This window comes from Mauremys reevesii, linkage group 1 (assembly GCF_016161935.1).
Source record: "Mauremys reevesii isolate NIE-2019 linkage group 1, ASM1616193v1, whole genome shotgun sequence".
Lineage (NCBI taxonomy): Eukaryota > Metazoa > Chordata > Testudines > Geoemydidae > Mauremys > Mauremys reevesii.
The window spans coordinates 154,101,455-154,383,947 of record NC_052623.1 but is presented as its reverse complement, the minus strand read 5'-3'; the positions used below and the strand labels follow the sequence as shown (position 1 = coordinate 154,383,947).

Sequence of the window (282,493 nt, the reverse complement as noted above, 5' to 3'; positions counted from 1 at the left end):
CTCTTTAAACTTCATTTTTTTTTCTAAAACTTGCCATCAAAATTACCCACGCAGTGGAGGTTGTGTGCTCTGCAAGTATAACTATAGCACCTCAATCTTTACAGCCAACTCTTTTCCTCCCTCTGGCCCCTGACCAGCAGTTAAGTTGCTCACTCTTAATCAATACTGTACCTGCTGCTTTAAATATATCTTTAGAGCTTTTTATCCTTTCAAGAAAATGGCTGAGTGCAGCTATCTTTCGCTCTTTACTTTAAGATGCTCTGCATTACTATTTTTATATAATGCTTTTTTTAAAAGATGGCTTAGCTTATAAAGAGAGAGAGAGTAAATCAGCATTGATGTAAAAAAGCACAGGATCTGGCCCTACATCTACCACACATCAAGGGCATTCAAAAACCCTGCATGAGCTCAATACAGCCAACACAATAACGTTGGTGATATAATAGCAAAACTCCCGTTGACTTTGTTGGTGCAGGATCAGGCCAGTGGGGCATGAACACACATTTCTGATTTCTTTTCATACTCCCAAAGAACATAGTGCTATACTGAGTGGTAATTTTTATTACTTTTTTCCCAGATAGCTTATCTACATATATTGTGTCCATCCCTTATCTCTGATTACCCAGGTGAAGTCAATGGAGTTGATGTAAATCAGATCACATTTTGGCATGTTTATCATGTGTACATGAGCCTATCTTCTTCTAAGGCTGTAGGTAACATAAATGTGAGTTCAGGTAGAATTTAAGCCTGAGTATGACATTAAAATGGTCCAGCTAATCACAATTTGGTTTTTGACAAATGATGTCCAAAAAAAGTTATAATGTAGTTATAGTTTTAGTGTAGTTATCAGAAACACACTTACAAAAATGCATGGAATTTGACATGTTCTATTATATTTCTTTTACAAACATCTGTGTCACTTCAGTTGCCCAAAATTGAACAAATATATCCAGACTTGCATTCTCAAGATGTGTTGATAGTATTACCCAAAGCAAATCCCATTGCCTCCTTTTGTGTACTAAAGGAGAAAAACCCTCCTTATTTCAGTTTTTAATGCTTATGAAAAAGTGTGTTAATAGCTGCATTATGGCTTTGTCTAGGGCTATCTGCTTCTTCTTCAACTGATGGAGTAATTGCAGTTTAGTCCTGACCTATAATGCCCTTACTTTTCTAGCTGTGGAATCTCCTGAACACAACCCTGCCATAAGTATCAAGATATGAAGTTAGCAAATATCTTTAAACTGAGTGGCAGATTTTAAGGTTCAGTTTTAATAGACAATACAGAATATTTTCAATCAGTTTGCATATGGAAAAATGGATAAGCTACTAAGGTAATAGATTTAGAAAGCTTTATAATAAATGTATTGAACACAGGCCTGTAATCTTTTAAATCCCTATAAAATTTACTTATGTAAGTTAAAACTTTCACAGCTACAACCAATGAAACTCAGTTATGGAGGGATGCATCTGCCTCTATATTTTAAATGAGAAACCAGCTTCCCATCATGAGCCTCCTTTTTCCGTCCCACAGAAACAAATTATTCCCCCTGAAATTTCACATACTACATCCAAGGATATTTCCCTGTAAAATTTAAAGGCTGTTATTTGGCAGCTCTGCATTGAGTCCTTTTCAATACTCTGTAATGTGGCCCCGTTTTTCAGATTAATAGTTGTGCTGCATACTTCCTGCCAATAACAAATGTCAGTGCTACCAAAATTTAAAACCATCCAGTGATACAAAGTACAAGAATAATACTCCTGCACTTTGGTCCTCCACCTTCTTAACAGAAGAAAGTAATAACTATTTGATGCATTACTCTGTCAACCACATATGTCCCATTTTAAGAAAAATAGGATCTCTCCTAAGGTGGTTATTGCAAACAGCGAAGTGACTCTTAAGTAGCACTAGTAATTTGCAGTCTAAAGAATGAAACTTCCTTAGTTCCATATCTTTCAGGCAATTTTATCCAGTGATTGAGATAAAAACCTGGTGATACACTGACCTCTAGTGATTCTTGTCTAGCCGTAGCTTATGAAAGACAGCTGGCTGCTGCACCCCCTGCTGCTGAACTTTAAAACTAGAATGTCACTGACAGAAAAACTACAAAATGAGTAAGTTCTCTTCTGCATATACAGTATAGGGATACATTTATCCAAGACACAAACTGAAGACGCAGGGGTCGTGTGGAAAAAATAGTATGTAATCATGTAATTAAAGTCTGTATCATAATGCAGACCCACCAGGGGACCGATTTAAGGTTGAAACTGAAAAAAAAAATTCCATTGTATGGTATCATATTGACACCCATATGGTTCATCATCCACTACACAGCCCTCTGCCACTTGAGCTAATGGAGTAACTGATAGCGGTAGTAGTTAGGTTGTCATCCTCTGTGTGAACCAGCCTTAGAGGGGAATGAGGCATACACTTTGCCAGAGGGTTTCACAGATATTTGCAGACAGCAGAGGAATGGTGAGATTCTGGAATCCTGAGGTCCATTCCAGGCTCTGGAGGGGATTGTGCTCTAGCGGGTGTAAACTCTTCTGCCCTGTTTTCCCCCAAATCTGATTGCTTCTACCCAGCCTGTCCCATCTCTCTCCTCTAAGCTCCTCATCCCAAATCCCCCTCGGTTTCTCATCCCAGTTCCAGTCTCCTCTTCTGATACCCTTGTTCGAGTCTCAGAAACTTTATTTAAAAAAAAAAAATCAGCTTGGGGCAGACACCCGTGATGGAAGACTTCAGCCCAGGCAGTTTACATTTGACAAAGCCATAACCAACAGGGTCTTATAATGGAAAGTGTTGGGCCACCTGAACTGTTGGCCCTTCTAGTTGTGCTGCCCGTAATAAACTGTTAATTCAGAGTAAAAAAGCAGCTCCTAAGTGTTTGATGTAAGAATTTTAGCTGGTTTATATTTTTTTAAATATTTCCTGAATAGTCCTGCTTCTGCTGCAATATACGGCCTGATCCCACAAACACTTACACCGGTGAGTAACTTAAAACATCTGAGCACCCTCATTCAATAAGCCTATTCACATGAGTAAAATTTCAAGCAGAGACTTTTGCAAGAGTGGACACCAAATTTGTCACCCTCTGACCATGACTACCATCAGCATCATAGCCTGGGCTTCCAAAAGCCAATTATATGCATCTGTATTGTTGCATTTTATCATATTTATTTTACTTTTATGGGGAAGACATCAGATCATTAAACATTATTGGCAATTACCTTTTTAAAGAAAAAAAATCAGTAATTTTACTGGAGCCACATCTATGTTGATAATGGGCTGTGGGATAAATTTGTTTTTAAAAAAAAATTGCATCCTTAAATTAGTTGTAAGCTCTACTGCAGTACAAATAATATAATAAATGATTATCTAGTAGTACTTAACTTTACTTTGTTCCTTACTGTGTACAAATCTGATGTATTATATGTCCTTAACACATATTCCCATTCTATATTTTTGCTTTATTTTGTTTTTAAGACATTATATGAATTTGTTTGTTTTTAAATTATTCCTGGACCGTATTTCATTTGTACCTGAAACAGTCAAGAACTGACAGTCTTCAGTGGAAGTCATGGTGGTAATGTTTTGTGTAATGCAAGTAGTCACTGGAACGCTGCATAACCACAGGTTTAAATAGTTCACATTTTTTCTATAACGATTTGAAAGTTAAACAGGAGGAAAAAATGACCAAGATTATGCTCTTGGGTCACTAGATCTGACTTTTGTTGGTAATAGAGTTCCATGCAAAATGCGTTGGCTATTAAGATATCACTTGAGACAGTGCCTGTGCAAGAAGTATAACACTGATAACTATTATATTATTTGGGATTTCTAATATGATGAGGAGTTTCCTGCTTCCTTTCTTCGAAGGTGCCTTAGACTTGCTTTTGAAATCTTTGCCTGGATTATTTTAGAGATATTGTCCTAACACAGGCGTAGAGCAAGATATCTTTTCTACAATATCTATGAGGTTTAGTGTCAAATTATAGTGGACTGTATACATGCCTCCAAAACAGGCACAAACACAGAGTTAGAATCATCCAATACAACAGAGGTTCTTAACCTTTTTCTTTCTGAGGCCCCCCCAACATGCTATAAAAACTCCATGGCGCACCTGTGCCATAACTGTTTTTCTGCATATAAAAGGCAGGGCCAGCGCTAGGGGATAGCAAGCAGGGCAATTGCCTGGGGCCCCATGCCACAGGGGCTCCGCAAAGCTAAATTGTTGAGGCTTTGGCTTTCTAAAACCTGGAGGAAAGGACCCGCAGAACAAACCTTTTAGAACTGAGAGTGGTCAAGCTGACACTATGAAGGTTCCAGTCCAGCCTAGATGGGAACCATCTGATTCAGTCAGACAACACTACCACAGTCACATATTTGAACAACTCAGGAGGGGAAGAAGAAGCCCAGCACTACACAATGAAGTAATGGAACATGTGCAGTGGGTGGAGCATTCTCTCCTCTCCCTCAGGGTAGTTCACATAAAGGAAGACCTGAACCAGAAGGGGGACTGGCTCAGCAGGTGCAAGGTGAACAACTTTTGAGTGGTGACTGACTCAGGTAGTGTTTGAGTTAATCGTCTAATTATTCCGCCTGCCCTCAGCCAACTTATTTGTGAACCATGTTAACGTGAAGAGACCAAAGTACTTCACAATAGAAAAGTGCCCTATGCCCTATCACACAGATGGCCTTAGGGCCTCCTCTGTGTATTTCCACGTTTCCCATTATTAGGGAAGATGGTCCAGAAAATAAAGCAAGAACAGGAGAACAGTAATATTGGTAACTCCACTTTGGCTGAGGAGACCCTGGTTCAGACCTGATAGAGCTGAAATTGGGACCACCTCTATAGCTCCCAAAGACATAGGACATCCTCTCACAAGGTCCTCTGCTTCATCCGGAACTGAACTGGCAGCATCTAACAGCCTGGCTATTGAAAGAGAAGCTCTAGTATCGTTGGGTCTGTCCTCCAGTGTCATCAGAACACTTCTTTATGCTCAAAGAATATTTACTTTGAAAACATACTTCTCTCTCTGGACCAAGTTTTGGGGCTGGTGCCAGGAACATGAAGCAGCCCTAGAAATTCAGGAATTCTGTCTATCTTGGTTTTGGCTTTGACAAAGGTCTCCAATCTAGCACCACTGTAAATCACGTGTCTGCCCTTTAGTAGTATGATGTTCACAGGATCTGCAGGTTCTGTGGCAGAGAACCTCCAGGTAGCCAGATTCTGTAGGACAGTCTGATTCGTTAATTGGACCTCTTTTTTTCCCAAGTAGGACTTGTACTGAGAGTCCTGACAAACCATCCCTTCAAACCACTGATGTCAGTGTCAGCATTTTATTTGTCTATCAAAACTTATCTGCTGGCCATTATGTCGGCCAGGTGACTGTTGGAGCTGGCAGCGCTCCCTACACAGAATCTTTACTGCATGTTTCATGAGGAAAAGGTGAGGCTCAGAACTCTTGAATCATTTATCCCGAAGGTGAAGATTTCTTTCCACATTGTTCCACACTTCCCAAGAGATGGCTCTACAGTAGAACCTCAGAGTTACGGACACCTCGGGAATGGAGGTTGTTCGTAACTCTGAAATATTTGTAATTCTGAACAAAACATTATGGTTGTTCTTTCAAAAGTTTACAACTGAACATTGACTTAATACAGCTTTGAAATGTTACTATTCAGAAATAAAATGCTGCTTTCCATTTTTTTTAGTAGTTTGTTTAACTCAGTACTATACTGTATTTGCTGCTGCTGCTGCTGCTTTTTTGGGGGTGGGGAGGAGTCTCTGTTGCTGCCAGATTGTGTATTTACAGTTCCAAATGTGTGTAGTTGACTGGTCAGTTTGTAACTGTGGTGTTCATAACTCTGAGGTTCTACTGTATCTTCATTCTGTCCCGTGCCACGGCATCCACTGAGCAGAGGTGGCACACCTTAGTTATCAGAAGGGTTCTGAAAATTTACTTCAAACACAGAGTCCATGAGGAGATCAGGTGCCCTGTTTGTATCCTTTCATCTGAAATGCCAAGGACTCAGAGCTTGCACGTTGTCTGTTGCTAGGTGGATTAGACTATGCATTGTGGAAGTGTACAAGACACTGGAGATTCTGGTTCCAAAAGGGTTCAGGGCACACTCCTTGATCCCTGGCAATCTTGTGGGCAGAAAGAGCTAATGCATCCACCACAGCAGAAATTTGTAGGGCAACCAGCTGGTCAAATGCTACCATTTTTATCAATAACTACAAGGTGGACTTCCTTTGGCAGGAAGGTGCTGTGGTATGGCCCAGAACTGATTTTGCACTTTAATAAAATATGGATGGGGAGGGATATTGTTTTCCTTTTTCTGACCTTTTCTATAACCCTCCTTACATCTGTTCATTGCTCACTACTTCCCAGATGTCAAGAACTATGGGAGATACTGGGCTGCAGAATGGAAAATGTATTGCTGATTATTTTCTTTTCTGGTAGTAGCATCTCCCACAATTCTACTTATTCTGGATGGCTCATGAATCAAGGTTCAGATACTAAGTGGAATTGTTATGATATGACCGTCTTCTTTGCTCTTAAGTATAAACTGGTAGTTACTTTTGTCATGGGATCTCACCCCCTAAGAACTCAGAACAAAGAACACAGAGACCCAAGTTCCCGCTCTCTGGGATTTTCAAATTCTCTTCCCTGATTGGTCCTTTGGTCAGGTGTTTCACCAGGTCTGTGTTAACCCTTTACAGGTAGACCTTAACCCTTAACTAACTACTTATGACAACTTTGTTATTTGTTATTAATGATGTTATGCAAATTCTACAGTTTGGGAATAACTCGTCTGTAAGGAAGCTGGAACTGAGAAGGCGTGGCCAGACCATGCAGCTCCAAAACTCTGATCTGCCTGTGTGAGCTGCAAAAAGAGAAGAGCAACCCAGATATCAGGAGTGTGGGGGGACACTGCTAGGATAATAGAAATTATCTGTAAGAAATTTTACATCCTTGATTCTGCTGGCAATGGTTCCTGATACAACACTACTCTGTTTGTGCAGATTAATCCTATTCTTGCCAAGAATAATCTGCATGTGGGTAGATAACATGTTGGTTTAAGGGTCATATGCAAAACGCACACAGGGACCATGATACCCCTGATCTTTTAGCCCAGCCTCTGACACCCCTCTGTGGATCCTACTATGGAGGATTTATGTGCAGTGACCTGGTTTTAGTTTCTCTCCTTTGTTTTGAAACATGGCTGTCTGAGGAGTGACTATCCTCCATGAGATAGTCATGGAGGATAGGTTTCAGAGTAGCAGCCGTGTTAGTCTGTATCCACAAAAAGAACAGGAGTACTTGTGGCATCTTAGAGACTAACAAATTTATTTCAGCATGAGCTTTCGTGAGCTACAGCCCACTTCTTCGAATGCATAGAATGGAACACACAGACAGGAGATATTTATACATACAGAGAACATGAAAAGGTGGAAGTATGCATACCAACAGGAAAAGTCTAATCAATTGAGATGAGCTATCATCAGCAGGAGGTGATAATTAAGATGACCCATAGAAGGTGTCAGGAGAACTTAACATAGGAAATAGATTCAATTAGTGTAATGACTCTGTTTAAGCCTGAGTTAATTGTATCTAATTTGTGATGATAGCTCATCTCAATGGATTAGACTCTTCCTGTTTGTTCTCTGTATATATAAATATCTCCTGTCTGTGTGTTCCATTCGTGAACTGTAGCTCACTGGAGGATAGTTTGGCACCTTTTCCTGTTCTGCAGAGGCCTGCTCCAGATCCTGCTGTTGTCTTGACCTGGGCTCCCAGGTCTTGGCTGGAATCTCTCTCCTTTTACACTCTTGGCCTTCACTGTCTTTGAAGGCTACATGCCAGCAGGACCCCACTCCCTTACGCCATCCCTTCAACATTCTTTTACCCACATCAGATGCTTCCTTTCTAGGGTGGAGGAAGGTGAGTTCTTAGTCTAGCTACTACCAATTCCCATGATTTTTATCACAAGTTTTGCGAACTTTGATATTTTTCTTAAAGTCCCAACTCTTTTAGATTAATGATTACTGTACAGTCTTTTGTCTGGTGAAAAAAAAATTCCCTTGAACCTAACCCCCCCGATTTACATTAATTCTTATGGGGAAATTGGATTCGCTTAACATCGTTTTGCTTAAAGTAGCATTTTTCAGGAACATAACCACAATGTTAAGTGAGGAGTTACTTTACATGAGAATCTCAGCTTTCATTTAAAAAAACAAAGTAAAATTTCTGACCCTTCTTATGGAGGAAAGCCTGAAAATGTGACAGAAGAGTAGCCTAGTACCTCAAAACCCAAGGGCAAATACCTCCCACCTCCCCAAAAAATACAAATCTCATTATTTGGGGGGCTTGATTCATGACTTTTGAGCACAGGAGGTTGGCAATACTGCAAACTTTTGAGCAACCAAAGCTGCTCAAGTGCAGGACATCTGAAATGGGGGCTGTGGGGAATGGAATTTTCCAGGCCTAAACTGGCAATGAGTGCCACCCCTCTTGTCTCACTGCTGTGACAGGAGAGGCTCTGAGCTGGCACCCATTTGCTTCTTTCTCTGGTCCACTGTTGCCAGAGAAAGGATTGGAACTAGTAGCATATTGCCTTCCCCTCATACAGCTCCTGAAATGGGATCTGGACTGGTAATCACTAGTGGAGGTGGAAGGAGATCTCATGGCAAGTTTCCTCCCACTGTTCCCACCCTAAAGAGGGTAGTGGTCCCAGCTTGCAAATTGCTGAGTCAGTGCCAGATGGCATCCCTCTCAAGTGTCCCACATAGAGCAGGACATCCCACAACTGGCCCTGATTTGTAAAGTTGTCCTTCGGTCCCACATTGCCATTGGAAAGTCCCACTTTGGCACCTGGACACAACCACACCCAGTGGCAGATACCTCCACCTTGCCCAATACATATGGTGCTGCCTCTGTCCCACTCCCTTCTAGGATAGCATGCAGCTGAGAAAGTTTGCTGGGGACCAAGCTGGGCTATGGGTGTGGATAGCTTGGGCAGGCCCCATTTGGGGCAAATGTCTCTGACATGGGAAACAGAGGGAAGGGTGTGCTGAGGGTCACTGACACGGGACAGAAATGGGGAGGGAAGATTGGGGGTCTCTGATGCAAAATATAGTAACTGTGGCCCTGCCTCAGCACCTGGCTGGACTTAATGGCCTCTCAGGGTCCCTTGCATCTCTCCATTTCTAATATTCTAGGATCAGAACAAATGGTCTTTTTCTTTTAAATAGTGGATTTCCACATAACATGTGGTTTTAGTACCCAGGATCATGTAGTTCCATTGTAATACGGTCCAGGCTCTTTACAAGCTTGTATGTAATTTAAAAAACAACAGTGTGTTCAAGAAAAAAAAGGATGTCCCTCATTTCAGAGTCTGGGGATTGAGACCTAAGCCGTGTGGTGGGGGTCCCAAGCATACACGCAGCAGCTTACTATCAGGGTGGGATCCTTTGTCTTGTGATTTTGCGGGGGGGGGGGGGGCAGGAAAGGCTGTAACAAAATCCTTTCAGTTCACTACTAGTCCCTTGCAGGCAGGCCGCGCTATGCCAGTGTTGGCCAGGTGTAACAGAGAGCCCCCGAGCTAGCTATTGTCTGCCCAGGAAGGACGGGGCATGGCCCTGGGGCTTTGATCGTTTGCAGGCGGGGGACCGGAGAAGAACAGCCAGCGCTCAGGGCTGAGCGTCCATGGCTCCTGCAGAAACTCTTGCAAAATCCGCCCGAGGGAGAACGCAGAGCCGCCTTCAAAGGGAGCTGAAAGGCGCGAGAGTTGGCGGGAGAGGCTGGGACGGCAGCTGGGCCACAGGCTCCCTGCAGCTCCGCTCGGCGCCCGGGCCGCGGGGGGGCGCGGGCTGGGGGAGCTCAGAGCTGCGGCGGGAGGAGGAGGAGGAGTTTGCCGCGGAGCCCCCGGGCCCGCTCGGAGAATGTCTCTGTCCCGCTCCTCCGCCTGCCCCCTAGTCGCTCAGCCTCCAGCGGGGACGGGACTCGGCCGCGCAACATGGGGAGCCGCTCGCTCTGCTTAGCCTGGCTGCTGGCCCTGGGCGTGTGCCTGAGCCTCGCGTACGAAGGTAGGGGAGCGGGGCGCCTCGCCCTGCGGCGGCCGGGCTGCCAGCCCTGAGGCGCTGCTGCTGCAGAGGGGAGGGAAGCAGCGGGGCAGGGGCTCCGCAGTCACTCGCCTTCCTTTGCAGCAGCAGCCCCTGGCCAGGCTCCCCGGAGCGGGACCTTTCTAGCCTCCCCTGACCCAGCCTAGGTGCGCCCTGCTGGCCTCGCGGGGTCCTCCCTCGCCAGGTGTGAGCTGGCTGCTCCCCCAGCCTGCGCTGTGACTTGGGTTGGGACGGGAGCGGGATACCAACGTGCCTTGATGTCCCTGCGCACAGATAGACCCAGGAGTGGTCCCCTGCCTGGGCTCCTCGCGTTCATTCAACCGCTGGTCTGTTGCCGTGGGAGTAGCTGCGAAAATCTCCTGCACAAACTCTTGCAAACTTCTAACTTTACTTCACCGGCCCTGCAGGAGACTGTAGAGGCGTGCTGGGCATTTCTTGTTGCCCTGGCAGGCAGTGTTGCAACTCCTTCCCCTCTCCTGTAGACACTGAGAGGCAGAGTTACTAGCCTGGAAAGGCTTTCTGTATTTCCATTGAAGTCAGCCCTTTCTGAAGAAAGTACAGTCCCGGGAAAGTGGGGGAGAGATAACATATGGGATCTCTTAGTTTGCACTAGTAAAATGTTAAGTGATCTACACATGTTTTTACAGAAATGCAAGCCCAGTGTCATCTGCTTTTTAATGGCTTTTTAATATTTATTGATTTTTCCATTCTTTGTGGCACCCTCTTACTGTTTGACAAATGTGTGCTATTTTATTTGGCAAACATGGATTTACTTTGTGTTTCTAATGGCACTGAAATGAACCAAGCCTTTCTTGTTCTTTTAGCTCCCTGGCATTTGTACCAGCATCATAACAGCTATCAGAAGAGGGCTCTTGAAATAGTGTTTCTTACTTACTTGCTCTATGGGAATTTGCAGGAGGTCTGCACACCTATTTTTTTTAAATTGCTGGTTCTGGAAAGAAAAGTGGCTTAAAAAAGGTTAAATAAAATTCTCTGAGACAGATTTTTGGATTATTTGTTTTTAAAACATGCAATTTTTTTGGTTTTAAACTCCTTAAAGAGACAGTGTTGATGATGGTACCACAATGCATATTCATGTGTCAAAGGTTATCAGCCTTCCAAAATGATGGCTACAATAACACTTAAATTAGGGGACCAAAACCAGCATATCTACCCAGTGCTCTGGATTTCCTGGTCTGTTGATCCAGGCCTAATGGTATGATACCTTGACTCATCACACCTTTTTCCTGTAAAGCTGGTGGAAGACAGTTAAGGTGCACATAGAAGCCCATGTAAGGAGCATGAAATGTCTCTGGTATTTTTAGGTGAGGTGAATGGCAAATGTGGGACTTCTCAGCTTCCCAATATTCTTTAAGGATCTCAGTACTCAGTACAAGGTTACTGAGGATTTCTTCATCTAGCTTCCCTTCCCCATATACCATCTGTGTCTGGGCACAAAGAGTTTACATTTAGTTTACATTTTCAAGGACAAAAAGGTTGCATGGTGATGTAGTTTTGCTTCTTAGTGATTACAGCAAGTTGCTTTTGTTTCCTTTTGTTAATTGTTGTAATTTAATTAAAGGATAATTAACTAAAAGTATTTTAGAATAATCTTGTCAAGTGCCACAACTTGACCATAAATAGGTATGTTATAGCCATCATACTCCTAAAAAACAGCACTGCACTTATTCTAATGCTGTCATTCTCAAAGTATCACATGTGTTTTATCAAGGTTTAAGCTGGAAACTGAAATTTGGGTTCATTCCTAAGGCAAAAGGAAATCAGAGTCTGTAGCTGTCTGCTCCTTTAAAACAGCTGTCTTGCCAAATTAAGGTATGTCAGGATGGTACCAGTGTAAACTGACCTACAGTAACAGCTTAATACAGATCTACCAATCTGAAATTAATGCACAAAAACAAAGCCGTTCAAAACTAATGGGTATTTGTCAATTCAGCTAAGGATGTATTTGTCTAGGACCATAGAAGCCGTAATCAGGTAAGTGTGATTCATAATGCAATCCAGGAATCTACAACTGTAGAACCTCTGCTCATTGATGATATAAATTGTTTTTTGGGTCCAGGAGCATTTTTTGCTTGAGCAATAGTCCTGATCTTTGGGGATAGTAAAATTAGATATGTGACTATTATAATGAGCTGAAATTTGCCTATTTTTGTTGGCATGTTTCAGTTAATTTCCTTCCAACACAAAGATGCTGGAACACAAATTTGTGTTGTTTCTGTAATAAACACTAAGGTATTAGAAACATCAATTGCTAATTCAATGAAGTCAACAGAAATATCTGCCCTGCCATTTCTGTGAGAGTTGCTGCTGCCAAACTCTGTTTCTTTGCTTGGGAGAACAACTGAGTGCCTTACATTGCAGGTCATCTTGATGGTATTCTTTAACTGGTCTGCATGAAAATGCTAATATCCAGTGTTTGGCTTTCTTCTTAAAGCCCGAACATGTCACTACTGCTGTGTCCAGTCTCTGCTTACCCAGACTTCAAAAATCCAAGTCTTTGCCCATAATCTTTGAGTTGACCGCTCAGTGGTGTGCTTGTTTCAGCTTTCAATGCATTTGAAAATCCAGTTTTCCTTTTACTGGTAGTGGTGAAGACTCTGAGACAGTGAAAATCAGTAGCAACTGTATTGATAAACCTACTGTATAGTTAAAAGATTACACATTCCATTGGCCTTATTGTTTAATATAGTAAAAATGTATTTGTTTTCTTTTTGGTAAATATAAAATCTCCTGTAATTGTAAATGTGTTTTCTCTTCTCCCCGGAGTTGCTTTAATCTAGAATTGTCAGCTGTTAAATATGGAACACCTTTGAGTAGACAAGGATAGGCTTTTAAGTGATGAGTTAAAAAATCTCATTGGTGTCAATGCGTTCTTAAATACAAACAAATCATACTGTACATCCATTTTAACTGTGTGTTAGTCAAATAATTTGGTAATTGGTCATTTCTGCTGATAAAGAAAAGCACCCTGTGTTGGATCCAGGCAGAGCTTCTGTTATTTCAATAATAATTTGTTACCTAAACATGGAAAATAGTTTGTTTTGGCTACTGCTCTTGAAGTGAGACAGTTCAGCTTGCCAACTTATTAGCAATGCTGTGTTTTTGGGCCCCATATTCTGAATTCAACAGTATACAGTATTCAGAAGCAGTGCTTGCCCTTTGGGGGCCCTAAGCAGGAATATTTTGGGCCCTCCCCACGATATATACTAAAAAAGAGAATGAGGGGCCCCTTGAGCTGCTCAGGGCCCTAAAGAATTGCCTACTTTGTTTATGCCTAGCGCTGGCTCTGACAGTATTCTGCACACCACACTCCAAATACTTTAATCAAGGCATTGTGAAAAAAAGTCTCTGAATAGCAATTGATTTTTCTGACGGTGTGCAGTAAAAACTACTCAGGTCAAGATTACTTTAACCTTGTTTGGATAATTCTATGGGATATTCACATACTCCTATATTTTCCTATCACTTCGCTAATCACCAAAACAATTATAGTGTCATAGAATACCTAGATTCCTTGTAATAGGTTTAAATCCCAGCAGGTTAACTCAACCCTTTGTCTTTTGGAGGTGGTTAAATTCAGTCCCATGCAGTTTTACTGTGGCAAAGTCTTTCTGATGAAGTTTTAAATACAGATGTCCTTTCTGCTCTTTATTTAAAGGTGCCAGGGCGTCTTTTGGTATTTGGCCAAATCTTCTCTCCATGGATTAGAGAGGGGAAATAATTACAGTAACTCCTCGCTTAACATTGTAGTGATGTTCTTGAAAAATGCTAATTTAAGCTAATCCATGTTAAGCGAATCCAATTTCCCATAAGAATTAATGTAAATAGGGGGGGTTAGGTTCCAGGGAAATTTTTTTCACCATACAAGACTAATATATATACACATACACAGTATAAGTTTTAAACAGTTAAATACTGTACACAGCAATGATGACTGTGAAGCTTGGTTGAGGTGGTGAAGTCAGAGGGTGGGCTATTTCCCAGGGAATGCCTTGGTGCTAAATGATGAACTAGTACTCGGCTGAGCCCTCAAGGGTTAACACGTTAATGTAGCCTCACGCTCTATAAGGCAGCACAAATGGAGGGAGGGGAGACAGCATGGCAGAGACAGAGAGAGACACCCTGTGTGTGAGAGAGATGCACATTGCCCCTTTAAGTACACTGACCCCACTCTAAGTACATTGCCTTTTTAAGTAGATTAGCAATTTGAGACAGCAGCTGCTGCCAGTAAGCTCCCTTGGTCCTGAGCCCTGGTGTGTCTCCTCCTGCTCTGTGGAGATAAGGTACAGGAACAGGGTGGAGTGGGACACCATGACATCAGCACCCCTCTTCTCCCACTCACCTCTGCACAGCAAGCAGGAGGAGCACACGGCAGTGGGGGAGGGACAGCTGAACTGCCTGTCACTTGATAGCCTGCTGGACAGCTGCCGCACAGGGAACTTAGGGGAGCTGATGGGGGGCTGCCGGCCCACCCTGATTCCAAGCCCCCACCAGCTAGCTCCAACAGGCTGCTCTTTCTGCAAGCAGGCAGCTGTCAAACAACGTTATAAGGGAGCATTGCGCAACTTTAAACGAGCATGTTCTCTAATTGATCAGCAATGTAACAACGAAACAATGTTAATTGGAATGACTTTAAGTGAGGAGTTATTGTGGAGGAACATTTCATTGTAGACTTCTGCTCTTTGCAGTCTCTTCCTGTGGAGGTTCCCTCCTCTGATCTTTTTCCTTATGCAATCGTAGGCTTTAGGATAGTTCAGCAACACGGTTAAACTCCTGAATTGTACCCATTCTATATAGGTGGTTGTACGGCTCTCATCACCATAGTATTTGAGCACCTTCCAGAAATGCATTAACCAGGGGAGGGGACAGACATTAACAGTGCCTGGAGCGGTAAAGTGATTCCTGTATGTATATATTTCAGCCAGTTTGTTGGGATCCTGGAAATGAAATAATAAGACGCTGAATGAGTATATGATATTCATGAGAGGAACTCAATGTGCTCTCTTCTCTATATCACATCAGTTTCAGTGGATGGAAATGAGGAAAATCATATCTAAAATAAAGTTCATAGTAAGTAGGCACAGTTTTAAAGAAGAGATCTCAGGAACAGAATGTAAGTGACCAGTGGATGGACCATGAATCTTTTGAGTGACTGGCTTGAAGAGAAAGGTATGAAAACAATTTAAGAAGTGTATCAAATACTGAAAGCAGTCAAAAACTTCTAAAAGTTGATTATTTTGAGGAAGGCTATATGTATATACTCACATCATGATATTTCTTAACCTCCTAGTTTTGTTGTGTTTTGAAAAATAGCTGTTTTCAAGTATTATTATTTGAGTTACAGTGATGCCTAGACACCCCAATTGTTGTACATGCATACAGACAGTCTCTGCCCCGAAGAGATTTCAACCTAAACAGACAAAGGATGAGAGGGGAAACTGAGGCAGAGATGTTAAATGACTTGCTTCAGGTCATGTAGCAGGCTATTGGCAAAATTGGTATTAGAACCCAGCCCCTTCTTCTGATTGTCAGTCCAGGGCCCTATCCACTGGCCCATGCGGTAGAGCAATTCTGGGAATACCTATACCACTTGAAGCACATGGCTTTAAGCTTCCTATACTGGGTGTCTGAGAATTGTCTTCAGAAAGTCTGCTGTCTTTTTATTAATAATCATGGAGAAAATAGTGTGTGTATGTGGGATCTGCTAGTGCTTTTGATGTGCATAAACCACTCCTGTGGAGTTCAGTGGCAGCTGCACCCAAGAATCCTAAGGCAGAACAAGAGTTTTACTTTTGGCCAGCTGTGCCTTCTATTTACAGATCCTAATTTCCTGTCCCTACAGGAAAGTGTTACAAAAAATAACGCAGTACAGTATGCCAAACAGTAAACCATAGTAACCTCTACACGTGACCAGCCTTTTTCCACCCAACTCATTTTACTGAAAGGTTCCTGCATAGTAGAGCCATTAAGTCCTCTGACAGGTAGACTTAGCCTACTAACAATTCAGCAACATCTTGGGAATCTTGTGCTGATGAGACAGCAAACATGAGATCATATAAATAAAAGGGTGAGGTTTCAAAAAATCACTGAATATTTGGGATGGCCAGCTCTTATTTTACCTGCATTAAAATAGACCTCCCTAGCGAGATTCTATAGTGTACGCAGAACAACCACATAATGGCTTGGATGGGCATATGTATGCAAGCATTGCGTGCAAGACAGCTGCTGCTGACAAGTTACTTGCATCTGCAAGTTAGTGAATCCATGTTATTGGTTGTTCCAGTTCATCTCTGCTGCAATAAACAAAGATGCCTATGACTGCCATTTGGAATATTAAAGCTACGAATTCACAAACAATTTGATAATGAGAAGATGCATTTTACTGGGTTTTGTCATCTCCTTAGATAGCAGTAGCTGAAACAGTAGTTATAGAAAACAAATTCCATCCTGGAATGTCAGGCCAAATAGAATGGGTACAGTTCAGGTCACATTATGGCTGAGAAAGATATGGAGTACAAAACCAGGAACACTGTTGTGCCAGTGCTCCATTATCATGTGGAACTAGTTGATTGAGTAAGACACTGAGCTGGGAGTCTGGAGACCTTGTTTCTGTTTCCGGCCATGTCATTTATTCATTGTGCAACCTTGGGCAAGTCACTTAACCTCCCTTTGCTTCAATTTTTCCATCTGTAAAATAGGAATAGTAATAATACCTAGCTCTGTAAAAGTGCTTTGAGATTAATGGATAAAAAGTGCTACATAGGTGAAAAGTATAATTTATGTTTCAAGCACATTTAGATACTAGAGTAGAGTGTATTACTGGAGCTACACAAGGCCTTCAGCAGCATTTCAGGCATCTTGACATCTTTTACGGGCTTTGGATATCTGTGTGAAAACCATTCAAGCAATGGTCTTATACATTCTTTTACACGGATTTGCTCCAAGTCTAACCGATGAAGCTGGACGTATTGCTTGTATATATCCAAGTTGAAAATCAAAAATCACTTGAGACTGGATTACTGCAGAGATGATTCATTGATAGCTGCTGTTGCCATGTTAAAGAATTATCTCTGATGCCATCTATGAAGGTGATGAAGACTATGTTATACAGGGCTGTGACAGCATCTGGCGCAAAGAATACAAGGTAGCCTTGAACACATGTTTGCTGTTTTGAGTTTCGAACTGGACCTTGTCAGTTTCTGAATTACTTCATTTTACCAAGAGTGAAATGCTGGAAAGTTTTGAGAAATGATCTTTTAATCGAGGCATGGACTTTTTTTTAGTTCAGTAAATTAAAAGGTTAGTGCATACAGTGTTGCTGGCTGGCAGTGAGCACTCTTTCATGGTTTCTAGCTATTAATTATATTTAAAGGAGCACCATAAAAGTTGTTCAGATTAAAAAATTATGTTGCAGGACCTTAAAACTGGTTCCAAATTATATGTCTTAACTTCCATGATTCTCATCTTTGCTGTAACTTGAAATAACTGCTCATAAACTCCAGATTTCCTGGAGCATTAAATAACCTAAACTTCTTATGTATTATTTTGTCTTTATATGAAGATGGGCAGGGTGATTTGTCATGTTTGTAAAGGGATTCTGTCAACATGAAACTGCTCAGTTTTACCAAATGAACAAATCATTCTGGTGAAGTTGTCCTGCCCCTAAATTCCCCTTGAATATGTTTTAACTCATTTGGCCAGATTTCTTGTTTTGGGTAGGCTTGTCTGTTTGTTTGAATATTTTCTTCCTCTCTTTTGCTATGCAAAAGACACAGGTAAACAAGCAAAAGTGATTATACGGGGAAAAAGTAGATACTGACTTGACACAAAGTGCTGTCAAATGCAGAAAATAAACTTTAAAAAGAGAAAAATATTTCTCTTTCTCAGTCATAGTATAATATTGGGTTACTTGGTAGCAATGCATTTTTTTTCCAACGAGAAATGTTTACATTGATGTCCATGCTATTAATCCTGCATAGTGAAGCGAGAAAGGGCTTTTAGGATGGGAGTGATAAATTAAGATGACCAATATGCATAGTTCAATTTATCAAACAACTTGCTACTAGCTAATATTAACATGGGACGTTTCTGCTGAAAAGATTATTCCATGAGAAAAGAATCACTAGTGGTTTTATGGTCTGAGCTGATGTTTCTGTTCACTTCTGTTGTATCTCAGCTTGTCTTTCTAACAACTTCTGAATGTGTTGCTGCCACCTAATACTCAACATGCCAGTCTTCGTGGTCCATTTGTTACATTTTGAAACACACCCTGTCACACTTTCCCCCACACTCTGGACGAGCTCCCTGTAAATATCTGCAAAACTACCTCTTTGCCCTCCTTCAAATCCCTTCTTAAAACTCTCCTTTGCTACGATGTCTGCAAACTACTTGACAACGGTTAGGCTGCTGGTGTGCTGAAACCAACAGCCTATCTTGCTGGCCAGTGTTGTCTCACTTGTATGTGGTGCTCCCCTTGTTTGTTTTTATTAGGGTTACTTATTGTCTCTTGGCTTATACTTAGATTGTAAGCTCTCTGGGGCACACACGATTCTTTAGGTCTGTGTTTGTACAGCGTATAGCACAGTGGGGTCCTGAGCTGTGATTGGATCATCATGGCACTACCACAGTACAAATAATAATAAAGAACATAGGCACTGACTTTTATTTTTTCCCCAGGTGCTCCACCCCCGCTTTGCCCTGAGGTCCTGGCCCTGCTTAGTCCTTTCCCCCAAGGCCCTTGCCCACCTGCCGCTCACTGCTCGCCCCCTTCCCCTTAGCTCCTCCCTGAGCCACTGATCAGCTGTTTGGCGACACCCATGGTGCTCGCGCCTATAATAAAGAATATAATTTCCAAAGCACTTTCCTGCCAAGTCCCTCTCCTGGTATCCCTTTGGTTACTGCTGAAAACACTGTCTATCTTGCCACCAGTTTCTCAGTCTTGGCGCTATCTTCAACACCCCTCTCTCTCTCTCTCTCCTTTTCCCCTCATAGGTTAATATAGCAGTCACATTGGGGGTATGCTTCCAAGTTCCACCTCCAAACCAAACACGATCCATTTGAGATGTCAAAATGAAGGACCATGCATAGCAGACAGAGCCCTTGCTTAAAATATGATCCTATGTGCTCTACTGGGCTCTTCAGGTTTGCATGTGCCTTGTTAGGGCTAGAGGGGCTCTGCAAGCCCAGCTTTTCCAGGGTGAGGCTTGGAGACCCTTCCTTCTCTTTCTAGACATGTGTAAATCCACACAGAAATAGATAACTTAAATGTCAACATTGTTATCATTATTGGGCACCTTGCTGAGAGGGGGACATGGCCTGTTCACACCTCCCCAGGGTATTGGTTCAGCTGGGCCCTCTGCAGACCCAGGCTGACATCAGCACATGGGTTATGCTCCTTTAATCTTCTCAGCATCATCTTCATAATCATAAGGGACATTTTAATTTAATAAACTATAAGTTATGGAGTACAGCGGGGCAGCCCCTGCAAAAATACCATGTTGCTGAGACACTGCAAACCACTGCAAGTCAAGGCAGGTTAAATAGAACATTTTTTGATGAGATTGTTATGTATCCTATTCAGTCAGTAGGGGCCCGATCCAAAGCCCATTGAAGTCAATGGAGAGATTTCTTTGGCTTCAGCGGGCTTTTGATTAGGCCTTGTGAGAACCCAGGGCAAACGCTCTGTCTAAATCAGGCTGGGCATATGAATGAAAATGGGGAGAGTGTATGGATGCATGAAATGTTCACACATCATTTTGACTTTCTGAGATAGCTTAAACAATCTCAGGCTATCATGAGTTGTTTAAAACAAGATCATACAAGCGGCTGGGAAGTCTTACACTCCTCTTCATGAGTAATGGAACCTGACAGCTCTGATGCTGCTGGTAGCTTTCAGAGAGACAGTAGTGGTATTCTCTGATATGAGAAATTGCAATTGCTTTCTTGAGGAGAATGCATAGTCTGGTAATTCCTCGAATTAGCCATCTGTAGATGATAATAGGTATGTTGAAATGGGTTATTGATATTTACTGCATTGTTTCAGCCACCACAGCTTCCAGATTTGAATTATAAATGTATAAAAATGCTTTAAGAAGACAGAGGAGAGCTTTGCAGCTTTACAACAACATGGCTGAAGATGAGTTAGACATAAATTTCCTGATCTTTTGTTTCAGAAAGTGTCGTGGCCAAGGTTATAACCATGTGTGAATGTTAAATATGTGTGCATTTGAATAATTTTCATGAATGAGTTAGAAAATTGTTTTCTACAGCTTGCTCTGAAGTTGCTGCAGTTAGCCTGAGGAGACCATTACCACTGTAGAAGGTTTTCTCGATGATCTTGCCAATTTGTGCTTCTTGCACAACTTTGCATGGACAGCATTATTGAAATCATACATTTGAGAAGACTGGTTAAAGCGGCTAGCCCTTAGGAGTACAGTATAAATACATCTGAGATTTCAAGGGAATGTAATTGATGTGTAGATTATCAGTTTGTGATAAAGCTAGACAAATATATTATGTTCCATCACCACCACCCCATTCTCTTGTTTGTCTGTTCAGGAAATGCCATTTCCTTTTAAGGAACTAGAAGTAGACATGTGGGACATATGGACCCTAAGAATAGCATCATAGTTTGAATGTAGTTGTGTATTCATTCTATCAGTCAGGTTTCTTTAGCTCTGCTTTGTTATGCTGAATGGTTTACCCAAAGCCTACAGTTAACCAGCGTGGGCTGGCAAAGTGTGAGTCAGTGTTAACCAAGTCTGACTGTACCACCAATGTTAAACCTTCCAGGGACTGTGGTCCATGCTGGCATCATTCAGAGGATCTTTGTCAGACTTGTTGCCATAGACTTGCCACCTAGGATGAGACATTGTCTCCAACTTGTGTCGGAGCTGAGTTATAAGCCTAAATAAGTTAGTTTCCTCTGGAGTTTTTAACTCTTGGTCAGTGGGGGAAAAAAAGCTTCAAAGTAATTACTGCATATTTAGAAGGAATATTTAATTTGAATCTCATCAGAATACATGCATTCTTTTTGTCTGGCTTCACTATGTCACTCACAAGTAAAACAGGCTACAATGAATATGCATTCATCCGGCTATTTTACAAGATTAAAAACACATTAGGACTGAAAACAGTCCATGTACCAGACATTCCTTATGCTGGAGACTAAATGTTCTAGCCAGAGGCAGATCCCAAAGACTGAATGTTGGCCTCCAAGTTCCAGAGGCAATGCCCTGGCGGGAAATCTAGTCTCCCCAGCCGCCACATGCTCCCAGCGGCTCGCAAAGGAGTGGATATTGGGTGTCCTGCCAGGGTGCGTCTCTGGCCCCTGACTGGGGGATCCATCTTTCATATCAGCTTCTGGTTAGTAGATGTTTGATAAATGTGAAGTCCCTTCGCCTCTCCCCACTCTACCTCTGGCTGTTGGAAGTAAGAACGATCTTTCTCGCCAACCCCCAGATAGCCAGAACTTCCAGTTAGTTGTGGAGAGTCTGCTACTCTCTCCCTTCACTACCATTTGTTTTTGGGTTCTTTTCCTTCCCAGAAATACCTACTGAGAACTCCACAACAGCAATATAGGTAAGTGCCATGTCAATTTAACTCTGCTGCTGCTTGGGAAAGCTACATATGCAGTAGCTGTGTAGTGTTCCCCAGCAGCAGCAGCTACAACAAATGAACTTGGCTCTTACCTGTGTTGCTGTTGTAAGGTTCTGAACAGCAACAGTGAAACTGACCAACATCTTGTTAACTTCACTCTGCCACTGCTTGCTTCCCTCCAATCTTTTCCCGAGCTCAGTCCCCTGAGTCTCAAGGGAGTCCTATGTATGCTTTTCCAGATCTTACAGATACTATGTGAAGTGGAGTTATACTTACTGATACCATTTTTAGAAAAAAATGAAGGTCAGTTTTAAAAACGTAGTCTAAGTAAGGTTAAATCCCTCCTTTTTGTATGAACAATCATTGGTCCTTGGTAGAAAACTGCCTGGCCTCCGGTATATTTTCTTCATTATTGTAGTAGAATAAAAGAGACAATATATTGAAAGCAGCATGTTACAGTTGATAGGATATTAGAACGAGAGTCTGGTTCCATTCACATCTCTGCTGTTGACTCATTTTGTGTCCTTGGGAAACTTGTTTAACCACTGTGGCCCAGATCTTCAAAGGTATGTCGGTGCCTAACGCCTGTTGATTTCAATGGGTGTTAGGTGCCTAAATAACTTTGAGGATCTAGGCCCCTGTGTCTGTTTTCCTTTCGGTAAAGAGGAGATAAAACACTTTGAGAGCTTTGGCTGAGAAGCACTGTGTAAATGCCAAGTTCCATTGTTACTATTATATGTGCAGTGCATCATAATAATTGAAAACACATGCAGAATTTACATTCTATTTAGTTACAAAACCTTCACTAAGAGTTCTTGAGCTATTTTTAGATCTGAGATCTCCTTGTCTCTGAAAGTGTGAGATTTATGACTAGCATCATGCCTTGGAGTGTCATGTCTACCATAGTCTCAAACACAGTTTTTTCCCTCAGTCTTTTTATTGTTTCATTTACAGCTCTTTGACACACATTCCATTATTTTTATCATTATCAGAAACCACCATTTAAAATATATTGGTTTAGAGTTTAAATGTAATGAGTACTTGATAATATATTTAAGTGATTTGATATAAAATCTTTTTGGGGAGACACAGCAAGGATGACCATAACTGTAGACAGGTTTTCTGTGATGGAATTTGCAGCTAGCTATTCCAAATTCAGAGGCCTGGTCTACACTACAAAGGTCAGCATAAGGTGCCTTGCATCAAACTAGTTGTATATGTGTCTACCGTTATATTTGTCTTGCAGCGAAGTAAGTGCCCTGTCGTGGCAATGCAGTAGCACTACCTCCCCAAATGGCATAACACCATAGTCAATGTACTGAGGTCGAAGCAGTGGAGTGTACTGCTTCATAGTTGACCTTTGTCGATCCTAACAGTATTCCAGCAGCTGTCCCACAATGCCTGACACTGACCACTCTGGTCACAGTATTGAACTCGTTGCTCAGGGGTCACAGAGGCTGAAAGCCTGCCCCCTCCCCCTTAAAACCCTGCAGATTTTTTAAATGCCTTTTCCTGATAGCCCAGCTTGGCGAACACAACAAGCTGCTGCCCATTGTTGTGTGTAACTGCCCAGCTGATCAGTCTGGAGTACATAGGAGATATTGGATCTCCTGGAGCTGTGCCGAGAAGAGGCTGTGCAGGCACAGCTACAGACCAGCTGTAGAAATGTGGCCATCTACAAGTAGGATACAGGAGAATGGGTAAAAAAGGGACCAACTGCAGGGCTGCGTGAAAGCAAAGGAACTGCAGCAGGCATACCAGAAGGCCAGGGAGGCCAGCCTTCGATCCACTGCTGAGCCACAGACCTGCTGCATTTACAAAGAGCTGCATGCCATACCTGGTGGAGACCCCACCACCACCCTGCAGGCCACTCTGGATACCTCCAAAGAGCCCGGGACACAGACCCCTGCCATTAACAGCCAGAAGGAGGAGGTGGTGGATGGGGGACATGCAGCTGGGGAGGTCCAGCTGTGCCTTATGCCAGGACCTGTTTGACTTCACTGAAGTTCAGTTAGTCCTGGCAGTTGAGCATGCACAAGCCCAGTGGAGGGGAAGAAACCGTGGGTAAGTGTATATATGTATTTCCCATTACAGTGAGGCACACGGCTATTGACTTTTCATTAATCTGCTCTTACCAGAAGACATACCAGTACAACAACATGAGGTAGCGCTGTTATTCACTTTTCACTCCCCTGTGGAATTGGGCAAAGGGGCCATGCAGAGCAGTTTGTTTATGAATACAGGGATGTCCCTTGAATCTCCTGAGAGATCTGGATGCAACTTTCATGGAGGTACTCTGCAATCCTCTCCCAAAGGTTTCTAGGAATGGCAGCCTTATTTCTTTCTCCACAATAGGACACTCTCCCACACCAGTCTGCAATAACTTTGGCAGGCGCCATTGCAGGCTGGCAGCATACAGGCCAGCACGGCTTTGGGGTGCCAGTAGCAGCTGTGCTCTCGGTGCCTTAGGAGTGAGATATCAACTAAAATCACTGTCATTTGTGGACAATGGTACCAGTATTCAGTGCCATTGCCATATACTCATAGTTTCATGTGACCGAACTGTTCCATCCATATTTCCCTCACTCCTGGTAGGCCATACTCAGCAGGGTTGGTGTTGTGAGTGGTGCCGTGCACAATCTCCACTCCGCAGAACACCTGAGCTAGATGAGGAGGAGAAGGAAGAAGACTTGGGGTGACGTTCAATGAGAGCCTGCAAGCCAGTGCTGCTTTGCACATCAAGCAGAGGGCCTGGAGGATGAATATTTCAGACTGTATGGAGAGAGAGGCCCAGGAGCCCAGCAGGAAAAGGAGATGTAGATGCACCAGGATATAATGGGGATTCTCGGGTAGCAAACACAGATGCTGCAGACTCCTGTGGACCTACAGGTTCAACGATCACAGGCTCACCTCCCTTTGCAGTACATGGAGAACTCTGTTACACCACCTCCCTACGCCCCCCTCAACATTCCCAGGTAACATCAGCAGCTGCATCCCTACCCCTACTACTGCACACCAGGGGAGAGTAAAGACAACCACAGCATTACATATACTGACCTGTGAGCACCACAGTGGTTGTATGTGTATTTTTCTTTGCACTGGTTGTGCTATTCAATAAAATTCTATTCTTTGGAAAATAATTCATCTTTATTAGTTCACAACATATTCTGCATAATGCCTAGTGGTACAGAAAGCACCCACTTGTTTTTGTACAGTGTGACAGAACTCATGGGATCAATGACAAACAGTTTAATAATTATAAATGTACAGCAAGCACCATAAAATTAATACATGCATCGACAGTGTTATATTTGTAGATGTGCACCACACAATTCCTAACAGGCCCCCAAACTGCAGGGCCAGGTAAAGCACAGTACATCAACACATTACTGTTAGTGCTTTTTTTTTTTTTCCCAAGGCCTCCCTCAGCTGTATAGCTCCGTGTTAAGCTCTTCTAATAGCCCTTGTGTCTGGTTGTTTAAATTCAGCAGACAGCCGCTCCATCTCCTCCCTCCACCCCAGAGGAAATGTTTTGCCTCACAGATATTATTCAGGACACAGCAGGCAGCTATAACTATTGTGATATTTTTCTCACAGAGAACCAGTCTTGTGAGTAAATAATGCCACTGTACCTTTAGCCTATCAAAAGCACATTCAACTGTCATTCTGCATGTGCTAAGCCAGTAGTTGAATCTTTCCTTTGGTGCTGTTGAGGTGGCTGGTGTATGGCTTCATGAGCCAGGGAAGCAAGAGTTAGGCTGGGTCCCCCAGGATCACTATTGGCATTTCAACATCACCAGTGATAATCCACCGGTTGGGAAAGAAAGTCCCTGCTTGCAGTTGTCTGAGGAGTCCCATGTTCTTGAAGATAAAAGCATTATGCCTCTTCCCTGATCAACTCATGCTGAGTTGAATGTCTCTGGTGTCCACCAATGCTGCATAACCATAGAAAAGTAGCCCTTTCTGTTGATATACTTTGGGGCAAGGTAGGCTGGTGCCAAAATAGGGATACGCATGCCATCAATTGCTCCATTGCAGTTCAGGAACCCCCTTGCTGCAAATCCATCCCCTATGTCCTGCACATTGCTGAGAGTCACAGTCCTGCATAACAGGAGGTGATTAATGACTCTGCCCACTTTATAACAGCAGCCCCCACTGTGGATTTTCCAATTAAAAAATGATTTTCCACTGACCAGTACTAATCCAGTGTTGCACATTTAGATTATCAGGGAGGTCATCTAGTCCAACCCCCTGCCTAAAGCAGGACCAATCCCCACACAGATTTTACCCCACTCCCCTAAATGGCCCTTTCAAGGACTGAACTCACAGTCTTGGGTTTAGCAGGCCAATGCTCAACCCACTAAGCTATCCCTCCCCATTGTGATTGCTGTTCATGTCTCCAACATAAATGCAGCTCTCATTCTGGTGTCCACACAGTGGAGGGCTGGGACAAGCTTGGCACACAAATCCAGGAATGTGGCCTTTCACATCTGAAAGTTCTGCAGCCACTGCTCCTTGTCCTAAGCCTGCATTATGATATGATCCCACCAGTCAGTGCTCGTTTCTCGGGCCCAGAAGCAGCACTTTGCTGTTTAAAGCTGCTCTGTGAACGTCAGCAGCAACCTCAGCTGGTTTTCACTATGTCCTACAGCAATCTGTCCTCCATGAAATCTTTGTGCTGATGTGGTTCTTGCAGCTCTGCAAATACTGTAAGATTGTACGTCCTGTGCTTACAGCACATGTGACAATAGTGCACAGCTGTGCAGGCTTCATGCTTCTGTCGGAGATGGCGGACAGTGAGAGCGCAACGTGGGTTCATAGGATCTTTTTAAAAGGTGTGGAAAATTATGGGATATGGATGATGTTATAGGGTGGAGAAAGTTGCATGCTCGTAACTTGACCCTTTGCTCCCAGTCAGCCAGGTGCCACTTGTTTTTGCCCCCCATGCATTGCCAAAACTTCCCAAAAGACAGGGCACTGAATGGTGGCAGGTTACACACTAAGATCCTTACCCCATGGTGCACTGCACTGTCATCAACACGAGCACTCCTGGTGAGTATGTGCAACCCAACGCAAGGAGCCAAATATGCCTTGCATGAGCGATATACTAACTGCAGTGGCTTTATGCCAATGTAACTTGTGTCAGCCATAGTTTGTAGTGCAGACATGGCCTGAGTGCTTGTAGAACAGAGTGAAGTGATATTTCCAGAACTATCAGCAACATTAATTATCTCTGACTTTTTGATGGTTGTGGAAAGAAGGTCAGGAGCGCAGTTGACACCTTAACAAAAGACTCATAAGGCAACTGTGCTAAATAATAATTCATCTGAATGATGATTATTACTGCTTTATCAGAAAATAAAAATGTTCAAAATTTTTGGTTATGATTTTGAACTATATTGACAAAAAGATCTTTCTGATTGGCCATTGTGTGCCTGGGTTTATGACTGAATGCTCAATATAAGACTATATTAATCAAATTACTATGCTTTTAGATGGTTTAGGATGGCATTTCAGACCTCTTGGGCACGATAGCAAAGTGTGTTGATCAGAGAAACTCATTTTGTGCCTGAAAGTCCATTTGATTTTGCTCTGTTAATTAGACATTCTTAAGAAATAGGTGGGCAAGAATGTCATATTCTTAGAATTTATTATGTGTTCCAGCATTAATAATTCAAGTGTATGTTTTATTACATACAGGTCATACTTTAAATGGTATTTCTGAACAAAAACACTCAACTGGTACCCTTTAAAAAATAAGAAGGAATTAGAATTTACAGTACAGCACAGAGGGAACCCGAATAGCCCTAAATCAGAGCCAAAGCTGGGGGGATGGAAGTAAGTCTCCCATCAAGTCTAAATGGACTCAACAATAAGCCTCTATGATGAAAATGAAATAGATTATTTCTTCATTTATTGTAAAATGTCTTCTTAGGACAGCCCTAGACTATTCCTTCTTCTCTGGGTGCTTAACAAAGTCATTCTTCCATTATTATAGAAGGGAATGGAAGAAAGAAAAGAGAACTTTCAGTTTCTAATAAGTGACATGCTGTACAATGACATTTATTATTACTGTAGTTATTATTTATGTGTGCTGTAGTAGTTCCTGAAGATCTCAATCAAATTCAGGGCCCTGTTATGCTGGACAGGCTCACAGGAAGTCATGGTCTCTTCCCCAAAGAGTTTGGAATCCTATTTAAAGCAAGACACAATAATTTGTGAGTGTGACAGACAAAGCAGGGAAGTGTGGGTGGAAGGGCAATGGTAAGAACTTATGGTTACGTTGTTAGATATTGCACAATTGGTGGTTTCAAATCATCCAATTTAAATAAATCAACTGAAAAACCTGGTTCATTGGGCTGTTCAACCCACTGCAGATTTTTCAAGTTCCCATGAGAACTGACACACAGCAACCTGGTATGGATTAGATCTTCCCCACAACTACTTTGAAAGCTGTATTATTTTATTCTCAAATAGGCTCTTTGTCCCAGATCCACAAAAGTACCTCAGATGTAGGCCCACAAAACTCTCACCAAACGCTGTAGGTGCCTAAACTGTCTCAGCACCTAAATCATAAGGGTAAAATGTCCCTAGGCACTTACGTTTTTGCCTGTGGGCGTGCGCAGTGGTACCTCACTCTAGGCATCCAGATGCCTATTTCCTGCCTAGGCCCCAGAATGATCCACAAACGGGGTAGACAGGCCTTCATCTGCCTTAGTCTTGTGTGGGGCCCTTTGCTTGATCCTCTGCTGATAGACGTTGAGTTGTTTGAAACTGCCACAGGACTGGTTTTACTGCTATTGGGAGAATATTACAAAGCCTTCCATTTTGTGAAGGGAGGTGAAGGGAAATGGTGCGGGGGATAAATGGTAACAGGGGTGAATGAGCTAAAAATAGAGCTATGGAACCCCCATTTCTCTAGGATGTTCAGGCTTACTTGGTTTCCAGCTTAAACGGGCATGGTTAAAGTGATGCTGTACATACCTAATTAGGTAACACTGACTAATGCATGCAAAATACAATAATTATGGTGCAGCTTGCTTACTCAGCATAGGGCCTGATCCTGCGTTTGGTGTACACCCAAAATTCCCAGCGGTTTCATTCAGAATTTTGCATGCATGAGAAATGCAGGATTGGTCTTATATCCCATGGTCTGGGCAGCTGGCCAGGATTTCACCTCTCTCTAACTTGTATTATCAGACAGGCAGGAAACATTTTTTATATGTCCTACCCAATCTACAAAACAAAAAGGAGCACTTAGAACTAGACAGGAGCTTGGATACATTGACCAATGTGGAATTCTCACTCAGGGTCTCATCCTGCTCCAGTTGAAGTCAGTCCCAAGCAGGGCCGGCTCCAGACCCCAGCGCGCCAAGCGCGTGCTTGGGGCAGCGTGCCGCAGGAGGGCAGCAGGCGGCTCCGGTGGACGTCCCGCAGGCGTGCCTGTGGAGGGTCCACTGGTCCTGCGGCTCCGGTGGAGCATCCGCAGGCGTGCCTGCGGGAGGTCCACCGGAGCCGCGGGACCAGCGGACCCTCTGCAGGCACGTCTGCAGGAGGTCCACCGGAGCCGCGGGACCGGCGACCGCCAGAGCGCCCCCCGCAGCGTGCCGCCCTGCTTGGGGCGGCGCAATTCCTAGAGCCGCCCCTGGTCCCAAGGCTCCCATTGATCTCAGTGATTCAGAATCAGGCCTTCAGTCAGCATTGTAAACAGGAAGCAAATGCATTCAATTAAGAAATCCAGGTAGAGTCAGTTGCCTGGCATGACCGTGTCTGTGTGGTCCAAGCCATTGTTAAGCTTTTTCCAGGGGCTATGCTGCATTCACATCTGACAAGAGAGGCTGTTTCTTCAGTGGGTACAGAACTGCAGTGTCAGTGTTCTTCCATTACCCAAAAGGATTTTTCAGGTCAGAAAGTAAAACTGTTAACTTTGTGACACCGTGATGCCTTCTGTACCCCATCACTATTGCTCAAGTCCACTGCAACTATTATGAATGTGGTCACTCCTCCATTTTTCCCTCCTGTGAGGTGCAGATGATTTCTAATAGGGAGTCTGGACCTTTTTTCCATCATATTAGGCTGTACTTTGGTGTACCTTTCCACACAACTCTGACGTTTCCATACCCAGGGGCAATCCTAGGTGTCTCAGGGCTTGGCTACACTGGAGAGTTGCAGCACTGGTGGAGGCTTTACAGCGCTGCAACTTAGTAACTGTCCACACCTGCAAGGCACATCCAGCTCTGCAACTCCCTGGCTGCAGCGCTGGCTGTACACCTGGTCTGCTTGGGGTATAACGAGTGCAGCACTGGTGATGCAGCGCTGCTCGTCAAGTGTGGCCACAAACCAGTGCTGTTATTGGCCTCCAGGGTATTAGGAGATATCCCAGAATGCTTTTAACTAAATTACTCTCTTTGTTTTGTTATGATGCCTCTCTTTGTTTTGTTGTGAACTTGGGGCTCCCGGAGCTGCTTATCTAAAAAACAAACACAGCTCTTGTTTGCTGTGAATGAGGCAGGCAGGGGGATGAATGTCTACAGCCTAGTGTTTGCTTGAGGAGAGAAACAGCAGTGGGGAGAGAGGGGGAGAAAGGGAGTCCGTTGGAGCAGCTGCTTATCTGGTCTGCAGGCTATTTGGAGTTAAGAGTGAATGAGGGGTCGAGGAAATGGTCAAATTTTGCAAGGCAGGGAGCTGACACAGAATTTGCAAGGCAGGCTTTGCAAGGCAGGGAGCTGACACACAGTGTCGGCTCCAAAAATCCACTCTCTCTCTCTCTCCCCGGCTCCCTGTCACACTCCACCCCACCCCCCTCTTTTGAAAAGCACGTTGCTGCCACGTGAATGCTGGGATAGCTGCCCATAATGCACCACTCCCAACAGCGCTGCAAATGTGGCCACACTGCAGCGCTGGTAGCTGTGAGTGTGGCCACACACCAGCGCTTTCCCTACACAGCTGTACGAAGACAGCTGTAAGTGTAGCCATACCCTCAGATTTTTTATCCCCAAATGGATCTCTGCTACCTCCATCTTTCTTTACAAACAGTGACTTTTAATAGTGCTTTGTAAAGCAGTTTAATTTTCCTGTGGTTCCTTTTACTGCCTTAATACCCTGCCTCTGTGGTTTGTCCAGTGAGAGTAATATGCTCCGTTCATGTGTCTCTCGGGGCCATCAAGTCTAGCAGAGAAGCTTGAATTTTGTCAGCATGTCTCTCTAAATGTGCAAACTCTAAATGTTCCAGAGTGAATTTTTCAGACTTTGATGTCTCTATGTCATGAGGACTATGCGGTGAGAAATATAATGGGGTCCAGATTCTTTGTTCTGTGAGGCAGGCAATATGTTGCTTTTTCTCACCCTCTACCCCCACCAACATTCCTTATATGTGGGATAGCTTAAACATAATTTTGGCAATAGCTTATGAAGATTATAAAATAGTGTCAATAAAAACTATAAGAACAAACAAAACTGTAAATCTTCTTTAAAACTCCCAAAGAAAACAGCTGTTTTTCTCTGAAATTGGCCCACCCTTCCTGCCTCAACCTCCATTCTAACCTTCTTAGGATCTGTGGATGTTTTGTATGCAGCGTGTATGATGTTTGGACCTTTTTTGCATTCTGTACTAAATAAGTGTTGACACCTGACTCTCATATTTCAGTAATCAAGGGATCATATTCTTTTATGGCAAGCAATAACTTCAAATTTTTGAGATTAGTATGTGAGGTTCTCTTCCAGATGACTGGCTGGGTGTTGGCAATGCTTGCCAAACTTTCTTTAAAAATAATAAAACAGAAATTCTTTCTTTCTTTCTACACAGATTACCTGGAGAACAGTAATATTTATGTAACATGTTCAGCACTGTAGTGTGTGTTACATTGTATACAATGCAACTTCATCTGTTTCATAAAAACTATTCAGCAATTCTACTTTACAGAATTAAATGATACAATTAGAGATAAGTGAGGGAGAGAAAAGTTATCAGCAATAGGCAGGGGTGGGTGGGGGGGAAGCATGATTAGTTGAGATTTGAAATGAGCTAGTGGTGGAAGAGAGAGAGGCAGGAAGTCTGTATCAGACGGCAGACAAAGCAATGGAGAAGACCCCTGGACCAACTGTGGCCATGTAGTGTGGCATTGAGGGAAGAAGAGAGCAAGAGAAGTCATGTGGGACAGAAGGAATGGGATGAAGATGAAAGTAGAGAAGGAGTTTGAGGGCAGAAAATGGGGAGGAGGAGAAGAGAGGTAAGCAGGCCCAACTCTGCTGCTGGTGTGGCGAGGGCAGTGATGCCAGTGTCTGCGGCAGTGAGTTCTGTAGGATTTTCCCAATTTGGCTATCCTGCTTGTTTCTAGTGAAACCCTGGTTTGGCTGGGGACAGAGTGGAAATTAGTTGGGAAGGCTTATGGGGAGGACTAAAATGGGGAGTTGCCTTTTTCTCCTGTTTCCTCTTCTTCCAATCCTACACCTCCTGAAAGCCCTGCAAACCTGCTATACGTGCATCCCCTGGCTTCCCTGGCAGTTGTCTCAGTGGTAAGGTTCTGCCTGTGGAACTCGCTGTCGGAAGAGTTTTGTTAGAATCCTCCTGTGGCTGCTTTGAAGATCTCCTAAATCCTTTCTAATTGTCTGATTAGTCAGTGTGTGTTGACAGGGGAGGAGGTTGTTGGACATAGTTTTTGTTAATTTATCATATCTGTGTTGCCATCGTTGAGTTTTAAAAAACAGTATCTCCAAAATGATTAAAAATATTAGATTTTAAAAAATAATGTGTTGGGGTTTTTTTTAATTTTCCTTCTAGTGTTTGAACCTTTAGGGTTCAAGTTTTTGAGCTTTTTGCTGCTATCTCGAGGGCTAGAAAATTTACTTTTTAAATTTTTAAATAAAAGCAGAGATTATAATCACATGACTCCAGTGGCTGACCAAATGTCCTGAGACTCGCAATAAAACCATGAGAGTTGGAAACACTGAATTTACATTTTCTTAGGTACAGTGCTCTGGTGACTTTTTGTAACACGCACTTAGCAATTTACCTTGTAATAGTATAATGACAGCATCCTGACAACAGCACCAATCACCACAGATCCAAAGGGAGACTTGGTGGTCTTCTTGTTTGAGAGAGGAAAGTGAAATCTTAGATGATCTGCTCCAAGTGTGTTGTGATAGGCATGTGCAGAACCCATGGATCTTGCAAGGTATGTCGTGGGGGTGTTGATCACTGTAGCAGTGGAGATATGTCTGCAGGTTTCGCATCTGTTGTTCTGTCAGAGTCTGTTGTCACTTTGAGTTGGTGTGTCCTGGACACAAGCCCCTGCCAGACACATCTCCACTGCTACAATGATCAACATTCCCCACAACTCCCCTTTCAAGATCTATGGGTCCTACACATGCCTATCACAACCTGTGGTTTACCACATCCAGTGCACTAACTGTCCCAATAACAATTATGTAGGAGAAATCAGACAATAACTATGCTCTCAAATGAACTCTCAGAGGAAAGTGATAAAAGACAAAAACACCTTGTCACCTGCAGGTGAACACTTTTCACAAAGCGATCACTCCTATGTCTGACTTATCAGTCCTCATCCTCAAAGGAAACCAGCACAGCACTTCCAAAAAAACGAGCCTGGGAACTTAAATTCATAACTCCGCTAGAGACTAAAAATCATGGATTGAACAGAGAGATACTGGATTTATGGCTTATTGCCATCCATCTATAACCCACTAACAACCCACCCAGCTGCTTTTGCCCCCATCCTTTCCCCACTCTGACTGGAGGCGTGTTAACAGGCCACTTCACTTTGAATGTGTGTTAACTACTTATGTTAAACACACTGTTCCATCTTGATTTGAGCTGTGACACTCTCAGTACATTTCCCAGACCTGAGGAAGAGCTCTGTGTGGCTTGAAAGCTTGTCTCTCTCACCAACCAAAGTTGGTCCAATAAAAGATATTACCTCACCCACCTTGTCCGTCCGTCCTCCCTCTTTCGCATATGTAACCTATGGTGTGTAAGCAATATATACACTCAGATCATCACAAAACTATGGAATACACTGATTTGGCCATGCATACACTGTGTGACACTATCATAGGAATGGTTCACATAGGTAAACACACAACTTTATACACCATCTTTTCATTTGACTTTGTAACTTAAGGAATCAAATAAATAACTTTTTGTTGAATTGTATTGTTTTACATGTGAGCAAATTGGTAACATTTTTTCTCTTTAGTTAATGACTGTTGTTGCTAACGCTCTATGGGATTGTGACAATTTGTGGCCATAAACAAAGATTCTTTCTTTGTTTTAGCACTGTCTTCCGAAGAATACCTTAAGCCAAAATCAAATTCTGATGGCCTTCCTCACAGACTGAACAAAAAAGCATTTTTTTACAGCCCCCCATACACATTTTTAGTGCACCAACAATATTCAAAGCTAATGAAAAACTAAAATAAATGCTTTTGTTATTGTTCCCTGCTGGCTCCGATATTTATCATCCAGGCTTTGCATTATTAGTCTTCATTAGAAATTCTCCATTCCTAATGGCATAGTTCACAGTGCGGTAATAAATGGAGTATATATATATATCCATTTGTCACTCTAAATAAACTGATCAGATGCTGCTCATTTGGCACATATTTGCTTTAATGAATTTTGAGGCAAACAGTCTATTCTTAAAGAAAACTTCCTGCTGTACTTTTTCCAGTATGATTCCTGGCCAAAGTCCCCAGTGGTGGCAGATCTACCAAGGAGAGATTGTAGTTGCTTTTCTCCTCCACAGCCTGCTCTTTGCAAGGTAGTTTGCAAATGACTAGTGCAGCTCAAAATATGAGTGTGGGTGAGTGGGAGAAGATATGGCCAGTCCCCTCTGGAGCCCCTGCCATTAGGGCTCCTTCATAGCCCTGGCTATAATCTAAAGTTGGTTTGTTGGTGGTAAGGCCCAGTGGTCATATCACCTCTAGGTGTCAGACTCTTGTATATTACATCTCCTTGAACAGCCTCAGTGACTTTGCCCAATGTGCATACTAAAGATTCCTATAGACCAGTGGTTCTCAAACTTACTTGATCGCACCCTCCTCCTTTGTGTCTGTAGTAGTTAATGCTCCCCAACCTCATGCCACACAAGTACGTATACCAATATATGCAGCACTGGTGTTTCACTTGAACCAGTTTCGGTTTCTTTGTTTTTCACTTGAGTTGTTTTAATTTGGAAATTCCACTATGGAGCCTCATGGGAGTGGTAATGTGAGTACCTCAGGCCCCCATTCTTCTCTGTGGGCTCAACCCCATGGCAAAAATCTCTCTCCTATGGCGCACCACAATTAAACCTCTTGCTGAGCCAATGTGGCACATCATGGGACTCGCTAGCCATGGTGCATCATGGGAGACATAGCCCGGGTGGGGAACCCAGCCCAGAGAGGTAAATGGGGGCAGCATGAGGAAGCTGAATTACAGCTCCCAGGAGGCACTGCAGTGGCATTTCCAAATCACTCTCTTTTTTTTTTTTTTTTGGATTTTCAATTGCTTGTTTTTTACAAAATGTCAATTTTTTTCATGAGACTGCAGATACTTTTCACAAAAAAATTTCATTTGGTTGAAACCCCAGTTTTCCCCCGAGAAACATTTTTGATGGAAAAATGTTCTCCGAGTGGAGATTTTCATTGATTGGTTTTGGTCCATTTTATGGGCCAAAAGTTTTATTTTCAGTGGAAATTTGTGAAATAGCCATTTTCACATTGACTCATTCAAAAATTCACAAAGAATAGCCAAAGAAACATTTTTAAAGTTTGAGATTTTGGAAATTCATCATTTTTAATTAAAAATAAAGCTGCAATAGAGGGGCTACTTTATTTTCTAATTCTTTAGATTTATAAAATATAAAAAGGCCCAGTGTTGTTGGTCCTCCTTACATGAGTTGACTTGACTTATGCCTCTTTATTCCATGCGGAACATAGGGTCTTCACTACTGCCTTCCATCTTTAAATGTGTAGAGCAGTAGTCCCCAACCTTTTCGTCTGGAGGGCGCCAGACAAAGGACCATGGTGGTGGTCGAGCATCTGCCGAAATGCCGAATTTCGGCGGCATTTCGGCGGTGACGCCCCTCGATGACGTCGCTTTCAGTGGCATTTCGGCAAATGCTCGACTGCTGGCCAGGATGTGGGCGCATTTAGCTGCCCCTGCAGGCGCCATGGCGTCCGCGGACACCACGTTGGGGACCCCTGGTGTAGAGTGTAGGTTTCAATAACAGATTTGTTTTTTTACAGGAGTGGGTCGGTAGCCCAGTCCAAACCCCCTACCAGGAAGATCAATGGACTTCCTTTGGTCTGGCTCTTACCTTTCGATCTGTGTGGTGTGGGGGTCCCTACCAGTTATACTCCCACCAACATACCTCTTGGGGTCATGGGAATGTGCATCCGGGTGTGTAATGAAGGTATAATGTAATGAAAAGATCCTGCTCATGCCACCAGCAAACACACATGATGAACATGATAAAAGGAAACCCATTTACAGCAGATTTAGTAATCCAGCATCCATGTACACCAAGACCAGGCTTCCTTCTGGCTATTAGTTAGGATGGGCAGGGATGGTGTCCCTAGCCTCTGTTTGCCAGAAGCTGGGAATGGGAGACAGGGCATGGATTACTTGATGATTACCTGTTCTGTTCATTCCCTCTGGGGCACCTGGCATTAGCCACTGTTGGAAGACAGGATACTTGGCTAGATGGATGTTTGGGCTGATCCACTATGGCCGTTCTTATTTTCTTACCATACACTTGTGTTACTAATGGTGGTCGTGTTCCCTCATTGAGTCTGCCAGTTCTTCCTTCTGCTTCCCTCAATGTTGTTTGACTTTTATCTCGGTTGAGTCATACCCACCTACCCAATTCCCATGCCAATCTAAAAGAGAACTCAAACATCAGTGGCATAAAATGTAATCTGACACAGCCAGTCTAAAATGCAAGGGACTTCTACAGATATATGCCATTTCCACAAAGGAAGCAAAATGATATAGAAACAGCAAAGTCATAATGAACTTTTCTGGACTTCTTTTATGACCCCAGAATACTTCCACCCAGCCCCAGAACCCACTTACTGTAAGTGATACTCTTTTATATCACAGAGAGAAGATTACCTGCATCTGTGATAGCCTCACATTCTACCAAGATAGCAAGCTCAGTGCAGGACCAGAAATGTATAACTCTCCTTCCAAGACTTCAATCCAGCCACACGAGAAATAACTATGAAAACCTTAACAGACAAGAAGTCCAGCAACTGTACCTCCACCTCCTCCCTTCCTGAATGGTAAAGGAGAGTAGAAAAAACACTTGCTCCTTCAATTAAGGGAACCCAAAAATATGCAATAAACTGACCAATACTAAAGAGACCATCAGTCAATGCTAGTGACCTTGCAAACTTCTGCCCGTTCTCTGACCTACCTTTTCTAAGACAGTTATTTGTGAAGTTAGCAATCTGTTAGTTGTCAATAATCTGGAGCTCCCTAAATCAGGATTTAGGCCAGGACATAGGCTAGAAACAGCATTTGCTGCTCTAATATGACTTCCTTCTGTCCAGGGAAAAGGGTAGTTCATCTCTACTTATTCTGCTGGACCTCTCCATGGCATTTTAATACCATTGATTGAATGCCCCTGCTCCACCTCCAGTAGGCTGAAAGAGTAAACAAAGCCACGCTGAACTAAATGTGGTCTTCAGATCCTTATGGGCAACTGTCCTTTCACCTCAGCATACACCCATGGAGTCACACAAGGATTAGTCCTCCTCTTCATATTAGTAAACAAGTGAGACCGTTGGGAGAGCTGATGAGACAACATGAGCTGCAGTGCCAGCAATGCTCAGCTCCACATCATTTTACATCAAATGTGAACAGCACCGTCTCCCAGCTTCCTCAGTGCCTGGCCAAAATTAGTTCGTGAGTGAAGAGCAGCAGGTGATCCTACTAGGCTGGGAGTTTCCAATCAGGATAGGGGCCTAAGTGTTGTACAAACATTTAGGAAGACATGATCTCAGTCTTCAGCAAGTTAATATTTAGTTAGGAAAACTCAGACACTACAGTGATGGGGCCATAGCAATACCTATGTAGATCAGTGCTTTTGACTAGTGTTTAAAACTGTGTGTATAAACCACAGTAGAGCCAGCACTCTATGCTGATCAACAAAACCAGAACCTACCAACCAGAAAATAAAGATTAAAAATAATGCTCCACTAATATCAACCTTCATAGCTGTTTGCCCTCTTCATAGAAGCCCAAATGACCATGCAAGGCACTGAACAATGTACCGTAGGTGCAAGGTGTCATATGGAATATAGATAAGCACTATTTCAAATAGAAATATTCTAACTTTATTTAAAAAAATCCCAAACCCAAGCAATTATGCAGCTAAAGGTGAATTTGAATGAGATTTCACTCTGGGACACCCCTTGGTGGAGTTATAGCCTATATTACTAGCTGTAGTTTTGTATTTGTTATGCTTATGAAATATTTTGGAATTCTTCTTCCTTATACTCCACAGTCTCATATGACTACAAATAAATAAATCACATTCTGTATCTTTTTTGGGGTGTGGGGGGATTTTGCATACAAAATACAAGACAGTGTATTATATGATTTGTTCCTTGAAAGCCTGCATGCAGTATTAAAGTGACATTACCACTCATTTTTGAGGGGAGAGGGAAAATATTTTTTTTTGTGTTAAAGTGGCAGGTTGTTTAAAGGCCTTAAAAATCAATTTTTTACCAGAAAGAAGACTGATATAATTTGAATCTTCTGATTCATGTATCAGGGTGACCATCTGCTGGGAAACTTACAACACTGTTTGATTTGAATTTTACAATAAATTATTCTGAAAAGTCTTACCTATATACGTTCATGAAAATAAAGCTACCCATGCAAGATTTTATTCTTCACGGTGAGAGGCAACTTGTTGTTTTGTTTTAAATCTCCAGTAGGCAATCACAGGAAAGGTGGGTTAAAGGTCAGGGACATTCTGTCTGAATAACTGGAGCTGAGATTGAATTATTTATCAGTACATGAACGGTTATTTTCATAGCCAGCTTTCCTGGATGCTGGTGAAGTGGTAATCATTTCAGCCCTCAATTCATATCTCCACTGGCAGAAATCAGCTGCAGAATTTCTTTATGGCCCCATTAGGTTACCAAGTGGGCAGGTGTCAATATCTTTCTGGAGAGAACCTGAGCTCTGAATCCCAAATTTTATTTTTCTAATTCACAGTTCCTGTGTAACCGGATAAGAATGATAGTCTCCTGTGTCTAAGCATACTGCTGCTGGAACATACATTTATCAATCATCCCGATCTCTTTTGAAGTTATTAATTGCATGGTATTCTAAAGACATTGCATTTTTATGACTCATGATAGCTGTCAAAATGAATCTCTTGAATGCAAGTTAAAACCTGTGATTTAAAATGTTGTGTGTGCATCTTAAGGAATACCCTGACAGTAAACAAATCTACATACAGCCATCAGGGATTTTCCTCATGAGGAATTCTCTTCTGTGCCTAAAATAACCAGTACCAGTAGATGGAAATTTATGGGATATGGCTTGTGGTGGAGGGGGATAGGAGAATTGATATCTTTGTTTTCCACATGAGTATTTATGTAAGATAAGGACAGCTCTAGAGGTTTCTGAAAGTTGGGTGTCTGAGCTTCCAAACTGAGCATGCACTAATTGGAAAAACTTTATGCTATGCCATATGTATGAATTGGGTTCTTGTGATGAGTTGTACCTCCCGGGGTGCAGTCTGGGAGCTGTTGGAACTGCTGTGCCCCCTAACCATTCAGCTGGGATGGCCTCTCTCACACTACTCTGTTGATGATACGCAGCCAGCCTCTCCAGACCCTGTTAGCACCCAACATGACAGCAGGTGGCATCACACACCCAACTAAGTTACCTGAGTGCTTTACCTAAGCCACTCATGGACCCACAATGGAACACCAGCCAATTGCCCAGCTCCCCAGCCTTGCACCCCTACTGGAGTATAAACCCAGAATTATACCATCTTGTACTGCACTTGGATCTGTACAATGCATGCTCATTAATATGGTTCGTTCCCCTTTCGATGTGGGAAAGATATGCACCAAGCCTTTGCTAGCTGAGCTGAGATTTTCCCAAACACTTCACTCAAAAACACACTGGTTAAGATAAAACATAAAACGAGTTTATTAACTACACAAAGATAGATTTTAAGTGATTATAAGTGATAGCAAACAGCTCAAAGCAGGTTAAGCAGGAAATTAAACAAAAACACAATATAAACCTAATGTACTAGATAGGATTTGAATCAGCAATATCTCACCCTGACTGATGATACAGGCAGGCTTGCAGATTCTTGAGGCAGAGGCTTCGTTTGCTCTGCAGCCTGGATTCCCCTCCCCTGTTCCAAGTCCTTTGTCTTCCAGAGCTTCTTTAGGTGTTGAATTGGGGAAGAGTGAAGACCAGAGATGATGTCACTCCCCACCTTATATAGTTTCTCCATATGGCATATGTTCCAAGCTAAGTTTCCAGCCCAGCTTGTTGAAAAATACAAAATGGAGTTCATTGTCATGTGGTCTGGTCACATGCCCTTGCATGCCTTGCTGAGTCATAGCAGCCATTATTCCGAGGCTGGCTGAAGTGTTCCCAGGGGAGGACAAACCTTTTTCATGGTTCTTTGTCTTGCTGATGGGCCATTAGCACTGTCTAGCTTCTTCATTACCTGAAAGGCTAGCTGTGGGTGTTTCCAACTTCACAACATCTTTCAGTAACATATACATAGCAAAACTTCATAACTTTACATACATTGATAATACATACAACCCAACAGGATATTAATGTTCAACAGATCAAGACTTTTAGAATGATACCTTACAAGGCATACTTTGTACAAGATGCTACATAATGATATCATAATCATACCATAATCCTATTACTATGGTGAATGTGGGGTGCAAAGTGTCACAGTTCTGATTTCTGAACACACTATGATACACTTGATATGCAGCACATCCCAGTCCAATGGAACTCTGGTTTAATAAAAAACGCTGCAGTTTCCCTTTTCTGTTTTGCACTCCATTCCTCTGCATACATGCTCAGGACTATTGTCCTGACCTTTCTCAAGTAATAGCATGCAGTGTAGCCAGTTATTGCACCTCATACAGAGGTCAGATGTAATGTTTATCATCAAGAGTTACTGTAGGGTTTGAAAGTGAATCAGGATGAGGATATATTTTCATCCTGTGTTTATGAAATTGCAATTTATATTAATGAAAATATTTAATCAACACTTTGGTAAAAAAAATTTCCTGTTAATTGATTTCTGTGGCTCCGCTGACACTTTAAAAATGTATTGTAATCTCAAATATGAACTGGACCCGTCAGAGCTATTGTATACAAACTTAGTACACAGTATAAAATGCAACTTCAGTTATGTTGCAAATCATGGGTTAAAGACCCTCCTTAAAAAAAAAGAACAGGAGTACTTGTGGCACCTTAAAGACTAACAAATTTATTGTAGCATGAGCTTTCGTGAGCTACAGCTCACTTCTTCGGATGCATAGAATGGAACACACAGACAGGAGATATTTATACATACAGAGAACATGAAAAGGTGGAAGTATGCATAACAACAGGAAAAGTCTAATCAATTGAGATGAGCTCTTATCAGCAGGAGGAAAAAAAACTTTTTGAAGTGATAATTAAGATGGCCAATAGAAGGTGTGAGGAGAATTTAACATAGGGAAATAGATTCAATTAGTGTAATTCTATGCATCCGAAGAAGTGAGCTGTAGCTCACGAAAGCTCATGCTACAATAAATTTGTTAGTCTTTAAGGTGCCACAAGTACTCCTGTTCTTTTTGCGGATACAGACTAACACGGCTGCTACTCTGAAACCTTAAAAAAAAAAAGTCTTTTTCTTCCGATCACAACTTTTATTCCCCCTCTCCGATTCAAGCCCTGAACAAATCTGAGTAAATCAAAACAACACAATTACCTAACAGATTCAAACCTGCTTTCCTTAATTTGTGTGACTCCCTCAGAGATTAAGCTAGATGTGAAGAAATTATTTAAATCTTTCCTCGCTACTCATTCCTCTACTGCCAAATTGTATTTTACCTTTCAGTGTATTTTGTGAAGTGCTGTGTCCTCTTAGAGGAGTATGTAACATTAAGCACATGTTTAAATTCCATTTACTTCAACTAAGTGCTTTTCAGAATTGGGGCCAGAGTGCTCTATGAATAAAAAAGAAATGTGTGTATTTCTGATATTATCATATAAATGTATGAAAACCTATATTCACAACAGGTGCTGCCTTCTCCTGCAAAGATGGTGACCATTCTTGCTGCATTTCTTTCCTCCCTCCCTAATATCTCCCTGTCCGACTTTCTGGGTCTCAAGCTTTAGCTAGTTCTGCCTTCCTGGAAGAGGTTCTATAGATTTAGATGCAACAGGTTAGCTTCGCCATTCATACTCTTTGCATGGTTCGTGGTACTGTAGAACATAAAAGTTCTACCATGGGAAAAGAGAAAAGTTAGAGGATATTTGATAGAGGTATTAAAATTGATGAGAAAATAGATCAGTCCTTTCTTTTTCTTGTGCTTAAGAGTATAAACTGATCATCTGTTGGGGTTGGGAAGGAATTTCCAAACTCTTCCCTATGGTCCAGCTTTACACAATTTGATTGGTGAATAAAGGGGTATGGGATGATTCACACCTTTCTTTGGAAGGATCAGATATTGCCAAGGCTAGAGTCAGGAGACCAGAGTAGGTGAACATTCGGTCTTGTTTTGCAAACCCTTAATTCCTAGGGTGTGTATGTGTAAAGACGTTAGCAGCAGATCTTTGTTGTTGTTTTAGTTCCTCTGTGAGATATGACACACATCAGAAATTAGAATCTGTCTTTTGAACTGCCTTTTTTTTTCTTTTAATTTCAAGCCCAATGATGTTTCAAAATGTGAAATGAACTGATCCTCTCAGAAGGATGTGTTTAAGTAAATTGGTACTGTATTTAAGACTGTAAACTTCAGTAGAACATAAAGCTGCAACTGGCATATTGGTTTTGGCTGTTGATTTTACAGTATGTTCTGTAATTTTATGTAATCCTCACACAACATGGCAAACTCTGAACAAAAGAATGAGGGGAAGAGAAAACCTTGCAGTCATATGTCCAGGTTATGTGGCAAAAATAGTGCTTGGGAGCACACCCAAGCCTTAAAGTATTATTCTGTGGCTGTATAATTACAATTGATTTGAAATTTGTCACTCTCCCTAGTGCCAAGCTAGTGAATGGAATACTGCCTCTCAGAATAAAGCCTTTACATTCTATTTTAGCTTGTAACTATTATTTGGGGCCACTTTTAAGTGGTGTAGTCCTGTTTTGATGCCAAAGCTAACATTGTCTAATGGCAACAAATTGTAGAAACTTGTGATTGGTTTCAAGTAATATGTAGGTTATTTTAGTTGTGGGCTCTTAATCTGACACAACACAGAAGTGGTGCTTGGAGATTCCCTCCCATTTCAGTCATAGTGAAAATACCTCTGTGGCCCTCCCCACCCTCACCTCCTTTCCTGGCTATACATTATTATTTATTTTAATGTAAACACAATATACAATAGAACATCAGAGTTACGGACACCTCGGGAATTGAAGTTGTTCGTAACTCTGACATGTTCATAACTCTGAACAAAACGTTATGGTGGTTCTTTCAAAAGTTTACAACTGAACATTGACTTAATACAGGTTTGAAACTTTACTGTGCAGATGAAAAATGCTGCTTTTATCCATCTTAATTTAAATAAACACAGAGAGTTTCCTTACCTTGTCAAATCTTTGTTTTAAACTTTCCCTTTTTTTAGTAGTTTACATTTCACACTGTACTGTACTGTATTTGCTTTTTATTATTTTTATTTATTTATTTATTTGTCTCTGCTGCTGCCTGATTCTGTACTTCCGGTTCCAAATGAGGGGTGTGGTTGACCGGTCAGTTTCGTAACTCTGGTGTTCGTAACTCTGAGGTTCTCCTGTAATGGGCTAGGTTTCAGAAGTAATGTGCTAGACACTATTCACATACAGAGGAGGACACAGTCCCTGCCCAAAGAGATTGCAATTTTAGGCCCTGATCCAAGCAGATATACGCAGATGGACCTTGGCACCATCCAGTCCCTCATTCCGTTACTGGGATTCCATATAGGTCAAGGGTTCACCCATGTGAAACCACTTGCATGTCTAAGGCATATCTGGTAATGGGAGTGAATGCTGCCTGCTTGCACTCCCGTTATGCATGTGAGTAGTCCATTGGATTTTAACGGAAACCCTTGTATGTAAAGTTCCTCACATGTATAAGTGTGTCCAGCGTAATGTTCCATGTTTGATATTTAACCCTCGCTACCTATTTAACGTTTAAAACTTGTATTGTTTATGTTAAACTGTTGCCCATTGTTAATCATTATTTTAATTCTTGTCTTGCTGCTTGCCAGCCAGGCTGAATTGAAGAGCTCCAATGAGAAAATTCTCCTCTTAGCCAAAAATAAAAGTGTTTCAAGTGGTAATGAGTGCTCTCCTACATTTTGTGATCAAAATCGTTAAGAATCTCTCCTCTAATTCCAAGAGACAGGATGCTATGTCATTCCTCCCCCCACCTTCTCTTTTAAGCTTGGTTCCCTATAATATTTGAAAATGTCTGCTATGTGCTACCTATCCAACAGAGAGGTTTGCTGGTCATTACTGAAATTGATTCCTGTAATGGTTATGTTTGTGAATGGGGCTTATTGCCCCGAGCAAGAAGCTCAGTATTGGCTCGGTGGTCTGCCATGTGCAAGGGAACAGGGCTGCCCAGAGGATTCAGGGGGCCTGGGGCAAAGCAATTTCGGGGGCCCCTTCCATAAAAAAAATTGCAATACTATACAATGCTATATTCTCGTGGAGACCCCTGTGGGGCCCAAGGCAAATTGCCCCACTTGCTCCCCCCTACGGGCGGCCCTGGGGAAAAATAAACCTTCCGCATCTCAGCACAAACCCAGTTTTGAGAAAACTTCTTTACAAGCTATCACTGGTTCTCAGCATCAGCTAGTGCTAAAAGGCACTACAGCTCATTAAAAGGGTTGGACAAATATTTTCCATCAAAACTTTTTTTGGATCGAAAACTAGGGGTTTTTTAAAAGCAGAAAAAAATCATGGACAGTGTCTGCTTTCCTTCAAAATTTGTTGTGGTTTTTTTAATTGAAAAGCTGAAATTAGTCTGCCAAAACCTGAATATAGTTTGGGGTTTCAGAAGTGTGTGGCCAAATATTTGCTGCTTGCTGTGTTTGATTGTTTAAAGAAACAATAAAAAAATTCTGCTTAAAAAAAATCCAGAACTTTTGAACCACCTCAGCTTGTGACCAAACGCCTGAGCCCATCCAGTCAGAGATTTTTCCAGGTTTCTGAAACTCTGCTGGCTTCCTTGACTCATATCTGTCTCCATAACTTTGGGTTCATTTAGGTTAGAACATAAGAACAGCCATACTGGGTCAAATCAAAGGTCCATCCAGCCCAGTATCCTGTCTACCGAAAATGGCCAATGCCAAGTGCCCCAGAGGGAGTGAACCTAACAGGTAATGATGAAGTGAGCTCTCTCCTGCCATCCATCTCTGACAAACAGAGTCTAGGGACACCATTCCTTACCCATCCTGGCTAATAGCCATTAATGGACATAACCTCCATGCATTTATTTGTTTCCTAGAGACTGGCTCTATGGGGTCCCTCACAAACTGGAGACGGTTACTGTGCGTTTGTCTTTAGTATAGCTTATGTACATACTCCACAAACTGAGCATTTGAGCTTGTTCCAAAATCTGGGATGAGCCTATGTTGTGAAAACTGAAATGCTCAAAATAGCACATACATGTGAATGGACACAGGGTGCTAAAATTAAATTAACCCAGGGGTTCTCAAACTGGGGGTTGGGACCCCTCAGGGTCACGAGGTTATTACTGGAGGTCACGACCTGTCAGCCTCCACCTCAAACCCCGCTTTGCCTCCAGCATTTATAATAGTGTTAAATAAATTAAAAACACTTTTTTTTATATATGGGGGGGGGGTCGCACTCAGAGGTTTGCTATGTGAAAGGGGTCACCAGTACAAAAGTTTGAGAACCACTGAATTAACCGCTCTGAAGCCTCAAGGAATGCAGGGGAGTGGGGTCTTCCTTGGTAGGGTTGGGAAGGAGGTAGTGGCTGATTTTAAATGAAGCTAGCCTCCCCTGACATGAATCTCCCTATGGCACTGAAATTAAATGTAGACTATAATTTGGCATTTGAGAAGTGAAAGGGATGGTAGCCCTAATGGAAAAGCTAACAGCTTGGCTCTTCTGCAAGCTTCAAACTGCTGAATGAGCTTTAGGGTAGGGAAGGCTGTGCCTCCCAAACAGCCTGGCCCTGCCCCCTATCCAACCTCCGCCCACTTCCTGCCCCCCAACTGCCCGCCCCCCTCAGAATCCCCAACCCATCCTGCTCCTTGTCCCTTCACTGTCCCCCAGAGACCCCCCCCAACCACCACCCCGGGACCCCATCCCTGCTCCCTGTCCCCTTGACTGCCCTGACCCCTATCCACCCTCCCCGCTGAGTCCTGACAGACCCCCGGAACGCCCACGATCCAACCCCCGCCCCCGTTCCCTGTCCGCCCCCCACCACCTCTTCCCCCTTCCTGTCCCTGGGACTTCCTGCCCCTTAGCCAACCCCCCGGCTCCTCCCTCTCCCGGAGCCTCAGCGCATCCAGGAGCGTCCCTGGACAGCTGCAGTGTGGCTCCAGCAGGGCCTGAGCCCCTGCCTGCTCAGAGCCACGTGGTAAGGGGGCGGGGCTGCGAGCTCCAGGCCGAGCGGAGGGAGCTCAGGCCCCATTGGAGCTCCTAGCCCTGTCCCCTTACCATGCGGCTCTGAGCGGGCAGGGGCTCAGGCCCTGCTGGAGCCACGCTGCAGCTGTCCAGGGACGCTCCTGGATGCGCTGAGGCTCCGGGAGAGGGGCAGTGGTGGGGTCGGGCCAGAGCTGGGGAGGGAGCCTCAGCCATTCTCGTGGGGGCCCCTGCAGAGCCCAGGGCCTGGGGCAAATTGCCCCACTTGCCCCCCCCCCCCCACTCTGGGCAGCCCTGCAAGGGAATCTTGTAGGAAAGAAGGCGAATTTCTAAATAAACTGAGGGACAGGAAAGTCCTCTTGAAATGTCTTCCGCAATCTGACATCCTTCCTCTTCTTTCTGCCAAGAACCAGACAATCTCTTAGGAAGATCCTGTCTAGCTAATCACATTTGCGGACTGGTTGTGGCTTTTCCACACGCACACACCATAAATTCTTGCGTACCTCACTAGCCGGTAATAGATGAAGGGTATGACACGTATGTGAGGATAATTAAATGCTTCTGGAGAAGTAATACAAAGAATGTGGTGTTACCTACATCCCTGCATGTTTTGGCATGGTACTTTGTTTGTTTATAAACAAATGGTCCAATTTACATATTGTGCACTGTTTGTGAATGTGAGCCCTTTATTGTATTGCCTACTGGTTCAGCAATGTATTCGCAATCTTCTAATTTCTACCTTACATTGTCAGTTACTGCAGTAAGACCCCAATCCAACAAAGCATGTGAGAAGTGCCACTGAAGTCAGTGGGACTGTCCATATGCTCCATCTGACGTCAATAGGATTAATCACGTGCGTAGGCCCCTGTTCAACAAAACATTTTACCAGATGTGTGACTCCATCCCTGTTCAGCAAAGTACTTAACTGTGAGTTGTCCCACTGAAGACCTCACATACTTAAAATGAGGCACTTGTTTAAGTGCTTTGATGAACTGGAGCCAATGTAGTGTGCTGAGTCAGGGCCTAACTGCTGATCCCTGGGCAGGATCACAATTAGAACACTTTAAGTGTATTTGACAGTTTGTATATCAAAAGTCAATTTCACAACATGTATTTAAAATAAAATGCTTTAAGGACGTTTTTACACAAGTGGGTAAATATTGTAGTTTTTAAGTGCCTCGTTTACTTAGGCTTGACAATTTACACACAAAGGTATGATTGTTTCATGAATTGATCCTATATCATTTATTCCTTGTTCTTAATAATGGGGTCGTTATGTTTGAGGATTGTACAGTATCAAAATATTGGTCCAATTTATTGTTTCAGTTCCTTTGGAAATGTTTTGAAATGTTTAGACAAATGTTTCTCTGTGTTTCTTTATCAAGTACAGACTATTGGATTATTGGGGGCAGTCATTACCAATCATTTTCTGTTGGCCTGAATTTTAATCTATTTAAATGTTATGCTCTAAGGCAGTGTTTCCCAAACTTGGGACGCCGCTTGTTTAGGGAAAGCCCCTGGCGGGCTGGGCCGGTTTGTTTACCTGCCACATCCGCAGGTCCGGCTGCAGGAAGCGGCGTGGGCCGAGAGACTTACTGGCCGCCGCTTCCAGCAGTTCCCGTTGGCCTGGAACAGTGAACCGCGGCCAGTGGGAGGCGCGATTGGCCAGACCTGCGGACGCGGCAGGTAAACAAACCGGCCCGGCCCACCAGGGGCTTTCCCTAAACAAGTGGCGTCCCAAGTTTGGGAAATACTGCTCTAATAAAATATATAAAACAGTAGACTCTCCTCCTCAAATATTAAACATGATGATTATTCTGTGAATACAGAAGTCATTTTTTCCTAAAGCAAATCCTATGATCATGAGATTCCATGGATTAATCTTGATGATAGTTTCTTGTTAAAATTGAATAGTTTAATGTTGTGGCTTTTGCCTGTACTCAGCTGGAATGAGAGATGCAGCCAGTTTTTTGTAAAACACCACCAAAATATAAAGCATTCCATAGATGTATTTTTAATGTAGCCTGGTGTTCCCCCTTCCTCCTAAAATAATCCATGTTTATTACTGCTGTAATAACATTATTTAGCACTTTATAGACAAACAATGAACAAACATTAAGTAATGAAGCTTTTCAGCACTCCTGTGAGATACAGAAACATATTTCTCATTTTATAGATGAGGAAACTAAGACAGAAGTGAAGTGGCTTTTCCAGTGTCATACAGTCAGTGAGTGGCACAGCTGGGAATGGGATGCGGGACTCCTGACTCACCAGTCCATATGCCAGGGATCAGCAACCTTTGGCACGCGGCCTTCCAGGGTAAGCCCCGTTGTGGCCCGGGCTGGTTTGTTTACCTACCCATCTGCAGGTTCGGCTGATTGTGGCTCCCGCTGGCCGCGTTTCACTGCTCCAGGCCCATGGGGGATGTGGGACGCGGTGGCCAGCACATCCCTCGGTCTGTGCTGCTTCCCACATCCCCCATTGGCCTGGAGAAGTGAACCGCGGCCAGTGGGCGCCACGATCAGCCGAACCTGCGGGCGGGGCAGGTAAACAAACTGGTCCAACCCACCGGGGGCTTACCCTGGCAGGCCACATGCCAAAGGTTGCTGATCCATGCCATATGCCATCCACTAAATCATGCTAGCTTTTCTAGTATGCTATCTTAAAGCAAATGGACAGTCCTGGTTCAGTTATGATATGGTTACTTATTTAGGGGTGAATGCAGCCGACTTTTCCTTATGGTTCCACTAAGGAAAAGGGAAAGGCTAGAAGTAGAGAGAACAGCATAGAGGGCATGAGAGAAGATGGGACATGGGGAAATTGAAGGAAATTTCCTACTGCCCAGATATACCATCCTTCTCCCTCCCTGTAAATGCCATTGAAGGGTTCCTTGCCATCCTTCTACCTAGCCTAGCTAGCTGGGGTGGGCTCTGGATTTGCACCTTAGGGTTTGATCCTGCACCTATGCAGGTCAATGGCAAAACTTCCATTGACTTCATTTGAAGTCTATACCTTTTCTGGTATAACACATCTGTGTTGAAGTCCAGCGTTTGCCATTCTGCTTTGTGCAAAAAGATGTCACCAAAAAAGCATAAATGACAAACTCTACAAGTAAAGCAAGGTCAACAGTTTTATATTCACCTTTAGGATTCCCAAAATCCATTTCCTGATTAAAATAATGATGACAAAGATCAGCATTACTACTACAAGCACAATCAGCACATAATGAAAACCAGAGATGTGATTGCTATCTTCCATTTTTAATAAGAAAATGAGCAGATGGATACTATTGAGGGGATGCTGAATAAAATTGTTTACTTTTATTTGTTTTTGATTTTTGGTGGTTGTTTTTTTTTCATCCAACACACAAAGCAGAAAATTTCAGATAAGTAGAGTTCAGATTTAGCATGATTAACCTAAGATTTCAAAAAATGTGTTAAAAGTGTAGGGAAAATTTGTTCAGAAGTGCTTATATCCCAATCTCCAAAATGATCAGGCACTTAGGAACCTAGATTCCATTGACTTTAAATGGGACTTAGGCTCCTAAGTCATCTAGACACTTTAAAAACTTTTACCCATAATGTTTCATTAAAAACTGTCTCAAATTATTCAGCCAAGAGTCTCCTAATTTTGCTGGAATAGACGATGATCATTGAAATATCAATATCTTCATGTGGTGCTTTGAGACTGCAGCTTGCACTTGATATTACACAATGTGATTTGAAATGCTACTAAATTCAATATTGTATACTGGAAGGCTGTTAAGATGCAATATTTATACAGGCATCAGCAGTTTTTCATGAAATGTAAACTCAGTAACAAATACAGAGGGGTAGGGAGTCTGCTGTACAAAAATATGCGTAAGAAAAGACATTTGATTGAAAATTGCCCTCAAGGGGCCTGATCTAAAGCCCAATGAAGTCAAGGGAAGGACTCTTACTGAATTGATTTCAGTGGGAATTGGATCAGGCCAAAATTAAATTGCACTTTTGGTACTGTTCTTGTAAATCAAAATAAACTAGGGTCAATTAATCGCAGTTAGCTCAAGTGATTAATGCAAAACAAATTAACTAGATTAAAAAAATCATGATTAATTGCAGATTTAACTGTACTGTTAAACTATAATAAATACCAATTTAAATTTATTATAAATATTTTTGGATGTTTTTCTACAGTTTCAAATATATTGATTTCAATTATAACACAGAACACAAAGTATACAGTGCTCACTTTATATTATTTTGATTACTAATATTTGCATTGTAAAAAAGAAACAAAAAATAGTATTTTTCAGTTCATCTCATACAAGTACTGTAGGGCAGTCTCAATCGTGAAAGTGCAACTTACAAATGTGGAACTTTTTTTCACATAACTGCACTCAAAAACAAAACAATATACAAATTTAGAGTCTACAAGTCCACTCAGCCCTACTTCTTGTTCAGCCAATCGCTCAAACAAACAAGTTTGTTTACATTTATGGGAGATAATGCTGCCCACTTCTAATTTACAATGTCATCTGAAAGTGAGAACAGGTGTTCGTATGGCACTGCTGGAGCCGGTGTTGTAAGGTATTTACATGCCAGATATGCTAAACATTCATACACCCCTTCATGCTTTGACTTATAGATTGCACTTTTAAAGATCTTTTTTACAGTGAAAATATTTGTAATAAAAAATAACAATATAAAGTGAGCACTGTGCACTTTGCATTGTGTTGTAATTGAAATCAATATATTTGAAAATGTAGAAAAACATCCAAAATATTTATAATCAATTTCAATTGGTATTCTGTTATTGTTTAACAGTGTGATTAAAACTGTGATCAATTGCGACTTTTTTTTTAATCCTTTGATAGGTTTATTTTAGAGCTATCTTGATTTTCAAGCATAGAGGCTTAAAGCGTTCACATAGGGCTAGTTCTCCCCGCAGTGCCAGGAGTGAATAGTTGAATTGGGTTCATGCATCCTTTTCTATCCCCAATAGCCCATGGAGGGGCTACCAAAATGACTCTATTGTATGTTACTCTAGTCCAGTGAGTGAAGAGGCCTACACACCTCTATCACAATTCTGTTGTAAGGGATAAGATCAGAGGATCTGCACAGTGCCTGCCTTCCCATATGCGCCCCCATCCCCCATAGCTAAGGTCTGTGCTGCACAAAGGGTATGGACCCTTTACACAATGGAACCCACTGCCAAGTCCACTTCCAGTTCAGCTGTGGAAGTGAGGGCTGGATTTCTCCTATGTGGAGTTTGTGGCCTATTGCAGGTTTTCTATGGAACATCAGTAAAACAGAGCAGAGAACCTAGTGCAAATTCCTAACAGGTTCTGTGTTTGCCATATGTTTCAAATTGATGGCTTTCAACATTCTAATTAAGCTGCTTCATGCAGTTTTGCGGGATGGAGATGGGATGCCATGCTGGCAAAGCAGAGCAGGCATGCTTTCTGGGGAGTTACTAGCAGCAACGGCATGAATGGGAAGGACAAAACTGCAGACATAAAGGAGCAGTAAATTGGGCTTAGACAGTGGGGGAAACAGGCAGTGCAGACATGAAAACAAAAACTACACAGTAACGAAGCTGTTTCTGCTGGAGGCTGGAATGGAAGGAAGACAGAGAGGAGTTGTCGTTTCTATTTTTAAATACATGGGAGGTGTTCAGACACTGTCTATGTGGTGATAAGTATCTCTGCAAGACAGATTGATTAGCCAGCAGCTCTTCATCCATGTGCTAATTTTGCCTAGGCAATGGAAGCTACTGGCTTTGACTTCAGGAGTGGCTGCTGGGTGCTCAACACTTGAAATCAGGCCATATATTTAGGTGCCTAAATATGGTCTTAGTAGCCTCACTTTAGACATCCATTTTTGAAAATCTTGACCTGGTGTCTTAATGACCCCATGTTAACTATTTCGATATTTGTAATTTCAGGAACTTAATTTGGAAGTTCCAGCTGCAGTATAGACATTCCCTTAATGTCTGACCCATTATATGCTAGAATTTATAAAGATCAGGAAACTTGATCCCCTGAGTCTGTAGAAGCCACTACTATTAAGAAAATCTGACTTGCACTAAAGTTAGGTATAACTGTCCCTTTGCTCAAACAAGCTTAAGGTCTAAAGCTTCTGATTAAACTAACACCTTTTAAATATTGCTCAGGTATATTTTGCAGCAGTATTACATGCTGCACAATTCTATTGCCATGGGCTAGTTAATGATGTGGGTGATGTTGTTTTGAGTGTTTATCGAGTATTTTTAACAGAAAGCAATTCCTACCCACCCTGCTACTACAGCAATTGTCCAGATCTTTCAAAGAAAGCTGACCTGTCATTTCTTTAGCTTGAATGACTACAGAAGACTTAATACAACAAAAGAAAACAAAACCTTTTGATTGAGTAGAACTATGTTTGCAGGGAATGTAACCAATGTTCCACTTACATACGTTGTGGTGTAAACCATGGTTGTTCTTCAGTCACACACATTTATTGCAGCTGTTTGGCAGTTTTACTACAGCTGGTTGGCATGATGGCTGTTAATAGCCACTTATACTATGGAACCATCTTATAGTGAAATCACTCCGTCGTTCAACTCCCCCTCTCCAATAACTTCACACTAGCAGGAAGTTCCCTCTGAGAGAAATTGTGATTTGCATTTTCCAGTACATGTTGCATAATAACAATCTGACGTTTTCATTCTACTCAATTATAAACAGAGTTTCACCCTATCCAAATTCACTATAAACTGGTTCCACTATAAATCTAATGATCATGGAAGCTTATGCTGTCAGCATTGCTTAGGTTGTTGCATCCTAATCTCACTTGCACGACTCTGCAAGAGCTTTTCTTGTTCTTTTAAAATTATATTTCCTTTCTTGCTGCAGTTTTTCTTTTCGTTTTGTATTGTAGGATCGGGATATTCACCTATAGAAGATGACGAAGATGTTTATGCACGCAATAGATATAAAGGTGAATGCTTTGCTTCTGTGCTAAAGAAAATCGGCTGGTTGCTGGGAGATCTTCTCTCTTTCCTTCCTGCATCATAAAGTCTTAGAGTGATCCAGCTCCATGTTTGTGTTCAAATTTTTCAGACAAGATAAGCTTTTCATTTTTTTTATTTTTCTACACAATGGAAAATGAAACATGCACTGTGCATTGTTTAGCTTACATGAGTAAATTATTGTTTTTTATTCCCTTCACCCTCAAAAGGTCAAGCTGCTAGCTCATGAATATTAAAAATAAGCTGTCTTCTGCCTCTTTCATACCTCATAGCCAAAGCCATCAATGATAATCCTGTTCAGAATCTGGACCTGTTGATGGTAAGGTATGGAAGCGCATGAAAGAGAGCTTGATTTTCATAAGCTTCTTAATATAGTCCTTGACATTTCAGGTTCATCTTGCAACCTGGAATGAAGAGTAAAATGTGTTTGCCAATGAACATACAAGACATTAAACAAAATGTGCTGGCACATTAATGAGATAATTGAATTCTGCAAGTATAGAAATCGGATTCAGATTTTCTTCCCTATTCCAAACAAATTTACTGACCAATGGGATCTGATAGCAAAATCATTGGTGAATCAGTGACATATGTGCCTAGTTCTTGAAGAATCTGGTTCCACACTCAGCCCCGTGCTCTCCCCTCACCCCAAAAAAGTTATTTTACTGAAGTTTTGCATCAGTAAACTAGTCTATGGACATGCAAGACGACACTGTATTGCATTGTTGTGGTAACATAGAAATATTGGGCATTAATGTAGCTTTGCTTAATGTTGGTACTAGACAGAGAATAAAACAGGATTTTTACACAAGGATATGCATGCAAATATATCAGCTACTTATGAGTACCAAAGGAAAAGGTACAAAATACAGTCTATCTTACGTTTTTATAAATATTTATTTTGCCCCCCCCCCCCAAGTGTATCCCAGTGTGAAAATCCTGCTTTAAAAATATAATCAGAAAAAATGTATTTGCCCATAGCTTTATATGGTAAATGTGGTGGTCTTCATCTTTAACATTTAATCCTCTGTGGATACTTAAACAAAGAATACAAATGATTCAGTAAAGATAAATGAATGCTGCCTGGACTGTGGATTAGTGGTCGAAATGTAGACTCTGTCTAGGAACTGTCTTTTAGAAAAGTGATCCAAAACAAATTATTTCAGTGGCTGCAAGGATGTCACAGTGGTATGTGAAACACAGTGGTTTATTCACACAAATATTAAAAACTATATTGAATTTGGAAGCTCTAATGGGAGCTTTAGTAGCAGATTAAACAACTCAGATCCAAAAATCAAAGGCATGAAGCTGAGAAGACCTAAGTTGTATTAACTTGCTTGCATTTATTTGAGTTGGCAAGCAGGTCACTTAACAAAAAAAAAAACAGATATGGACCTGAGTTGTAAGATTGGATCTGGATCAGAAGTTCACCAAAATGTGAGGGTGTTCATGTCCCGGGTTTTGGTTATGGACCATCTCTCCTTGTAAAAATTTCAGAGTATCAAATATACTAACCACTATGCATGCCTTTTGAAAAATGTACAGTACATGCCTAGCATGGCATGGTGTGTATGTGCATCTTAAGCAGAGCTATGTAAACCCAGCAGATTTTCAGTTCACAGTGCTGTCTGCAAATTAAACCCTGTAGTCTGTTTGCCAGGGGTTGGCCACACGCCAAACCCTCCATGCTCATCTGGATGTTTTTCAACCAACTCAGACTTCCAAGGAAACATCTCTACTGAGTTCCTTCCCAACAACTTAGCTAAGAGTTCCCTTCCACCCTGGTGACCCCTCTGTTCAACTGCCTAATCAACCAATAAGCCCCATGTATTAAAAAGCCCCTCTGCATTTTGCTTGCTGAGCTTACAGGAACATTGATCCAAAGCCAGCATTTGGACAGTGCTGACAGACACTTTGGAAAGTGCTGCTGTCAAGAGGAATGCTTCTTCCCTGACATGTAAGATGCCTGCTCTACCTGGGGTTCCCATGAGAAGAAAAAGCCCCCAGCGTGCAGTATTTCTTTGTTCACCACAGCACAAAAGCCACTTTGATCCAGACCCTTAAGGGTACGACTACACTGCAGCTGGAAGTGGGCCTCCCAGCCTGAGTAGACAGACATGTGTTAGTAGGACTGTCATGTGGATGTTGCAGTTCTGTAAGAGAACATAAGTATGTCACTGAGTTAAACAGCTTCAGAAACAGGCTGTGCTACTTTAAAATACTTTTTGGGAAATAAACTAAAAGCCTGGAAGTCACATGCTTTTCCATTCTCAGTCTCTCCACTTCCACTGTCCAATGCTGTTTTTGTGGTTCTAGTAACAGCACAGTAGAATTTATGTGGAAGTTTAAATTTCCACTGGGGGAGATGTAAAAATATCTAACCATTTTATGTAGAGGAATTATACACTGAATAAAAAATACAACATGCATGGTATGTGAAATAAGAGCACATTAAATATGTTCATGGAACTGATCCCAAATATGAGGAAAGACATTTGAAATGTGGAGATGAAATTAATCAACAGAGCCAATAATAAATATCTGTGAAACTGATTCCATTTGTGAAAGACAACTTTTAGATGACTCTTGTGGTTTTGCCACTGTTTAGGCATGAGATTCTGGAAACCCTCCCAGATCCCATAAAGGCTCATTATATACCTTCAGAATATTGCATGCTGTGTTACATTTCAGTGCTTGTCTTCCTTTTGGCCTACACTCTTACCTCCTTAAGTGGTGTCCTTGTCAAATCCCAGAGTTAAGCAGAGTCACCTTAGGTATTACTTAGATAGAAGACCCCCTCAGAAAACTCACTCGTTGCCCCTCACACCCCCAGAAAAGTAGTTTTGGCTGCCTAGGAAAGGTTTGTAGCTGACACACCTCAGTGTGCATACTGAACCAGTCCCCCAGCATGGTATTAGTGGAAGCTTTGCTGATGGAGGATTTCTTTTGAATATGTATGTTTAGAGTTGATCACCTACAGTCATTAAAGACACTCGCCCCCTTTTTGCAGTAGTTAAGTATGGTTATTAATCCCAGTATCGTGGCCAAATGCCAACTCTGCTCTGATTTGGCAGTCCCTGTAATCCATTGATTCTCACGTCTGACCTATACTTAGCTTACTGGATGCTTTAGAGGAAGATGAATCACATATTACAGGCCAGTTTTCTATGTTCCTCCATTTGTGTGCAAAGTGCTGGAATGGGTTGGGGCTGGGGAAAAGATGACACTCAGACATTTTTATGTTTCCTTTGTTCTGGCCCCAATCCCCAGCACAACTCGGAGCAGCCCATCATCATTGGCTGCTTGGGCCTGCTACCCCATTCCTCATCAGCTTGGTGTCTCTCTGATGGGATCTCTGCACCTCCATTCCTAAATTGAATTTGGGCAAAGTATTCTTTCCTTCCTGAATGATTGTTTAGAATTGCTGGTGGATGAGTGCCACATTTCAGGACCAGTGCTGGCATATTTTAAAGATGAGCCTGAACCAAAACCCTAGATCCAAACTCTTCGGATATTGGAACAGTTTAAGATCTGGATATGAACTTTGCATCTTGGGTCCATTTCCGTTTGTGTGTACGTACACTTGTGCTAGAAATAAGCAATAACACAAGACTGAGTGTACATTTCATCAGTTAACATAAGCACACTTTGAAACACATAAGACATGCATATATGGCTGACATTCAAACGCAGTGCCTGAGTGCATACATTGTACTTGGAGACTGTGAGTTAACACCCACTCAGGATGAATGAAACTAGTTCTTAACTCTCTAAGAGCTTTTGTTTCAATTTGTCAGACCTGGACAGACAGATCTACAGATTTCATAAGAAAAACACTGCACCCATTCACATTTAGAAGGTTTTCTTCATAATCAGGATGAGAAAATTAGCATATTTAAAGTGCTATCTTAAATATTGTGGAACTGATGGGGCCATCAGAGAAGTGTTATCCTGGCATGCTGATGAGTTTTGGCTCAGCCTCGCACCTGAGATGGAAACTGGAAATTCATTCAGCACAAGTGAAACACCCACACATATGCCTGGGATTGCTCCTTCTTGTGTCCAAGCAACCAAACTTGACATTTCTGTAATATGACGTATATAATAATGCCCTTCATAAAAGGGAGTTTGAGCCTTCATGGAGTTCACCAACGGCCATGTCTGTTTCTATGGTGCCCTGGTATGTGTGTATTTGATGGTCCTGACAGAAGTTTTTAATGAAAGGGTATTAAAACAAGAGTAAGGAAAATAAAATTATGCCACATATAAAGATAAAGCTTCACTGGGCTTGAACTTGCATTTCAATTGTCACCTTTGGTGACCAAAGGGCAGGTAAATACATCCTCTGTGGGGTATTAAAACTAAATATATTGGTGATCATGAAACTGTCCACATGGTGGCACACTTATTCCACCAGCATGACATTTAGACACCCAATTTAATAGAAACCCTCATTAATTTGTAACAGGCAGGAACAGTTCACCTTTAAAGGCCTGACCTTGTGATATCTTTAGCACCTTGCTGGATCAGGCCAGGAAGTTACATCTCTGCATGTGTTTTTTTACATTTTTCTTTTTAATAAAGTCTCTCTACAACATCGAACAAACAAAATGACTTTGCAAGTGTGACTTAAGTTAATTAGTCGTTAGTAAAATGTATGTGTTCTGTGTTTGTTTTTCCATTCTCTTTGCCAGAAACGCCTTGGTGTTCTCCCATTAAGGTGAAACATGGTAATGCAAACTGCAGAACACCTCAAGGAGGATATTACAAAAATGTCTTGGGGACAAGATGTGATATTCGTTGCCAGAAAGGCTATGAACTACATGGTCCTCAACAGCTTATTTGTCAGTCCAACAAACGCTGGTCTGGGAAAGTTTTGTGTAAACGTGAGTAGATCATACTTGTGTGCACATATATCGCTGTTTGTGTGATTAAACTCATCTCTGTCTAATATCTAATGTCTATGTGAGTAGCTTTTATATTTAATGTCAGTGCTGGGATGGGAAGAAACTTAACTGGCAGGAGCCGCTCTTAGAGTTAACTCTGTTTATCTTTGGGCTCTCATTCATATTTTGAATTTAAAAATAAATGTCTTTGTGAAGCCGTAGCTAACTTAGCTGCACCTGTTTCAGACATTATTTACATAGCCTTTGTGATGTACATGGTGCTGTGTGATAGGTGGACTGTGTCAAACAGCTGAATGCAGAGCAGTTTGCAGTCTCAAATCATGGCAGGTGCATTATAGAGGAGTGAGAAAACAGAGTGGAGAGAGGCGTCAAAGGCAGGAATGCTTCATGGAATAGGTGGGCTCTGAGTCTGTAGAAATCTTTCTGAAACTGAGGGGTTATAAGAATTCCCCTTTGCAAACATATTAAAATACGGTGGGTAGTTAATTCTAGCCGCACTGTTAATTGTATGTCATTTTGCAAAATTTGAATGTCACCAGATTGAATGGGCCCACCATTAGTTTGTGAGTGAAAACATTTTGACAAAAGAAGGGAGTGGGCAGCTGGCCTTTCCTTAAAACAATTTCATTCCATTGGGCTAACTTACCTGTATGATAGCAAAATTTGAAATCTGTTTGAGGAGGGAAAATCATATGAGCAGTTTCACTTGGTCTAACTGAAAAATTCCTAACCATGTTTTGTTCACATATAGTACTGCACATCTGTTTCCCCACTACTCCTCTAGAACGGCAAAACAGAAGATACTGGATACATTTGTTTTATTTTACAGAAATACGGTGCCCAACACTGTCCATGCCAACTAATGGGGGGTTCAAGTGCATAGATGGCGCGTACTTTAATTCCAGATGTGAGTATTACTGTTCCCCAGGATACCAGCTAAAAGGAGACCGGACAGTAACATGTATGGACAACAAAGTTTGGAGTGGCAGACCAGCCTCCTGTGTTGGTAAGTAAGATGAGGTTTGCACTTCCTAGGGAGCCCAGATTTAAAGCTTTTGTAGCCTGTTAATGCCAAAATATTTTAAATGCATTGGAAACATGGCTACTGCATCCATGTCAGAGAGAAAACAAATAGAGTGTCTTTTAGAGAAGCATTGGAACAACTTACCTAGGGGTATAATGGATTCTCCATCACTTTAAATCAGGATGGGATCTCTTTCTAAAATACTTGCAGTAGCTCAGACAGAAGTCAAAGGCTTGGTGAAGAAATTACTGGGTAACGTTCTATGGCCTGTGCTATGCTCATAATAGTCCCTTCTGATCTTAATGTCTATGAAGCCTGTTGTCATTATTTGTCCTTCCTCAGCAGCATCTTGTACCTGCTGCATTGTCACAGACACGACATCTTAAGCCTAAAAGAGAAACAGAACTAACCAGTATGGTTGGACTTCCTCTGCTACTGTTGCATCTTGGGGTCATGGACTCCCAGTGAATTCTGGGGAAATGAGGACAGGCTTTTCTGATGGGAAAAATTACATTAGGCTAGGATACATTTGCAGCCCAGTTTACATAATTCTCCTTTGTACTAATAAGATTTCATCAGAAGATGTAGCCAAAGTGTCTCAGCTGCTGCTGATGTTCTTGGGAAGCTCCTGATAAGGACTCAGTTTTCAGTCACCCGGATGTGCAGGTTTTTAGCCATTTGAATTGGCCACCAACAATTTGATTTCATGGCTGGAGCGATGTGTGTGTGATACTATGGTTTTCCTCAAGATGCCTGTGGCTCAGTCTAGCTTAGCGGGTGAAACAACATTGGAGTCTCCCTGCTGTGGCTTTACATTCATGGGGGTTTGTTCAATTTTACTGTTACTTTTTGCCTTGCAATTTTATACATGCCCCTGCCTGTCTATCTTCAGACTAAGTTTGTGGTTTGCCTTGTGTTTTATTGCAAATTCAAGTCTGGCCCTTTTGCAGGGTTTGTTTTATGTGTGGTGGGGGAAGGGTGAAATGTCATCACCTTTGCTACGACCTCACCAATTTGCACTACTGACCTGGGAATCTCACTGCAAATAACAGTGTAGCACGTGTACTTGAAATGTTCCTTTAACAAATGCAGACTATCGATATTTATAACTTCACAGCATGTGAATGTGTTCCATAGTAATTCCGTAAGACAGTGCCATAGTCAAGTCCTAAATGCAGCACGTTGCTGTTCAGTACAGAGAGACACCCATGTTTTGGGAGCAAATTGTGGAGTGTGCAGGTTAGTGAAGTGCTTATTAATGAAGTTAGGGTTGCCAGGCAACCAGTTTTCAACAGGAACACCCGGTCAAAATGGGACCCTGGTGGCTCTGGTTGACATCACTGATCAGGCCATTAAAAGTCTGGTCAGCGGGGCAGTAGGGCCCCCGGGCTAAGGCAGGCTCCCTGCCTGCCCGAGCTCCGTGTGGCTCCTGGAAGCAGCCGCCGAGTCCCTGCAGCCACTAGTCACATGGGCGGCTAGGGAGTCTCAGCTTGCTGCCCATGCCCCAAGTGCCGGCTAAGCAGCTCTCATTGTCCGGGAATCGCGACCATTGGGAGCTGCTGGGGCAGTGCCTGTGGGTGCAAGGGCAGCGCGCAGAGTCTTCCTGGCTGCCCATGTGCCTAGGGGCTGCAGGGACCCAGTGGCCACTTCCTTAGAGCTGCAGTAAACACCACTGGGACCCCGGCCCTTCTCCTGTACCCCCAATCTCCTGCCCTAGCCCTGAGCCTGCTCCTGTACCCCAAACCCCTCATCCCCATCCCCATCCCAGAGCCTGCACCCCCAGCTGGAGCCCTCAACACCCTCTCCCGCATCCAACCTCCAGCCTGGAGCCCCCTCCTGTACCCCAAACCCCTCAGCCTCAGCCCAGAGCCTGCACCCCCAGGCAGAGTCCTCAACCACCACACCGCAATCCCCTGTCCCAGCCCAGAGTCCCCTCCTGCACCCTAAACCCTTCATCCCTGACCCCACCCTGGAGTCCTCCACACCCTGCACCCCTACTCCAGCCCAGAGCCCTCTCCCGCACCCTGAACCCCTCATTTCTGTCCTCACCTGAATCCCACACCCCCAGCCCAGAGGCCATACCCCCCCTGCACCCCAACCCCGTGCCCCAGCCCAGAGCCCTCTCCCTCATCCCCAGTCTCACCCCAGAGCCCTCACCCCATCCCGCACCCCAACCCCCTGCCCCAGCCCAGAGCCCTCTCCCTCATCCCTAGCCTCACCCCAGAGCCCTCACCCCATCCCGCACCCCTGCCCCAGCCCAGAGCCCTCTCCCTTATCCCCAGCCTCACCCCATCCCGCACCCTATCCCGCACCCCTGCCCCAGCCCAGAGCCCTCTCCCTCATCCCCAGCCTCACCCCAGAGCCCTCACCCCATCCCGCACCCCACCCCCCTGCCCCAGCCTAGTGAAAGTGAGTGAGGGTGGGGGAGAGCAAGCGACGGACAGAAGAGGGATGGAGCGAGCAGTGGTCGGGGCCTCTGAGAAGGGTCAGTGCAGAAAAGATATTTCCAAACTGTGATCTGTGAAGAACTTGCTGGTGGCCTGCAGAAATCTGGCTGGTCCCACAGTTTTGTGTCTCCTCCTTGTTTCCAGCTGAGAGAGAGAGAACAAGTGGGAAGGAGAGAGGAAATGAAGACCAAAGGGAGACATTTTATGTGTTACTTTTTCATGAAGGCAATTCCTATCGGTGCCCCAGGGGCATTAAGTGATCACGAATGGGACAGGAGGTGGGATCCACCCCACTTTGAATGGGAAGGGAAGTGTCCGTGGGACCTCTTGCTACTAAAGTGTGGTCCATACTATGCAAAAAATAATTAAAATCCTGAATTAATGGTGTTTTTGCAAAATGTCAGATTTAGCTCCACCCTTTGTTACTGTAGCTTCACTAAAAAAAGAACAGGAGTACTTGTGGCACTTTATCCAGCTCAAAGCAACTGGAACTGAATCTTGGCAACAGCAATCATATAGCACTAGTGGGTACAATATTAAAAATGCAGCTACATACAGAAGTCATGAGCTAATTTCATATTATTCAGTGAGATGGGCTGCACTGATTGACTCAAGTATTTGTTTATTTAAACATATTAATTCAACACTTAAAAAGCAAAATAGGATTTACATTTGGATGAGAATTAGTCTGCAGACTGCAAGGTGTTCATTTATTCAAAGTCACGTGCATGTTCAGGAGTAACCAAGGGTCGGTCCTGGGGCCGGTTTTGTTCAATATCTTCATTAATGATCTGGAGGATGGCGTGGATTGCACTCTCAGCAAGTTTGCAAATGACACTAAACTGGGAGGAGTGGTAGATACGCTGGAGGGTAGGGATAGGATACAGAGGGACCTAGACAAATTAGAGGATTGGGCCAAAAGAAACCTGATGAGGTTCAACAAGGACAGGTGCAGAGTCCTGCACTTAGGACGGAAGAATCCCATTCACTGTTACAGACTAGGGACCGAATGGCTAGGAAGCAGTTCTACAGAAAACAGTGGATGTTACAGTGGATGAGAAGCTGGATATGAATCAACAGTGTGCCCTTGTTGCTAAGAAGGCTAACGGCATTTTGGACTGTATAAGTAGAGGCATTGCCAGCAGATCAAGGGACGTGATCATTCCCCTCTATTCGACATTGGTGAGGCCTCATCTGGAGTACTGTGTCCAGTTTTGGGCCCCCCACTACAAGAAAGATGTGGAAAAATTGGAAAGAGTCCAGCAGAGGGCAACAAAAATGATTAGGGGGCTGGAGCACATGACTTATGAGGAGAGGCTGAGGGAACTGGGATTGTTTAGTTTGCAGAAGAGAAGAATGGGGGAATTTGATAGCTGCTTTCAACTACCTGAAAGGGGGTTCCAAAGAGGATGGATCTAGACTGTTCTCAGTGGTACCTGATGACAGAACAAGGAGTAATAGTTTCAAGTTGCAGTGGGCGAGGTTTAGGTTGGATATTAGGAAAAACTTTTTCACTAGGAGGGTGGTGAAGCACTGGAATGGATTACCTAGGGAGGTGGTGGAAATCTCCTTCCTTAGAGGTTTTTAAGGTCAGGCTTGACAAAGCCCTGGCTGGGATGATTTAATTGGGGATTGGTCCTGCTTTGAGCAAGGGGTTGGACTAGATGACCTCCTGAGGTCCCTTCCAACCCTGATATTCTATGATTCTATGAAAGAACAAAAGGTCAGGTTTAGTCTGTTCCACCCAGAGAACAAGCTGTAACCCTGCCATCATATTTAAAATAAAATAACTGACATTTAAAAGTAGCACCAGACGCAGATCAGCTATTAACAAAACAAGGCTTTTAAATCTCAGGTGGTGGTTATATTTTTCTGACACATGCCAATATTTTTAACCTAAAGTTAGGCTTCTAAATCTGTATTTAGGCACCTAAATAGAAATGCTTTGATTTTCAGAGATACTGAGTACCCACAAACCCCACTGAAGTCAATGGGATGTGTTGTCACTATTGTATTGATTTTTGTTCTTTTGTTAAAATTTTGTTCTGGTCCCTTACTCTACTCCCTGGCTCAAAATTGCAAAGGTGTAGCTGAGTACAGAGTTTGGCCCATTTTACGTGTAATGCTGACAGACCCCAGTTGTCGGCGGGTGGAATCAAATGTGGGATCTCTGGAGTTTAGTGCATGAGCCTCTACTGCATGAGCTAAAAACCAACTGGCTCTTAGCTAAGGCTGGAGAACAAACTCATATTCTTTCTCTCTCTCTCTCTCAGTGCAACTAGATGGCACAGAACACTACACCCAGGAGGTGTGTGGGTTATATATGTTCTGATGGTTCTTCATGATGAAGCAGCTCATTTTGCACTAGAAAATAAACTTTAAAAACCCAACTTATGTGCTCCTAAAGCTTCCACTCTTGTGCCAATAACAACAGGTTGGTGCAGTTGGAAGTTTAATGAGTGAAAAGTCTTTAATTGAAAACGGTTTTTTCTCACTAATGAAACTTCCATGAAAAACTCTTGACTTTTTTTGGAATGTTTTTGTTTTTCACAAAATTTATGTTTGCAACATTTTTATCAAAATGATTAAGTAAAAGTTTTATTGGAATCATTATCAAAATAGTTACCGAAGTGCAGCAAATGTTGGTAACAATGTTAAGAAAAGTTTGGTTTAGAAAATAATGTTGATTAAAAAATTTCAGAAAGAATTATGAGGAACAAAAATGTGTCCTTTTCCGACCCTGAGAAGTGGGGAAATAAAACATTTTTTATCCACAACACCCTTTCTTTCCCCAGTTTCTCAACCAGCTGTACTTTCTAGTAGGGTTCATGTTTGGGTTGGTGGCTGGCCCCAGGCTGGGGGCAGGCTTGCAGACAGGGAGTAGCCATGGGCCAAAGTTAGGTTTGGGAATCTTGAATGTTTTGGGGCTAGGTTTAAGACCAGCTTTTGGGGCCAGTTACCATTAGGACTGGATAATAGCTCTGTGCTAGTGTTAGGGTTGGTTACTAAGTCTCAAGCTAGGGTGAGGGTCAGGACTGGGAAGAGGTAAAGGATAGGGTTAGGGCTGGGCACATTTGCCAGCTGCGGGATAGAGACGGTTGAAATTTGCCACCGCCCCCCCCCCATGGTTTTTAAAAAAATGAAATGTGACTTTTTTCTAAATGAATTTTTTCACACAATACTTGAATTCCTTGAAACCTTTTGTTCAGTCGAAACCAGGTTTTTCGGGGGGGCGGGGGAAGGAATGGCGGGGGGGAAGGAATGGCAGTAACCACTTTGTATAGAAAACATTATCAAATTGTGGGGAAATTAGTCCACTTCAGTCCCTGGGAAATGGAAATACCTCCAAACTTTGAAAATTCTTATTTTTCAGCTAGCTGTATAACAGATGTTGTGGTAAATAGCCTTCATCATTCTACTACATCCTTTATGTTACATCCTATAGAAATGTTAAGACCGGGGTGAAAGTAACTTAAAGGACTTACCAGTACACTGGAGTCCTGAACAGGGGGGCGGGGCCTCAACCAGAAGGAGCCTGGCCTCAACTGGAAAGAGGTGGTCCTTTAAATCCCCAGGCCCTTTAAATCAAGATTTAAAGGGCCTGTGGCTCTGGCTGTGGTAGCTGCAGCTGGGAGCCCTTGGCCCTTTAAATCACCGCCAGAGCTACCAGCTGCAATTTAAAGAGCCTGGGGCTCTGGCCGCTGCTACCACAGCGGAGCCCCCGGCCCTTTAAATGACCGCTGGAGCCCTGCCGCCACTACCCCAGGGCTACGGCAGCGGGGCTCAGGAGGCGATTTAAAGGGCCCGGGGCCCCAGCCGCTGCCAGGAGCCCCAGGCCCTTCCCGCTGGCCTCGGGAAGCCGGTCCGGGACGGCGTACCAGCAAGAACCGGCTCACTTTCACCTCTGGTTAAGACCAACAATTAAGTAACCGTTCTGAGAGAGTCTGAAATTGCTCTTGCATTCTGAATTAATAATTTAAAGGCACTGATCATGGATTATGGAGTGATGTTTCAAAATACAGCATAATGTTTTCTAGGGGAGGGGAAGTTCAGTTATTGTTTTTTTTATAACTCAGATCTATTGAGTCTTCTTTCCATTACATGCTTTTTACATGGAATAAGTGTTTTGCATTAACTACAGCAATCTTTAATCACATTTACAGTCAGTAGTAGTGTTTATTTGGCACCAAATCTTTATCCACCACATACAAGTACTCAGATGAGTATTAGGTTTTTTTATTCTCCACCATCCCTTCCTTCCCTGGCCTTGCATCCCACACTCTCTCAAAAACAAATAAATTTAAACCTTTAACAAGCCAGAGAAACAAGTGGTCAACAAACCTTTTAAATGTGCAAGGTGGCCCATGTCAGAGGTGTAGGAGTTCAGAAAGCCATAGGCTCTTTGAAAACTTGTCCTCATCCCTTTGCCACTGAGATCAACAGGCCACCTTTATTCAGTAGAATGTTACTGACCTTTTGTTCTGGAGCCGTCATTAAAGCACGATGATTTCCATAGGCAGAGTCAAGTACCATTGCTGCTACAACCTAGTAGCCAAGAAGCATTAATAAAGTATGAGAAAGTAGCTGAGGCAAATCATGGTTGAGCAGCTCCAAATTTTTCATTACATGCCTGCCTCCCTCCCCACCAGGATATAAACCTTCCAAACAAGGTCAGTCCACCTACTAAATAGCATTAATGTCAGAAATGCCTAATAAATGGTTTAAATAAACCAGTTCATATGCCATGTCAGCAAAGAGATTCAGAGGATGACTGAAAATCTATTTTATCTCATGCCATTGTGCCTCTTTAATATCCTATGATACGTAATTGCAAGTTGGATGCAACTGATATACTAGGGTATTGGGAGAGTGGAGTACATCCTGGAGCTGCTTGATTCAACATAGAGCATTAGATACTAGGCCCTGTAATCTCTGCACATGGCATTCTCCTATTAAATAAGAGGGTGATTGCAATTTGCACCACCTGGTCCTAGTGCAAATTAAAGATAAGAGAACAAAGCACTTGAGCATGTGCATAACTTCAAGCACATGCTTAAGAACTATGCTGGATAAGGTCCTACATATGGCCTTCAGGCCCTGGCAGTCTGTAAGTGTGGCCTCAGTGGGCAAAGTTGGAATGTCCTGCTGTAGTCAGCTGCATCATTGAGAGAGAGAGAGAGAGAGAGAGTGTGTGTGTGTGTGTGTGTGTGTGTGTAAATGCTTAAAGGCAATTGAAGTAGCCACAGATAATAACCTTTCTGGTGATTTCAGGTCCAACTGGAAGTGCATACTAACCCACGGGTGCCTAGGGATGCAGTTCCCAGAGTAACTTAGTTTTATTGTCTTAATAAAGTGAAAAGTCATGCTTGTTCATACAAACCAGTGTCCTCTGCTGCTTAATGATAGAATCTTCTTCCTGATGAATTGGATACTTAAAAATGAGTATCCTAAACACTGTCCTGCTCCTCCTTCCATCATTTACGTGGTATTTTATTTAGTTATATAGCGCCTTTAATCCCAAAATGCTGGGCGGTGACTACAAAGGAAACTCAGTAACCAGCCACAGAAAGACAAAAAACAACTAAGACTTCACTATTAGTAGCCCCAATACAAATGCATCATTAGCCATCATTAAAGGAGATAGGTGGGGAATGTCATTGCCCTAAGGAAGTAACATAGGGCAAAACTCCCATTGGCTTCTGTGTGGCTAGGATTTCACACTGAGTGTGCAGTGCAGATTTAAAATGATGGAGTGAGGAAAAAAAGTGAGGGGGAAAGGAGAACAGGAAAGTGTTTCCCTAAAGCATCCCCTAGAGGAGGAGTGGAAGTGTGAAAATGCTTCTTATTTAGAGACTACAGCAGATGGATGAATTGCAGTGAGAAGAATTTGAGAAGCTGAATGAAATCAACCCTTAGGAAGGTGACAAGAGAGGAGGAGCAGTCAGGTGACAGGGGTGAAGAGAAGGGAGAGCTGAAGAAAAGAGAAAAATGTGAGGAACAGGGCAAAGGCAAGTGCGCTGTGTGACTGGAGTGCAGAGAGGTGGATTGGTATCGAATTCAATGGCATAAATAACGATTCAAAGTCAAAGGAAGTGCTAGCAAGTCTCGTATCTAGAGCTGGAGCAAATCACAAAACCTGTTGTTCACAAATGTGTTGGTATCTTTTCAATAAAGCTTCACTTTGAGTGTGTTTGCAGCACTTTCTGTTCATTTTCCACAAGCAAGATTTTGCTCTCACCAGAGCTGGCAGAAAGTGAATTTAGGGCTGAAGCATAATTAGTTTATTGTTTATTATTTAATTGGATTTCTGTATTGTCAGCCACAGTTGTAGACCAGGACCCCATTATAGACGTTGGCTCATCCAGTAAGGGGAAAGAAATAACACCACGTCACTCAGGTGAAAAGTATACTTGTAGGAAACATAAAATTAATTCATGGGTTGAAAAAAACATTTGCCAAACAGCTTTGCACAGCAAACAAATCTGCTTAAAAAAATGCAGTCTCTTGGCAGATAATACGCACATGCAAAAAGGGCTTAATGTGCTACACAGTTTGTTCACTGGGAATTGCTCACACAGTATGAGCCTGTTATTCCTGTTAGCTGCTGTCCTGCTGACTATTCTGTGTAACCTATTAGAGGGTGACTTGATTGGCAGTACTGCAGGGAGAGATGTGGGTGGTGGAGGTGGTTCACAAGGGGTTGGAGGTTGTTTGTTTTGTTAAATTCTGTTTGTACCATTCCTGAAGCTTTATGGATAGCTACTGTGTGTTGTATTTGAATATGATGGAGACAGGAGTCTCTGCTAACACCTAGGGAGCGCTTTATATTTTCAAGGCACTTAAATAACACCACTGGGAGGTGGGTAAGTATAATTTCAGTTGTCCAGATAAGGAAACCAAGGTACAGCTCATAAGTGTGTATCTACACAGCCTGTGGAAGCGAGCCTCCCAGCCTGGCTCGACAGACTCAGGCTAGCAGAACTGGCACTAGTGCACTAAAAATAGCTGTATTGACAGCACTTTGAAGTAGCAGCAGGAGCTCTGACGCCTACATGGAGGGGTGGGCCTCAGAGCCTGAGCTCCAACCCAAGCTGCAAGTTCAAAGCTCTGCTCAGGGCCGGCTCCAGGCACCAGCTTATCAAGCAGGTGCTTGGGGCGGCAACTCCGGAGCAGGGCGGCACTTTCAGGTATTCGGCGGCAGTTCGGCGGAGGGTCCCTCACTCCCGCTGGGAGCGAAGGACCTCCCGCTGAATTGCTGCAGATCGCGACTTTTTTTTTTTTTTTTTCTGCTTGGGGCGGCAAAACCCCTGGAGCCAGCCCTGGCTCTGCTTATACAGTTGTTTATCGAGCGCTAGCGCAAGACCCGCTAGCCTGAGTCTGTCGACCTGGACAGGAAGGCTCGCTTCTATGGCTGGGTAGACATAGCGTAAGTGACGTGCTCAAGGACATATAGTCAGTGGCAGAGCTTTGGAGAGAATTTCAACCTCAAGCTCAGTTCGCTAGTCAAGGCTGCCTCAACCTTGCTGGTGCTTGGATAAAAAAAAAATTCATTACCATGGTGATATTGGTACTTTATTATTTTATTTATTTATTTATTTATTTATTTAGTCTACCTGGGAGATGAAAATAGAATTTATTATGCCCATCTCTCACTCTTCCCCCCTACCCCTTTGAAAATGGGAGACATTAACATGTGCTCTATGTGCACTGGGTTCTGATGTTAGAAATCATAGCACCATAGGGTTAGAAGGGACCACAAGAGTCATATCTAGCGCTAACCCCCTGCCAACTTGCAGAATTTGCTGGGTCTAAACCATCCAAGACAGATGGCTGTCCAGCCTCCTTTTGAAAACCTCCAGTGAAGGAGATTTCATGCCTAGAGAAGTCATGGAATCTCCTTCACTGACTGTTCTGACAGTTAGGAAATTTTTCCTGAGATTCAATCTAAATCTGCTATGCTGTCGTTTGAATCCATTGCCTCTTGTCCTGCCAACTGTGGCAAGAGAGAACAATTTTTCTCCATCTTTTTTATGGCCTTTCAAGTATCTGAAGCCCGCTATCATGGCCCCCCTTAACCTCCTCTTATCCAAACTAAACATACCCAGTTCCTTCAGCCTTTGCTCATATGGCTTGTGTTCCATCCCTTTGATCACCTTTGTCACTCGCGTCTGGATCCTTTCCATGATCTCTACAGCCTTTCTATACACCAATGACCAAAATTGGACACAGCACTTCAGCTGAGGCCTAACCAGCGCTGAGTAGAGCAGTACTATCACTACCTCTGTTAATGCAACCTAAAACTGCATTGCTTTTTTTGCAACAGCATCACATTGCTCACTCATGTTTAGGTTGCGATCCACCACAACTCCCAGATCCTTCTCAGCAGTGCTGCTGCCAAGCCATTTATCTGCCATTCTGTATTTGTGCATTTGGTTTTTCTTCTCCGAGCGTAGCACCTCGTGTAGACAAAGTGGTGTGAAGCTGTATCACAAAGTACACTGTGAGCTGAGTAGTGAAAAGAATTAAACTATGGGTTCTCTGGTGCTTATTTTAACAGATATGGAACCTCCTAGAATCCAGTGCCCAAGTGTGAAGGAGAAAACAGCCGAGCCAAATAAGCTGACAGCCCGTGTGTTCTGGGAAACCCCAGAAGGAAGGGACACTGCTGATGGTATTTTGACAGAGTAGGTGAAACTATTGTATTAAGTGAAACCCTGAGGTCACTTGTTTTGCCTTGTCCTGGACCCCCTTTCACTAATCTAGGTGATATGCTTGGTCAACATCCTTCCCCACCAGTTCTGTGAAGGAGTGAGCACTTGCTATTGGGTCCGTGTGACCTGTCAAATTATAATGCAGGCTTAGCTGAAAAAGAAAATCTGACATCTCAGACGCCGAGGTAGATCGTTCAGGAGTTGGCATATAAATAGCCAGTAGACTGTTTTAAAGCTAATGAGATCAATTTGTTAGCATTTTTGCCCACACCTGTGTTGCAATAAATAGATTTCCAAAGGGCCTTTTATGGCTCTGTTCTCTCCTAGGGGCAACACTTTGCATATGGGGCAGCACCTCTTAGGTATACTAAAAGTGAGAGGACAGTACTGCATGAGGAGAACTGTGACTGTGTTAAAATAAACAAGACCATTGTGTGCTAATAACAATCTCATATGCAGCTTTAAGCTTTCACATAATATAACATAGTTACTATGATACTGAGTTCTTCAGTAAGTTACTTTTCAAGTGACAACATCAACTTGAAATCTATAATATTAAAAAAGGAGTAAAATGTAGTTTCAGGTACTACATTTGCTTTGGAGACCCCTGGCAATTCTTATAGTTTTACAGTCACATTTTCCCTCCCCTTCCTGCCCCCCAGTGTTTTTCGCTTGCCTGTTAGGATGTTAAAGACCCGCACAAACAAAAGGGGAAATTTACTAATTTCTATGCTGATGGTGTCCCTTTTAATGGCAGCAGTGTCTGCCACTTCCACTGATACAAGATGGGCATGATCAAAATACTTTAAAGATGATTATATGGAAAATCATTTAGTTTACTGCAATAAGCTTAATCAATCCATCTGTGAACTCACAGAAGCTGCTAAAAGAATTGAATAGTTGAGAAAATCGACTTTCTGTTCACTGAAAGGTAAAGGCATTTTTATATATCAGAGTATAAGCTGGAGGAATTCATTAGATAAATAACAAATGCTAGTGCTTGTGATTGCAAAAGAACTACTGTGATGTTAAGAGCCACTAAAGAATCTCTCATCCTAAAATAAGAACTTTGGCCTGTCAGTTGTTCGGTGTCAGAATAAGGAAATTACTAATAATGCCCTCTGCCTCCTACACACACAAACACTCCCAGTGAAATGGTGTCACATGGTAAAAATAGGAGCTGTATAATCCAATGTAATGGGACAAATAACTGTTCCTAATCCAGGGAAATAGCTATTAGTCTATGGACACTTTCTGTGAAGGACATATGCATTTTCAGAATTTCTGTTGTCAACTCTTGTGATTTTACTGCAAGTCTTGTGATATTTGCTGCTTTTCTGAAAGTCTCAGTCCCTGGAGCCAGGTGAGTATGTGACTATCTGAGTTTTTTCTTAATGAAAGTTTATAGCCCTAATTATTATAGAGACATGTGACCCGAGTTCACCCTAAAGGCTTTAAAACCAGAGTGTAAATAATGCCCCCCTCCAAAATTTATCTAAAGAAATCATAAGATTATTTTTAAGGCAGTCTCATGACTTTGAAGCCTGACTCACGGTTTTTGGATGGTTGGGGTTAGTAGAACTGTTTACTGTGCTGGTAAGATGGTTCAAGGTCTGATTAAACGAAGCTGCCATGCAAGAACCCTGGATTCAGGTGCCACCTTAAGCCCCATTTGTTCAGCTGGAAGCATAACGTTCAGAGACTCATTATCAAGGGACTTGCCATATATATCAGGCTATAGCACTTCCCTAACAGGTGATTAAAGAATATTTATTCAGTTTCAAGGCTTCTTGTCCTCTAAGCTCCAGACAGCAAGTATTCACAATTTCTGCATATGGAGGGATGAGAGCAGGGCCAGATTTAGGCCAATTCCACCAATTCCCCCGAATCGGACCCCGCGCCCAGTGAGAATCTCTTCCCTGGCTAGAGGCGCCTTTTTAATTTGTACTCACCTGGCGGCGCTCCGGGTCTTCAGCGGCACTTCGGCGACGAGTCCTTCAGTGCCACTGAAGACCTGGAGCGAGTGAAGGACCCGCCACCGAAGTGCCGCCGAAGACTCGGAGCACTGCCCAGTGAGTACAAGCCCCATGTGTTTTTTACATTTTTTTTTTTAATATATAGTTATCCCTGCCAGGGCCCTGTCGAAACTGTTCGAATTGGGCCCCGCACTTCCTAAAGCCGGCCCTGGATGGATTGAAGCTTCTTGAACCATGCTTAGTCTGGCCCTGGGCTATGAGTTTCTGCCTTGAGAGTTTAGAACTCTCTTGACATATGCTTTGGTTGGAAATGAGCAGCTGAGCTGAAGCCTGCAATGGGATGCCTGCCTTTCCTATCACAAAAAGAAAGATATTAAATCCCAATTCCTCCTACCCTTTTGGTATGTATAGTCTGGCACAGAGCGGTAACCTGCAGTGTTAACAGATGGCTTTTTAAAAACAAACAATGAGAGAAACAAGATGGGTGAGGTAATATCTTTGATTGGCCCAACTCCTCTTGGTGAGAGAGACAAGCTATGGAGCTACACAGAGCACTGCGTAGGTTGAAGACTTATACATTCCACAAACAGAAGTTGGTCCAATAAAAGATATTTCCTCACCCATCTTGTCTCGCTAATATCCTGGAACCAACATGGCAACAACAACAGTGCAAGCAAACAAACAAGCAGTGGTACTCTACTAGCCCTGACTGATGTTCAAATCCTGTACAGCCAACTATCCTGCTACAATGAATGATGCTCAGTTGATCTAGATTCTCCATCCAGGTATTTTTGTTTCCATGGAAGGAAAGAAACAAATTCATGCCTTTTTTAGCTGTGACATGAAATTTAAATAAATAAATAAAATGCCATTGACAGTTGTCTTACCGCGATGCGAGTCACACTACCTTTGTCTACACTAAGCTGTTAGCAGTAGTGGGTAACTTTGCTAGGAGTAGCCAGGCTGCTGCGACTTTATCTCTTAAATGTTGTGGGCTCTGCCACTCATCCTCATCACAGGGATAGAGAATAAGATGGAGGGTATCTTATTGCTCTTATATAAATCAATGGTACGCCCACATCTTGAATAGTGCGTACAGATGTAGTCACCTCATTTCAAAAAAGATACACTGGCATTAGAAAAGGTTCAGAGAAGGGCAACTAAAATGATTAGGGGTTTGGAACGGGTCCCATATGAGGAGAGATTAAAGAGGCTAGGACTTTTCAGCTTGGAAAAGAGGAGACTAAGGGGGGATATGATAGAGGTATATAAAATCATGAGTGATGTGGAGAAAGTGATTATGGAAATTTTTTTTACTTGTTCCCATAATATAAGAACTAAGGGCCACCAAATGAAATTAATGGGCAGCAGGTTTAAAACAAATAAAAGGAAGTTCTTCACACAGCGCACAGTCAACTTGTGTAACTCCTTGCCTGAGGAGGTTGTAAAGGCTAGGACTATAACAGCGTTTAAAAGAGAACTGGATAAATTCATGGTTGTTAAGTCCATTAATGGCTATTAGCCAGGATGGGTAAGGAAGGGTGTCCCTAGACTCTTGTTTGTTTGTCAGAGGGTGGAGATGGATGGAAGGAGAGAGATCACTTGATCATTGCCTGTTAGGTTCACTCCCTCTGGGGCACCTGGCATTGGCCACTGTCAGCAGACAGGATACTGGGCTAGATGGACCTTTGGTCTGACCCAGTATGACCGTTTTTATGTTCTTATCCTCCTCTTGTTTTCTGTCACTCGACAAACTCTCAGCACAGCCAGGCAATCTGAACATTCCCCAGTGACAGAAGGCTTTCCATCCAAAGGCTGTTAATATTTTCCTTCTGGAGAAACCCTAACTTAATTTCTGAACACCCGGTCTATTTTCTTTCATTTTTTAGTGTGATTTTGAAAGGCCCATCCCCTGGGTCACATTTTTCAGAAGGTGACCACAAGATCCAATACACTGTGTATGACAGAGCAGAAAACAAAGGCACCTGCAAATTTCTTGTTAAAGTCAGAGGTAAGAACAGTGTCAAATTGTGTAAACAAAACTAGTTAATACTTATGTAAGGTAGGGTGTGTGTGTGTGTGTGTGTGTGTGTGTGTGTGTGTGTGTGTAAAAACTTTTCCCACTGGAAGAATATTCTGTCTCGTACAATTTGAAAATGCCTGAATCAACTGGGGGAAGTTAGGGAGCCAGTGAACTGAGCTCTGGGGAGGGATCTAGGGGTCAGATGAGCAGTGGGGGGTCTAAGAGACAGATAGGAGCTCTACTGACCAGCCCAGCTCTGCGTCTCAAATCTGTGCCTCCTCCCCTGCCCATGCTTCCCCTGCCCACTTCCTCCCATTATCCAGGCCCTCCCAGGTCCATACCTCCCCTAATATCTAGTTGTTGTTGACCAACAGGTGAGTCACAGCTCAGCAGAACTTCCTCAGATCTGTACAGGGCTGCCATCTGCCAAACTATAGGACGTTTGGCAGGGAGAGCAGCTGCTTCTGTCACGGAATTGAAAGCTGTGGGTCTCTGACAACCTGGGCTTCAACTGTCCCTCCCCTCCCCAATCCCGTGTTACTAATATATAAACTAGCATGTGTGCATAAACGATCCAGCAATCAATAGCTAGATTCATATTTTAAAAAAAGAAGTAAGTGCTGGGTTCTCTTTGAAAGCTGCTAATAAGCAGCGAGCCAGAATGTCACCTGAATATTAGTACAATATGATTTCATTAGTAGCACTGCTCCGGAGATGGGGAATTATTTGATGTTCTCTCTTTTTTGTATTTAAAGTTAGGCGGTGTGGTAAACTGAATGCCCCAGAAAATGGCTACATAAAATGTACAGGTGATGGAGATAACTATGGTGTCACCTGTGAGTTTTCCTGCATTGGGGGATATGAGCTCCAGGGAAGCCCAGCCAGAGTGTGCCAGTACAATTTAGGCTGGTCAGGAACGGAGCCAACCTGTACACGTACGTGAGTACTTTCTTACCTCCTGAAAGGTCAGCGAACAGGATTGCTTGTACTTATTGCACAAAGAATTTGCCTATGGCACTGCACACAGGTTCATGATTTATGTGTATGGCACAGATGCTGTCTGTTGTTCAAAGGCTGTCCCCGGCTGTGTATAGAATCAACCTGGATGCTGCTGCTAATGAATATACAACTGTAGCATTTTTCACAAGTCTCTTGGTAATGCTTTGGAGCATATTGTGTATTGGAGAGGACAGAGACAAGCCAACAAGCTCTGCGGTTAATTAACTGAAAGCTTCTTATTCCCCTCACATCAGTTCTATCACATCTTTTTGTAAGTTTGACTCTCTCTTCTTTTTCTTCCACCAGTATCAGTGTGTACAGATTTTCTTACTCTGGCTTTTGAGTTTTCTTTCTTTCTCTTCTAGTTCTCATTCCATAGTGCTCTTCAGATACCAGTTCTTTGCTGATAAAATTGATTATCCATGCACATTTGATTACTGAATGCCCTACGTTCTACAACTGACACTGGGCCCAGGCAAATTTTACAAACTAGATCCCACTTGGCATCTGGAATAGGTGGTGATTTTTACTGGATTGAGAGTGGGAGGGTAAAGCCTCATTTTTTTTTATCCATTAGAAATAACAAGTGCAACATTTTACCCTTCCTCTTCCCACACATCATTTGCCTCTTTTTGCAACTTTATCCTTGGGTGAGGATAGTGTCTTACAATTATATAGTACCTTTAATCTCAAAGCTCTTTACAGGCTTTGCATTCTGGAGTCAGTACAGACAGCACTAAAGTAGAACATTGCAGCAACTGTTTAACTGCACCCAGCAACATTACACAACAGTTTTTTTAAAAAGGGAATGGAAAACAAACTGATGACCAGTTGAAACCACATTAACTACGGAGGGTGACATTTCAAAAATCACCTAAGTGACTTAGGCACATAACTTAGACACCAGAGTTACTCAGGCACGAGTGAAAATTTCATCTGAAATCATGAAATCTGACAGCTTTAAAAAGCATTCTTCATAGTGCTTTGCTGGCTTAGGGGCAAAATTTCTCCATTACTGCTTCACGGAATAGAATGAATAATAGATTTCTAAAGACTCTTTCAAGTCAGTTCTGATTAAGCTATAGAAACGTGCCCAGCATTGTGCAGTCCTCAGTTTTAACTTGTGTTTTAAAAACTAAGGGAGGAGTATCTTCACATAATCCCCAAAGTTAGATCATGTTCTCCAATGTTTTGTCCAGGCCAAATGCTGAATCCCTCAAGCAATCAGGATTCCACCATTTTCCAAACAAAACTATTCTACAATCTGAGAGATCTTGCCATCAGGAAAAAATATTTCTCTTGCTCAACCTAAATTGTTTTCCTCCATGATGTAGTGCCTCTGTAAACAACTCAAAACTGCACTGGTTATTTTTGCTGTCATATCACTTTGCAAATGCAGATCTAGTCTGCTGTTCCTTACCTCCCCTCACCCTGTGTGAACATGACTCTTTCCTGGTTTCTATTCTTATTGTAGGTCTGTGTTTCATGTCTTTTTTATCTAGATGTATTGCCTAACTTTTTCCCCAGCTGAATCTTATCTTATTTTCTGTCCATAATTCTAATCTCTATAGATCCCATTACACTGGTTCATGCTAGCACAGTTTAGTGGCATCTCTAACATTAATTAATGTGCTACTTACATGTCCTCGTCCAGATTGTTACTGAGGAAGCTGTTAAATATGATAGAATCCTGTGCCAACTCCTGCAGCCATCCCCTGCTGAGGGTCACTAAAAATCTTTACCCGCCAATTAGCTACCTTGTCGTCCATAATTACCCTTACTTATGGTCCTTCTGACAGTTTTCAGGTTACGACAGTGCTCATTAGCCAAGCTGATTGACTCTAATTTGGCACGTATATTCTCTGACTGTTTCCAATGCTCAATACTAAAAGCTAAAGTTTATTACACCAACCACTTTTCCACTCATTTTCTTATTCTAAAACAACTCCCTCCCCTCACCAATGTAGTTCATCTTGCAAGACTTCCCCTGCCCCCCAGTAACTCCATGCTGCTTGTCTTTCATGGTCCATTACTCTCTCGATGTTTAGAAGGTATTTTCTCTTAGCCCTGGCTCCATTATTGTACTCATGATAGAAGCTGGACCCCAGGTGCAGAGATTGTCAGGTTCACTCTTCCTTACCTATGGTTCCTTTTGTGTGGGGAGGGAGCACTAGACGCTAGTTCAGTTTACTGAGGAAACTGATCATCTTCATTGCTGTAAAAATTAAACAAGCTTTCATAGCTAAAGTTGTGTCTACACTTGGAGACATACTTGTGCTAGCTCTCATCCAGCTAGCAAGCTTAAAACAGTCATGTAGCCATGCAGCGGTGAGCAGCAGCATGGGCTAGCGGTGCGGAGTACAGACCCACGGGCTGCTAGCCCTACTCACTGCTGCCCAGGCTGCTATTTTGAGAGCACTAGCTGGATGAGAGCAAGTACGAGTATGTCTGTTCAAGCTGCAAATCATACCCCCAGCTCCAAGCTTAGATAAAGCCTTAGAGAGAGGGACTGCTTGAAATCATGGCCCCACTGCTGCCTATGGCAAAACTCCCTTTGATTTCAGTGGGACCAGGATTGTACCTTTTGACTTTGGCCCTTTGCCATCCATACCCAGCCCCTGCATCCCCCTCAGGGCATGCATGTCCAGCTGAATAACTGTGCCTGCTACAGTCTGAAAAGGGTCTGTTTCTGGGAGCTCCACAGCTTTTGTTTTTTAATTCCAGCTATGAATATTAATGTTGCTGTGAGAACTGCAGCGGCCCTCTTGGATCAGTTTTATGAGAAACGGAGACTACTAATTGTATCAACTCCTACTGCAGCCAATTTTTTCTACAGGTTGCAATTGGGAATGCTGCAGGTAAGACATGGTCACTTTTGCCAGGTTTTTTTTTTTAAACTTGAGCCCCCAGATCCTCAATTGGTGTAAATCAGTCAGTCGTCATTGACTTGCCCTCTCCCTGCAATGGAGCTATGCCAATTTACAGCACTGAGCATCTGGCCCAAGAGCTGCTAGTTTTGTAGTAAACATGTTTGCAAGGCTCTGAAATATCATCAGCTTCAACAGTGCTCCAAACTGGACCGTTCTAATTCACTTTACTCATGGGTAGGGTACAGTTCAGTGGGGTAAATGAACCAAACACTGGCCTTCACCTGGCTCTAGTTTGACCCTGTTCTATCTTCCCAAGAGAAATTAATGTTGTGCTCATAACCAGCTAATACCAGCACCACCATCCAGTTCTTAGCAAACTCCTGAAGGATTTTAAAGAAACCTCCAGTCATTCTTGTTGGTAAACTGTTCATCCAGGTCAAGCTTGCGTTGGCTGTCTGCAAAAGTAACTAATACACCAGTAACCAAAGGGTCACGGAATCCAAATTAATCATCAGCCAAAGAATTGTTTTCGTGCTAGTCCTGAATGTAGCCTCAGCGTGGTCCTGTTTCTAGGACTTGCAGAAAGCGCTCCAAATTATTTAGTATAAACGCCAATAGTATTTTTTCTCAAGGTAAACGAAGACCAGTCTTTATAGAAGACACACATCTTTGTGGTGTTTGCTCCAAAAACATGGAATGATGACAACAGTCTTAGTTATTCCCATTGAAATTAATGGGACTCAGGTGCCTAAATACCTTTGTGAATCCCACCCTCAGAGCTTATCAGTTTATCTAACTGTAAACTTTACTCAGGCTGTTGTCAGGGTTAGTGACATGCAATGGGGTGCACAAGTACCCAGAAGAGAGAGATTGTTTGCCAGCCCAGCTGGGAGTGGAGCCATGATTGGTGGCCATGAGAACTGTAAATTTACTGCCTGCTACCCTTGGAACACAATTCAGCAGTGATAATTATGTGTCACTTGCAAATCTGGACTTCTGCTCTTACTCTGATTTCCCCCCCATATATTCCAGAAGCCAGTTGTGTAATGTAAAAAAAAAAAAAAATTTAAAATGGTGTTTCAACATTTTATTTTAAAAATATGAGTGGCTTGACCAGTTAATACAACCAAATTCTCAATTCCTAGATGACTTTTTTACCAGGTTAAATTTAAGTGACGCAAGCCTTTTTTCCCCACTGCTCTCCATGATCCTCAGACAATTTGGCAAAAGAGAACACTTTTCTAAAGCGGGCTCACATTTCACATTCTTTGTTTGGGTGCCAGATTGAAGTGCTGGCAAAGTTTTTAATAGACTGGCATCTTTTCAGTTCATTACCAAGACATCTAAATTTTACTTTGGTGGTCCTTTTTTTTTTAATAATCAGCTAAAAATCCATGAATGTAGCAGAACTGCCACCTTCCTGACTCCAGAAAACATTCTCAAGTTCCCACTGCTGACTTCTAAATTAAAATAAGAAAGTATTTAGAAAGAGCAAAGATTTTGAGCTCTGTGTAGAACATCACCTTATTGTGCATTTAATGTAAACAACTCTTATAATTAAATCCAATCATAATATGTATTTCTGGTTTTTCTCGACTCCTTTAGCCAGAGCAATGTGGTTTAGACCTCCGACATGTTACAGTGATCGAATTGGTTGGTGTCTTTCCAGCACAGCTAGGAAGAATAGGAGTAAAGTTGCTGCCGCCAGCACTTGCTTTGCAACTCAGGTAAAATGAAAAATCTCACCATCATTCAGTTACACCTCAGCAGCTGTGGGTGTAATGTAGTCTTTTTTGTTCCTTGGATCCTTTTTATAATCGAACCTTGTTTATCCCAATATAACATCGGCAGTGAAATGTATTTGTGTGAAGAGGATCCCAACAGTACACATCAGTGACTTATTTCCAAGAATGAATTTTATATAGACAGGGTGGTACTGAATGATATCAGGGGGGTAGGGGGTTGCTATCTGTTTTTTTTTAAACTATTTGCAGCACAGCTAAGCCTCAGAGTTTGTTTGGTCCTGATTGTGCTCTAGCTACTACACAGTCACTGTAAGCTGGTCTTTGCTCTCTGTAAAAGGAATGTTGACGAAATGCACAGATGAACTAGCACTTGAAAATATTTCCTATTGAACCACGCTGTGAGAATTTGACTCTCACAGTGTTCAGTTTTGTTGCCACTTGTGATAACTAGGTGGTTTGAGCAGCCAGGAAGACTCTTCCCACCTCACTTTCCCCTGCTAGTGGATTCCTCAGAGAGGCAGTCATGTCACTAGTGTGCCACTAGTCCTTTTCAACTGCAACAGCCTAGACTGTACAGAGCGAGCAGCGTGTATGTCTGTACTGCACCTGGCCCAGCGATGGAGGCCTGTGAGTGCTACTTCCTAGTCTATATAATAGAGGTGTTTGGTTTCCCCTTTATTTCACAAATTACATTGACAGTTAACACGTTGGGAGGGTTGCACTCAAGCAGCAGTCACAGTCTGCCCCTCCCACCCCTGGTTATCTCTGCTTCTCTTTCAGGTAGTGACCTATGTCCCAAAGGGAAAACACAACACCCTTGCGGGGCTGTGCAGAGCCGCTCGTGCGAGGCCACCTCCCTTAGCCCTGCCCCCTCCCGGCACTGCTTGCCTGAGCCCTGCCTCCCCCAGCAGCTCGCCCCCTCGCACGTTCCTCCACACCCCTACCTTTTTGACCAAAGCAGCCACTTCTCCCGTTTGCTCTTGCCAACTGATCAAGTTGGTTAGAGCAAGTGTCCACTTCTGCCAAAAAAGTTGGGACAGCTGGGAGAGGGCTGAAGCAAGGGCCTGTCCTGGGCCAAACGGGCTGTCTGGTCACCCTAGGCACTTGGGGTCTTTATTAAAGGCTGAACGAGGAACCTCTGTATCTGCTGCCAGGCCACCCCAGCGGCAGCAGCCCTGCGATCTGTGCAGCGCTACTGGACACTGCAGCCAGGCTAGAAGTGGTTTCCCTTTGAAGTCCCCCTTTTAGGAATGCGACAGGCAGGGCCGCTTCAGAAGGGAAACCACCACGGCCTTGCCCAGCCTGCTTGTGGCATTCAGCACTCACACAGGGGCCTCGGCTGCTTTAACGGCACTAAGGCTGGACTGGGAGTGGGTTAGGCTTTCCCTTGCAGTAAGATTAAGTGGGACTCAAAGTGCTGGAGGGGAGTGCCAGAGCCAGCTGTGGGGGAGGGAGGCAAAGTGGCAGGTGTAAATGATTTCTTACACACGTTGACATAGGGGGCTTCTCTGTCATGCCAAATTAGGACTGCGCCCTTTGAAGTCCGCTGGCAAACCTCTCAGGGAGCAGATGCTTAAGGTACAGCTGTGTAGTGCACACTCCTTTCAGCAGCATGCAGAGTACATCCACTACACTTCCCCCCAGCACAGGTGTAAATAGCAGTGGAGGTGGCGAAGCACTGCTTAGGCAAGTCAAGACGCTCCTGAGCCCTGTGGATACGTACCCAGGTTGCACCCTATCTGGCTCTCTACGTGCCCAGACCAGAAGTCACCTAGCATAAAATGAGATTGCAGCTGCCTTGACTGTCCTTTAATGTAGTGGCACAGCCTGCAGCACCTGTAAGTCCCTGAGTGCCACCTGCTCTGAGAGAAAGATGATGGTGCTGGGCCTGCTAGGAGCTGTATTCTCTGCAGACCTCACCTCCCAGTGAAGCACAGCTGTGGGCTGCATTTTGGAACTCTGGCTCCTGTAGCTTGGCCACCCCTGCCTTCCATCTCCTCCAACTCTTTCCTGTGTTAGACGTTCACGGGGCCTTATGGGAATGAGGCTGTTCAAAAATCGATTTTCTAATTTTTCAGGTTGTTGCTGCGCATCCCCCATCATAACTTCAGTGTGGTGGTGATGGACAAGCACGGCATGGACAAAGAGCGTTACCTTTTCCCACCTACACCGGCGCAGCTCTTTGCACTCATTGACACCTTCCCCTTGAGAAAAGAAGAGATGAAATTGCAAGCAGAAACTGGCCAGTCATGTACCTGATTCAGAATCATGGCGTTTCCTCTGGTAGTGAATTGTATGATCATCCCTAATCTCCCCCAGGGTGCTACACAACGCATGGCTTTTAAAAATCACTGATGTACAGATTTTGTGTGTGTATTTTTAAGTCTATTTTATTGTGTAGCTTCTCTACATAGGACATATGCATGATGCTTTTTTGAACTTTCAGCCATCTTTAGAGAAATTTGTACTTAGTACTACTCTCCTCTGGAAACCCTTGTACAGCTGTTAAGGAACCTAGTCATGGCTCCAAGAATTATTTTGGACATTTCATGCAGTGAAGTTTCTTTCTCACTGTTTATAAATCTTTTATTAATAAAATATTGTTTTGCAAACTCAGATAGTTTTGTTTAAAGGTCCTTGTGTGTGTAAAAGCTGAGCTCAAAACGGGGTCAGCCCAAACCAAAAACCTAGATCCAAATTCTTCTGGACAGTGTAATGTTGAAAATTTTGATCCAAACTTTGAAGCATAGGTTTTCAATGCAGAATCCCTCAACATCACTAGTTAGTCTGTGCTCCAGTTGTACAGAACAACTCTGAAGTGTAGTGTCCTTCATGCAATCTTTAGCTCACTTTCCAGAGTTTAATAAAATTACAGTCATAAATGGTAGTTGACAGACAGATGCCTAGGCAATGCTGAACAGTTTTCCACAGAGTTGAAATTAAATGGAAAGCTACTGGAAGGCTGTTTCAGATGGCAGGAGCTACAGAAGAGAAAAGAACAGGAGTACTTGTGGCACCTTAGAGACTAACAAATTTATTTCAGCATAAGCTTTCGTGGGCTACAGCTCACTTCATCGGATGCATAGAATGGAACATATAAGAAGAGTGTATAGATATATATACATACAGAGAAGATGCCATACCAGCTCTAAAGGTATGGAAAAGGAGACTCCTGTACTGGCTGTCACCTGATTGTTTGGGGAGACACAAGGGTTTGAGAGAGAGCAGTAAGAAGTCTGGTAAAGTAGAACTCCAGATAGAGGGTTTGTAAATCAACGGCCATTTTAACGGACTCTTGAAATGAACAGGAAAGGCACTGGATTTGGGAGAAAGGGAGGGCGATGTGTTTGAGTGAATGGAAAAATGTGTTCTCTCTGATAGACTTTGTTCATGTCCAATGAGCCTGTTAGAAGAATCCTCTCATTCCTTCAGCTTGGAGCCAGACCAAGCCTTTGATGTGATGACAGGGATGTCAGACCGCCCATGCTGCACAACTTCACACAGAAGCCATCACTGCCAGAGCTGTGAAACCACTCAACTACACATGATCAATTTAGGAATTAAACCAGTCAGGAGTTTTGTTTTTTCAGCACTATTACTCCTTCCTTAGGAGGGTTAGACAAAGTTAATATAAGGTTTCTGCTTTTTAACTGGTGCCCCACAAGCCTGATAGTAGGATGCAAAGAATAGTCATTCCCATGGAAGCCAAGTATATATACACAAGTTAGCCGAGGCACCTCAGGAATACGTGCATGCCCTATAGTCCCAATGAGGCAACTGATGATGCCTGAATGTCCATTTTATAATATCTTAACCTACAGCCTGAGGGCTAATTGCCACTTCCCAGTCTTGCATGCTAACGGCATGTGATGTAATCTCTGGTGCTGGAGTAGATCCTCTTGTTTTATCAGCTTCTGTTATATGTGCTTTGAGTCGGATTTGCCTTTCCACTAGGAGAAAAAAAGGGCAGTAGCATGTCTGTACCTGGCCTGTACAGGTGAATGGGTAACAGTTAGCCTACAGCTACGACGTGCCGTTTTCTTCTTTTTCTGCTTCAGCTCCCAAAAGGACCGCACCCAGCTTTCCAATGCTCTTTGAATTACACGCTGCTGCAACTCCCTTCTGAAGTAAATACAGATGCTATTCATACAGCCACTTAGTCAGGCTCTGAGGTTACGGCAATCCAAAACACGACATCACTAGGCCATAAAGAGAAATTGATTGAAGTGGTGGAAAATGTAGGTGTGCTCCTGCTTGAAACACGGAAGTGTAGTTCTATATGGGCCATCTATGGCCCTCTTATGCCTGATGAAAGCAGCTACTCTTTCACCCCTGATTACATAGCGATAAGGGACAATTGTTACTTGGTTGACATTTTGTATTGTGCTTGCTAATGCAAATGTGTGGGGGAGTTGGGTGCCTATTGTGCTCACCTTTGGCATCCGCTCCAGCCCCCACGTTCCGGGACCTCTGTTCTGCTGTTAAATAGCTTGTCTCTGCATTGACTGTAAATGCTGCCAGAAGGCAATGGTTTGCTCTATATCTTGAATTGCAGCCTCTCTGGAGAGAGCTTGGATTTGAAGGCCAGAAAGAGGGATGCGGTCTTGACTTCACCACACCAAGGTTCTGAAGTCTCCAGAAAGGTTAATAGACTGAGGGGGAGGCCCTGAGCCTAGATGTGAAGACAGTTATTAGCAGGTGGGCAGAATTCCCTGTGCTGCTTTCCCCTTAGGAATAGGCACTTACACATCCTTCAGAGATAGAAGGCAGAAATCCCAGGGAATGATTTGTATAAATATAATAGAAACTGAGATCCGTTCCAGTACCCACACATTAAATTGATCGATGCTGTTTTGGCTCCAGCAGAAATAACATTGTGTAATGGTTCCGAGCATTAGAGAAACCGGTCTGACTCTAAATACCTGTTTTGGTAGGTGAGGGTATGTCTACACTACGAAATTAGGTCGAATTTATAAAAGTCAGTTTTTTAGAAATCGTTTTTATACAGTCGATTGTGTGTGGCCCCACACAAAATGCTGTAAGTGCATTAAGGCGGCAGACTGTGTCCATAGTACCGAGGCTAGCGTCGACTTCCAGAGCGTTGCACTGTGGGTAGCTGTGAGTAGCTATCCCACAGTTCTCACAGTCTCCGCTGCCCATTGGGATTCTGGGTTGAGATCCCAATGCCTGATGGGGCAAAACCAGTGTCACCGGTGGTTCTGGGTACATGTCGTCAGACCCCCCCTCTCCCTCCCTCCGTGAAAGCAATGGCAGACAATCGTTTCACACCTTTTTTCCTGGGTTACCTGAGCAGACGCCATACCACGGCAAGCATGGAGCTCGCTCAGCTCACCATCACTGTATGTCTCCTGGGTGCTGGCAGATGTGGGACTGCATTGCTACACAGCAGCAGCTCATTACATTTTGGCAGCAGACGGTGCATTACGATTGGTAGCCGTCGTCGTCATATTCCTGGGTACTCTTTTAGCCGACCTCGGTGAGGTTGGTCAGGGGCGCCTGGGCAGACATGGGAGTGACTCAGCCAGGTCATTCCCATCTTTTGACGAGCAGCCAGGAGATGATGATGGCTAGCAGTTGTACTGCACTGTCTGCTGCCAGCCTAAGATGTAAAAGATAGTTGGATCAAAACAAGAAATTGACCTGAGTTGTTTTGTGAAATCAATGGCCTGCTAAACCCAGGGTTTTGAGTTCAATCTTTGAGGGGGCCATTCTGCGTGACAGTTGTTTGTGTTTCTCCTTGATGCAAAGCCACCCCTTTTGTTGATTTTAATTCCCTGTAAGCCATGTCGTCAGTCACCCCTCCCTTCGTCAGAGCAACGTCAGACAATCATTTCGCGCAAAACCAGGCAAGGAGGCGACGGCAGCGCGGTGACAAGAGGGACATGGTCATAGACTTCTCACAAAGTACGGGCCACGCAATGTTCCCCGGCAATGTGCACATCATGCTGATGAGCTCTGCAAACACGCTAGCCAAACAGGAAATGAAATTCAAAAGTTCGCGTGCCTTTTCCTGTCTACCTGGCCAGTGCATCTGAGTTGAGAGCACTGTCCAGAGCGGTCACAGTGGAGCACTCTGGGATAGCTCCCGGAGGCCAATACCGTTGAATTGCGTCCACGCTATCCCAAATTCGACTTGGCAAGGCCGATTTCAGCATTAATCCCCTCATTGAAGGTGGAGTAAATAAATCAGTTTAAAGAGCCCTTTAAGTTGAAAAAAGGAGCTTCGTTGTGTGGACGGGTCCAGGGTTAAATCGAGGTAACGCTGCTAAATTCGACCTAAAGTCGTAGTGTAGACCAGGCCTAAGATAGTTCACAAGCACCAGGAACAGAACATTCCTCCCTCCAGAAACAGCATCGACTTGTATCTTTGCTCCGATACTTGCACATCTGTGGGAAATTTAGTAGGTTTGGCAGAAAAAGACATTTGCTACAATGAAAACCCTCTGTTAAAACATGGATGTGTGGTAGAGGATAGGGATGGTTTCCAGAAGCAGGATCCATGAAGATTTCCCACCTTTTACTGAGGTTGGTCGGTTGGTTGTTTCATACAACAAACTCTGGAGCATAACGAGGGCTTCTACATCAACACTGCGCTACATGAGAAACTCATTCCTGTTCTGAACACTAGCATAATAAAACAAAACCGAACATTTCAAACCAGGAAGGCAGTTTACTTTGTCTGTCATGAACTAGCGACAAAAATCACAGCTATGGTTGGTTGTGTTAGACAGCAATTTTTCTTAAGCTCAGAGCAATTTGTGGCATAATTTCCCCACACCTAGAGGGAATCTAACTAGCTCTTTTTTAGGAAGAGAAGCCCCACCACACAGACACTTAGTACTTGAAATCGGAAGGGGAAAATGCAATGTGTGTTTCCTTATTGTTGACATCTCCTCCTCGCCCCTGAGGCTGGAAGGTTTTATATTTCGGATCATTTAAAACACAAATAACTTGTTGCTCTGATGTTGGACAACTTGCTAATAAAATCAGTTTGCAGATTTATTATAGCTCAGTACTTAGATGACGGCGTGTCTCAGATTATACAGCATAAATAATGAAATCGGAGCAAAATAATTTCAAAAGAGAGTCCACTAGTAAGGTGCAGCGTTCTACCCTTCCTACTACTAACACATACCATTTTTACATATATACACACACACTATAACAAAGACAAAGGCTAAATTGTGAGTGTTGAACTCCAGGTTATTTAGTTTTAACACCATGTAATTTCTAGGCTGTGATTCTTACCTCAGCCTTTTGCTCCCTAGATTGGCAGGGGTTTCAGCACTGCAGATGTGCCACACAGAGTAGCTCCTTCACGTCATCTATCAGCATAGCCCCTACAGGCCACTTTGGCTGGAACAGGGAGAATCAGCTACTGCCAAGTTGGTGCCTTGTTCCTTGAAGACGGAGTGGGACAGTCACGTTCTGGAGTGCAATTCAGACCAGTGAGAAGTTGTGTCATCACTGGCATTATAACCCTGAGTGCCACAAAATGCTGCTTCTATTTGTAGCATATACTTCATGTTCTGTCATGGAACAGCTTTGATTCACCCTCTTTGAATCCGACAGCCTGCCAGCCATTATCACAGACACACTCTTGTCTTTACCAGACTTGGTTGATGTTAGCAGGTAGCCCCAACGCACCCCAAGTCCTGAACTTTCCCAAACCTGTGTGCTCTGCAATGCCCAGCTCTCTCCTGCAACATTCAGAGGAATACGAAGCTCCCTTTCATCCTTTAAAGAGTGAAAATTGAACAGCTTGCCACATCAATTGGAGTTAATAGTCACTTTAATTCAAACATAGCACTGTTGGTATAGACCGGGGTGGGCAAACATTTTGGCCTGAGGGCCACATCAGGGTGGGGAAATTGCATGCAGGGCCATGAATGTAGGGCTGGGGCAAGGGGTTGGGGGGTGCAGGAGGGAGTGCGGTGTGCAGGAAGGGGCTCAGGGCAAGGGGTGGGGCAGAGGAGGGGTGTGGGGCGTACGAGGGGGCTCAGGGAAGGGGACTGGGGTGCAGGAGGGGCCTCAGGGCAGGGGATGGGGTGCTGGCAGGGGGCTCAGGGCAGGGAGTTTGGGTGCAGGAGGGGTTCAGGGTGAGGGCTCTGGCCCGGCGCTGCTTACCTGAAGTGGCTCCAGGGTGGAAGTGGTGCGCACCGGGGTCTGTGGGAGCTTTGGGGGAGGAACCCACAGGCAAGGGCAGCATGTGGAGCCCTCTGCCCCCCATCCCCCAGAGGCCACAGGGACGTGGTGCATGTTGCTTCTGGGAGCGGCGCGGGGCCTGAGGTCCACGGGGGTGGCAATTCCGCAGGCTGGATCCAAAGCCCAGAGGGGCCGGATCTGGCCTGCAGGCTGTAGTTTGCTGACCCTGGATATAGATTAATAGTAAAAAAGTTTATCACTAGAAGAAGATAGGATTTTAAGAGAGTTCAGTTATAAGAGAGAAAGTTAGAAATGATCAAGCAAATAAAAATGAAAAAACTTAACCTAGTAAGGTACAAACTTTGTTAAAGATGGTTTTCTCACCCATAAGTCTTCCAGCAAGATGGTGGCTGACCCCACACTTCCTTGGGCAGAATCTTCTTCAGAAGCCCTAAAAAGCTGGTTCCTTTGTCTTCTTAGGTGAATGAGAATGTTGGGTTCTCTACCCCTTTCTTTACAGTCCAGTGAACCTCAGAAATGGATTCATCTGAAGAATACCCCTTAAAGTAAGGTTTAGTCAGGCAGTGAGGAATGCAATAGAGTCTGGTGGTAAAGGAATCTTCAAGCTCTTTCTTACCCTGCTGGTGTTTGCTAAAATGCAAATTGTTCTGTTTCCTGCAGTTTCCCGTCTCCTTGTTACTTTGATGGCCCTCTTTACTGCTGACAGGTAAGCTGAGGTAAATACACATTCCTTTGTTTAGGGTAGACCTGTTTAACAACTCCCCCTGACCTGCTCATCTTAAACACACTTTAGTCATAATTCCAGCACATATCCATAATTCCTAATACACATCACATATGTACATCACATATGAATATTAATGACCACTAAAAAGAACAGGAGTACTTGTGGCACCTTAAAGACTAACAAATTTATTTTAGCATGAGCTTTCGTGAGCTACAGCTCACTTCTTCAGATGCATAGAATGGAACACACAGACAGGAGATATTTATACATACAGAGAACATGAAAAGGTGGAAGTATGCATACCAACAGGAAAACTCTAATCAACTGAGATGAGCTATCATCAGCAGGAGGAAAAAAAACTTTTTGAAGTGATAATTAAGATGGCCCATAGAAGGTGTGAGGAGAACTTAACATAGGGAAATCGATTCAATTAGTGTAATGACCCAACCATTCCCAGTCTCTGTTTAGGCCAGTGTTAATTGTATCTAATTTGCATATTAATTTGAGTTCAGCAGTTTCTCTTTGGAGTCTGTTTTTGAAGTTTTTTTGCTGCAAAATTGCCACCTTCAAGTCTGTCACTGAGTGGTTAGAGAGGTTGAAGTGTTCTCCCACTGGTTTTTGAATGTTAAGTAATTAGTTTTTAAATGATACCACAGAAGGCACATTTTGTACAAAGATTATTACAATAGTGTGTAGGGCATGGACACGGGGGTTACAGACACTCCTATGGTTCTGTGACTTGTTAGAAAGGGGACAGCAGCAGCAAGGCTACATGGCTTCAAAGGAGACAATTTTAAAACCTGCACATGGGGATTAACCTGAAACAATAGAGAGACACCAATCGTTGGCCCTCTCATCCACATCACACAAGAAAACTGATACTGATGGCCTTGGAGAATATTTTGATGTGTAGCTAATCGCCACCCACTGCTGCTACAGCTCCCAAAAGAAACCATTTACAAGCAGGAAGGCCTGTAGCTCTGAGAGAAGTAAGTGAATCAAAACAACTCTCACTCCAAAGCCAAACAAGCAGCCAATTACATCTGAATACAACTAGGCAGTAATACAAAACATAGTGCAATATCACAGCGAAATAGGAGCTCCAGCAATGATGGTAGGCATTTCTATTGAGCACAAAGCACTTGCCATACAGATTAGTACTCACACGAGCACCCAGGTGGGACTTTTTTTTTTTTTAAATAGGTTCAGATCAGTGCATATGTATTGGGATTTACCCATATAAATTGCAGTCTGGGGTATCCAGGGCTTCAGGTGAAGGAAAAGGAGAGGAAGTTATGCCTAGGGATCTGCAGGCAATACATTTGCCAAACAGACATGTCAAGTTATGTTTGCAGAAGCTGTTGGAGCCAGAGTGGGGCTGGAAATGGCTTAGCAAAGATCCCCTCTGTCATAATTGCTGCTGGCTTTTTATTTGCGGATGGCTTGAGGGTTTTAGAAGCCAGGCTCCCACTTCCACAAAGGCCTGAGCCAGCAGTGAACACTAGTTAGAAAGGAATGGTGAGGAGAAGAGAGAGAGCTGCCACTGAGAAGCAGAGGCTCGCTGTGGAGTGACATATGTGAGCCATTCCGAGATGTATGAAGCTGATAGACTCAGTCAGAGGCCTCTACTGCTGTGATAGCTCAGAACCAGGCGAGCTTAAAAAGACATGTAATGATTAGTAATGACACTAAGCTGCAAGGTTAACTCTTTGAACACAATTGGATTTCTAGGTGGACAGTACCTTGAAATTGGACATATTTAGCAGGTTGGGGAGGGAGGGACTGGGTTCTTGTCAGAATGAGATAGGTAGTAGAGGGTCCTTACAGAGGGTTTCCACCAAGATTTGTTCTGGTGGGTAGTAGAGAATAATGTATTCCTGGCTCAAACCAGCAATTTTAGACCTTCCTTTTCACAAACATTAAATCTACTCATAACAAAAATATAAAAATTAACATAAAAAGAGCAGCTAAGGGAGGGAGAGAAGACAAAGCAATAGCAGGAAGGAGAAGGGAAAAGCATACAAGAAGTACAGTGACATTACACCAATCAGGTCTTAGCTCATAGCACACATTTAGTATCACTGGCTGCATGTAGATGAAGTCCCTTGTTCATCATTGTTAAAAAAGGGCAACAGCATGTTCGCTGGAAGGGGCCCAAGGGGTTTGATGTAAAGCATTTTAGCAGAGATGGGAACACAGCATCATCTTTAATTAATTTTATTGTAAGAGAAAGAACATTGTACTTTACAATAACTACAAATGGGTTCACCATCAACCTTCTTCCACAGTCCACAAGTCTGAATGTACAGTACACAGGAAAGGACACGAGCAAGCTGGGCAGGAAAGTTTTGGCTCAATTTTGGCAGAGCTTCTTTTAATGCAATGTCGTTTAATGCTAATAGTGTTCATTTCCACTCTAATTGTACCAAATGGAGAGCTAGCAACAGAGAGCTTGAACAGGAAAGAATTCAGAAGAAGAGGACACATGATATTCTCTAACTGTTGCAACAAAGACTAATTTTGTTGTTAAACAAACCCCAAAAGTAAGTAAAGGGGGAGTTCATACATGCCGTCCAAAGCAGCCTAAGGCTAAAAAGCATCAAGTTCTCCAGAAGAGGACTAGAAGTATGCAGCTGTGTATAATTCATGGTCACAAATAAGAACTATTACAATAGCTAATCTAAATCATGACACAAGCTGTGGGAAGGATAGATTCTCAAAAACAAACCAAAAGCCAGTTGTTTACAAGTTCAGGCTCACACACTAGCATTAATATACACTATTTAGCTGCATGTGCATTATCACCACCATGTCAGACAGCACCCCTCACCCACTGGGCACAGTGTTTGGAATCCACTAACATGGTCTAGTGCATCTCATGGACAATTAAGGAAGAATACACCATTACTACTTAGAGCTTGCCATCCCCTATGGGAATTGCTCAGATCCAACCCCTTCCCACAGCCTGTATCCCAGGCCTCCTAAATCTTGCCCTTAACATCTTTGAATATATATTATTTTTAAAAATCTAGGGAATAAAGTTCCCAATGCATTATTACCATTCTGCATGCAGGTCAGCTCTAAGAAAGAACCATTTGTTTGTTTGCTGGTCTTGGGTTGTGTGGTAGTGTTGTTGTTTTGCTATTGTTGCAAAGAGATAAAAACCAGTATCCCAGGCTGGGAAATAAAACTTCAGTTCTCCTTTATAATGAGGAAAAGAAGTAGGGCCAGTATCAAAGTGGGCTTGTGACTGCTGCACGCTGCCCAGGGTCCTTGCCATCTGAGGCCAGCATGAATTTGACATATCAGATGTGATCCTTAGTGGAGGATTTATTGAAGGCTACATGGAAGGGTGCGTGGGAGAGGGAGAACAATGGGAAGATTCAGGGGCAACCTTTATTGTAGCGTGTGAGCTGATTGACTGTGGTACTATGACTTTGAACCCCCTTTTTAATGGTGGATGTGATCCAGAATTAAAAGGAAAAGAAGATGGGATTGGGGAGGGGACACAGTTTCAACTGTCATCCTCCTATATTTCAATCAATGATTTAGGCTATTCAAAGCTTGCTTTGCTGTTGTACTTTTGTAAACTTCTTCCAGAACACTACTCAGAAGCGTGGCAAATTACACAGTTTAACCAATCAGGGAAGTATATAACATGAGTCTACACAATTAAATCTTTCCTCTGAAAAGCAACGGCTAGTTTTACGTCTCCCTAGTGTAATCTTTATCGGAGAGGGCACGATGTGGTAAGGTTCCGACTTAATCAATGTACCATGATAAATGGCACTTACCACCCAGAACCCTCCTCTCAGGTTTGCCAGCAAAAGCCCCTTGAGAAGGGTGGCACAAAATCACTTTGCTGAGCTGCCAACTGAGAAAGTGATGTTGGAACTTCTTGCGATGGGGTCACAGAAAAGCAATGACAGCGTGACTCTCGAAGGAGGATGAAGGGGTTCCCTCTATGGCATAGAGTCTATGCCTTTGCGATGTCCCTCCCATGGTCCATTAGCAAAGAAAAGGGGTGTGTTGATAAAATGTCAACTCTCATTAGAGACAAGATGCCTGGGCAATGGGCAGTGACAAGGCAGTGTAAGGAGATGTTTATTCCTCTGGCTCAAGATTTTACAGTGATATCTGTATCTTTTATTATAGCTTTTAATGTTTGTAACTTCATGCTTTTTAAATAAGTCAAACCCACTGATTATTAGGGGGAAAAGTAAGGTAGAGAATGAAGCTTTGTAGTTAAAATTGTTAGAAAAATACATATTTTAATATACTGCATTGTGCTTGACTTGTTTTTTTTTTTAAATCAATACTGTTAAAAATAGATTCTTCTTGTTCCCGAGTATTGTAGCTATATAAAACTGTGCTAAAGAATAGTTTAGAATTATCTACTGTGTCAAGTCTTATTATTCAGGACTAGAATTTATAAATCAGGGTTAAATGTAAGAGTAATTAGATTGAGATTTCTGTAAAAATCTGCCTTGAGTAATTGTGGCACAAATCTATATACAAGAGAGGTTTTAACTTGGTCTCTGATTGGTAGGGTGACCAGATGTCCCGTTTTTAAAGAGACAGTCCCGGTTTTTTTGGACTTTTTCTTATACAGGCGCCTATTACCCCCCGACTCCATCCTGTTTTGTTCACAGTTGCTATCTGGTAACCCTACTTACTGGCCATCTTAGTGCTCAGTCTGGTGACACACAGTACATAATGGCACAGAATTATAAGCAATTAATCAAATATCTGGAAAACAAAAAGTCAGATGTGCGATCAGTTATCTTGTCCTTTCCCCATCCCATACACCATTTCTATAAAAAAGAGAACAGGTACTTAAGGGGTATTATTAATGTGACAATGGTTTCCACACATCAAATGCTTTCTACAAATGTACTGATCACACCACTGAAGAGCAAAGCTTTCTAAATAGCTGCTGGGGTTTAGAACATGGATTCATTAGAGCCATGTGTGATAGGCACACATTAAAACAGAACAAAAACTAAACTGTGTGTGCTAAGCTGTGAGACACTCACTGCACTGCCCAGATCCCATCCAGAAACAAACAGCAGCCTCCTAATGGAAATACTTCCCACTTGGAATTTAGTGTCTTATTCCATACACTTAATAGAAAACTACAGATAATGGATGGAGCGTCTTTATTATCTGGCCCATGCTACTCAACCTTTTAGGCTAAGACTCCTGGCCCCACTGAAGTCAATGGCAAAATTCCCACTGCCTTCAATAGAGTCAGGATTTACCCTCAATCATTTTCTTTAGTTTAATAACTGTAACTTTTTTAAAATTTGGCCAAACACATAAATGAAAACAGAGCTTGAGCCTCCATGTCAGTGTAATGTCACCACTCCTAAAACAAACATCTCTCTGTGATGTAAACCCCTTAGGAAAGCCAGACTCTGAGTCCATTAAAGAGATGGGGTAGTTTAGGCCCCAATTATAGGGTATTTTTTGAGGGGACAGCTGTTGAAGAAAACCCATTTCTAAAAGAATGATTGTGAAACTAAAAGAAACATGCAATAAAAGAGTGCAGCAGGGTGTGTTTGGTTTCTGTGCTTTCAATTATACATTCCTCCTGACTTTTGTGAACAGAAGTACCCCCACTCCCATGAAAATGCATGAGAATAGGAGAGTAAAATGGACTAGAAACAGACTAGTTTCTTTTCACTGCCCTGAGTGAAATTCCAAAAGTAAACAAATGTAAAACAGCCAAATGGAATAAGGAAAATCACAGCCAGGAATTTCTAAAAGCAGCGACTGATTTTGGGTGTCCAATCTGAGCTGCTTTAAAGGGGTCTGATTATCAGAGGAGATGTGTTCAGCCCTTCCTGAAAATCAGAGCCCTTTAAAGCATCTCTAATTGGGCACCCAAAATCACTAGTCACTTTTCAAAGTCTTGTCCTAGATTTTTAGAAATCTGTTTTAGTAACCTATGGTGTTCTTTGTAATGCAAACAAAGGGATATTTAAAAACATATATATTTTCCACCTAACATTAGTACATTATTATTTTAACAGGTAACTTGTGACATGTTCAGCAGTTTCATGCCACTCAAGCCAAACCCAGAAACAGGAAAAAATAAGATTAGAAAGGAGAGAAAAGACATACAATTTGAAGGTTTTGGCCTCAATTGTAAATGGGAGATATAACTGTAGTGGACAGGGCATTTCTTCAGTTTCAGGTACAAAACACAAGCTGTAGTTATTTAGCCATTAGTATTTCATGTCATAAAACCTGGGGCTTCAGTTGCTGTTTCATTGTGAATGGCAGGATTTTTACCTCTCAAATAAGCATGATTGTGATAACTCTTCTTCAGAGAAAGCTTTAGGTTCTGAATTCTGACCGCATGAGAAAAAGAACAGAGAGAGAATCTGTACTTATATATGGGGTGGAGGCGACAGAGTTTTTTTATTGGTTTATTTTGTTTGTGGTTGCTAAATATTTTTCACAGTGATACTGTCTTGCTCCCAAAAGTAAAATGCTTGAAAAATAATTAAGGATGAGAATAGCAGTAGATGTATTTACTGTTGATGACAGGGAGCACAATTTTAATTATGGATCATTGAGATGAAACATAATTTACCCAATTTATTGCTGTTTCTTAGGTTTGTATAAGGTACCTATCACCATAGCACAAGAGTGCTGAACTTAGTGTATCGCATAAATCTGCAAATACTGTACATGTTATATCTGGTAAGGATCAATTATTCTCCTTGCTATGGTTCTGCTGCTGTATAGCACAGCTACAGCCCATAAGCAGGTATAGAAAACATTGTGCTCTGTACACATGGGGGTCTAGTTCTTAGCAGGCAGAAAATTTAAGATTGGTGGTGTGTACTGAGAGCAGGACAGATCTCATTACACACAAAGCAGACTTTTGGAAACCAAATTAATATAGAACAACTATGCCATTTAACATGGACTAATTAAAATCGTAAGACAACATTTTTATATTAAAATGCATTAGCACTATAAGTGCAAGGACTCATATTAGTAACATTCAGCAGCAAAATCCCATTCTAAATCATATCATGGTTAATAATTAATAAATCAGCAGGATATGCTTGAATAGGATTCCAACCCATTCAGAACACTTCTCCATTTAAACCCCAATTCAGCAAAGCAGTTAGGCATATGCTTAATTAGATCATTTCTTTAAATGTTTTACTGAATTGGGACTTAGTCCATTAAACCTGAAACAGCACATGTGGGTAAATGTCAACATCTCATCAGTTATGACAGAAGTTTTAACTTCTCTCCTCTTCTGTACAGTGATGTCTGAATTATTAAATGAGTTATAAGCAAAAGTTATAATGCAGCCATAAGTAACGGTGCTTAGTTCTGGAAGCTGCTATGGGATGTATAATAATCTGTTTTCATAAGAGGCTCTTTGATCTGGGGGAACCGTAGCTTGCATTCTGAATGGTGCACTGAAATACACAGCACACACATCACTGCAGAGTACAGCATTCCTGTTATTTTATATCCGCACATCTGCTGCCTATTTCTAAATACCCAAATAATGGCTGCTGTGTGCAGTGTATCAGCTTTTCTTGTAGTGATGCTTGTTGCAAGGCTTGCTGTCATGCACAGTTCAAATAACAGAACACGTAAACTGGGGGAAGGGATGTTGCTAATTATTCTTTCAGACTGCTTGGAATCTGGTGGTTTCTAATCTCATTTCAAATACCAAACTTTTGAGTTGCTTCAAATTGGCTTATACCATAAATAATCATTAGTCATCAAATGACTAAAGCATTTGCTTGCTCCATATTCTTCATGGATGTTGACACTAGTAGACCATATTTTTGTCTCTGAGACAAAGAAAGCCTGAATTATATACTATATTCAGGTATCTTTCTTACTGATTTCAGTAGGAGTTTCACTAGGGTAAGGAGCATTGTCATAAGAATACGGATGCACGAAAGTGCAGAATGCATTATAATCCACCTCTGGAGCCGTAAAATCCAAGGCAAACAGGAGTCTTTCTTCCCCACTTTCGCATGTGCAAAGTTACAACAGACTGAATTCCATTAACACCAGGCATCCTTGTGGTACCCCACAACAGTTAAGAGTCACGTCAGCAAAACAGCTGGAGTTTATCCTTGTGCAAGCCATTTGTTCTCAGAGTCTGCGTTTTCCCATGCTAGATCTCAGCATTAATATACCTTCCACAGAAACTCCGGGATTGTCCATCATCGTTTGCCAGAGGTGCTGCTCTTCCCCATGGGAATCCATCCAATCGACTTCCTTCCCGTTACTTACACCTGGCAATTGCAAAAACATGGAGAGCTAGTGAGATGTAACTTAATATTGCTCCTTATCTGTTTCAAGAAGGTATATGCAGTGTAGTTGTAGCCCTGTCAGTCCCAGGATATTGGAGTGACAAGGTGGTTGAGGTAATATTTTTAATTGAACCAACTTCTGTTGGTGAGCGAGACAAGCTTTCGAGCTTACACAGAGCTCTTCTCCAGGTCTGGGAAAGTACTTATACTAAACTATCTGTTCAATCTTCTATTTAGCTGTGACATTCTTAGTACTTTTCCCAGAGCTGAGGAAGAGCTCTCTGTAGCTCCAAAGCTTGTCTCTCTCACCAACAGAAGTTGGTCCGATAAAAGATATTACCTCACCCACTTTATCTCTCTCAAGAGGGTACAGAAAGATAGCATCTTCCTTCACTGCACTACTGTGTGAAAGACACTAATATCAAGCATTTGCCTTACAAAAATTATGGATTTTTCTGGTGAGGAGGGTTTACACTTATCTACTGAGGGGAAAAAAACTGGCAGATCATAAAAGGAAAATAAAGAACAACAAGGAAACCAGAAGTATTTCATAAGTAAATGAACAAAGTTTTTTAGAAATATCTCAAAAAGAATGATGCAATAGAAACTGTAAAAGGTCAGCCTGGGTTTGGCTGGGTTTTTGTCTGGTTTTGCTGTAAATTCAGCATCTCCCCATTATAATTTTAAAAAAGAATCTATATAAGCTTAAAAAACAAATAAGTAACATATGTATCTGATATCCTGAAAGACATTGGATTGTCATCAATTAGCTGAAAACTAAAGTCCTTTTGGTATCATGAGCAGAGGCCAGCAAAATTTCCCAACATGGCTCTATCCCACAACCACTGTCTTCCTAGCTGAGAAGGAATGGATGACTCTCTCTTCATAGCTGCCCCTTCATCAGCCAGAAGCGTTGCTGTTGAGTAACATGAAACTCTCATTTCTCACTCAGATGGTAAGAAGTGTTTCCATAATTCTCCCAGTCCCGGTTGGCTTCGGAAGCATAGTTACAACAGGGTAGCAACCTAATGTCTCTCACTGGATAGCATAAAGAAATAAGTTGCCTCTAGGCTATTAAGCCACCCTTTTTTCATTTCTCATAGTTCCTCTGTGCCCCAATTTCACAGCATTCCCACCCTTTACATGGCTATGAGACAGGTGCTGAAGAAAGTGATGATTCTCAGTCAAACATGGCCCTTACCACTTCCAGTGCTCAAACGGACACCTCCCAAAAAGATGTTACTGGAGAGTGACTCCTTGTCCCAGACTGTCAGTTCTAGGCATACGTTGTGTAGATCCGTAGGATTCAAGCCACTGAAAGTGAAGCTGTGATTCCAGTGGGGGTTCACACTCTTCTTTATTAGAGGAGTTTTATGTTTTGTTGCTTTGTTGTTATCTGGGAGCAGATATCTGAGGGGGACAGAAAGAACGAGAAAGAGAAGAAGAAAAAAACAGGTAGATGGGACTTCAGGTCAGCCATATTTGTCATTTGTATTACTGTATCGCCTAGAAGTCAACCAAAATCAGGGCCCCATTGTGCTGAGTGCAGTACAAATGCATAGTGAGAACTGTCCATTCCCTGATGACCTTTCCTTCTAAATAGACAAAACAGAGAAAGGATGGAAGAAAGGAAGCAGTATTAGCCCCATTTTACAGATGGAAAACCAAGGCAGAGAGAGACTACAACCCCAAATCAGCAAAGCATTTAAGCACATGTTGAAGTCCCATTGAAATCAAGTTAAGCATATGCCTAAGTGCTGTGCTGAACTGGGACCCAAGTGACTTGTCCAGGTTGTCTGGCTCAGAGACAGGAATTGAATCCAGCTCTCCTGTATCCCAGGTTAAGGCACTGCCCTTACCCACAAAACTCTCAATTTCAATGGGATTCCTCATGGAGAACAATGCTTCTCCATGTAAGTAAGAGTTTCACATTCATGGTGAGAAGCAACATTATTACATGATGATACACACATCTAACCTAACTTGGGCAAAAATAAGTGGGTGGTAGGGAAGGAACATTAGCAGCTTGTCACTGGATGGTATCATCCCTTATGAACTGAAATAAGCTTATATTTGTATTTACACCAGAAGCCTAATTCCTCGCTAAAACACAGAGTCCCTGATGCTCTGAAGTCTGACAATTTTTTCAGTTCCATAAGCCTTATATTTTTACCAGAGTACTCTTTTCCTGAAACTCTGTAAACACAATGTATTATTTTCAAAGTCAAAGTAGTGGCTAAATCTCCCTAGTCTGTACCTACCCTTCCCCCAGTACAGTTTATGGGTTCATCTCAGCTATAGAAAATATATTTTGAAAAACCTTGTAACCTGATGGAAAATTGTTTGTCCAAGGGAAATTGGTTCAAGCTCCACTTACATAAAACAACCCATGCCAGCAACAACAGATGTGTGTGATGAGCTAGCCAGGGACAGTTCACAGTGTCAGCAACAGCAATGTGCTGCCAATTCATAAACAAGGGTCTCCAACAACAAAAATTCCCCTTAGCCTGGTGCAAACTCCACGTCTCAAGTGTGTACGAGCTGCAGAGAGGAGAGTGAGGGCCCAGACAATCTGTTTAGTTGTTTTCCTATTTAAACAAAAACGCTTTTCTCGTAGTTGTAGCCAACTACAGAGAAAACAGCAGTGGGCAAACCAACATAAAATAAGCCTATGGATTGCTCTTTGTGCCTAAAGAAATGTACTTAGTACATTGATAGTACAGCACTTGGATCATGTGAATGGGAGGTGCAGGGTGAAAACCTTACAATGAATTCTGGGTATATATGCCCCAGGAAAACTTGCAAAAATACATTTGTCACTTGATACAATTTGAGCTATAGCAAAAGCAAAACATTTTTCCTTCAGAAATATTTTTATAACCTCAGGAACAATTGACCACTCTCAGAGGAATGGTTTAGCTGGTCTGGAGAGGAGGTGAATCCATATGGGGCATCAGGTTAGCGGTGAAACTTTATCAAGGGGTTCACTTCAACCAAAACATGCAGACTATAACCAACACACAAGTATATGTAAAATAGGCAACTATGAAAGCTTTTATTGACAAGGAAAATGGCAAGGAGAAACATTCTTGTCAGCTGTCCATATTTCACTCATTTACCACCTTGAGTGCCATGCTCACATTTATGATGAATCTAGTATAATCAGTCATGCAGGATTATGTTTATTTATACAAATATAAGTGTGTTTCTACAGCAAATATTTTCTGCTTATTCAGGGATATTAACTTCGGACTCTAAATGCTAAAAGATAAATAATATAATGAGGCGCATGTATATAGCAAATATCTGACACATTGTATATATGAAATCATAGTGTATTACATAAATGTATATATAGTATGTATACATATATCACATACTCATCTTTTTTTAAAAAAAGGTTTACCTTTAATGTCAAATTTCAAAGCCATATTTTGAAATCTACAAAGTAAAATTAATGCTCTTATTTAAAATCACATATTATGACCTAAATTTAAATATAGTGGACAAAGAGAATTTAAGGTAAAATTCCATGTTCAGGTGCAAGTTCTTTTTCAGGAGTAAAGTTCAGTAGCTATCAGACAAAAATGATATTGATCAGATAAACTAGAATTCAATGCAAAAGCTAGTTTTACTCTTGATGTGCTATGAAAAATATGGGAAAGTAAAAATTACCCTTTAACAAATGTGTCAGAAGTGCCTCCTGACTTCACAGCTGTTAAATTCTTGGCTTCCTTGATGAGGACCTCCAACATACCCCCAGAAGGCATCTGTGTGTTTCCTTTCTTTCCCTTTTTTAAGCTCTTCTTTCCTGTACATAAAACAAACCAACAACAAAATCAAGAACTTAATACTGCATAACCAGTTTGGAAATGTAAGCCTTTTTGGCCAGACTCCGCCACTTGTTTACTTCAACAGGACCATTTGTGGAGTGAAGTACTGCTTGTGTCTACAATCTGGCCCTTTATCTGTAAACACAATGGGGAAAAAGGAGGAGATCACCCAACACCTGGTAAAAAAATTTGACTCAAACATGGTCAATCCTTGACAGACATCACAGGGCTGGGTTATCCTAAGTCTCCAGGTACAAATATGGTAGTACTAATACATTGCAGGGAAAAGGTCAAGTTTTCTTTAAATCCTCTCCTCTTCTCTGCTGTTACAGATGACAAATAATACATTCTGAGTTGTGGTGGCAAAGAGGTGCTCTTATCCAACAGTCTCCCCCCATAGGCAGAATCTGAAACCTCTCTCAAAGCCTGATATAAAGATGTATATGGTACAAGTTCACTCCAAAAGAAATACCTTGCTGCATGGAGTTTTTTAAATGATTTAATTAAGATCTAGATTAATGAATATAAAAATTGCTCAGATCCATGTGCTGTGAAGGCCATTCATTCACACCTCTGTTGTCACTGTGCTTTCTGAGTAAGATTAATACTTAAGAACTCAAGAAATCCGGGGCATACAGATTACAATACGGAGCAACTGGTTTCCTCAGACCAAAGACTATCAGATTATAGCAAAGGGCCTTGGAATTTACTGCTAATAAACTGAATGTAATTCATCTGAGAAAAGAGCCTAATATGCTACCAACGCTTGCAAAGTAGTATTATGTCTTTTGGCAATAAATTCCTCTTGTGCTCAAATTTCTCTGCCTGTGGTCTGTATGTATACTGTGTGTCCAAGGACAGAATTACTATCTGGTCATTGCTACCTCTTTGGACCATCACTTCTCTGGACACTACTGCAGTACACGTAGTAACTAATAATATTATCCTCCACAGAAACACTGCTCATTTCAGAGGACTATAATGGACCACCCTTGCCAATCCTAATAGGACCCTAAGGGATATAATTGCAGTAGGAGTAATGGGATGAAACTGAGCAAAGGAAATTGTAGACTAAATCATGTAAAAAGGTTCTGAACAGTGAGAGGAACTGTGCTAGCCCCATTACTCTAATCATCCATGTGCTGTTTAAAACTAGACAGCACAAAGCACAACAACAACTCTGGATTAGAGTATTGCTTTGGATAATGACTGTCCTAAACCATGGCTATTGACCAGCTAGGTCTTTTTAATGATGTCACAGCCAAGCAACAACTCCTAATGGTGCATAAATGGCATCTCATTACTGGGGGCGGGGGAGCAGCATCTTTCCTTTGAAAATTCCCTCAGATACAGGTGCCTAATTTATTGTCACAGAACTTCAACCTTCTGCAACTTTATACCTCAGCTTTCATCATACAGGTTATTTCCAATACTCAGAGGAGAATGCTGCCATCAATGTTCATTTTACCTTGAAACTGTCCGAGGGGAAGCATTAGGTTTTTCTCAGGGGGAATGTAGTGTAAAACAACTATCAGCTCTCCTTTATACTGAAGCCCGACATCTGCTGCAACCTCCAGCTGACGGAGAGGAAAGAAAAACAGAAATCCATCTAAGCTTAATAATTTACCCATTCATTTTCAATTATTTCTATTGTACAGGTAAGCCATGACATGTGCTTAAATAGGTCATGCCACTGCACAGTGCTCAAAGCTAATTAGCCATCACTGACTGAATATAGACAGCCACATTTTTGAAAATTTCATAGTCGAGGGAGTGCAAAAAGCTCAGAAGAACAGACGGCACATACCCTGCACTAGATGCTGTTCGGTAAACATAAACGGGGGAGAGAAATTCGGTTTATTAGAATGAAGAACAATTCCAACCCATGTCATGCACTGATGTACTGCAAACAGGTCCAAGTAAGCTGAATATATAAACTGCAGATAATTTAGGGCCAGATTCTGATACTAATCAACATGAATAAGGGTACCTTACTACATAACTAGCCCCATTGATTTCAATAGGATTATTCATGGAATAAGGGGGCATAATTTGGCCCTGAAACAGAACAGAGATTTACAGATATAAATATTACTTCCCAAATGTCTTTTCCTCTTCTTCTCAAACATCATTGTTCAACATTCTGCACCTCTTTTTCCCCATTAAATTTCTAAATTCAGTCCAGGAGCGTGCTCTATGCTTTTTGATAACATTAATCAAAAGCAATATTAGACTCATGTATTTTTTAATTTAAATAAGAAAATGGGTTATAAGCTCATTTTTAAAAACTAGCTGCTTTTGTAGGCCTCCCCTACCCATAAAATAAATAAATCATATATCAGTAAACAGTGATTTCTCCTAGAGAAATGGAATACAATGGAGAAATTGCTCACGAAATTTCATTAAGTTCTCAATCCTGTGGAACATTTAAGCATGTACCTAACTTTGCTCACACAGGTAGCTCCATTGATGTCAATGGGACAACTCATGCAATCAGAGTTTATGAATGTGCTTCACAAGCTTGGAGTTTAAAGGTGTGTTAGATCCAGATACCTAGATCTCCTCGTCTTAATCTGCAGCAAGGAAGTTTGAGATTAGATATTAAGAGAAGCTTTCTAACTATAAGTAGGGAGGGCTCTGAAATAGGCTTCTAAGGGAGGTTGTGGAATCCCTATCACTGGAGGTTTTTAAGAACAGGTTGGACAGAAACATCAGGGATGGTCTAGGATTATTTGGTCCTGCATCAATGCAAGGAACTAGACTTTTAAGATCCCTTTCAGCCCTACAATTCTATGACTATGATACATGAAGTGCTGCCCAGTATGATAACACTGAGTGATTGGGCAATATGCTATGCCTGGAATTACATTCTGATCACTGCATCAAGATACTGCACTGCTTATGAAATAATTGTACCGGTGAGAACTTACATCCGAAACTTGTTCAACTTGCCTCTGATCCCAATAACTAGGTGAAGAATTTTACTTTCAGGAAAAGAAATAACCTCAGAAAGATGTAAGGTGACATACAGAAGCTCAGCCTGCCTTTAAAGTTAAACTGCAAGTTAAGGCACTATCACCTGATTAATAAAAATATTTAGGGCTAGATCCTGCCATCTGCTCATACACAGAGAGGAGATTCAGAGGAAGGTGCAACAAACCCTATAGTGGCCAACTGCAGAATAACCTGTCCATAGGGGAAAATTTCATTTTAAGACGAACCCCATCCATGTACTTCTTCACGACACTGATACTGACTTGGACTCTTTATACATTCCATGGGTGGCGTACCCGAGCCCACTTATCCACTGATGCTTTAAAAGCTCCCGCACCCCAATCTGGATCTATGCTGGTTATGTGATATGTATGTATCTCATGATCCTTGTAACTGATACTTGTAATCCCTCATAACTCAAGCCGGACCCCAGATGTACAGTACCTTCCCTCTTAACTTGTCTACATTTAATTTTAAACATTAACTTTAATAAAAATTTTAAATCCCTGTCTGCCAGGAAACTTTATTATGCCCTGAAACTTGTGAGTTTAGTCTCACAACTTCCCTGTAAAGATGGTCAGAATAATTTCCCCCATTTCACAGATGGGGGAAGTGAAGCACAGAAGTTAAGGCCCTAATTTTTAGAATTTACCTGCTCAAATTACCCAGGAATTAATACACAGGTCTCCTGACTCCCAGCCCTGTTCTTTAACCCTAAAGTTATTCTCCTGACCATTGTGATCTAACCACTCTCCCCTTAAAGGACTGACCATCCAGTGCTCAGAGGACAAATGGATCTTAAACCCCTCAACCTTTTTCTTAAAACAGCTGAATAGCATCAGATTACAACAAATGTCAACCCTTAGCAAAGTTTAAGTGGTGCTCTTGTCAGAGACATGGAGTTCATATTGTAGGACAGTATTCTGCCTAGCATATGTATAAACAAACCAGATCTTTAATTCTGTTTGCAATAATTTGTCATTCAGGAAAAAACTCTTTTCTTTGCTTACCAACAAACTGAGCTACACTTACAGAATCAGAGAAATGTAGGGCTGGAAAGGCTCTTGAGTGGTCAACTAATCCAGCCCCCTGAGCTGAGGCAGGACCAAGTTAACCTAGACCAACCTGACTGGTTTTTGTCCAACCTGTTCTGAGAAACCTCCAATAAGGAGGATTCTACAAACTCCCTTGGAAGCCCAGCCCAAATCTTAACTCCCCTTATACTTAGAATTTTTTCCTAATATCGAACCTAAATCTCCCTTGCTGCATATTTAAACCATTACTTCTTGCCCTACCTTCATTGAACATGAGAAACATGTTATCTCTGAAAACATTATCCAGATCATCCTAGCGGGCAAATGAGACATATTCTAGTTCTCTTTTACCTGGTAATAATGAAGCAGAATTAATAGCTCTTATAATGAGCTTGGAAATAACCAGACAGCATTTCCTAGTTGGAATGTCTGAAATGCTTAGACCTGATTACTTTTTGATCTGAGTGAAAGTGCTCCATCAGTGCCTTTGTGTTATGATTTAAAAAAAAATTAAAATGATGTGAAGCTGAACAGAGCCTGAGCAACAAGTCTTACAGTCCAGTAGTTTCCCAGTGTAACATTATGATCAGCCTGAACACAAAATGTGAGTGCGTCTCATGTAAAATTCTCAATTCTAAATAAGAGCTAAACCCTACACTAGCCAGTACTGCTCCAGAGAAATAGGAATGCTGACAAATATGCCCTCTGCTCCAGGAATTGAGCCAATTTTGGTCCCCCCATTACAGAAGAGATGTGGACAAATTGTAGAGAGTCCACCAGAGGGCAACAAAAATGATTAGGGGGCTGGGGCACATGACTTAGGAGGAGAGGCTGAGGGAACTGGGGTTATTTAGTCTGCGGAAGAGAAGAGTGAGGGGGGATTTGATAGCAGCCTTCAACTATCTAAAGGGGGGTTCCAAAGAGGATGGAGCTTGGCTGTTCTCAGTGGTGGCAGATGACAGAACAAAGGGCAATGGTCTCAAGTTGCAGTGCGGGAGGTCTAGGTTGGATATTAGGAAAAAACTATTTCACTAGGAGGGTCTCTTCCAACCCTAATATATTCTATGATTCTATGAACCTCTCCAAAATCAAAACAAAACGTTTAGTTTTGGGTCAAATGAAATGTTTTGTTCAACCAATACTAAATTTTTCAACTTGAAAAATCTGAAAAAAAAAGTTGGTTCAGGCCAACCTGAAAAGATTTTTAATTTTTTTTTAAATTTGGTTTGGTGGTTGAACCAAAAAAATTGGTTACTCACACAAACTCTACTCACAACCACCTTTCCCCAGCCTGATCTCTGCACTCTTAGCGAGCTTTTGCTCCCTTCTTTGTGGTGAAGGGGAGCCTAGAAGATTAAGATGCTCACTTACTTTAGCTCCCTTGCTCAAGTGTAACAATTGTAAATCACATCATTTATTTGACAGATCTGAGTGAGACTGTTTCATGCTGCAGCAGCTGTCCCTGGTCGTGCTAGTCTGGGAGTGTGCAAGCCAGTGAGCCTGGTGCCCACTTCAGTGGTACAGCCATGCCACAGAAGCTGCCCATACAGGGCGCTGGATCCTGTAAGTGGCAGCCTGACAGGCGGCTGCTTTCACCACTGCCATTTCCGATAGAACCCTGCAGCACCTCGGATATCCGCTTTATATCCACAGATATAAAGTGGGTGTCTGTACAGGGCTCTATCGGTTAGTCAGTATAACAGTGAGCATCTTAGAAGCATATAATCCTAACGTTTATAAACAGCTCTTTAAAGTTGTTCCAATTCCAAAAACAAACACTTTAGCCCTCTCCAGTGGAGGATACCATAAGTACCAAAAGACATAGCACATTAGTTAAGCACTACAGATGGCATATTCCATAGAATTACTGTTTTGTGTACCAAATAGCATGATGCTATAACCTACCTGTTTATTCAATATGAATTAAAAGCAATGCCGAACCTCACTACCACAAAAAATTGTTAAATGCTTAAAACTGATGCATGAAGAAAGGTCTATTCCTTTAGCAGGTGATTATTTGAGAAAGATCCATTGTTTCATGTGCTATTTCTTTAACAGGTCCCTTTTGATTGTGTCTACTATTGGATGCATGTGTCTGTTTATTCTTTTAATAGGTTTGGTTTAGAATAGTCATTCATATATACTGACATAGACAGTATGTGTTGGTTTCTTAGAAGTGTTATTCTTTTCACAGGTCCATCCCAGAAGCAGTTTATTAGAAATATATAATTTTACAGCTACACTTGAGTGGGAAAAAAAAACAAAACCTCATTGATCTTGCTTTACTGTTACTCCACTAAAACTGGAAAGCCTCACCTTGGGTTGAAGCACAAACCATTCATCTGTCTGATTTTCAAAATTCCAGGAGTCCAAAGGAATTTCCACCTCCCCAAGAAAGCTGTTGTGCCCAAATCTGTCATAGTGCCAGACAGAAAGCTGGAGGGTCCTGGTCTCTAGCTGTGTATGGCTGATGACATACTATTGAAAGACAAACAGAGTGGAGGATCTATTTAATGAGAGTCAAGTCCAGTTCCATAATGGCACTATATAAAAAACACACAACCTTATCTTCATAAAGTACATGGTAGCTGACAAATGAAGCACGGAAGAGACATTTGTTTTCCTTACAAGTGAAGATCAATTCAATTGCAGAAGGCTATTATTCAAGAGAGATCTATAAAGGATAACTGTTCACTTTACAGCCTGCATTATCTTTTTACATTATTGCTGTTGTCACTTGTCTGTATTATTTCTTTACCAGATTATTTTAAGAAGTTCCCTTTGCAGTAAAATCTCTCTTCATTTAATTCTTACACAGTAGCTTCCACGGTAATTAAATAGAACAATTAAGATAAAAGTCTATTCTATAACAAAGAACCTTTATACAAAAAATGTTGGCAGCACCATAATGAACTTTCTAAAGTGTCCCCTCTTCTCAGTAAAGTATCTCCACAATTTTTAAAAAGCCCAAATGGTTACAAGTGATGATAATTAAAATATATATTAACCAGCAGTTACCCCATTAGAATGATGAGACTTTGCCTTGAAGGCCTGAAAAGGCCAAAAGGATTGATTTGAAGACAGTTTTTAAATAATAGTAATGAGAACAGTTAGGACAAACAGTTCTTCTGCCATTGAATCTAGCTATTTAGCTCTTATCCACAAGTCTGAGTAAGCCACCTTGGTCAGAATATATATATGTATATGAAATTTCATCAGATTGCGTAGATGGGGCCTAACAAAGTTTGGAAGCCATGTTAGGATTGTCCTAGAGAACAGTGTTAAATGTGATCTTTGCTAGATGGATACTAACTCACTTTTTCCCAGTGCAGACCAGAGGCAACTATGCTATAAACCATTTTACAAATGGTGCTATAAAACAGGTCCCCCCTTGGTAAACAATCTGGCCAGACCAGGTGTATTTCACTTGTGAAATCAATTTATAGCTGGATTAGGCCAACTACACTGGCCAGAGAAGTTATATTAGCCCCTCTAACAGGAAACTTGTTTGAGCAGATTTTTATTAGCTGCTATAGAGAAAAGACCACCCTGTTTAAGTATTTGGGGTGGGATTTTCAAAAGTACCTGAAGGACTTCGGAGTAAAAATGGGATTTATGAGGTAATATAGCTACTTTAGAAACTCCCATCACCCTTGGTTCCAAACTCACTCTAGAGGGTGTGACGTTATGCCCTATATCCTTCATAGAGATACTGTTATGAATATGGCATAACTAAGATATTTTATGCAAGATGGGTCATGTGAGGTATCATTGGAAAGGTTATTATCTACTGAATGTGTTTATCCAATTTACATGCACGTATCATTTCTGTATCTGAAGTCAGGAATATTGACTGTGTGTACTTGGGGGAACGCCTACAAGGCAGTATGCAATCAGCCTCAATGTGCCATTAGGAAGAACAATAAGACTTGGAATATACTAATCTCCCACCTTCCTGAGAAACTTCCTGGGTTTCTGCACTGCAGGGTCATGTGATGATGTTGCCATCTTGGACATTGCTAGTATTTTACCACTGGAAACAAAGGATTCCTGGCTTATGTAAATTCTATTTAAGGCTGGGAAGTGGCTCAATCAAGGCTCTTCTTCACTGCCTCCCTACCCAAGAAGGAAGGCTGCTAAAAACACCTGAAAGAACAAAGGAACTAAGCAGGGGAAAGGCCAGGCTGAGACAGGGGTCTAGCCTGTAAAAAGACAACTGGAACGCTGAACTGCAGAAACTCTGCAACCTGCCTAAGCAACACATAGTGTGAGAAATTAGTATCTGTAACCTGGTTTTGAGTGTTTTGTTTTATTTGCTCAGTAATCTGCTTTGTTCTGTTTGCTAACCTTTACAATCACTATAAATTTACCTTTTGTCATTAATAAACTTATTTTTTGTTTATTCCAAAACCCAGTTTGTGCAATTCATATCGGGGGGGGGTGCATATCTCCCTCCACATTGAGGGAGGGGGCAATTTTTATGAGCTTGCATTCTACAGATCTCTCTATACAGCGCAAGACAATATTATTTCGGGTTTACACCCCAGAGGAGGTGTGCACAGGAGTGCTGGCCATTCCCCTAGCTGAGCCTTCCCTCAGAGAGCTGATCGCGGACTCAATGTGATTCTACAGTTGGGTGTGTCCCTACTGGTGTGTGTGTGTGGGTGGGTGGGTGGGTGGGTGGGTGTGTGTGCACACACGCGTGTTGGAAAGGAGCTTGAGAGCTGGTCACAGCAACACAGAGTGAGGGAAACCCAGGCTCGTAAGACAAGCAGGCTCAGTGGGACCCCAGCACATCTGATGGCAGCCCAAAGGGGGGGGTCCAACCCATCACAGAGGGGATTTCAATGATTCTGAAACCGATCCCCAAAAGTAAAAATACAATAGTTGATTATCAAAAGTTATGTTATACCTGGAAAGGAAAAACAAAATAAAAACTCTCCCTCAATACTGAGAAGTCAAAAGCTACAATCACTATGACAACTAGATATTTTAACTCAAATATTTCCATTTTTAGTATAATTTCCCAGTGTTTAAAATCAATTTCCCAATGTTTGGTTTATGGTATAAATAAATAAAACAAAAACCAAATTAAATGTAATGGCAAAGTTCAGCCTGGATTACAGGCATGGCAGTGTTCTCACCTTTAGGGTTTCATTAAACTCTGGATTGGTGGTGTTGCTTTTGATTTTGGTCTTGCGTTTACTTTGGCGAGATTTGTCTGGCAGGAGGTATGCTTTGACATAGCTGCAGATCAAGAAATAAATTATTACCAGAGAATAAAAACAACCAAGTCTCAGAGGGCCACCTGGCAAAACTACACCAGAAGTGAGAGTCAGGAAATCAATTTTTGCAGAATAATCCATGCATAAGTATTAGAGAGAAAAAGTGAGCTACATATCTACAAACACACAAATGCACAGAGTATTCTGAGGGCATCAAAATACACCTCTATCCCGATATAATGCTGTCCTTGGGAGCCAAAAAAATCTTACCGCGTTATAGGTGAAACCACGTTATAGCGAACTTGTTTTGATCCACCGGAGTGCGCAGCCCCCCGCCCAGAGCACTGCTTTACCATGTTATATCCGAATTACTGTTATATCGGGTCGCATTATATCGAAGTAGAGGTGTAATCACAAGAGCAAAGATTAAGTAATTTGACAGTCCTGAGAAATAAATATAACTTTATTAGCAAGTTCCTGTGTTGTAGTTTTTACGTTTTTGATTGACCATATATGCTAATAGGCAAAACTTGAAATTACACACAAATTCATCCTTTGACCTACCTTCATATATTTGCAGTGTTAGAGAATTTTAGAAATTGTTCTTATTAGAGCTTGATTAATACATAAAAAAATTCTTAAATATTTTAGGCTTTTTAAAATTCATATACTATCATATAGTTTACTACAAAACTGGGTAGATGTACACACAATTACTAAAGAAATAAAACATAAAAAGATGGGGGTCGGGGGGAGAAACAAAAAAGACTGACTAATCTTGGCACCTCCTCATTGTATTGCTTAGGCAATCAGATATTAACTTCCAGTTGAAGTCTAAAATGAATTTGCTTTGGTCATGTTCATCTCTTTTTGTGTTCGCTTTCTACAAACATTCATGCAACTGAGTTTTTACTAGCATCAATATTTTGGGGGAAAAACCCACATTTTAAGTTTGCGTTCTCAAATATTGGTGGCAGAGATTGAATTTTAATAGAGCATTAATAGCTGAAAACTGATTGTTACAGTTGCAGTCTTCCAGTGAAGTAAAACCACGCGGTATTGTTTATTTATGTGAGCAATCACAACTAAGCAGCATACTCAAATAGCAAATCAGAGTAAACAAAATTAGGTAAAGTTTTGTCAAGTAACTTTGAATAGCAGATTTGAGAAAGGTCATGATCTGTCGATGGATATTCAGGGGAAAAAAATCATTCAAATAAATTACCTAGTTTATTTATGACAAATATTCGCAGAAACTATTTAAAATGAACAACATAATAGCCAATTATTCTCTTGGCTCTTGTTCTATTTAAGGATAGTTGTGGAAACAGCTCATTATTTTGTGGTCAGACTGACATTAATAGGGACTTCTTCCAGGACCATACAATTAACACTAGTTTGTTTGTACGGTGTCATGCTATTAGCCTGTGGGCATGGATCAATATTCATGTCACACTCTCAGTCAGTACCTGCCCTGGGCCAGGGAAGCTAATGTTACAACCAGCAGACCGAATTCAGTGATGAATCCTGGGCACACTGAGAAGATGCTATTGGCCAAAAAGGCAAATTACAATTAATCTTGGAGTGATTACTTTCTGTTGTCATTGCATAGGAGCTGAACTTTCCCCTACTTTGGAGAGCAGTAAGGCTCTGTATGCAGACTGGGCCCAATTCACCATAGTGTTACTCCAGTTGTACAGCAGTTCCACTGGTGTAAAAGTGAACTAACAGTGGTGAATACAGACTATTGTTCATATTACACTATTTTCCAGTAGTGGTGCAGTATCTATTTTTTTTAATTATAAAAAAAGAGCAGTGAATAAAGTGGAACTTAGGATTTACCGGTATGTTTGATTTTAGAAAGAGGCATATTTGGAGTGAGGGATGAAGGATGCAATTTCTTTCTACTCTATAGGTTGCTTTATCTGGCTGTGTTTTTATTGCTAGGAAATGGCTATTTTAAATTAAGGGAATGTAGAGTTCTATAAAGGCACCACACTAACAGCTCCGGCAGATCAAGTCTTCTATCAAAGGCAGAGCAAACCTTCCCAACATTATCCCTCTATAGGACTTCAACCTTGACTCTAGCAGTAAGAAATTAGTTCAGTCTCCGTGTCCATTCAGATCCCTGGCCCTTGTGCCCAAATTGCCAATAAAAGCATGTCAATTATTTCCAAGTGCGATAATGGTTGTTAATCATATGAACTCTTGCCCATTACAAAACACACTGAAAACACTAACTTGTTTCACATGGGATTCGAAGCAGTTTGAGTGTTATGGCTTCTGATCACTTGGGACCTAGAGGTGAAAGGCTTCATATCCCGTTACCACTGCACATAGTATAGGGCTACAATAAGTTCTCACATGCAATCTAGAGATTCAAACTGTGCAGTAAGACTGAGAGCACTTCTAGGAAAGGGTAAGAAGAAAATTCTCTATGCTTACGGATCTGTTCTTTGCTTCTTTTCATCTGCTATGGCCAGGTTTCTGCAGTTTTTTACCAGGATGTTGAGGGCACCCGTTTTGTAGCTGTAGCTGAGGTGGAGAAGTATTTCCCCACTGACCTTCACGTTGCCATAGTCCCCAGTTTCACTGTAAACACTCATCATGCTGTTAATGCTAGTCTGAAATAAAGACCAAAATAAGATGACTTGGAAGCGCAATCATTCTCTCAGAACCAGCTTTTTTCAAATAATGAAAGCCCTGCGATTACTGTTCTGCTGAACCTGCTATGAAAACTAGGATATCAAAGGATGAACAGAATTATCACTTACTTGATATAGAAAGGTATCACAATATCTCAAATGCCTACACAGTGTTTCTTCATATGTTGAACTCAAAATGATTTATAAAGGTGGTTAAGTTAGTACAATCACCATTTTCAGTGGGACAACTGAGTAACACAGAGGTTAAGTAAATTGTCTACAGTCACAGAGCAAGTCCCAGGAATAGAGAATTGCCATACTGGGGCAGGCCAATGGTCCCAGACCGTGGTCAGTATCAGGTGCTTCAGAGGAAATTATATGAAACCCCATAATGGAAATGGCACAAAAACATATACAGTATCCTGATACAGCAATGTCACCTCATCATGGGCATTTCTAAGAGCATAAGCACGTGTCACAATTTTTTCAATTGTCCCTAATACTACTACTGGGAAAGAATTAAATCTTTGTAAGACAAAAATTAGTCAGTTTGTACATTGCAGAAACCCAAGGCATTTTAAAACTCTGGTGTACATTTTTTTTACTGTTTTTTAAATAATATTGATAAAAAAACATATCTAACTTTTGGTGTCTTTAAATTATTGTAAAAAAAAAAAAGCCTGTGTAAACCACCGAAAGAGTTCTCAGCACAAAGAAGGAATAAGAGGGAACATCAGAAAAGCAGAATGTCAGAAAAGCAGTTCACAGGAAGCAAGAGAACTCACAGTATCACCATCTGTGTCAGGTACATTTAAGTAGGAGCATTTCCTGTCAGAGCCTTCAGGAAAGTTCTTTCAGGAAGACAATGCAAAGGTAAAAAGAAAATAGCATTAGATAGCTGCAGTAAGAATTCAGAAAAGAAATGACAAGTTCTACAGGCTAGGTGGTAGGTACAGTAGTGATGTGCTGTTCAATCACAGTGATACAGTACTTACAGCAGTGAGGCACTAAGTCATACCTAAATCCCCCTCCAATAATGAATTGTATAATTGTGTAATGAGTGAAGAAGTGTCTCCTGCTTGTCTGCAGGAATACAGGTTAGTGACAAATGAAGACAGAATCTGCTGTATTAAGGTAGCACCAAACAAATTAAATGTGAACACCGACTCAGCAGACTGGGATTTTCATTTTGCTCAGTACTACTGCAAACACTAGTTAACTCTGTATTTGAATATTCCAATTGAAATTAGCGGTCTTGTGTGAAAATTTATGCATGCATGTAAGTGTTTGCAGCACTGGGGCCTTCATAAGAAACTAGAATTGTGATTAGAGCAAGCTTCTCTGAACGTAGCTTGAGAGGTTAATTCTGTGGAGTTTTTAAGGGTATATGTAAAACAAAAACAACTTTTTTTTCCTGGTTTTACCCTTTACTATTAATTTAAAATTGGCCTCCAAATTTTGTGAAAAAAATGCTTTTTTTTTTTTTTTAAAACTGAAGTATTAAGAACATCAGGGACCCGTTTTCCTCTTGTTGCTGAAAGCTCTTGGGAAAATGTCTGAAGGATCTCACCAGTGAGGAGTTTATAACTTGATCACCAGCTCCTCTTCTAACCAACAAAGGGAGAACGTATGAGCCATAACTTAAGCTACAACCTCTTCTGACATTACTGGTTGGACCCTCCAAACATTTTGCTAAGGTCCTGCAGCAAAGAAAGTAAAGCAGGGACTGGTGTGGTTATTCTTGATATCTCAAATCTAAAACCAAATCACCAGGAAATGTCTCTCTCTTTTTTTTTGTTTTTGTTTTGTTTTTTGTTTAAGAGAAAAAATCTGCTTTGGCTCTTATTGCTATTGGTGTGTTTTGTACTGCAGTTCAGCTTTAACACTAGGGGGGTACGGAGGTACCACCTTCCAACCAAAACAAGCTATTTGTAGCAATTCATACAAATTGGCACAAACTTCTAGGCTAGGACTGGTTCAAGTCACCATGCAAGCATCAATCTACATGACTGCACAAATTAGATTTCACTCTAGTCTCAATACACTTAGGGCTACATTTTCAAAGGGTGTTGCCTAAGGTGCACCCCTAATATTTACACACCTATATCTGTTATGCACATAAAATGGGGTTATTCAAATTTGAATGAAATTATCCATTGTGTGCACAAAAATGTCTATTTACCCATGTAGCAGAAGTGTAACAATGTAAGTGACAGCCTTTGAAAATCTGTTCTTTGATGTTCCTCGCTTATAGATGGCCTCCCAACCTGAAACAAATCATCACCCAGCACACACACCATACAATACACACAAACTAAGGGAACCTATCCTCCAACAAAAGCCCCAGCCCAGCTCTGTCCATAGTGACACCATCATAGGACCTAATCACATCAGACACGCCATCAGGGGCTCACACCTGCACACATCTACCACGTGATATATGCCATCATGTGCCAGCATGCCCCTCCCTGTGCACATTGCGCCACCAACCGACACAGTCTAAAGAAAAAATGGAAAACAACACAACATCAGCATCAGGAATCATAAAAAAAAAAAACCAGTGGAGAACACTTCACCTCTCTCTCCCCACAGATGACAGACTTGAAGGTGGCAAAAAAAAAAAAAAAAAAAAAAAAAAGAGAAAAAGAGAAACTGCTGAACTTGAATTAATATATAAACTAGATACTACTTACAAAGTTAAAAACAAAAAAAAGACTGGGAATGGTTGGGTTATTACAATTATTTTATCTATTTCCCTTCTCCCTTCTCTCTCTTCTCTATTTATCTCTCTTATCACTTACTTTTTTTCCTCCTCCTAACGATAGCTCATCTCAATTGATTAGACTCTGCCTGTTGGCATGGTCATTCTACCACTTTCACTATCTCCTGTATTCTCTGTCTGTGTGTGTGTGTGTATCCTCTGTGTATGTGTTCCAGTGAGCTGCAAGTCCTCTGCTGCTCATCATCACTCTCACTTTGTTTTGTTTGTTTGTTTTTTTGTTCCTAACTTGTTTATGTTAAAATCAACATGTTGGGGAAAAAAAGGATTGTTCTTTGATGTAATGACTGTAAGTCTCAAATACCACTAAGAGTATCTGAGGTTCATTTTACTAAACCTCTGAGGCCTGTATTTATCAGCTTAGCATTTTATATCTTACTGGTAAAATATAAGACTCTGGAACAAGGAATCATACTGATGCAATGGTCCTGACAAGTTGTTGTGTCCAGTGGAGGAACCCAGGAAAAATAACATCTCTTTTCTTTTAGCCCAAATACTGTGGTTTTGATTTTCAGGGCACTCTAAGTAGCTACACTCTAATCTCCTTACTCAGATTTCTATAAAATTAGGCTCATTTGACATTTATAATATTATTTTGTGTCACAGTACAAAGTCATTAGTTTCACTATCAGAAGCTAAAATTCATCAACAAGCAAATTACTTGCAGAATTTGTACAATGCTGAAGGATGAGATGCACAGAATAAACTAAATAAAATCAGAAAAGTGTGAGTTTTAGAGATGGGAAATATTAGCAAGAATATACACTCAGAGTAGGTCAAAATAGACCAGTAAAACTGATCCACTGGTGGGGGGGAGAGGGAGGGAGAAAAGCTGCTTGCTGATATTAGCTTTTCCATTAACATAGCATGCAGTGACTTTAATAAGCATGCTGGGGTGGATGTGAAGAGGAAAGGAGCACTGAGGCATGAGATCATCTCAGTTCTACTGCAGCAGGAAAGCTGCATTCAGATTAGGAGAAAAGGTCAAAAGGAATCTATATAGAAAGACAAAACCCATTGCTGAAAGTACCATGGAAAATGCTCATTAAATACAGTTACCACCTAAGGGCCCTTACCAAGGGAAGTATTGAGCACCTACAACTCCAGTCTCAATGTTCAGACCAAGGAACGGAATTCATCTATAAAACCTAAAGACTAGCAAGCTATAGGTTTTATAGATGTGTTGGCAATGAGTCAAATTCAAATTTGGTTAAGTGGGTGTAATTCAACTGATTTTGATAGAGTTACAGATGCTTACTAGGGTTGATTTGGCCTGACATGCCCAAGACTCTTTTAACTCTGATTCCTTGAATTCCTTGAGACCCTGGAATAAAAGGGTTGACCCAGCTCTTTCTCCTTCCAAAGCAACAAGCTGAATTCCATGCTCACAATTGAATGCATGTATTTTGGAGGTGACCTTTACTGGAATACTGTCTGCTTTGTGTGAAGCATTAAAAATACAATAGCACATTCCACAAAATAGAGTTCATTTCCTAGTGTCATGGCCCAAAACTTTCCTTTCCTTTATATCAAATGTCCTGATCACTAGTTCACCTTGCTACCACCCTCCAATCGAGAGATTGCTGCACTCCATTGGCACTGTGTATATTTGCTGCAATCTTGGGTCCCACAGAGCTATTCTGGCACAGGACCTAAGGAGGGGCAAGGATGGCTGTATGCCCCTTTTGCAATCCCCCTATCCCTGGAAGAGCTGGGGGAGTCAGCTAGTCAAATCTCAGGAGTGAGTTAAAACAGCCTGAAGATGGCTCTAATTTATGGTGCCTGCAGTATGCACCACTCACGCCCCTTCCCCTCAGCATGCCTCCTATCTCAGGGAATATAAATTGATTATGTAGTGCTGGTTATACCAACTCTATCCCATCTGGGATTCCCCTGCTCTAAACGGATCCACAGCTAGCCACTTCAAAAAAACTTAAGGTTGCTTTACGCTGCTGGAATACCACAAAGCAGCCTTCTTAGGGCTAAGGATCTGGTTCACTGTCTATAGTTTGGAAAGTGTCCTCAGAATGAAAAGCTGTTGCAGAAATATACAATAGTTTACATGGAAAGCAGAAATGCTTTCAGCAAACCTGATCCCCAAATATCTTACTCTATGCATATGAAATGACTTGAGCATATGAGCCACACTGGGATTGTGTTGCATAGAGAATGGAATATATGTGGGGAGTTGGGGTCACCATCAGTACCAACTCCATGTGGGTTATGAAGCTACTGACACATCATGCAAATACATAAAATGAAAGCACTTGTATGTTGCAGGGAGTTTAAAAGGATGTTCAGTTTTTTCAAAGTGAGGCTGAGCCCAACCATTCACAACCCCTCCAAAGGCTGCAATGAGAAAGAAGGAAAGACAGAACAGGGTGGGATCCTCCTCCAATGAAATGAAGAGGGTTCAAATCAACCACTTCTCTAGTCTAACTCTGAAAAATTGAGCTCATTGCACACTATAAATCCCTATTTTTAATCTCTCCAGGTACAGGCCTTGTAGTATCTCACTTCATCACTTAGCAGGAGCTAGGGTTGCCAATTTTGGTTTGACATATTCCTGGAGGTTTCATCACATGACATACTCTTTAATTAAAGATTAATCTTTAACTCCTGGAGACTCCAGGGCAATCCTGTAGGGTTGGCAACCTAGTTAAGAGCCCGTGAGCTATGGCTATTGTTACTCTCTTCTCCCGTCACCCCCAGACAAGACCCCTATCCCCCAACTATCAATAAAAATATTTTCTATCATAAGGACATAAGGAGGGAGGGATAGCTCAGTGGTTTGAGCATTGGCCTGCTAAACTCAGGGTTGTGAGTTCAATCCTTGAGGGGGCCATTTGGGGAACTGGGGTAAAAATCTGGGGAGATTGGTCCTGCTTTGAGCAGGGGGTTGGACTAGATGACCTCCTAAGGTCCCTTCCAATTCTATGACAAATTGTGCTTCTATCCCCTTCCCAACTCCTCAGAACTCAGGGAATTTCCACTGCTACACTTCAGCAAAACTATTAAAAAAGAATCAAGTGTTAGCATTTTCCTTTCCGCTGTCTGGCACAATTTAAATAAATATAGACATTTGCTATCCTTGGTGTCTTGTGAAAGATGTTTTATCTTCTGAACAGGCTTGCCTGACAATGGCCAGAAGTCAGGCATAGTGGATGGAAATCACATATCCTTCCAAAAGTGGAACTGTCATTACAAGTGACAGAGGATTTTCTTTTAAAGCCACATTATCTCCTCATATCAATACCAGCTAGTCTAGGTTTCTCATTTTGACAGAGCTTCTAGATTGGCCAGATGTTTTAGGTTTCCTCCTCTCTTTTTTTCATGTTGGAATTTCTCACTGTGCAAATACAGCATCTGCCAAATAGATCACAGTTACAATTAATTACAGTTAAGAGCCTGATACTGAGTGCCCCCTCCACACCTTCTTTTGAGTTCATTTCAAGGTGAAGGCACTCAGCACCTTAGGCAAAGTGCTCAAAACCTCTGGAGATCAGTAATTAGTGTGCAGGGAGGACAGCTACACTATAAACAATAATGGATTTCTGCTTCAGTACTGATTGCAGAGAATGGCCTTTTAGCTTTACGGATAGGGATACTAAAAACACAATAAACAGAAAAATCACCAAGAAGTCAAAGTTGCTACTAAACAGCAGTAGGAAAGGTCGTCTGGATATGAATCATTACAAAAAATATCTAGTGAATGAAATCGAATGCTCAGTGTGTGTGCTGTGTCATTAGCCCACATCTACTTCAGCAAGAAACTGTTTGCTTAGTGACAAAGAATGAAGGAATTCTAGATGTTTTCCAATGGAGACCTTACTGTTGATAATCCACTTGCCAAATGTCCACGATGTTTTAGATAATGAGAGGCCACTATATCATCAGGGTCTTCCTCTATCTCGTCCAGGTAATCCTAACCGCAAAGAAAAAAAGTGTCATTCAATTACTGTAAGTCTGACTCCTTCCTTGGGTTTTATTCCATATTTTTCTGTTTAAGGAAGATTGTGTCAACACACCTCCCAAACTCAAGTCTCCAGAGACTTTTGATTTACACTTTCAACAACTTCACACAGTCACAATCAGTACAGCAGGAACAAAGGGCACTTCTGGCTCACCTTTCAGCTGTTTGAAAACTGTAAAACCTCCAGGCTTGTATGTCCCCAGAGTAGGAAATGGATTGTTATCTTACACGGTGGGGCACAATTTCCAAGCACCCTATCTTCTCAGTAGTACACCTGAATTACCCTATTCTGCTATTACTGCTAGGCATCTTCACACACGTATTTAGATTGGGAGACAAGGGAGGGACGGGGTAGGTGTTCTTCAGATCTTAAGAATATAAATATGAAAACTGGATGGCTTTGGATACAGTAATGGGTTATGGAGGCTTCAACCTTTAGGTCATCAACAAAGTTCAGCCCAAATCCATAGTGACCAAAAGTTATTATTACCATTAACTAGCTATTCAGTGAGCTGAGTTTCTGATCTCATTCCAGTTCCTAATGGACATGTTTACATAACAACTAATCCGCACCACTAGTACTATTAATTTGCATCCTTGTTGGCAGTCATAGCAGACAGACCAAGGACAGACTAAATATTAAAAAACAAAAACAAACAAATAAAAAAATTACTTTTTGCCTGGTACCTTGAGTGTTCCGAGTCATGTTTTGGGACAATGAAAGAAACGTGTCCTACCACTGTCTGTGCTGAACATAGCTGCTGAATAAACAGAAAAATGTGGCTTCCAGAAAAGTCAATTTGGAAATTTTCAAAAAGATTTTCATGGTTCTCTTTTATTCAGCATTATAGAATTTTAACAAAGAAATTATATTTTCACAGGGGTGTGTGTGTGTGTGTGTGTGTGTGTGTGTGTGTGTGTGTGTGTGTGTGTGTGTGTGTGTGTGTGTATAAATTGCATTTTAGTAAATTACCTAATTCTTATACCTGAGGCACATGGGTAGAAAATACAACTTGGTAATGATAAACTAGAACTATTAACTGAAACTTGAAAGCAGATGATTAACATGAATGCTAGCTTTTGGCTCAAGCTAGCAGGGCCGGCTCCAGACCCCAGCGCGCCAAGCAGGCGCGTGGGGCGGCATTGTCCCGGCAGGGCGGCATTTGGCTCCGGCGGACCTTCCGCAGTCATGCCTGCGGGAGGTCCACCGGAGCCCCGGGATGAGCGGACCTGCCGCAGGCATGACTGCGGAGGGTCCTCTCTTCCCGCGGCTCCGCTTGAGCTCCCGCAGGCATGACTGCGGCGGGTGCGCTGGTCCCGTGGCTCGGACGGAGCTCCCGCAGGCATGCCTGCGGATGCTCCACCGGAGCCGCAGAACCAGCGCACCCGCCACCGGAGCCGCGGAAACAGCGCACCCGCCGCAGACACTTCTGCCCCGGCCGCGGGACCGGGGAAGGGCGGCGAGCGCGCCGCCCTGCTTGGGGCGGCGTAATTTCTAGAGCTGCCCCTGCAAGCTAGCTTGCAAAAAATAGCAATGCAGATATTGTAGCACTGGCAGAGGCTTGAACTAGCTACGCAAGCTCAGATTCATGACATTGGGTGGGCCTGAGAGCCTGAGCCTGCCACCCATGTTGTTAAGTTCACACTGCTATTTTTAGCATGCTAGTGTGAGTATGTCTACAAAGCTCACTGCCAACGGTGGTGTAGACATACCCGCAGAGGGCCAAGTCCTTCACAGGTATAAATCAGGGTAGCTCCCTCGACTTTCCCTCTCCCCACTGACTTCAATGGAGCTAACGTGATTTATACCAGCTGAGAACCTGGCACAGAAATAAGCAGACTCCTCCAAAGGAGGTATTCTTATCTCCTGCCAGTGTGGGGATTATATTGAAGGAGCAAATATAGAGACACAGCCAGGACTATTTTCTCCCTCAAAGTTATATATAATACATCTATAGTTCAATGAAAAAAATAGTTTTTTATTGCCCAGCAAATAAATGTGAACATTTTCAAACTTGGGTGCCTAAATATGTCTTTGGGTATCTAATTTCAGACAGTCATGCTTAAACATTTGGCCATCTTGTCCTCCTTGCCAAAGGAACTATGAAAATCTAACCATTAAAATCTGTAACTCACCTTATACAGACTATGAGCACATTCTTGAAACCAAGAGATTGCTAGGAAAGCTAACATTTCACCTCAGACTCTCTCATTTGCCAGCAGAGCCACAGTTCATTTTACACAACAGCAGCAATGTTTCTCAAGGGTGCTATAGAAGCACAGCCACATAATTGGTTACTGTTGCTTATTAAAGTTAGAAGTGGTAGGAGACTAAGTAATCTTCATTCTCTCTGTCAGGGTTATAAAAATACACCTAATCCAATTCCTTCTACTAAAATAGTTGAGGAAGTGGTGAGCAGTGCTTTGTATTACTATAAAGTGGCTGAATAGGTGTTTCTTAATAGACCTTTAAAAACCAATTCAGTTTGCTCTGATACACTTTTGAAATTGCTTCTTTTAATTCTCTGCTTTTCCATGTTCTGACAGAAGTATTTTTGTCAGTAACCCAAACGCACATAACTAGAGAGTTCTCTCAATTTGAAGCAGACACCACAATTAATGTTTTCCCCCAGTGCTCCTTGATAAATGTATTTCACAGTATTCAGTTTTTAAAATCTATTTGGAAATTGCAACCAAGAAGCATCATAGAATCAGAGAAAGAAAAGACCTCTCAGTTATCCAGTCCATCTCCCTGAAAATAGAAGACAGTGCCCTACCAAAATCACCACCAGCTGATTGGTAGCAAGGGAGGCAAGTGCCCTCCCTCAATCTTTCAGCCCAGTTCATCCAGGCAATCTGCTTCTCGCATCCATGCAGGACATCCCCCACACCAACAGCAGCTGCCACTAACCAGGAACACACACTTCAAAGCCCAGCTACCACCACCAGCTGGCCAGGAGTTGATTCTTCATTTTGCACACTCCCCCTGAGATGTCTCTCACTTCCCACACTACAACCTAAAACACTGTGAAGGCCACAACCTTACCCCACAAGCACAGCATTACTGCATCCTCAGTCTCTTTGGAACACGGGCTCCCGGGGTGAGTGCTTCTGTCTATCTTACCCCTTGATACCAGCATGGATGTCTGTGTGTAGCTACAGGTGACAGGACATAACTGCCTGGATTATTTTTTATAACACAGTAGTGCCCATGAGGCCCAATCAGGATGGGGGCCCCATTGTACTAGGTGCTGTACAAACACCCACAGACGTGATCCCTGCTCTGCAGAGCTTACAATCCAAGAAGACAAGTGACATATGAAGGGTTTGGGGGAGAGGAATATAAGTCAAATACATACAATTTTATATACAGTATAAAAATAAAAAAAATAGTTATAAATACATAAAACAAGAGCTAAATAACCCCACCTATCCCTCACACATCATTAACTTGTTGATTTCTTATAGGCACTGAGGCCCAGGTGGGACTTGGATATATTTTAAGGAGGAGAGGGAAATGGTTTATGGATCAGTTCAGAGGAGGCAGTCTATGTGCAAGGGGAAAACATGGGAGTGGGCACGGAGATGTTTGTGAGAAACTGAAAATAGTAGGAGGTGACTGGCATCACTGGGGAGAAGAGACAGGGAGGAAGACTGGAACAGTGAAACAGAGAGAGGGACAAAGTTGAAGGGCTTTGATACTGAGTATAACTCAGTATAAAAATACAAAATCCCATAAAGCAAGAGTTAGTGAAGATCTGTGTGCAATGTACTACATGAATGGTATTCTAAGATGAGACTCCATCCATTTATAAACTAAAAATTTCCCAGGTGAATAGCTATTGTATCTACCATAACTACAAAGAGCTGTAACTATAGCTATTACTTGGAATCAATTATACACATCATGCTTGGAAGGTAATGTTGCCCAAGGATATCATTTGTTAACTGTCCACAAAATTCCACACAATTGAGGCACCTTCTTAACAAACTGACTCCCAAACACATTTGTCTCCATAAGCCCAACAGTCTTCTACTCCAATTTTTAATATTACTGTAGTGTGCAGTGCTTTACATTCTGTAACAATTGCAGCATAAGTTAGATGAAGACTTGAATTTATACAAGTCTGAGTTCATTCTCGTGCAGAACTAGGAGTTTAAAGATGCGAGAGTAACAATTTTTCCACCCTGTGAGCTTTAGTGTCATTTCTAACTCACCAGGTCCTGGTCTAAAGCATCTGGTACTGATTTACTTCTTAAGCTTACAGCATCCTTGTTTTCTTCTGAGAAAGACCCACTCAAATCTATCTCAGATTTGCTGAGATCTGGAAAACAAAGGGGAAAGGAAGATGTTTATTAATATATAACTTATACAACAAATACTATTCTTTTAATATTGTCACTTTTTAGTAGTTGTTGCTACAGCACCAAAATGTTTTTTTTTAATCAAATCAAAATAATCTCCATCAAGGAATTTGTCACCCGATTGCGGTATGTGAGCACCTTCTGCTGAATGATGGAAAAATAATTTTTACCATACTATTCAGCTGTTTGGATACCTCCTTTTCCTCAGCACTATTATGTGCTATATGGTTCTGTACCCTATGGGTCACACACTACGCAGCCTTTGGCCTTCTCAGGAAGGGCCACCTGCTTGGGTCATTGTGATATCAGGAACATAGTCAGCAGGAGCTCTGGATGTTCATAATGACTCCTGCAACCCTTCACCTCAGCAAAGAAGAAAAAAAAAAACTAGCCCAAGTTTCAATGTTGAGTGAATAATGATACTGTGACCCTGGGAGCTCCTCATACCAACAGGCCCATGGAGTATATCCATTATCATCATTTTGCCCATGATGTAATAAACGGGTACCCTGGCATTACCTTTTGAAGTAACTCACAACAGGCCTGATACACTCATTGCCCCAACACACTGTCCTCATGATATTCATTTAAGACGTGTCTAGTAATATATCGTTTGAAAACTAAGAACATGCTGGTCATTAATGTCACTGTGAAATGTACTTAACACTACTGTATGTGAAATTATGGACACTCTCTGATATTATGTTTTGGAGTCTGTAAACAGACATAAGGAGGTAAAACTGGTGTTTTCCTAGACAAAAGAATCAGTGTTTCCTCTAATTTTTCCCTCCCATGTGTGGAATGAATTTTGTTATGCGTACCAATATGGAGGTGATGTGTGACATATCACCTTAATATTGGTGCACATAACAAAATTCATATGGTAGGGGAGGGGCCGAGGGGTTCGGAGTATTGGAGAGGGCTCAAGGGTAGGGCAGAGGGTTGGGGTGTGGGCTCTGGGGTGGGGCCAGGGATGAGAGGTTTGGGGTGCAGGAGGGTGCTCTGGGGCTAGGGCAGGGAGAAAGGACTCCCTGCAGCTCTCTCTCCCTGCAGCAGCACCTAGGCTCGGGGGAAGAGTCACCTCTCCCCGCTGTGGCAGCAGGATAGGTTCCCCTCCCCTGGGCGGTTTGGGCCAGGGCTGGGTTTGGGCCAGGGGAGGAGTTTCCCAGCCACAGCAGGTCCAGGCCACAGCAGAGTTGGGGCCAGGAGATAGGTGCCCTGGCCACGGCAGGTCTGGGATGCTGTGGCTGGGTTTGGGCCAGGGTAGGGGCACCTCTCCCTTGGCAGGTCCCTGGGCGAGTTCCCTGAGTGCCTGCATGGCACTAAATAGGCTGCTGCACAGCGGTGCAGCTTAGAATGGAATGTGTATTTACTTGTCTAACCTGCTTGATCACCGGCAGAGGACCATGCAACTATATTTACATATAAGGTAAGCAAAACAGTCAAGCTAACAAGCAGGTGAGAAGACTGCTTAACCATCACAATGAGGGACAGAAGCTGCACCCCAGGAAGTCTTCCTGGCTCTTGAGACAGAGACAATGAATGTTGGTCAATATAAAGACAAGCAAAAGCCGTTTTAGTTATCCATCACTGGGGAGAACAAAGAAGCCAGTGCATTGTATCTATGAATGATGGGTCCTCCTGCTGAACTAGCTGGTGACTGCTGACAACTTGGTGCGAGTAAGAAACTATGTTAGGCAACACTATATCCTGCTACAATTATGTTTTAGACACTAGAAAGCGTGTTATTTTTGTTTTGTTTGTAACCCTTTCAGACCTCTTTCACTCTTGCTTGACATCACTTAAATCTCTGTTTTTTGTTAATCAAACTTAGTTTGATTACAAACAGTCTCAGTGCTGCATATTAAGGTGGCTTGTATAACCCCAGCTGAGCTAACAAGCTGTTGTGTGTACTGGCTCTTTAGAGGCAGCAAACTCGGTGTTACCTCTGTGAGCATCCAATCAGAGAGACTGGGCACCAGAGGGGAGATGGTTTTGGGAGAGACTTGGGACTGGAAAGGTTGCTAGCACTATCTCACAAAAAGTAACCAGACTTGTGGAAGGCAAGTTGTGTGCAAGTTGTTGGTGTCAGGACTCTGAGCCAAAGCTGCACAGCACAGCACAGAGAATCAAGATTACAGGGCAGGTAGTGACAGAACCCCTTACTGGTCTGGGTGAACCTCCAAAATATCACAGATACCAGGAGGCAGTGAAGGTGCCTACGTTTGGTACTGCTGATTCCCATGTGGAGAGGAGAAGGGAAATCTCTCTGGGACATGGGAGGTCCTGACTTACCAGCTAACGGCAAATGGTGTAAAACGTACTGGCTGCTTTGTGGAAGGATTCTCTTAGTTTTCTCCTAAAGAATACTTCACGCTGCTGCTGTTCCCCATAAAAAAGGAAGAAGGAAGTCCCCTTAGGTCGTGGGCCAAGGGGGCTTGGAATTTTTGATTTGATCCCTCCACCCTGGGATGTAGCTGGTGCTAGTTTGGGGAAGGATTTCTCTAGTCCATCTTCAAGATTCTTCAATAGGAGAGGAAGCTGCTGTGATTTCTTTCAGCTTCCTATCTACCTTGGTGAAATGAAGCCAGTTATCAATTTCCAGGGAGACTTTATTGCATCAGGTAATGTGAGAGGGAGACTCCCTCCTTGCACAGAGAAAGCAGCAGTCAGAAATGCCTCTTCCTACAGATGCAGTGCCTGTTCAAAGGTACTTTGCTGCTTTCAAGCAGGAAAAATCTAAGGTGAAGAACATAGCATCTTTGATTAGCTCTGTGGGATATGTTACCCAGTCTCTGGTACAGGCCAACCCCAGCTGAAACAGAGTGGCTGAGCCCTGCTGTGATTCACACACTGGCTCATAAATCTGAAAGGCTGAACAGAGAAGATTATGGGGATGGCTGAGTGAGAGGATAAAGGGACTTCTGCCATCTGTTTCAAATGAGAAAGAGAACAGTCTTCACCAGTTCCTGTAAAATGGCTCTGGGTGCACCTTATTGTATCAATATCATTTACGCACCATCCTCCAGTGAAAGAAACACTTTATCTGTTTCTCTGCAAAAGGTAATGACAGGGTAACAGTTTATTACATCCTGGGCAAAATGAAAATAATGGCTACACTTCACAGACCTGATTCTCCACTGGCCTGCATGTTCTGAGGCCATTTGAACTTGTGCCAAGGGAGTGTAAAATGCCATCAAACCAGAATGGCACAATTATACACAGGTGCACATGACCTCACAAGGTCAAGTTTATTAACTGATGGACTGTCTCAGGAAAGTACCACTGAGCACAGAATGTTCCATTAGCTGAGAACGTGTAATGTATACAATACTAACACAGATGACATTACATGGGGTTAGGATCTAAATTACCTCTAAGCTGCGCGGCCACGCAGCTGACTATTAAGTGCTGCGCAGGCGCTCAGGGCTGCGGCAGGGAGAGATGCCCCTCCCCCAGCCCAGGCCCGGCCCAGACCTGCCACGGCCCAGGGACAGGAACCCCTTCCCGGGCCCAGCCGGCCCAGATCTGCCACAGCCAGGGGAGAGGTGCCCCTCCCCCCCAGCCCAGGTGCTGCTGCAGGGAGACAGAGCTGGCGAGGAGTCCTCTCTCCCCACCATAGCCCTGGGGAGCCCCACTACACACCAAATCCCTCATCCCCAGCCCCACCCCAGAGCCTGCACCCCCAGATGGAGACTTCACCCCCCCACACACACCTCAACCCTCTGCTCCAGCCCTGAGCCCCTCATTCCCAGCTCCACCCGAGCCCACACCCTCACAGCTAGAACGCTCACCCCCCCGCACCCCAATCCTCTGTCCTAGCTCTGAGTTCCTCATCCCTGGCTCCACCCCAGAGCCCTCGCCGCCCCGCACCCTAACCCTTCGCTCCAGCCCTGAGCCCCCTCCCACACTCCGAACCCCTCGGCCCCACCCCCACAACATGAATTTTGTTATGTGCACCAATATGGAGGTGATGTGTCACACATAACAAAATTAATTCCACACATGGGCGGGAAAAAATAGAGGGGACACTGGTTAGGATCACAATTTTTCCCATATGAAACAAGTGAGAGTTATTTTCCTTCCCTATTATAAACCTGATATTTTCAAAATTAAACAACAGGAAACTCAACTGCACTTATATTTGACCATCTATTACTCATCAGAACAACAGAAAAAAAGGGAGGGGGAGGCCAAATGAATAATAATCTCACAGAAAGAATTAGGATACTAATGAACATTTACCTGATGCAAGAGATGCCCTAGAAACTGCTATTGAAGGTGTTTCAGATGCATTCCTATGGTGTCTCTTCACTAAATCTTCAGGTACACTTTCACTTGCAGGCACAGAAGCACCATTTTTTAAACCAGGGTCCTGCTGAATAAGAATAATATACATTCCATAAGCATCGAGCCATACAATAGCTTATTTATGGTCATCATTACAGTCTAATTTCCATAACCCAAAAGAACATTACAATCACTTATTAAATATTTGTATTATAATTAATCAGCATTGGAGCCCCATTGTGCTCGGCATAATACAAAGGGAAATTACAATGCAATCCCTGCATACAACCTAAGCTTTGAATTTAAGGGGACAAGTGGGGCAGGAAGGGTGAGGGGAGGCAAGGAATACAATCAAATATATACATTTGCCATTTTTCAAAATTATAAATATGCCTGATCTACATACAGTTTTTATACAAATACAGCTTTGTTAGTTAGGAGCGTAACTCATCTGACATAACTATAGCGGTACAAACCTTAGCCTGGACACAGTTATACTGGTATAAACTGCAGTTCCTGTACGTAAACAGCTACAGCTATAACTGCATCCACACTAAAGGGGTTATACAACTTTTGTGTATAGACAAGGCCATAGACAAAATAAGTGGCAATTTACTTATTTGCCCCTGAGCCAAGCCATCATAAATTGGCTGATTTCTTATAGGTGTCGTGGTACAGGTGGTTCATATGGAGAGAGCTGAAGGAGAAGAAATGGTAAAGCCCTTACAGATGAATTCAAGGAAGGCATTCTATGCATAAAGAGCAGCATGGAAGAAGGTGCAGAGAGCAGCTGGCAAACACACAGGCATCTAACATGTACAGAAATCAAAATATTGTAATCAAACACTTCATTACCAATTATTGTGCAAGGCACTAGCACAGACACAAAAGAATGCAGAATCCTTGCTCCGAATAGCTTTTACTCTCAGAATATAGACAGTAGGTAGGAAAAGGGGGAATAACAACATATTAAGGTAGCCACAAAGTGATGCAGTGGTTGGCTACCTGCTGATAATGTCACAACACAAAGGCAAACAAATTTCTTCTGCCCACAATCTGTTTTGAAATTTTAGAGCGTAAAGTCCTTGGAACACAGACTGTGCTTTCTTTTGTATTTGGATAATACCTAGCATGTTGTGGATGCTATTGGATATATATGACAATATAGGTTTGATAGCATATGCTGGCTCATATGAATTTGTGGGTTTTCATTGTTAAATATCCCTAACAAAAAAGACTGGGAATTGTTCTAGCCAAGAATATGGAAAGACATCCTGTTACATTGGGGTGAGGGGGGCGGGACTACATCACAATTAAAAAAGCAACCTTTGGTGCATATATTAATAACTACAAGAACTACTAGAGAACCATAGGTAACATGAAGGAAGCGTGTCATGATATCAGTATCTGTAGACAGATTGCAATGTCCCACCTGTAGCAATCTATCATGGGAGCCAATGGGAAGAGAGCATACCTAAGAAAAAGGTTCCTGCCGTTACAGTGTCCCTGACTTTGCTAAGCATCACACCTGTATAAAATGAAGTGGCAACACACTAACAATTAAAAGCTTTCCCTACTGCATGCCAGAACCAGGCTAATGGAAATATTGCTTATTAGCTATCAGACTGACTATTGTGACTCATTTCTGCAGCTCAGATATGGTTAGCACTTGCAGCTGAATCTCTTTATGCCTGCCTTTGACAGCCATGTATTCAGGAAAGGCAGGTCGTTCTCTCTCAACAACACAATGTTAACTCACTAACCAATGCTCAGTGCAATTGAGATTAACTTCACTTTGAGCTCCAGGATGTTCAAGTGGTATTTTTATAATCATGTGAAAAAGCATCACTGAGACAACTGAAGGTAATTTTGGCTACTGTCTTCTGGGCATTTGCAGGCACTTTTTTCCATTACAAATTTTTTTCACATTATCAATTCAAATATATGCATAGTAAATATTAAAGCCGCTGGTCAATCAGTTTGACAGATAGTACTCTTAAGTGCAGGAGAATAAAAAACAACAAGAAACTATCTTGATGGACAGAGTGAATCTCAAAAGCTTGCCAATTTTTAGTTAGTTCAATTAAAAAAAAGACCACATAAGATGTAATGGGAGATTTATATACATCTATATATAGAGAAAGTAATATCTTTTATTGGACCATCCTATGTTGGTGAGAGAGAGAGAAGCTTTTGAGCTACACACAGCTCTTCTTCAGGTCTGGGAAAGGTATTTTCAGTGTCACAGCTAAATGCAAGGTGGAACAGATTGTTTAGCATAAATTGTCAACACATATTCTAAGGGACCATTCAAGGTGAAGTGGCTCATTAACTCCCCTGTAGTCATAGAACAAAGTCCTCTCTCTCTCTCTCTCACACACACACACATTCTCTCTCTCTCTCTCTCTCTCTCTCACACACACACACACACTCACACACACACATACACACCCCTCTTCAGGGAACACTTAAGTGTCATGTGGGATTAAGTTAAGATAGGGAATCACAATCAGTGCTAGTACAAAGGCTGCAGTCATTGCAAAATCTAAAATCAGCCAAATCTCAAGGATAGTTGCCTTCCTGAAAACATAAATGAAGGATAATTATTATTACATCCTTCTCACCATCAACATTTGTGTACAGGGAAGAAACTAGACTCTTCCATCCCTCTGTCATTAGCTGCTGTTTCGATCTGCTCTATACTGTTGGAATCAACTGTTCTGCTCTCCTTGTTAGTGGTTGTTCTTAAGATTTCTCTTAAGCGTCCTTGTTTCCTCACACTAGTTGGTTTCCACTTAACAGCTTCATGTGGGAGTCTGGGTATTGGCAACTGGAGTATTTGCCCCAAATATGTACAGCGCTACCTTCTGATTCTCGTGGAGATAAACTGATTGTTGGTGATTTGTCTCATCTTTTAATTGGTGTTAAAGTTTCTCCATCCAATGACTCAGAATCTTTTTGTAGGCACTTAAGTGTTCTATCTAAAGTTTTAATAGCTCACCAGCTCTCGCAGCTGCACGTTAGCACTGAGATTACATTTAAGCTGAAAATTCTCTGTTTTGTTTTGGTAATGTATATCTTTAATTTCCAGAGTTTGTCAAGTTTAGTGAATGCTGTGGAAGCCTTTCCTAGCCTTGATGTCATTTCTTTCCTGAGGTCTCTCTTGACTAGTATATAGAGTTGCCAGCCTTCTAGGATTGTCCTGGAATCTCCAGGAATTAAAGATTAATCTTTTATTGAAGACTGTCATGTGATGAAACTTCCAGGAATACGTCCAACCAAAACTGGCAACCCTACTTGTATAGTACTGTCCAGGTAAATGAACTGTTCTACTTTCTTGATGTTTTTGCCTTCTATTACGATGTTACTGCTTGATGTCTGGGTTTCAAGGATGATTGTTTTGGTGTAACTGATTTTGAACCCTGCTTGGCCTTCGCAAAGGCATCTGCCTTTGTAGCTTTTCAGGAGTGTTACTCAATAGCATGATATCATCAGCAAAGTCTAGGTCTTCTAGGCATTTGCCATTACCCATGATATGCCAGTGTTTGTGTTGCTAATGCACATCTGCATTATTCAGTCTATGGCAATGCAAAATAACAGCAGAGAGAGAATGCAGCCAGGCTTCATGTCAGTGTCCACAATGAACCACTCTGTTGTTTGGTTTTTCACCCCTCCATAGCATTTTGCTTCACTGTACACCGCTGTGATGATGTTGATGACTTTAGCTGGAATTCCATAAGACTGAAGAATATTCCGCAATGTATGCCTATGCAGGCTGTCAAATACCTTTTGGGAAAAAAATCAATGAAATTGGTAAGGGGAGCCTGACATTGTATATGTTCATCTACTACAGTCCTTAGTGTGAATATCTGATCCACACATGATCACTTGGGCCTGAATCCAATCTGTTCTTCCCTAAGCACTGCATCCACTGCCTCTTTTATTCTGTGTAGTTGCAGTATTTGCATTAAAGAAGATTTTCCCTACAAAAGAGAGTAGTGTGACTCCTCTCCACTTGTTACAGTCAGTAAGATCACCTTTTTTGGACAGTCTGACAATTAATCCATGTTTCCACTGGTCAAGGGGGGGGTGTCTCTTTTTCTGAGACTTTGCTGAACAGCTCTGCCAGTTTCATTAGTCTGGTAACGTCATGTGCGCTTAGCATTTCTGCTGTGATTTGATCATCAACCTCAGCTTTGTTGTTTTTCAGCATCTTGATTGCAGCCTGTGCTTCTGATATCTCTATTGGACTGATGTGGAGATCAGGATAATTAGCTGCTATAAAACATTGTAAGGCAATTTTGGAATGAGAAACCTCCTCAGATGTTAGGAATTTGTACTAATTAAGCAGCAGTAAGAGCAATTTCCTTGATCACATTGCCTTGTTAAATGACTGATGGGGGTTATATCTTTTACCCAACACAACAGAAGTACGTGAAATAGAATTGTACTAAAAGACTGTATTCCCGCCTAGCACTTTCAATACCTACACACGTACATCACCGCTTATAAACAGATGTCTTGTAACAGCTATCAGTTCTTTACCAGGTCCCGCCATATTTTTTTAAAAAGCAACAAAATAGAGATTGACATAAGAATGTTTGTAGCAGGGGGGCTTGGAAGGCCAGTTAGCCTACTGGTTGCAGTGCAAAACTTCCTGCCCCCTGCTTCTGTGGTCGAGGTGCCTCAGTCTTTAATGAGGGAGGGTAGTGGGACCCAGGTCCCCCCACTCCACTGGGTCCCAACCCAGAGCCCTGTGTAAGTCAACCCCTGAGTAGAGGAGCTTTCAGCAGGGAGTCTATGTCCATTGCCCTGGGCTACTTCCCACTGTTGCCCCTTCAGTTTGGGGCATGGCCCCTATAGTACAAGTTCCTGTGATGCTTGTCTCTAATATTGCCCCCTCGTGGAACCTGGGCGGCGTCCTGCTATGGTCCCAGCTTCCTCTGGCAGGGCAGCCATAAGTTTGGTGGGGTGGGAACCCCCCTCAAGATCTCAGTGCTTCAGACCCCAGGCTCCTTGTAAGCCGGGTGCTCCTAGACCTCTTTCTCTGCCTCTTTTGGCCAGGAAGATGGTGCTTATTTACTGGTGGCTACTTCAGGTAGCAAGCTATTGATCCTTCCCTCAGGTAGGAAAGCAGCTAACTCCTGCCTCTCTGACAGTAAGCCCCGAACTGAGCCAGGCTCCCTCCTTGTCTCTCCCCTCCAGGCCTGGCATTGGCTGCAGGTGGAAAGGGGCAAGGCTAGCTGGGCCCGAAGGCTCTCTTTAACCCCTTCCATGCTGATGGGCGGTTTCTCTGCTTCACCACACTGTTGTTCAAAAATCAGGACACACTTGGAATTGTGAGGAGAGGACCTGACTGTGATGGAACTGCTCAGCAACCTAGCATTTGTGCAACAGTGATTCGTTAGTATTACAGATCAAACTTGTCCTGAATGAAGAAGAGAAATCTTTGGGAAGACTCACTATCCCAGAAGAAACGACACACCAATACCAGGAGGACTCCTTCCCCAGGACAGAAGTTCATTTATGGGAAGAAAGGAGAAGGTCCTTCCTCTTATTCACTCTGCCATCATGCTTTGGCCCTGCCAGGAAAGGCTGATATGGCATTCAAGAATGTGGTAATACCTCTCTGAGGGAAAGAGATGGTGCTTCCTCCCAAGGCCTTAGAGAGCTTAGCACAGCATCCAATTCCTAACTGACCCTTTGATCACTAATCCTGGACAAAAGGTACAAAGACATTTAAAAAGCTAGGCCCAGAAACTGCTTGGATGTTCCCTTTCATGCCCAGCACCAGCCAGAGGAGTTTTGGGAGCACCTTTAAAGTCCCAACTGCCTGGAGCTTCGCACAGTACCCACAACAGAAGCAGGTCCTTCACACCTGTACCAGCCTCCTGATGTCAACAAAGCCTTCAAACTTGAACTCCTGTGACTCAGTTTTTCTCAGCTGGTTGCCTACCTTTCTTTCCCGTTAAATTCCTTCTGCTATCCTCCCACTATTTTCCTTCAATCTTTCCCTTCACAGCATCCCAGGGGTTAAAACCTTGTGGAAACTGATGGGTGTGGATGCGCCCTTACATCTTAAGTAGTAATTTTTAACATTTAAGTAATAACAGTCAATAACAGGACATTTTAGAATGAGAACAATGTTTGCCAATCCAAAAACCAGGTCATTGATAGTGAGTTTAACAGATTTCATTATGGTGAGAGACTGTCACTTGTCAAAACAGGATTAAGGAATAAATAGCATTATCTTTGGCAGGCTTAGCATTTATTGGTTGCAAGCTGATCAGATATTGACTGTGGTGTGTATGGTTGTGGTGTCAGTGATGTCTGAAGGGGAGATCTGTGCAGTTAGTAGCATTGCCACATTTACCCTGCCATAATCTGAAGTCATGCTGCGTGTGCTCAGTGCTGGTGACCTCGGATGGACTGGAGTGGAGGCATTGCTTCGGTACCCAGAGCTCACTGTGCCTTTCATGTTACCGGGAAGGGACTCTGCATCATTGTTGTTCAGCGAAAGAGTGCTCCCCCTGAGGAGACAGGACAAACAGATCCCTGTTTTCAAAACATTGGCAACATAGCAAGTGGGGAAAATAGGAAACAAAGTTTTCTAGAACTATCTTGTACCATATAAGCTACATGTGATCTACTCTAAGGATGGATCAGTTACAAACACCACATGGAAACTATGAATCTATATCTGGTGGCATGGAAGGGAAGAATTAGGTGACGGTTGGTTGGAGATACTGTCTGTATACATTGCTTGATGCATTTAAAATTAGGAACATTTTAAACATGTCTCTGGCATACAGCATTAATATAATCCAAGAACTGCACAAGATTTATTTTCCTCCATGCTTATTTCATAAGTACACTTATTTCGAGCAGCTGATTCATTGGTTCCTCACATGGCATTCCCCATCACACTGCCCCTTGCTTTGCAATAGAAGTTACTGCAGCATGATGGTTCTGGATGCACCTGCAGATTCTTTCAGTGCCAACAGACACTCCAGGTGAGTCGGCTGGCTCAGCTGCTCTAAACCTCTCCATCTGTCTGTCTCAAGAGGGACAATGTTCAACACTGTCCCATTTACCTTGTAATGAGAGTTCCTGGCCTGAACAGGCCAACAGTTCCTACATGACTCCGCTCACTAGTGAAATCACACCACATTTTTTTGCCAACCTTGCAGTCATTCAACAAAACTGACAGAAAGGAACAGCGTTCAGAATACAGGAATCTGACTATTAATACTCAACAGCGTTATCATCTCTGAATGGGCACTGATACAGTAATTCCAGTCCCTGCCACCAGGAAAACCTGATCACAGGAGAGACTGGGATAACAACAGAAAGGTGATGGAGGGGAAACATTGCTAGAACTGAACTGACATTTTCACCCACATAAACAAAATATCACTAGCCTGCTTAATAAATCTGTCAGCGTTCCCTTCATGCTAGATGTGACACATGAGGGACACCTTCGCTTAGTTTATCCTGTCATATCATGTTTTGAATAACTGCACTGAAAACCCCTTTTGCCACACTGGCAACTTTTATAAAATCTGCTGCTGAACCGAGGAACAAAATTCTTGACTGTGACAGCTCATGTCCCTCTAGTAACTTAAGTTAGAATACAGATTCATGAGACCAGGGTTGTATTCAGAGTGAACATATCCTATTTGGAGAGTTTAATGTCCCTTAATAAGAAAAACACTTTGATGGCTTCTTATCTGTGAATGTAAGACTAAAATACTCTGCCACCCCAAAGAAAATGAAATATTTTAGGAACAGCGAGGAGGTGGCCATTGCGTACTGAAGACCCCTGGATTTTAGTTTAGTGATGGCTCCATTATCTTTACGTTTGTGAAAAGTTCATATAAAAATAATTTTAGGGTTCTCTCCCAACCCCCATCCAACCAATGACTCATATAAAGACCTGACTCCATACTGTTAGGAAAGAAAGCTAAAACTATTTGGTGTCAACTGTATTCTAGTGTTGCTGTTGGGTTTGGAGTCTCATACTTCTCAACTTTCAAACTTGCAATACAAAATAACCAGAATGTGGAACACTTGGGTTTTGTTGCATGTCACGCCATAACTGAAAGATTGTAATAGATTTTAACTAATAAACCTGTTTTTTAGGATGTTTTCTCATTATGTGAATTAAAAATAAAAGTTGTTGAAAAAGAAAGCTTGAGAAACAAATTCCATAATGTGTAACCATAAGAACACCTATGTGCATCATCAACCGGATTTGAAACCAGGACTTTCAGACACACAAGACCTCTGCTACTTGAGCATATTTTCTCCTTTACCTCTGTTTGGGTCAACTGCTAGAGGGGAATGTGACCCATTTTGCCACTCGTTTACACAACTATTTGCTAGACAGCAGTGAAACACTGAGAATCAGGATTTGTTGATTCTGTTCCTGGTTCTGGGCATATGTCTACATGGAGTCAGAAGGTGTAATTTCCAGCTTGAGAAGACATACTCATGCTAGCTCTAATCCAGCGTGTGTGCTAAAAACAGAAGCATAGTCACTGTGGTACAGGCAGCAAGAGGGCCCAAATATGCACCTAGGCAAGGTCATCCCTGGGGGGGGGGGCGCCTGGGACAAATCACACTTGGAGTTGCAGCTAGCCGGAGATGTTAGGAGTAACAGGAAAGGTTTCTTCAGATATGTTAGCAACAAGAAGAAAGTCAAGGAAAGTGTGGACCCCTTGCTGAATGAGGGAGGGAACCTAGTGACAGAGGATGTGGAGAAAGCTAGTGTACTCAATGCTTTTTTTGCCTCTGTCTTCACAGATAAGGTCAGCTCCCAGACAGCTGCACTCTGCAGCACGGTATGGGGAGGAGGTGACCAGCTCTCTGTGGGGAAAGAAGTAGTTTGGGACTATTTAGAAAAGCTGGACAAGCACAAGTCCATGGGGCCGGATGTGCTGCATCCGAGGGTGCTAAAGGAGTTGGCTGATGAGATTGCAGAGCCATTGGCCATTATCTTTGAAAAATCATGGCGATCGGGGGAGGTCCCGGATGACTGGAAAAAGGCTAATGTAGTGCCCATCTTTAAAAAAGGGAAGAAGGAAGACCCAGGGAACTACAGGCCAGTCAGTCTCACCTCAGTCCCTGGAAAAATCATGGAACAGGTCCTCAAGGAATCAATTCTGAACCACTTAAAGGAGGGGAAAGTGATCAGGAACAGTCAGCATGGATTCACAAGGGCAAGTCATGCCTGACTAACCTAATTGCCTTCTATGATGAGATAACCGGCTCTGTGGATGAGGGGAAAGCAGTGGATGTGCTATTTCTGGACTTTAGCAAAGTTTTTGATACAGTCTCCCACAGTATTCTTGCCAGCAAGTTAAAGAAGTATGGGCTGGATGAATGGACCGTAAGGTGGATAGAAAACTGGCTAGATGGTCGGGCTCAACGCGTAGTGATCAATGGTTCCATGTCTAGTTGGCAGCTGGTATCAAGTGGGGTGCCCCAAGGGTCGGTTTTATTCAATATCTTCACTAACGATCTGGAGGATGGTGTGGACTGCACCCTTAGCAAGTTTGCAGATGACACTAAACTGGGAGGAGTGGTTGATACGCTGGAGGGTAGGGATAGGATACAGAGGGTCCTAGACAAATTAGAGGATTGGGCCAAAAGAAATATGATGAGGTTCAACAAGGACAAGTGCAGAGTCCTGCACTTAGGACGGAAGAATCCCATGCACTGCTACAGACTAGGGACCGAATGGCTGGGCAGCAGTTCTACAGAAAAGGACCTAGGGGTTACGGTGGACGAAAAGCTGAATATGAGTCAACAGTGTGCCCTTGTTGCCAAGAAGGCTAATGGCATTTTGGGTTGTATAAGTAGGGGCATTTCCAGCAGATAGAGGGATGTGATCATTCCCCTCTACTCAGCACTGGTGAGGCCTCATTTGGAGTACTGTGTCCAGTTTTGGGCCCCACACTACAAGAAGGATGTGGATAAATTGGAGAGAGTCCAGCGGAGGGCAACAAAAATGACTTATGAGGAGAGGCTGAGGGAACTGGGATTGTTTAGCCTGCAGAAGAGAAGAATGAGGGGGGATTTGATAGTTGCTTTCAACTACCTGAAAGGGGGTTCCAAAGAGGATGGATCTAGACTGTTCTCAGTGGTAGAAGATGACAGAACAAGGAGTAATGGTCTCAAGTTGCAGAGGGGGAGGTTTAGGTTGGATATTAGGAAAAACCTTTTCACTAGTAGGGTGGTGAAGAACTGGAATGGGTTACCTAGGGAGGTGGTGGAATCTCCTTCCTTAGAGGTTTTTAAGGTCAGGCTTGACAAAGCCCTGGCTGGGATGATTTAGTTGGGTTTGGTCCTGCTTTGAGCAGGGGGTTGGACTAGATGACCTCCTGAGGTCCCTTCCAACCCTGAGATTCTATTCTATGATTCTATGAAATCAGCCCCCACCAGCTTGGGGGCCCCGGTCTGCATCAGCGCAGCCAGGGCCCTCGGCGTGCGGGGTGGCACCCCCCACACTACCAGTTCCTGCGCCTATGTCTTCCAGGACCGAGCATGCCAGCCAATCACACTGGCCCGCGGGGCCCCCCAAAGCGCAGTGCCCGGAGCGGTCGCCGCGATTCACCCTACCCAAGAGACAGCTCTGCACCTAGGGTCTTGGATGAGATCGTGTTTAGGCAGCTAAACTGTCTCGCTGCTCACACAACCATGGCTACACTTCTGTTTTTAGCTTGCTACCTTGAACAGAGCTCGCTTGAGTATGTCTACTCAAGCCAGAAATTGCATGTACCAGCACCAGTGTAGACATACCCTGGGAAGGGAGGCAGTCCTGCAGTTAGAGGAGTTGTTACCAACATGTTAGCCAAGCACATAGATTGGTGTTCATTCAGTCTGAAGGAGGAGGGTGGCTAAGTAAATGAGATTTAGGTCTCCATTTTGGAGACCTTGGTTCTTTCACCATTTATGCTAGAAGTGACCTTCTGCAGCCTCACACTGAATTGTCAAAGATCCATATATCTTTGTTGGGATGGGGTAAGCCAATGTAAGAAGGGAGCTCATAACATCCTGGCTCTCAGGCCAGTGCAGTTTTCCCTAAAGCAAAGGTGTTGGAGCAAGAGTGTATTCACATTCTTTTCTTTTTTCCCTTTTGTTGAATATTGTTTGGTTTGGCAAGGCTGTTGAAAGAGGAGGCCAATTTATTCAAAAATGGCAACAGAGAAAAATCCAGGACGTCATTGGTGCTGGAAGAAGCTGTTTAAGATTTTTTTATTACAATGATGATTATTATTTTGCAATTCCAAGCAGATATATAGGATGGTTAAGAGAGATTTTGATGCTATTTTTAACAATTAGTATTTAACTCTTTAAATTAACAAGAGTACACATAATAAATGTACTTTATGTATGTGACATTGTTACTTTTTTAATCTGATAAGATATGAATAAGATACTATACTGTAAGCATCAACATGAGCTGCTCCCTAGTCTTTCCAGACACCGCTATCTCAATGAATTCAACCTTTCCTATAGGCAGTGAGGTAATTCAGTCATCCAGACAGAGTCCCTCCTGAACACACAGACATGTCAAGATGTGCCTTTAGTAGCTCTATTGATACAAGCCACTGATTTGGACGGTGAGGCTGAGATGATGGATAGAGGTGAAAATTGCCATACTGAATCAACACTGATGGAAGAAATCCTGAATCTTGCCTCTGGCCGAGGCCACTACTTGATGTTTAGACCAATCTACGACCCACCAGAGCATTCCTAATGCCCATGGCCTGCTTCAACACAATATACTAATGGCCAATTCATTAGCATTTTGTCGTCATGTTTACATCATTTTAGTTTACACAAGTGTGTAATAGACAATACTGTACATAAAAACAACCTGTCTAAATACATATGAAACAAGCTGAATTTAAAATATAAATCAATACAGGTGACTTTCAATCTTATTAAAATATGTAGAATCTGTTTGGCTCACACAAGGTTGGGCTCAGGTTCATGTGACCCTCCTGTGTAATAAGGTTGGGCACCACTATTTTACATGAAGCCCAAAGGGAAAAGTACTTTTGAAGGTTCTGGTGATTACCTGTAAGTTTGCCCTCATGTTTACCCTCTCTCTGTCTCTAAGGGTATGTCTACCCTGCAAGTGAAGGTGAAATAGCAGCCCAATAGGCATACTCATGCTAGCTTTAACCTGGCCAGAACAGGTAGTTATAGTAGTGTACACATGCCAGCACGGGCTAGAAACCAGACCAGAAGTCTGCTAGAGGCTTTGGACATGTACTCTAGTTGCTAGCCTGTGCTGCCACATCTACACTACCTTTGACACAGGTATGCCTACTCATGCTACAATCACACCTTAACTTGCACCGCAGACATAGTCTAAGGCTACATCTACACTATATGCCCAGGGCGTGATTCCCTTGCTTGTGTACACATACCCACACTACTCCGACTGAGCTAGTAGAAGTATAAATCACAGTGTAGCCACAGAAGCACGGGTTACGGCAGAACAGGGACAGTCTAGCCATGCTGAGCACATATCCATCAGTTTCAGGCAGAGTTGTACTTGGCCTGGCTAATCCATGCCTCTACAGCCACTATCCCTGCTATCATGACTACCCTGCTACTTATACTCATGCTAGCTGAATGGGAGTTAGTGCGAGTATGTGTACACAAGCAGGGGAAATCACACCCGTAGCTCGTACCCTAGACACAGCCTACGCTTTTGTACCATGCTCACTGCGGCATATCTGAATACCCACTGCAAAGTCTATTCTGCCTCCTTTGCAAAACACATACCACAGAACTTTAATGAAGTGGGTGATGTACTTCTTGTTCTATCTCTGGACATTGCATCGTAGCAATGCTAAGCAGTAAGACAGATTCTTGAAAGCAAAGCTCTGTCACCCCAATCCTTCCAGTTAAGCAGAAAAAAATACAGGTACAAAACAAAAAAGAAACAGCAAAGAGCCTACCTCTGTTCTAATAAAACTTCAAGGCACAAATCATGGCTGCATACAAAAGGTCCAATTACCTAAAGGAAACTGCATTTGGATTCTAGACAAGAGTTGACTTTGAAGTTGGCCTGGCTAATGAGATCTGTTCAGAGTGAATAAAAGCAGATTGATGTTTACAGTCTCCCTGAACTCTCCCAATCTTTCACCTTCTGCAGTACAATTAATAATTATAGTCAACAAATCAAAAGCCAGGAGGGAAATAAGTTGCTTGTTTAAATAATAGGACTCATCTGTAATTCATCAATTATTATGATGTTCTTTTCACATAATACCATTCACAATGAACTTGTCAGAATGCTGCCAAGGAGATTAATATTCAAGCTGCTGCTCATTTAATTGGCTTGGAAGTTTTGTATTTAAAAAAGCTACAGTTTTATGTTTATTCTTGGAAAAACATAAATATTGTGGCAGTTTTTTCCCCATCATCTGGGACCAAATTTTCAAAAGAGCTTAGGTCCTAATTCAGGCACAAAAATAAGTGGCCAGATCTTAAAATCTATGAATTTTGAAGGCCAGAAGAAACCATTATGATCATTTAGTTTGAACTCTTGCATAACACAGGCCCAAGAACCTCACACAATAAATTTCTACATCAAGTCCATAATTTCTGGTTCAACTATAGCATATCTTTTAGAAAGACACCCTGTCTTGACTTAAAGAACTCAAGGTGAAGGACAATCCACCATATACCCTGGTAAGTCATTCTAATGATTAATTACCCTTGCTGCTAAAAATTTGCACCTTCTTTCTATTGTGAATTTGTCTAATTTCAGCTCACAATCACTGAATTTCATTATGCCTTTTTCTGCTTACAACGGAGTAGAAAATGGGTCTGTTCTGCAGTGCCCTCTTCAGGGCCATGCCTGGTACAATCGTACCAGGCCCTCCCACTGGAGTCTGCAAGGGTCTGACGCCTATAGCCTATGCTGTAACTCTGTGTCAGTCCTAAACAATCATGTAACAAAACAGCAACTCAGGATCTGGCTCTCTGCAGCTTAAGACAAAGACGAGGGGAAAAAAACAACCTGAAATGCAAGTGCTTATTTGCAGCTTTTAGGTCAAGGCCCTGGCCTGGGGTTAGCCCTGAGAAGCTCCTCCTCTGTCCCAGTCTCACCCAGCTCTGCCCCTGACCAAAAGCAGGCATGCCGTCTTTAACTGGCCTTCTGGTTTCTCCACTGGTCAATATTTCTCTTGGTCCTTCTAGGCCTCTGGAGGACTGTCTTGTTGGTCACCTGGTCTGAGTGGATTTTCCTTGGGCAACAAGTGTCAAGGTGCTGATGCCTCCAGCAGGAGACAGAGAAGGTCTGACAGACCCCGTCACAATCAGGTGCTGAGGTCTTTTAGCAATCTGGCAGCAAGTTCTCAATAGGAGCAGTGTGTCATAGCTCCCCTGAGGTATGACAATTTACAGCAGTTGATTATGTGCCCCCTTACCCTTATTGCAAGGGCTGAGTGCTACAAAATCTAGTGGTTTGTGACTGCTTGCTTGGAATTACCATCACAGTCACCAGGGGGCTGCAGGCCTTGCCCAGCACCAACAAACAACCAGAAAAACTCACTGCTTAACAAAAAAATTAATAATAATTTGTAAAAGTACTTTCACATGTACTCTGTTCATTCTGTTGCCTTTTTATGGAACGAGTCTTGCAGTATGTTAAGAAAACACGTTACAGAGCAGTGGGATCAACTGCTCTCATTAGATAATGAGGACAGAACAAGCAGTAAGGAGCAGCACAGAAAATTTACTTACAGTTGCATAACTGTTCTTGTTATTAATAGAACAAACTGCTCTGGGAGACTATGGAATTCCCATCACTTCAGATATTCAAAGCTATGTGTAACACTGATCTATTACGGATGGCTCAGGAATAATTAAATTATTTTTGCCATGGTCTGAGGGATGGATTTGACCCCACTAGGCCAACCCACATGATTTAAGGATACCAGCATAGGAGTTGGGAGCAGACCATTCTCAGTGAAAGCCCTGGACACTGGAATTAGTTCCACCCTTCGCCCCCAACACCACCAGAGTTCATGTCTGTGAGGATGGTGTATTTCCACTTGTGGGAAATAAGGAAAACAAACCCATCCAAGTGTTCAAGTGCTACTGTATATATATTTTGAGTGGCTAAAGAATATTGGAAATTTCCATTTGAGCAGAAAGTGAAATTACACTATTTTTCAATCCACATCATAAGATTTCTAGGCAGGTGAAACAATCAACACTGAGTGAACACAATTTGTATCCAGCATAATTTGTGGAAATTATGCAAATAAGAAAAGTAGTAAAATATCAGTTGGCCAAATTCTGGATTTATTTTTTCACATTACAAAATCTGCATTCAAAATATTGGCATCAGGTTATTTAATACTCAACAGTATTGTTTGTAAATGGGCAATAACTGAGGTCTCTTACACCAGGAAAAACTGATCAAGGAATTCAGTTAGATATAATCAGAATAATAATGGAAAGACTATGGAAATGAAACATTTTAAAAGCTCAACTTACATTTTGCCCAAGTCAGATATTGCAGTCAGCTTTATGCTTGACTGACTTCAGGCTCAGTTTTCCAAGGTGCTGAGCAGAGCTGGCCAAAATAAGTGACCAAAAAGGACAAAATTTTCCCGAAAAATGTTGAATTTTTCAACCAGCTCCAGTAGTGCTGAGCACTCAAGAGCGCAAAGGGTTATACAGGACTGCTCTGCGCCTTTCTGGATCAAGCTCTGAGCTATCATCAGACTTCTCTGTCCCTTACCTGTCAGAACAGGGAGTAGACCTGACACTGCGTAAACTTTGGGCATCAGCCTCTGAACTGCTGCTTCTTCCATCTTCAGCTTTCACATTGGTGATTTCTCCTTTGGTCACTGCCCTGATGGCCTTCCTGAGGAGCATAAATTAAAAAAATAAAACAGGGTGAAAATGTAAAGCACACAGCACTTAAGCCAATGTTACTTTTGTGAGAGCTTTCCTATTAGAAAAGAGAGCAGGCAATGGTTCTGATAGCCCCTAGAAGCACAGCATGGTGCTATGTGTTTTGAGTATTGCTGAGGTCAAAAATAGAAGAGGCAGTTACAGGTTTAGTAAAATGCTCACCTATCTCTCTGACTCACATAAATAATAATAGTGCCATGTGTATTACAGTACCAGTCAAAGCATGCCAGGAGTTGTGCAAACACATAAGAAGAGACAGAGCCTGCCCCAAAGAGCTTATGAACTAATAAAACAAAAAACAAAAAACCACAGAGGTGGAAAGGGGCATGAAAAAGTCCCTACTTAATAGCAGGATGATTGTCAAATAATTGTGGCTGAGCTGCAGACAAGACATGGAAAATTGCGGAAAAGTAAAATGGACCTATATTAATTGCAGTAATTTGGAAAAGCCAGAGAAGAAAAATTTGTTAAAGAAAAATTTGCTGGAACAATGTAAACACTCAAGTATTACATTATGCCTTCTAATTTTTTTGATAATCAGACATTTTGCCGCAGTTATATTACAATCATTAATGCACAAGGCTGACAGCAGGAGCCCAGTCAGAGTCCCTCTGTCAGCCCCGGGCCGCTGGCAGCCAGGGCTCCTACTGTCAGCCCTGAATGACTGAGAAAATTGCAGTGGAAGCCAAATATTGCAGGATCTGCAATTCTTGCAATACTGTGAATTGAATAGGGCCTTAGGTATGACATACAATCAATGTGGTCAGAGTGACAACCTCAGCTAGTAGTAGTTCTGATGGCACTAAGTATCATGTTAGTTCCTTCTGCTTCCTTTTTATTGGTTGGGGGTGAAACAGGTGGGTAATGAGGTAAGAAAGGAGAGGAGTAAGAAGGGATAAGATTGAGGGAATGAGAGAAGAATGGGAAGATGGCGTAAAGTAAAGTAGACAGAAAAGGAGGAGATGATGAAAAGGGGAAGTGAGAGAGTCCCGTGTTGTGTCTGGCGCAGAATTTTATCATTCCCTCCCCCCTCCAAGAGCCCAAGTAAAGATGTCTTGGGTGATGTCAGGAATCTGAGAGTCTGAAGCTGGCTTCTGCTATGGCTGCTAAGACGCCTTAGTTAAATTTGCTGATGGAGACTATATATTATACACCTCTACCTTGATATAACGCTGTCCTCAGGAGCCAAAAAATCTTAACGTGTTATAGGTGAAACCGTGTTATATCGAACTTGCTTTGATCCACCAGAGTGCACAGCCCCGCCCCCCCACCTCCCCGGAGCGCTGCTTTCCGCATTATATCCGAATTCGTGTTATGTCGGGTCGAATTATATTGGGGTAGCGGTGTATATTAGCTGCATTATGATAACAGATCTAATTGTTCCCATGGCTTTTCAAAAAGCTGTGTAAAAATCACTCATGGTGCTTTGCTCTGATCTTCCAGTTATAAGATCAATCTCCCATTATCAAATATACTGCAGAACTCCTTTATCACAGAGGGTGACGAACTGACAGACAGGCCCAGCATCTTCAAGGAGAGAAGATCATCCAAGATAAAAGGGATCTCAGAGCTTCTGGAGGTAAACTACTGTTGACAGCAGATGGACAACCACTTCCATTTGGCAGCATAGCACTTCCTTGTAGAGAGCTTCCTGCTGCTAAGGATGTACTGTACCTATTCAGAGACAACCTCTCTCTAAGTACCAGATGGTGGGAGGCTGGGTTTGGATGGTTGGTTCTGACCTCTGTTCTGAGACAGTAGGTTCAGGAACAGGTACAGATGTATGAATGGGCGAAAGGTCACCAAATTGTCTTGGCCGTGAAGGTAGCGCCAGGATTATTGTTGCCTTGTCCTGATTTGACCTTCTTGAAGACATGGGATAATAGATATATATTAGCGGACCTGACCACTGCACCAGAAAGGCATTCTCCTGGAGTTATGCCTATGGGCACTTAGGAGCTGTAGGCATTTCTTGTTTGCTTAGGTTGTAAAGAGGTCCCACAATGGGAAACCCCACTGCCAGAAAATGTCCTGCACCACTGAAGAATGAAGCTCCCACTTGTGATCCTGGTGGAAATGCCTGCTTAGAATGTCTGCTAAGGTGTCCATTGCTTCCAGGAGGTGCGCTGCCAAGGAGGTTATCCAGTGCTGAATGCACCAGTTCCAGAGCACGACTGCTTCCATGCAGAGTGGGGCAATCTTCATTTCTTCCTGTTTGTTTATACAAAATACAGTAGAGACATGTTGTCTGACATGAGTTAGACATGTGCAGACTGGATGAAGGGTAGGAATGCTTGTATGCTTCATGCACTGCTGAGAACTCTGATGCTTAGTTTTGATTCTTGCAGAGTCCAGGACCCCTGAGAAATATAGCCATCCAGGTGCACTCCCCAGCCCAGAAGAGAGGCATCCGTTGTGAGTGTCTTTCTGGGTGGTGATGGGGGGGACACAGGCAACCCCTATGCAAACAGTCACTTTCGTTTCCCATGAGGTGAGAGATATGAAGATGTTTGGAGGAAGTGAAACTTGTTTGTCCAGGGCATCTGTGCTTGGAAGCATAGACTGTCCACAACCAGGCCAGGAGGCACCAGAGATGGAGCCTCACGAAGGATATCACCTAGGTGCAGGCGGCCATGTGATCTAGAGGGACCAGGTCGGACAGAACTGCCATCTGGGGGCTGAGTCAGAGCTGGGTGATGATGTCCCTCATCATGCGGATTCTGTCCAGTGGTAAGTATGCTTTGACCAAAGGGTGATCTTGGTGCACCATAAAGGGCAGGACTCTCTTGTGAGCTGGATGAATGTTTATATGAAAATACGGATCCTCCAAATCAAAGGCCACAAGTCAGTCACCTTCATTTAGGGATGGGATTATTGAAACCAACTTGCTCATCTTGAATTTGAATGGCGTATAAAGACATCAGCTGGTCCAGGATTGGTCTTCCAGCCCCTCTTCATTTTGGGTACAAGGAAATATCGTGAGTAACAACCCTTGTCCCTGTGTTGAGAAGGCATAGACTCTACTGCCCATAGCTGAATTAGAGAGTTCACCTCCTGTCTGAGAGACCTCTTGTGAAGACGGATGGGAGGGGCATTTTGGAGAAGGAGTAGAAAAGAGTTCTATGGAGTAGCCTATCAAGATTTTGTCTAGGACCTATCTGTCCAACATGATATGGTGCCACATTGGGAGGAAATGGAACAGGCAGCCTTCAAAAGGTGTGGGGATAACTGGTGGTGTGGAGACTGGCTGATGTCTTTCGAGCATCTCATCAAAATACCTTTTCCACGGGAGGCTGGGATTGAAGAGGGGAAGGTAATGGTGCACTGTGACTGCCATGCTATATGTGTGTCACTTCCTATGTGTGTCCTATCCTAGCGAATAGCGTAGCTGAACTCAAACTACCTTAGTTCGAACTACTCACCCGTCCAGACGCCGCGGGATCGAAGTCCGCGGCTCCCCCGTCGACTCCGCCACCGCCGTTCGCGGTGGAGGAGTTCCGGAGTCGACGGGAGCGCGTTCGGAGTTCGAACTATCGCGTCTAGATTAGACGCGATAGTTCGAACTCCGAGAAGTCGAACTCTACGCGTCGACCCAGCAGGTAAGTATAGACCTACCCTTAGAGACACTTCAAATTCAAAGTGTAACCTCTTACCAGAAGGAAAAATCCAATAGTTGCCATTGCCTTTTGCTGCTACCTTGTAGCAAAAGGTAATTATAGCTGCATTTCCTAGGAGACTGCAGTCTAATGATAGCAATTGTTTCAAAGCAGATTGTTTCGAACCCTGGGAGGGTTTCGAACTTTGGTCTGATCTGCAATACTGGTGGGCGGGGGGGGGGGGAGGGGGGAGAGAAGAGAGAGAGAGAGAGAGGCTGGAGAGACTCAAAAGAAAATCTGCTCAGAGGTGCTATACTCTGAATGATCAGTTTCCAAAGTTCAAGACTTTACCCTATCTTTCTGTGTCCACTGAATATTGATTTCTGCCCACTTGTGGAGGAAGCTGGGGTATCTGGCCTTTGTGCTACAGTCTCCTGGGTGTGATCTTTCTCTTGTCCTCCTTCTTTCTTACCGGAAACAGTATCTGAAGGAGAAAAAAAATATTCAGAGAAATAAAGGCAACATATGCCAAGTGTGCATCTGATATAGAATATCTGTTTTTAACTACTAAAAAACCTGTTCAGACTATCACAAAGCCATTTTTGCATAGCTCAGTTTCTTTTTTAAATAAGAAAGTATCATAAAAGTAACCAATTTTAGTTTAGTTATTTTAGAAATTTGATGCAGGTGGGTTGTTGTTTTATTTCATTTGTTTTGTTTTCAACATTTCCATTGGATTATGCCTCCAACTTTGTTGCTAATTAATACATTAAATAAATTTAGTGATGGAGGAACATGAAAAAACACACTTTGCAGTTTATAGCTCTTCCTGTGTTAAGTGAGAGAAAGCACATTCTCTGCATTAAAAATGTTTCCAACTGGGAGGAAAATGTGGACAAAATGCTTTGGACATTACTTTTTCTTCTCATTATACATCTAACAAAAATATAAATACACAAATATAGCAATAAAAACAAAATATACATCTCAATATCTTGCATAAAATAAAGACAGAAAACCATGAATGCTAGTCACGTGCCAATAGACAATTCTTGAGGTGGCACTCACAACAGAAAGGTCAGTATTTTGCCAAGTAGAATATCAGAATTCATAGTAATTTTTTTTAATGGCAGCCAGCCCTCCTTCTTCCTAAATACACTTAGTCACTGTAACTTAGCTGCTGAATATGATAAACACTACCTGGAAACACAGGCTGTACTTAGATGGTGGCATGTGGGTGAAGTGTTAAAATAGTTCAGCTGAGAGGAGGGACCTTTGTATTCAGAAATAACTCCTATTCCTTAAGCTGGTGAAGCTGTAGTGGAGGTGAGGCATGTAGGCAGCTCTGAGGAATGTAATATGTGCTATCCCCTGTTGGATCAGTGAAGCAGACCACATTATCCATGTGTAAACATGTTTGTGCATGTGCAATGGGTAGCTAGGTGATAGGAAAGTTAAGATGTTGCCTCAGAATAAAGAGGCACAAATAAGATGGTATACAGCCTGTGATCTAGCAATTAGCAAGTCTTCCCCCATGCAGAACAAGAGAAAAAAAATCTAGTACAGTACAGAGAATTACATTTTGAGTTCCATGGTGGGGGGTGGAGGGGAAGCAGTGGCAAAGATGGATAGTTAGTGTTTAGAGGTCAGCATAATTCATGCTGGAATGTCTGGATGTAAGGATCCAGAAAATGAAATTTGAGAGATCTTGCACTACTGAATAATTTGTCTATGTTTATTTAGGTCAAGATCTCCTATAAATTGTAAGTTCTTCAGGATAGAGAGGGTGTTCTTTTCAATGTTCTGTAAAGTGTCCGGTACTCTTCAGACCTTAGTTGACTAATACATAATTACTATTCAAGTTCAGTGATAATTGGGAATTGTTTAGGAACACATTACTAGATGCCAAAGAAGCCACAATCAAGGAAGAAGGCCATATTGGTTAAAAATATGACTGGGTTTAGAAGGCAACTATAAAATATAAAAAAAATTAAGATATAACAAATGGAAGAAAGGGGAAGTTGATAGTAATGAATACAACTGTAGAGAACTGAAAAGGGAACCAAAAGGACACAAGGAGAAATCTATGGCCAACTGAGTTAAGGACAATAAGGATTTTTTAAAGTATATTAGGAACACAAAAAATCTGAACAATAATATCATTCCATTACTAAATGGAAATGGTAGAATTATCAATAATAATGAAGAAAGGCAAAAATCTTCAATAAATATTTGTTCTGTATTGGGGGCGGGGGAAGACCATGTAATCATGTCATATGATAACACTCTCTCCATTCCATTAGTATCTCGAGAATGTTAAACAGGAGCAACTAAAGTTAGGCTAATTTAAACTGTCTATCAAGATAATTTGCATCCAAAAATTTTAAAAGAGCTGGTTGAGGAGCTTGATGGACTGTTAATATTGATTTTCAATAACTCTTGGAACATCAGAGAAGTTCCAGAAGACCAGAGGAAAGCTAATGTCGTGCCAATATTTTAACAAGGTAAACAGGATGACCCAGGTAATTACAGGCTTGTGAGTTTGACATTTATCCCAGGCAAGATAATGAAGCAGCTGATATGGGACTTGATTAATAAAGAATAAAAGGAGTGTAATATAATTAATGCCAATCAGCATGGGTTTATGAAAAATAGATCCTGTAAAACTAATTTGATACTTTTTTTTAAAAAGATTAAAAGTTTGGTTGATAAAGCTAATAGTGTTGATGTAATAGACAGACTTCTGTACGGCATTTGACTTGGTACCACACAACATTTTGTTTAAAAAGCTAGAATGATAAAAAATTAAGATGGCACACACTGAATGGATGAAAAACTGATATGTAACTGTAATGGGGGAAATCATCGTTCAATGAGTATCTCTCTAGTGGGGCCCTGCAAAGATTGGTTCCTGACCCTTATGCTATTTAACACTTCAAGTAATGACTTAGAAGAATAATATGTAATTATTACTGATAAAGTTTGCAGAGAGAGTGGTAAATAAATGAAGACGGCAAGTCACTAATACAGAGATATCTGGATTGTTGGCAAGCTGGGCGCAAGCAAATAATGTGTGTGTTAACATGTCTACATGTAAATGTATACAACTAGGAACACTGGACGTAGGCCATACTTACAGGATGGTAACTATTCTGGGAAGCAACACATCTGAAAAAGATGGGGCTGGGGGTGTTGTGATGGATAATCAGCTGGTCATGCTGTGGTCAAAAGAACTAATGCGATCATGGAATGCATAAACAGGAGAATCTCATGTAGGAGTATAGAGGTTATTCTACCTCTGTATTTGGCACTGGTGCAAGCACTGCTGGAATGGTGGGCATCAGAACTGGACACAGAATTCAAGAAGGATGTTGATGAGTTGGAGAGGGTTCAGAGAAGAGCCACGATAATGATTAAAGATTTAGAAAACATACCTTATAGTAATAGACTCAAGGAGTTCAATCTGTTTATCTTAAAGAAAAGGTAAAGAAGTGACTTAATTACAGTCTATACATACCTACATGGGGAACAAATATTTAATAATGGGCTCTTCAATCTAGCAGAGAAAGGTAGAATATGATCCAATGGCTGAATGTGGAAGCTAGACAAATTCAGAGTGGAAATAAGGTATACAATTGAACAGTGAGAGTAATTAACCATTAGAACAGCTTACCAAGTGTTGTGGCGGCTTCTCCATCACTGGCAACTTTTAAATCTAGATTAAATGTCTAACAGAGTTGCTCTAGGTACTATTTTGGGGAAGCTCTGTGGCCTGTGTTATGCAGGAGGTCAGACTATATGATCACAATGGTCCTTTCTGGCCTTAGAAACTATGACTCCATTAAAAGTAGTGACACAGGCTATGAATTCTAGAATATGAAGGATAAAACCCACATTTGGTAAAAACATTTTGACAACTAGGTTTAAAATATAAGTCTAAACAGAGAACAACTTTTCTTGTGTGTTCTTATTTTTACCTGGGACTTTGCGTAGGATGGACTGTCTGACAACATCAGTTCCAAGGAGGTTGGATTGTTTGAAGCGCTTTGCCCTCTCCTCAAAAAACCATTCACCTGTCACTATCCTTAGCTGTCTACATGAGAAAGAAACAAAACAAAATGCACACATGAACTGATCCAACCAGCCAAAACTGTTTCTTAAATCATCACGATGTTGTTCACCCAACATGCACATATACAGCTATGGATCACAGCCACACAGTACAAGCTAAAGAATCAAAAATTAGCCTGCAAAGTGTAATATAATAGAATAGATCTGGTAGAAAAATTGTTTAGCCCTCTTCCTTAAGTGAAAAATGGCTTTTTGGTTAAATGGAAGCTTGCACAAAAGTTGATTTTCATCAACATTTTCATGGTTTCAGGAAAAACAGGAAACCAAAACATTTTTGATCATCAATAGAAGTTAGAAGTTTTTGTTTTTTTATTTAGTGTCCAATAAACATTTCAGATTTTAGTTTATAATGCCTCCCCACCCCGATGTTTTTTAAGAGATGGGATGAGGGATAGATAGGAGGAGAGTGAGGGTCAGAAGTGAGGGTGGGGCAGAGAGGAGCAGGAGGCATAGGATAGGGCCACAGGAGCAGAAATATCTACTAGGGCAACTCCCACCAGACTCTGTTCTCTGCAGAAGCTCTGCTTTGTTTTTTTTGCAGAAATGTTGGAAGGTTTCTAGTGAATGAGGCAAGGGACTGCAGGAAGAGAAAGGAGGCTCTCATGATAAAGGCAGCTGAAGGCTGTCCTGGGGAACTGGATTCTATGGCTGCCTCTGCACAGATGCTGGGCAAGTCACTTAAAACAAATTTTTCACAGGTGTTCGTCATTTTCTGGGTAAGCAACATGAGACCCTGGGGTCTGATTTGCAGAAGTGCTGAGCATTCACAGCTACAACTGAAAGCAATGGAAGCTGTGCTTCGAACATGTATAATGCTAAGTACTCTGAAGAATCAAGCCCTTGGGTATCCAAAATTAATTGGATTTCTGAAAATCTAGGCCTGAACATCAATGTGTTTCAGCTCCCCAGATGTATAATTGGAAAAATAATATCACCTGATCTCACCAGAGCATTGTGTAAGGTAATCGGACGTCTACACCAGCTGCAAATCACAACCCCGACCGCAATATAGACACAACCATACTGGGTGTCCCCTCATACCCAGAGGCCCTCATACAAGTGAAAAGCAGTTTGGTGGTCCCATTCTAGCTCACATAACCACCAAAACTGAACCAGATGTGCAGTTGCTGCTTAGAGGAGGCCGAACACTGTCTGGAAGAGCAGCGTTTGGCAGGTCTGCACTGAGGTGCACTAGCAGAATTGTACAATGACGCTTACCCAGTGCCTGCTAGCCACAAGCCTGGTTACTGACTGCTAGCAGCCCTCATTTTTAGAAGGAACACAGTCAATCAAAACATTTTTTAAAGTAAAATAAATAAGCCTGATTTAAAAGGCTGTCTTATCTCATAACTGCTTAATACTAATAAAAATCACTACATACAGCACACAAAAGCTTTTTTTTATTTATTTATGAAAACTGGTTGGAGGGGAGGAAGGAGTTACTATAGGCTACATTGAATCTTGAGTGTCCACTGGCCTCCATAGCTATTTAAAAACTACTCCAATAGTTCTTCTCGACACCTGTAAACCCATTGAACTCAACCCTAACACTGGGAGGCATTTCCAGTAGTGCTTAATCTGGCATTGTAACAAGGAGGTGGTCCATCTGAATCCTCAGGTGCCTCAGGAACCTCTCAGCCTCTGCCCATTGAGTGGCAACTTCCTGTGATTTATATTCGCCAATGCCAATATTGTCCCATGTATATACAATGCTTCTCAACCTTTAGCCCTTTCTTGCAGGGCTGAAGAGGAACAGAGGTCTCTCTTCCTTGAGATCTCTGCACATACTGGGCTGAGCTAGCCCTGGTTATTCCTTCTCTTCCCCAGTACTTTCCTCCTGTGTCCTTCTTATACCCCTCTGCTGATGGACTATTGGCTCATCTGACCTCCCAGCCTGATCAGCCAATTTACTTACACATCCCCAATCAGCCTTCTCCGGGGGAGCTGATTGATGCCTAAGTGATCAGAGTGCTGTGCTCACCAGCTAGCTCCAGCACTCCATCACAGATATAAAACCACAAAACAGCTGTATGCTTGTATGGCTCCACTAGCAACCCCAACTGTACCAAGAAAAATCTATGCATTAAAATCACAATTTTCCCTCTCGTGGACAAGAATTATTCACACACACAAATATTAAAAATACATTTTAAGATTACTGACTTTAACAGACTCCAGGCTAATCTATGGGCTATATTTCCATCATTCTTAGCTTGTAGTTTGTGAAGAGTATCACATCCTACATCCTTTGGCTGGCAGAACTACTTAGCTTTATAGTTCTCGGGCCCTTATAAGAATTTATCCTTGAAAGATCAAGAAATGTGTAAATTCAGTCAACATTGATTAGCAAAATCCTTAGTACTCTGAATTGTTTGTACACCCACCGGAAAGAACTTTTAAAATTTTGAATACAAGTTGGTGCTAATCATACATAAAACATTAATGTCTATAAAGCATTCTTCCAGTTTGTTAAAAAGCCTCTTTTTGAAACATTTTCAATTGACAGCACCTGTGTAAATTGCCTACATGTTCATAGAAACAGCAAATATTTTCACTTCATTTTCTAACTGTTTCTTCTGCTTGCCCTTTTTCTTAGGAAAGAAAGGACAGGATTTCCCAGCAGTGAATCAATGGCAGTGGATGGACATTGTATGCAGGGGCAGCTCTAGACCCCAGCGCGCCAAGCAGGCGCTTGGGGCGGCCGTTTCCCGGGGGGGCGGCATTTGGCTCCGGTTGAGCTCCCGCAGGCATGACTGCGGCAGGTCCGCTGGTCCCGGGCTCCGACCTGCCGCAGCCCATGGCGAGGCAGCTCAAACGCGCCGAGAGAGGGAAGGGGACCGGGAAGGGGAAGGCGGAGGCGCAGCGCGGCTGCTTGCTGCTGCCTACTGTCTAGAGCCGCCCCTGATTGTATGACAGAATTTTCTTCTACATTTAAAGAAAGCCTAAGTAACTGTTACTGTTTCAAAATCTTACACGACTCCAGCAGAGTGTGATTTTTCCTGACCTGCATTCATTTACAAACATATCAGATAAAGAGAATCATATTTAGTTTGTGTGAGAATGGATATGATTACAGATGATTTTAGGGCATTGAACAGTACTTCTTACTCAGACAAGACTCCAACTTAAGAGAGAGTTTCGCCTGAGTAAAGTCTGAGGAGTACTGAATAGGGCTCTATTGTCAATGAAGAATTAACACTGATGCAATTCTCTCTCATCCAATTATAGATTAAGTTTATTTGAACACTACCAGAGTAAGTTAAAAAAAGAATCAAAATCCAGACATATGCCTGTAAATGTGATAATGAAAGATTATCGCCTTATCTTTTTCTTTGCAGCTTGTTGATGAAAATGCAAAAACAATTAATAGAAATCAATCAGTTATTGTCCAAAAGGTATTCAGAAAACCATTTCCACTCAATTTTTTTGTTTATTTTCTAAGGATGTTTGCTTAAAAACAAAATTGACTATTCACTGGAGAACACATAGCTTCTGGTTAGCAGGAAGAACAATTTTCCCCTGGGTGTGATAAGAATATATATTGTCACTACTTACCAATAGCATGATCTTCTGAGGGTGCTAATTCTTCATAGTAAGGCTTAACGTAAGTTTAGTACTCTACATCTGTCTTACCTTTGATTAAATTCCCATTGCAATTTGAACTACAAAGTTCATTAACTCTTTCCAAGGTTACTCCCGAGTTTGACAATAAAATCCCAAAGTGCCGTTTCTCTCTTACTCACACATCTTATTTTCCCAAGTCTTTTACCACCAACACTTCCCTTGATCCAAAAGAGCTGGTGCGCTCCTTCCAAACCACACACTCATAGATTCGTAGACATTAAGGTCAGAAGGGACGATTGTGATCATCTAGACCAGGGGTCAGCAACCTTTCAGAAATGGTGTGCCGAGTCTTCATTTATTCACTCTAATTTAAGGTTTTGTGTGCTGGTAATACATTTTAATGTTTTTAGAAGGTCTCTTTCTAAAAGTCTATAATGTATAACTAAACTATTGTTGTATGTAAAGTAAATAAGCTTTTCAAAATGTTTAAGAAGCTTCATTTAAAATTAAATTAAAATGCAGAGCCCCCCGGACTGTGCCCAGGACATGGGGGCAGTGTGAGCGCCACTGAAAATTAGCTTGCGTACCGCCTTCGGCACGTGTGCCGTAGGTTGCCTACTCCTGATCTAGACTGACCTCCTGCATGTTGCAGCCATAGAACCTCACCCACCCACTCCTGTAATACACCCCTAACCTCTGGCTGTATTACTCAAGTCCTCAAATCATGATTTAAAAAGACTTCAAGTTACAGAGAATCCATCATTTACACTAGTTTAAACATGCAAGTGACCCGTGACCCATGCTGCAGGGGAAGGCAACCCCCGCCCCCCCAGTTTTCTCCAATCTGACCCAGGGAAAAATTCCTTCCCAACCCCAAATACGGTGACTGGTTAGACCCAGAGCATGCGGGCAAGACCCATCAGACAGACACCTGAGCAAGAATTCTCTGTAGTAATTCTGATCCCTCCCCATCTAGTGTTCAGTCTCTGGCCATTGAGGATTTTTGCTACAAGCAGTCCTGCCATACCATCCTCTCCATAAATTTATCAATCTCGGTCTTGAAGCCAGTTAGGTATTTTTGTAGCTTGCATCAGGGGCTCTTAGAGTTCTGAATGCTCTTTTTTATTGTTGTAAGGTGCACATTAATAAATACAGTAAATTATAGACAGACTGGCATAAAAAATGATTTTGTCTGCAATACAAAATGCAAGAGTAGAATAATGGTTGACATCATCCTGAACCTTTCACTGTGATGCTCTTCAAAACTAGGACTCTTCCTTATTTGGTTTGTGAAGCAGATGCTCTTTGCTTAAGGCTAAGCCTCAGAGATATTTTAAGCCAAATTACCTGTCAATGTCACTCCAGTTACGTCAATGAGTTACACCAGCAGTGAATTTGGCCCACATTTTTTTCCCTTTATCTGTTTAATTTATTGTGGGGGTTGGAGGGAAGAAAGATAATCTTTTCTGTTTTCTTCTTAAATAATTATAAAGAATATTATATAATGCATGAAAGATATTAGCCATAAAAACATTCTATATGAGCATGGTGGGTTGTCAAATAAAAGGCTGAAAAAACAGAGATTACAGTATTTTTGGGTATTCCATTCATAACAAATTGTAATGCCAGACTCCCACCACCATCCCAACTTGCAATAATGCTACTGTAAGAAGCTGATCACAGGGTAGCTCAGAACAGTTCATTTAATCAGAAAAGGCAATTCACTGAATCATCAATACTCCAAATGGAGCATAAATGCAAAATGTACATTTGGATCTTGTTGAATGTGGCAAATGTCTAATATAATTTGTGTTGCCTGCAAAACAAGTAGAAGCTGCTGACAGAAGTTCCAATTTATTTTTGGCAATAAATGCTCTTCGGATGTTTCATCTAAATTAAAGCATTTAATAGGGCTGGGCAGTGCTTTGGTGAGATTTAACAACTCTCCTGTTTAGTTGTGTACATCCTTCTCATCTGGAAGAAACTTCATTGTGAGATCTGCATGACTGCTTACATGTCTAACAGATTCCTGGTAATAAGCAAATCCTGTCTGTTCACTGGTTCTCAATCCATGACCCACAGTCCACTGGTGGACTGCAGACGAGTTTTAGGTGGTTTGCCAATTGGTTGCCTGAAAATTAGCCATGCAGCTAGAAGCATGATGAGGACTGCTACTTTGTTAAATAAAATAACCTAATTTCCATTGATGAGAAAGAATGGAAGAGTTAACTAGTGTAACAGATCCTTTGCACGACACATCTAACACTCCACATAAGGATTTCTTTCTTAGGACACTCCTGCTGCAGAAGCTACTAGCAGCACTACAGCTCACACTGCTATGGAGCTGGTGCCCACCTGCAGAGGCCCTTGCTCCTAAGAAAGCTTGCAGCTATTAAGGACTATTAAAGACTTAATTCCTGCTTGCTAGGTCACTGTTCCTGAAAATGCAAATTGAAAGCTAAACAGAGATGGAGTGGAGATGTTAAAGAAACCATTTCATGTTGGTTTGTGCAGGCAAGAAACCATGTGACTTTGCAGTATTATGAAGGACTCGAACTATGTGACAGTACAGCTAAAAACTATAAATTGTATTTTCATTCACCACTCTAACCAAATTGATCATACATCTCTACCCCAATATAACACTGTCCTCGGGAGCCAAAAAATCTTACCGCATTATAGGTGAAACCGCGTTATATCAAACTTGCTTTGATCCGCCAGAGTGCACAGCCCCCCCACCAAAGCGCTGCTTTACAGCATTATATCTGAATTCGTGTTATATCGGGGTAGAGGTGTATTAAGCAGAAGCTACTGTATTTTAAAATCTAGATGCATCATTACCATCACTTTAGATTCATAAGTTCATGAAACTGACAAATTTGACATAAACATGACAAGTACGTATTTAATATATAGTTGGTGGAACATTTTTTTTTTCTTTTCAAAAGTGGTGCAAGGCATGAAGAAGGTTGACAGTCACAATTCAGATGCTATTTTACATTGGGAAGCTGGTGCCCAATTCAGATTGTAGCATTACCTGATTGGTAACGTTTAAGAAAAGCACTGTAATAAATGTTTATACCTCAGTAACTTTAGAACTGCTTTCCTGTGAGATAGACTAAGCCCATTCTTCTCCTTCAACACAGCTACAGAGTTTATGGAGGGTTCAAAATAGTTCTGCTCTTAAAATTGATTTAAACAGACATGCCTGAAGTAAACAATAAAAGTAAAACCCATCATCTGCTGCATGAAATGTGAAGAATAAGGACATATGGATCCTTACCAAGCATTTGACCTCCCTGGCCAAGTCTAATGCAATGCATAGTGAAAGAAAATCATAAGTAGACAGTCATAGCAACTGACAGGTTGAACAGGCTTGGAAACCTCAGTGTCACCACCTTATATCTTTGTCTTTTTCATCATCAATGCAAATTTTTCTTTAGGATCTTGAGTCACAGCAGCCTTGATTGTTAAAAAGCTCATATCTCATAAACCATATGTATAGAAATACTTACCTTCTAACAAGGCAAGGGAGTCCAAGGGTTAACCGTCAGACACCCATGTACTATACTCCACATACACCTCTACCTCGATATAACACTGTCCTTGGGAGCCAAAAAATCCTACCGCGTTATAGCTGAAACCGTGTTATATTGAACTTGCTTTGATCCACTGGAGTGTGCAGCCCCCCCACCCCGGAGCACTGCTTTACCGCGTTATATCCAAATCTATGTTATATCGGGTGGCGTTATATATCGAGGTAGTGGTGTACTTTCAATTTATAGTGAACAGTTTACGGAAAGGGCTTCAAGTTACAGTTGCTTAATCCTTCATCTCCTTTAGAAGCATCAGATCCATTTACCTTACAAAAATATTTTTTCATTCAAAATATAAAATGAATTCCTAAATCTGACTTGAAGTTTGAATTTAATAATTGCATCTCACATTCCAAAACTAAAACTGAAGAACTAGAAATGAAACTGTCTCTTGCACTCTATTATTTTCAGACACTGATAACTGTAACTAGATGGGAGTGTTTTTCCTAGAAAAATAGATTGCTTTCTCCCAATCCTGATGTGGGACCAAACTGCACTGTATGACTTAGATAATTTTTCAGTATATTTAATGGGACACCAAACCAAAGCTTTTAGAGTATTTTTTTAAACTGACCTGAAATCCAAATTCACATATGAAAACATGATATTCTTTTACTTACGCCTCTCCAAAAGCCAACCTCTGGCATTCTCAATAGCAAGTGTACTGATAAACAATACCCTTTCCAATGTATTTTGCCAAAGTAAGGTTTAGATGGGTTCTCCAGTGTAGCACCAGACAGAGTGTATTGCGACTGGTAGCTTTAGTGAGCGAGTATGACAGCAATAACTTTATCTGTCTGCTTGCTCTTACCCCTATCTTAAATGACTGGGAATGTTTTAAAGAAAATCATGCACAATCATAGAATCATATAAGTATAGAACTGGAAGGGACCTCAAGAGGTCTTCTAGTCCAGTTCCCTGCACTCATGGCAGGACTAAGTATTATCTAGACCATCCCTGACCAGCGTCTATCTAACCTGCTCTTAAAAATCTCCAGTGACGGAGATTCCACAACCTTCCTGGGCAATTTATTCCAGTGTTTAACCACCCTGACAGTTAGGAAGTTTTTCCTAATGTCCAACCTAAACCACCCTTGCTGCAATTTAAGCCCATTGCTTCTTGTCCTGTCCTCAGAGGATAAAGAGAACAATTTTCTCCCTCCCCCCACCTCCTTGTAACAACATTGATGTACTTGAATCAGCTGGGTGCTGTACATTTTATTTGGGGTCTCATCTGAATCATCAGATATTAGTCATCAATCTATATAGTCCCGTGTCCTGAACTAAATGGCTCAATAGTGTGAGCAATTATTAGAAGTCTTATAGTCCTTTGCAACTCTATCACCTACCCTTTCCTGCCAAGGGAGGTTGCATTTGGTAGCAAACTCCTCTAGAACTACAACACAACACAGCTCTGTGGGGTGTCCATGCCCATTTAATTTAAATATGATATTTTTCAGCCTCTCCTTCCCCCTCCTGGCATGTTTCCTAATTATTAAATTGCCAGATAATCCCAGGAGTTTTCCCCTTTTGCTTTACAAGAGTGACTATGCACTTGAAGCTACCCATTTACTAGAACAGGTCAGGAATTTTCTATTGAAATATTTTTTCCAATGGAAAATGTGGTTTCCACAAAACAGAAATGTTCCGTGTGAAAATGTCAATTTTGCAGAGAATTTTCGATCGGGAAAATGTTAAAAAGTTCACTTTGGGGTTGGGCCAATCTGAATTGAAACATTTTGGTTTGCTGAAGTGAACTGAAACATTTGGGTTTGGACCACTTTCATATTAAGTTGTGTCTGCCTGAGCTGCCAGAGTGCCTCACGAGTGTCGTAGCTTGGCTGCCTCACGTACTGCAATTGCCCTCCCCCAATTTCCCTCAACTGTGAAAATTCAAATAGATACAATTTGGGAAAAAATGCTTAAAAATGAAACGCAGTATTATCCGTCAAAATTATATTCACAAAATATTGAATTCTGCCAAGCTTAACTATATTGTATTACACATGGTGGCAGAATTAAGAATGTGGGGCAACCTTAGCTTTGCATTGCATGACTTTTGGGTACTTTTGCAACCTTGATCTCTGCCATTTAAAATGGTGACACTCCAGATGGCAAGATAACCAATTCTCTTGTTCTTGATCATGAATAATAGTGTTCATTTTCTGTTTTCTAGTGATGTATAGTTCTTTTGGAATACAATTTGCATATAAAGCTAGGTTTCTTTATGTTGTATTTAAAAATGCTGGAGGATCTTTCACTTTTTTATATTTAAATTTCCACCCACAGAGTATGATGAAGTTCTTCATTAGGTGATTTTTCTTCTGAGGGTTCTAGAATGTAGTGAATGTATTGTAATGGCCATCTCCCTCCCCACATTAGCGGGATTGAAGACAAGTGTGGTTTGAGAGAGAGGGTGGGGCAATTAAAACAAAGTAGTGTTCTGAGGGAACAAGAGCTGCCTTTTGCTGACTCTGGAAAAATAGATGCTATTGTGGAGGTTTGACTGTACTAAAGTTTTGTTGGCGTTTTTCGACCTGGTCTCTCCCCTCCTTCCTCCAGATACTCTGATGCTACAATATTATTCTTTCCATTTGTCTGATAAGTAGTTACAACATTTTCTTTAAAACTATAAGTATTTTTAAATAATTTGGAGACAAAGGCAGCGTATTCATAATTTGCCTCATCTTTCTCCAGATTTTTTGACATTTGAATGGAAAGCCATTGTAAGTACTAGAATAGTGCTGAAAATCTGTCATGGACTACATGACAAAATGTCTTCTTATTGCACAGGAAATGCCATGGTTACCTCTGACATAATGGGTAGGCAGGACTGAGATATCAAACTAGGGAAATCAAGAGGAGTGAAAGATGGAAGTTTATTAAAGAAAGAGATAGAGGTAACTGACAGGTGATGTTCAGATTTTCTTTCATGGCTATGTGTTTTGGCAACCAGTTAAATTAGAATGTCTACTCAGATCAGGGAAACTCTACGGTACACTCATATGTCCAGCCATGATACAAAAGCATGGGTAATTTTTTCAGTAAACACACCAATAACAATACTTTGCTGTATCATAGTTGTTACAATACCATTGCTGTTCCAATGACTTGAAGAGAAATGCTTTTGAAGCTTACTGAAGAAAAAAATGGATGATTCAAGCGTAATGAGATGCTGAGCCTTTCACCTACAGATCATGGATTAAAATGGTGGACTACACTGGTAATGACAAACAGTCTGTCTTGTCCAACAGCAGCTTAGCGACCTACATGCGAGGAGTTGGGTGATCTCAGTTCATAACGGACAGGTTTACACATCCAAAATAGAAGTTAATAGTACACGGGTGACCATTTCAGCAGAAAAGTCAAGAATTAGATGACCAAAGAGCCAAGAACTGAAGAGTAGAGTGTCTAAACTGCCTCCTAAGTCCTACAGGTGGTCCCTTTCAAAAGACAGGCTAAGTCATATTGGTGGGAGCAGGATAGAGAAGCTTGAATAGCTGTTGCTCATGCTGTATCAGTCTTGTGGAAAGACAGAATTTCATTCTTCAGGGGTGTCAAATCTGGAATCTTCCATGAGTACTAAATTAAATTTAGTTTACAGGAGGAAAAAAAACCCCACCTTTACCAAGATACAAGCACAATAAAACTACCATGAAGGATTTAGACCCCTTATACAGATCCACACCACATAGCTGAAATATAATGTTAAGAGGTTTTTTCCCCTCTGGTCACACCTCTTTCACTCCACGCAACCTGCATGACTAACTGCTCCCTCATTTCAAGTTCTCACTCATATCCTCACCTTCTCCCTTCTCTCTCTGCCATCACATAACCCTCTCCTCATTCAAATGCAATTATTTCAAAATGCCTAAAACTCTAGTTTTCCCTGCAAAGAAAGAAAAAAAGAAAGAAAGAAATGAGATGTCGGAAAATACAACTGAACAAATCCAAACTAGAACTGTGGCAGTATCAAAAGGTATGAAAATCTTCACTGTCCAATCACAGTGCTCTTACTTGCATCCCATCTCCCATTCTTTATTAGTACACTGTCTATTTAGATGGCACTCTCTTTGGGGCAGGAACTTATCATTACTTGTCTGTAAAGTGCCTTTGGCACAGTTCAGAATATACAAATAGATACCACCTGCTTGCAATAAGAACCTGTTCACTACATTTAAATAATCTAGGAGTAAAACGGTACTTTATGAATTGTATAGTAAAAGTAAAATTACGCATAATACTGATACATCAGTCTAGCAGATTAAGCAAGAAATACTGTGGTGCCGTAAAATACATATAGACATGCTGTAACTTTGAAGTGTTCATATGCAATTCTGTTTAATAATGACTGCACTGAGGATTGCTTAGCAACATCTGATACCATACTCTATATTCTAACAGCAGAAAAGCAAAGGTCGACTTGCCCTGTACATTTGGCAGAATGCCATTCATTTCAGAACTCTATCTAATTTATAGGCATGGGGAGATGTTTTACATTAAAGCCTTTTTAACAGATGTGGAGGTGTTAATATAACAGAGGCTAAGGAGACAAGAATAAAAGTGTTGCTGAAAGTAATTTTACTCATATTTTTGTAGCTCTTCTCTTTTGCAAAATAACAGATCATATTAGACTGAACATCCAGGGACCTTATATAGTTTTAGTTGTAATATTATTCAATTATTAGGTCTGTTCCTTTATAATGTAAACAGATGCATTACAAAACAATAATCTTCACTTATTTTCAGCTCATTCACACCTGTGGTTTAGCATCTGTGATGCTAGGAGCACTTTAAAAAAAGCCATAAAACAAATAAACAAAAAAAAACCCCAGCAACAACAAAAACAACAAGCAGGTGCTGAAGAGAAGATGATGAAATAAATATTGCTGAAAATATAAGCCACCTAAAATAAGCCTTTCCCCTTCTATGCCTGCTATGTTATGCCCTTGTGTTAAAGAGTGAGAAAGCAGCAGCAGCATAAACGTATTTATTACACAGATGGCCTGTAACTCCATATTTACAAAAGCTTCAGAACTTACGCAATCTTGGCACACACAGTGCACTTCCAGTTCTCATCAATTCCCAAAACACGACACTTGTTGCAAACTGTGAGTTTGCATTCTTGGCACTGGTCCCCCCTGTCAAAGATTAAGCCCAGGTTTTTCTGACAGCGAACACAGACCCTGCCGCGGTCCTGTCGGCAATGACGGTTTCCACCTTTTCGTCTCACTTCCAACAACTCATTCTTCAATTTCCTGGAAATAAAAAATAGAGGGCACTTTAAATCTGAGATACCACTGGTTCATAGCATTTCATGGTAATATTCTATATCCTCTTAGGTTCACGTAACAGAGTCTCTAGGGAATGTGTATAAGTGATAACAGGATAAGAGTGCTAAGCACTATAAAAGACAATAGTAAAGAAGAGCTATGCAAATTTAAGTTAACACCAAGCCCCTTTACAGACAGACATACTAATTACACAAGACCCCACACTGAAATGCAGCCCTCCATAAAATAAAATGCAACAGTTATTTAGCAGGTCACACCACCACCATACTTCCAGCTATGAAAAAGTATAATGTAGCCAGCTGGAAACTGCAAGGTATATATAAGAAGGCAAAATGTAAATGCCTTAGTATACATTTGGCTGGACATTTGGGTTAACATTTCTAGATAAGTTCACGGAGGATAGATCTATTAATGGCCATTAGTCAGGATGGGCAGGGATGGTGTCCCTAGCCTCTGTTTGCCAGAAGCTGGGAATGGGTGACGGGATGTACCACTTGATGATTACCTCCTCTGTTCATTCCCTCTGGGGCACCTGGCATTGGCCACTCTTGGAAGACAGAATACTGGGCAAGAAGGACCTTTGGTCTGACCCAGTATGGCGTTTCTTATGTTCTTAACATGACTGTCCTTGCAAAAAATACTAGGCAGTTAATATAGATCCTGTGGTCAAGGCATCTGCTCTAATGTTATCTGGAAGAAAAATCTCCAGTGTCATCTAACATTATGCTGAGACATTGATTAAATAATACTTATTCAGAGAAGAAAGACAGTTAAATTCCCAACACCACACCCACACAAACACACAGATGATTATGAGCCTAAAGGTTAAGTGACAGATTGAACAGATCATTTCTATAGATCAGAAGAAAAATAAGAGGACGAACTAATTCTTTTTTACTTTCCAGGAAAATTAATTATTAATGTATTTGATTAGGATACTTTATCATGTCACTATAAATATTTGGAGAATGGCATAACATACATGATGTCAAGTATCAGAGGGGTAGCCATGTTAGTCTGTATCCACAAAAACAATGAGGAGTCCGGTGGCACATTAAAGACTAACAGATTTATTTGGGCATAAGCATCTGAAGGAGTGGGTTTTTTTACCCACAAAAGCTTATGCCCAAATAAATCTGTTAGTCTTTAAGGTGCCACCAGACTCCTTGTTGTTTTTATAAAATACATGGTGTTATAGGTTTTGATACCAGTGAACTTAAGACAAAATTAAGACAACACTGCTTTGGCTTCTTCAATTATTTTTCTTTAAACTAGCAGGGCTGACTGCAATTTTGATTTTCTTTTCTGAAACAAGTATAATAGGCTTAAAATACACTGTTCCTTTTAACAGTATTCATCCAGGGGATCTTAGCATTGGGTGCCTAACATAGTGGTATATAAAGTGATTTAATGTGCAATAGCTTAGAATCAGTAAGACCAATAGTGGGCATGAAACATTAAAACGATCATGTGCACGGACACTTTCCCCAGCTGTTCACACAATCTGTGAAATACAAACTCACCGTCTTCCTGAGCTTTAATAATAAAGTAAGCAACAAGGTAACAAATGATCAAATCAAACATTCTCCCTCAGCATGATACTCCTAGGGTTCCTCCCTCAACCCACACACTTGATCTCTGCCCCGCCCCCAGACTACCATTCCCACCTCTCCTTTTCAAACAAGACAGACAATGAGTCACCTGCTTCTGAACAGAATCTCTTTAGTCCTTTCACAGCATGTTCAACACCTGCTAGCAGGCAGTTTCTCAAGCAAACACCAAGCACATCACAGATTGCTACCGAAGAAAAAACTTCTACCATAACAAACATGACCTAATACACAATCAAGCCTACTTTGCCAGAGCTAGTCACCACTAATATTTTAAGGGTGTTGGTGTTTATTTTTCAGAAGTCATACAACAGAACTAGCTAGTATACCAATGTACAGAGATATATAAAAGAAAACTACTAAGAGTAATATAGTAATATTGCATGTGTGTCTAAAATTAGAAGATATCTTCTATAACAGTGTGTATAGATTTATGGAGCTTGTACACTGGTCACATATGCAACACTTTAAAAGTAATTAAAGGGGGAAATTTCGGTATTTCACCTTAAATAATATCTAGTTCTGATATACTACTACACTTGTTACTAGAGGCAAGTCAGAAATTATTAGAATCTTCAGGATATAAATTTAATCTTTGAAGAGTGACTGTATTTCTCCATATGTACAACCTCCCATTGAAATCTGTATATGGATAAATAATAATTTGAGACATACTTATCTCATGGAGCTGGAAGGGACCTTGAAAGGTCATCAAGTCCAGCCCCCTACCGTCACTAGCAGGACCAAATACTGATTTAGCCCTAGATCCCTAAGTGGCCCCCTCAAGGACTGAACTCACAACCCTGGGTTTGGCAGGCCAATGCGCAAACCACTGAGCTATCCCTCCCCCCTTGGTGAGCCACTAGTGCTTGCAAAACCATAGACAGGTATCCCTTTCTGCTTATAGGGCGCTACACAATGGCAAAGGAATTACAGCACATTAATCCATGGCAAACACTACCTTTTATCCCCCGTGGAGATGCTTTCAATTTCAATTAATGCTAGCACTGGTCATTAAGAAGGTGGATTGAGATTTGTATGGGTCACCTTATTTGGCTTTGTGTTGGCTTTTATATTTTAGTGTACTAGTATCTTCAATATCACTTTAAATGGTTGTACAGTGTTGCCAAGTGTCTCAGTATGTATTTGCTCCATGCATACAATTATTATTTGTGAAGTGCACTGGCATTACAGTGTCTTCCACTTGCTATATACTTTCATTTTAAGAATTGTAACCGGTGTTTTTGCATTATAAAAAGATTTACTGATTTGTTTAGAGCTGTAATTATTTCTTACAACTCTAAACAAAGTTCACTTATAGAATGTGGCAGGCAGATCCAAGCTGACATCTGAAGAATATCTCAAGTAGGATTGTCCAAATAACCAAATATTCTGTTCAGGTAAAAGTCCCAAAAAAGCCTGAACAAAAAAAAAATGTTTCCGGTCAACCCAAAACAAAAATGTTTTGAAGTTTTCAGCGAACTGAAACATCAAAAAATGTTTCATTTCATGTCAAAACATTTTGGTTGACTTGAAACAAAACATTTAGTTTCAATGTCAAGGCTTTAAAAACATTTTAAAATTGTTTTTTAAATAAAATTGGAAATTAATTCATAATAAAAAGTCAACAAATTTAGTTGCTGAAATGGCAAATGAACCATTTCAACATTTCTCATTTTTTTTCTTTTTTTGAATAAAATAAGGTGCCAAAATGGACCCAAATTCATACATTGTTTCAGTTGACGTGAATCTGCATATTTTGGTGGAAAAAAGGTTTCACATGAAAAATTTCACCCAGCTCTAATCTTGCATCTTACAAAGTACAGCAGAACATACATAAAACCCTGTTCTTTCAGCTAATGAAAGCTTTTTTTCCCCTCCTGTCCAGCAGAAAAGGAGAATAGTCAATATGGTGTATTGAGGACTGCATAGGAACTGCAAGAGAAGGGTTTCTTGGTCCTGCTTGCAGGCTAGAGGGCCCTGTAGGAAAGCATCTATCAGAGTGAGTATGGAAAGAGACTGCTTCAAGCAAGTTTGGGTTAAGTAGTGTCTCGCTGCCAAAGGGAGCAACCTGTTTCGTCTCTTGCTGATTTGGGATCCTTGTGTGTTATTGCTCTGAATTCTAAGAAATAACATAGTGTTACGCTGCAAGCTTCCAGAGAGAATATTTGTGTTTTTATCTAACTTCTCTGTGTGTATGCAGTGAACATAAAGAATCAGGACAAAAACCCTTATTAATAAATCTTATAAAAAGAAATAGCCCAACTTCAGTAAGCCATTCCACATAAGTAAACTCTCTGAAGTGATGGAAAACTTTTTTTTGCTGAAGTTGCTTTAGCAACAGGCAGCCCTATTTCAGAATCTATATACATCAGACTCTGTGCAGCTGCTGTACTCATGGAGTTTAATAAAGCCAGTGCATGGAAAAACTGCTTAGAGTCCACAGGCTTTATTTTTCCTAGATGCTCACCAGCCTGAGTTTCTGGATTCTTGCTTTTCTCTCCAGCTTATCCATTATCTACAAACTATCTTTAATAACCTGAACAAGCACTAGTGAGTTCTAGCCATGCCTTTCTGCTCCTCTGTGATAATGTGTGTGTGTCTTGGTATCTCAGGATTCCCAAACGGTGCTTGGTTGACCCTTTGAATAGAAAGGTGTGACTTTTCTTGCCTTCCTATGAGCCTATGCCCCATATGTTTTATGGAAGATGGGTCATGTGAGGTATCATTGGAAAGGTTATCATTTACTGAAGGTGATTATCTAATTTGTATGCATGTATCATTTCTGTATCTGAAGTCAGAAATATTGACTATGTAATAATTGCAACTATGTTTTTATCTGGGGAATGCCCACTGGACAGTATGCAAACAGCCTGCATGGGCCATTAGGAAGGATAATAGGACTTTGAAGATGCTAATCTCCCTCCTTCCTGAGAAGTTTCCTGGGATGCTGCTTTAACACTGCAGGCTCAGGTGATCATATCACCTGGTACTGGACATCATTTTGGACTTCTGGTATTTTTCCACTGGAAGGGGTTGGGGGTCAAAATAGGAAACAAAGGATTCCTGCCATATGTAAATCCTATTTAAGGTGGGGAGTGAGTTAATCTTGGCTCTTCTCCACTGCCTCCCTGCCCAAGAAGGAAGACTGCTGAAAACACCTGAAGAAATAAAGGAACTAAGCAGGGGCATGGGAGGGGAGACCCCAGGCAAGAAAGGTCAGCCTGTGATGGGTATAACTGCAGATTTAAGCTGCAAGCAGTGCAGTTACCTTCAAGAAACTCTGCAACCTGCATAAAACAACTTTTAGGGTGAGAAATGACTATTTGTAGCCAATTTCTTTAATGTATAAGCCTAGTTTGCATGTTTGTTTTATATGCTCATTGGTGTGCTTTGTTCTGTTTGCTATCCCTTATAATCACTTAAAATCTACCTTTTGTAGTTAATAAACTTATTTTGCTTATTCTAAAACACCGTTTGTGCAATTCATAACTGGGGGGGCAAAAAGCTGTGCATATTTTCCTCCACATTGAGGGAGGGAGCGAATTTCATGAGTTTACGCTGTATAGCTCTCTATGCAGCGCAAGACAATATAACTTCGGGCTTACACTCCAGAGGGTATGTGCACCAGAGTGCTGGGCAATTCCCCGAGTTGAGTCTTGCCACACAGAACTGACTGCAGACTCTGTGTGATTCTACAGCTGGGTGTGTGTGCGCAGCAGGACAGGGTGAGGGAGCCCAAGCTGGTGAAACGGGCGGGCTCAGTGAGATCCCAATATGTCTCCCCAGGTGGCACCCCAGAAGGGGGGTCTAACCGATCACACCTTCCCATCCAAATCAGGAGCTTTTAGATATTATTAGCATAATCACCCAATATTTGTGCAGGTGCAGCAGGATAATAATCTCTGACCCTCCAAACACTTTGTATGTTCACGTTTTTCAATATTGCATAGGCCTGTTCAATTCTATATGGTAACTCCACAGGAGCCTATACCATTCAGTGCCTGTTTTTTCTGGGACCTGAATTCTTCCCACTAAGCACCTGTCTGTACCCTGCACAGGGGTTCACTCTATCACTGAGAACAGGTCCATTAAAGGTGACCCACATGGGATTTTCTATTCATACTAGTAGGATATATGAAGAAGGCCTGAAAGCTGCTTTTGTGGGTGTGTGTGTGGGAGGGTTAATCTGCTTGTTTGCTTGATCTTAGAAATAGCTAGCAGGAAAGTCAACTCAGTTGCTCTCCAGCTGCTGGAGGATTTGGGGGGCTCTCCATGGATGCATATTATTAGCTCTCAGATCTTAATTGAAGGGTTAAGAATGGCAAGAGCTTCATTTCCCAACAATGTCAGTAAGTCATTGCAGTTATATCTGTCGAAAACCCCAAAATTTAAAGTGACTAAAAATCCCCTTCCCTCTCAGTTGCTCAGTGGTTATGGTCTTGGCTCTTGTGATGTCACTATTTCAAAGGTTGTCCAGTCACCAGAGAGTCTTACAGGATGGAAAGGATCTGAGTTTCTAATATAAAAATAAGCCCAAAAGTAACCCCTCACAATTTTCATGCCTTCTTTTTGCATTATAAAGCAGCAAAACTGGGCACAAAGTCTTTTTCTGTTCTGCACAGCACCTTTAAAATGTAAGCAGTTCGCCTCCTTAATCAAAGTGGAAATGTTTCCTCTAAGGTTAACATTTCCTTTCTTGGCATTTCCTCTCCCTTGGTAGTATATTTAAAGAGGCAGTATCCTTATTCTCCAGTAATTCCATCTGCTCAGTAATTCCTATTCTTTATCCAGTACAAATTCTTGATTGATGACATTCATTCTGCTAAGGCTGTTCATCTTGCAGATTGACTTTTTGAAAAAATGTATTGCTGTCTTAAAAGCTTTCTTCAAATCCTGGTAAAATAAATAGCCCCTCAATTTCCCTACTGACTTGTTCATCAGAAAACATTCAGGCAGATGTGATGGTCAAAAGCTTTGTTTTGGGATTCCTTGCAGAGACTATTGGATTGAACCACAGACAGATTGTAACAAATGGGGTCACATTTCAGAAAATGAAGAATTAAGTGTTCCAAGGACGATTAAGAGTAGGAGGAGGTAGATGAGTCATCTGAAAATAATCCATCATCACAGCAGCCTCTAAACAACCACTGCATAGCTGTGACCGTTAAACATTACTGAAAAGGGATAGCAAATGTAACACCATCTCTTGTACAGGCAGCACAGGAGGCACATTTTCCTAAATTCTAAAGCAATAGACTCTCAAGCTAGCAGTTGGACACATTTGTTCTCACTCACGGTATACAGGAAATAAAACACGACCAAAACATTTTCTAGGAGTACAAAGAGAATCCAAGAGAAGGCAAACCCTGCAGAATCCCATTTATCAAACTTCTGGGAGAAATATCCTATAATACCCCTAAGGAATATAAATTATCTATAATATTAGGGGTTTGACAGAAGAGACAAGTATTAACATCTGTCTCTGCTAACACTCAGCTATTCTTTTAAATGCAAATGGTATATTAAAAATGCCATCAATTCAGAGGGAACATACCAAGTGCACTGAAGATGCATTTTGTTTCTTATGCCCAATAACTAGGCAACACTGACATAAGTAATAATCTAAACCTTTCTAAATGGAGCATAAAATCAAGGAACATGCCCTCATAAAATATCAAAGTGGAAAGCAGAATAGTCTTAGTATACAGCAAATTTGATAAATGACTCAGAAAAGCAAGTGTGAGGAAAATAGATATGTCCATGTGATAAGGAACTCTGTAAAACATGACGCCTCTTATATCACCATCTTTTCCACCATGGCATGCAATTTTAATTTTCATTTTTTTCCTTTTCCTTACCCCTTATCCCAACTTTTCAGAACTACCTCACTTTGAAAAAAAGTTGTAGAGTCAGTGTTCCAGTTTTCCTTTTGCCACTCTAATTGTTCCAAAGTTTGCAAAGTTATGAAAAATTGCAGACTGAATTAAGAAAAAGACAAAAAAAAAGCTAGACATTCAATGCATTGTTAGTGCATTCACTGCGGAAAATGGGAGGAGGGGAGGACAAGAAAGAGTGAGTTCATTCCATAGCTTTGGATCAACCTCCAGAAAACTGTGTCTCCTGTAAAGATGAACTTCTACCCTTGTAGTAGAAAATTCCATTATGCCCGAGGAGCTGAGTTGCCAGCCACAGTCATCATTTGGAGCTGTTGGTGTTTGAGCTATTCTGGACCTAGGCCATACACAGGCTGAGGAAGCTAATTCAGCCCTAGAGTAACAGAAGCAGCTATAAAGTGACTCTGCCTTCCACTAGAATGATTTCCAGCACGCAGATCCGGTACTTGGAACTGGATTTGCTTCTCTACATTTTATCTTGCATTGGATGGGATGATGGAAGAGTAAAAATTAATTTTATTAAGAACCACTGTGTGAACTGATAAACTAATAATGATTTCAAGTAGCATCTCACCACACTGAAAATCAGGCCATTTGTCTGCCTAAATATGGTTTCAGGTGCTCAATTTTCAGGAATCCAGGTGTGAAAATTTTGGGCTATTCAATTTGCTTATATAATTATTTGATTTATATTACAAAACCTGGTTTTGAGATGTTTGATGAGTTATTTTGGATAGCATGCATGTGTGAAGTGGGCAACAGGAATAGTAGAAATGGAAAAGGAGTTTTGGAGTAAGACCGGGAATTAGCTAAGGAAAAGGAAACTGAAGGAGTAGGGTGGTAGAAAAGAGAAAGAAATGGAGGGAGGTGAGGGAGAGGAGGGAGGTGAGAAGCATGAATGAGGAGAGTTATACTGTACAGCTGAATAGTTGCAGTGAGGAATGCATTGAAGGGAAACCAAGTTTCAGAGCTGAATGAATGTGATGATATCAGGAGCAACAGCAATCCCTCTAGGTTAGTGTGCGAAGCAAACTGGTGGCTGGAAAGCTCTTCCCCAATGTCCCCTCAACTACAGCTAGTGCTGGCTGCTTTGGGCTAGTACCACCAAGGTCCCACCTTCTCAAGCTCATCCTAGCTACTTCTGCTCATTCCTATAAGGCAGAGCAATGCAACCCACTGGTCCCAGAGTCTCAGGGTATCCTTTTGGTCCTGATTCCAAGATATATTGTTCTGAATTTGCAGTAAGAAAACTCTTTAAAAATGCCTGCTTATAAATTCTTCCCCCTCTATAGTGCAGAGATACTGTCAGACAACTGAAAACAGCAAATGAGATCAAGAAATTATGTTGTACTCATGCACTTTTAGGCTTATTTTTTATTTTTTGGAAGCAAGATGGAAATATATTCTTGTTGGAATGTTAAAAACCCTCCTGAGAGAGAATGAAGGTGGTAAGAAGAAGAAAGGAAAAAAAGAGAAAGTTTAAATTATCACACAGGAGGAACCTTTGGCTCCCGGAATTTTTAAAGATAAAATTACGAACTATGTTAGCAAGATGAAATACCTTCTGAGTTACATTTACTATATGTCGGTAGAATCAATGGTAACCCCAGTACGATAAAAAAAAGCCACACAAGTTATTAATTAGTTCAGAAATGGAACATTCTTAAATTTTAAATAGAATGGAGACCACAGGCATCTGTGTTTATGGTACTAAAAATAGTAACTATTTATACACAAGAAGTATCTTATATCAAATAATAATGTACTAATTGAGCAATTTACTTGTCAAATGTGATTGGTAACTATCAGTTTCTCTCTTCCCAGGCACATATGAATGAAACATACGCTATCATATAAAGTATATTTTCTTTAAAGAACTATTCATCAGTCTTGCAAAAACATATATTGTACACAGTGTATACAATCCATAGTATTTTACAACATTTGCCCTTACAAACATCTTCAGATACATCACCTGACAAGTCAATTTCCATGCACAGATAATTTCCCAAAATGCATTTCAATTCAATTTGTGAATTTTCCAATAGTTGCCAGATAGTGGTATCTGAGAGAACAGTTTTGTTCTCTATTTAGAATATACTGATATTTTAAAATATTTCTATTGTACTGATTGATGAGTCTTTATTCTAATTGGCCCCCTGACCATGCAGAATCCTTGCCAGAGGAACTGTTGAGTGGACTTGGCCAACTAAACTGCTGTTAGGAGGCCAAGTGGGTATTACAGCACACGAGTAATAACTTGATAGTATTATGTTGGGAAAGGCTCAAGTTACTTCCCTTCTCTGTTTTCTGTGTTCAGCTATTAGTCTATTACTTTTTCTTTAAACAAGATCCAGAACTTTAATTCCTGTTTAAAGAATAAAAAGAAGCTTTACATTTAAAAGCTGGATGTGAAAGGTGTAAATGTAACAAAGTACTAAGAGATGCACTAGGCAGGATATGTGCCCATATGTTATAGCTCAATGGTACTATATCATGGTAGGTTGAATGCTCTGAATATACGTGACCACATCAGCCCTCTCTGCATCTCTCCATTAACTCCTTCTTCTCTATCCTACAAAACAGCTATTTGACTTCACTTCCAAAGCCCCTCAAGGTCTATCCTCACCCTACCTATGATCTCTCCTTTAGTATCAAAAGTTCAACTTCTGCCTCTGATCAGCCCATGATGTCAGTCTTCATCGCCCACTTGTTAAATTTAAAACTGGAACCTTCAGGGCTTTCTCCCATGCCGCCCCTCACTTGTTTCCTTGCACTTGCCTGCCGGTCTGTATCCATCGGTTGTTTCTTGTCTTACACTTAGATTGTTAGCAATTTGGGGCAGGGAGTGTCTTTCTTCTGTGTGTGTACAGTGCCCAGCATAGTGGGGTTTGGGTCCATGATTAGGGCTCCACAGGCACTATAATAATACTGATAATACATTAAACTCTTAAATGTGAATTGAGCATCTTGCCAGAATGAAAAACAAATCTAATGTAGAAGACTATGTTCTTCTGTGAAATATGTTTAGATAATACACACACCAGATTGCACCAAATGGCATCCCAAAGACAAAACATGTTCTTCGGAAGTATATTTATGAGTCAAGGATAAAAGATATCCTTGCCAGGGATAATTTAGCTGCATTCAGAGAGTCATGATGAACTCTCCCTGGAGATAGGGAAATCCACCCAGCTCCCTGTTCAGATCCAAACCTGGCTTGAATACGGTATATTCGGAGACTTTCTAGGGTCTTGGAGTTTGATGTTATCAGGCACAGTGAGCAAAACGTGTTTGAGGGACAATCCTCCAAATAACCTGAGGGTACTGGGTTCACTAGTTTCCCTGAAGTCGCTGGAAAGCTGTGTGTGCATTCCACTGAATTTAAGGTGGTTTTTTTCCAAATGGTTCCTCTTAATTATAAGGATCCTCACATTAATTTCAGATTTCAAGCTGTTCTTAAGGAGATCTTCTCCCACCAGACAAAAAGCCAATAAATCCTCCAGTCGGCCCATATGCAGAAAACGTTACCAGTTTGCACCTTGCCAAGCCACATACCCACAATTCCACAGGGTAGGGTTTCTAAGCGACCATAAAGGGACAAGAACTTAGCCCTACCTCAGAGCTTGAGAAACCAGTGGCCCATTGACCTACTGAAATTGATACAGGAATCTTTGATAGGAGCATAAGCACGATTGCACCTTATGCATCTCAAAGTTCCCCAGTGGCACTCCTGCAGAGCCTAAACTCCCAACCATGAGCTTGCACTACTAACAGGGCTACTCTCTGGTTCGCAGCATCGCTGCCCATCACTATTAAGGCTGATCCTGCTCCAAGGGTAAACACCGTGGCTGGAACAAACTGTGTCTCAACTGTTGCTGGGTCTGCACTTCCCTTCTTCATCTCAGTGATGACAACCATAATCAGAGCAAATTAAACACAACTGCCAGGGTTGGAGATCTGCCTTCCTGCCTCACTCCTACATTAAGTGAGCTAGGCTAGGCTTAGGCAAAAGGAAAAGCTTTCAGTTTACTCTGGTTGCCACATTTCCCACTGGGTAAAGAGGCTGCCAACAGCAATGGGTGCACTGCATTTACTCTAGTTTCTTCATTTACCTGCAGAAGGTGAGGGGGAAGAGACAGTTAAATGGAGAGATCTCAGTACAGACCCACAGCGATAAGTTTAACTGGATCTATATCGAGAGACCTCAGTGGGTGCTGAATGAATACATGTGTCTGAGACACTTGCCAATCCAAACAGAAAAACAAGCCACAGCCTGACCTTTGAATACAGAAGTGGAAACAAACAAGCACTTGAATTCCATCTCCCTTTGCAATTTGGTATATCTTGCACACTCTAAGCCAGCCTCCCCCTGACCAAGTGACACATATAAATGCATTCTAAACTTGTTTGTCAGAGCCAAACTACACAAAAATTTAAGCAGGGAGAGAGGGAACATCAAAACTTTCAGAGGATGGATGCTTAACTGAAACAAATACATATGAATTTTCACCTGAAATGTCTGCATCCGACCCCACTGAACCTCATTGTCCTCTGTTCCCACACAATCCCCTTCCAATTCTAACTGTGTGTAATCTTTCAGGAAAGGAGAGGTCTACTAACCCTCATGGAGTCTCTACACCTGCCTCCAGGGTCCTTTGAGAGCTAGCAGGCAAGGCTGCTATCCTAAAATCTTGGATTGCAAAATCCCTTCCCCTGAACACTGTCGGGGAACGTAGCACCGAGCTATTCCTTGCTGCTACTATTGACACCATGCTCGCTCACACTCATTGGCTCTGAAGGAATGAACATCAATCAAGAGAATTTGTACATATTTCAATGCAAAGTATCAGATTTCATCATGCCATAATTTTAGCCCATTTAAAATGTTCTACAAACGTATTAAGACAATCTTATGGCAAATTTCCAAGGTATGTAGTAGATCTAGGTATCATTAATTCTCAGCATGCACTGGCATTCTGTTGCAGTTTAGCCTTGCATGAAGTAATATTCCAACTTAAGAAACAAAACAAAGAAACAACAAACCTACAGAATTCATTTCTGTGTGTTAACAAAGAGGTACTGGATTTAAGTTTCCAATGACTCTGCTAACCAGGATATCATTCTCCCTAGTCTTATACCCTGTAGCTATGCATGCGTCACACACATTTACAAAAAGATGCATTAACTAGCATTTTCCTCCCACCTCTCACTTCCGCATGAGACTAGAAGAGCAATTGTGCTGAAGTGCTAAAGTCACTCCTGAAATGCAGGACTCCCACATGGCAGTGAAGAGACCCTCAAGTCAGGCCCCAGTCTTAGGGTTGCCATCTTCATAATATTTAAAATCTGGACACTCCAGCAGGCGTACCAGAACCTCCTCTGCCCTGTCCCTTCCCCTCTCCTCTTCCCCTCTCCCTCAGCCTAGGTTGGGAGGGTCTCGCCTGCAGAGCTGGGACTGGGAGCTGCAGCTGCCTGACACAGGTAGGAGGCAGCCCCGGTTGAGTAGGGGCTGGAGCGGGTAATGAGCTAGTGCTTCCCCACCCGCAGTAACTGAACTTTGGATGTCCAGTCAGCAGATCTGCCCAGACACTGTCAGGTCCCCTTTTCGATTGGACTTTCTGGTAAAAAACCAGACACCTGGCCATCCTACCCAGTCTGCAATATTCTAAGAACAACTCAACCAAGAGAGAATGAAAAAAAAGCAATTTTTTACAAGATTACCTTATCCTCTTATCTTCCACTTTTTTCAAATATTCATCTCTCTTCAGTACTCCCAGTATTGTTTCCCTCTCATGTTCCAACAAAAATGACAAATTGATGATCTCCAGGTTTTTTGACATGATTCTTCAATAGTGATTTTTTCAACAGTTGGGTTTTCCAGAGAATGAACTGTTTACTGCAAGTTTCAAAGGCACTTTTGTCACACAGGTACAAGATTTACAAGGTCACCAGATAGCCTGACAGAGAGTCCTTTATTAAATTAACCAGATATCAAAAACATGTGGCCACATCTTCCAGCTGCAGGAAAGAAAGGTTTCTGTTGTGTTCTTGAAGAAATTCTCTCATTTTCCTGATTACAGAATGTTCATTGCATCTTTTCTGGTCTTCCTTGACATGCTGCAAGCCTTCAACCCACATTCACAGAAGGTGTCTGAGTTAATCTTTCAACACCTCAACTGTCGTCTGAAGCCACCCAACAGCTGGATATTTAGATTCAAATTATCTGAAAGTCAAAAAGAAATAAAAGGAAGTGATTTTGACATTATCCTGGTCTCATCTAAGAGAAGCTACAAGAAATAATGGTTTGGGAACTGCAGAAGAATCAATGTCTAACCACCTGCAGACTAACAGATTGCCCCTAGGGTGATCTATGGCCAGTGCGTTCTCTTTGCTACTATTTAGTCTCAAGCAGTGGTGAGCTGGAGCCGGTTTCCACTGGTTCGCAAGAACCAGTTGTTAAATTTAGAAGCCGGTGTAGAACCAGCTGCTAAAGGGGCAGGCAGGTGGGCAAACAACTCTGGTATGCGGCCCGGACCGTCCTGTCTCCGGCCCACCTGAGCTCCCAGCTGGGGAAGCTCCCCTGGCCCCTCCCCCGCTTCCCCCCCTCGCAGAGCCAGAGTGTGCCAAGCCGCCGGCGCCAGTGCTCTGGGCAGCTCAGCAGCTGCTGCCGCTTTGAGCGGCAAGGTAAGGGGGGGCTGCAAGCTCCAGCGGGCCGCGCGGCATCCATACATGCTGCCCTGAGCAGCATGGTAAGGGGACCGGGCCGGGGCTAGGTGGAGGGGTTGAATAAGGGGCAAGGAGCAGTTGGAGGGGGCAGAGGTTCTGGGGGGGCGGTCAGGGGATGGGGAACAGGGGGGTTGGGTAGGCATGGGAATTCTGGGGGTTTGTCGGGGTGGTGGTGGATGGGGTCGGGGCAGTCAGGGGACAGGGAGCAGGGCGAGTTGGGTAGGGGGTGGGGTCCTGGGGGGAAGTTAGGGCGGGAGGTCTCAGGAGGGGGTTGTCAGGGGACAAGGAGCAGGGGGGGATTGATGGGTTGCTGGTTATGAGGGGGCACTCGGGGGCAGGACGTGGGTGGGGGTCAGATGGGGGGTCAGACTGTTTTGGGAGGCACAGCCTTCCCTACCCAGCCCCCAATACAATTTTGCAACCCTGATGTGCGGGGCCAGCTTGAGGAAGTGCGGGGTCCAATTTCGATGGGGCCCCGGCAGGGATGACTAAAAAAAAAAAAATACGTAAAAAAAAATACGTTGGGCTTGTACTCACCAGGTGGCACTCCAAGTCTTCAGCGGCACTTCGGCGGCGGGTCCTTCATTCGGTCCGGGTCTTCGGGTGGCACTGAAGGACCCACCGCTGAAGTGCCGCCGAAGACCCGGCGCAAGTGAAGGACCCACCACTGAAGTGCTGCCGAAGACCCAGTAGGGAACTGGTTGTTAAGATTTTGGCAGCTCATCACTGGTCTCAAGTGTATGAATATCATCATGCAGGCACCCCTCCTTGTGTAATCTCATTTGCAATTACTCTCTGGTTGTGGAAGTCCTGAATTTGCTAAACTCACTTTGTACTTGATTTTGCTAGTCTTATAATGATTAGCACCATGCCACAAAAATATTCCAGAGATTTCAGTGGGACTACTTGGATAGAAAGGTACTGCTTAATGAGAGGAGGGATGGCAGAATTGGGCACGAGATGTCTTCGTGTGCTCTAAGGATATCACATTTCCTTTCCTCCCTCTTCCTCCTTCTCCCTCTCCCAATCCCACACACAGTAGAACAGAACAACAAGAATCCTGAATGTCTATATCCAAGTATTAAACATACCACCATTTCAAACAGTTTTCCTCTACTTCATGTGGTTCATGACAAGATAACTAAAATTTTAGGGCTGTTAACCTGGAAGTTCTAATCACTGTCTCTTAGGGTACATCCATATTACCCGCCCGGGTCGGCTGGTAGCGATCGACTTCTCGGAGTTTGATATATCGCGTCTCATCTAGACGCGATATATCGAACTCCGAATGCGCTCCCGTCGACTCCGGAACTCCACCACCGCGAACGGCGGTGGCGGAGTCGACAGGGGAGCCGCGGACTTTGATCCCGATTCACGTAGCTGAACTTGCGTACCTTAGTTCAAACCCCCCACCCCAGTGTAGACCAGGCCTCAAACTGGAACAGTGTCTCACTGAAGGAAGGCATGACTGATACAGAGCTTATTCATTTAAGATAGAAGTATATTTTTATATTTGTGAGAATCTTTTCAAAGGTTGATCTAGTCTGAGTGTGTTGGGAAAGTCTGATGTTGGAAGGGGATGAGAGGCTGGGTCCAATGGAAACATGCAGAGCTGGTATACAGTACCCGCAACTTTCCTTCCTCATTACGCCTACTCTCCAGTCACTTCTGAAAGCTTCCCCTGCCTCTCTTGCATCTTCCATGTAAGCAAAAGGCCAATGGCAAGTGGTACGGAGGTGGAAGCAATACGAATGAAGTACAGCTAAAATGGACAACAATGGACCTGAAGAAGAGCTGTGTGTGGCTTGAAAGCCTGTGTCTCTCACCAACAGAAGTTGGTCCAATAAAAGATATTACCTCACTCACTTTGTCTCATTAATAATAGGGATAGATAACCTTATGTTTCACCACCTAGTCACCACCAACGAAAGCAAAGCCACAATACAGTGTAACTGGACAAAATGAAGAATTCATTTCCACTAAATTACTTAAATCTAGTAACAGAAATCCTGAAAAATTAGTGTCCAAGTGTGAGAAACCCCACCCCCACCCCCAGCTTGGTGGTGAGCTTACCAGTAAAGCAAGTAAATGTCACACTTTCAGGAGAGTCTCTGTTGCACTGACTTCTGTTACCACAGGGATTATATCTGACATTTCATAACCTCTTCTCAGAATGATGTTAAAAAAAACCCACCTCAGATCAATGAAAAACTTACATGAGCTATATACAGCTCCTGTACAGAAGATTGCTTTTTCTTTAAAAGCAATTCAGTTGCAACATTACAACAGCAGCATTTTTATGGGATGAAAGTGCTGTAAAAAACAACAACATTGGATCTTAACAGTACTACTGTGATTCAAATAAATATATCATCATGCCCCCTTTCGTGGGTGAAGAAAGTAAGACAAAGAGGTCAAGTGATGTGCCCAAGGCACACAGCAACTTAGCGGCAGAGTCAGGAATAGATTTCAGGACTGCCCCACTCCCATCTCTGTGCTTATCCCTCTTGGAACACGGGAAACAAATATTTGTGTCATGGACCAGAATATCTCCTTTGTCCAGATTGTGATTTTAAATATACCATAAAAATAAAACAAGTTAAATATACTTTTAAGCAATTTCACAATGATTAACAACAACATGTTTGATATGTTACTTTTAAGAGAAAGGCACCAAAAATGAACTGTTTCTTCTAATTTCCACTCTAAAGTGCACTTGAAGAAATCTCTGCTCATGGTTGGCAGAAGGAGTAGCTGAAAAACATAACGCTGATAGCTATGCACATAATTTGCATTTGCTGGATTCCACTTCAGCATCTATGCCCTGGCCATGCCCCACTTCCACCCCAACACATCCACTTTTCCTCTCTCTCAGCCAGACTCATTTCAGTGGGCTGGGAGTGCTTAAGTGTGCATCCACTGCTGAATACTGTGCACATCTACTCCTGCTACATGCAGGTGCTGAGCAAATGGTGACTGCTCATTCTTTGGTTCCCTATACTTCTTAGCAATACTCGGAAGCCAAAAAGACGGAGCCCTTTAAGAACAATTACTTCTAACATATGAGTTGCATGTACAAAGCAATATTGCAGTTCTTACTGGCGAACATAAAGCCATATTACTGTATTTGTGCAGCTGGGAGACTGGAAACAAATATGGAAAAAATCTACTTGCTAAGTGAATGTCCCATTATCAAGCTTTAATCCCACAAACAATTCTTTCCGGAAAGCCCAGCTGAGCCAATTCTAAATCTAATTCAGTTCAGTTTACAAACTGGGGAGTTTTAATATACTAATACTAGATATCACCAAAGATAGGATTCAGAGAAAAATTAGGCATTAATGTGGATAATGAGAACACACATGATTACATTGGATAGGGTAACTCATGCTTCAGGTAGAAGCCCACTACTAACTGACAGGTCAGGGTCTACTCCGATGGGCAGGTTATCCATTTTGTAGTTTTACTCCTCTCTCAAAAGCATCCACTGATGGTTACTTTCAGAAACAGGAGAGCAAACTGGAAGGACCCCAGGTATGACAACTCCTGTGTTCATATCTGCCTGTCTGCACTGTAAACTAGTGGATTAATGCCATCTGTATCCTGCACAGAAACCATTACAGCTTTGTTTGTGAAGTCTATTGAAACTGATTTAACTTGTGTTACGGAACATCTTCTGGAATATTATAATATTTACCAAGTGGGCAGCTGGGCACAATTAATAGGTACATTATCCAGATTTAAAAAGGTATTTGTAGTTAAAATCTATTCTTGTGTAAAACCTACCATTGGTTAACTGTTCAGTGCCACATAGTTCTCCCATTACACAGCCTTAAAATTTTCACTCTATTTGAAAACTCTTTTTGAATCTTTTACAGCTTTTTAGTTATAAATTGGGGACATATCAGTTGGAAGTAACAGAGGAGAAGAAGGACCTCGGAGTATTGGTTGATCACAGGATGACTATGAGCCGCCAATGTGATATGGCCGTTAAAAAAGCTAATGCAGTTTTAGGATGCATCAGGCGAGTATTTCCAGCAAAGATAAGGAGGTGTTAGTACCATTATATCAGGCACTGGTGAGACCTCATCTGGAATACTGTGTGCAGTTCTGGTCTCCCATGTTTAAGAAGGATGAATTCAAACTGGAACAGGTTCAGCGACGGGCTACTAGGATGATCCGAGGGATGTAAAACCTGTCTTATGAAAGGAGACTCAAAGAGCTTGGCTTGTTTAGCCTAACCAAAAGAAGGTTGGGGGGGGGATATGCTTGCTCTTTATAAATATATCAGAGGGATTAATATTAGGGAGGGAGAGGAATTATTTAAGCTTAGTACTAATGTGGACACAAGAACAAATGGATATAAACTGGACACTAGAAAGTTTAGACTGGAAATTAGATGAAGGTTTCTAACCATTAGAGGAGTGAAGTTCTGGAACAGCCTTCCAAGGGGAGTAGTGGGGGCAAAAGACATATCTGGCTTTAAGACTAAGCTTGATAAATTTATGGAAGGGATGGTATGATGGGATAGCCTAATTTTGGCAATTAATTTTGGCAATTGATCTTTGATTATCGGCAGGTAAGTATGCCCAGTGTTCTGTGATGGGATGTTAGATGGGATGGGATCTGAGTTACTGCAGAGAATTCTTTCCTGGGTGCTGGCGGGTGAGTCTTGCCCACATGCTCAGGGTTTAACTGATCACCATATTTGGGATCAGGAAGGAATTTTCCTCCGGGGCAGATTGACACAGGCCCTGGAGGTTTTTCGCCTTCCTCTGCAGCATGGGGCATGGGTCACTTGCTGGAGGATTCTCTGCAGCTTGAGGTCTTCAAACTACAATTTGAAGACTTCAATAACTCAGACATAGGTTAGGGGTTTGTTATAGAAGTGGATGGGTAAGATTCTGTGGCCTGCTTTGTGCAGGAGGTCAGACTAGATGATCATAATGGTCCCTTCTGACCTTAAAGTCTATGAGTCTATGAGAAGTAGTCTAGAGACAAATCCTTCAGTCCTTACTCATGAAAAAAATCTCCCTGATTTCAATGGTGGCTCTACCTGAGTAATGACTGCCGGATTTGTCTCCTGTTGATGTAGGCATCACCTAAAGTTACTGTTTTGCTCTGGTTTTATATTTACAAAATATTCTACCCTATATAAAAATTGTTAAAATACTTTTATAAAACACTATCCTCTTTCCTTCCTACCTACAGCCAAGATTATGGGCTGATTAATGCTGCAGCACAGGGGAATAAGGGGATGCAAGGCTACCTAGGAGCCCTGGTCATGGACATGGACCAGAACCAGGCACTAAAGAAATACAAATAATAAAACAAAACAAAATAAATACCACCTGTGCCAATAGCCCTCATTGCAGGTTGTAATGCAAGGGAAGGAGGAGGGGAACAGCAACCTCCACAGGACCTCTATTCCTACCCCCACCACTTTGGTGTGGGAGCAGAACCCACAACACACGTATCAGTGCGCCTGTGCCAGAAGAAATATTCTGTGCTACCAGCTTCAGTAGGAGGCATTATCTGGACAAGATATAGGTTCTACCCCCCGAATCCCAAGCGGGAGCAGGGAAACTGGGAAGTTTCCTGTGACCCTGCCACAATCTGGTTCCCGGGTTGCTCCTGGGATAGTGATTAATTTGATTTACAAAGTCTTGGACAGTTCCACAATTGGAACCATTGGATTCAGCAGCCAGATCATTTTTCTAAACAGTAGGAACTCTCACCATACCAATTTATTGATGGACATCAAGGTCTCAGTTCAGCGAGTTATATAAGCACATACCTAACTTTAAGCACACGAATACACCCATTAGCTTCCCAGCAACTAATCATGTGCTTTAAGTTGGAAATGTACTTCAAGGCCTTGGGAGGGATAGCTCAGTGGTTTGAGCATTGTCCTGTTAAATGCAAGGTTGTGAGCTCAATCTTTGAGGGGGCCATTTAGGGAACTGGGGTAAAAAATCTGTCTGGGGATTGGTCCTGCTTTGAGGGGTGGGTTAGACTAGATGACCTCCTGAGGCCCCTTCCAACCCTGATATTCTATGATTGGAGGCCGAGTAAGGAGTAGCTAACTGCCACTGAGTCTAGTCTGGGCTTGATAGGCCCTGCAAGGGCCAGGGTTGAGGATTGTTCTGGAAAACATACGTTTGCCCAAGATACAAAGTAGTAGCATATGATTAGGAGAAGAGAGAAAGTACAAATGGGCCAGAGTTCAAAGAGAACAAGGGATTATTCCAATGAACAAGAATTAAAATAAAATGAAATTTAAAATAAGAAATCAGATTCAAGCTAGTGAGTTCTCCCCCTACAAAGGGAAGAATAAATGAGCACAGTTAAATTCTGCAATTAACATTAACGGTCTTTTCTGACTTTTATATTTAGGTTTATTGAATCCCAAACTTTTAATGTCCTGGTTTTTAAACTCAGACTGCTCACTTACACACACTTGGGTTTGGTTACAACTACAGTGTTCTAATAATGTTTTAGATAAACACATATCTGTTGGCAAACTTAGGGTTAGATTGCAGCTAAATGTTCTACCCTGAGTATGGGGCAGCAGGAAGTAGTGCTGCCCTGGAGCAGCTCAGTCACAATCTGCCCTCTTCGGCTCCCTTGCTTATCCTGGGGGTTGGGGGAAGTAAATCGTACCAGGCTTACCCCGGCCATAGTGCAGTCACCCAGCTTGCTGGTGCAGCAATACTGACAAGCACATGGAGGGATGGAGGCGAATGTGGGGCAGAGGGGAAGCAATGAACCTAGGCTCCACCCAGTCCACACCCTCCTTCACTCCTCCACCAGGCACAAGGTGGAAGTAGCAGCTCTGTCTCTCCTCCTGTGCTGCAACCACTAAGAAAGCACTTTACACTCCAGTGTATGCCTATTGATGATAATGCCCTGAAGTGGGACAAACAGTCTGTCCTAGAGAGTGAACCTGCTATTGACAAAGGATAAACAACATCTGAATTTTCCATGGCCAGATCCTGTGGTTCCATCACTTTCATTCAAGCTTGTACGAGTTATATTGTGATGTGCACACAAAACCATCACCTGCTTTACAACAGGTAAAGTAGAATAATCTCACAAGACAGTATTTGTTTTGGCTCCATACATTTTGTGGGAAACAGTGGACATTTCTGTTGTACCTAAGTGTTTATTAAACAAAACACTTAGGGCTTGTCTACACGTACAGCTGCATCTCTCCCATCAGCACTGTAAAACTACCTCTGCAAGAGGCAGTAGCTACGTTGGCGGGAGAAGCTCTCCCACCAACATAGCACTGTCCACACCGGTGTGTCTGTTGGTGTAACTTGTCACTCAAGGGGGTGGTTCATTCACACCCCTCAGTGACATAAGTTAAGCCGACATAAGCTGTAATGTAGACATAGCCTTAGACATGTATCAATAACAGCAGGAATTTTTGCTCAATAGAAAGAAAGCCACAATTGCTAATAAATGGTTTGATACTAGTTACAGGAAAACACCACAATGCTTCTGTATTTTAAAGAGCTACTGACAACACAGTATTAGGGACTAGGTCTCTATGTCACATATAGGCCGAAATGGAAACAAGCCTCCAAAATTGGATTTCTATTCTCCTGTCACACTCTCCTGTTTCCACCTAATTCTCTAAGTACAGTAGAACCTCAGAGTTACAAACACCTCGGGAATGGACGTTGTTCATAACTCTGAACAAAGCATCATGGTGGTTCTTTCAAGTTTACAACTGAACACTGACTTAAAACATCTTTGAAACTTTACTCTGCAGAAGAAAAATGCTGCTCTTAGCCATCTTAATTTAAATGAAACAAGCACAGAAACAGTTTTATTACCTTGTCACATTTTTTTTTAAATTCCCACCCCACCCTTTTTTTTAGTAGTTTACATTTAACACATATTGCCTGATTGCGTATTTCCGGTTCCAAATGAGATGTGGGTTGACTGGTCAGTTCGTAACTCTGATGTTCATAACTCTGAGGTCCTACTGTAGTCAGGAAATCATCTAACATCAGTTGTATTCAGCTCAATATATAAACACACACAGGGTGAATCAGCAGTTGTTGGAAGCTGTATTATCTAAGCCAGTGGTTCTCAAAGCCAGTCCGCCACTTGTTCAGGATGAGTATTTTGCACTTGGAAGTCAGCTGCCTCTTCAGTCATAGCCAGACCCAATTTATTACTAAAAGCAAATTAAGAGATGTGGGTTTTATTGAGAGCTGGAGAATTCCGTAACCAGTGCAACAGGGTTTGTTTGTTTTTTGGAAGGAATGATTGGATGTCAAATTCAGAACTGAAAGTTGACTGCAATGCATTGGGAGGCATCGGGTCTTGCACAAAACAAAACATTGCCTCCATAAAAAGCAGCAGCTGTTGGTCCCTATTATTAGGATTAGCATGATCCAAATCTACCTTTTAGCACATAGCACACCACCACAGGCCATTCCAGGAATGGAATTTTGTGGACCTAGACCCTTTCCTCCCACAATCCCCAGAGGGAACAGACAAGTTGTCCCACAACACCCTGCAAATGTGAATACAGAGCAGCACAGTGAATTGTCGTGCTATGAATCCTGGGATACCTGCCCAGAGAGCTGTATTGTTTGTCACGGAGAGATGCAATGGATATGTGGGGTATGACAGCACAATGATGTGGTTGCATTATCGCGGGTTAGGTTACCATGGCTTAATTTACCCCATGATTTGCATGCAGTAAAGATACAGCCTCAGACAAGTTCTTAGCCACCAGAGGAGCCACCAGTATTTACAAACACAACTGCACATGTGCTTATATACAAAATTAATCAGGAATCTCATTTGCATTCCAGAACTCCCTCACCTAAAATCTCCCATGTTTCTTGGGTAGAGTCCCTCTGGATTTTAGGGGAATATATGAAGGGGGAGCAGGATGAAAATGTACTCCTGATGAACTTTCTCACTGTTGCCACTATCAAACAGCTCCTATTATAAGATATCCCTCCTGCTTCTAAACCATTGTGATTATTTACTTAGAAGTCTGTGCGTATTCAACGATTTTATGATACAGTATCACTGACTATGTTTTTGGTATGCACGCTAACATGGCAGTACTGGAACTCAGGTGTCAAAACTAAGGCAGCACACCTTCACTGTCACTGAGGCCAGATCTACACTGCAAATGTTTGCCTGGACAGTAACATTGATTAGGAGTGTGATATTTTACATTTCTATACCAGCAAAAGCCTTTGTGCAGATGCAGTTAACAGCAAACTCACTGCATTTGTGGAAATGGTATAAGCTATACAAGTAAAGTCACTCTTTTGCCAGTATAAACTGCATCTCCACTAGGAGGGGTTTGCTGATATAGCTATGCCAGGCAAACCTTTTCTAGGGTACACTAAGCCCGACCTATTCAGACAGAGATCGAGGGGCTCTTTCATTCCACTTCGATCTATCAAGAAAGAACGAGAGCCCATTCTTGAACTTTTCTCCATTTTGGTGTAATGCCTAACACCAATAACTTAACATGCTGGCTTTGACAGCCAAGGGCACCAATAAATATATTAACTTTCTAGACTTCAGTTAAAACACAGCAAGTCTATATACACCCCAGACTCACTCAGTGAGAAGTCAAAAAATGACATCTAAAACTAGGATAACATAATTAGCTAAACTCTCAAAAAGCACACCAGGTCTACAACTATCTATCCGTTTGGGACTTTCGCCTCTTTCCACAATCCAGGCCAACATACAATTCTACACAAGAGAAAGAAAGGACTGTCACTGTCATTTCTAATAAATGCCCGCAAAAGCATTAAAGTTATATACCATACTAAGAACTTTAACACATGTAAATCTTACCTTTTTTAAAGTGTAGTGGCTGGCTCACCTGTTTTTCTGTTCTAACTATGGAATACTGCTATAGGTACAGAATGCTATATACAGGAACTAGAAAAACCAGCCTCACTTCCCCCAACAATCTATTTGCACAATGCACACACCCAGCTGTGCAACGTAATGTTTACCAGCAGCAGTCATTCAGCTACCAAAGTATCAGGAAATACTTGTTGTACTAACCCACTCAGTTTTCAAAGGAACTAGAAGTGGCTTCTTCCTTTAAGAGCCTATTTGGCAAACTCTGAAGTGAAGTGGCACAGTACCTGTCAGAGGAGAATTATTAATTTCTTGAAACAGCAACTGGGTTAATGGGTCACAGATCCCTGACTGGAGCCTCCAGGTGTTACCATAATATAAATAATAAAACTAACAGTTACCACTTCTTTCTTTTCAAGAGACTCTGACATGGGCTTTGAGTCCTTTACATGCAGCATGGGGAAGAAATACAGACTGACAAAATATTTACTAAATTAATGAAAATACTGTGCACTCATCTGGCAGTAACCGGCAGTAACATTATTTGAAATTGTTAAAAGTACAGAATAAAGTTCACTTATGTTAACATTACTGCATTACTGTGAAAAAAAGCCCATAAAGGTTGCTGAAACTTCCAACTTCTTAAATGAGTATCACCTACTGAAGTTCAGTATTATACATTCTAGCAGTATGTTTGAGTACAAAATAATAAGAAAGTCTCGCATCACATTCATCATGCAAACATAAGCATAACTTGGAAGCTGTTCTTTTAGATCAGGAATAATGCCAACTTTCTCACACTGTCTTGGCAAAGCTCTTCCCGTTTACCTACAAGATTACTACTCTTTCCATAATCAGAGCCAAAAACCCCACAGCGGTGTCTAATTTCCAGCACAGGGATGAACATATATGTAATAAAGTTTCAATAGTAATAATGTTTGAAGATTTAGAGTGCTCCGTTAGTGGTAATTAATTCTAAAGCATCCCACTTTACAGCTGGAAAAAGTAAATGAAAAGATTAAGTGACTTGCCCAAGGCCCATATTAATGACAGAGCTGAGACTGAGCACAGTTCCTGACTCCGAGCCACTTGTTCACTCAGCTAGACTCTGCAGCCTCTACTGTATTGCCATGTGCTTATTTGGAGCTATTATTTTAAGGCTTCCAAAGGTTTCACTAGAAACACACAAAACCCACTACAGACACAATGAACCGTTCAGTTCCAGTGCAGGACTTCCACCCTATCCAGCTCCAAAAAACATCACAGTACAGTTTAGTGTATGGATTGAGGGTGTATATAGACACACAGAGTGCCATTTAAAAAATACAATTTAGATAAACATTAGTAAACTGGAGCAGTTCTGTATGACTGTGTTCAGAGTACCTACATATGTGGCTAAATATTATGGAGGAGGGTTCCTAGTTGCTTTGGAACCAAAGGACACTATTTACAGAATCTATTGTGATATGAATAATTTTAAGTGTTTGGGACACTGAACACAGTGAATGACAATTAAACTAGCTAAAATATCCAAAGAACTTGGGGCGGGGGGAATCTAATACCTGAGCTGACATTGCCATCATCTTTATAATGTCCTCCTCCTCTGAGCATGTCTGCCTCTGAAAATTAATACAATTCTCACAGCCTTGCCACCCATCTAGACTCCTCAGCTTCTGGATACACAAGTAATTCTGCTCCCCCCCAGATGGAAATGCCCTTCTCCATCGATGGCCATTCCCACTTCAGACTGAAACTTAAGGGAACATCTACACAGCAATTAAATACCCATGACTGACCTGGTCAGCTGACTCGGATTCTCAGGGCTCAGATTCAAAACTGCAATGTAGCCATCCAGGCTCCAGCCAGAGCCTAAGCTCTGGGACCCCGCAATGGAGGGAGCCTGAGCCCAAATGGCAGTTTTCAGTTCCGCTGCCCAAGCTCCCCAAGCCTGAGTTAGCTATCCCAGGTCAACTGCAGATGTTTAATGCGGTATGGATGTACTCAGTGACCCATGCATTCTGGACCTCCAGACTGGATTACTGTGTTCTCTCTGCCTACCTAGCTGTGTTGGGGGGGGGAGGGAAGCTACAGTTGGTTCACCCCATAGCAGCCCATCTGCTCAGCTAACACAGGCCATTCAGAGCTCATCGCTGCAACACTCTGCTCTCTTCATAGTCTCCCCAATTAACACTGGTCAAATTCCAAGTTTTAGCCCTCAATTTCAGTGTCCTCCACAGATGCGGCCCAAGATACCTGAGGGATGACTTCACCCTTGTGTTCATGACCCCCATCACAGCGACAATGGAACCATCAATGATAGAGTGAAACCCTGCAGCTCTACAGAGGACAGAGTTTTCTAGGTCACTGGCCATGAATCTGGAACTCAATCCTAGGAGACAGCAGGATGACCATGAATCTTCAGCTCTTTCAGAAATAAATCCAGTCTTCAGTTCTTCAACCCAGCCAAACGAACAAACCCAGTCATGTGCAGGAGGGAAAAGAAGATAGATACACTGAGAGGTGCCCAGATACCACAGTGTTTTAAGAACTTAGGCAAGCAGCACCAAGATCTTTGGTCCCATTGAGCTACCTGAGCAGCTCAAAAGCAATGGAAAGTCACTGTAACTGGCCAGCTGGCAGTTCCCCTCCCATAAAGGTAGTACTGAGCCAGCGATATCCCACCCATGGTCTCTGGCATGGGGAGCATTAGGGACACAACTAGGAAGAGAAGGCACATGTGGAGTGCTGTTGTGCTCCAAAGATCCAGGGCTGGTGAAACAATCCTTTCAGAGCCATTAATATTTGACGGAAGTTAGAACAGCCTTGAGGGACTGAACTAACCCCTAACAGTCCCAGATGTAGTGGGGACCCACTGGTGATATAAAGCCACCTTTGTGAGCATGCCCCTGCCACCAGATTCTGAGCAGAGTGCAGCTCGGCCAGACCAGAAGCCCAGGTCATAGATTTCACACTGAAATACACTAAGCCTGGCTTGAGTTTTGCCTTTCTAACCAGGGCCGCCCAGAGGGGGGGGGCAAGAGGGGCAAGTTGCCCCAGGCCCCGCGTCCCGCAGGGGCCCCCACGAGTGTTTTCCGGGGCCCCTGCGGCTCCGGTTGAGCTCCCGCAGGCATGACTGCGGCAGGTCCACCGGAGCCCGGGACGAGTGGACCTGCCGCAGGCATGACTGCGGAGGGGGCGCTCGTCCCGCGGCTCGGCTGGACCTCCCGCAGGGATGACTGCGGCAGGTCAAGCGGAGCCGCGGGACCACGACACCCGCCGCAGCCACTCGTCCCGGGCTCCGGTCGACCTGCCGCAGGCATGCCTGCGGGAGCTCAACCGGAGCCAAATGCCGCCCCCCAGGGAAAGGGCCGCCCCTCGCGCCTGAGCGGGGGCCCCCCGCCGCCGAAGACCCCGGGCCCCCGGAATTCTCTGGGCGGCCCTGTTTCTAACGAAGCTTGAAACCAAACAAAACTCTAGTTTCATTATCTAAGTCAGTGGTCCCCAACCTTTTCGTCTGGCGGGCGCCAGATGAAGGACCATGGCGGCGGTCGAGCATCTGCCGAAATGCAGCTGAAATGACATTGCTTGTTGGCAGCAAGCGGCGTCATCGAGAGGCGTCGCCGCCGAAATGCCACTGAATTTCGGTGGCATTTCGGCAGATGCTCAACCGCCAGCCAGGATGCAGGCACATTTAGTTGCCCCCACAGGTGCCATGGCGCCCGTGGGCACCACGTTGGGGACCCCTGATCTAAGTACTGCCAAGCTTTAACTGTTACATTTAAAAGCAAAGTAGGAGGTGGGGAGGGAATCCACAAAGTGACAATTTTTCTCCTTTTGTTTTGCTCTCCACTGAGTAAATAGAGTTCATTTTACTGGCTGAGTATTCAACAAAAAGAGACTGCGTATCTCATAATGCAGATGAAAACAAATTCAATGTCTGCTTGTAAAATTAAACAAAAACAAAAACTATCACCACCATAAAATGAAGGAAGAAAAATTGTTTTTCATTTGCTATTGCAAAGCAAGAGAACATCTGTGTGATGTGAAATCACCCAGAAAGAAAAAAGCTTAGGAAATGAGTCACCTCAATTTTATCATTTTGCTTGCAGCACTTGTTAAAGCAGCATTTATACAGAGCTCCAGCTTACCTTGTTATGTTTAAACTATATCCTGTCTCTTGTTATCACTTTTTGTGATGAAATGCAAATGCAATTGCAATGAATTTCACTCTGGAAGGGGGTAGATTTAAAACAACACCATGATGCACAGCTTATATGAACGTTCTGTTCAACAGCCTGCAGTATATCTGAAATACCAATGGTTAAAAATATTAATCAGATCTGGGGGTTATAATTATAATCAGCAAATGGAATTTGCGGACATTGGATAGTTTTCTTCAAAGTACACATAAGGGCCCCTCCTCATATTAAAACCACAGTTTTACTTTGGCCTTTGGCAGTTAGAATTTACTATTTGATAATAACTTCGCTTGGATTGGAAAATAAGCAACAAGTACAATAATATGGAACTTTGACAGATTCCCTTCTAAATTATGTTGAGTTTTCCCCACTATATCCCTACAATACTCCAAATGTAGAAAAAAAGTGAGGGTGTACTGTGTATTATAGTCGGAGGTGATTTGGTCCAATGGATAGGGCACTGTGCTGGGATGCAGGAGATCACCACCAGGTCTGCCACTGACCTGCTGCATGGCCATGAGAAAGTCACCTGACCTTTCTGAAGCTCTGTTTCCCCTTTCACTGTTCATCTGTCTTGTCTATTTAGATTGCAGTCTGTTCTGGGCATGGATTATCAATTACTATGTGTATTTGTACAGTGCCTAGCACAATGAGATCCCTATCTATTTGGTGCCTCTAAGCTTTACTGTAATACTAGTAAGAGCAAGGTGTTTGACATGATGTACAGCTTGTACAGTAAAACCAGAGAGGAGAATTACATTCTTTATTTAACAAGGTGCTTCCACCTGCTCTGTTGTGAAAGATGTCTGTTTCATTCAAAAAGAACAGGAGTATTTGTGGCACCTTAGAGACTAGCAAATTTATTTGAGCATAAGCTTTCGTGGGCTACAGCCCACTTCATCGGATGCACAGACTGGAACATACATCAAGAAGATATTTATACATACAGAGAACATGAAAAGGTGGAAGTAGCCATACCAACTGTAAGAGGCCAATCAATTGAGATGAGCTATCATCAGCAGCAGAAAAAAAAACACAACTTTTGAAGTGATAATCAAGATGACCCATAGAAGGTGTGAGGATACTTAACATGGGGAAATAGATTCAATTAGTGTAATGGCCCAACCATTCCCAGTCTGTGTTCAAACCTAAGTTAATTGTATCTAATTTGCATATTAATTCAAGTTCAGCAGTCTCTCTTTGGAGTCTGTTTTTGAAGTTTTTTTGTTGTAAAATTGCCACCTTCAAGTCTGAGTGGTTAGAGTGGTTGAAGTGTTCTCCCACTGGTTTTTGAATGTTATGATTCCTGATGTCAGATTTGTGTCCATTTATTCTTTTGCGTAGAGACTGTCCGGTCTGGCCAATGTACATGGCAGAGGGGCATTCCTGGCACATGATGGCATATATCACGTTGGTAGATGTGCAGGTGAATGAGCCCCGGATGGTGTGGCTGATGTGATTAGGTCCTATGATGGTGTCACTTGAATAGATATGTGGACAGAGTTGACATCAGGCTTTGTTGCAAGGATAGGTTCCTGGGTTAGTGTTTATGTTTTATGGTGTGCGGTTGCTGGCGAGTATTTGCTTCAGGTAGGGGGGCTGTCTGTAAGCGAGGAGTGGCCTGTCTCCCAAGATCTGTGAGAGTGAGGGATCATCTTACAGGATAGGTTGTAGATTTTTGATGATGTGCTGGAGAGGTTTTAGTTGGGGACTGAAGGTGACGGCTAGCGGCATTCTGTTATTTTCTTTGTTGGGCCTGTCTTGCAGTTGGTGACTTCTGGGTACTCTTCTGGCTCTGTCGATCTGTTTTTTCACTTCAGCACATGGGTATTGTAGTTTTAAGAATGCTTGATAGAGAGCCTGTAGATGTTTGTCTCTGTCTGAGGGATTGGAGCAAATGCGGTTGTATCTTAGAGCTTGGCTGTAGACAATGGATCGTGTGGTGTGTCCTGGATGGAAGCTGGAGGCATGTAGGTAAGTATAGCAGTTTCCGGTATAGGGTGGTGTTTATGTGACCATTGCTTATTAGCACAGTAGTGTCTAGGAAATGGACCACTTGTGTGGATTGGTCTAGGCTGAGGTTGATGGTGGGATGGAAATTGTTAAAATCATGGTGGAATTCTTTTCCATGGGTCCAGATGATGATGTCCTCAATGTAGCGCAAGTAGAGCAGGGGCGTTAGGGGATGAGAGCTAAGGAAGTGTTGTTCTAAGTTAGCCATAAAAATGTTGGCATACTGTGGGGCCATGCGGGTACCCGGCAGTGCCGCTGACTTGAAGGTATATATTGTCCCCAAATGTGAAATAGTTGTGGGTGAGGACAAAGTCACAAAGTTCAGCCACTAGGTTTGCCATGATATTATCGGGGATACTATTCCTGATGGCTTGTAGTCCATCTTTGTGTGGAATGTTGGTGTAGAAGGCTTAGTCAGACAATCACTTACTGCAGAAGCCAAAATAAAGACGATTTCTTTGACCATAACAGAATGGTTTCTAAAAGTAGTAAGTAGAGTTGGTCAAAAAATTTCTGACAGAACAGTTTTCTGTCAGAAAATGCTGATTGGATTAAATTAAACTTTTAGTGGGAACATATTGAGTTAGTCAAAATTTTCCAATGGGAAATTATCAAGACAGTTCATTTTCACTTTATCATTTTGACTTATGTCATAATATAAAAGTCAAAATGTTCCAACTAATGCAGTCAAAACAAGAAGTTTTGATCTTATCAAAATATTTCACAAAATATTCCAAGATTTTAACTTTTTGTTTCAATTCAGGCTGAAATTTTTCATGTGAAAACTTCAATTTTGCCAAAAAATGACTGTCTATTGGGAAAATTGAAATGATGACTACCCCCCTTCCACATCTTATCAATTTCACTTTCTGCTTCCAGGGAAAAAGTGAAATTGACAAGAACTTTCCAGGTGGGCAAGGAGCCAGCCAAAAAATTCCATTTCAGTTCTCTTGCAATGGAATTTTTCCAAACTTGTCCCACAAAGAATGTCATTGTTTTCATATTTTTTTTATCCCAGTCAGGACAACACTTTTCCCCAAAAACCCTGAAATTTCCCCCGGGTTGGTAATTCCATTTTTCAGCCAGCTCTAATCCTCCCTTTCAAAACCAGAAGCTTGTAGTTACAAATATTTAAGAATTTAAAGAAAGATTCCCATAAATATGTTCCTGCAGAAGACACAGTACTATCTGTTTTCAGCTAGGATGTAAACGGTGAAACCTTTCTCCACGTATGCTGATATTTCTCAAATCAGAATTAATGTCAGAGAACCAAGTATAAAAAATGATTCATCAACCCCATTACAAAATCTCAGCACACTGTATAGAAGAACTACAGAGATTATTTTTATCTTCAGGTCGATGAGTAGAAATGCTACAAAGAATATAAGCTACAGTAGTTTTAATACTCATTTTGAATTTGAACACAATGCCAGTTTATGATAATTTTCAAAACACATAAAGGTCAAAGGCAGGACAGAGTCTGGGGAAAAAGCTGGAATGGAGACTTTTTATCTCCAAACGCACATTAAGAACAAGTTAACTGACATATTTAAGTGGGACTTCAACATCTTAGAGAGGTCAGGTAGACAATATTTAACCCTGCAATCATAAGTCATTTTTTGGTTGTTACTTGTTTAACCTATCAAATTATCATGTTACAACCAGCCAGCAGACACCACTTGTGGCACATTTCTTTTAGTGAAAGTTGTTGTAAAATTGAGTAATAATTGTAGAAAGATGCCAAGGCTACAGATTACCAACTAGAAAACAAAAAAATTTATTCTGACTTCAGGAGAACAGACAAATTAGCCAATCAAAAGAATTAAATGAAAGTACAGTTCCATATTTATCCATCGTAGAATTCAAAGTTATGTCCAGCTAGAACTGCAATTATTTAATTAATTTGGAATTTCTACTACCCTTCCACTGTAGCAATAATATAGGCACTGTTTTCTAACTAGGGGGACAGAGGGGTTTCCAAATGGCATTAGAAAATAGCAACTAAAATTATTCCGATTAAATTACTTTTATATTGAGGCAATGGAACTATGACAATTAATTATTAGAAGAGAATTGTGCAATATGATACTTTGGAAGTTGCATGTGATTATGTAAATAGAACTATAACAACACATAGGTGCAAGTTTCTAAAATTAAGTCTATGTCTGAAAATTTAACTGTGGCATTCCCTTGCTTGACTGCCTAACCATACAACCATAACATTTCCTTAATAAACCTATTGGTACACCATTGTGTAGCATGTCGGCTCCTAAACATTGGCAGGATCCAGTTTTTAATGGGCTTTAACATTGTGCACATGGTATTTTTAAGAGTCTTATCAATTCTCCGGAAGAGATTTACTACATAGGCACAAGTCAGTTTTGTGTATCAGCAATAGCAATAAAATATGTAAGATAAGAGACTGTTAGGAAGTTTATTATCCTGTTGCTTCTCTCATTAAAAAGAAACAGCTTTTATCTGGCTGAAGTCCTAAGCAATAAGGATCTGGTCCAAAGCCACTGAAGTCAAGGAAAGACTCATTGAGTGCAAGGGGCTTTAGATTGGGCCCTAACAACAATACATCATAATAAATAAAAGTCAGCTGATTTGCTTCAGCAGAACACTTGCTACAACATAATTAAGGCTATGATTATGTCAAAGATTTTCACTGAGCGTAGCTTGTAATTATGCCCTCAAGGCGAGTCTGAAAGGCTGATGCTGACACGTGGTGGACTCCCACGTAGATCTGTGCCCTGAATGTTGGGTTGCAAGGCCAGGAACTAATAAGATGAGTATACACTGAACACTCAGATTTAAGTTTAGGGACTGTAGAGGAGAGCACCTGATAAGAGACACCACTATTCCATTTCAGAAGTGGGACAGTCAATACAGCCAAGTACAATGCTGTCCTGTCATATTTTCAAATTTCAAGGCAAAACAGTGGGAGAGGTTCAAAACTGTCTGGACGTCTTTAGTCTAAATCTCAGAACATCATAGCATCCGTCCACAATCACGTAACAAATGTACGGCTGCAGTCATCACTTGAGTAAAGTGTTTAAAACCCAGACACACTAAATTGTAAAGCTTGAAAAAATTCTAAAAAAATAACATTTTGTAGGTAAACAGTTGGTAGCACATAATCTCAGAGTGGAACTGAATTAGCACTCCTGATTGCTGCCACGTGGAATTTACAATGCCTCTACTGGTACTTCCATCACCAAATGATAGCAGTAAGCATTGCTTCCACAGACCAGCTCCTGATCCTCCATGTTAGTCACCAACTGCTGAGGAGTGGGGAATTAATAGTATCATTGTTTTCCCAATAATTTAGATTTTAAATTTAACATTCCACTTTTCATGGGAAGTGTAAATAATAGCAAATGTTACCAAGTATACTTTTTTGAGAATTGAACATTACATTTAATACTTGTGTTATTTAGGCTACACAAATAGCTACTTACTTCCAGACAGCAACTGTAAGGGCTAGTTTTAAAGCTAGATTTATGTTTTGCTTATCCTTCAATAGTTTCTCAAGTCTACCCTACTATAAACCTGAAATAAGAGACCCAAGCTTTAGGGAAAGGAATCTGAAATCAAATCTGAATGTTGTGGCCACCCCTGATCTCTGCAATACCAAAACTTTGAATCTCAACACTGCCAAATTTTCAGGTTTGGGGGAGGAGAGAGGAAAAAGAAAGAGACCAGGAGTCAAAATCTGGATTTTGCAGCTCAGGGACCATCTTAGAGTTAAGCCAAATTCATGTGTGGACATATACTGCATGTTACAAATTCAGACTTTGTTTCAAATAAACAACATTGGAAGTAGGATACCCCTTTTAATATTTATGGAAAGCCGCACATCCATGACACTCTCTCACTTCTATTAAAAGGTTTTAATGTTAGACTGAAGTGAAAAATATGATTCCCCAATTCTTCTCTCTGCAGCTTGCACTAACCTCGTCAGACCACTACCCTGGCAGCACTCAGTCTGGCAACATTAACACAGAGGAGCAATAATGACACCATGATAGAAGCACTGAAAGACATTATCATGAGAAAAGAGGTGTGCTGCGGACACAAATGATGGTAGCACCAGTGACAGCCTCATGATGAAATGGAGTGCCCTTGTGGATGTTAGACCTATTGCTAAACTCCTCTGCATAAGCACACATTTTCTTCCTGAAGCGTTAACAGGTAGTTCTGCTATATGGGAGCTCTCAGACACGAGCCAGTCGCTTTCTAATTCTTTTACCTGAACATGCATTTGCCTCCATAATTAGCATATATGTATGCAGAACTGGACAAAAAATGGCTTTAGAAAACTTGTGAAGTACAAAATTACAGGATACATAGGACTGAGTACTTCTTCTAAAGTAGGTTAATTTGTTCCCTTATAAGGTTAATAAAAGTAGAACCACCTCAAGAGGAAAAGTTTGATTTGATAGCAATATGCAGGTTTAGGACCCTCTTCCAGTTTTCCAGACACAGGGATTAGGTCCTATCCAAAATTGTTTTAAGTAGTATCATGAAAGTCACAAGAACCAGAAATAAACCTGCTTGCGTGGATCCCAAACGTATGAAAAATAACTATACCTTGCATTGTTTATTTTTCATATAGGTAAGACACCTTATTTCTTTGAACGTGCATTGATGTACGGTATCAGACATTTCAACAAGGGCTGTTGACTTGCCCAGAACGTCAGTCTTTACAGAAACTGGAGAAGGTGACCAGCTCCTTGGAAAGCATCCCTCACCCAGGACAACAATGCATTTAACTGGAACTGCCTGCTAGGTTTTTCCTCCCCCTTGACGAGGAAGGCATTAAAATGATTCTAAATCAGCTGACTCATTCAGCTTCAAACCCCATTATTCTGGAGGTAAATTTCCTTTGGCAGAAGAACACTCTGTTACTCAGAGCTTGTTAGAAAACTCACTAACATTTTAAAATAATATTTGCCTCTGGTTTTGTTTTCTAGCTTCTGTTAAAAAGTAAAAAATCATTGATAACATATTTGTGGATGCACTTTAGTGCTTCAGCCTAAGAAAAATAAGGCAATACTTTCCTATCAAACATGATGCTCCAAAGCCTGCCTAGGAATACAGTAAAAATACACAGGCTACTTAACAAGACCTGCCACATAGTTATTGGGGTAGATGTGCCCAGAGTAGATTAACAGTAAAGATTCCCCCAATCATATCAGTTCCCTGAACTCTTGAAGTAAAGATAGAAGGAACTAGCTGGTAAAGGCAATCTCCTAATCATAGGTTATTCTGCTCAGTCAGAAAAGTGGATTGTACACCAGTCATCAGTTTCCTGAGGTTTGTTGCCAGGAGAGGAGAGTAGTCTTATGCTTAATAAGGTGATACTGAATATTTATCTCCAGGTAAGGCAGCTCAGGTTAATAATACTGGCTCTGTATAAAGCAGCCACAGATCCAGTTCTTGACATAGAACCAAACTATGTAGACTATATAGACCAATGAAAAAAGTGAAAGTTATATACTCCTAACTCATTCTGTGGGGCCCTAATATCACCAACGTAAGGTTGTGAGCTGTCCTGTAGAAGCACATACAGACTTGGCATCTCCTTGCATAAACTGTATAAACAAGAAAGGAACAATGAGAAATTTGGTAAGCAGCTGTTAAGGAGTATTTGGGACATCGCAGGGGTTACAATGGTGCCTGGCATCTTTGATCTGAGCCCTCTCTGTTCAGAGAGCATCCTCCAGTGACACAATGGTTCCTGTCCAAAGGAGAGATTGCTACCCTCTTCATGCTTGTGGCCAGTGACAGGCTACCACTGACCTGCCTCCTTACAAGAGGGCATTGATAGCATTCGCCTTAAAGGCATCAGCCAGTGCTTTTTCAATCCACAGTAGCCCAGGAAAAGCCAATTTGTTGTATTTTAAAGATATAACAGAAAAAAAATTAAACTCCATCTGCCTAGCAGAACACCTAGAGGAGGGGTCGGCAACCTTTCAGAAGCGGTGTGCTGAGTCTTCATTTATGCACTCTAACTTAAGGTTTCACATGCCAGTAATACATTTTAACATTTTTAGGTCTCTTTCTAGAAGTCTATAATATATAACTAAACTATTGTTGTATGTAAAGTAAATAAGATTTTTAAAATGTTTAAGAAGCTTCATTTAAAATTAAATTAAAATGCAGAGTCCCCTGGACTGGTGGCCAGGACCCAGGCAGCGTGAGTGCCACTGAAAATCAACTCGCGTGCCACCTTCAGCACATGTGCCATAGGTTGCCTACCCCTGACCTATAGAAAGATCCTGCAAACTTTTCTATAAAAACTTTAGTTACATAGGAAAGAAAAAAGGTTATATTTTATATAACCTAAAATGGATAAAGTGGTTCCCCCTAACTCTGCTCCGAGAAGCCATGGAATGTTATGTCTGCCTCCTAAACTCAGTCTTTTCCGCCCCCGCAGAGTTCAATCCCCTAAAGACCTTTCTGATCTTTATACATGAAATAAAACATTACTTTCCTTTCCCCAGCACCATTGTACATTTTAACTTAATCAAAATGTATCATCTGGGGATGTTTATGTCCTTTCAGTTACATATATATTTATTAAGTCATGCCCAGTTCATAATGTTCTCTCTCTCCAGAGCTATAATTCTCAGGTGCCTTTCATAGTCTCCTGTGCAAGGCCACAAAAGGAGCTCTCAACAGCAGACCCCCACTCAGGCAAGGAGAATCAAAAAGAGGTTACCAGGATCCAAACTGACGAGGCAGTCAAGTTAGTCAGTGCCTAGACATCCAGCTCCAGAAGAGTATGGAGAAGAAGTGACAGCAGTAACAGCTGGGAGTCTCTGAGGGCCTTAGGTCAGAGAGCACAAAGGAGGACTGGTGCTTCCTGACTGTCTTTTGCTTATGTCTCTCTGTGATGAGTCATCTCTGAGCCTCAGCTGGTGAGTGTTCTGAGCCTGATGAGTCATCCCTCAAGCCTCAGCTGGTGCGTCATCTGAGGTAATTACCTGAGTCACAACACAGGCCAATGCCAATCAACCAACTAGGGCCCAGCCGATCCACAAGCAGGGGCCTAACCAGGTGACCCCAAGGCAGCTATATAGGTTCCTAATGGAAGCAGCCACTCCAGGCTGCTCAGTCACTACCTGCTGGGAGAATTCCCAGTTGCCTGGTAGTTCTGACTGACTGCTCCAGCCTGTGCCCATTCCTGCTCCCACTCCAACCTGCACCTGTTCCTGCTGCTATTCTGGCTCCAGCCTCAGCTGACTATTGGGCTATCCCAAGTCACGCTTGTGAGAAGATGTGCTTCCTCTTCTCTTTCCTTTCGCTCTGACAGGTATCTGCAGTGACTTGTGGTGCCAAGACAGAAGCATCAGAGGACAGAGAGAAAGGTGGTGCTGAGGCTAACTTCCAAAAGAAGAGTAGGTACCGAGGTGGGCTCTTCTTACATCAGCACCCAAAGCTACTGAGGCCTTCATAGGTAATGCCAGCTTGGTGTTTGGTGCCACTTCTGATTTAGCCAGTGATGGTGGTGACGGGCAGTGCTGGGTAAAAGATTTGGTCCCAGCATAAGACTGAAGAGATTCTGGTCTGGAGCCTCATGACAGAAGACAGTGTTGAGACCAGAACAACAAAGTACATCTTGGGTCCTGTGTCAAAAGAAGTTGGGATGGAGGCTGGTCTTGGTATCCTCAACAGGCCCATCAGGGTTGCAAGCTGTAGGCCAGTGATTCCCAAACTTGTTCTGCCGCCTGTGCAGGGAAAGCCCCTGGCGGTCTGGGACAGTTTGTTTACCTGCCACGTCCGCAGGTTTGGCTGATCTCAGCTCCCAGTGGTCGCGGTTCACTGCTCCAGGCCAATGGGAGATGCTGGAAGCGGCGGCCAGTACGTCCCTCAGCCCACGCCGCTTCCACCCTTATATAGAATAAAGCAATTATATCACCCTCACACAAAAATCAGTACAACCTTAATTTGGCCCCCTTGTGTGTTTGCATTATGAGAGTCTTTAATTACATGATAACATACTAATCTTTCCAAAACTCTTGCCTCATTCAGTGCATAGCAAGTTTTTGTTACAGGAGAAGCAGATTTAAAAGATGTTTATACACACAAATATACACACTACTCTGAAAGTGAAGCAACGAATGACCAAATTCATCTCTAGTGTAACGATTTGGCACAAAGAGTTCAGGACTCCAAGCAAACCCTAGTTGAAAAGAAGTTGGATGCAGCATAATAATACATATACATTCAATCCCAACAATGCACCTCAGACCAATCAGTTTGACACCATTCCCACAAATGTTTGTTTAAAAAGCAGTACAATAATACAGTTGATACAGCTACTCATTTCCATTGCTTAACTGGCGTTTATTTGCTGTCACTTGCTATCCAGTTGTTTCATTACTTTTCTCCGAAAGACATTAAAAAAGGATAGCTAAAAGTATACTTCTAAATAATGGGAAAAATATGAAACTTGTATGAAGAAATTTAGAGCTATTTTATAGAAAAAATTAGGACTGCTTATACACAAAATGTGCAAGACTGAGTATTATAAACCACATCAGGTAATTTACAAAGATATGTTGCCATTTCTAACTGCTGGATATATGAGTGGCTCATTAGTTTCATGCATAAAAATAAGTCATTATCACTAGTTTAAACTGTGACTACTATACTGGGAATAAATTTCAACTAAAATGAAATTCCTTACAAGTGCAATTATAGATTTGGTTTCCATGTACTGAGCAAAGATATGTTGCATTTTATTCTGGGAAATGTTATTATGGTTAACTAGCTAGAATGTCAGGTTAAATACATTCTTAAACAATTCAAGAATCTGATGTACTGATTATGATTTCAAAATAGACAAAAATCAGTCCTTTAATCAATTTGTTGGATGCACATTTTGGTGTTTTGCCTTTTTGCTAAACTATTAATGTTGATCTTCAATAACTCTTGGAACACTGGTGAACTTCCAGAAGAAAAGGTAGAACATGATCCAATAGCCGGATGTTGAAACTAGACAAATTCAGACTGGAAATAAAAGAAATTGTTAACAGTGAGAGTAACTAATCATAGAAACAACTTTCCAAGGGTTGTGGTGGATTTTCCATCACTGGCAATTTTTAAATCAAGGGTGGATTTATTTATTTATTTCAAAGATAGGCTCTTGGTCCAAAGGAATTATTTTGGGCAAGTTCTACAGACCGGATCGTATAGGAGGTCAGATTAAATAATCATAATGGTCCCTGCTGGCCTTAGAATTAATGAATGAATCTAGGACTGTTTGTTGCCTATGATCAACACTTACCTTCCCTGTTGTAGTAATTCAGGGTTAACGGACATTAAAACTTATTTTAACTTGCTCCATTAGGCAAAAGTGTATTTTCAGCACTTCCTCACATGCAGCCTCTGGTTGGTGCAAAGAAAGCTGCCAAATTCCACCACAGAGGTAGCAATGGAGTTCCAGCGTTATACTGAAAACTGCAGTTGGGTAGATATTGCCTTCCATTCCTAAATGATGAGCCCTCGAAATTCCTACTTATCACTTTCCACTGACTATACTTTGATTTCATGTAAAACTTTCCTCCCCCACCTCCCTTAGATTTGTTTTTAGACAGAATTATTTATATAGCATTGGATATTCTTTCAAAATACAGGCACAGTATGTTACAAAATAATACAGGATAGCAGATGGAAGAGCTTTCCCTTTAATTTAATTCAGAATTGTTTAGCAACCTGTTTGATCGTGCAACTCTGCGGTAAATCATGCCATCCCATAGGTCAAACACAGTATGAATTCAAACATTTGCAGAGAGTCCACAGGACACAAGGCTGTTTGCATATGACATCCTCTGTACGGTGCTAGGTTCTTCCTGTCCTAAGGAAAACATGTGGTAATCAAGCAGGGAAGATATTCCCTGAAATGAAAAACAGTTGAAGTTTAAATTTTCTTTTTAAAACATTAAATTAGAGCTTAGGGGATTTTAGGTAAAATTCACTCACTCAAAAAGAATTACACCTCTACCCCGATATAACGCGACCCGATATAACATGAATTCGGATATAACGCGGTAAAGCAGTGCTTGGGGGGGGGGCAGGACTGCACACTCAGGCGTATCAAAGCAAGTTCGATATAACGCGGTTTCACCTATAACACGGTAAGATTTTTTGGCTCCCGAGGACAGCATTATATCAGGGTAGAGCTGTACCATTTATTTTCTACCACTGAAATAGAAGGACAATAAATCATAGGATAACTATGAATGAATATTGTCTAAATTATTCATGCTTCATACAGAATTTTTTGTTAAGATAACCACCAGATATATCTAGTTTTAAATGTACTACAGAAATGGCAGTTTATTCACTAGCCAATGTTAAATGAACTGGTGATCTTAGTCTAGTTCAGGGGTCAGCAACCTCTGGCACACAGCTCGCCAGGGTAAGCCCCCTGGTGGGCCGGGCTGGTTTGTTCACCTGCTGTGTCTGCAGGTTCGGCTAATCGCGGCTCCCACTGGCCGCGGTTCACCGTCCCAGGCCAATGGGGGCTGCGGGAAGCCACGGCCAGCACATCCTGCGAACCGCAGCCAGTGGGAGCTGCGATAGGCCGAACCTGAAGACGTGGCAAGTAAACAAACTGGCCCGGCCCACCAGGGTGCTTACCCTGGTGAGCCACATGCCAGAGGTTGCCGACCCCTGGTCTGGTTCATAATCCATCTTTGCTGGCAGTTTGACAGAGACTGGAGGCTACTGAAGTTCAGAACTATCTTGTGGCATGCCAATCTATTATTATTCAAAGTTCATCTTGATGTGTTATATAGAAATAGTAACAATACACACACGTTTATATTACAGTAGCACTCAAATGCCTCAAATATGATGGACGCTCCATTGTGCTGGGTACTGTATGAAAAAAACAGTTCCTGCTTGAGGTGTATATGATACAGAAAAACCAAAAAAAAAATCCTCCACACATGGAAGCCCTATGGCCAGATGCTTCAGAAAATTCTAGTCTCTTATTGTTGACAAGAGGAAAATGTTCCCATAGAGAGTTTCATTTGCAAAGGCTACCCACAATTTCTTTAGTGACAAAATTGAGAACTCACCACAATTAGCACTGGGCAGAAATGGTTTTCCTGTCTGTGAAAATGTTCAAGATATTAAAAAAACAAACAAAAAAAAAAAACCACCCAACTTTTCCATTCTGCATTGGGATAAAACAGGCATCTTTAGTAACTTTTCAAGAAAGTCACCACCCAAACAGTCAATGGCCTGGTGCTTAAGGCACTTCCTCTAGTATGTGGATGACTCAAGTTCAAGTCCCTGAATTGCCTGATTTGTCAAGGACTTAAACCTGGGTCTCCCAGTTCCACCGAGGGGGAAGGGAGTTAGACTGACTGCTGCCAAAGACACAGGGAGAAGCAAGCTATACTTGCCTCTGTATTTGCATATATCTTCTGTTGCTGTGTGGTCCCTTTCCTCTAACACAGATTTCCTTGTTTGAACAGTCTCCAAGTGTTGGCAAGTGGGGAAGCTCCACCTGTTGAGAGCACCTAGGCAGGGTGCATTTAGTTTTCCCATTTTCTGGGTGGAGGCTTGAGACAATTTAGTTATTTTTCAGGAGGGATCCTAGCTGGGGCGGTGCAAGGATATTTTGTGCTCTAGGCGAAACTTCCACCTTGCACCTCCCCCACTTGCACTCTCCCGCCATTGGAGACTGCAGCAGATGCATGCAGGCGCCAGCCCCTGTGCGCCCTCAGGCTCTGCAGTGCCTGGGAGTGTGAGCCACTGCCACCGCTGCCCCTCCCAGAGTAGGCTCAAGGCCCCATGCCCCGGCAGCAGCTCACATGCCCGGGAGCCGCAGAACCGAGCACGGTGAGGGGAAGCCGGGGGATGCACGGGGGCTGCTGCCCGCATGCATCCGCTGCTGCCTCTAGGAGTCCCCCCGGGGCAGGAGGGGAGGGGGTGTGTGGCTGCTCCCCATTAGTGGCAACGCCACCTTTGCAGGGCTGCTGCCCCCTGCACCATGCCGGCTCCTCCATGGCTGGGGCTTGCCACTCCCGCAAGCCGACGCTCTGGCTCTCCGGTGCCTCCAGAAGGCAGCTCCTTCCTGCCAAGCCAGGGCACCGCTTTTTGGCGCCCCCAACCACTTGGTGCCCTAGGCAATCACCTAGTTCACCTAGTGGTTGCACCGGCCGTGATCTTAGCTATATAGAACCCAGTCCTTATTGCTCCCACTATCCACCTGGCTGAAAGGTTACACACATAGGGAGTAGGGGGGAAGAGATATCACCTTCTAATTATGTCACACTTCCCCCTCACCCTTAACCATGACATCAGAAGTTTAAGCTTTAAAAGGGACATATCTAGCTTCATAGATTAGAATCACAGAATATCTGGGTTGGAAGGGACCTCAGATCATCTAGTCCAACCCCCTGCTCAAAGCAAGGCCAATCCCCAGACAGATGTTTGCCCAGATCCCAAAGTGGCCCCCTCAAGGACTGAACTCACAACCCTGGGTTTAGGAAGCCCACTGCTCAAACCACAGATGGGGAGGGATAGCTCAGTGGTTTGAGCATTGGCTTGCTAAACCCCAGGTTGTGAGTTCAGTCCTTGAGGAGGCCACTTAGGGATCTGGGGCAAAAATCAGTACTTGGTACTGCTAGTGAAGGCAGGGGGCTGGACTCAATGACCTTTCAAGGTCCCTTCCGGTTCTAGGAGATAGGTATATCTCCTATTATTATTATTATAGGCTGTTCTAAAGTGTGATTGCTCCCTATGCCAACACTGATGCTATCTATCACATAAAAACCTACAGCTTTCTAAACTCCAGATTATTCATATGGTAAATAGTGATGAGAGAATGTAATAGGTGTTCATAATGCCTTATAGAGACCTAAAGACAGTCACTAGCCTGAGGAATTTACAATGTATAGCTCCAATCCTGATTACTGTTACTCACGAGCATATACTTTTGCACAAAGTGTTCCACTGAGTTTACATGGCTCTAATAGAATATTTCTTTGAATTTTTTTTCATGCTTACTGGTCCAACATAATTTTAAATAAACGTTTCATTCAGGTGAGAACAAATAATTTTTGTTGCCACTATTCAGCTGATAACAGCATTTTGCAAGGCTGAGTGAATGTGTCAAGAATGCATCAGTTCTCACTATGGAAACTGACTTTGGAACAGAAATATATACTACAAAAGTTTCAGAAACAGCCAAAAAAGTCACAGAATACTCTATTTTGTATGTGGTAATTTCTAGCATCCTTGGTTATATTTTATGATTGGCCAAGCTTGCAAAAGCCTTACGCTCAACTTGAAGGCATTTCTTTGTATGCGCGTAATTTGAACACTCTGACGCTGGCAGACCAGGTGCCAAGTCATGCTAGAGCCCCAGGCCAATTCACTTGTGTATGTGTATAAATCAAAGTGATTGTTAAATATATGAGTATTTGGTGTTTAAACTTCATGAAAACTAATGGAATGTTACATGCATTGTTTTTGCTTATCTGTAACCCGTTATAATATAGTAGCAAACATTTACATTGTGAATGCCCCTGTAACTAAATAACCCAAAGAAGAAGAGAAGGTTACTCACCTTGTGCAGTAACTGAGGTTCTTCGAGATGTGTGTCCCTGTGGGTGCTCCACTCCTGGTGACAGTGCATCCCAGCTCCATTGATCGGAGATCTTCGGTAGCAGTGCCTGGTTGGCATGCGCATGCACAGTTGCTGTCTCGCAGCATCTTTGGAGTCTGTTTGGTGCACACATGTCCTGACCCGCTCCGTTCCTCCTCTACTGTAGAGTCCTCTGAATCAAACTCCAAACTAGAGGGGAGGAGGGTGGGTAGTGGAGCACCCACAGGGACACACATCTCAAAGAACCTCAGTTACTGCACAGGGTAACCTTCTCTTCTTCTTTGAGTGCTGTCCCTGTGGATGCTCCACTCCAGGTGAATGCAAAGCAGTACCCACTATGGCTGGGAGGACTTTGGAGTTGTGTTTTTGGTACTAGCAGACAGTACTGTATGGCCTACTATGGCATCCGCTCTGGAGTCTTGTGTGATGGCATAGTGTTTGGAAAACATAGGGTCTGACGCCCATGTAGCAGCTTTGCATAAGTCAATAGTAGGTACATTGTGAAGGAATGCTACAGATGTAGACACAGCCCGAGTAGAGTGTGTTCTGATGCCCTCAAGGGGTTCAATATCCTGGATCTGGTAGCATGACCTAATATAGCTAGATATCCACTTGGAAAACCACCGTTTTGAAATAGTAGCACCCTTGAACTGTTCGGCAGTGGATACGAATAGTGTAGGGGATTTACAGAATGGCTTAGTTCTGTCCAAATAGAAGGCAATCACCCTTATGATGTTGAGGATATACAGTGTCAATTCCTGTGGGTTTTTGTGGGGTTTGGGGTAAAATGTAGAGAGGTGGTTCAAAGGGAGACCTCATGAGTCCTCGGGGGACTAGGCTCAAGTTCCATCTGTGTGTGTATGTGGGGGGAGGGGGGTACATCAGGGTAGAGGTTTTGGAGTCCAGTAAGGAAGCATTTCCTGGCAGGGGGTGTGAAAACTGAGAAGCTGTCCAGTTTGTCATGGAAGGCATTGATTGCCACGAGGTGTACTCTGATAGAACTGAGCGATAGTCTGTCATTCTTGAGTTTTAAAATGTAGTCTAGGCTATCGGGAAGGGGTGTGGTGTGGGGTGTGAGGCTTTTCTGCAAGCACCACATAGAAAATCATTTCCACTTTTGTAGGTAAGTATTGCGGGTGGAGTCTTGCCTACTGTGTAACAACACATGTTTTTTACTTGCTGTGAACAGGCTAGCTCGTGTACTTGGAACCATGTAGGAGCCATGCTTTCACATGGAGCTTCTCCAGTTGTGGATGCAGGATGTGACCGTCGCTCTGCGAGCAGAGAGCTGGTCTTGTTGGCAGAGTTCTTGTAGAGTGGAAATACATGCGCAGCAGGTAAGGATACCAAATCTGTCTGGGCCATGCTGGCCAATAAGTATGACCTTGGCATTGTTGTCCCTGATTTTGCAGAGGACTCTCTGTATCAGTGGAATCGGTGGGAATGCATACATGAGTGTCTTGTTCCACAGGATTAAGGAAAGCACCTCCTAGGGATACGGTCCCGAGTTCCGCCCTGGAACAGAATAGATGGTATTTGCGGTTCTTTGCTGTGGCAAATAAGTCTATTGATGGTTAACCCCCATAGGGAGAATAGTTGGCGTAAGATTGAAGGGTTTAGTTCCCATTCGTGTTCTTGTGAGAAGTGTCTGCTGAGTGTGTCGGTGCTAGCGTTCTGACACCCAGGCAGGTAGGAAGCCATGATGTCTATGTGATGTTGTATGCACCAATTCCACAATTTGATGGCTTCTATGCGTAGAGAGTGTGATCATGTTCCCCCTTGTTTGTTGATGTAGAACATGCATGCTATATTGTCTGTCAAGACTCAAACTGATTTGTTACTTATGAGCGGGAGGAAGTGAAGACATGCATACCTGCCTGCTCTGAGTTCTAAGAGGTTTATGTGCAGACGGGCCTCCATTGTGGACCACCTGCCTTGTGTTGTGTGGTGGTCCAGTGTGGTCCGCAGCCTATCGGGAGGTGTCTGTTGTAAGCATAAGCTCAGAAGGATTTAGGTGAAAGGGAACTCCTGTGCATATGTTCTCCCTTTTTGTCCACCACTGCAGCAAGTTCAGCACTTTTGTGGGTGGAGTTACCATCACATGGAGGCTGTGCCAGTCTTGTACGGCCTAAACTACGGGCGGTTGTATTGTTGTGAGCGAGACCTCTGGTAGGGCTGTTGCTGCTTTCTCTTGAAAGAGGGAGTGTATATTCCCAGTGTATGCAGAGTGGCCCTGGAATCTTTCATTGTGTGAAGGACTTCATCAGTTTTTGCAATGAAGAGTTTGTCTTTATCAAAGGGTAGATCCTCAACTTTGTTCTGCAGCTCTTCAGGGATGCCAGATGTTGAAAGCCACGAGGCCCTACCCATCACCACGGTAGTGGCCATAGTGCAGGCTGTCGTGTCAGCCATGTCCAGGGACACTTGTCAGAGGTAAATTCAAATAGTTTGTTATAGGTATAGTCATAACTCACAAGAAGAGCAGTATAATTAGGGATTCTAAATTGCAAGGTGGGTGATGTGTAGACCTTACGACCTAGGAGATCAAGTCGTTTGAGGTCTTTTTCCTGTGATGGGGACCAGTGTTACTGTTGTTTTACCCTGTGATTCACTGCTTTAACCACAAGGGAGTTGGGTGTGGGTGAGAGAATAAGAAGCCCGTGCCCTAAGCTGGGACATAATATTTATGGTCCACTCTCTTACAGGTTGGTGGGGCAGCATCTGGTGTCTGCCATATAGCGTTGGCGGGTTCCAGTATGGCGTCATTTATAGGGAGTGCAATCTTTGATGCCGCTGAAGGTTGGAGGATCTTCAAGAGTTTGTGTTGGGTCTCCTGCACTTCCTCTAAAGGAATGTTGTGGCTGATTGCCTCCCTTTTGAACTGCTCCTGAAATTGTTTGAAGTCATCTGCCATCGTTGGTGGAGGTGGCATGACAGCGTCATCTGGAGATGAAGAGGAGTTCTGTTCTGGTGACTCCATCTCAGGTGCAGGCGCCTCCTTTACTTCCTCATGTGGACCCTCTGCAGCTCTAGATGTGGTTGAGATTGGGGATCCTGGTGGTGAGCAAATCTGTGCTCTGGGTGGTGAGGAGAAGCGGGAGTAATGGGCATTATCCAATCACTGCACAGGGTATGGCCTGAGAGGGCCCATCCATGAGGGGGAGGGCGAACCACAGAAACTGGAGTTGATCCTTGTGGGCCATAGCTCTGTGTGTTGGTTTTTGTGGTTGTGAAGGAAAGTCAGGTGGAGAAAATACTGCATCCTCTTATCATCGTCACTGTCCGTGAACACTGACAGGCCCATAGGAGAGATTGGCTGGGTTAAAATTGAGCCCTTGGTACCGAGAAAAGGTGATTCCAGCACCAGGGCAACAGAGATGTCTTTGTGTGTCAGAAATTGCTGCTGTGCCAAAGGGTGTGGCACCGAGGATTTGTGGTGAGATGCCATTGGCTTGGGTGTCTTCTATTTAGCCTTGGCGGCTGCCGGCGAACCCAGAGCCAGGTGGTGTATCAGTGCCACTGGCGTCATTAGCGTCGATGTCCTTGTTGGTGCCGGGGTTGGTTGTGTGGAGGGTGCCGGCTCCGGCACGGATGTTGGCGCCTTTGGTGCTGACGGGGAGACCTGTCCATTTTGGGGTCTCGACTACTTATTTTTCTGCACTGTGCGCCCGGTGCCCAAGGTGCCGGGGAAGTCATGGGTGCTGACTCCTGGGGCTATCGGCATTGCTGGCAATGACCTCGCTGGGAACCATTTCTTTTTACTTAGTTCCCTGTGTGGGGAAGTCGATGATCTCTTCCTCTCCTCATGAGAGGGTGGAACTGTGCTCTTGGTCAGTTCCGACCTGGATGGAGAGCAGCTAAGAGAGGGTTTTGTTATGCCTGTCTCTGGTCCTGGTTGGAGCGATTTCTCCATGAGGATCATTTTTAAAATGCAGGTCCCAGTTGCGGCGAGATCTTGCTTTCTAATTGTTGCAGTGGACACACTTTGCTGGGACATGGGTCTCGCCAGAACATTTCACACAAACGTGGCATGGAGTCCTTGCAGGAGCCACATTTTTTAAAACCTGGCATCCTGAGAGTTTGTCTTGACAGAAGGTCCAAAAACAAGTATTTATGGGGGGGTCACTCTCAAGGGAGCAGAAAAGTTGGAAAACAAGGAAGAGGTTCAGCACTGCCCTGAGTTCACTCTTCAACTGAGGACGGATGAGAAGGAACTGAGCAGGTCTGGACGTGCGCGCACCAAACAGACTCCAAAGATGCTGTGAGACAGCAACTGCGCAAGCGCATTCCGACCAAGCACTGCTGCTGAAGATCTCCAATCAACAGCGCCAGGATGCACTGTCACCCGGAGTGGAGCACCCTCCAGGGACAGCGCTCGAAGAAGAAAGAAGACTTGTGGAATGCAAATGAAGAACTTTAACAGAAAAATGCTAATTTCAAAGCAAGTGGTCATGGTATGTCATGATTGGAGGTCAAAGACTCAAAATTAATTCCCCACTCTCCATCATCAAAAGAAAAGCCCACATGGGTAGTGACACTGTCAGATTGTTTTCTGAGAGAAGAAGCTACAAGTATGGACTGAAGAAAAGATCCTGGGTCTCTGGACTGTTTGGATTCTTACAGGGAAGTGTACCAGATGCAAAGTGAAGATCCCAGAGACAATCTGGGTATCTGAAAAGACTTTTGGGAAACTGGAAGTTTATTACATCACTGCCACTATTTGGAATTGCCAACAGTGTCACCTGTGCATATATTTTACCTGCCTTAACCTCTCAATAAGTCATTTCATTTTCTTAGCTAATAAACTTTTAATTAGTTTACTATAGAATTGGCTGCTAGCATTGTCTTTGGTGTAAGATCTAGAGTACCAATTAATCAGGGTAAGTGACTGGTTTCTTGGGACTCGGAGTAACCTGATGTGGTGTGATTTTTGGTTTAAGTGTTCTTTTATCACAAAGTCCAGTTTGTCCGGGTGGCAAAATAGGCTGGAGAGTCTAAGGGGAGAGTCTGTGACTCCACTGTAAGACTGTTATAGTGATCCTGGAGTTCACATTTGCTACTAGCTTGGTAAAATCTAATTACAGAATGCACCATCAGTATGGGGTGTTTTCCCTGAGGTAGGCGCTCACAGTCATCAGCCACTCCATTCAGCATGACAAACACCACTTTCTGAAATTTTGGAATTAATCGGATGCATTCTAGGCATTAATGGCCAGAATCTTATTGATTTGGGGGCATGTTGGAAAATGGAAAGGGCAAATGGAACCCTTGCCATCTGATTAGCACAGCCAGAGCCTCAAGCATCTCTACAACTGATCAAACAACTGGTTGATAGCATCCATTAATGCCTGCCAGCATAACAGTTACCCCTTCTCATTTCTGCCCATCCTCCCAGTGTTGACACCCTGAATGATTTATCTCCCAAACATAAAGAAGAAGAAGAAGATTGTGTGTGCAGAGGTCAGAGAAGAGACACAGGGGCACAAAGAGTCCCTGCCATGGAAGTGGAGGAGAATGGGGCACACACAACCCCTGGCAGGAGGGAGGATTGGGGGACCCTGTGAGGGTGGAAAGGGAAGAATGGGAAGCAGACAGAGCCTCTAGGATGGGGGGAAGGGAGTAATGAGGGTTCACACAGAGCCCCTGTCATGGAGGGGTGGGAAGAGGGCATATACTGCTCCTGCCATGGGGGGGAGGTGGGAACAAGGCCAGGAGGAATGGGGCACACAGAATCCTTGGCAGAGGGAACACTGAGGGGAGTTGTAGGGAGTGTCTAAAAAGATAGAGACAGATGGGGTGGCACATGGGGAGCTTGTGGGGGGCAGGGAAGGGAGGGATGCAAGAAGCCCCTGCTGTGTGCAATAACCTGAACCTACAGAAGTTACAAAGCATATGACCCACTCACCTCTTCCCTCCCCCACATCAGGAAAATAGGAGCACCAGGACCAGTTTCAGATAACGGAAAATATCCTCTAACCTAAAGAGCAAGCTGAGAGAGCCAGGACTATGTTCTCACTTAGTTACTGGATATACAGATCCAAATTCTTCAGTACTACTATTCTAATCTGTTCTACACCTGGTCACTTAGGACTCAGTCTATCAAATCCTCCAAAACCTGTTTTAAAAGCTTCCTAATCGTTTTAATATAGACCTGTACAATACCCCAGGGAATTATATTAATGTCTTTCAGTCTTACTTCCTCCTCAAAATTAGCACATCTAAAAGCTGGCATCTCGTTTATTCTGAGCTCTTTGAAATTCTAATCATTTTCCAAATGATTCAAGCTATTCTCTCCCATGGTAGCACAGAAAGCTTACTGCCATTCATTTACAGGCATTTAAGGAGCAGACAAGTCTAACATATTTCTTGTCTATCACTTTAAAACTACAAAATGATTTGTGGCTGCTCAGTAAATTACAGAAACTGCAAAGATTTATTTCATCGAATATACATAATATTGATGTAAAGTCTCCCATTCTTCTTGAAAAGCTCCTTAAGACACTCTTGTTCTGTGATCCATTCCAATCTTAAATGGCCCCTCGCCACTCTGTTGCTATACGACTGGAAGTTATCAGAAGAAGAATGGTTCAGTAGCTGGCACACTAGCCGCAACTTGGAAGACGCTGGTTCAATTCCCGCTCCATCACAGGCTCCCTGTACAAGTCACTTTGGGCCTCAGTTCCCCACCCATAAAATGGGTATAATAGCACTTCCTACATCACAGGGGTGTTGTGAGGATACATATAGCCAAGACTGTCAGATGCTATAGTAAGGGGAGCCCTACAAGTAAGATAAATGTCTAACACTGAACTGTTAAAGACCTCTGTTTGCCCTCTGTCGACAGAAAATAAAGCCCCTTCCAAAATCCCTTTTTCACTTTCATTATAAATAGGCTTGGCAGAAATCAATTTTAATATAATTTTGATGGACAACATAGATATTTTTTAAACTTTTAAAATTTTATCTATTTAAATTTTCACACTCAAAATCATGGGCTTTATGCATTTATTTCTATTTTAACTTTCACAGTTACGGGAAATTAAAGGGGGAGGTGTCAGACAATAATTATTTAACAACAGACATTGAGATTCAAAATGTTAAAGCTTTATAACTGTTTAAACATTAGTTGCCAACATCACATGTCAAAATATACAAAGCAAATATCCTTAAATCAAACCCAAGTAAATTCTCAAGCAACATTTTTCTTACTTTGACTGTATGTAAATGTCAATTTTTATCAATGGAAACATTTTTTCGTACGTTTGTGTATGTACACAGAAACCAACATTTACTGACACTTACCAATATATATCTAATCCTTCCAAACCTAATTATAAGTCAGGCTGGAAGCACCCCCTATTGTTAAGGCTGCCAGACACTTCCCATTATAAAACCCTGTTTGCAGTTCCTTATAACTTTGCCAAACGAACTATTTACGCTGAAGTTTTCTATGCCAGGCACCTGCCTGATGCCAAACTGTCTTGGAAATCTTTAGCCAAAATAACAGAGCCATTTCTGAAAATGAGGATAAGGAAGAATATGTTGTTTTTCCCAATTTATATTCTGGTGATCTACTTGAAATTTGCCTTTTGTCAGAGATATGCCTTTTGCTGCCCCTGTGAAAATCTACCCAAAACTGGCCAAGTTAGGAGCTTTGAAAAATTAGTTTGCACATGCTCAGTGAAGGCTTGCTAGAGCTGCGCAGCTAAATTCCCCGAAGATTGCATCTGCACTATGTATATTCCAGTCCAGGGTTGAGCAGGTCTCTCCCTTCAGTTGCTGCTTTGGGCTACCATGGGCCATGCCAGGTCCAGGCACTGGAATTAAGAGCAGGGAGCCAATCAGCCTGGAGGATGAAGCTGCCTGATTCAAATACCAAGGGGACAAGAGCCAGACCTGTGGATAGGAATAAATTAGGATAATGAGCTTTGGAAGTGGAGGGAGATCGGGAATCAGTGGGTTGGGGGAAGAAATGGAAATCAGGCAAAGAGCTGAGTGTGGAAGGGGACTGGAACTGGAGCCTTGGGAGGAGGAAGTGAATATTGAGATTTGACAAGAAGCCTGAAAAAGGAAACTGAGAATGGGAGCCAGTGGGGATGGGTAGTGTGTGCTGGAGGGGAAAGGAGAGATATAGATCTGATGAGGAGCCAGGGGCAAGGAACTGGGGATGGCTGGGCAAGGTGTGGGAGTGAGGGTACAGAAAGACTGGTAATGGGGAGGAGACTGGGACAGAACATCTGGAAGGGAAGGCGAAAACTGGGGAAAGGAGACTGGGACTGTGATTCTAAATCTGAGGATTGGAGGCTGGGACTCACTAGGGGAGGAAATGGGACTGGGGTGAGAAGCCAGGGTGGGTGGGGAAGAGAAAGGATCAGGGACAGTTTGGAGGAGAAAGGGCAGAAGTGGCCAAGCTTAGGGAGGGGAGAGGTAGAACAGGTAGAAGAGTCTGTGCCCACTACAGCACACTCCCCAATTGAGCTTGGTGTGGAACCCAAGAGCCCAGTCTCATCAGTCCTCTGCTGTCAGCAAATATCTGTGAAATTCGCTGGCAAAGTGTGTCTCATCGCCCGCTAATGCTGTTCCCCATAGCAATAGTAGTTTGTCCTCTATCAGTCACTTAGAGTCACAGAATCATAGAAGATTAGGGTTGGAAGAGACCTCAGGAGGTCATCTAGTCCAACCCCCTGCTCAAAGCAGGGCCAACAACTAAATCACCCCTGCCTGGGCTTTGTCAAGCTGGGCCTTAAAAACCTCTAAGGAAGGAGATTCCACCACCTCCCTAGGTAACCCATTCCAGGGCTTCACCACCCTCCTAGTGAAATAGTTTTTTCCTAATATCCAACCTAGACCACCCCCACTGCAACTTGAGACCATTGCCCCTTGTTCTGTCATCTGCCACCACTGAGAACAGCCAAGTTCCATCCTCTTTGGAACCCTCCTTCAATTAGTTGAAGGCTATCAAATCCCCCACTCACTCTTCTATTTTGCAGATTAAATAACCTCAGTTCCCTCAGCCTCTCCTCATAAGTCATGTGCCCCAGCCCTCTGTTGGACTCTCTCCAATTTGTCCACATCCTTTCTGTAGGGGGGGGGGACCAAAACTGGATGCAATACTCCAGATATGGCCTCACCAGTGCCGAATAGAGGGGAATAGTCACTTCCCTCAATCTGCTGGCAATGCTCCTACTAATGCAGCCCAATATGCTGTTAGCCTTGTTGGCAATAAGGGCACACTGCTGACTCATATCCAGCTTCTTGTGTTTAAGTTCATTGAAGATTTCTCTGTTCAGCCAAGCTGGTGACCTGCCATATTTGCTATTCTTTCTGCATATCAAAATAGTTTGTTCCTGTGCCCTCAATAAGGCTTCTTTAAAATACAGACAGCTCTCCTGGACTCCTTTCCCCCTCGTATTAGCCTCCCAGGGGATCCTGCCCATCAGTTCCCTGAGAGAGTCAAAGTCTGCTTTTCTGAAGTCCAGGGTCCATATTCTTCTGCTCTCCTTTCTTCCTTTTATCAGGACCCTGAACTCAGACATCTCATGGTCACTGCTGCCCAGGTTGTCACCCACTTCTACTTCCCCTACCAATTCTTCCCTTTTTGTGAGCAGCAGGTCAAGAGGAGCATGGCCCCTAGTTGGTTCCTCCAGCACTTGCACCAGGAAATTGTCCCCAACACTCTCCAAAAACTTCCTGGATTGTCTGTGCACTGCTGTATTGCTCTCCCAGCAGATGTCAGGGTGATGGAAGTCCCGCACGAGAACCAGGGCCTGTGATCTGGAAACTTCTGTTAGTTGTCCAAAGAAAGCCTCGTCTACCTCATTCTTCTGGTCTGATGGTCTATGGCAGACCCCCACCACATCATCATCTTTGTTGCTCTCACCTCTCAACTTAACCCAAAGACTCCTAACAGGCTTTTCTCCAGTTTCATACGGGAGCTCTGAGCAATCATACTGCTCTCTTACAAACAGTGCAACTCCTCCACCTTTTCTCCCCTGCCTTGAACTTCAATAGTTCAAGTGGCATTGGTCTGTATGATGACACTACACACACACAAAACTGTTAGAAGAACATTATTAAGGTTGCAAAGTCAAGCACACAAAAGTTACAATATGTCAGAATTAAGGTTGCCTGTACAACTCATACAAACTCAGTCTCACCCCGCACCCACTCCCTGGCTCCCTGTCCCAGTCTCTTTGCCTACTTAACCCAAGTTCTCCCTCCACCTCCAGCTCCTTGTCAGATGTGTCTCCCTTTCCCCAGTGCCCCATTCTGCCCCACACGAGTTCCCAGGCCCAATCTATTTGTCCAGCCTGTCCCAGTCTCCACACTTTCCTGGCTCCTCATCCGATCTCAGTGTTTCTCAATACCCATGCCATGTGGCTCCCAGTCCCAGTCTCTCCCCGCCCCTCCCCACCCATCCAGTCCCAGCTTCACCTACCCCTGGCTCCCAGTTTCCTTGTCCAGCAAGTTCCAGTGTTCTCCCCCAACTTCCAGTCACAGTTTCTCTCTCTTCCCCCAAGTTCCAGTCTCCCCAGGTTCCTTGTCCTACTCTATTCCTTTCCCTCCTCCCAGGACTGGCTCTTGTCCCCTCTGATTTGTGTTAGATGGCTTCCTCTTCCACGCTGCCTGGAATCATTTTAGGAATCATTAAAAAGGGATAGAGAATAAGACGGAGGGTATCTGATTGCCCTTATATAAATCCATGGTATGCTCACATCTTGAATACTGCATACAGATGCGGTATCCTCATCTCAAAAAAGATACACTGGCATTAGAAAAGGTTCAGAGAAGGGCAACTAAAATGATTAGGTGTTTGGAACAGGTTCCATATGAGGAGAGATTAAAGAGGCTAGGACTTTTCAGCTTGGAAAAGAGGAGACTAAGGGGGGATATGATAGAGGTATATAAAATCATGAGTGATGTGGAGAAAGTAAATAAGGAAAAGTGATTTACTTGTTACCATAATACAAGAAGTAGGAGCCATCAAATGAAATTAATGGGCAGCAGGTTTAAAACAAATAAAAGGAAGTTCTTCTTCACACAGTGCACAGTCAACTTGTGGAACTCGTCTCCTGAGGAGGTTGTGAAGGCTAGGACTCTAACAGTGTTTAAAAGAGAACTGGATAAATTCATGGAGGTTAAGTCCGTTAATGGCTATTAGCCAGGATGGGTAAGGAATGGTGTCCCTAGCCTCTGTTTGTCAGAGGGTGGAGATGGATGGCAGGAGAGAGATCACTTGATCATTGCCTGTTAGGTTCACTCCCTCTGGGGCACCTGGCATTGGTCACTGTCAGTAGACAGATACTGGGCTGGATGGACCTTTGGTCTGACCCAGTACGGCCGTTCTTATGTTCACCAGCAACGGGGTCATTGAGAGCAAAGGAGAGACTCCCTGGTCTATGTTCTGCTGGCTGGCCCCACCCCAGCACAGAGCTGCTATTATAGGAAAAATCCAGCTTCACCCCTGTAACATTCAGAAAGAAATAAAATGCTCAGTCGTGCTAGGAGGATGGCACATATGCACTCCAAACAGCACTAGGAGCTGTGAGATTTGGGAATGCTCACCAATGATGCAAACTAGACACCATCAAATCAGGCCTGAATAAAGACTGAGTGGATGGGTCATTACAAAAACTAATTTCCCCATACTGTTACTAACACCTTCTTGTCAACTGTTTGAAATGGGCCACCCTCATTACTACTACAAAAGTGATTTTTCCTCCCTTGGTATTCTACTGTTGCAAATAGCCCACTTTAATTGAATTGTCTCATTAGAACTGACCCCCCCACTTGGTAAGGCAACTCCCATCTTTTCATGTACTGAGATGCCTAGCTTGAGTTTTCAGACTACTTAGCATTTTATAGCACTTTTATGTTCCTCCCCTCCTCCGCATTCAAAGAAGACAGCTTCCTTCTCCTCCATGCTGCCTGGGTGCCAGCAGTGTGGATACAGAGAGTACAGGAGAGAGTTTCCCTGCTCTCAGTGTCCAGCACAACAGTAGCACTGGCGGGTGGGGACTGCAATTGCAGGGATAGTCCTGCTCAGCCCCTGCAGCCCGAGGATTGAGCATGCTCAGCTGCTCTAGGGAGATGGCGCGTGCAGAGTCTGGTCAGCAGTAGGAGCTGTGAGGGGATGAAGCATGTACAGTTAAGGTGGAATCTTCAGAAAATTTAACTGCTAAACTCTAACAAGTCTCTACTGAGAACAAGCAAACCGATTTCAGGAGCTCTTAACTTGGCAAAACGTGGGTGAATTTTTATGAGAGGCCCCCTGGCAAATTTAAAATCTATGCTCCACAGCACAGAGGTGTTAGAGCTTCCTCATGAAGCAGGATATTTTTTTAAACATTGGACAAACCAGGTATTTTCCCCCTAACCTCATTCTCAGAAACAGCTGAACTATTTTAGCTGAAACTTCCACACAAAAAAGTCAGCCCGAGGCAGACATCTGGCATGGAAAAGTTCAACCCAAACTTTTAAGCTTGATAAAGTCATAAGCAACTGAAAACAGGGTCTTATAATGGCAAGTGTCAGGCAAGCTTAGCTATAAGTGTTGCTACCTGTGCCACCTAGAACACCTCTAGCCCAATTAACTCCTCCCATTCTCTTCCTTTCAATATGGTAAAGATTTTTGAGGTGCGTTCAGTCAGTACCCATGCCCCCACATTAACAATCAAATTCAAATTATAGGCACAGTTAAAATACTGTTCCTTTAGGAAAGAGAAGGAACAACACATAAGAAAAAAGAAAATCATTTGAGCTCACCTTTATTTAGGTATAGACTAGGAAAAGCTGCACTAATATGGGTAATGAAAATTACTTTCAAAGATTACAGTTGGTAGCTGTAAATCTTCCAGGCTACTCTATTCTTTTTGGTTTGGGGCTCCTTGCTCTTCCCCAGATGCCGGCAGCTTGTCACCTCAGTTTTTGTCACAGTATTTCTCGGTACTTTCTCATCACATACCCACGCATTGGCGGTCCTTCAGGGCAGGAAATGCGTAATACGATTTTGTACAGCCATGCTACCATGCCTAGCTGTTCATACTTATGATGCTATATAAATAATAGTAGTATCTCAACTGGAGAAGAATAGTATAGTGAAAAACAACTGCACTGCAGATTGAAGAAGTGATTCTCAGTGGGATATAATTAGAGTTGTGAGCGGTTCTGCCAATTTGCTTTGCAGTGAATTGTGTGAGCATTTTCTTCAGTGTTGTTTCACATCAGTTTTCACAACATGCTCAGGCCCAGGCTCTACAGTGTTGGGTTTTGACAAACCCAATAACTAAACGCCACAGAAAAACTACTATGCTTCACTCAGTTTCGGCACTGAATCACGGCACTCCAAGAAGTTACAGAAACCTTAGCAAACCTACACTGACTTTTAAGCTTGTCATTAAAATTTGCCCAAGTCAGTTTCACATGGTTTGAGTTTTGATTAGCAGATTTTAAGAGTGCAGCTTTACCATGGTAGTAGCTGAAGCTTCTATCTGTGAAGGAGGGGGGGGGGAATTAACCCTTTAATTGGAATCCCCCAAGCATACCAACATGGACTTCCTTGGAGGATCCCCAAATCCTGCACTGGAGTCTTTTGTGGCAGTCTTGGGAGGAACCCACTTAAAAAGGTGAATTCCACTCAATTGCTTTAAGTACTGTGGGCCAGATTCTCAGCTGGTCTAAGTGGCTATGACTCTACGGACATCAGTGAGGAAAGGGGAAGTTAGAATTATGCTGATTTACATCCCCTGAAGATCTAACCTTGAGGGCTCAGTTCAGTTCCTAGCATCTCTGAAACCCAGCACCTCTAGTCAACATTAGGCTACAATGGCCAGAGAAAAGATACAGGGTACCCAGGAGTTACAAAGAATCAGCATGCTGCACAGGGATCTTAGCACAGATTAATAAAGTGTGTTTTTCCTTTGCAGAAGCCACATTGGGACCCTGCTCAAGCAAAATCCTTCTGAGGTGAAGTGAGTTAAAAATTCAGATTTCTTCTAGCTAATTTCAGAAATATCAAATTTTCACTGAACATTATTCTCCCTCTCAACTGTATTTCTACTTGTTCTGCTTTTATTTTGATGCCGTTTTGAAGATGTCATTAGTGTAGCGCAAGTAGAGTAGAGGTGTTAGGGGATGAGAGCTGAGGAAGCCTTGTTCTAAGTCAGCCATAAGAATGTTGGCATACTGTGGGGCCATGCAGGTACCCATAGCAGTGCTGCTGACTTGAAGGTATAAATTGTCTCTAAATCTGAAATAGTTGTGGGTGAGGACAAAGTCACGAAGTTCAGCCACCAGGTTTGCCATGATGGTATCGGGGATGCTATTCCTGACCGCTTGTAGTCCATCTTTGTGTGGAATGTTGGTGTAGAGGGCTTCTACATCCATAGTGGCTAGGATGGTGTTTTCTGGAAGATCACCAAAGGACTGTAGTTTCCTCAGGATGTCAGTGGTGTCTCGAAGATAGCTGGGAGAGCTCATAGCGTAGGGCCTGAGGAGAGAGTCTACATAGCCAAATAATCCTGCTATCAGGGTGCCAATGCCTGAGATGATGGGGTGTCCGGGATTCCCAAGTTTATGGATTTTGGGTAGCAGATAGAATACCCCTGGTCAGGGCTCTAGGGCTGTGTCAGTGTAGATTTGTTCCTGTGCTTCTTCATGGAGTTTCTTGAGCAGATGGTGCAGTTTCTTTTGGTAATCCTCAGTGGGGTCAGAGGGTAATGGCCAGTAGAATGTGGTGTCAGATAATTGTCTAGCAGCCTCTCGTTCATTTTCCAAACTATTTCCCCGATACTGATTTCCCCCTACTATTACGCACACCTTCTTGTTAACTGTTTGAAATGGGCCACTCTCATTACCATTACAAAAGTGATTTTTTTCTCCCTTGGTATCCTACTGTTAATTGAATTGTCTCATTAGACTGACTTCCCACTTGGTAAGGCAACTCCCATCTTTTCATGTGCTATGTATTTATACCTGCTACTGTATTTTCCACTCCATGCATCTGATGAAGTTCATGGGTTATAGCCCATGAAAGTTTATGCCCAAATAAATTTGTTAGTCTCTAAGGTGCCACAAGGACTCCTCCTTATTTTTGCTGATACAGACTAACACGGAAACCTGTTTACATACAAGCTTCAACTTGTCAGTTACCAATGCAGTGTATCTGCATGCTCACGTGACTAAGTCAGACAGAAATCCTTCTGAAACATTTGGATAGCTGGCAGTAATCAAATTAAATTAGAATAAAATTGGAGAGTGGAGGTTGTGGTATCTAAGTGAGTATAGAGTATCCTTTTCATTACAAGTATAGTCCACCAATGCTCTGTTGCCAGACTATCTTAAAGCAAGTCCTCCTTCTCTGGACAGCACTTTAAAAACACAGAAGCAAGGTTTGGATGTGCGAGTTTCTGTGTGCCTGAAAAAGAGCTATGAATCAGGAAGTAAAAAGATTCTAGAAACTCTCTCTAGATTGCAGAGCACAAACTCTTACCTCTCACTGAGCTCTTTTCATTTTCCTCACTTTGATATGATCAGGGGCGGTTCTAGACATTTCGCCGCCCCAAGCACGGTGGCATGCCGTGGGGGGCGCTCTGCCGGTCGCTGGTCCCACAGCTCCGGTGGACCTCCCGCAGGTCCACCGAAGCCGCAGGACCAGCGGACCCTCCGCAGGCATGGCACCGAAGGCTGCTTGCCTGCCGCCCTCCCAGCGACTGACAGAGCGCCCCCCGCGGCATGCCGCCCCAAGCATGTGCTTGGCGTGCTGGGGCCGGGAGCCGCCCCTGGATATGATGCTGCATAATTCTGCTGCTGCCACTCATTTGCCCCAAATCACCATTTAGTAGCCATATAAAAATAATAGTTTGTAAATCATACAATACGAGGAAAAAAGCAGAATTAGAAGAGCAATAATAAACCCCCTCCACACACATTATATATGAGACAGAGAAAGAAGAGAATGTAAATATTCATGTTTTTTTGCTTAGTTCCCATAAAAAGAAAACTGAGGTCATTTTTTCTCCACAAACATTACATAACACACTGCTTACTAGGCCTCATCCTTATTTTCTCCCTTTAGAGCCTTTGTCCGAGCATGATGTTAAAATATCTTACAAGAACACAAAATTACATGGAAATAACAAGCATGGTAGGATCCTACATTCACACATCAAGGCCAAAGAATATCAGTAATAACGAGAAGACAGAACTCTTAGCTTTCTCTCACAGTGTTTTATACAAGACTAATAATGGAATGTGAACTCATTACTGTCCTCAGGCAGGGAACTTTGTCTTACAATATATATTTCCATAGTTAACTTTAAAAAAAAATTAAGCTTGCATACTAACTTCAGGCAGTTTTTTGTTCATATTCCTTGTTCATGAAGCCTCCAGCTCTAGCCTTGATACGAACCACAATTAAACTCTGATAATGAACTTTGAGTGTTCTACAGTACTCTTGACAACTATGCACCTTACCTGGGAGTATGAACCCTGTGCTACATGACACAGCTTACTTACATCAACCTAACTCTGTAAGCGTCTACACTAACATGTAGCTCCCACAAATGTAACTCGCCCACTACACCAACTTAACTCCACCTCAGCGAGAAGCATAGCACCTAAAATCAATGTAGTTAGGATGAGTCAGTTGCTTATATTGAATGTTGCTGCCTTTCAGAAACCATCCCACAATGCTTCACACACCAGGCAGTTAAATTGGTGCAAGAGGCCCTGGTGAGGATGTGCACAGCTGACACCAGGAGTGTAGTGTGGACGTGTAAAACTGATTAAATTACTGTGGTGGCTATACAAAGACGTAACTTAGGTTGACTTAATTTTGTAATGTAGACTTGCCCTTAATTACATGAAATCCGAGCTATCAGAAGACAATAGACTTGACAATAGTCATAATAAAGTAAAACAGTATTCGTTATTGGTGTTAAGAGAAAAATTCTAATGCAAAGAAAAAAATACACACCATGAATTTACATGCATTTATTACCCAGTTTTGAGATACTGATTCTGTCCTTTAGCTTTCACCTGTATGAATGAGACATAGCTCCATTGATTTCAGTGTAAAATGAATGTAAATGAGAGGAAAAATAGACTCACTGCATTTAGTTGTCCCTATCTTAGTGCTGAAAAAGAGAGCAAAATATACATCCAGATTCCTGTAAAACCAAATCAAATTTTACTTGGGGTCTTCCATGTCTTTGCAGAGTCTTTAAATTATTATGTTTCCCTTTCCATTCTTTTGTTCTTGATCCTGGAATACTACTTTAAATAACCTGCTCTTGTGAACTGCAGCTTCTTCTTTCATCTGTATCTAGATGGAGACGGCCTAAAGAGGAGCTTTTGTAAATGCCAAAAGCAAAGGTTGGATCAAAACACGTGCAAGTATTGTTTAGGATGCATCAACCTGATGAACAACATAGATTAAAAGATAATAAATCATCTTTTCATTATGTATGGCTTTTGAGCACATCAGAGTAATGAACCTTATGTCTGCACAGCATTTCTTACATTTAAATTAATTTTGCTACACGAGCAACATACCCAATTAAAAAAAAAAACTTGGAAATAATGGATATCAAATTTGAGACTATGCTAGTAATTCAAGAAATGAGTGGGCCATATTACTGGATGGTCCTTTCAGCATCAAAGAAAAATATTTTTGCTTAATTTTTATGTTGAGAAACGGTTGTACTTCTATTGACATGAATACTTTCTGAATTTAAGAAGGTAAAGGGAAAAGGGCTGTAACTGGGATACATGCTGCCTCAAAGAGGATTATAGCTCTGAAGAAGCCTCACTCAAAACATGCAAGGAGTGCCCCAGCATTGATTCATAATATGATGAAAATAAGGTTGATCCACCACTATAAATAGTACCACTGTAGGCATTCCCAGCAGGGGCCAGGGACAGAATGAACCTGGAGACTCAGCTGTTTAGAAGGATACCTCCAAAGTGGAAGGAGACACATTGATGGGGGGAATGGGAAAGTTTTACAATTTTCCAATAAATATAGCTTTGGCTTGGTAACGCTAGTAAAGTAGCAGAGTGTATTGCAGGGCCGCCCAGAGGGGGGGGGCAAGAGGGGCAATTTGCCCCAGGCCCCGAGCCCCACAGGGGCCCCCACCAAAGTTTTTCGGGGCCCCTGGAGCGGGGTCCTTCACTCCCTCCAGGGGGCCCGGAAAACTCTTGCGGGGCCAGGCGCAGGAGCTTCTTCTGCTCCCGGTCTTCGCCGGCGGGGGGTCCTTCCGCTCCTGGGCGGAAGGACCCCCCGCCAGCGAATTACCGCCGAAGACTGAGCGGGACCCGCCGCCGAAGTTCAGCCCGGTCTTCGGCGGTAATTCGGCGGGGCCTTCCTTCCGGGACCCGCCGGCGAAGTGCCCCGAAGGCCCGCGGCGGGGCCCCCCTCCACCGAATTACCGCCGAAGACCGGGCTGCACTTCGGCGGCGGGTCCAGCTTCGGCGGTAATTCGGCGGCGGGGGGGGGTCCGCCGCGGGTCTTCAGGGCACTTCGGTGGCGGGTCCCGGAAGGGAAGGGCCCCCCGCCGCCGAAGACCCCGGGCCCCCGGAATCCTCTGGGCAGCCCTGGTGTATTGACCCTTTAAGATTGGTGATGCCAACCTCTAGACAGCATAGTCCACAGTCACAGAACATAGGAGTATAAAGAGAGGCATTTCAATTACAAAGAGCGAAGTAGAAAGCAAGTTAAATCGAACAAGGGGAACTTTATTAAACCCTGTGGATGTCCCATCAATAACAGTTCCTCCAGATTTCCTGGTGACCCATCAATAACAATCCCTCCCTCCGATTCCTGTTCCACTGATCTTGATACAAACGTAGTCATTAAGGGAAGACAATGCATAGTCTGGGAAGCAATTCCAGACTAATGCCTTTGTTTAGGGCCCAAAACTGAAGATCTCAGTCGTTAAGTGCAAAAGCTCCAAAGACCTAGGCTATTTAAATGTCCTTTCAAACCTAACTCTGCTGAGACGTGACTAGTTAAAACAGTACTACTTATTCAACATTTCTGTTCATTACACTTATTCAGAAAAAATAACTGTTTATTTCAGGGACAAAATAATTTTTTTACTACTAGCATTCTTTGCTATTATTAACACAGGGATTTAGATCATATTAATTAAGAAGCCTTTATTCATCATCACAGGAAATACACTCCCATGCCAACAGTCTCTTGAAGTGGGAGCAAGATTCAGTTCCGCCTTGCGTATCATCGGCGGAACAGTTAACTAAGGGCTTGTCTACATGGGAAGTTACTCCAAAATAGCTATTCCTGATTAATTCCACATGGACGTTCTTATTCCGGAGTCAGAGTGCCTTATTCCAATTTAGCTTAATCCACTTCAAGCACTCTTATTACAAAATAAAAACGCCCAAACATGAAGCTAATCAGGAACAGAGAAACTGCTTTAAATTCACACCCTACCTTATTCCGGATTAATTTTCAAGTGAAAACAAGCCCTAAATTCCAATTGCAGAGACAAAAATCTGCTCTAAATTATACTTATGTAACACCTCACTGTAAATCGAACAAGGAAACAGTGAACAAGCAGAATGTCAAAGTGCCTCTTTTCCCTCTCTCCTTCTTCAGAGCAGAACTGCATTTTGAGAATGTTAGAAATATCACTAGCAATCATCTGCTCTGTTGTCCTGATCCATTGCTCACTGAAATCAATGGAAAAACTTCCACTGGCTCCTGATTCAATACCCACTGGCCTGAATCAAGGGCTGAACTATTGTTATTTCTAAATACCAGCCCTTTTAGAGGGTGTGATATATTACGGCAAACTGATTAAATATTAAAACTCTCAATATGCGTCATAAAATATCCAACAGAAACCTACAAAATTTCAGTTTATAATACTTTTAGCAATCATTGTTCTATTGTTAATTATCAGATACTTAACTGAGAATATGCAATTAGCAAAACTCATTTTCCCATTACGGTTCTCATTTTGATATATCCCTCCCCCAACTTCACCACAAAAAAACTGACCTACCTGAAATTTCATGTGAGGTCTTAGCTCAGGGTACAGTTTTTCTTGAATGTCTGGGGCAATTCAGAAAAAGTGTCATAAGAAAATTCCTAAGCAAAAAACTTCATGATGGAGTTAAATTTGAACAGATATAACCTCTTCGGATAATGCCTTAGAACAACACTGAAGTTAAAAACCACAAGCCATAGATAAAAATCTTCAAGAAGCCAAGAAATCCAAAGGTAAGGTTACACTTTATAACCAATTAGAAAACTGCACACTAAACCACCTTACTTCTGCTTCTCTATTATCATCCTCAAAACAACTAAAAACATAAATAGATGGCTGCTAGTCTATACTACCATGCTACATTGGCGCAGCTGCGCCAGTGTAGCATATCTGTTGAAGACGTGTTATGCCGATCAGAGGAGCATTCTCCTGTTGGCATAATTACTCCACCTCAGCGGGAGGCAGAAGCTATGTTGGTGGGAGAGTGTCTGGCATGGACACCGCTTAGGTAGATGTAACTTGCATTGCTCAGAGAGGGGTTTTTCACACCCCTGAGCGACGTAAGTTACATCAATTTAAGCGGTAGCGTAGACAAGCCCAAACTATCTGCGAAAATCACCCAGCTTCATTTTGTCAGCAACACCACCCATATTAATGCTTAATCTTACAGTGAACTGATTACACACTACAGTATCATCAAAACTAAACTCCACCTGTGTTTACACAGATTTTGCATAATGCTTCTGCTTTCTTTATGCCCATATTCAATCCACTGAAAGATTTATTTTATCACTTCCTGAAGAGAAACTGAACACACCCAGGAGTCACTCTCACAGCACAAGATGAATGTGATGACTATTTACTATTTTCATTAGATACAGAACTAGCATATCTACAGAGAGACACCCCCTAAATTCTAATTCTTAAAAATATAGGATTTACAGGGTAAAAGAAAGGAAGTATTACACAGTTTCAGAGATTGATATGAATAAAAGACAATACAATTCTGTGGTCTACACTCTTGGAAAATGCCTTTCAAGTAAGCTTGCATGTGATTTACAGTAAAATGTTAGTGTTAGGACTAAATTGCCTTAAATCCTGTTTAATGGAGTTTTTTAGCTGGGAATTATGTACCCAATTGTGTGAAATGTTGAGTGGCACTTGGGGGAGCTCACAATCTTGCAAGATTTGGAATCTCTCCATTACTTTAATAAATTGCTTGTCATAGTATCAGTTTCATGCTTAGTCATTTTTCTTAATAGCAATTACAGACTTTATCGGATCATATAAGTTAGACATGAGGAAAAATATTAGGAAAGAGGTATTATATTAGGCGATCTATTTGTTTGTTCAATGTATCTCTAGTATTTTGAGAGCACCATTAGAGATTTACAATATTTTCATTTGCAGTACCAGTACTTGGTCCAACCAAGTTTTAAAATGGCCTAGACAATAGGATACCCATTACTCATCTTGGGAGACTACTCCCATACCCAATATCAATCTATTTGAGTCATTTATCAGGCACCTATCATTGGTTATTAAGTTTCAGAGGGGTAGCCGTGTTAGTCTGGATCTGTAAAAGCAACAAAGAATCCTGTGGCACCTTATAGACTAACAGACGTTTTGCAGCATGAGCTTTCGTGGGTGAATACCCACTTCTTCGGATGCAAGTCAATTGGTTATTAAATTACTGTAGCACTCTGTCAGAAAACTCTTCCCAATATCCAGCTCAAATACCATGACTCCTACTTATAACCTCCTGTTCCACATTAAACATCAAAGCTCCCTCTCTGGTGTTTACTGGCTTCATATCTTTAAAGATTCATGTCCCTACCCCTTATCATTCCTTTTTAAGCTTTACATATTTGGCTCTTAATCATTCCTTGCAATTCATTACCATTCAACACCTTCATCAGTGCTTTTTTCTATTAATTCCTTCAAAGGGTTAAATATCTTTCTAGTAATGACTTACATAACATTCTAGTTATGCTCGCACCCAGAGCCAGAGGCTGTGATGTCACTAGACGTTTTTCTCCTAAGATTTCCTACTGGTGGTAGCAATGGTGGGGGCACCTTGGTCTACACTAGTGCTAACAGCAAATAGCCTTTATTAAAGCTAATGTTAAAAAAATGATATAATATATAGGTTGGGAAAAGAGTATCCGTACATCTGGGTATAGTGCTTAGATTATCCACAAATACAAAGTTAGTTTTTAAAAGTCATATGATACATAGAGTGCATAATCAGCAATAACCCAAATTTAGGTGAATAGATTTAACAATACAGTTTAGACAGTAGAATCTGAATACTCAGGTACATCACTCATGAAAAGTTGTACAGAGATTTGGTTGTGGAAAGCAGCATATATCAATGAGTGGAGATTGTCCCTCAGGCTCCTTCCCAGCAATTTACTTCCCTCTCCCTCAGCTCCTCCATTACCCGACTCCATCAAGCCTTTGTTCTGCTTCTGAGGGGTGTGGGAAATATAGTTCTATATTGTAGTTTAAATGAATTATTACTCAGAGTTCTGTATTAATATGCCTAGTAAGGAATCTATTTGTCAAAAAACATTTCCTGAATCTTTTTTGTTGTCTGTATTGTTACAGACATACTTGCTGCGGGGTATTTTGAAATAAATGACCAAAAATAATTGAAACTGGTGTGATTATACTGTGTTATTTTGACAAATAAAATATGCAGAATTTTAAAATATAGTGCGCAGAATTTTTTTTTTTTTTTTTTGTGCAGAATTCCACCAGGAGTACATTATGCAACACTTCAGCTCATGATGCAATCTCATGACAAATCTGCTATCTACTATAAACATTAATGGTTTCTAGGTTTCTCCTTCTCATCATGTATGCACGTTTTGGATTACTTCCTCTTAGATACCTAGTGATCCAGAGAAATGAGAAAAAAAGGCAGAAAATAAGATTGATACTTGAAAAATGTATTATTCCTTGTCCTCACTAACATTTACAATGTCTCCCTATTTCACATATGCAGATGTCATTAACTCCCTGTACTCCCTCTTGCAGATTATTAATGAAGATGTTTAAATCAATATTTTCAAACTGAGGTGCCTAAAACTAGACTTCTTAAACCTTATTATGGCTCCTAAACAAAAGTGGAGTTCCTACCACCTGCAGCTCCCATTATCACTGGAAGCTAGGGGGGGTGTTTAAATTTTCTAAAAATCAGACCATTTAACTATACCTTAATAAAAACCAGACTTGTCACTGACCCCTGACCCTTGAAGTACCTCCTCCGCCCAGTTTATGACATTGTTTTTCTTATTATACTTTGCTTATGGTGCTTCAATATTAACCATACTGACTTGAATTAATAAGTATAAGATTTCACAGGATGCAATATTAAATGCTCCATTAAAATCCAGGTATTCACCACTTTACCTTGGCTACTAATTTTGTAATCCTATTTAAAAAAAACAAGTTTCTCTGGTAAATTTTACTTTTGTAAGCCCATGCTCCTTATAACTCCATTTTTCTCTAGATCCTCTGTGATTTTTTCCTTAATATTTGTTCCATTACTTTACTAGGAAAGCGTCGGGATGGTAATTTCCAGGACACACTTTTCTTTGTTTGAAAATCTGCATGCTGTTCGCTTTTCTTCAGCCTTCTGGTACCTCGGCAGGTGTCCATGACTTTTCAGAAATAGTTATTTTTTATCTTAAAAATGTGTTAAACATTAATATGCTGGAGAACGTGGTTCAATTTCCTATTTCCCCCTTTACCTCTCCCCTCCTTCCAGGCTCTGGGTTAGCTAGAGGAGGTACAGGCAAAGGAATAAATTCCTCAGAGTGATGTAAAGTATTCCCCTTCCCCTTAAGGTTGATCTCACTATGCTCCTATAGTACAATGGCTTCAGAAATAAGGGACCAACTCGAACTCAAATCCCACTGTAACACAAAAACTACCAGTCCTGTAATGTTGTAACTACTACCACTATTCGCAAAAAGCAGATCCAAATGACAGATGCACTGCTTTCAAACAGCATTTTCTCCCAGAAGTCTGTCTAATGCCAAAGCCTTTGGAGATACCATTCCCCTTATGGGCAATGGCTTCCATAATATCTGGATGACACCCAGAAAGTCCAGTTATTTACAGGACGGAAGCAAAGCATTCATGCTGCACTGTTGTAGCCTCCAGTTCATCCCCTGGCTACAAGATTCCTACGTATCGCTACTATGCGCCAGACAAGTACTGAATCCATTCTTTAAACTCTTTAAAAAGGGTGTTGGTTGTATCCTCCTAATTTGCAAGTACATTTCCTGTTTCCATGTTTCCCTACAGACTCAGTTGTAAGGGTCTAACTCTAATCTAAAGCCCCAGGGGACGTCTTTCCATTTACTTCAATGGAGCATTGGTTATTAATCAGCCCATCACATAATGCAATTTGTCCTCAAAGTATAGCCCCACCTCATAGCTTTCACCACAGCCTTTTAATAACTCCTCATATGCAAACTAATTATATCACCTCTGGGGTGGTGAGCGGATCTGAAACCAAGATCTAGAGCAACATGTCTCCTTAAAGGAATAGTTGAAAACATTAAGTGTCATCCCTTTCTGTCTACAGCCACAGATACCTGAACACAGAATTTTCACAGGGAACATAAAGATTCTAGAGATATATTTAAGTGGAGATAAAGAGTCATTCCCCTAGTCCTCCCCCAAAAACATGGTGCTCTCTTAGTCATGCTCCTGTTAGCACATGTTCTGGGAGTGGTATAGACTGTGAAGGACCTTTCATCTTTCTTCTAAAATCTACAGTTGTCAGCAATACAAAAGGTAACACTATCTAGGAAAAGATAAGAGAGAAATTACAGCTGAAGTGAAAGGCCCAGATTGGTATCACAGAGGCAAATTATGGAAAAGTGACAGGGCACTGGACTAAGAAGTCAGCTACCTGACTGTGCTCTCTTCTGGATCGGAGACTCAGCCTCAGCACCTCACACATGGGAGACTGAACAGAATCCAGACCCGCCCCAGCCCCCTCTGTCTCAGGAGATGGCCCAATGGTACAAACTTGGACAGGAGAGGCTTGCCACAAAACAGACCAGGCCAATTCCCTTTTGCACCCAGATGGGAACTTATTTGAAATAGTTTTACATCTGCATTGAAAATTTTTATGAACATCTGTAATACACTGTTTTTGCTCATGAGGTTTGTTTCAGTTTGAATGCACTTGTGAATAATGCTATATCAAATATTTTCCAAAATACAGAAATCCTAGCTGTTTTTGAAGATATGTATATGTTGCTATTCATTTTGACAATTTCTTCACATCTGGGCTTTAGACTGAAGTTAAAACTACGAACACTTATCAATTTTTTAAAAACCAATAAATACACACATTATGTGCCTCAGGGTGGTAACCCACAGATACTGAAATAACTCTACAAGTTACAAAGCAAACAGATAACCAATAAAAGACTATCTGACCTTGCAGAACAGGCAACTCACACAGTCATTTGCAAACCCTGTGGCAAAGACAGAGAGAGACGGAGATGGGGAAGTCAACTGGAAAAGAAACACAAAGAGGGAGAAATGTTAGGGCCCTGGAAGTAGCCCTGGAAGATGGCTCTTTTTTAGCTTCTAAGAACATATTCCACCAATGACTTCTAAATGCTTCTCATTAATCTACAACTTAACCACCTTGCTGGGACTCAAACCATTCTCTCTCCTTCCAGGTGGGCCTTCCTCTCACTTCAGCCATACCTGATCTATTTTGCCACTCTTTGCCTTTCTGGCTTTGGGAAAGGTCATAAATTTCCCCCTCCTTCACACTATGCTACAAGTTCCATTTGCTAAGGAAAGGCAATAAGCTTAGGAGATAGACAAAACAAGGTGTTCAGTCACTACGTAATCTTGTGCTGCAGTTTTCCTTAAAGCTTTCACTGCAGTGAAATTTTTTTTCAAAGCTGTATAAACAGCATGTCTCACCAGTGAATGCCAGAAAAAACATTACTTAGTGGGTGGAAAATCTGCCTCTCCATTGTTAAAGTGAACTGGAAGAGAGGAGTAACCACCACCTAGTGAGAACATGTCTACATATTAGGCTGCACATCAGGACAGGTTTTTCCACCTCACCTGCTATCACTCTTGGGCATTGTTTGGATAGAAAAAACTGTAGGCACAGCATCCGCTGTCACTAATCAGGTCCACCTCCTCTGTGATCCTACCAGAGGACATTTTCTCTCCTCTTCTCTACCACTGCACTGGCTGGTCAAGCAAGAATGTTAATTCTCATTTTCAGCATATTTCTCTCAACTTCTTGAATCAGATTTCCCTTTGTATCAGATAGCTGCATTTAGAGTTTTCAAACGCATTCTAATTTAAAGGTTTAGCTACCACTTCATTCCCCCCATCCCTTAAGATTCCCAGGATCTGAAAAGGTTATTGGAAAAGAGAACAACTGCCTCCCTTGGTCTATATGCCTTTCTCAAAAGTTGCTGCTCAGTGCTACTCTCCTTTCCACTCCCTCTTTCATTTATTCTCCCTGACAGACCAATCCTTTAAATTGCTTGGTTCCACAGAATGCACCAACCTACGCAAGAATATGACTCACTGATGATCCTTAAAACATAAAAGCCATATCGTACACACCAGGCTACAGCTAGAACTGGTATAAACAAGTGAAACTCCACTGGAGTTACAGCAGATCACACAAGCTCAGACTTCGGCTAAAGATCACCAGCTAATAAAATAACTTCTTCCATCTCAGTCATGACACTGCTTTGCTTCCATTACCCACTTAGCTACAGTTCTCCAGTTCCACACATGGTTCCCTATCTTCAGAAGATGAAATTAAAACAAGAATGGAAATAGTTACTACTTCAGCTGGAAAACATAATGCATGCTTCTAGTTTTCTGCTTTCCACCTCTTCTCTGTTCCACCTGCAACCATCTCTTCTCCAAAAACATAAAAATGCTCCACCTTCTTTTTTCTGTTTATGAAGTTAGTGATATATGAGATTCTGCAGAAGTGACAAGCACTTTATAATTAAGAACATGCTTAGGTATTTGCAAGATTGAAGATCAAGTAAATCCAATTATATCTAATTAGAGCTCAAGCCTTAAATACTCACAAATGAGTTACTTTACTCAGAAACATAGCCTAACTGAACCCAACATCTTGAACTCAATAGAACTACTCACAAGTTACTCATGTGTATCTTGTTTGCAGGATCAGACCTTAAAAAATTAAATAAGATCACTTTTAACTGGCTACATTCTTCTTTCCACTCTAATAATGCATCATCAGCCAAAAAATAAAAAATAGAAGAAACTTTTGTAGTAAGCTTTATCATCAAGAACAAGACTGGTGAGAAATAATCCCCCTCAAAGAGCTGCGTATTTGAAAACTGATAATTGATTTAGAAAGCAAACAACAAAGTAAATGTGTTGAAATCCTTAAAAACTAAAGTACATCAATAAATGAACAAGACACATATTAAAAATGCAGAAAGCTCTCCCTCAATTTTTGTAACCAGATTCATAAAAAGTTATTTTTTTAAATTATTTGAGCAATATGCATATAAATACTAATATATTGTGTATAATATTATGTGGATATGAGGACTGCGGTGGATGTGATATATCTTAACTTTAGAAAAGCTTTTGATATAGTCTCCCACAATATTCTTGCCAGCAAGTTAAAGAAGTATGGGTTGGATAAATGGACTATAAGGTGGATAGAAAACTGGCTAGATTGTCAGGCTCAAGGGGTAGTGATCAACAGCTCGATGTCTAGTTGGCAGCCAGTTTCAAGTGGAGTGCCCCAGGGGTTGGTCCTGGGGCCAGTTTTGTTCAACGTCTTTATTAATGATCTGGATGATGGGATGAATTGCACCCTCAGCAAGTTTGCAGATGACACTACACTGGGGAGAGTGGTAGATATGCTGGAGGGTAAGGATAGGGTCCAGAGTGACCTAGACAAATTGGAGGATTGGGCCAAAAGAAATCTGATGAGGTTCAACAAGGACAAGTGCTCAGTCCTGCACTTAAGAAGGAAGAATCCTATGTACTGCGGCAGACTGGGGACCGATTGGCTAGAGCAGCAGTTCTGCAGAAAAGGACCTGGGGATTACAGCAGATGAGAAGCAGGATATGAGTCAGCAGTGTGCCTTCATTGCCAAGAAGGCCAATGGCATATTGGACTGTATTAGTAGCAGCATTGCCAGTAGATCAATGGAAGTGATTATTCCCCTCTATTCGGTACTGGTGAGGCCACACCTGGAGTATTGCATCCAGTTTTGGTCCCCGCACTACAGAAAGGATGTGGACAAATTGGAGAGAGTTCAACAGAGGGCAACGAAAATGATAAGGGGGCTGGGGCACATGATTTATGAGGAGAGGCTGAGGGAACTGGGATTATTTAGTCTGCAGAAGAGTGAGGGGGGATTTAATAGCAGCCTTCAACTACCGGAAGGGGGGTTCCAAAGAGGATGGAGCTTGGCTGTTTTCAGTGGTGGCAGATGACAGAACAAGGAGTAATGGTCTCAAGTTGCAGTGGGAGCGGTCTAGGTTGGATATTAGGAAACACTAGGTAGGTGGTGGAATCTCCTTCCTTAGAGGTTTTTAAGGCCCGGTTTGACAAAGCCCTGGCTGGGATGAATCAGCTGGTGTCGGTCCTGCTTTGAGCAGGGGGTTGGACTAGAAGGCCTCCTGAGGTCCCTTCCAAACCTAATCTTCTATGATTCTACAACAGCTACACACACACTTGCCACAATCCTGAAATCAGATCCTTGCACATGGACTCTTGCACTCCAAACAGCTCCACTGCAGTCAGTTGTGCGCCCTGCAGGAACAAACATCTGCCCACTTAGGTTGAATTGCAATTAGGGGTCATATACGCTCAAACATAAAAAGCTAGAAACTAACGAGCAAAACTTTGAAAGAGTTAGTCCAAATCAAGCTACTTTTTTGGGAGGGATGGGGGGGCAATCTTGAGGCACCATTGCCCCAAGTCCTTTTCTGAGTCAGTGCTTCCTAGGATACAGTTCCCCGTCACATGAGCATGGTTGCATTCTTTGTTCCTAGATATAGGACTTAACATTTGGCTGTCCTGAAATGTGTATTGTTTGCTTACACACAGTTTACCAAGCAAGCCAGATCCCGCTGTATCAATGACCTGCCCTGTTCATTATTTACCACTCCTCCAATGTGTGTGTCATCTACAAACTTCATCAATAACCGTTTTGTTTTTCTTCCAAGTCATTGATAAAAATGTTAAAAAGCATAGAGCCAATCACAAATCCCTGTGGGAGCCCACTGGAAACATACCCATGATAAACAATGGCAATTAGTTCTTTCTCTCCCTCCTCTCCCATTTTGTAGAACACTGTAAAAGATAAATAGCATCAATAAAAATAGGATGGTTACAGCCAACCTCTTCCAATTTACAGAGCATTTTTATATTAGGGGGGAAAAGAGGTTGGCCCATAGGTCTGTATTACTAGGAATTCTCTCATCCCCTTATGCCCCTACTCTACTTGTGCTACGTTGATGTCATCTTCATCATCTGGACCCATGGGAAGAAGGCCCTTGAGGAATTCCACCAAGATTTCAACAATTTCCACCCTACCATCAACCTCAGCCTGGACTAGTCCACACAAGAGGCCCATTTCCTAGACACTACAGTGCTAATAAGCGATGATCGCATAAACACCACCCTATACCGAAAACCTACTGACCGCTATACTTAGATTTTTTTCCCCAACGGGAACAATAATTTGATCCACAATAAATTCTTTGGCCTTTTACCAACTGAAAGGGTAATGGGTATGTTTAAATTCTCCACAGTAGTGACCCAAACTTGCAATGTTCCAGAGACGTGGATCTCCAATTTACTAGAGATTGATGGCAGCCCTGTCGGTCCCAGGATAGGAGAGAAACACCTCTCTAATTTACCAGACAAGCAGACCTCAGCAATCATTTCAAGGGACAGCTTATCATCCACATGTGCCAATATCACCCTGACAGGTTTCTGAGTGGTAGCTGTGTTAGTCTGTATCAGCAAAAATAACGAGGAATCCTTGTGGCGCCTTACAGACTAACAAATTTATTTGGGCATAAGCTTTTGTGGGCTAGAACCCACTTCATCGGATGCATGAAGTGAAAGATACAGGCACAGGTATAAATATATGAAAGTATGGGGGTTGCTTTACCAAGTGTGAGGTCAGACTAACGAGATAAATCAATTAATACCCCCCACAAACATGATACAGTTCTGCGGTGACCTAGAATCCTACTTTTGACGTCTCCAACTCAAGGAATATTGCCAACATACCACTGAACAGCACACTAACACACAGGAAGCTTCCTACCAACACTACAAAAAGAAGGATTCTGCGTGGACACTTCCTGAAGGTCGAAACAACAGGCTGGACTTCTACATAGAGTGCTTCTGTCAACATGCACAAGATGATATTCTGGAAAAGCAACATCACTTGCCCCATAACCTCAGCCATGCAGAACATAACTCCATCCACAGCCTCAGAAACAACTCTGACAACATAAAAAGAGGTACATGATAAAGGAGGTACTGTAGTCATCATGAAAAGGTCGGAATATGAACAAGAGGCTTCTAGACAACTCTCTGAAACCACATTCTACAGGCCATTACCCTCTGACCCCACTGAGGATTACCAAAAGAAACTACAATATCTGCTCAAGAAACTCCCTAAAGAAGCACAGAAACAAATCCACACTGACACACCCCTAGAGCCCCAACCAGAGGTATTCTACATTCTACCCAAAATCCATAAACCTGGGAATAACGGATGCCCCATCATCTCAGGCATTGGCACCCTGACAGTAGGATTATCTGGCTATGTAGACTCTCTCCTCAGGCCCTATGCTACCAGCACTCCCAGGTATCTTTGAGACACCACTGACTTCCTGAGGAAACTACAGTCCTTTGGTGATCTTCCAGAAAACACCACCCTGGCCACTATGGATGTCGAAGCTCTCTACACCAATATTCTACACAAAGATGGACTACAAGCCATCAAGAATAGCATCCCCAATACCATCATGGCAAACCTGGTGGCTGAACTTTGTGACTTTGTCCTCAACCACAACTCCTTTCAGATTTGGGAACAATTTATACCTTCGAGTCAGCGGGACTACTATGGGTACCCACATGGCCCCACAGTATGCCGACATTTTTATGGCGGACTTATAACAACGCTTCCTTAGCTCTCGTCCCCTTATGACCCTACTCTACTTGCACTACGTTGATAACATCTTCATCATCTGGACCCATGGGAAGGAGGCCCTTGAGGAATTTCACCAAGATTTCAATGATTTCCACCCTACCATCAACCTCAACCTGGACCAGTCCACAAAAGAGGCCCACTTCCTAGACACTACAGTGCTAATAAGCGATGGTTGCATAAACACCACCCTACACCGGAAACCTACTGACCGCTATACTTACCTACACACCTCCAGCTTTCATCCAGACCACATCACACGATCCATTGTCTACAGCCAAGCTCTAAGATACAACTGCATTTGCTCCGATCCTTCAGACAGAGACAAACACCTACAGAATCTCTATCAAGCGTTCTTAAAGCTGCAATACCTACCTGGTGAAGTGAAGAAACAGATTGACAGAGCCAGAAGGATACCAAGAAGTCACCTACTACAAGACAGGCCCAACAAAGAAAGTAACAGAATGCCACTAGCGGTCACCTACAGCCCCCAATCTAAACCTCTCCAGTGCATCATCAAGGACTGGCAACCTATCCTGAAGGAAGATCCCTCACTCTCACAGACCTTGGGAGACAGGCCAGTCCTTGCCTACAGACAGCCCCGCAACCTGAAGCAAATACTCACCAGCAACTACACACCACACAACAAAAACAAAAACACAGCTACAAACCCAGGCGCCAATTATGTCCACGTATCTATTCAAGGGACACCATCATAGGACCTACCCACATCAGCAACACCATCTGGGGCTCATTCACCTGCACATCTACCAATGTGCTATATGCCATCATGTGCCAGCAATGCCCCTCTGCCATGTACATTGGCCAAACCGGACAGTCGCTACGCAAAAGAATAAATGGACACAAATCTGACATCAGGAATCATAACATTAAAAAACCAGTAGGAGAACGCTTCAGTCTCTCTAGTCACTCAATAACAGACCTAAAACTGGCAATTCTTCAATAAAAAATCTTCAAAAAACAGACTCCAATGTGAAGCTGTAGAACTGGAATTAATTTGCAAACTGGATACCATCAGATTAGGCCTGAATAAAGGCTAGAAGTGGCTGGGTCATTACAAAATCTAAACCTAATATCCCCAATACTAATTTCTCCCTACTGTTACTCACACCTTCTTGTCAACTGTCTGTAATGGGCCACTCTTTTACCATTTCAAAAGTTATTTTTCCTCCCTTGGTATCCTGCTGTTAATTGATTTATCTGGTTAGACTGACCTCACATTTGATAAAAGGCTGGGGATTGCTTTATGTATTTATACCTGCTCCTGTATTTTTCACTTCATGCATCCCATGAAGTGGGTTCTAGCCTAGGAAAGCTTATGGCCAAATAAATGTGTTAGTCTTTAAGGTGCCACAAGGACTCCTTCTTGGTTTTGCTAAAATCACCCTGATTAGCTCTCACTAAACAGAAAGAGAAAAGACAGAACAGCCTTTTCCTCGGTTACTCCTGTATCTTTAAGTCAAGGTAGATCTCAGCGAGGACCTCGCTTTGCCATCGGTATTACCTTTCCCCCGCTTCAATATCTGATTTCTACTCTTCGTGTTCCTTCCCCAGCCGCCCAGAAAGCGACGGTCCCGTCGCATCCGCCCCGGAACTACCATTAAGAAATGCACTTACCGGGAATCATCTCGGCCAAGAGGCTTGTTCTGGCAGCAGCCCCCTTTACTGCCGAGGCAACTAAGAGCGGCTGGTGGCAACTCGGTTAATTCAGCTGAGCTGGGAAGCAGAGCGCTCGCTCCAGCCCTCGCCGCCTAACACCACACACACACACGGGCGGGGCTAGGGGTGCCACAGCGAGCCCGGGCACCGGCCCCAGCGGCAGCCGCTCCTCACGCGGCCGGGGCAGTGGGAGCAGCCCCGCTCGGTGGCGGTGGCGCTAGGGAGGCTGGCTCGGTGCAGATCTCCGCGGTGGGGGGGAAATCTCCCCGGGGCTGCCCGCGGTGGAAACGCACAGGCAGCTCGCTGGGCACCTGCCCCCGGGGAGCTCCCTCTGCAGGCGGCGGGAGGGCGAGCCCGGAGCCCAGAGATGGCGGAGGGAATGGCCGGGGGTCAAGCCCCCTTTCCCGGAGCGTGATGCGCGCAAGCGGCCGCTCCTGGGTCACCAACTTGCTACCACGAAAGTCTCTGCCCCTCCCGCCCTACCTTCGTCCCTTCCCGCCGCCTCTGGGCACGTCCCGAGCTGCTGTGCACCTGCGGCGGGAGCATCGCTGGCGGAGCGCAGCTGGGGCCTGGGCTGGAGACCAGCCCTCACCGGCAACCAATGGCAGCAGCTCGGCGCTGCCCGCCCCGCCGGAGCCCCCCGGCTCCCCTCGCCTGCATCCACCGAGGAGCTGCGGCTGCCGCCAGCCCAGAGCGTCTCCCCGCTGCCAGGGCACCCGCTGGAGCAGCACAACGGTGTCAAGGGGCGGGAGGCAGGAGAGCCCGGGAGCAGCGGCTGGGGAAGGGGCGACGCAGGAGCGCACCCGGGACTGACGGGAGGCGGCCGGCGCAGAGAGAGTTCGCGCCGCGGGGGTCCCTGTGGGGCCGGGCTACGCGGGCGCTTCTCCCCGAGAGCGAAAGGTTCCCGAGTGCCTCCCCCTGCTCCAGCAGGACAGGCAGCTTCCAGCCATTAGCGGGGCTAGTATGCGACTCGCAATAGCTAAACAAAAGGGGAACCAGGTTTCCATCTGCAACAGCACCCCCTGAACTGCCCTGCAGCCTGGGTGTGCAGTGTGAGTTCAGCAGAGGAGAGGTGCTGGTCTCAGCTGATGCCCGGGGCAGGGAGTCAGTATTTTGTTTACAAACAGAGGCAGGATGATTTTAAGATAAGAAAGGGCTGGTATTTAAATTAAGGGTCTGGAAGACGTTAGATGAACCTGTAAAACGGGGAGAAGGAGGATGTTTAAGAGAGAACACAGGGGACTCAAAAGAAATACAGCCAAGTCCTCTGAGACAAAGTCATATCAGAAAAAAGGGGGATCTGAAGGGGAAGGGGTGAAAAGAAGGGAAGGGATAGCAATGGTACAGAGAAGTTCCTCCTCTACTCCTGGTACCTATGTGGCCCCATCACCGTAGTCTCTGAGTACCTCACAATGTCTAACCTATTTCTCCTCACAACCCCTCTGTAAGGTAGAGCAGTGCTGTTATCCCCATTGTACAGATGGGGCACTGAGGAACACGCAGATTAAAGGCCAGATTTTCAAAGGTATTTAGGCACCTGGGATTTTCAAAAGCTCCCAGAAGTTAGGTTCTTTGTGAATCCCACTAGCCGCCTTGCTGCATCTTTGGGTGCCTAAAACCTTTGAAATTCTGTCCTAAGGTACGGGCCTGAAGTCATACAGGAAGTCCATGGGGGGAGTAGAACCCAGGTCTCACACCCTATTCACTGGACCAGCCTCTCTCTGTCTGCTGCATGCTGCAAAAAAGGACTCCGATAGATGGGAATGAAACCAAGGTGGCCAGCTCTCTGAGACTCCAGCAAACATTCCTAGGCGATTGGGAAGGATGTCATAGTTGACAGCATGAAAAGCAGTACAGAGGTCAGGAAGGACGAAGAGTGATAATGAGAGTCAGATGAGAGGCGATCACTTAGTTGCTGTGAAATGTTATATTTTAATTGAAAACCATTTTGTTTTGTCATTTTTTGTTCTGAGTTTGAGGAAAGGAAGGAATGAGAAAGTGTCATATAAGTATCAGATGTGTTTATGCCTCAAATTATTAGGCTTTCAGCTCCAGGACTGGAGCACCCACAGGAAAAAAAAAACCTAGCAGGTACTTAGCACCCATCTACAGCCAAGCTCACCCCCTCTCCCAGTGTCTCCTGCCTGGTGGCTAATCAATTCCTCCCCCTTCTTTCCACAGCTTTCTGCACACCACAGAATAGCTGTTCTGTGGTATGCAGCAGGCACTGGGATGGAGGGAGGGAGGGAGGCAGGCAGAGGACCGGGGAAGGGGCAGGAAGAGGCAGAAAAAGCAGAGGCAGGAAGAAGTGGGGCAGGGGTGGAGCCTTGGGGGAAGGGCTGGGGAGGTGTTGAGCAAAGTTGGCACCTATGTTCAGGCCAATTCCAGAACAAAGAACTGAAATTGCAACCATAGAGTCCATAAAGTTGATGATTATTGTCATGATTTGTATTATTCATGATATTGTATTATTGTAGCTCTAGCCCCTGTTTGCCAGATCTGGGAATGGGCAACAGGGGCTGGATCACTTGATGATTACCTGTTCTGTTCATTCCCTTTGAAGCACTGGGCATTGGCCACTGTCGGAGGACAGGACACTTGGCTGGATGGACCATTGCTCTGACCCCGTATGGCCATTCTTATGTTCTTATTCACTGACATCATGTTTGTGCTCAGCACTGTTCAGAATGTGCCAGAAGATATAGTCCCTGAGCTAATGCTTACAAAATGTGTAGCCCTGGATAAGATGGCTCAAGATATTTAAGTATGAAGTGTATGATTATTGAACACATGTTAATATCTATGAGTGGAGGTGCTGACAGCAATAGAAGTTTTACCTGATTAAGCACTGGAAGACTTGACCCAACTTTTTTTCCAAGAGAAAGAGCTGCCCAGAGCTCTGTGCCTGTTTATTTTCCTTTCCTGCGTGCAGTGTCCTGATACACCTCAGAAGACTCAATTTTTTCTCAGCTTTAAAATGTGGAATTTTATTGGTGTTTGGTTTTAAATAGTCTCCTGTGAGAACTGCAACTCAATCACTCTAATGTTTTTCTTAAAAGCCTTCTGGAAAGAAACTAGTCTTAAACAGAAGGAAAGCAGAGTTGCCAACTCATGACTCATGATAATTATTTCTTTTCATAAAGCTCCAGCTCCTGGAGTCAAGTGGATATATGATGATTTCAGCTTTCATTCTCAAAGAAAGAGTGTCTAACTGTGGAGAAAGCTTCAAAATGTAATTCAAGTGCACCCTAAAGGCTCAAAAAGCAGGTGGCAAATAAAAAGAACACCAAATCTATTACTTTTATGTAATCTCATTATTTTTAAGCCAAGCTCATGATTTTTGAGCATTTGGGGTTGGCAATACCGTGAAATTAACTTGAAAGTATCAGTTTCACTCGTGTTTAAAGTCAGTTTCTAATCTATTATTTGTAGTATGGTAACACCCCTAGAGTCCCAGGCAGGTGCAGTATAAACTCATGAGACCTTGCCCTAGTAAGATGTTTCAAAAAGTTAAATGATCTATTCTAAACTTGATGAACTGCAAAAATAAAGTAGCCTAAATGATGGAAAGTAATCTAGATTTTTCTACAATTATTTCAGTCATTGTTTTAAGTTGCCTAAGCAGCCTCTGGAATCAATGGTTAAAGTTGTCCCCCTTACCAAAATCTGAAAAGGCACCTCTGCTAATGCTCATTTAAAAATGGCACAACAAATCTGACAACAGAAGAGTTGAAGAGCCCTGTCCCTCTTTCCTAAGCCACCCTTTGTGCCTCTTACTTTTCTTGTGTTCTCTTTTACCCAGCCACCCTTTTCCTTGTTTATTTTAATATACATGACATGAATAGTGTGCAGTTCAAGAGCTCAAGCATGAGGACTAGAAGTGAGCCCCATCCACAAAGTTCAGCTCCAAATTTCCCCCAAGTCTGGAAGGGTAGGGACACTGGAACATGATTGAGGTCTATACAAGAGGGGATATGATAGAGGTCTATAAAATCTTGACTGGTGTGGAGAAAGTGAATAAGCAAGTGTTATTTATTCCTTCTCATAACACAAGAAACAGGGGGGTCACCTAATGAAATTAAACAGGCAGCAAGTTTAAAACAAACAAAAGGAAGTATTTCTTCACACAACACAGTGTGTGTGTGTGTGTATATAAGATCAAAAAAATTGCTGCTGCTTCTTTGAAACAACACTAAAAAAACCTCAAGAGGTGTGTCATTTTACATTAGTAAGCATCTTGATCTCCCAAAGACCATAATTAGCTACTGTCACCGGGCAGCTGAGGCAATGGCAGAATCAACAGCCTCATAATTTGGGGCACAGTTTCCATCAGCCAGTGCCACAAAGGATGGCAGAGTTCCAGAGAAAGAGTTAGCAGATGCACCATTCTTTCCCTGTTGCTGGAGAACTGTGTCCCTACCTGTCTCTTCCTGTACATTCTGGAATTCTGTAATATTTTGGCATCATGAATCTTGCCAGGCTTACATCCATTAAGGGTCTTCTGTGATCCACCACAGCCCATATGACTTACGGTGGTAGAACTCCATGACCTATTGAGAAGGGGCAAAGAATTGAGATGCAAGTTCCATCAATAGCCCCAGCACAGCTTAGGAAACCTCAAGATTATTCCAAGCCTTCCATTATTTCAGAGACATTAGTAACCTTGATTCCATAGGTCAGCAGCACCTGCTTCATTGTGGTGCACTGCTCCAGCAGAGCATCTCCTGCTGTTGCGATCTTTCCCACAGCAGAGAGCTCTGTGAGAGTAACAGTCTGCATTCATGACCACTTTCCAGAGTGTGAGGGCAATGCTCTTGTTCATAGCAGATTTTTTCAGGGTTGTTTTCCACTGAAAGGCAGCTGCCAGCTCTACGCACCAGAAATCAAATATAGATTTGGGCATCTACAACTGTAGCCACTGTCAGTCCAGACAGCCACAACGTTAGCCTACTAACAGTTGAAATATGGCCTGGTCCACAGTCCACCCTTCTCATGGTTCCATTCAGTAACATACATGGACACAAACCTCTACACCTGTCTTTGCTTTCTTTTTAGTTAACACCTCAAAGTGCTCTGGGTGCTCTTTTTTCTCCTTGTCCTGTCCTGCTTTCAGGATATCCAGCACTAAGCTTCAGAAAGCCAGAGGATACAGCAACGTGCAATGCCAGAAAGGGTCTCAATGAAACAAAATGAGCAGGGTGTCCCTAGGCTGAGGATATGGGTTTTGTGTAAGAAATCCTTGGCAAAAAGGTGGCATAGCTGGAAAATACCCATAGTCATAGAATCATAGAATTCAAGATCAGAAGGGACCATTATGATCATCTAGTCTGACCTCCTGCAAGATGCAGGCAAAGTCATGGAGGGTTCCAGAGTCGCACTCCTCTGATGGTTAGAAACCTTTGTCTAATTTCAAGCCCTAATTTCCTGACTGACAATTTTATATCGTTTGTCCTCGTGTCACACATTAGCACTGAGCTGAAATAATTCTCTCCTTCCCTGGTATTTATCCCTGATATATATATTTAAAGTGCAATCATATCCTCTTATCCTCAAGTCTCCTTTCATATGACAGGCTTTCCATTCCTCGGATCATTTAGTATAGAATCATAGAATTCAAGATCAGAAGGGACCATTATGATCATCTAGTCTGACCTCCTGCAAGATGGCCAAGTTCTTGTTAGACATCCCTAATGCATAAACTTACACTTCTCACTATTGAATTTCATCCTGTTTACTACTCTCCAGTTTACAAGGTCCCAAATCTACTCTTGGTTCCCAGGTCAGCAATAAATAGATTGAATCCATGACATAGTCCTTTGCAGTAGGTGCTGTTATGGCTCCATGACTCAGGTTCAGAGCCAGAAACTGACTCAATACCCTGTCACTCAAATCACCACCAATATTGGTAAACTGGGACCTAAATACAGGATCAATTGACAAGTGTAGCCACAGCTGAAGGGCTAATTAGAGGGGAAGCAACCCCAGCTGCTGGGGGCTGATAAATAGAGAGGAAGCAAGCCCTGGGGTGAAGAGCTAGAAGGAAGGTGCTAGCACTGTGCTGTATGCCTGCCCTGGGGATGTTTATACTGCAGTTAAAAACCCATGGCTGGCCTGTGCTAGCTGACTTGGGCTTGGTCCAAGGGACTGTTTAATGGCGGTAGAGACATTTGGGCTCAAGCTGGAGCCTGGGCTCTAGGACTCTGCCAGGTGGGAGGGTCCCACAGCTAGAGCCTGAGCCTGATGTCTCCACTACAGGTAAATAAGCCCTTTAGTCTGAGCCCCATGAGCCAGAGGCATCTGGTGTAGGCCCACTGGGGGTGACTAATTGTAATGTAGACATACCCTCAGAAGTAAGAGGGGAGCTGGCTGGGACTTGTAAATAGCACTACATGCAATGACTTGCTAGAATAGTATAATAAAGCCTGGTGGTGGTGCAGGTAGCCTGGAGTGAGAGTGGGCTGCACCTAAGGTGAGAGACTCACAGAGGACTTTCCTCTGACAGGCACGATGGGGTAGCTGCTTAGATTGTCCCACAATTCACTCCTAAAAACAAGATCAGCTGAACTGGCTACAAATTGAAGGTGGCAGTTATCTCTTCACAGACATCTTTTCTGCCATTGCAACCACTTAGAGTGCTGTGTGTGGATGCAAAGCATGGCTGCAATAGCAGAAGAGATGGCTGTGAAGCGATAACTGCAATGTTCAGTTTGTAGACAGTTCAGCTGACCAGGGCTGGGGTTTGGGGGAAGGGGTCAGGTGGGGATGGGGCCTGGGGCAGAGTGGGGGAGAATTGAGCACCCCCAGGGTCTGGAGGAAGCAGGCCTGGATTAACCAATGTGTGCTCAGTGTACTTGCCTGGGGCCCTATGTCAGCCCCCTCCCCTCCCCTCCCTTCAACCTCTGGGGGGGGGAGAGAAACCCTTGTGTGGTGCTGTGTACCTGTACACTCAGTCGCAACTCAGGTTTGGCCTGATTGAGTGGTGCTGTGACCTGGCTGGTGCTTGGCCCTCCCACTTCTACCATAACCGCTGAACCAGGGCTGGCTCCAGGCACCAGCGAAGGAAGCAGGTGCATGGGGCAGCCAATAGAAAGGGGCATCAGTCCATCAATTATCAGGGCAGTGCTCCACTTTAGTGTTTGGCAGCAATTCGACGGTGAATTCTTTTCTCCGTGTCTTCCTCTTCGGCGGCAGCTCAATCGGTTTGTTCTTTTCTTTTTTTTTGCCTTTGCCGCTTGGGGCGGCAAAAAAGCTGGAGCCAGCCCTACACTGAACCATCAGAAGGTTTGCTGCACTGCTCCAGAAAGTCCAACATCTCAAACTCCAGTTGAAAGTCTCTGTTCTGGCAGCGGCACACTGAAGTTTTGCCTAGGGCAGCATTATTCTTGCATTTCAAATGCTGTCTAGTTTAAGGAAGGCAGGGCAATTTCCATAGTGTGAGGGGCTCTGCAATTCTTTATTCTGAGCCTCGTTATGAGTCAGATGAAATCTAAAGTAAGAAGATACAGCCCTGCTCTCTTTCCTGTAACAGATTTACATTTTTAAAAGTCAAATATCTAGAGTCCTATGTATACTATGTGAATGGGATATTACATGTCAAAGCTAGAAATGAAAAGGAAGTTTGATCTGTAATAATTAATTCTGTCTGCCTATGGCAAGAGCATTTGTCAGTGAAGAGATTCATATAAGCAGATATTTATAAAAAGCTTTTGAATATAAAATTCGAATGTATCTTTTCTTTTTTAAGGGAAAGATAAATCTTACACAGATAAATATTCATCTGAAATAGCAGCAACACGTGTGTGCTCACCTTTTGTACATTTGACAGCCAGGGATCCACTTACTTTCTCCTGGTTTCCATTTATCCACATTTATAAACCTATTTAGGAAGGATCAAGTGGGCAAAAGGGGAAGAGAGTGGCATTACCTGTTTGAGTCACTGGCACCTTGGACGAAAGTCATCTTGAATGCTTATAGATCAATGTCCTAACAAATAAAACACAAAATGAGGTACTAGCTGGTGCCTGTTACAGACCACCAAATCACACTAGAACAGTATGACAAGCTCCATAAGCACCTATCCATGATGGGGTGGGGGGCAGAGGGGAGAAGAGCTGCATTATAATGTGGGATTTCAAGCTTAGTGATAAACTGGAGGTCTCATGCTGCCAGTATTGAAACATCCTCAGAATTTCTATGTATAGGAAATTGTCATTTATTAACTCCAAAAATTGCTGCATTCAATATAGCAAAATTCTATTTCAGACCTCATCTTGACACAAGGAGAGGAACTGATCACAGAACTCAAAGTTAGTGGTAGTTTAGGAACAAGTAATCATGACTCAATCACATTTGTTATATGCAAACAGAATATAGTCCACACCCATTTTTTTTATATTACACACACACACACACTTTTATACTTTGTGCAACTGGCACTCTTAAAGCTGAAAACAGCTATGAGCTAAGTCATTTGTGAGCAAATGGAAACAGGAAAATGTGAATGATAATTGGGAACTATCTATCTAAGAGCATTTTACTAGACCCACCCCCCAAAAAAACACCATCCCACAACTGAGGAAGATTCATTGATTCCAAGGCTAGAAAGGACGACTGTGATCATCTACTCTGACCGCTTGCATAATACAGGCCATAGAACTTCCCCCAAAATAATTTCTAAGGAGTATTTTAGAAAAAACATCCAATCTTGATTTAGAAATTGCCAGTGATGGAGAATCCACCCAACCCACTAAATCAACAGTGCTGCATCAATCACAGGAGTGCCAACTTAGCTGGTAATGTAGACACGTCCATAGCTTCCACCTCTCAAGAAGGTGGATCACCACACCGACAGGAGAAGCCTTCCCGTCAGCATAGATAGCATCTTCACTAAAGCGTTACAGTGCTGCAGCTGCAGCAAAGCAGACAAGCCCTTAGCATTCATCTCCCAAACCTCTTTAGCCAACACCAGATGCAAAGTCTCTCTCTCTCTCTAGCATTTCCAGGGTCACACTGTACTTACCGGCCCCTGCTTGGCTTTTGCTTCTTTTCTTCTCACTCGCTTTGTTCTTGTCTGTGACAGTCTGCCTGTGTTCTCTCCTACTCCCACACCCCTACCCTACTACACAATACTCAGCCCAAAAGCTCCGGGATGGATTCTCACACACCTTTTGTCTTAGGTATAAGTTTATGTTTACAGTAGTTAATTGAAAGGTGAGTTCATACCTATCAACTTCAACGGGGTTTTAATCCAACTCATACAAGGTTTCACCCAGCTCATAAAAGTATTTTTAAATATCTGACCCTTAAGCAATTTTGAAAGTTTTACCCTAGGCACTTTTTCCCCAGAGAAAGACACGGAGAGAATTCAATGACACAGAATATACACACTATTAATGATGCAGACAGAGGAAGGCAGCTTTGGTAAAAGGCTTCATTTTAAAAAGAGAATTGTATTTAAATAAAGTTATCAAGTAAAAGCTTTGTCTAGAGTAATGTGGAGGTGCGGGGAACTGGGTTGCCTGCCACTGCCAGCGCTGGACCCAAAGAAAAACGACTACACCTGTTTTTTGTGCTTGCTTTTTCTAGCAAGATCTCTTCGAGAGCTACATTCTGAAGTTAAGAGGATAAAGAGAAATGATAGCTTTGTGTTTAAGGAACTGGAATTGGACTCAAGAGATCTTGTTACAATTTTTGACTTTGTTATATGCTGAGAATTAAGCAAATACTATCTGAGTTGCTTCTTTAAATAACTAACGAAAATTCTTTCAGTTACTAAATTTCATACAACTTACATTAACAAGGGTGCCTGGCAAAGTGTCCTGTAGGAAGCAGACTGAATTCGTATGGGAGGTTTAATATCTGTTGAAACTGCTCCTAAAGGAAAACAAGAAATTATTACTGAACAAACAGTGGAATTCTGGGACTTGGGGTCAAACTCCCGAAATCCCATGATTCTGCTCCCTCCATCCTGTCGTTCCTCTCTTCCAAGGTGGGCTAGAGTCATTTCTGAATTGCCGTAGGCCAGCATGGACACAACAATGCTCCATGCCAGCAATGACGAACATGCGAAGGCTGTTTGGGCTTTATTTGAGCTCTTGGTGCTGGGGGGGCTTTGGATTCAGGGCTGGCTCCAGGAGCCAGCTTCCCAAGCAGGTGCTTGGGGCAGCAATCTGCAAAGGGCAGCATTCCATGTGTTTTTGCCCCCAAGCAGTGCACCGAATTGGCGCCTTGGACGGCGGGGGCAGTCCGTGTGCCCTTAGGGCGGCACGCATGTTTCCGTGGAGGCGCAATTTGGCGGCAGCTTCTATGTTCACCTGTCCTGTTCAGCTAGCTGAAGACAGAAGCTGCCACCGAATTGCCACCACTGCGGAAATGCACAAGCCGCCCTAAGGGCACACGGACTGCCCCCGCCATCCACGACGGCAATTCGGCGCACTGCTTGGGGCGGCGAAAACAGTAGAGCCGGCCCTGTTTGGATTTCAACCACCAAACAACAGATGCAGCCACAGCACTGAGCCCTGGTCTACACTATGAAGTTAGGTTGAATTTAGCCGTGTTAGGTCGATTTTATAAGCAATGCAACTACACAACTAACCCCCTTCCATTGACCTAAAGGGCTCTTAAAATCGACTGTTGTACTCCTCCCTGGCGAGGAGAATAGCACTAAAATCGACCTTCTTAGTTTGAATTTGGGGTATTGCAGATGCAGCATAGTGCAATTCAACGGTATTGGCCTTCGGGAGCTGTCCCAGAGTGCTCCAATGTGACTGTTCTGATCAGCACTTTCAACTCCAATGCACTAGCCAGGTACATAGGAAAAGCCCTGGGAATTTTTGAATTTCATTTCCTGTTTGGTCAGCGTGGCGAGCTCAGCAGCACAGGTGACCATGCAGTCTGAGAATTGCAAATTAGCTCCAGCATGGAGAGAACAGGAGACACTGGATCTGCTGCTTATATGGGAAGAAGAATCTGTGCAGGCAGAACTCCAACAAAAAAGAAGAAATGCTAATATATATGCCAAAATCACAGGGCATGGTGGAGAGAGGCTACACCAGGGGGACACAGCAGTGCTGTGTGAAAGTTAAGGAGCTCAGGCAAGCCTATCACAAGACAAAGGAGGCAAATGGTCGCTTCGGCTCAGAGCACCATACATGCCACTTCTATGATCAGCTGCATGTCATTCTAGAGGGGGACCGTACCAGTACCCCACCACTGTCCGTGGACACCTGCAAGGAGGTAGTCTCAGGCAACGTGGAGGAGGATTTTGTGGATGATGATGAGGATAATGTGCAGCAGGCAAGCGGAGAATCCGTTCTCCCTGGCAGCCAGGACCTTTTCATCACCCTGGAGCCAATACCCTCCCAAGGCGGAGGCGGAGAAGGCACCTCTGGTGAGTGCACATTTGTAACTATACTACAGGGGTTAAAAGCAAATGTGTTTAATATTTGATTTGCCCTGAACAATTGGGATGCATTCGCAGCCAGTACAGCTACTGGAAAAGTCTGTTAACGTGTCTGGGGATGGAGCAGGAATCCTTCAGGGACATCTGCATGAAGCTCTCCTGGAGGTACTCTGAAAGCCTTTGCAGAAGGTTTCTGGAGAGGGCTGCCTTATTTCGTCCTCAGCGGTAGGACACTTTACCATGCCAAGCCAGTAGCAAGTAGTCCGGAATCATTGCAGCACAAGCATGGCAGCGAATGGTCCTCCGTTTTGGTCGCATTCGTGCAACATTCAGCCTTTATCTTTCTGTGTCAGCCTCAGGAGAGTGATATCATTCATGGTCACCTGGTTGAAATAGGGGAATTTTTGTAAGGGAACAGAAAAAGGACCCCGTTCATGCTGGGCTGTTTGCACTTGGCTAAAAGGGATTATCCCGGAGAATAGCCACGCAGTGGGGGGGAAGGGGGGAGCGGCATATTCAACCCAAAACCGCAGTGCCTTCCTTTAAAATGGCAAACCCAACTGGCATTGCTTGCTATGGGAAAGGAGAGTGCTGCAGTTTGAAACCAATCCCACATGTTATGAACGTGGAAGAAGCCAACCCCGCATACCCTTTGGCTTACCATGGCTGCCTGGAAAGCAAATTCTGTTGCCCAGCTGTGTGTGATGTGTCACCATGCCGGCAGGCACTCAATATAAAAGGCAAAATATGACCTTGTACCTAAAGCACATGTGCTGTCTGCTGTGAATTGCTTTATTCACTGTGAAAGTCTCCCTTTTATTCTCAGAAATGTATCTTCTTAAATTTTACTCTCCCTTTTTATTCTCCCTGCAGGTGCAAATGTGTCTATGCTCCCCGTATCATCTCCTTCCCTGAGGTTATCGCAGATTAGAAGGCAAAAAAAACGCACTTGCAATGACATGTTTTCTGAGCTCATGCAGTCCTCCCGCACTGATAGGGCACAGCTGAATGCATGGAGACATTTGGTGGCAGAGGCCAGGAAGCATTCAGTGAGTGTGATTAGAACACGTAGGAGGAGATGCTGAGACTAATGGGGAGCAAACGGGCATAATCAGATGTCTGGTAGAACTGCAGGAAAGGCAACAACAGCACAGACCACCGCTGCTCCATTGTATAACAGTGGCTACCCCCAAGTTCCATATCCTACTCACCCAGATGCCCGAGAACGCGGGGTGGGAGGCTCCGGGCACCCAGCCATTTCACTCCAGAGGATGGCCCAAGCAACAGAAGGCTGTCATTCAAACAGTTTTGATTTGTAGTGTGGCTACAATAAGCAATGTGGCCTTGTCCTTCCCTCCTCCCCCAGCCCACCCAGGCTACCTTGTCTGTGATCTCACTTTTTTGTTAATAAATAAAGAATGCCTGGATTCAAAACAACAGGGACTTTATTTCCTTTGCCAGCTGTGGGTGAAGGGATGAGGGGATTGGCTTACAGAGAAGTAAATTCAACAAAGGGGGTGGTTTTGCATCAAGGAGAAACACACACAATTATCACACCGAAGCCTGGCCAGTTATGAAACTAGTTTTCAAAGCCTCTCTGATGCGCAGCACACTCTGCTGTGCTCTTCTAATTGCCCTGGTGTCTGGCTGTTCAAAATTGGCTGCCAGGCGATTTGCTTCAACCTCCCACCTTGTCATAAACATCTCTCCCTTACTCTCACAGATATTACAGAGCACACAGCAAGCAGCAATAACAATAGGAATGTTGGTTGTGCTGAGGTCTAACCTAGTCAGCAAACAGCACCAGCGAGCTTTTAAATATCCAAAGGCACATTCTACCACCCTTCTGCACTTGCTTAGCCTCTAGTTGAACTGCTCCTTACTACTGTCCAGGCAGCCTGTGTATGGCTTAATGAGCCAAGGAAGCAAGGGGTAGGCTGGGTCCCCAAGGATAACTATTTGCATTTCAACATCCCAAACAGTAATTTTCTGGTCTGGGAAGTAAGTCCCTTCTTGCAGCTATTCGAAGAGCCTGGAGTTCCTAAGATGCGAGCGTCATGCACCTTTCCTGGCCATCCCACGTTGATGTCAGTGAAATGTCTCTTGTGATCCACCAGTGCTTGCAGCACCATTGAGAAGTACCTCTTGTGGTTTATGTACTGGTTGGCAAGGTGATCCGGTGCCAAGATAGGGATATGCGTTCCGTCTATTGCCCCACCACAGTTAGGGAACCCCATTGCAGCAAAGCCATCTACTATGACCTGCACATTTCCCAGAGTCACTACCCTTGCTAGCAGAAGGTCACTGATTGCCTTGGCTACTTGGATCACAGCAGCCCCCACGGTAGATTTGCCCACTCCAAATTGATTCCTGACTGACCGATAGCAGTCAGGTGTTGCAAGCTTCCACAGGGCTATTGCCACTCATTTCTCAACTGTCAGGGCAGGTCTCATCTTAGTATTCCTGCGCTTCAGGGCGGGGGAAAGCAACTCTCACAGTTCCATGAAAGTGGCCTTACACATGCAAAAGTTTCGCAGCCACTGGAAATCATCCCACACCTGCAACACTATGCAGTCCCACCAGTCTGTGCTTGTTTGCCGGGCCCAGAATCAGCATTCCACTGTATCAATCTGTGCCCCACTGCCACCATGATGTCCCAATTGCCACATCCCATGCTTTCAGAAACATCTGTGTCCATGTCCTCATCACAATCGTCCTCGTGCTGGTGTCTCCTAGCCAGGTTCTGCACATACTGCAGGATAATGTGAGCATTGTAAACACCTCGCACAACAGCAGTGGTGAGCTGAGCGGGCTCCATGCTTGCCATGCCATGGCGTCTGCACGGATAACCAAGGAAAAAAGGTGTGAAACGTTTGTTTGCCATTGCTTTCAAGGAGGAAGGGAGGGGAGACTGATGACATGTACCCAAAACCACCCGTGACAATGTTTTTGCCCCATCAGGCATTCGGCGCGTAACCCAGAATTCCAATGGCTACCCACAGTGCACCACTCCGTGAGTCGATGCTAGCCACGGTATTGAGGATGCACTCTGCCAACCTACTGCACTTAGAGGGGACATACACGATCGACTGTATAAAATCACTTTCTAAAGATCAACTTCTATAAAATTGACCTAACTTCATACTATAGACATACCCCGAGCAACTGCTACTACACAAGCTGTTCTTGGAGTAGCTTCACACCGCACACCACCATTTCTGGGCTTGGAAATCAGCATCAATTAGCTTGAAAGGACAGTTCTGCAGACCTGGGAGGACATGCATTGGTGACAGGATTGCTGGATGGCAAATACAGCTCTTTTTGAGATCTGTGCTGAGCTCACCTCAAAGCTGCAGTGGCAGCATACTAACATGCTGTTTACCATCATTGACAAACGGGTCACCATCTAGCAACGGTCCACCCCCAAGCGTTACTGGTCTGTAGACAACTAATTCAGTGTTGGAAGATCAACTGTGAGGACACAGTCATGCAAGTGTGTACTGCTATCAGAAGGTACAGGTGCACTGGGTTATAATGCCTGGCAATGTTAATGCTTAGGACTCTCTTAATGGCTTTGCACACATGGGGTCACTACTGTAATGGGGCAACTGATGGGACCCACATACCTATCATTTGCCTTCAACATCAGGCGTCAGAGCTGAACTGAAAGGTGCTCCCTATGATGCTCCAAGGCCTGGCTGATGAGCGTGGCAGGTTCACAAACATACATGCAGGGTAGTCTGGAAAAGTCAACAATACTGGGATCTTTTGGAACTCGTGCCTGTTTATCTTAATGAATGGAGAGTTTGCCTCCAGGATCACTATGGACATTAATGGCATGCAGATTTCTCTGGTTACTATGGGAGACCCAGTTTATCCTCTGCTACACTGAACAGTGAAGTCATTTATGGTGCACTTCAACAGATGGAATAAAATGCTTAACTATCATCTCAGCAGTTGGAGAATGGCAGCAGAGTGTGCACTCAGCCGTTTGAAATCAATATGGCATTATCTTTTCATTAAGTTAGAAGCTGCACAATGATATTTACCTAGGATTATAGCTGCATGTTGTATTTTGCACAATATCTGTGAGTAAGGGAGAAAGTCTTAATGTGTGGGAGGCTGTGGTGCAGAGATTTGCTCAGCAGTATGAGCAGCCGCAAGGCATACAAGGCATTGTTAAGGACTGCTTTTGTTCTTTGAGTCTGGTGCCTGAAAGTGTACATCCAGCTATGGGGTTTTGGGGAGGAAGGAGGGAGAATTATGACCACTGAAGTTGCTTTTATGGATGCTGGAAGTGGCACATTTGGTTACTCTATTTTATACCATCTGTGCTTTTATAAGAACTTAAGACACTGCTGTTAAGTTGAAAATTTGTGGGTTATGTGTACCATCCATTGCAGGTGCTTTGGGACTTAATGTTTTTTATTGCACAAATTATTGCAATAAATAAAAACCAAAAATAAAACTTAGAAAATGTTACAAGCGTTGATCTTAGTGATTAAAACAACATCAAACAAAGCTTTAAAGTGAAAAAATGACTTTCACATACAGTGGGCTGAAGAGGGCAACACACAACAAGTCAGGGGAGGGGCCTTCTGTTCACACACAGGTGAACATCTTGCTTTTGCTTCTTCTAGGGTAGTGTATTGGCGTCACAGTTGCCACATGCGTTGGGTAGTGCAGATGTGCTGGGCTCCCATGTGGTGTTCTTACTACCTTGTGCTGAGGCTGGGGAAGTGAATGGCCTCTGGGAGCAAGGCTGCAGGTCTACAGCAGGGAACATAGGCTGGTGTTCCCAGTACCCTAGATTATCCAGGGGCTGCAGAACATGACTGGCTCTGGTTGAAGATGCTGGATTGTCTGCTGGCCTAACTTCACTATGCAATCCAACAGAATGTTCTGCCTGATCATTGCCTCCAGGAGTCCCTGTCTTTCTCCGCAGCGTCTTTCATCATGGCAACACTGTCTCGGGCCAGTTCAATGCTGTCACTGAATAGCTGCCTGTCTTTTTCCCTTTCAGACATCAAAAATACTTCCCAGTTGTGAATAGTTTGAGGGTTTTTTGGAAAGTCTGTAAGGAAGGCTTCAGACATCTCATCCTTAGACCTATTTCTTCCCTTTCATATCGGTCAACTGCTCAGCTCTTGATAAGGGGAAGTACAGAAAACAACAAGTAGTTATTGTCTATATTAGTGCTTTTTCCATAGAAGCAATCACAGCATTTTGTTTTAGCCTCTATTTCTGAATTCCATCCCTTGAGATTCATCCCAGTCTTGGGAGGCCTCAGAAGTGATAAGTGGTGTGTACATAAGGGCTAGGTTAGGATGTTGGTATTTCTGTTCCCGATTTGGGGTTTGAAGTTTATGCTGTGCCTTGGAAATAATATGGTGCAGAAGTGAACTGGATAGCCATCCCCTCTGCATCCCCTGTAAGCAGTCCCGACTCTTGATGATGTTATACTGAGACAAGGGATTAGGAGGCAGAGGAGGCACTTATTCAAAAAAGCAAAGGGAAGACCAATGAGATACGCTGCTGTGATGTTATTCACCAAGATGGTCCCCTCAGAAGTGCTGCAAAAGCGGAAGGGAGTCACAAACTATGTCAAGGGCAACGATCATGTTACTGTTCCACTGAATGTCTATACCAAAAATCTAGCAATTTCTCAGTCTTAGATTCTGCTTTATCTCCCGGCTGACATGAAGAAAGTGCAGAGAAAAACAGATAGGGTTCTGGACTGATTGTCTGAAACCTTAACAGTTCCCGGTCTTTTTCTATGAAATGTGTAACCCTGTGAAAAGTCATTATGCTGCCTTTGTCTACCTGACTGCTGTAATGCTTAAATGGTATTTGGCATATTTTGGCTAATTGCCCTAAGATGTGTATAGCTATGCTATTCCTAATCTAATCTTCTTTCCTATATGAATTCCTATTTGCAATGCTGTTACAGGGCATATATACCTCAACTGGGAACATTAGCCTTACTACCTGTATGGGCATACAATACCTCATGAATATACCTAATGCAATACCTATGCCTACATATACCTCATATAAACTGGTCATTTAACAGGTGTTCTAACAGGATGCAATATTCCAGTATAGATAAGACCCTACATGTACAGGACACTCTTTAAAGGGACCATTTATAGCTATGGAGCTAGCAATACCTATAAATGACTCAACTAAGAACGCTCTTATTTAATAAGCATTTAATTATCCAGGGTGTAATTAGCAAGCCACCAGTTTTCTTTTAATATTATTAAAAACAGCTCTTAACAATACATATGCATGATGGGACAGATCCTGCACTCCTTATGCAGGCAGGATTCTCATTAGACTTCTGGCTGAGTAAGAAGTACAGGATCTGCCCAAACATGGCGAAGAAAGCCAGGACAGACTAATGCCAGAATTTTACTGTTTTTGTCTCTGGCAGTTTAAGGTAGCCCTTTATAGTTTAACTATAACAAACATTTTAAATAAAAAGTGATATAAAAAGTTATCCCTTGATACTTTAGCAGCATTAGCATTGACATTATACTGAATCCTCTCAAGCAGCATAGACTCTTCATAGATTGCTACCGTTCCCATATGTAAAATTATCATCCTTTCCTAACAAGTATTTACTTGATGTTACCAGAATGATTTAATAGAATCATAGATTCAAACTGCTCTGTTTATTCTCTGCATTTATGCTCTCTTTTTCTTCATTTGAATGAAGAAAGTCTGTAGTGCATGAAAAAAAAAAGTTCAAGGATCTACTTTTGCATCATCTCTTTCTGCACAGTTCCTTTTACAGTTGACAGAGCTATACTGAACTACCCATCTTCACTTGCCAGCGTATAGTTCCCTCTAGTGTAATAAAGCAATAAGTAGCATGATCAAGCAATACACCGTGGAACAGGGGGTCAAAATATTTCTTTTCAATTTATCTGTGTTTTTGTGACATCAGTAACAGATCTAGTCATTTTCCATGACAAGAGGAAGAATTTTGACTGTTGAAATTAGTTGAATGACTGTTGAATCTCTGAGACAAATAAAATACACACTGGAAAAACAATAGCAATTGCTCAGTAGTCGGGAAGAGATAAGCACAGATGAACTAGAAGCTATTTTAATTTTATACTTTCCTACATCCTGAAAAGACTCAAAAGTGAATTTTTTTTCCAACCTTGGGGTAAATCCCCCTTCCACACTGCTGATTTCTTCTCCACAATGTGGCTCACTAGTGTATATTCTACACCTATATCTTACAGAAAACTTCTAATCTATTAGTTTAAATTCAGCAAGATGAAATGTTACCATTAGCTGTCATAGTAATAATTGATCTTAAAAAAAAAACCTAACATTTTGATTTGCTGGAGATAGCTTCAAAGCATGGAGTCTTGAGAAAGCATTGCATGAGACATTAAAGAGGTGCTGTGATACAATGAAAAAATGAAATACATTATGCTGAAAAACTATATAAGCTTCATGTGTTTTTCCATTATTCGGTTTCCATTTGTGCTTGCTCATAATGATATCTGTTTTAAACAAGGGATTTCTCCCTCATGATCAATCTTCTCCTACTCTGTCCTGCAGCACATGCCAAACCTGAAAGCTAGTTCCAGGGCAAGTGACTGAAGTCAAAATAAAATGATAATTTGGTATGTGTTTTTTATCTTTTCAAAGTGCTGTGCAAAATTAATCCACAAAATACTCATGTGAGGTGGGCAGGCATATATCAATCCTGTTAAGGAACTACAGAGACAAAACTAGGATTGGAACTCAGGAGTTCCTGACTCCCAGTCTTGAGTTTAGACCTAAATGTCTTTTTCAAATTAGAGAGAGTTAGGGGAAGAGAAGAATGATGCTACAGTGGCTTAGTCTCTCTATGTTGTGAACAAAATAAATCACAAGAGTTACAACACTGAAAAGTCTCAGTACTTCAGTACTCTAACTTGCAGTATTTTGTGCTGGTTGCCCATCCTGTCTCTCAAACAACAGATAGTGGTGACTTCCTATTTATTAGCTATTCATTGTTTTATTATGTGCAAGAATAAAAGTAAATGTCTGTATTAACCATTTTAATTAAATGCAGCAATTAGAGAACATTACCTTGCAATTCACTTTTAATACCCATCTGCAAAATGGTGACAAGGTCATGCAGATAAATTCATCTAGAAGCAGAAGGGAAAAAAAAAGTTATTGCTCCCATGAGGAAGTGCCTCATTTACAGAATTACAGGGCTCCCTAGTAGAGATAAAAATAATTGGGCTTTGTTGTTTTTAAAGCGATATTGTAAATGCCTCACTGAAACATCTTGGAAGATGTCACCATGCCTCAGTGGGTCACAGCTGAGAATACAAAATTCAGGATAGACCGCTGACAAATAGAGCAGACTCACCCCAAACTGGTGGTTATTCTATCGTTAGATTATACCAAGCCAGTAACAAAAGTGAACTTCTGTCTCACCAGACTGGTTAACAAAGAAGCCAAAAATGTAGTCTCCTTAGGCATTCCAGCCCTTGGCTCACCACACAGACAACTTTATGATGAGTGGTTACTGAAAACCAATTTAATCAAATATAGGGCCCTTCTAATCCCAAGGGACCAGCCACTTAGCCAGGTCAATATATAACTCAGATCTTATCCAATAATTATGTTGATGCCAATCCTTACTAACTAAAAACTAAAGGTTTAATAATAAAAGAAAAGGAGAGTTATAAATGATTAATAGATCATATAGATACAAGTGATTTTTCAGTGTTCATAGATCAGGATCATAGCAAGGATGGAATAAACTGCTAGCTTGCAAAACCTCTCTCCCTGCACTTACCCAAACAGGTTGGAGATCATCAGTCCTTGTTTAGAGTTTCCTTGTTAGAAATCCAGTCTAGAGAAAATGAAGACAAAAATGGATATATGTCAGGGTCCTTATATATCCTCTGCCACGTGCATGGAATTTTGCTGTCCCAGCTAAACTCACAGTCCAGGTAAATGGAAAATTACTGGGACAAGTTGGAGTCCAGGATCATTTGAGCATATCACATGCCCTTATATGCTTTGATGACTCACAGGAGTTGGTCATTGGCCCCTCGGAAACTGATGCATGGGCAGGAAGAGCTATCTGGGAGGGATGAGTTTCTTCTATGGCCCACTGGGAGAGTGAAGTGTCCTTGATGGACCATCACTACATAGCTGTCTGGTACCAATGTAAACCCTGTCTGATACATGTGTTATAGTCCTGGGTAACACCTATCAGATACAAGTCCATGACCAATATTCATAACTTCAGATACAAAGATGATACCTGGATTGACACTTACATGACATATTTTGTATAAGATTTGTTGCAATTGTATAGCAGTGTGTAGCAGAGTGGTTACCCCACTCCTGCCCTGAAGGGCTTAAAACAGCTCTGGGGGAAGGTTGTGGCTGGGAGCTACTAAGCTGGGCTGATTGGGAAGTGGCTGCAGCTGGGCCATGCCCCAATCAGGCCCAGCTGGCCCCTATAAGAGGCAGTGAGCCAGGCGCTCAGAAGTCCTTCTCTGCCTGTAGCGATAGAAGGGCCTGGCTGTAGGGTGAGAGAGACAGGGTACCTGAGTGGAGTATGGCTGGGGAAAGGCAGAAGAGCTGGGGAGCTCCAGCCTGGAAAGCCCCAGGCTGCTGCCTAGCAGAAGGCGAAGAAGTACTGGGAGTTGCAGAGGGCAGCCCAGGGGTAGGCAAAGGCAGCAGGTCCAAACCCAACCTTGCCAGTGAGTAGGCTGATACTGCAGTCTGCCCCAGGGCATGGGGCTAGACAGTGACTGGCAGTAGCCATATACTGAGGCAAGGTGGCGATAGAGGGTTGGGGGTTCCCCAGGGAGGGGAGACCCAGATCAGAGGGGCACTGCCAGGGGGCAGCACCCCAGTTAAAGGGGCACCGGGGTCCTGGGAGGGACACAGGGCCAGAGGACAGGCTGATCACCAGCCTGCAGAGGGTGCTCTGGAGCTGGAAGAGCTAATTCCCAGAAGTCACCAGCAGGAGGTGCTGCAGGGGTGAGTCCGCACCTCTACACAGTGGTAATACCAATGATGTAAATGGTCATATTCAATCATACAGCATCAAGAAGAGTCTTTCAGAATTACAGAAATGTGCCCAGGAAATGCCACCCAGTTCCAGGGGGGAAAAGATCTTAGGGACAATTTCTCATTTACATTCTGCCTATATACAGACAGCTGCAGTTTCCAAATGGTACCGGTATTTTTCACATTCATTTATTATGGAGAACTGCTATGCCCAGCTGAATAACTGATCAGTTTTTCTACCATCAAAGTACAGCCACCACTGGGAAAAATTATTCCTCTGGTTATCAGTTGAAGTCTGTAAAATGCTCTGAGATCCTTCACTATTAAAGATGCTCTATAACTGGAATATAAATACAAAAAGGCACTTTCTTTAGCACAGGAAACTCTCTTTGGGTTTTGTGCAGTATTGTGCACACTGTCAACATGTAGTAATAATAATTAATAAAAGAAAATTCTCTTTCCTGGTTGCAGGGGAGAAGAATCCTGCCCGTACAACAGGGTCACTACACAGAACACGGGGTGCTATTAAAAAGATGAACTACAAAGGGAGAAGGGTTCCATAAACTTTTATGCTGCTTTGTGACATATGAAGACGACCTGAAAGGATTTCCCCCCCCCCCTTTCTTAAAAACTAAAAATTCAAGTTTTCTCTACCTGGAAACTCTGTTTATGACTACTGAAGGGATTATGAAATTACAGAGAAAAAAATTGAAAACTGAGGGTTAAAGATTTTTCCTCCAGCAACTTAAGATGTTTTAACTCCTATTTAACCCTAAGGTTTAACAGGGACCGGCCATTTGTAAAGATCCCAGCCCCCAATGAAGAGACGCAAAAGCCCATACAGCATTTTTTTACCGCTTTATACAGCATTTTTCATCCCCAAGATCTCAAAGTGATTTAAGAAAAGGTGCCTAAGCATCAGCTCCAGTTTTCAGCGGGGAAGATTTAAGCACAGATAATTTAATAATTTGCCCCAAATCACACAGCCCTAACAAGTGTGGAGCCAGGAAAAGCGGCAGCCAGCCCGCCCGAGTGCCAGCCTGGTACCTTAGCCAGGAGGTCACCGTCTGTCCCCAGTGCGGCACCGGAAACCTCAGGGGTTCTCCAGCAAACCCAGGGGAGCCAGACTGGCTAGTTCTCGGGGTAAAACAGAGGGGGGGGGCTCCCCTCCCCACGCACCAATCTCATAAGCCCTTTCCAGCCTTTATTGCCCACGGCGGGGGCCGGGGGGGGGTGAGAGCAGCACACAAGCCCCTTTGCCCCCCCCCCCTTTGACAGGTCACCAGAACCCAGCACCAGGCAGCAGTGACCGACGGGCTTTCACCTCAGACACCAGCCCCTCGACTGCTCTGTGCCCATTTACTCCAGAGCAGGGGCGGCCGGGGGCGGGTCAGGAGTCTCGGCTCCGCTCCCCCGCCCCCCCCCCCCTCTCACGTCTGGCTGGGCCGGGGGCTCCGACGGGAGCTCTCCCCCCGGCGCCCGGCAGGGGTCGCTGCCGCAGGAGGCCGCGGGCCGGGGGAGGCGGAGCCGCGCGGGTCAGAGCCGCCGCCGGAGCCGGGCCATGGAGGAGTTTCACCCCCACAGCGACGAGGTGGGCGCGGGGCGCTGCGAGCGGGGGAAGCCCGGCCCGGCCCGGCTTTGAGCGAGCGGCCTCGGGGGCTCGCAGCGCGGGGCTGGGCCCGGGCCCGGGCCCGGCCGGGACGTCGGGCGGGAGCCCCCGGGGCAGGGGGTCGGGCCCATCTCGCCGGAGTCCAGCAGCGCCGAGCCCGCGCGGCCCAGGGGTGGCACCGAGTTGTGTCCCCCCCCCCCCTCCGCGGGGTCCCCGCCTTGCCAGGGTGACCGGGCAGCAAATGTGAAAAACCGGGATGGGGGCAGGAGGTAATAGGAGCCTGTATAAGACAAAGACCCCAAATCGGGACTGTCCCTATGAAATGGGGACATCTGGTGACCCCACACAGGGCCCCGGTTCCCAAAGCCCCCTTTCCTCCTGGGCTGGGGCGGGAGTCACGCCGGGACAAGGCTGGGCTCGAGCAGAGGTGGGAGTTGCAGGTAGCCAGATCTGTACCAGCTGCTGCCTCTTGCAGTGCCCTTGATACAGAGTAGGCAGTAGTGGTTTGAAGCAGAGCTAGATACACTGTTACACCAGAAGACATAAGCTCAGTTGCTGGGGAGAAGATATGAAAAAGTAATCCACAAGAAGGCTACAAAAATCTCTGTGGAGAAGGGATGTGGAGGCAGAGTGGGCAAACAAATGTAGACGTTTCAGTTTATAAAGTTCATGCTGAATAAGTCTGCACTCCTGTTTTTTCTTCCCTGTCTTCATATGTAAAAAGATAATATATTCTTAGGACAATTCTTGAGCTTTGAAAGAGTGCAGAGAAGTTGAGAATGGCAAAATGGCTTTAGAGGGAATGATTTGATTTAGGTCTAGTTCCTGCAACTGGATTTGCTTGCCCAGTTTTCTGCACCATGCACACAGCCCCATTGATATCAGTAGCAAGGGTCCACCTGCACAACACAAGTTACGGGATGTGGCCTTTCAAGGATTAAGGGACAATCTTCCTAGAGCACAGTGTTTATATTTCAAAAATAACCTTTGAAAATCCTACAGGTTTAGTTATCAATTGATATGTATGACAAGTTTGTAACCCTCAAGCATAAATCAGTTTTTTTTTTTTTTTAAAGAAATGCAAAAAACTTCTGAGCCCACTCTAGGAACAGTAAAATGAATGACAAGATCTTATTTATTTCATTTTGCTATGCTGTTTCCCAGCCAGAGAAGAAGAATTAAACTAACCCGATTTAGTCTATTCAACCCTGCCTCTCCACTTCTAGGAACCACTAGAGCACAGTGAAAATGACAGGAATTAGTACTCTCATTGGGTAGGCTGCTTGTGTATCTTTGTCTGTAAAGACAGCACCCAACACCGAAGTGTTGTGTATTAGGTAAGGCATGTGGGGGAGTGGAGGGAGAAAGTAACACGTGGAATAAACTAATGGAGGGAAGGCAACAGAAAAAACAAAAAAAAGATGAGAGGGGAAAACCAGCAGACAAATGCAGAGAAGACTGGTGATTTAAATGAAAAAAATATATATATTCTGAATAAGTGATTTGGAATTCTAGTGCCTATAAAACTCAGCAGTTGCAGTACTAGGATTGCAATCCCCTGTTTTATAGTTTGTTAAAATAAGTAAAAAATTGTAAATAGGAATCCTCATTTCAGTGGGAGTGGGATTGGGTTCCCTATGAAGGGAGTTCAATTCAGTCTTTTGTTCTGGTGGATATTCATGATGATGTGTAAAGGCATGCCTAGAGACATGGTATAAATCTTTTAGGATAGGGAAAAATGAGTTTGGACCCTGGTATCTAGGCCTCAGCTTTTAAAATCTCTCTTTGATGGGGTTGTAACATAGGGATTAATGCCAGATGGCAGCTGTGTTGTATTGAAGAATGGAGGTATTTTTAAAAACTACTTTTCATCTAGTTGGGGTTTAAAATACAGTTTAACTGGGTGTGGTGCTTGATCTATGCCTTTTCTAGTTGGGGTAAGGAAAACTATATCCCAAGTATTTCTTTTCTCCCCAGAATAATGTGAAATGCTATAAGTAACTGATTATACTTCTGACTTTTTAAATTATAGATGATCTTCAATGCTGAGGAAGCCCATAACATTGTTAAGGAGGTAGGCTATGTTTAATAATTTTAGTGACTTGAATGAAATACAATATTTAGAAAAAGCTGTGTATCACTTTCAGTGATACTTTCATGCTTTTAGCATACGTGCATATTTATTTATTAAATATAATTTTGGAATTAGTTTTGAAGACAGATTTTTAATGCCTTTTTATACAAGGAAAAGTAGGCTATGTGAATAGTCTGTAATAGAATTTGTTAAATGCAATACCATGGCAACCTGCAACTGAATAGTGCAGAGCCTATTGCTTACAGGTCCTGTGGAGTTCTGTAGGAGACAGTGTATTAAAATGAAATTCCCTGAAGGACTTTGCAGACTCTGCAAGTCCGTCTCTGCATGTCTTGTCAAACTTCACATTTCAAAAATTGTTCCAGTATGCACAGCAAGCACAAAAACAATGTCAGAAACAGTTCAGCTCTTTACACGACTAGCCTTTCAAGGTAAGGGCAAATACTGTACGCTTTTTTTTTGGCGCATCTGATACAGGGAATTGTCTAGCATTAATGCAGCTCTAGAAAGACTAGAAACCTTGAGAAGATTTTTTTTAAATAAATATTCATAAAATGGTATCAAGTAATAAATGGAAGCCAACAGCCCTGTCTTACTTCTTGTAAGTGTCACCATGTATAAAGGTTGATTAAAACTAGCTGAGGAGTTTGTTCTTGCTCGTCCTAAGGGCATAGGCCTCCTAAATAACTTGAGTGGGAGTTGTGTGTGGAGTTTACATCACTGAGTCTAAAAAATGTACACAGTCATTTAGTTATGTAGACTTTCAGATGTTAATTTCTTTACAACTTAAGATTGGTCAATATTATATTTAGTCTCAGCGTGTGAATTCACATGACTGGATTCCTTTATGATACAGGCTGCAATTTAATTAGAATTAGAAGAGATTAAATTTACAGAGAATGCTTTCAGTTTTTCACCATTTTAAGTTTACACCATTGGGTTAAACCAATGTGTATTGTTTCCATTAGATATGTTCCTTAACTGAAAGCGATTTTTTTATGTTCCAGTAGCACTTAGGAACCCATACTGTACTTCAAAACACAGTGACACCTCAGCATTCCAGGCAGCCACCGGTTATCAGTATAGTAAAGAAAATTTTTTTCCCTCACTCCTCAAAAAAAATAAAAAAAATTTCACCAAAAAAATTGTTAGAACATATTCAATGGCAGATGGTGAAGGTTGCTTGGTGGTATGTGATCCTGTTGCAGAATGTTGACTTGAGCAAAACTCCAACTGTATTTCCCAGTTTTCAGAAGAGTTAAAGTTGCCCACACCTTAAAGTCCTTAACACTGCTCTCTTTCAGCAGTGCCCCAATATACCCGGATAACAGACTTACCTTTACTCTGCCAACCCCGCAGTTGCTGAAATACATGTTCTTTGCTTGCTTTCACAACTCATTCATTCTCACCCACAGAACTCCATCTAACACTATTACAGGAAAAAGAAAAAAAATGGTTGCACACGCCACCTTCCCTATGTTCCCCTGGAGCTGGCAGTAGCCAATGGGAGTTATTTGTATACACTCCAGGTGCAGTCAGTATGTTATGTGTATCTGTGCTAAATAGTGGAGACACTCGTTGGGCCTGTGTAAAGGTGTGTTCGGGATATGAGGATATCTGGATTATTTTGAAGTGCGTAGTAAAGCTTTGATTGTGATTTGAGGAGATCTTTGTTTTGCACCCTTTGTGCATGAGCAAAGGGAAGAGCTGCATGTATACCTGCAGGATACAGTATGCGTTATTTCAGTATAGAATTGCATGTTATATATTTTGCAGGGCAAAGGGGTTTTCTTACAAAGGGGAATTGACTAAGTGTACGAGTGTAGGCCAGGATCTGGAACCTCCTGAGTCTTAAAGTGCCAAAGGCCAGTGAGAGTATTAGGGATGTAAAAGTTTAACCAGTTAACTGATAAGCATCAGTCTTATTGGTTTCAGTTAACAAGTAAACTCCGCTCCCCTGCCCCCCCAGCCCAGGACTCTAGCCAGTAGCCAGGCCCTGCGTAAAACATGGGCTGCCGCAGCACCCCGACACCCCTAGTTCCCTGGTTAGACATTTGACAGTGTAGCCAATAAAATTTTAATCAGTTACACGGTCACCTTTTTGAGCTGCTATTTACATCCCTAGTGAGTATGTGGTATGTGCATATTGAGGCATTGCTTGAAGAGGGTAGATGGAATGTGGTATTGGGCAACCTTTGTCCCCCTCCCCCACTTTGTCCTTCCATAATGTTAGCTGGATTCCTGGAGATTGTAAAAGCTTGTACATTTCAACAATTCTTAGGGTGGCAGAGTAAAAGTTACACATGTTAACGAGGCATATTGGGGCATTTCTGAAAGAGGGCACAGTTAAGGTTTTCAGAAGTTTGAGTTTTGCTCCACTTAGTGTTCTGCAAGGGGACGATCTACCACCAAGTAAACTATACTAATAGAAAGTTAAAGTTTTTTACTATTGAATTTCCTAGGTTTTTTTTTTTTTAAACAGGAAAAGATATGTTGGTGGTAGGGTTAGTAGGCATTCAGGCAGTTGTACACATATCCCACAATTTGCATACTAAACCAGCCAGCCCACCACTATCTTGCCATTCCCACCCCCCCCATGCGCACACCCCAGCTGGACCCCACTAGCCCTGCTTTGGCACACCTCCCCAGCCATATCCCTGACCCATTCACTACCTTTCCCCCCTGTAACCGGGCTCACTACTGTACCTAGTGTCCCTTATTTGTGGTGGTGGGAACACATCTCCCTGAAGTCTTCACACCCTGGTATACAAAAGTTTCTATTGCTGTTACTTCCCCCCACCCCCTCATAACCCAACTCATATACAGTGCCTGGAGTTAAAAACAAACCGTGTTAGAGTGGAATAGTGTTTCTGTTCAGGTTTCAGAATGGTTGGAAGGTGGAGTTTGTATTTTGGAACAGAAAAACATTTCTCTTACTGGCCCTGCCACAGACAGTTTTATATTTGAGAGAAAGATCCTCTGACCCTGTCCAATAAAAGTACCCAATCTTCCAAAACAGTGAGGTTTCAGAGCTCGCAATATTTCTGTGCAATACAGTAGACATTTTCTGGTCAGCCATGACCCATCCAATTTCCCGATTAATCTTCTTCCAACACTTATTAATAGCTTTCATCTCATTGCTGTAGCAATTATGCAGACACTCAGCCAAATCAGAAAACTATCATAGTCCCCAGACACAAATCTCTGATGTGGTCCAAATCTGCTGTCATACACTGCACAAGGTGAACACCAGGAATAAGAGCCAGATCATTTCCATTCAAGTGAAATGCCAGAGTCTCAGGTCGATCACAACTTCAAATCACTGGTTACACACCACAAAGTGGGCAAAACACAATGCCAATGCTGGCCACCTGTCTCAACCCAAATCACCTATCATGGTGTACACCTTGCTGTCTGGGAAACTTCTGCAACCTTGTGATCTGGGAATTGCCGAGAATCTGCGTGTTGACAACTCTGGCAAGACAGTCCTTTTTCTCTCAGCAGTCAAGGTACCTGCACTGCTAGTTCCAAACCTCCATGCAGTGTCTTTTGAAGCCACATTAACTTGCCCCCAAGATCAGGAAGTTACCTCTCCCTCCTTTTCTGCCCCCTCACAACTGCAACCCCTCTTCCTATCCTGTCCCATCATTTCCTTCCTTCCCCACTCCCAAGTTCTGTCTCCTCCCCACCTGATACCAAAACTTTGGTTAGATTGCCTGCTGACCTAACAGCAAGCACAGTAAAATTTCCCCATAAATAAAAAAACACGACACCTTTTAGCTAGCAACATGAGTTATTAAATATTTATTGTGCAGGTGTACAAAGAAAGGGTCAGGTTCAGAGAAATGTGCGGACATAAATGCCCCAGGCAAGCATAAAGTAACTGCATAGAAACCCTCTCACTTTTTTCCCCTTTATTGGTGCATGTTAGCTGTAATCCTGTCAGGCAACACATCTGTGCAAAGGTAGTGAACATGATTTTAAATATTCTCTCTCAGTTTGGGTTCCTATGTACCCTCTCACTTAAAGGGTGCCATGCACTACCTTGATTAACAGATTGAAACCATTTTTATCCATGTCACATCAATAGTTTGGTCCCTAGCTCTGTTAAAAAAAAAGAAAAAAGCTAGAAACAAAAACGGCTTTTCCCCCACTCAAATAATTCAAATTATGGTCACTAACCCAACCCTGTGCCCTCCTGAGGCACACCTGCTTTCAAAAGAATCTGATTAAGCATGTAGATTTTAAGAAAGCTTGACTTTTAAACAAAAGTCATGTTGCAGTCTTAACTATTTAAAGGTCTTTTCTGCAATACATTTCTACAGACAGCCTCACTTCACCACATCAGTTGTACCTTTGAGCTAGAAAGAAGAATATATAGTAAATATCCCAGCATCTATGGATGCTGAATTATATTTCATTTCCCAATTCAGCAACTGGTATACAGTGAGGTAAATTGATTTCAAAATCATTATTCTAAGATACTCAGTTGCCCTGCAAGTGTTCTGGGATTGTTTAGTAAATATTTGGAGTTACTGTATTAAACATTGTTTGTTTTGAGACATTTCATATAGATATATTACTAGTGCAATTGATTTTTCTCTATTTGTAGTGCATAGAAGGGATTTTGGGCAAGGTAGATTACAATCACAACAAAGTCAATCAGTGGACTGCAACTATAGTGGAGCAATCTTTAACACATCTGGTAAAACTAGGAAAAACATACAAATACATTGGTAAGTACCAGTATCCATACTTTGCCTTATACAATTCAGACCTGTAATTGCTGGGAAGAATTCGTTTTCAAACTAGGAGGACTTTGAAGTTTAAAAACAAACATACTCTCAGTTTTCTCCTGTACTGTAATCTCTCCTGTACGTCACCCCCACCCCAAACATGTAATTAGGAACTGAGAAAATGTCCGTATTATTTGTGTGTATGCTTGATCACTTAAACATTCATATGCAACAAAACTGTGGCAGTTTTTTCATTTTTACTTGATGCTAAATGCTGATAATGTGCCTAGCCCTGTACAAGACATACCATAGGGACAGTCCCTTCCCAAAGGAGCTAAATCTGACAATTGTCTTTCCTTTTCTCTTAAAAAAAATAATCAAAGACGGGAAAGTAAAGAAAACCCAAAGTTATTACATCTGCCAAAAATTCTCATTATTTCAGAAGGTAGGTTGTATTAATCTAAATTCTTGTCAAGGATTTTAGAAATATTTGTACTTGAGGTTTAGCGTGCAGTACACATCTTTATAGAGGATGTTCAGTTGATTGCATCCTAAAGGGTAGATTGTGTCCACTGTTTTCAAGGATGCACATGTGGAGAACTTAAAAGGGAAAAAGTACACTCTGTCCCCACTTTTGCCTGTATGTGTAGGCTGGACACAGTGGCAGGGCAGGTCTTTCCTTTGGGGGGGTGCAAGGACTCCTTCCAGCTTGAACTGATGCTGGCACTTGCTTCTTCAAAGGCAGCTGGACCAGGCTAGATGCTGCACCCACTTAAAACATGGTTTAAGACTACATGCTGCTTCTACTCAGAGGAGTTCCAAAAGCACCATCTGTGTCAGGCACAATTCCTCCTGTAGCTCGCACTGGGACAGTGTGCCTCCACACCAACTTGGTGAATGGCTGTGCCTTCAAGTGCAAATTAATTCTAAATATTTTAAAAGATAATTAGGGAATTTAGTCATACCAATGAGCTTTCTGGGAAAGGGGTTATTTGCATACCACTAGGATTATGTCTACACTGCAAGCTAGGGGTGAGATTCCCCTGCTTGTTTATACATACTCATGCTAACTCTCAGAACAGCATATAGCACCATAGCCACGGTAGCAGCAGCATGGCTGAGCCTGAAACCAGTGGCTATGTACTTAGCCTGGCTCGGTCATGTCTCCACTGCCACTACCTGTGCTACTACGTAGCCTAGAAGATATCTAAACAATTATCCCCAAAATGATAGATCAGTGTTAAGACACTTTCAGTAGACTTCATATTAAAAATCTTAGTATGAAGACTTTTAAAGGGAATGTTGCATAATAGCTTTCCTTGTTTCGAGACTAGTTAAAAGGTAACTGAAGGCTTGCAGGTCAGTAAAATGGTAGCTGGTATACGACCATGTGATATAACAAATACATAAAGGGAAGAAGCTGCCATTCTTGTTTTGTCACTAAATGAATTAGTCTTGGCTGTGTTTTGAGGCTTCCAATTATGTATTTCATGGTGGTAGTTTCATTCAGTCTGCAGATTCATCGGTTGTTTTATTAATGAAAACACTTATTTTATTACTCTGTCCTTCAGTAACCTGTGCAGTGATGCAGAAGTGTGGCGCTGGTCTCCACACAGCAAGCTCGTGCTTTTGGGATACCACAACTGATGGTAGGTTCCCTCATTCAGATTCAAGTAAAATAAAAGATGGTGAGTGTGCTACCTGTTGCTCAGCTGTGCTACAAATAATATTTTTAGCGGTTTGAAGGGTTGATTACAAAAAGCCACCAACTCCAGACCCGGAGGCCTTGTATGCATTTTCAACAGATGCACCCAGGATTGAATGAATAATAGATGGATGGAGAACACTGGGGTATGACAAAATTAGCAATACCAGCGGAGCTATCTTCAGTTTGAAAGAAAGATTGTGCAAATTAGTCCCCATAGAAGATCTTCAATTGTAGGGATGCTGACTTAATTAGTAGTGTGTGCTCTAAATGTAAATTTGCAATTCTGAATGTCTGCCTACTTATTATAAGTGGACTGCCCTAGTCTAAGAGAAGCTGGCACAAATAAAGAATTGGCATTTGTTTTTAGCTAAAGCAGAAATAGTTTGACTAATGTTGTTATAGCTTTTATTTCTTTCTTGCAGTCAGTTGCCATGTTCCTTTATTTTATTCACTTCTGCATTTATTTCCAAGTTCCCCCATTTCAGTTCACAGTGTGGTGTTGTAAGATTATTGGACTGCTTTCAAGCCTGCCAAGGACTTAAAATGAGGCACCAGGATTCTGTTGTAAAAAAGGTTAAAAGACTGCATTTAAAACACAAGACTTGAGTTGAATCATTAGTTAAAAAATAGGTTCCAATAAATAAGTACATTCAGGTCACAGTTTGTGTTGGGATACGTATATATTGTTGGCTTTAGAAATGTCAAAGCAGCAGCTTCTTTTGCTGATTTCCCATTATGTCCATGTAAATAAAACCACATATTCTTATCTATGTTCTTAATGTCATAAGTGTAGTATGAGTCTATTCTTATTTTGCCATGGAAGTTTCTTTTACATACCAAAGCAAAAGAGCCAAAGAGTATAGAAAAGGATTTGAAAATATTGATTCATTGGCTGAACATGGAGGGAGGGGGAATTCCTTGTTGGCAGGGTGGCAAGGACTGATTTAAATCAATGTTTTTAAAAACTCATTCTGAACCAATCTTCTCTCCCTGTGACTGTGCCAGGTAGGTTTTGAGCTTAAGTAACTATCAAATGCTATATGTTGTGTGATAGGGAAGAACAAGAAATGATTCTCTGACCTCAGAAAAATTATTAGTTCACAAGGACAGGAGGAAGTCATTAATCAGAGCTTTTCACTCCATTCTTACACCCCATAGCTATTTACATTTCTCTAATCTTTAGCTGCAGAATCAAAAGTTGGAGAAAAATAGCTTTTTCTCCAGGTTATAGAGAGAACTTAATTTGTTTTATTATATTGGGGTTTTTACCTTATTTAAAACTAAGTTTATTAGTAAATAGTAGTATGTATAAGTTTGATGCCGTTTTGATGGTATTCGTTTCTGTATTCCAAAGAGAAAAAGGTAAGAGTAAATTCATCTTTATGGAGAGGATTACAAATTCCTATTACATTTCCTCGGATAAATGAGTATATGAGGGTTGTTTTTTTTAATCCTAAATTTCTGGTCTTTTGCATTGAAATATAATAGAATTTAACAGAGAAGGCATGGGGAGCAAGCTTATTTTCTGATTTTTTTTTAAATTATCTTTTAGGGACCTGCACAGTGAGATGGGAAAACCGGACTATGAACTGCATTGTCAATGTTTTTGCTGTTGCTGTTGTCCTGTAGCTGACTGGAGTACAAATATTAAGTTATACCAAAGCCTTTAAGATCAGAAAGTATCAAAATCTCAAAGCATATTGCCATTATATAATACTGTTTGTGCACTAAAGAAAAAGGTATGAACATGCTGTAAAGTCCATTACGCAAAGTATACATTCTGAACAAATTCTTTCAATTTAACTTGTGACAACTGGCTTTCCTTTAGCAAATTTTAGCAATTTAAATATTCCAGATTGATATGTTAAACTGGAGCTGCCATGATATTTATCAAATGAGAGTATGGATATTTGCATCAAAAGATTATATCTATAATGCAAGTGAAAGTGAGACTAGCACAGGTAAGCATACCTAGATTAAGGCAAGCATGGGTAACACAATAGTATAGATGTGACTGCATGGCTAGCTGCCCAAATACAAACCCACGAGTGAGCCCGGGTATGTACTCGGGTTGCTAGCCCATGCTGAACCTGTGCCACCATGTCTACACTATTGTTATCCATACTATCTAGATTAAAAACCAACACAGGCCTGCCTACCCACACTACAGTGACACCTTCACCTGCAATGTAGACATAGGCAACTGACACTTTACTCACAGGGAGATGGAGTAATTTAATCAGCAAAAGGGAGATGAAAGGATACAAGCTTTAAGAAACAGCCAGATTAAAATACAGTTGGGAACAGACTAGGAATATATTACATTTACAATATTCCTAGTGTTGAATGATAAGTATCAGTGCCTCATATCTGATTAAACAAGGCTATTTCTATATTATGCATTGATGCTGCATGAACACCAGTTACCTGATCAAGTGTAAAAAGCCCAAACAACTTATACATTTATGCTTCTCTGCTTGGGGAACAAAATGACTTCATCATGCCAAAGCATTTATTTCTTCAGTGGACTCTAGTCCTTTTAAAGGGCATGATATTTCTTCAAATACCATTTGGAATGTTGTCATTGAATTAAGTGGAAATATGATTGGGTGCACTGTTCATTAGCACTCAGTGCATATGAATATATATTTCTTAAGAGGAATTCACCAAATTATAGAACTAGTTTAATCTGACCTGGCCCGATTGGTTCAGTGACTAGAAGAATGTAGGAAAACTCATGACATGAGCACCTTGCACATTCCTGATCCAGTTTAAGTAGGTGTCTTTCCTAACAAAGAATCCAATTCTACATCCCTTGACCTCAGTAGAATCATGTAGAATTAAATAAATGAGTTTGTGTAGGTAGGAGATGCCCACATTTTTAAAAGGGCCTTATTCTCTCTAAGCACAAATATACAATACAGAACATATTCTTAAATTATATTTATAAAAGTATTGCCTATACTCCCAAGTCTAAAACTGTGTAATAAGTATAAAGTAGTAAAAAATTAGCAACATAACTAAGGCCCCCATCTTGCAAACAAACATTCACACATGTGCTCAGTTCACAGATATGAGCAATCCTATTACACGAGACAGTCACAGGATTAGTAAAATTATTTGTTTATGTAAGCAATTATAGGATTGGGGCCTACATTTTAGTCAATGCCTAAATTATGTAAATAGTCAAGTATTTGTACTGATCATAAAAAGATCCAAGTTGTTACTGCCACTGAGTGGCAGCCTTTTTAAGTTCTGCCATATCTCAAACAACGCTTAAAAAGATTTTTTTTTTCTTATTTACTATCTATTCTAAAGATATGCAGTAACTATCTAATAGTTGCTATAAATCTGCTTTGCATTTTAACATGGTCTTTGAAAGCACTGCTTCAATATTATGCAATTCTGATTTATTTATTTTTAATTATTTTTCACAGTCACTCTGATTTGGTCAAATGGCAAATATATCCTTTAAAAAAAATGGTTACAACAACCCTGGTTCTTCAAACTGTATTTGAAATTGCTACAAGGCTCCAAAAGTTAGAACCTACATATATCTAGAATACACAGTGCTAGTTCACAATCCATTGCTTGGCAGGCATAAATAAAATAGAATTCAGCTTGTATATGAGCACAAAGAGTTAAGCTCTAGAATATTGCATTTGTCTAAGAGGCAGGTATAGTATGAAAACATTTGCATGGTGCACTGAATTTCAGATATATAATAAAGTAAAATAAGAAAGATTTGGTTTAAGGGCAAGATGTGGATGGGTAAAAATATAGGGACAGCTGCTATCCCATTAATTTTATGAGCTTTAGCTGCCATAACTGGAATAAATATTCCTAATAGCCATTAACTTTGTTAGTCTTTTTTGCTGTACTTGAAGATATGAAGTGACATCTTATTCAGTGTAACTAGGCTTGGTGGAGTTCCACTATGGAAAAGCTCACTAAACAGTTTTAAAATATTGATTGTTGTAAAGTTACTTCATTTTATTTCTACCAAAAATAAAGATATTTGCCTTGGCTGTATTTACCTTTGGTAGGATCAGCTCATCATAGATAGCAGCTTGCTACTACACTTCTTCCTTCATCTTGTATTGTTTTATAAGTGAAGCATGTTATTACAAGTGCATAGATATTTTGGAAACTATGGATCTGTCCTGACAAGTGTCCCAAAATTCAGGGAGTAGTGCCGATTTCTAATATCCTTCCCCAACATTACATTCATCCTCATCCTTCTGTACTATTTTACAAGATAACTTCTATTGGATCAACAAATTACCTTCATTACAGAAACTTCAAGACCAGAGCACTTTATTCTACATTGTCTTCTATAAACAATCTATTTTGTATTTATTTTTCTTCTCAGTGATGGCTTTAGCTACAAACATTTATTAACATAATTTATTCTAAAATACATTACTGCATTTCTTCAATATATAGGTATTTTTAAATAGTAAGTTCTGGGTTTTTAAAATACCCTTTATAGCCAACATCTCAAAGCACTTCAGAAAACTTACCTCAGACATGCAGTCTTATTAATGGGATGAAGATGAGTTTGCAGTGGGACCTATTATAAATCCCTAAACAATATTATTTTAGAACATAAGTAGTAACAAACTTAGCATGGTCAAAGATGGATAAGAACCTTGCAGATCCAGATGGAAAAAATACCAAAGCAGTTGGGTGGGGTGGAGGAGTAAGGGGCAAAATGTCAATTTCTGTTACTTTTCTTCTACTAACCCTGCAGATTCCCATCCAAGGGGTTGAACTGTACCATTTGACCAGTTCAACCTGCTTTCCTCTTTTCATACTATGGAAACACCTGAGCTGGGATTCTCTGGCAGCTGAAATCATGCAGGAGCAGAGATGTTAACTGGAGAGAATCATGGTCTTTGCATAGATAGCCCTGGCCTTCACAGGTTGCATTATACCCACCCCCTCCTTTTTCAGGAAGCAGACCGAGTCCCCAAATCCTGATAGAGTTAATGGGAAACTGAGTAGAATCTTACAGAATTTCGAGTCTCCATGTGTGGGAGCAACCCATATAGACGACAGTAGGACCCAAAATTAGTCTTATGATTTCATACCACCAACAATTCCTGCAAACATAATTTTGTCTTTCCAAAATAAAACCTTAAAGGTGGTTCTCTTCTTATTATGCTTCTGTGATAAGAACAGTTGCAAAGCATGATACAATAGCCAGCTCATGTTTGTATCAGCATCTTTCAGCAGAAGATCCTAAAGCACTTCAGAAAAATCAATGAAGCCTCATTTCCATGTTAGTCTCTATAAGTGCTAGGTATAATATCACTGCAGTTTTAAAGAGTAATTAAAAATCATCATTATATTATTACTCTGAACATTTATGTTAAACTAGAAACTGCCATATAGAATAAAGAGACAAGGTCCAATATTTCCTCACCCACCTTGTCCCTCTAAAATATCCTGGGACCAACATGGCTAGACCAAAGCTGCAAACATACAGAATAAAAGCAATACATCTCTCAAATCCATTTTTTTCCCCACAGTGGCCAATATCGGATCCTTCCGAGCAAGCTGCAAAAAATCCTATGATAGAAAATTCTGAAATAACCTGCCCACAGAAAGTTTTTATTACTCTTGATCAGTTAGTGCTTGTCTGCACAGTGGAGTAATGCAAATTACAAGGGTGTGATTTGCAAAACATGCTGATGTATTACACATTAGTTGGTCCATTTAGATGCTGCTGGTGCACACTAAAGGTTCCCTAGTGCTCTTTACCGTAGTACTGTTTGAAATCATACTATATAAACCACACTAGGGAATCTTTAGCGTGCACCTGCAGGGTCTACAACAACCAATTAATGTCCATCATATTAATGCACTTTAGAAATCACTCGCCTATAGTCTCCATTACAGTTCTGTGTAGACAAGCCCTTAGCTTTATGCCCTGAAGCACCAAGTTTATATACACTCAAAAAAAACCTTTAAGTTTTAAAGTAATTGGGTGATAATCATGTCTTGTCCTTTTTTGACTCCTACATAACTCTTAACCTTTATCTTATCTTAAGATATCTGTAGGTTTATACATAGTGTAAAAGGGCAACAAAACTGGGCTAAATGGACATTTAAAAAAACCAAGTCCCTATGTCTCCTGTCCCAAAGAGCTTAGGTGAGCTAACTATAAAAAAGTAATGTTAAAGTGGGGAGGAGGGAGAAGTAATAGGCCTAAACAGTTGCTGTGCTTAGTAACACACACAGTTTTAATTTTTATTTCCTTATAATTACATTGAATGCCTCCCCTCGCATTATAAATAAATAGGAGGATGCATTACTAAGCACAACCACCATATAAGCCTGTTACTGTAACCAGTTTCCTCCTATCCTGCCCACTCCCCTCTATATCATCCCTGGTATATATGCAGATCACATTAGTTCTGTGGGGCAGTGTCCAAAATTCCTGGTTTATTTTTAACTGCCAGAGAGGCCTAACCCAAACTGAAAAGTTTAGACCAGGATGGCCAACCTGAGCCTGAGAAGGAGCCAGAATTTACCAATGTGCATTGCCAAAGAGCCACAGTAACATGTCAGGAGCCCCCCGCCCCCCATCAGCTCCCCATCACCCAGTGTCTCCCACCCACCAGCACCACCACCGATCAGCACTTAACCCTCCATCCCTGCTCCTCCCGCCTGCTATGATCAGCTGTTTTGTGGTGTGCAGGAGGCAGCGGGGGGGAGGGGGGAGAGGGGGAAAGAAGGAGGAGCAGCAGCAAGGGCACTGCAGACTCAGGAGAAGGGGCGGTGGCCTTGGGGGAAGGAGTGGAGTGGGGCCAGGACCTGGGGCAGAGCCAGGGGTTGAGCAGTGAGCACTCTGTAGCACATTGGAAAGTTGGCAACTGTAGCTCCAGCCCCAGGGTCAGCACCTATGTAAGGAGGCGCATATTAACCCCCGAAGAGTGGCATGTGGCTCCGGAGCCACAGGTTGGCCACTCCTGATTTAGGCAAAAAAACCAAAAAACTTCAGCCATTTATTTACAGCTAGCATTTGACATTGCTTTGTGTAGTGAGTTTCACTTCCTACTATCACACACTATCACCGTGAGCTCACACTCATGTTATTTTCTGGGAGCAGAAGACACTTCCATCCATTCAGTGAGCACGTAATACCCCAACATTCTTGTCACCATTGGATCCCTCCATCTAGCCAGGAGAAGAAGTGACCCGGCAAAACAGACCACTTACCCTTGGGCCCTTGCTTGGTGAATATCTTCCCCCCCCAAATCCCCTGTACAGAGACAGAGCTCTACAGTGCAGCAGGGACAATCAGGAACAGCATGAGGGTCACCCCAGACCTGTAAAGATGGTTCTGGTGGAGCAGGCTGGGGACTGGGCTTGTGGGTCATCACTCCCCAGACTTCTATGGGGCAAGGTGTACTGGAGGCTGGTGGAGGGCTCATCTTGGTTCCATACATCCTCTTAGAGGAGTGGGGAGAAAACCCCTCTGGATTCTGGTCATCACTTCTTAGAACCGTCCACAAGCCCAAAAGCCTGGTAGCAAGTCTCTCAGACTTGTCCATGACAGCTACTTTTGAATCTGCTTGAAAGCTGCATTTCAGTTTCCAATTCCTTTTGAACTTGTATTTAGGAAGTTTCATGGCTACTTCAGTGTGGCATAAAATAGTTTAACTATTCACAGTGAACCCTGAAAGCTAACTGATCAACAGGCAGGGTATTAGCATAAGCTATAAAACAAGCCTCAAACCTGCTGCTCTTGGCAAAGGACCATTAAGATGCATGCACCTGTGAGGAGGCAGGAATAATAGTAAGAAAAGTTAAGACAGGACAGTCAACTTGAGCTGATCTTTTAACCATAGAGCATTAGGGTAGCTTAGAATCCATAGCTAAGTGACTTCTTGGTGCAACATCCTATCTCCCAGCCAAACAAATGAGTCAAAACAATACAAAACTCTAACCTTAGTGGAAGCCGGTGAAAATCAACTGGTTCAATGATAGGAAACTCAGTCTTCCAATCAGCACATTTTCCTCCTCAAGGTTTTACACTGGGTACGGTAAGAATGATTTCTAAATTGCTTTACATAATTAAAAAAGAAAAAGGAACAAAAACCACTCCATTAAAAATACCTATACTATAAGCCAGCACCTAGAATAACTTCATGTGAAATGCACCCTTCCTAAGGATTTACTATTACCCAAGTAGCTGTTCTTATAGAGTTTGCTGAATTCTCCCAGCAGCCTGATTGGAGTTTGAGTCTCCAGCCCTGCTCCATTACTTGCCCATGACTACCTGTGTGAGGGGGAAGCAGGAGTTAACTCTTTGTTTGCTGGAGATCAGGGAGGCTCTATGCACCCTGTCACACACAAAAGATTTTAAATGAATGGTATAGAAATCAGACATGTTTCATTCTTCACTCTTTATATTCCCCATCAAATGCTGTCGTTTTAAGTCAGACATAAATAATATGTTTTCACTTACTATCAATTATTAATATATATTTCTATTGTAGTGGTTTCTAGAGACCCCAAACAGGTCCCCAGGGGCCCCATTTACAAGGTGTTCTGCAAACAAATGCCTTGTCCCAGGGGTCTTTAAATGTAGGATATAGATTCACTATGCAACAGAGGAGTGAAAGGACAAGGTAACATCAGAGATAGGTGTGATTACCTTTGCCATCAGTCATGATGGTCTCAGTAGTCACTAGCCTAACCAATGCCAGCCAGTAAATTTGGGGGCTTGTTTAATGTATTTTTTTATTATTATTTTTTCATTGTTGTTCCTTGACTTTAAAAAATAGACGACAAAACACAGGAATCCACCCTAGAGTTTTTAGTGATTTCATTTGTTAGTTTGCATTTGATGTACATATGATCCTGCAGATCAATGTTGTGGCATTTGTATAGGGTATGTGTTTGAACAATATTCTTTAAAAGGTGTGGATCTAAGGCAACATGCCTGCATTTTATTTATATAACTGTTGTCTCTAGAATGGTCTGTTAATGCTATGAACAAAAATAGAGTTGAATATTTGATGAATATCAATGATGGTTAATTTGAACTATAGTTTACATGATTACATATAATAAACTGTGATTTAGAAACATCAATACAACATTAAGAACAGTCTTGGAGTAGATGGAAAGGGAGGAAGACAACCTGGATAGTTTTAATTTAGATATAAGCCATATGTTCTGATCTAGGCCAGTTAGAGTTGGGGGTGGGAGATTTCAGCATCACTGAATCTGAATCTGAACTAAGACCA

The 282,493-nt window shown here is 42.5% G+C and overlaps 3 protein-coding genes across 23 annotated transcripts; 2 read left to right on the top strand and 1 right to left on the bottom strand.

Annotated features, from left to right (window-relative positions):
* Positions 1-9,741: 9,741 nt before the first annotated feature.
* On the top strand, positions 9,742-82,878 carry SRPX (sushi repeat containing protein X-linked). Of its 2 annotated transcripts, XM_039523319.1 has the most exons (10): positions 9,742-10,094; positions 53,470-53,529; positions 58,255-58,446; positions 59,297-59,473; positions 70,496-70,622; positions 74,515-74,636; positions 75,404-75,583; positions 78,372-78,505; positions 80,123-80,244; positions 82,341-82,878. In XM_039523319.1, exons 1-10 carry the CDS (start codon positions 10,025-10,027, stop codon positions 82,519-82,521), a joined length of 1,365 nt encoding a protein of 454 aa, XP_039379253.1. In that variant the 5' UTR covers positions 9,742-10,024; the 3' UTR covers positions 82,522-82,878. The 2 variants fall into 2 exon arrangements, with proteins under 2 accessions (XP_039379253.1, XP_039379342.1); XM_039523408.1 differs by lacking the exon at positions 53,470-53,529 and having other exon boundaries at positions 9,746-10,094.
* A 12,217-nt stretch (positions 82,879-95,095) lies between these two features.
* On the bottom strand, positions 95,096-281,513 carry SYTL5 (synaptotagmin like 5). 19 transcript variants are annotated; one of them, XM_039546594.1, is made up of 22 exons: positions 281,189-281,513; positions 261,851-261,907; positions 261,130-261,191; positions 251,423-251,504; positions 249,556-249,614; positions 177,983-178,484; positions 164,500-164,715; positions 152,145-152,260; positions 148,519-148,651; positions 144,396-144,521; positions 134,991-135,147; positions 128,573-128,702; positions 124,181-124,287; positions 119,822-119,914; positions 113,996-114,061; positions 113,011-113,189; positions 110,485-110,587; positions 107,657-107,818; positions 102,781-102,889; positions 101,155-101,290; positions 98,681-98,889; positions 95,096-97,461 (listed from the first exon to the last, which is right to left on the bottom strand). In XM_039546594.1, exons 6-22 carry the CDS (start codon positions 178,099-178,101, stop codon positions 97,319-97,321), a joined length of 2,304 nt encoding a protein of 767 aa, XP_039402528.1. In that variant the 5' UTR covers positions 178,102-178,484; positions 249,556-249,614; positions 251,423-251,504; positions 261,130-261,191; positions 261,851-261,907; positions 281,189-281,513; the 3' UTR covers positions 95,096-97,318. The 19 variants fall into 19 exon arrangements, with proteins under 19 accessions (XP_039402528.1, XP_039402414.1, XP_039402423.1 ...); XM_039546480.1 differs by having other exon boundaries at positions 128,573-128,705; positions 281,189-281,512; XM_039546489.1 differs by lacking the exon at positions 281,189-281,513 and adding an exon at positions 268,124-268,148 and having other exon boundaries at positions 128,573-128,705.
* DYNLT3 (dynein light chain Tctex-type 3) lies at positions 264,524-277,262 on the top strand. 2 transcript variants are annotated; one of them, XM_039546616.1, is made up of 5 exons: positions 264,524-264,673; positions 266,724-266,765; positions 271,399-271,522; positions 273,094-273,171; positions 274,783-277,262. In XM_039546616.1, exons 1-5 carry the CDS (start codon positions 264,644-264,646, stop codon positions 274,857-274,859), a joined length of 351 nt encoding a protein of 116 aa, XP_039402550.1. In that variant the 5' UTR covers positions 264,524-264,643; the 3' UTR covers positions 274,860-277,262. The 2 variants fall into 2 exon arrangements, with proteins under 2 accessions (XP_039402550.1, XP_039402561.1); XM_039546627.1 differs by lacking the exon at positions 264,524-264,673 and adding an exon at positions 264,867-264,960.
* Positions 281,514-282,493: the final 980 nt, after the last annotated feature.

Excerpts from the sequence above, each read along its gene's own strand:
- SRPX (XM_039523319.1), top strand. The coding sequence starts at position 10,025 with ATGGGGAGCCGCTCGCTCTGCTTAGCCTGGCTGCTGGCCCTGGGCGTG. Across the intron at positions 10,095-53,469 it reads CCTGAGCCTCGCGTACGAAG|GATCGGGATATTCACCTATA; the intron begins GTAGGGGAGCGG and ends TTTGTATTGTAG. Across the intron at positions 80,245-82,340 it reads GCACTTGCTTTGCAACTCAG|GTTGTTGCTGCGCATCCCCC; the intron begins GTAAAATGAAAA and ends CTAATTTTTCAG.
- SYTL5 (XM_039546480.1), bottom strand. The coding sequence starts at position 178,101 with ATGTCAAAAAACCTGGAGATCATCAATTTGTCATTTTTGTTGGAACAT. Across the intron at positions 152,261-164,499 it reads ACTGTGTGTGCCAAGATTGC|ACAGCTAAGGATAGTGACAG; the intron begins GTAAGTTCTGAA and ends TTTCTCATGTAG. Across the intron at positions 135,148-144,395 it reads TCTACTCCCTGTTCTGACAG|GGGGAGCACTCTTTCGCTGA; the intron begins GTAAGGGACAGA and ends CTGTCTCCTCAG.
- DYNLT3 (XM_039546616.1), top strand. The coding sequence starts at position 264,644 with ATGGAGGAGTTTCACCCCCACAGCGACGAG. Across the intron at positions 264,674-266,723 it reads TTCACCCCCACAGCGACGAG|ATGATCTTCAATGCTGAGGA; the intron begins GTGGGCGCGGGG and ends TTTAAATTATAG. Across the intron at positions 273,172-274,782 it reads TTGGGATACCACAACTGATG|GGACCTGCACAGTGAGATGG; the intron begins GTAGGTTCCCTC and ends ATTATCTTTTAG.